The sequence below is a fragment of the Lissotriton helveticus genome, chromosome 1_1 (assembly GCF_964261635.1).
Source record: "Lissotriton helveticus chromosome 1_1, aLisHel1.1, whole genome shotgun sequence".
NCBI lineage: Eukaryota > Metazoa > Chordata > Amphibia > Caudata > Salamandridae > Lissotriton > Lissotriton helveticus.
In genome coordinates this window covers 292,004,430-292,292,787 of record NC_136057.1, presented here as the reverse complement: position 1 = coordinate 292,292,787, position 288,358 = coordinate 292,004,430, and the positions used below count along the sequence as shown (strand labels likewise).

The window sequence follows — 288,358 nt, the reverse complement described above, 5'->3', positions numbered from 1 at the left end:
TTGTGTGGGTGTCCAATGCAGAATTAACTAAAAACGCATTTTAAAAAAATGTAGCGGTTAGAATTGTTGGGCTATACCCAAATCCCTATGTTTTGGGCACTTCCCCGTCACAGGCCCTTGCCCCACCCACACAAGTGAGGTATTCTTCTACTCAGGAGACTGAGCGGAATGTTGTGGGGTAGGACATTTGTTGCTGGCATGGTGATTCCATCCAAATATGTGTGGAAAATGTGTTTTTTTCAGCTAAATTTGAGGTTTGCAGGGCATTCTACATTGGAGAATCCACGCAAGCCATACCTCGATGGACTCCCACGGGTGTCTAGTATTCAGAAATGTGTGGGTTTGGTAATTCCCCAAGATGCCCGCCAAGCCCGGGGCCAAAAACCAAGGTGATCTCCTTGCAAAACCAGGTTGTTTTGTGATAGGTAATTTTGATGTCGCCTCAATTGGATTTGGGCCCCTGCCTAGCACCGGTACTTGACCCACCCACGTGAGGTACTATTTTTATTGGAAGACTTGGGAAAACGCTGGTTGATAGACAATTTGGGGATCCACACAGATTCTAGAACTTTCCCACACAGAAATTTGAGAAAAAAGTGATTTTTTCAGCTAAATTTGCGATTTACAGGGGATTCTGGGTAGGGAAATTTTGGGGAAACCACGCAAGCCATACCTTGCTGGACTCCCCAGGTGTCTTGTTTTCAGAAATGTATTGGTTTGGTAGGTTTCCCTAGATGGCTGCTGACCATGCGGCCAAAAACTCATGGAGGCCCTCCTTCCAAAACCCGTTTTTTTTTTGTTATAAGTAATTTTGATGTCGCCTCAATTGGATTGTCGCGGGTACTTGACCCACCCACACAAGTGAGGCACTATTTTTCTTGGAAGGCTTTGGGAAATGCGGGATAGGTGGAATTTTGTGGATCCACACAGAATCCAGAACTTTCCATCACAGAAATGTGAGGAAATTGTGTTTTTTAACAATTGTTGAGGTTTTGAAGTGATTCTGGGTAACAGAACCTGGTGAAAGCTAGACAAGTCACCCCATCCTGGATTCCCATGGGTGTCTAGTTTTTAAAAATGTATAGGTTTGCTAGGTTTCCCTATGTGCCGGCAGAGCTAGGGTTCAAAATTTGCAAAAAAAGGTTCTGTTTTCACTGTGAAAATGTGGTGTGTCCAGGTTGCATTTTGGGCCGATTCCTGTTGGGGGCACTAGGCCTACCCACACAAGTGAGGTACCATGTTTCTTGTAAGACTTTAGGGAACACGGGGTTGGTGGAATTTTGTGGATCCACGCAGATTCCAGAACTTTCCACCACAGAAATGTGATGAAAATGTGTTTTTAGGACAAATTCTTAGCTTTGCAAGGGATTCTGGGTAACAGAACTTGGAGAGAGCCAGACACGTCACTCCATCCTTGAGTCCCCTGGGTGTCAGGTTTTCAAAAATGTATAGGTTTGCTAGGTTTCTCTAGGTGCCAGCAGAGCTAGGGTTCAAAATCTACAGCTAGGCACTTTGCAAAAAAGGGTCAGTTTTCACTGTGAAAATGTGGTGTGTCAATGTTGCGTTTTGGGCTTTTTTCCTGTCGCAGGCACTATGCCTACCCACACAAGTGAGGTACCATTTTTCTCTGAAGACTTTGGGGAACACAGGTGGGTGGAATTTTGTGGATCTACGCAGATTCCAGAACTTTCCACCACAGAAATGTGCGGAAAATCTGTTTTTTAGGACACATTTTGAGGTTTTCAAGGGATTTTGGGTAACAGAACCTGGTGAAAGCCAGACAAGTCACCCCTCCTTGGATTTTCTTGGGTGTCTAGTTCTAAAAAATTTATAGGTTTGCTAGGTTTCCCTAGGTGCTGGCAGAGCTAGGGTTCAAAATCAACAGTTAGGCACTTTGCAAAAAAAGGTTCAGTTTTCACTATGAAAATGTGGTGCATCCAGGTTGAGTTTTGGGCCGTTTCCTGTCACGGGTACTAGGACTATCCACACAAGCGAGGTACCATTTTTCAGAGAAGACTTTGGGGAATGTGGGATGGGTGAAATTTTATGGATCCACGCAGATTCCATAACATTTCACCACAGAAATGTGCGGAAAATGTGTTTTTTTCGACAAATCTTTAGGTTTGCAAAAGATTCTGGGCAAAAGAACCTGGTGAAAGCTAGTTAAGTCACCCCATAGTGGATTCCCCTGGGTGTCCAGTTTTCAAAAATGTACAGCTAGGCACTTTGCAAAAAAACGGTCAGTTTTCACTGTGAAAATGTGGTGTGTCTATGTTGTGTTTTGGGCCGTTTCCTGTCGCGGGCACTAGACCTACCCACACAAGTGAGGTATGATTTTTCTCTGAAGACTTTGGGGAACGCGTGGTGGGTGGAGTTTTGTGGATCCACACAGATTCCAGAACTTTCCACCACAGAAATATGAGGAAAATTTGTTATTTTCGATCCATTTTTAGGTTTGCAAGGGATTCTGGGTAACAGAACCTGGTGAGAGCCAGTCAAGTCACCCCATCCTGGATTCTCCTGGGTGTCTGGTATTCAAAGCTGTATAGGTTTGCTAGGTTTCCCTAGGTGCCGGCAGAGCTAGCGTTCAAAATCTACACTTTACAAAAAAAGGGTCAGTTTTCACTGTAAAATTGTGGTGTGTCCACGTTGCGTTTTGGGCCGTTTCCTGTCACAGGCACTAGGCCCTCCCAAACAAGTGAAGTACCATTTTTCTCGGAAGACCTTGGGGAACACGGGGTGGGTGGACTTTTGTGGATCCATGCAGAGTCCAAAACTTTCCACCACAGAAATGTGAGGAAAATGTGTTTTTTAACATATTTTAGGTTTGCAAAGGATTCTGGGCAATAGAACCTGGTCACCGCATCTGGGATTCCCCTGGGTGTCTAGTTTTCAAAAATGTATAGGTTTGCTAGGTTTCCCTAGTTGCAGGCAGAGCTAGGGTTCAAAATCTACAGCTAGGCACTTTGCAAAAAAAGGGTCAGTTTTCACTGTAAAAATAAAGTGTGTCCAAGCTGCGTTTTAAGCCGTTTCCTGTCATGGGCACGAGGTCTACCCACACAAGTGAGGTACCATTTTTATTGAGAGACTTAGGGTAACACAGAATTGTAGAGAAACTGTTATTACCTATTGACTTTTGATGCATTTCTGGCTTCCAAATGAAAGACAATGTGTAAAAAAGAATTAATTTTGAAAAATGACCTATAATTCTCAAGCTAGTATTGGTACTCACAATTTCGGAAATGTGCAAATATCTACTGTTTCTAAACTCAATATTTTGTTCCAATTCAGATATACATAGGTGTCTTTCATACCAATTTTTCCATATGTATATTTTCCCAAATTAATTGTTATATATATATATATATATATAAAATAAAAAAAACATTGCAAGACACTGCTCAGTTATTGGCTCTGGGTTTTTCGGGTTCTTGTTGAACCTACACTTCCTATATATCCCCACAACCAGAAAGGGCCAGCGAATGTAACAATATATTGCTTTCAAACAGCTGTCATAATTAGAAGAAGTTACTGGTGAAAACATTGACACAAATGCCTGTTTTTTCAACAAATTTTCAATTTGTCCTATATTCAACTGTTAGTTTCTATTTAGAAACCTTGAAGGATGTACACAAATGACCCATTGCTGAATTCAAAATGTTGTCTACTTCTCAAAAATGTATCCTTTATTGCTTTCATACCCATTTCTACCATTAACTGGAAAGAGGACGAAAGCACAAAAAATTGCAAAAATAGGCTTTGTCCCAGAAAAATGCCAAAACTGTGTAAAAAAGTTTTTTTCCATTTTCCCCCCAAAAAACAAGATTTAGCTATATTTTGGCTAATTTCTGGGTCTCCTCCAGGGGAATTCATAAACCCTGGGTACCTTTAGAATCCCCATGATGTTGGAAGAAAAGGACGCAAATTTGGCGTGGATACCTTATGCGGTCAAATGATTAGTGGTGCATAAGTGCAAACTACCTTAAATAGCCAAAAAAGGCTTAGCACAGGGAGGGAAAGGCCTGGCAAAGAAGGGGTTAAGGCGTGGCTGAATAATTCACATGGAGCTAGATCAAGGCAAGCAGACTTTTGCTCTTTTTTAAAAGACTGGTGTGAGGTATTCCTGTAATTAAGTCATCACTTTTTTTTTTAATTTCTTCAATCACTTGATAAGTGTCACACCACCCTTGCGGCAGAATTAATTAAATCTGTACATGCATTAACCTTATTTTTTAATGTGTAAATAAAAAAGTACATATATGCTTTGCAGTCTGAGGGCCCGATTCACAGAATGAACTTAAGGCTCAATCCTAAACTTACTACTATTTTGGTATTCACAGAATGCACTTACTACTTTTGGCATTCACAGAATGAACTTACTACTTTTGGTATTCACAGAAGTTAGGATTTTTTCTTAAGTTTGTCTTAAAACAAACTTAAGACAGACTTAAGACAGACAGACTTAAGACAAAATCCTAACTTCTGTGAATACCAAAAGTAGTAAGTTCATTCTGTGAATGCCAAAAGTACTAAGTGCATTCTGTGAATACCAAAATAGTAGTAAGTTTAGGATTGAGTTTTAAGTTCATTCTGTGAATCGGTCCCTGAGTAAACGAATCCTGCAACAGAGACACGAATACCTGCAGCCGCTAATTCTGGGCATTCTACGGCTACAGATGTTCATTAATCGCTTTATCACTATGAGCTACTGGTGGGTGACAAATAGTGCATAATCAGATCCCAAAATCGCGAGTACGTGCACCATGCTCCAGGGTAAAAAAGAAGAAGAGGAAGTGGCGACCAAAGCTCTAACCTATGAGATGCAAGTAATTGACACCGACAACGATGTCAACCAAGGGTAAGTGCTGGGTGCCGTCCAAGCCCACTGACACTAAACAACATGCCTCGAAGAAACAGGGCATGCGCAGTCTATGCAAGACCTAAAAAAGGTTTGCACAAGATGCAGTTGGTGTGTGTATTACTTAAAAAAATATATCTCTTGGAAGTAGAATCTGTTTTCACAATTTGTTGCAACCTATCTTATACTGTGTGAAATACAATTTTAAAATAATGAGTTGCATATTTACCATGCTTTCAGTCACAGGTGGGGATCTTGCAGCACTATAATATATGTCACTATTCCATACTACAGCAAGCAGGATTCCATTATGTGATTGTCTGTTTGTTAAACACAAAGTCATCTGCTGTGATTGCTTTAATAAACTGAGCATGCATTTTGTAAGAGTACATTGATAAAAAATTACATTAACTTGCATTTATTTTCCATTTAAGGTGTTTGTATTATTTCTAATGCATTTATCTGAAGGGGAACGGCCAACGAAATAGATGCAGGATTTTATTTTTTAGCTAAACTTCTGGCCCCAAGCCCACAGGCACTAACCCCCACCCCCACTGTACCCAGGATCACAGTTCCCATACTTTTCTTTACGCACTTCAACTGCTGTAGATCATCACAAGCTTCACATATGTTTATCTACACAGCAAACATTAAACAGATAAATATTTATATCCGGTAGGTCTGGAGGACGTTTGCAACTTTCGCCTCTCTGTTTGCAAAACAAAGAGCCATCTGTCTGCATAATCAGTGTCTGGGTCCCATTTTATAGAGTGTGTTAGTTAGTTAGTTGGTATTTATTGAGCGCATTATCACCTACAGGTCTCTAAGCGCTGTCAGAGAGGTCTTGACCTAGCCAGGGGAGTGGATTATATCCATAGTGCGTGTAACTGGTTTAAAGATCTACAGACAAAATAATCAAGTCGTGCCATTTTTTTTCTACCTACCTTTGGAGATATCATATAACGCTACCAAACTTGGTCTGGAGCAGAAGGACGTATATATTCTCAATGCCCCTCTGGCAACCCCAACCACCCGGTGATATACACTAAGGTCAATTGACCTACCAAAGGGGAAAGGGGATGGGGAGTTAAGAAGAGCTATCTGGTTAGCATGGTTTTTCTCAGAGGGTTTTCTGTCTTCGCTCCCTTCTGTAAAAACTGAACTGTGAAAGAGAAAAAATGCAACAAATATGTTTTATCCTGTCCTAACAATAACATGTAATGACAGATGTTTTTCTTAGTTCATACCCACTACTTTTAGGCCCTTGCTTCTCTTCTTGTTCTAGTTTTCTTATTTACATTTTCTTATGTGAATCCAATTATCATACAGTTTTCATGCAAATTGTTGTTTTCAACATTATGTAATTGTTCTCTTTTTCCCAAAGGGAATGGCACTTGCGTGATGAAGAATCGACTGGAAATGCTGGATAGAAGTGCCTGAGGGTAAATTCTTGTACCTCCTTCTGATTGTTCTCTTATCCTTTGTTTTCTCTGAGTACTGGAGAATTTCTCTACAAGTCATTTCTTATTGAGGAGGTCTAGAATTAATCTGAATAATAAGACTTCATTTAGAAACTATAAACACTGAGACCCAAAACTCTTCAAATCATAAGAGAGAAAGAGAGCACCGATAAGCCTATTTAGAAACGCTGCTCTCTCAACCTTGCACAGTGTTAAGCCAAGGCATACACTATTCACTTGGAGTTATCTAATAGACCAGAGCCGAATGACTGACTCCTGACTGAGACACTATTCTTTGGTATCGCTCATTTCAATAGAATTTCACGGTACACATGGAAAGACCTAACTGAGGAGAACAGAAGCTTATATACGATGGACAAGACACTTCCCAAGATCTTTCGTTTGGTCCAAAACCGTTTCACTCAATCAAATAGAAACAGCTCATTCTTAACCTTCTTTGAATCTAAAATTCTTTTTACCTCATATTCTACTCCTCCTTCCTTTAAAAGTGGTTCAGGAGAAACTGTGAGTCTCAAACCGGGTTGAACCTTTTTTAACAGCGAGACATGAAAAATGGGGTAAATCTTAAAGCTTTCAGAGAGGGTCAAAAGACAAGTCACTGAATTTATGATTTCTCTATGGGAGATTGACAAACGAATCGTGGTTGAAACTTGCGGTATCTTTTTAGCTTCAGATTTTTTTACTGAGCCGACCCCTGTCTTCAATCTGAAAGGTGAGTTCTTTGCTTCGTTTCTTATCAGTGAAAAGTTTATAATGATCTTTAGCGTTATTCAAATTCTTTACTGCGACTTGGTGAACCTGAGCCAGATGTTGAACTATATCTTCTACAGCTCAGCTGGTACCTCAACATTTCCACATTCTATCAATGAGTTTGGGTGCAGACTGTAGTTTATATAGAAAGAAGAAAAGCCAGTAGAACTTTTTTTGCATTATTCTGGGCAAACTCAGCCGTCCACAGTAGTTCTGGCCAATCCCCTTACTGATCTAACAAAAATAGTCTACGGTATTGTTCCAGCTCTTGATTAGCTCTTTCAGTTCGTCCATCAGTCTCTGGGTGAAAACTAGTAGATATGTAACCCTTTTGTGTAAGCCCTCCAGAATTTTGATACAAATGGAGTCGAATTATGCGTTGGTTGAAATGTTGTGTTAGTTGTTTAGCAGTGAGAATGTTCTTCAAAGGAATAAAATGTGTCATTTTGATGAAAGCATCTACACATACTAAAATTGTGTTATATCCTTGTTGAGAGGGTAGGTCTACTATGAGATCTAAGGTTACTGTGTGCCAGGGTGTGAAGGAGTTGGTAAGGGGCGGAGAAAACCTTTTGGGGCTTGTATCTCTGATTTGCCCCGAGAACAGATCTCGCAACTAGTCACGTGTTATTGAATATCTTGATTTATGTGTGGCCACCAAAATCTTCTTTTAATCAAGTCTTCAGTCTTTTGATTTTCCTTTTCGACCAGCCAAAGGACTATCATGACATTCATAAATTGCATTAGCTTGTAATTCTTTTAAGGGTAAATACAAGGCCTCATCTTGGTAGGGTAGCTGACCTCGGATTTCTCCTTTGGAATCTTGATCTGCCCATTCCTTCATTTCGTCTGGACTAAGCGATTCCATGACTTGTCTTGCAAAACTTTAATTGGAGATTGCTTCTACAATCTTTTCTTGAGGGCTTATTTCAGTTTTTTCAATTAAGATCTTATGATTTTCAGTATCCATCCTTGATAAAGCATCGGCCTTTCAATTCTTGGCTCCTGGTCTGTATGTCATGATGAAATCAAATTCTGCAAAGTTCAACGACTATCGAAGTTGTCTGGGAGTTAAAGTCCTTGCAGATTTAAAAAATGTCTAATTCCTATGATCTGTGAAAATGGTCACAGTGTGTCTTGTTCTCCTTAAGTAGTGTTTCCATTCCTTAAAGGTATCTTTATTGGCCAGTAATTCCTTCTACGTTATAATATAATTAACTTCTGCTGGATTCAACTTTCTGAAATGATAAGCCAAGGGGTACAATTGCCCCGTCTCCTTGTGCCTCTGTTGTAGAATACCTCCCATGGCAAATTCTGGTGCATCTGTTTCTAGTTAGATCAGCTCTGACGAATCTGCATGAAGTAGTACTGGGGCTGATGTGAAACTTTTGTTCAGGGAGTTGAAGGATTCTTCTGCTACTTCTGACTATTTCAAAGACACACCTTTCTTCAATAATTGAGTCAAAGAAATTAATTTTCTGTGAGAAATCATGGATGTACCTCCTGTAAAAATTTGCAAATCCAATGAAGCTTTGTTGGGGATTTCCAATCTGTGATGGCCTTAACCTTCTGGTTACATTGAAAGAGCACTTTTCCAACTTTTCCAACTTGGCATACAAGGTATTTTCTCTAAGTCTTTTGTAGTACTGCTCTGACTAGCATCCATTGTTCCTCTTCATAGGCCGAGTAAATTAGAATATCATAGATGTATACGATGGCACATTGATCTACAAAGTATTTTTGGATGTTGTTGATGAAATGCTGAAAGGCAGCTGGGGTGTTGCAAAGCCCACACGGTATTACTTGGTACCCGAATAGGCCATATTTCGTCCTAAACGCCGTCTTTCACTTGTCACCTTTGCATAGTCTAATTAAGTGATAGGCACCTCAAAGATCCAGTGTGGTGTACATTTTTGCCCCTTTTATTTGATCTAAAAGCACCGATATAAGGTGCAAGGGATAACGATTCTTGATTGTGATACAATTAATCGCTCAATAGTCTATACAGATTCTCTGTTCCTCCCCCTTTTTAAGGAACAACAAAAGGGGGGACAAGACTGGGGACTGTGAAGGTCTAATGAATCAGTTGTCCAAATACTTTTCAAGGTAATCTTTCAAATGTTGGTTCTTCTTTTCTGTCAACGCGTATATCCAACTGAAGTGTAAATTAGATCCAGGTTCAAATTCAATCTTACAATCGTACAAACAATGTGGGGGACATTTTCCTGCTTCTACTTCATTGACCACATCAATGTAATCCTGGTATTTATCTGGAACCTCATTCTTTTGTATTACACAAACAGATACTCTGTTCTCGCAAAGTTGGATTGCTGCATTTATTTCTTGATGTTGTTAATGATTTCTGAAACAATTTTTCTTGCAATACTCAGAATTCGTTTCTATTGTTCTCGCACTCCAGTTTTTTGCGTGCTTGTGTTCAGTCTACCAAGGTAGTCCCAATACGAGTTGGAACTGTGGAGCTTCTATTAAATTAAATTGTTTCACTTCTTGATGTCCTCCCAAACATAGTAATTCTACTGGTTCCGTGTGACTTACGACGGGTCCTGAGGAGAGATTGGTGCCAGCAACTGCTCGGACTGCTTCGCTCTTGCCTTTCTTGATCGCCTTTAAATCAATATGATCAGCAAATTTTAAGTCACAAAAATGTCCCACAGCACCAGAGTCTATCATCGCTGAGACTTCTTTGAGAACTTGATGTCTACATTTTAACATCACTGAAAGGATCAAATGAGGTGACGATACTTGTAAAGCGTTTGCCACCAGGTGGTTAATGGAGTTATTTCCCTATTTGCATCCAACAGTCCAAGTCCACTTACTGGTGGTGCTACGAGTTTTCCTTAACCTAGAATTTTTGTTTCTTTGAGCACATCTTAACAAAATGGCCTCCTGCACAACAATAGAGACACAATTTGTTCAATCTTCTTTTCTCTTTTTTATCTTTCGACAATGGACCCCTAATTGTGCCTATTTGCATTGGTTCTACACCAGTTGCACTTTCTGTGGTTCTTATTACTTCTGTTTTCATCCTCTCGAATCTTGGAACATTGGATTCAAATTCTTTTCTCTTCTCTCTTCTCTCTTTGTCTTTCATTTTGACGAAAGTCTGTTTCCAAAACCAAATCTACCAACACAGAAATCTCTGTTGGTATATTAGGTATTTGTGCCAGGGCATCTTTTAATTCATCCTTTAGCCCTCAATAAAATACTGCAGCTCTTTTATTCTTAGGTCATTCAGTTTCTACTACTAATTTATTAAATTGAGCCAAATAGGTAACCAGTTCTCGATTCTCTTGTTTCAGTTCCAATAATCCATTATCAGTCGCTTGAAATGCCTTTCTTCTGTCAAATATTTGAAGAAATTCCTTCTTGAACTCCTCAAACTCATATAGTATTGGATCTCCTTGGTCACTAGGGGCATTGACCACGACGCCGCAGCATCTCCACTCAGATAAGACAAGATGAAGGCTACTCGATGCTGTGCATCGGGGAATAGCATTGGACGGCACATAATATGAAGGGAACATTGTGTCAGAAAGACTTGAGTTTTTTGGGGGTCTCCACTGAAATGCTCAGGGGGTGCTAAGGGGATTACAGGGGATAATGAGTGGACAACCTGAGTAAGTGCAAAGGACATTGAACTAGTGGCTGAACTATTGTCTTCTGGGGTTGGAAGCTTTGGACTTGTCCTAGAACCAAATTATCCAATACGCATGGTTTTATTCTCTTCCCTTACTGCCACTGGGTTTAGGATTTCTCCTAAATTCTTTAATTCAATCACCTCAGCCATTCTGCTCAGGTGCAAGTAACCACATGGACACTTCAATCTGTCATATAACGCTACTAAACCTGCGCGGGAACAGAAGGACGTACATTCTCAGTGCCCCTTTGGTAATCTCAACCACCCAGTAATACACACTAAGGTCAATTGATCTACTGAGGGGGAAAGGGGATGGGGAGTTAAGAAGAGACAGCCTGGTTAACGTGGTTCTTCTCAGAGGGTTTTCTATCTACACTCTCTTCTGTAAAAACTGCACTGTGAAAGAGAGAAAAAAGCAACAAATATGTTTTATCCTGTCCTAACAATAACATGCAATTACTAATATTTTCCTAATGTTTAGTTCCTACCCACTACTTTCAGGCCCTTGCTTCTCTTCTTGTTCTAGTTTTCCTATTTACATTTTCTTATTAGGTGAATCCAATTTACATACAGTTTTCATGCAAATTATTGTTTTCAACGTCATGTATTTATTGTTCTTTTTTCCTGAAAGGAAATGGTACTTGTGTGACCGAAGAATCAACTGGAACTGCCGGATGGAAGTTCCTGAGGGTAAATTCTTGTGCGAACTTCCTATAGTTCTCTTATCTTTCATTTTCTCTGAGCACTGGATAATTTCTTTAGAAGTGATTTCTTATTCATCTCGAGTTCTTGAGGATGTCTAGAATCAATCTAAATAATAACGCATCATTTAGAAACTAGAAACACTGAGACCCAAAATTCTTCAGTTCATAAGAGAGAAAGACCATGCCGATAAACCTCTTTAGAGACGCTGCTCTCTCAACCTTGCGCAGTGTTAAGCTGTGGTGAGCACTGTTAGACCTGGCATCATTGGCGTGAGTCTCCCTTCCATTTGTGATGGATTGCCTGCTCTGTTTTGATATGTTTTTGCTGGTTATATGCTTTGGGCACTGTGCCACTGCTAATCAGTACCACAGTGCAAGTGCTCCCTATGTTAATTTGATGTACTAATTGGTGATTCCATGATTGGATTATTTGATTTACCAGTCAAGCCCTAGTACAGTGCACCATGTGTGCCCAGGGCTTGTAAATCAAATGCTGATAAAGGGCTTGCAGCACTGATTGTGCCACCCACAGAAGCAGCTTGTAATGTGTGTCTCAGGCTTGCCATTGCAAGGCCTGTATGCAGTCTAGTACTGCCATGTCGACTTGGCCAGTGCACACACTTGCCCTAAACCTTCCCATTGCTTCATATTAGACACCCCTATGGTAGACCCTAGGGCAGGGTGCATTGTACGTATAAGGTTGGACATACTCTGGTGTGTATAGCATGTCCTAATAGTGAACTACAGCCATTTTCGTTTTTCACTATTGCAAGGCTACCTTTTCTCCATAGGCTAGAAGTTAGATTATTACATTCTTATAATCCTAACTGACTCAGGGAACATGGTAGAAATTCAAATGTAGTATGCCTGAACTCAGAATAATAAAATACATCTTTTAGTAAAGATAGTTTTAATATTCTGTGTTTGAAAATGCCACTTTTAGAAAGTAGGTATTTTCTTGCCCAACTGTCCAGGCCTGCCCCTGCTAGGATGTGTATTCCTTGTCTGGGTTTGTGAGTGACAGGGCTGGGGGATTCCAGGAGACAGGCTGGGGCAGCCCAGTAGTGAATAGAGAGATCTGCATCTAGATGGGAGGGAGGAGTTGCACCTGGGACCTGAATAGGGCTGGGCCTTTCCTCTACAATGCTGGCTCCATCTCCTGTGCCTTGTCTGATGTCTTTGCCCTGCACTGTGAAAGGAGAGAAGGAATCTTGTCAAAAAAGTGATCCAGAGCTGTGCCTTCCCTCCCCTGTGCTGGCTCCACCTCCTTTGGGGCCACTGATGTCTCTGCCTTGCACAGTGAAAGGAAGAAGGGACTCATGTAAACAAAGTGCTCAGGAAATGGTTTGGACTAGGCAGAGGCCTCTCTGCCTTCAGAGAACAAAGGATTTTGGGGTGTAAATGTTGGGACCCTGATCCCAAGAACTTTAGATCACTTCTGGAACAAGAAACCCTTTGTCAAGGAGAAGAACCAAGGAAGCTACAGGAGTTTTGCTGCCCCTCTGCCAGTGTGCTGTTTGCTGGGTTGGCCTGCAGTGGTTACTTCATTGCCAAGGAAAGGAGAAGGAACTTTTTAAGGACTTTCATCATCTACAGAATATTCTCCAAGGGCTTGAACTGTGCTTGCCTCCTGCTGAAGTCGCAGGGACAAAACACTTAATCTCCAGCTCCCCTCTGAATTTCCTTGCTGGGAATTCGCAACTCCAGACATTTGCGTGTCGCTGGGAGCTGGAAGCGCGACGCATCGAGAAGAAGCGTGTCACCGCCGCAGCTGAAATCGTCGCATCGCCAGAGAAGCGAGCCTTCGCCTCATCTACCTGGGAGTGTGTGTTCATCTAAGCTCCCTGCTATCGCATCACCGGAGAAGCGTGACGCCATCGAGATAGTCACCATCGCATCACCGGAGAAGCGTGTCGCAGGGCCTGTCGCGGCTCCAAAGTACAGAGTCATCTCAAGACTGCCAGGGTGTTTACGCATCGCCATCGCATCACTGCGTCAAGGGCGCCATCTACTCGCATCACAACCGGATCATCGCATCGCATCAAGGTGCCATCTTGAGCACCGCAACGGGCCCGCAGGCCCAGAATCTACACATCAATCCTGCACCAGTAAGGAACATGACGCATTCCCTACTCTGTGCAAGCATTGAGGCACGATGCATCATTCCCTCCGGATCACAGAACCAATGCATCTCCCCTTTTGCAAGCCTTTTGTTTACTTTGCGTTACGCATCCAGGGACCTTATTTATGAAGGCCTTGCGCCGCCGGTGCGTCACTTTTTCCCATTTTAAAAGTGGCGCACCGGCGGCGCAAGGCCTTCATAAATAAGACCCCAGGTACTTTGTTGAGAACTTTGTCGCATTTATCATCAACTTGAACTAAGTAACTTTTATAATCTTTAAAGCAATCTTAAGTGTAGTATTGTGGATTTTTGTTGTTTGTGGTCTTGTGTTAACTCTATGTAAAGAAGACTTACTTTTATAAAACCTGTGTTGTGTCCATCTGTAGTGTTTTCACTGTATTACTGTGTATATTCACAAATGCTTTACACACTGCCTCTGAGATAAGCCTGTCTGCTCGTGTCAAGCTACCAAGGGGAGAGCAGGGGTTATTAACGAGTGTAATCCCCTTACACTCATAGAAGTGATGGTCCCTATTTGGAGAAAGGTGAATACCATTGCCAACTAGAGACCCCCAGATCTAACAAACACTATTCATTTGGATGTATCTAATGGACCAGACCCGAATGACTGACTCCTGACTGGGACACTATTCTTTGGTATCGCGCATGTCAATAGAATTTCACGGCACAAATGAAAAGACCTTACTGAGGAGAACTGAAGGTTCAATGCAACGGACAAGATGCTTCTACCTTGCCTAGCCAAACACGACAGAGAACTCCAGTTATTCTGTTGCCTCACATAATTAGTCAGGTGAAGTGCGCATTCATTTGACAGCGCACACTCCGCATTCCATTTGTGTCTGATGGGAAAATACACTAGTGCGCTGCTGGAGAGGTTGAGTTGGCAGCCATCTTGAGTTGCCTGCGCTGCCAGCTCAACCTCCACTTATTACTCACTGCGGTACATTGTAGACTCTTGTTCACCTTGTTTCCATAAATACAGGCTATTGTATAGTTTTTTGCAGGAATCATCCTAAGGATCCTGATAGGACCAGCGTGCACAAACAATTCTGCCCACTTGTTAGTTACAGCAAAGCATATTAACAAGAGAATGTCATCAAACATAGCAACAAAATGACCCTCCCAGCACTGAACCTTAATAAACTTTCGACTCAGATTTGACTTAACACGGGCCAGTAGGCAAAGTTGCTTTATGCACAAAAAACATGCTTAAAGATAGTTTTCTTTTTCTATGCGGGCTGAAAATGTGCAAAAATAGTACAAAAACATCTCTCTTTATGCCAGCCTCAGTGAGGCACAGGATTTTGGAGATAATCCATGTCTACAATTCTTTGTTGCTATGGATTTGGGTCACAATTCATTGGTGAATTTACAGTGTTTGGTGCTTTGCAAGCTGTTGAGCCACCCAATCTGTGCCCTAACATGGTACGCGTCACTGCAAGCTCCGTTGGCACATGCTAGTTACTGTTATGACCCACCCAGCCTTTCATCTTTCCGACTATAATAAATGGGGTAATCTTGAACACAGGCGAAGATTACCTGCTCCTTCCTTTGCCTCAGATCCTTAAATGTATTTAACACTTCAGGGCACGATGTGGAACACGTTTATCGTTTATGCCCTTCTTAGTGTTTGTTGAACGTGCACTCCACTTTCTGACACAGAGGAGAGATGTAGAGCTCTGTAATTTTATAAAGCATAAACCCACCCAATTGGAAGATCATTATTCCCGGAAGACAAGAATGATATTTTATTTCTAACGTTTTTTTCCCAAATGCCATTTTTATAGGTGCATGGGTTAAATGCAATGCTAAATTTTGAAGTGGAGATGAACCATCTATATGCATTCCGTTGTTTCTCAAATGCGTACAAATGTGCACACATCCGTTAAATGGTACCAACCATGGGCATGGGGCATTCATTGTAAAGGAACATACTAGACATGTTTTGAGACAGCCAGTTCATAGCTGAGTGCCTGTTTGCCCAGAGCTCTACCACACCCGAATACTGCTGTCTTTGTAATGCCAACTCCAATAAATTCTCCCCCGCCCCTCTCCTTGCACTGGAATTCCTCGTTCAGGAGGCCTCGAGCCGCAGGGCAGACCTGGGGGTACATTCAGCATCCACTGTCACTTCCCACAGCAATGCCTGAGTGCCTAAATGTCTTATGGACAGAAAAGGCCATGGGGCCAGTTGGCACTTGTCTCTGCCAGAGACTGGTTTCACTTTTAAAACTGTCGCAGCCAGAGTCAGGCCAGATGCGTTTTATCCCCCTTGCTTCACGTGGCAGTGTGGTTTCTGAAGAGTTGAATGTACGTAGCATTAACTTTTAAATATAGTCACTTTATTTCTTGTAGACCAGAACTTTCTGGACTTCAGTCGTCATACACAGAGCAACGTCTTAGTATTATAGGACTCGGTCGGGTTCATTATGTCAGCCTTTGAAGTATGAAATTGCTGCTTGTGCTTTTGAAGCAGTATCTTGCAAACTACGCACATGCCCCGTATCTGGCCCAAAACACTGCACTACCATATGGCTTTGGATTGAGTGTATGGCTGCAATATAGACACAATACCTGCACTTCGAAAAAGAGTTGTTTAATAAATGTACCTACGAAGCAGTTCTTAAAATAGTCAAAGATTAATTTGCACGTTTAGAGGGGGCTTTGCATATATTCACGTGGGTGAAGCCAATGCTAGCGGTATGGAAATAGTGACTAGCATATGGAGCTCGTTACCCAACCTGCAGGAGCCACGATTTTATCCAGCTACCACAGTTTCTTGAGCTACTACCCGGTGAGCGCCCCATAGAGTGTTACCACAGTGTCAGGGGCATAACCTAGCACAGTGTTACCTAAGTCTCCGGAGCTAGGCTCAGTACATTGTTAACACAGTGTTAACGGGCAGGCCAAGTACAGTTTTACCAGAGTGTCAGGCTCAGTACACTGTTATGACATTGTTAGTGGAGAAGCCCAGTACAGTGTTACTACAGTGTCAAGGGGGAAAGCCCAGTACAGTGTTACAAATTTCTCAGGCTCAGTACAGTGTTACCACATTGTTAACGGACAGGGCCAGTACAGTTTTACCACAGTGCCAGGGGGTAGGCCCAGTACAGTGTTATCAAAGTCTCAGACTCAGTACAGGGTTACCACATTGTTAGTGGACAATTCCAGTACAGTATTAGCACAGTGTTAACGAACAGGCCCAGTACAGTTTTACCACAGTGTAAAGGGGGAAGGCCCAGTGCAGTGTTCCCAAAGTCTCAGTACAGTGTTACCACAGTGTTAATGGACAGGCTGAGTACAGTATTACCACAATGGTAATGGACAGGCCCAATATAGTGCTACCCTTGTATAATGTATGCAAGGGGGGCGTATTGACGCAAGAAAGGGTCGTAGAAGTGACCCAGTGAAATCTATGTGATTTCACTGCGCCACTTCTAGGACACAAATGCGTCAATTTCTTATGCCTGCCTCACAGCAGGCGTAAGACTGACGCAGGCCCTTTCACATGGGGCTTGCCCCATGTGAAAGGACACATTGCTGGAGTTGCGTCACTTTTGTGACACACTCCAGCAATGCGCCACTTTTGCGCCATACAGATACGTCAGAAATACTGACGTATCTGTAACTCCTTGCGCAATGATGCGTCATACTGTAAACATGACGCATCATTGGTGGTGCAAGGTGGGCGCAGTCAAAAGTGACGCATCGCTGTTTTCACGCAGCGATGCGTCACTTTTCATAAATGAGTCCCCCAGTGTCTGTCTTGCTGCTTGCCACGATCCAATATCCATCTTTTCTGTTACACCCTCCCCCACCAGACATAACAAAACAAAAAAAGCGAATATACGGATAGTACTGAACGTGTCATAGAGCTTTTGTTAAAAAACTTACACCAATCCCTAACTTCACCACTCCTGTTGTTGCTTGCCTCCCACCCCAATTGCAATCCATTGCATCCAATCTGCCAGCAGTGGGCAGATTTGATTGGAGTGGACTGGACTGGATGGGTGTACAGTGGATTTGAGTGGGGTGGATTGTGGTGGATTGGACGGGAGTGGGGTGGATTGGAGTAGGGAGGGTTGTAGTTGGGTGAATTGGATTGGTGTGGAGTGGGGTGGATGAGATTGGAGTGGGGTGATTACGGTGGTCTCGGGTTGGGGCCTTTAAGGTGGTTTGTAGTGGGGCGGATTGGATTGGATTGGGGTGGATTTAGGCAAACCGTAATGGACTGAGTGGGATAGATTGGATTGGGCTGCGTGGATTGGCTTGGAGCGGGAGGATTGGAAAGGGTGGGCTGGATGGATTGGATTAAGGTAGAGTGGGGTTGATTGAACTGCAGTGGGATGGATGGATTGGGGCACAGTGGAGTGGATTATGGTAGAATAGAGTGTGGTAGATTGAAGCAGACTGCATGGATTAAATAACACTGAATTGGAGTGATGTGGATTGGAGTGGGGTGGACTGGAGTGGGGTGGGGTGGAAAGGATGGCGTGTAGTAGAGTGGGGCGGATTGGGGTGGACTGGTGTAGGGTGGGATGGATTGAATTGGTTTGAAGTGGAGTGAGATGTGGTGGATTGCATAGCGGTGTGGTGGGTTGGATTGGAGTGGGTGGATTGCATTGAGATGGGGTAGATTACACTGAAGTGGGGTGGATTGCATTGGAGTGGTGTGAATTGTATTGAGTGGGGTAAATTGAACTGAGGGGTGAATTGGATTGAGAGGGGTGAGTTGGATTGAGTAGGGTGGATTGGATTGAGTGGGGTGGATTGGAGTGGGGTAGACTGGAGATGGGATGAGATGGATTGGAGTGGAGTTGACTGAAACATGGTGGGGTGGATTGGAGTGGGGTTGACTGGAGTGGAGTGGAGTGGGTGGATTGGGTTGGAGTGGAGTGAGGTGAAATGGATTAGATTGTGGTGGGGTGGGTGAGTTAGATTGGTTTGGGGTGGGATGGATTGGAGTAGGGTGGGTTAGAGTGGAGTGGATTGTATTGAGGTGGGTGGATTGAATTGAGGTGGGGTGCATTGGATTGAGTGGGGTGGATTGGATTGAATAGGGTGGATTAGATGGGGTGAATTGGAGGGGGCTGGAGTTGAATGAGGTGGACTTGATTGAGTGGGGTGGATTTGATCGGGTGGATTTGATTGGGGGAATTGTATTGAGGTGGGTGGATTAAAGTGAGTTAGGTTAAAGTGGGGTGAATTGGAGTTGAGTGGATTGGTGTAGATTGGTTTGGGGTGGAGTCAACTGGATTTGAGTAGATTGGGCTGAAATGAGGATGATTGGACCGGAGTTGGTTGAACTGAAATTTAGGGGAGCGAGTTGAGTAGGACAGAAGGACTAGGATTGGATGGTAGTGGGGTGGGGTGGATTGGATTGGAGTAGGGTGGGGTGAAGTGGATTAAGATGGAGTGGGGTGGATTGGATTGGAGTGGAGTGGGGTAGATTAAAATGGACAGGAGTGAATTCGCTTGAGGTGGATTAAAAGGGATTATATTAGAGTGGGATTTGTTGGAATGGGGTGGGTGGACTAGGTTGCGATGGATTGGAGGGGGTGGAATGAATTTCAGGGGGTGGATAGGTTGGGACTGGATTAGAATGGAGTGAGTCCATTGGAATGGGTTAGACTGAAATGGAGTGAGGTGGTTTGGTTTTATGTGATACAGCACAGCACAGAAAACATAAGAAAGAAACAATCCGCTCGCCCAGCCGGGGCAACCGAAACAATTCGAAGTTGATGTCCCTACACAATATATACATTATATACATTCAATCCCTTCACAAACCCTCCTTCCACCTCTGTATAGATTCCCAGATTATTCTCCAAAGCAATCTCCCCCTTTTTCCTTTTCTAGCGTATATTCCCTTTTCTAGGTTATACACAGCCATTGCTGTAATGTAGGGGGTACTTTATCTAACCAAGCCCTGGCTATACAAAGTCGTAAGACCGCCATGGCTACAAATAAAAACTCCTCGTGGGATCCATCCATGTCTGGGATAACTTCAAGTAGTATCAACATTGGAGAAAGAGTCATTTTAATCCCTAAAGATCTATCAGTAAATAATTCAATATCTCTAGTAAGTGTGTAGAGCTGCAGAAAGTAGAAAATATATGGATTATATCCGCCTCTGAGGAGTCACAGCGTGGGCAGGTAATCCAAGAAGTGCCCCCCCCCCACTGAGCTATTCTTGCGGGGGTAAAGTAAAGGGAATATAGCATCTTATAATGCTGGGCCTGGAGTGCAGCCAAGCATAGGATCGTCCAGGCCCAATTCCAATGAGTCCTGAAACCAGTTCTGCTCAATACCTGGTTTCTCGGACCATTTAATTCCATGCTTCTCTAAACCATCAGGTTTAGCTGCTACCAAGTCTGCATAGAATCTACGGATTGTACAGTCCCCACCCTTTTCAATATTATCCAAGATTCTGTTATTGCTAAACCCTGCGGCCACTCCATGTTTGTTACAAATAAAACTCTGTACCTGCAGATATTTGAAGAAACTCTTCCTATCAATCCAGAACGTAGCCTGTAGTTCCGTGAACTGCAACATCCCGCCAGAGCCAAGAACATCTCCTATTTTCAAAATCCCCTTTTCCACCCATTCCACCATAACTGAATCTGCGAATATCTCCCCTGGGAGGGATATATTTTTAAACATGCGAGTATATCTGTTAAATCTTCCCAGACCAAATTTTTTCAAAGAGGCTGCCCAAATTTTGTAGGCAGCGTGCACTGTCCTAAACCTCGTTCTCTTATCGTAGGTGGAGTCTATGCAATTAAGAAAAAGTTTATCTGCGTCTGCCCCCAGCACCGTTGCATAAATATTAGTGGAAGTGGAGGTAAGTTTGGGATCTCCCTCTCCTCCCCCTATTAACCCTTGCATATACTGCAGGGCCGCCGCCCAGTGATAAATTCTGAAGTCCGGGGCACCCCATCCTCCTCTGTCCCTAGGGAAAGTGATGAATCGTTATGCCCTCCTTGTGTTGCCATGTGCCCATATGAACCTATTCAATATTACTTCTAGTGCAGAAAACCATTTAGCCTAAAAAAATAACGGAATTGCCCTTAAAAAATAAAGAAATTTGGGCAGAATGATCATTCTAATAACGTTAGTGCGGCCCACTAATGACAGCTGGAGATTATGCATTCTCTCGAGATCAGATCTTACCTTGGTCATCAAAGGTGTAATATTCCGTTCCACAGCACCATCCAGATCTGCCGAGACGTTGATCCCTAGGTAAACAGCAGAGTTGACTACCCGGCTATTATCACAATCTGTACTAGTATTTTTAACAATCTGGGTTTTAGCCCTGTTGAGTCTGTACCCTGAAACCTGACCAAATAGCTGGGCTTCAACTTAGACCTCACTAATAGCAAGGATGGGATCTGGAGTGACAATTGCAACGTCGTCTGCATAAGACAGCGCCTTAAACTCCTGGCCGTTTATCTTTACAGAGGGGATCCTCAAGTTAGAGTCTAATCTGCATAATAGAGGGTCCATGTATAGCGCAAACAGAAGCGGCGAGGAGGGACAGCCCTGCCTAGTCCCTCTCATAATCTGCAACGAGGCAGTGTACCCTTTGTTGATTCTAATCCGGGCTGTAGGTTCCCTATACAGAGCCTGAATGGCTTTGATATATCTCTCTCCTACACCGCTCCATCTCATTACCATTGACCAGTAGTCCCAGGAGACCCTATCGAACGCCTTTTCTGTGTCGAGTAGTAGGACGGCCATAGGGTACCCTGGGACTCCTGTGGCATCAAACAGGGTAAAAACTTGCCTTACATGTTGTGTTGTGCCCTTCCCTGGTATAAAGCCATGCTGCGTAGGGCTAACCATACCCTCGATCAATGTAGATAACCTCATAGCAAGAATTTTGGAGAAAATCTTTGCATCAGCATTCATTAAGGTTATAGGCCTATAGGATCCCGGTTCCGTTGGTGGCTTGCCCTTTTTCAAAATTACTACAATATTGCCCCCCCCCCCAGGAGTTTGGCATAGAGTCTCCATGTTGTGCCTGCAATATAGTATTCTGGATATCGTTGATGAGAGCCCTTTGGAAAACCTTATAAATCTCTGCAGGAATCTGGTCCGGGCCAGCCGCCTTTCCCGAGGGAAGATTCTCCAATGCTAAGGCAACCTCCTCGAGTTTAATCGGGGAGTCTAAGGCTATCTTCTACTCCTCAGGGAGGATCGATGGTGGTATATCTTTTAGGTATCTCTGTATATCTGCAGCATCATTTCCATGTTCTATCCCACATAAATCTGCATAAAATCGTCTAAAAATCTCCCTTATACCCCCAGAAGCAGATACAACATTGCCATCATCATCTACTATCTCCTTTATTTCTTCTGCCAAGAGTTTCTGTCTAGTGCGGATTGCTAATTTGTGTCCCACCCTTTCGCTCAGCTCGTAGCACCTTTCTTTCTTAACCAGGTAACTAGCTGCTGCTTTGCTTGCAATGCCCTCTATTGCTTTGGCTTTATCCGAGATGATTTTAAGAAGGAATGGTTCCAAAGGTACTTTCTGCTGGATTGCTACATTTAAGTTTTCCTCTGCCATGGCTAGTTGTTTGACAATTTTCTCAACTCTGACCTCTCTTGCTTTTGCTTATGGAGCATATAACTCAGCATCTCCCCTCGTACTCCTGCCTTACATGCGTTCCAAGCTGTGCCCGAGGAGGTACTACCTCTATTGATGTCCCAAAATACCCTTATCCATACATTCATATGTTTAACATATTCTTCATCCTTAAGTAGTGCCCTCTCAAAGGTCAAATTATTTTCCCTGCTCCCAGCCCTATCAAGTCTTATAGTAAATATCAGGAGGTTATGGTCAGATACTATCCGAGGGTATTTTTCTATTTGGGATCTACTAACTAGAGAGTTGGACATCAAGAAGTAGTCCAATCTCACCGAAATTTTATGTGGCGCTGAATAAAATGTACTACCAGCATCCTCAGGATACAATTTTGCCCAGAGGTCTATTAACGAGTTGTGATGCGCCATAGTAGTTATTGCTCGGTGCGTCTTCTTTTTCCGACCAGTATATACCAGACCCGCCGGAATCCCTGAGCCTGAGAGCCCTTTAACATTAAAGTCCTCGCAGCATATAATGGGTTCAGGCCAGCGGGCTAGTTCTATGTCTAAAAACTCAAAATGTCTGGATCGTCTTCTGTAGACCCATATACTGACACCAATGTAAACTTCTCGCCCCTAGTTGTTACTTCTAACAAAACCCATCTACCCCACTAATGCTCCTTCTTCTTGTTAACAATAATGTCCCTTCCTTTACCCAAAATGGCCACTTATCGAGTCTTGGAGCCTTGCATTGTGTGTGCTAACAGCGAAAAACCCAGATGTTCCAGGAGATATCCCTTTGTCCCCTCTATATGTGTCTCCTGTAGGCAGACAAGATCTAACCGCATTGTCCTAAGAAGTGCAGCCACCCGTAGCCTTTTTGTACGATCGTTAAGCCCACAAACGTTAATTGAGGCAATCCGGAGGCTCATTAAAACACATCAAAGAGCTCTCCTACCTTACCTGCCAACATATTAAGAAAAAACAAAGAATCTTTGCTGTGCTATGTGTACTGTGTGTGTGTACGTTTTTTCTGCGTGCTTTTCTGTGCCATAGAGCTACTTCCAGAGTCAGTATCCTCTTCCGTGCTAATTTCACTCGATATGAGTGATTCTAAGTCTTCATTTATGGAGAAGAAGCAATCCCCATCCGGTGAGCCAGCACCCCCTCTCCCCTGGGCCCCTGTTTGGCTGACATCATTGGAATTGTTCTGGTATGCCAGTAGAGGGTCGCTTGCCCAAGTGCTAACAGCACTGCCTGCATCGTGTGGGTTCCCTCCCAGCGTCTTTGCCCCTGAATCACCCTTATTTCCATTCTCAGGGGTAGTGTATCCTCCAGCCAGCTCTGCCTGTTCTTCCTCAGTGCCTCCGTTTGAACCAGCGATATCGCTTCCAGCCTCTGGAGACCTGCCTGTCTGCTCGTGCTCAGGCGGCGCTTGGGCCGCGTTCTCCTGCTGTTGCCTAGCGACCAGCGCTTCAGCGTCCTCGAGGACGGCGAGGACGGTGAGGACGGCGCTGCTCTCGACCTCCCCTCTCATCGCGCTGGTGTCTGCTGACTCCGGCAATCTCATGCAAAGGCTTCCGACAAGGTGGGTTAGCGCATCGCAGAGTCCTTAGTCTTGCCTTTTTCCTTTATGGTTTTCTGTGCAAAAACATCCCTAGTGATCACAGGAGCTGGGGCCTCGCTAGTATTACCCCGTTGTTCTCCGGGCTTCTTTTGTTGAGTCCTTCTCATTGCGCTGACAGATCGTTGCACCGTGCTTGGGGAAGACACAGCCTTGCCTTCGTCTTTCTCCTTAGCTGCCGCCTCCTTCTGGTCCTTAACCTGCTCGGTAAGGTGCGGTGGCATTCTGAGCGCCCCTCTGAGAATCAGCGCTGCGAAGCTTACAAGCCCCCTTTGCACTCATGAAAAAATTATAGTTATCAAGTTCTCCGCCGGGCGCAAAGCCGAAAGATCGATTGGGCCAGTGGCAGTGCGAAGTCCACGACCGGTAGGGGCCTGTCTCATCGCCGTAGAAACCCACCTCAAACCATCATTCTAAGTGAGGAGGGAGAAGGAATGATGCGACTTCACACTACGGACTGCCCGCGGCCATCTTGCCTTTGCATTTGGAGTGAGGACGTTTAAAATGGAATGGGGTGGGGTGGATTGGAGTGGGGTGGGTTGGATTGAAGTAGGGTGGGGTGGACTGGAATGGGGTGGATTGGACTGGACTGGTGTGGCATGGAATGGGGTGTGTTACAATGGAGTGGAGTAGATTGAAGCTTGGAGGGGTGCTTAGGATTGCCCTAGGTTGATTAAGATGAATTCGATTGGCAGGAGGTGGGTGGATTGAGTTGTGGTGGATTTGATTGGAGTGTGGTGGATGGGAATGGGGTGGAATGTATTTATTTGGACTAGATTGAAGTGGGGTGATTGTATTGGAATGGGTTGGATTGGATTGGAGAGGGGTACAGTGGTTTGGAACGGAATGGGGTAGATTTGAGTGAGGTGGGTTGGATTGGAGTAGGGTGGATTGAACTGTAGTGGGGTGGATTGGAATGTTGTGGGTTGGACAAGTGGTGTGGATTGGACTGGAGAGTGGTCGGTTGGAGTAGAGTGGGATGGATTGTTGTGGATTGGATTGGAGGTGGGTAGATTGGGATGGGGTGGATTGGATTTGGGTGAGGTGTATTGGAGTGGGGTATATTGGGTAGGGATGAATTGGATTGGTGTGGATTGGTGTGGGGTGGATTGGATTGGATTGGAGTGGGGCAGATTGAAGTTGGGTAAATTGGGATGGATTGGGGTAGTATGGGATGTAGTAGGGAGTATTGGATTAGGGTGAGGTGGATTGGATTAGGGTGAGGTGAGAGGCGGTGGATTGGAGTAGGGTGGATTAGATTGGAGTGGGGCAGACTTGATTGGAGTTGGGAGGATCGGATTGGAGCGGGTGGATTGGATTGGAGCGGCGGATTGGATTGAAGCAGAGTGCTATGTACTGGAGTGGGGCGGATTGGAGTTGGGAAGGTTCGATTGGAGTGGGTGGATTGTTTTTGATTGCAGTGGGTCAGATTGTTTTGGATTGAGTGGGACAGTTTGGTTTGGATTGTAATGGCACAGATTGTTTTGTATTGGAGTGGTGCAGATTGTTTTGGATTAGAGAGGGGCAAAATGTTTTGGATTGGTGTGGGGCAGATTGTTTTGGATTGGAGTGTGGCATATTGTTTTGGATTTAGTAGGAAAGACTTTTGGATTAGAGTGGGCCAGATGGTTTTGGATTGGAGTGGAGCAGATTGGAGTGGTGTAGATTGTTTTGGAGTGGAGTGTGGGTAGGTTGTTTTGAATTGGAGTGAGGCAGATTATTTGTAATTGGAGCAGATTGCTCTGGATTGGAGTGGGGCAAATTGGAGTGGATCAGATTGTTTTGGCTTGGGTTTTGACAGATTGGAGTGGCGTAGATTGTTGTGGATTGGAGTGGGCCAGATTGTTTTGTATTGGAGCAGATTGTTTTGGATTGGGGAGATTGTTTTGGATTTGAGTGGGGCAGAGTGGAGTGGGGCAGCTTGTTTTGGATTGGAGTGGGCCAGATTGTTTTGTATTGGAGCAGATTGTTTTGGATTGGGGAGATTGATTTGGATTTGAGTGGGGCAGATATTTTGGATTGACGTGGGTCCCATTGTTTTGGATTGGAGCGGGACAGATTGTTTTGGATTGCAGGATTGGAGTGGGACAGATTGTTTTGAATTGGAGAGGGGAAGATTGTTTTGGATTGGAGTGGGGCAGATTGTTTTGGATTACAGTGGGGCAGGATAGATTGGGTCCAATTGGAGTAAGGGAGATTAGTTTGGGGTGAGATGGATTAGAGTGGGGTAGATTGGATTAGGCGGGATTGGATTGGTTTGGGGTGGATTGGATTGAAGGTGGGTGAATTGGGATGGAGTGAGGTGGATTGGCGTGGGGGAGATTTTTTCGATTGGAGTGGGGCAGATTGTTTTGGATTGGTGTGGGGGATTGGAGTAGGGCAGATTGTTAGATTGTAGCGGGGTAGATTGGAGTAGGGTAGATTTTTTGGGATTGGATTTGGGCAGATTTTTTTGGACTAGATTGGACCAGAATGGAGTGGGGTGGGTTGGGAGGATTGGAGTGGATTGGGTGGGTTGGATTGAGTGGGGTGGATTGAATTGCATGGATTGGTGTGGGATGAGGTGGGGTGGATTTGCTTATGGTGGAGTATGGCAGATTCGATTGGAGTGGGGTGTACTGCACTGCATAATTTCACAAATTACAGGTAAGAAAGAAAGAATAATGCTTTACAATATGTAGAACAAGATAACTGGCATCTTTTGAGAACAGCACCCACAAGCAAAAACATTCAAACACATGAGTGCAAAATGAGAAAAAGAAGAAGTGGCAAAATAAAAGAAAGTTAACTAAAGAAAATAAAACTTAGTAATTTAGTTTGCCCTGCTTGGCACATTTTTCCCAGTCACACTCCTTCTGTTTGAAGGGCATTAGAAGTTAAAATGAACTAAATAGTACCTCAATCACCACAGGAGAGGCAGACAGGCATTGATTACGTTGAATCAATCAGTGCTTGGTCCCTGCTCCACACAAAGAAATGGAAATGTTGTTTGGCCTGCAGTGACCAGTTACGAGGCTGTAAAGAAAAGTACGACAAAAACCAATAACTTCTAAACAACAAGGTGGGCTCCAAGCCCTTTTTGTTTACAATTACAGCGTCTCGCAAGCGATATGCATGCTATGGCAAGCTATACCCTAAAAAAGCACATAGCATAATTTTCCCCTACCGTTTTCAACAGTTTCCAGCTGTAGTCACCCCGTTGTAAAATGCTCCTTCCTTAGGTTGTGTAGGAAGGGAGGTGTGTTGTAGTAATATTTACATTGTACCTTCCATCCACACCTACACTGCCTCCTATTTGGTACACCCCACTGAAGCTCACCTTAGAATGTTGAGAATGATGAGTAGGCTGGCTAGCTGGAGAGTGGATGGTCAATAAAGTTCTTGCTGGAGTTTTCCTGTGTCCTTCATCTTTTCAACAGTAATATTTCTGGAAGTTCCATTTCCATAACACATATTACATGCACAATTACTTTCATGTATGGGAAAGATCGGTTTGCAATTTGCCATTTTCTATAGATGGTGAAAATACTTTTCTCCAAACAGGAACCCCTTGGACAAAAATTTGTGGTGTTCATTCCCCTTCTGACCCTGATAAAATATTTACTCCTGTGCTTTGCTCAGGCAGACCTGCAACAATTTACAAAGTGGGAAAGGGTGATAAAAGGTGCTGGAGGAGTTTGTGGAAGCCCACTAGCTCACAAGTGGCAGGGCATTTACAAAGTCTCAAGGCAAATATTGGTTGATAACAGCAAGGGACAAGGCGTACCTCTGATCCATCTCAAAAGGTCCTGGTACTCCCTTACTAACACCCAGGGACGAGGCATACCTCTGGTTCATGCCAAAAGTTGTAAGTGATCCATTACTACCACCCAGGGGCAAGGCGTACCATGTGTCCCCTACAGTGGTCCCAAACAGTAGTAGTACCTTTGTACCACACCCAAAGGTCCATGCGATCTCCTTCCCACACCCAGGGACCAAGCGTACCTCTGATTCATGCCCAAAGGTCCAAGCGGTCCCATACTAACACCAAGGGACGAAGCGTACCTCTGATCCATGTCCAAAGGTCCTGGTGATTCCTTACTAACACCCAGGGATGAGGCATACCTCTGGTCCACGCCAAAAGTTGCAAGTGATCCCTTACTACCACCCAGTAATGAGTCGTACTGTTTGTCCCCTACAGTGGTCCCAAACAGTAGTAGTCACCTTTGCCTTCTCTAGCTTGCTGACTAGGGCAACAACAAAAATTGATCTCCGCTTGTCCTAGTTTGCCATAAGCCACTCAATTGGACCAGATATAGTCTCTTAACCTCTCACAGCTTCCTCCATACGGACCTCCACCCTGCAGATTCGGCAGAACTTCTAAGCAATTAGGGTTTCTGCTCACCGGTCTTTGTTTTCTCAGGTAAATCAGTTTGGTCAAGGGTCCTTGTCCGTCAGCAGCAGTCGGGCTCAATGAACCAATCTCCCCTATCTGGCTTGCCAACATGTTGTTCAGATGTAATTTTACCTTAAAAAAATTAAAGGACAAGAAGTGTTTGGCAAAACAGGAACAAGTTGGGGTAATTGAATGCTGCCGCCGGGAGAGTCTCGACAGAATGCGTCTGAGGAAAGTATCTCAGTGTACAAAGTTTTGGCTGCTTTTATACATTTCTTTCAAGTACTATAAATCGATTGCTGCATTCTTAAAAGGCATAACAGTCATGAATGATAAGGTTGGGTTTCTTGATAAGGACACAGATGACTCTCGACCTCAGAAAGAGCTAGTGTGGGCCAGTGTGTATGTGTCCAGATGTCCGGCATAAGGAACGCGTGATAAGAACTTGTGGTGTGCGTGTCGCATCTAGCTTAGTGGTATTTTCAGGGAACGCAAGCCTCTGGCCAAATGTGTTTTTTAGGGCCAAATGCCACAAATCTGTTTGTGGTGCAATTCTCTGTCAGTGGGATCGATCAAGGTATTCTGTGGGCGTGCTTTTATCTTTGGATTAAGAGAGACCTTACCTGTGACCTGTTACTAAATAGGCATGGTTTGTGGGTCACATGGCCTATCTGACCTTGTATCTCTAGCGGATGTATGACGTTACAACGCATACTTTTACAATGCCTACCTTTACAACGCGGTTTTTACCACGCATACCATTACAACGCATAGCGCTTTGGGGTGCTGGATAGTGAATAGTTTAATTTACTATTCCAACTCCAGTCCCCGTGGATAGTAGGGAAGGTTATTGGATAGTAAATTAACCTATTCCCTATCCTAGAGCGCCCCCCAGAGCAATGCGTTGTAATAGTTTGCGTTGTAAAAGTTGCGTTGTAATGGTAGGTCGTTGTAAAAGTTTCGTTGTGAAGGTTGTATACCATCTCTAGCTCAGGGTTGATTGGGAGGTCACCTTGGGTAAATCCAACAGCAATTATACCAGTGCACTGCAACTCCTAAAATTAATATGGCTGGTGTCATTTTTATCGACATTCTCAGTAGCTTGTGTACAGTTGTCATAGCGTACATTGCTATTGTCTTTACTGATATTGGCAGGTTTTTTGCATCCCCAGATCATAACCTAGATTGACTTCGCTTTTACTGGTAACAACATTATCGTTTGTACATGGATTATTGCATACATTGACATTGCTACTGCCGATATCAGCGCTGGTGTGCAGTTATAGATGATGATATACATTGAAATTGTATTTGTGAGCACTGATATTGTCATATGGGCTCAGGTTATGGCATACGTTGGTATTGCATTTATCGATATTGTGTTGTCGGGCCGGCACATATCACAGTGCTCATTGATATCATATTTACCCATTCCAATAGTACCACTTACTAGAATATGGTGCAGCTCTGCGTTTTCCCCAGCACAACATTTCGGTTGTCTAGCGTCAAAGCAGTCACCCTTGCACAATAGTATGCAAAGCTATTAATAACACTGGGCCTGAAAAGGTGAGGAATCTGATATCTTGGTATACCCCCACTAGACCCCTTCAGATCCTCTCAAAAACAGCCCCATAATTAAGACAACCAGAACCAAAAGGGCTCGATGGGGTGGCAGATCTTTCGCCCATCTGGTAACCAAGTTGTGGAATGCCCTCCCACTTGAAATCCAAGCTCATCTAATGAAACCTCTTTCAGAAAAAAGCTGAAAACCTAGCTATTTCCCTGCTAATTATGCGGTGGCTCAGCATTTCATTGGCAGAATTTCTTCTTTAGCGCTGGGAAGACCACGGGCAGCTATGTGCTCTATAAATCCCTTAAAATAAAATAACTAAATAAATAATTCGAAGTTGCAAAACTGCATTTTTTTAAATGATTGTTGATGTGCAGGAAGGGGGACCTTCTTGCACATAAACAATCATTGGCGTTTTGCTGTTTCTATGTGTGCTGCCCAAGGCAGCGCACATGGAAAAAGCAAAAACAAGGAGAAATAAAGCATTTCTCCTCGTATTGCCTGTTTAAGGGCAGGTTTTCCCAGGTCTTAATTTTGATGCTGCCTCCTATTTATGCCAGCAGCGTCAAAATCAATCGGTGTTGTGGTGGAACGCCCACAACAACACCCATTGCCCGCCCCTTTCACGCTAAGTGACTAAGCAACTCCACCACCCTGCTCGACAACCTTGCCAACCTGGGACTCTAACAGCTCGTCACGACTCCCACCCACTCCACCGGACACAAACTCAACCCCATCTTCTCAGCCAGCAACCACGTCACCTTCAGCCACACCACCGAACTCCACTGGACCGACCACCGTTGCATCCACTTCACCTTCGAGAAGCCCACCACGCACCACTGCACCCAACGGGCCCCCCACCACAGCTGGAGCAAAGTTACCGAAGACTAGCTAGTCACCACTCTCGCCCGAAACCTACCAACGGACACTACCGACACCGACTCCGCCGTCTTCAACCTCAGGCAATGGATCGACAACTGCGCCAACACTCTTGCCCCGATCAAGAAACCCTCTAACGGACGCTCCGACAGAAAAGCCATCTGGTTCACCGCCGACCTCCAGGCATCCAAGCAGGCCTGCCGTAGGCTTGAGAAGAAGTGGCACCAAAAACAGACACCAGACAGCAACACAGCCTACAAGAGCGTCATCCGCAGACACCACCAACTCATCCGCACCGCCAAAAGAACATCCTTCAAAGAGCGCATTGAAATTAATGCACAGAGCAGCAAAGAGCTCTTCAACATCATAAAGGAACTCTCCAACCCCAGCTCCAACTCCAACGACATCCTGTCATCACAAGACTTCTGCGACTCCCTAGCCACCTTCTTCCACTGCAAGATCGCAGACATCCATGACAACTTCAGCAACCAGGCCTCCCTGACAGGCACAGACACCTCAGACTCACCGCCCCAGCCACATCAACATTGACCCCTGCTTTCCTGGACCCACGTCAATGACGAAGACACCATCAAAATCATGAACATCATCCACTCCGGTTCACCATCCGACCCCTGCCAGCACCACATCTTCAACAAAGCAAGCTCCACCACCGCACCCCATCTCCGGCAAATCAGCAACAGCTACTTCGAGACCCCCACCTTCCCGGAGAGCTGGAAGTTCGCTGAGAACAACGCCCTACTCATGAAACCCAAAGCTGACCCCAAGGAAATCAAGAACTTTCGGCCCATCTCCCTCCTCCCATTCCTGATGAAAGTCATCGAGTAGATCGTCAACAGGCAATTGACCTCATTCCTTGAAAAGAGCAACATCCCGGACCTGTCCCAATCCGGCTTCCGCAGCAACCACAGCACCGAAACAGCCCTCATCGCCGCAACCGACGACATCAGGGCCATGATGGACAATGGAGAAACTGCTGCCCTCATCCACCTTGACCTCTCGGCCGCCTTTGACACCGTCTGCCACCACACCCTCCTCACACGCCTCCACAACACAGGGATCCGTGACAAAGCACTGGACTAGACCACCTCCTTCCCCACCGGCAGAACCCAGAGTGTCCGCCTCCCCATTCTGCCCTAAAGACACCAAGATCATCTGCGGCGTACCCCAAGGATCGTCCCTCAGCCCGACACTCTTTAACATATACATGGCACCGCTCGCCAGCATCGCCAGATCGCATGACCTCAACATCGTCTCATACGCCGACAACACCCAGCTGATCATCTCCCTCACCAAGGCCCCCACCACCGCCAAATCCAACCTCCACCAAGGAATGAAGGCCATTCCCAAATGGATCTCGATCAGCCGCCTGAAACTGAACTCGGACCAGACAGAGGTTCTCACCATCGGATCCACCCGCTTGGCCTGGGACAACTCAAGGTGGCCGGTCACACTGGGAGCTGCACCGACGCCCACTACTCACACACGCAATCTGGGAGTCATCCTGGAATCCACATTGTCAATGACCCAGCAAGTGAACGTTGTCTCCTCCTCCTGCTTCAACACCCTCAGCATGCTCCGCAAGATCTACAGATGGATCCCCACCGGACAGTCACCCATGCCCTTGTCACCAGCAGACTGGACTACGGCACCGCTCTCTATGCAGGAACATCAGCCAAACTCCAGAAATGACTACAATGCATACAGATTTACAACAAGGGGTGGTGAGGGACAGAGTCTCTGAATTAAGCAGAATACTCTCACCCAGTCCAAAGATCAGGGCTAGATCCAACACCGTTTTTTAGCTCATTGCACCATCCCAGTTTCAGAACCTGGCTGTATGCAAATTAGTCTGTTCCTGTCCCAGTGCATGATGGGAACAGGGCAAACCAAACTACAAAAGCCAATTCTTACACTGGGAAGGAAACAAGCTTCCGGGGACCGGTTTCTGGCATTACAGCCGTCTTCGGCCCGGCTTGCTTGAATCCTGATGGTGCAATGAGCAAGGGATTAGCCAATTCTTACACTGGGAAGGAAACAAGCTTCCGGGGACCGGTTTCTGGCATTACAGCCGTCTTTGGCCCGGCTTGCTTGAATCCTGATGGTGCAATGAGCAAGGGAAACCGGTCCCCGGAAGCTTGTTTCCTTCCCAGTGTAAGAATTGGCTTTTGTAGTCTGGTCTGCCCTGTTCCCATGATGCACTGGGCCAGGGACAGACTAATTTGCATACAGCCAGGTTCTGAAACTGGGATGGTGCAATGAGCTAAAAAACGGTGTTGGATCTAGCCCTGATCTCTTGACTGGGTGAGAGTACTCTGCTTAATTCAGAGACTCTGTCCATCACCACCCCTTGTTGTAAATTATTTTGTCCACCCTAAGCGTGGAAGGGTATACTCAGATGTGAGTCCCTTGCTCATTGCACCATCAGGATTCAAGCAAGCCGGGCCGAAGACGGCTGTAATGCCAGAAACCGGTCCCCGGAAGCTTGTTTCCTTCCCAGTGTAAGAATTGGCTTTTGTAGTCTGGTCTGCCCTGTTCCCATGATGCACTGGGCCAGGGACAGACTAATTTGCATACAGCCAGGTTCTGAAACTGGGATGGTGCAATGAGCTAAAAAACGGTGTTGGATCCAGCCCTGATCTCTTGACTGGGTGAGAGTACTCTGCTTAATTCAGAGACTCTGTCCATCACCACCCCTTGTTGTAAATTACAATGCATACAGAACGCCTCTGCATGCCTCATTCTCGACATCCCCCCCACAGCCACATCATAGCCCACCTGAAAGACCTACACTGGCTCCTCGTCAACAAGAGGATCACCTTCAAGCTCCTCACCCATGCTCACAAAGCTCTCCACAACACCGGACTAGCGTACCTCAATGAACGACTCACCTTCTACACCCGAACCGCCAGCTTTGCTCCGATGACTTTGCCCTCACCACTGTCCCCGCATCCGTTGAGTGACCGCCGGTGGCAGATCGTTCTCCCACCTCACCGCAAAAACCTGGAACACCCTCCCCATCCGCCTACGACAGGCCCAGGACCTGCTGGCCTTCAGGAGACTCATCAAGACCTGGCTGTTCGAGCAGTAGCAGGACCCCCCCAGTGCCTTGAGACCCTCATGGGTGAGTTGTGCGCTCTACATATGTATTGGTTGATTGATTAAGTGTAGCATAAAAGTGTGCCTTATTTACAAGGCAGCGTTAAGCAACTTAACGTCGCCTAACGCTGCCTTGTACATAAAGCGAAGCTCCTATCGCTATCACAACATCACTAAAAGTGATATTGTGGTGGCAATAGGGGCTTGTAAATATGCCCCGTAGTGTTTTCTGTTCCTGATGTTTATTGGACAGGATGGATTTTACTACTGTATACAGTTTAAGGTCACTTCCTGGAGCCTACGCGGAGGTGATGTTTAAATTTTCAATGCAGTATTGTTTTAGCTGTAGAGCATAATTCAGCATACTCATTCGATGTAGGCAATTGTCAATATTAATAATTACAGTGTGATGGGTTTTCGATTTACCATTTGCCTGTGATATGTAATTTTGTTTTCACACCAAAATGACTGCAAAGTTTCTTTGTCTCTAAAGGTATAAAGGGTCAACATTTTGAAGATGAGCCAGAGTTAGTTCCTGATTCCCATTGAGGCAGACTTTGCACTAACGCCTTAATGGCATTAATCCATGGAATATTTTGTATATCCTTTCTCTGCTGACAGATTGAGCAGTCCTTATGACATATGCTCCTCAATTCTCATTTCCACTTATACTAGAATGGTTTTAGGACTGGCTATTCATTAGATGAGGGGTTAGTTTCTACTGCCAATGATACTTTACATGGATTTGCATGGTGCATATTATGTTTGATTGACTAATCAATGTCTTTTGCCTTCTGTATTAATTCTACATTTTTTAATAAACCTTCATGGTTTCTTCTTTCAACTTTGTCTTATGTGTACTTTCTTGAGTGGATTCTATTGCCATCTAGGTAAAATATATGATAAATGGAAGGTTCTTGTATATAGTAGACTCGCACTTAGCCCCAATCCTCAAGCAGCCCTTTTAATCTTAGAAAAGTGACACATTACCATTTTCTAGCCCTGGTATCTTTCAGAGGATCACATGCTTGAATCATTGTCTGCTGTTGAACTAGGACTACCCTAAAACATTTCAACAGCAGTAAACAGCATTAACATTCCTAAAAGGATATATAATAATATGCATTTTGCAGCATATCCCCCTTATTGAAAGGCACTTAAATATTTGTCAATGAGGTAGATGCCCATTGAGCTCATCTCCCACAGACACTACAACTGCAGAAGCATGACATGAAAGTTGTAGCGCCCAACCCAGCCCAGGAGCATGCAAATTAATATATCACACACGGAGCTCTGGGTTGTAGGTCTTTCTTCATCAGCATACAATCATAATCTGTTCTCTGATTACGTTGATCCAGCGGAAAGGCCAGAGATAAATACTCCACAAACAAATATTCAATGGGGCCCATACACGTTTACCCAAATGTTCATCCACACTCCCTGGCAAAACCGCGTTGGGTCAAGTTTTATAATTCACCTAAATTCTGATTAGCGAGCATTCTGTAATCTCAAACTATTTTGGAACAATATTTAATACCTAACTAATCTTTCACAGATCAACACTCTTTTCTCTGGTCAATGGACCATTAATTGAGTTATTTGATTGTGATATTAACAGTTATCTAACTAATTCATAGATCTCAGTGAAATAACCACAGACGCTGGGTAAGAATCATAAGTTTTATCTAAGATTTCATTTGTAAAAGTGAAAGCTCATTGATACAAATTCACAGTGCAAACTCCATCATTCTTCACATGGGAGAGAACATTTCATTTCACAAATACAACCAATGACACAAACTCATTCAAGAGAGTGGATAGATGAAAAGAGAAAAGGTTCAAAACAAAATACATTTGCAAAGAAATATGCACATTTTTAGACAAACTAATACTTACCTATTAGAAATACTGGAAAGCCACCCCTCTGGCCAAAGGACTATTAGGGGGTCCCCTGAATTAGAATCAGGAGACAAAGACTATGGGACAGGATCAGGACAGGACAGATACTTAATAGGCTACTCTATAAACTCAACGCACCATGGCGCATCCCTCTGTTACACTCTCTCCCTCTTCAATGTTCTTCTGAAATCTTCTAATCTAATCAGGCTGTCATTCGGATCTCAACCTTCCCAGTCTGCTGTCTTCTCTTTCTTTTCTTGATCTTGCTCGACCCAGCTTCTCTCTTTCTTTCTCTCCAGCAGCTCCATCTGACTTGACTCGACCTCTAGGACTTAACTACTCTAATATTCTATGTCACTCTAGTTATAGTCTTCATTTCAACATGTCCCACCCTCAATAGTTGCAAATGTCAATAAAATACAGAATATGATTTGACAAGGCTTGGGGAGTTTTCATCACACTATGCTGACATATTCATTTTTATTAAGGTACTATTGTCTCCCAAAGCCTTCCCCTTTAGCTCATTCTTATTTTATTTCACACACACATATATATATATATATATATATATATATATATATATATATATATATATATATATATTACCTACTGGCGGTCGCCAGTAGGTAGTTATAGTTAGGACCTAGTTTCCATAGGAAATCCGCAACATTCTATTGGGAATAACTTTGGCGCCGGTGGACGAAGTTTCGCGAATTTCTCAAATTAGATGGCCCGATCCGCTCTGCTCCTTCCCTGGAAGTTTGGGGGGGATTCGTTAAGCGGGGGCCGAGATAAAAGGGGGGTCCCAAAACGTGTTTTCCCCATGTTAATTTCCATAGGGCGGTTGGACTCACTTTTAGCACGAACGGCTGAATAGATTCCCACCAAACTTGGCAAAATTGTAGGGACTGGTAGCCCGATGTGCCTTTGCTATGTCTCAAGATATGTGCACCAGAGGATTTTGAGTAATTTAGGTTCAAAAAAATATATATATCTATAAGCGCGCCCCGGTACGCGCACCGGGGAGCGCACACGGGCGCGTAACGCGAGTTCGCGAGCGGAAAGCTGATTGGCTCTCGGGTGTCTGTCAACATTCCAAACAGTCCGGAGCAGCCGCCATCTTGTGTCTCGGTAGGATCGAGACACAAGAGGTGGCAAAAACAAAGGGGGAAATGACCAAAAGGGGGCAGGGTAGACCCCCCCTGACCCCCTAGGTTTGATGTGTGGGCCATAAAAGGGTCCCGCGGGGCAAACAAAAAAAATTCGGGGAGCGTACCCTGGAGAAAAAAGAATGAGAGAGTTTTTAAAAAATGTAGCATTTTTTATAGATTGGAGGTAGTTCTAAAAAGAACTGTTTTTTTAATTCTTTTTGTTGTTTTATATTTTTTTTATTTTTTTTTGAATTTTTTTTACTTTTTTTGGCTTTTCTGAACAGTTTTATATTTTTTTGTAATTTTTATGGGGACAAACAAAAAATTGGGAATTGTAAACGGCTCAACTGGAGCAAAAAAATCAGGAAAAAATTGAGGTTTCTTTCTGCAGATGTGGTTGTCTCCAGCACGGTTGATGAGTTTGATGCATTGCTCCCCATAGGAAATTGTACTCCAGCAAAGCATACAAACTATTTTGTAATCTGCAAACTAGCGTTGGATGTTTGGGACCATCTCCCTTGTCTCTGGACCCGATAGAGTGGGTTGTTTGCTTTTGGAGGTGCTGGGAGAAGATTGGGGAGGGTTTCTGGTCAGTTCTCTGACCTCTGCCGCAGCATAGTTGTTAGGGTGCCTGCGTTGCATGTGGCGAAGCATTGTATGATTCCCAAATGAATATTTTTTGGCAGGGTTCCCCCTGGAAAGTACAGTGCCACAGATGAGACATGTCACCTTTGGCGCATTGACATTCTTTTGGTCCTTTGGGATTTTAAAAAACTCCCACACAAAGTGCTCCTTAGCTTTATAGGTGGTATTATCTTCAGGCAGGAGGTGCCTTCTCTCCTCCTCCTCCTCCTCCTCTTCTTCTTCACCACCGATGTGGTGTTGTGGTGGTCCTTGTGGTGGTGCTGCTACTGTAGCCATTTCTCAATAAATAGAAACAGGTCTTCCTCACTTAAAGAACAAAGTGAGAATGAGGAAAAAAGGTGTGGGCTTTCATCATTTGGAAAACAAAACTGTTCTGAACCAGTGATGTCATCAGTGATGTCATTTGAGATGTCATCAGTGATGTTACTGACCATGTCATGAATGATCTAATATGTGACATCATCAGCAGTGGAATGCGGGTGCGCGAAATATAGTTAGTACAACTAACTATATAGGAGCAATTTCATTGGTTTTGTATGAGTAAAATGTCCAGCTAACTATAACACCACTAAAACTTATAGTTTTTTGAGTGAATTTCAAAGGTTTTTTAAAAACGAATTCCTAACTATATAACTCCTGAAACCTATGTTTTTTTAAGTGAATTTCAAAGGTTTTTTAAAATGCTAATTCCTAACTATATAAGGCCTGAAACCTATGGTTTTTTCAGTGAATTTCAAAGGTTTTTTATATGCTGATTCCTAACTATATAAGGCCTGAAACCTATGGTTTTTTCAGTGAATTTCAAAGGTTTTTTAAATGCTAATTTCTAACTATATAAGGCCTGAAACCTATGGTTTTTTCAGTGAATTTCAAAGGTTTTTTAAATGCTAATTCCTAACTATATAAGGCCTGAAACCTATGTTTTTTTCAGTGTTTTTAAAAAAAAAATTGATTGGTTAACTGGCTTATTAAGTGTATCTTAGTGAATACATATATTAGCGAGTTATGTTTAAATATTTAAATATATGCATGAGTGATGTAATATGTGACGTCATCAGCAGTGCATTGCAGACGTGCAAGTTATAGTGAGTCCAACTAACTATAACGTGCAAAATTCAATGGTTTTATGCAAGTAAAATTTCCAGCTAACTATAACTGGTGTGAAACCTATGGGTTTTTCAGTGAATTTCAAAGGTTTTTTAAATGCTAATTCCTAACTATAACTGGTGTGTAACCTATGGTTTTTTCAGTGAATATATATATATATAAAATTTCTATGGCAAAATGAAACCCCTCATTTTGTTCCTTTTCAAATTAAATGTATTAAGTGTTACCACTTTATTCCAATCAAGAGGACTTCAGGTGTGCCATACTTTTGTCATAAGTAAGATTGTTAGCGTTCTAGTTGTTCTTTAGAACACTCTGGGACATTCTGTCATTGGGCTATAGTTGGGCTACATCTGGCTGATATTTGGGCTACATTTGGGCTCTTTTGTCTCTGGTGGCCATCTTGGGAGACTGCATATCAGAATTGTTTTAATGAAATATAAGAGGATTTGAGAAGTCAATCAAAATGTGCCCTAATTTTTCTTTCTTCAGCACTAATCATAATTTCTATGGCAAAATGAACCCCCTCATTTTGTTCCTTTGCAAATTAAATGTTTTAAGTGTTAACACTTTATTCCAATCAAGATGACTTCAGGTGTGCCATACTTTTGTCATAAGTAAGACTGTTAGCGCTCTAGTTGTTCTTTAGAACACTCTGGGACATTCTGTCATTGGGCTATAGTTGGGCTACATCTGGCTGATATTTGGGCTACATTTGATTTTTTTTGTCTCTGGTGGCCATCTTTGGGCTACATTGGGCTACATTTGGGCTCTAACATATATATAGCCCAATGTAGCCCAATATATATTTTTTCAAAGTAAATTTTTGTAAAAACCACTGGAGCACATATCTTGAGACATAGCAAAGGCACATCGGGCTACCAGTCCCTACAATTTTGCCAAGTTTGGTGGAAAACCATTCAGCCGTTCGGGCTAAAAGTGAGTCCAACCGCCCTATGGAAATTAACATGGGGAAAACACGTTTTGGGACCCCCCTTTTATCTCGGCCCACGCTTGACGAATCCCCCCCAAACTTTCAGGGAACGAGCGAAGCGCCACGAGGCAAAGTTAAGGAAAATTTCAGGAAGATTCCTCAACCGGCGCCAAAGTTATTCCCAATAGAATGTTGCGATTTCCCTATGGAAAACAATCCTAACTATATATACCTACTGGCGATCGCCAGTAGGTAATATATATATATATATATATCATCATGTGATCAAGGCTCCTCGAGAGCCGAAACGCGTCGTGGCAAACTGGTGTTGGGCAAAATAAATCTCTGAGAAAACACCAACCATTGGGTCTCGTCTCGTCTGTTACAGATATTGGCTGTTGGCGCTACATAACGTATATATATATATATATATCCAACAATCGCAGTCCCAAACATTAGAGAGAGCCAGTGGAGACCAACTTGATTCGCAGCAGATATTTATTCAATGTCAGCCTGTGAGTGACAAACTGCACACGAGCACAAAAATGTTGCCAAATGTTTATCAGCCAGCCAGGACGCGTTTCGAGTGTTACCTCTTCTTCAGCTGCTGGATGAAAAAAGGACAAGAGGTGAAGGGCGTGTTTGCAGGCATTAAACTTCATTTCAAACATCCCCCGCCCAGTTGGGTGTAGCACACGGCATTGTGGGAGATGTAGTTCAATGCACCTCTCTACCTCTGTGGGTTCGCCTTGCCCTCTTGTACAAATGTCTATATTCAATTCTGGCGCTAGATGTAGAGTTCATTACCACCACTTTGATGCTGAAATCGCCGCTGTGAACACGATCTTTACTGCATAGGAGCGTGTTCAGTCTCCTCCGCTCAAAGGCAGTGTCGCACGACGCCGCCGCGGACCTGCTACACGCAGCAGTCAGCGCTCTCCACGACCCAGGGAGGCCGTTATAAATCCAACAATCGCAGTCCCAAACATTAGAGAGAGCCAGTGGAGACCAACTTGATTCGCAGCAGATATTTATTCAATGTCAGCCTGTGAGTGACAAACTGCACACGAGCACAAAAATGTTGCCAAATGTTTATCAGCCAGCCAGGACGCGTTTCGAGTGTTACCTCTTCTTCAGCTGCTGGATGAAAAAAGGACAAGAGGTGAAAGGCGTGTTTGCAGGCATTAAACTTCATTTCAAACATCCCCCGCCCAGTTGGGTGTAGCACACGGCATTGTGGGAGATGTAGTTCAATGCACCTCTCTACCTCTGTGGGTTCGCCTTGCCCTCTTGTACAAATGTCTATATTCAATTCTGGCGCTAGATGTAGAGTTCATTACCACCACTTTGATGCTGAAATCGCCGCTGTGAACACGATCTTTACTGCATAGGAGCGTGTTCAGTCTCCTCCGCTCAAAGGCAGTGTCGCATGACGCCGCCGCGGACCTGCTACACGCAGCAGTCAGCTCTCTCCACGACCCAGGGAGGCCGTTATAAATCCAACAATCGCAGTCCCAAACATTAGAGAGAGCCAGTGGAGACCAACTTGATTCGCAGCAGATATTTATTCAATGTCAGCCTGTGAGTGACAAACTGCACACGAGCACAAAAATGTTGCCAAATGTTTATCAGCCAGCCAGGACGCGTTTCGAGTGTTACCTCTTCTTCAGCTGCTGGATGAAAAAAGGACAAGAGGTGAAGGGCGTGTTTGCAGGCATTAAACTTCATTTCAAACATCCCCCGCCCAGTTGGGTGTAGCACACGGCATTGTGGGAGATGTAGTTCAATGCACCTCTCTACCTCTGTGGGTTCGCCTTGCCCTCTTGTACAAATGTCTATATTCAATTCTGGCGCTAGATGTAGAGTTCATTACCACCACTTTGATGCTGAAATCGCCGCTGTGAACACGATCTTTACTGCATAGGAGCGTGTTCAGTCTCCTCCGCTCAAAGGCAGTGTCGCATGACGCCGCCGCGGACCTGCTACACGCAGCAGTCAGCTCTCTCCACGACCCAGGGAGGCCGTTATAAATCCAACAATCGCAGTCCCAAACATTAGAGAGAGCTGATTGGCTCTCCGGTGTCTGTCAACATTCTAAACATTCCGGAGCGGCCGCCATCTTGTCTCTCAGTAGGATCGACAAGAGGAGGCCAAAAGAAAGGGGGAAATGACCATAAGGCGGCATAGTAGATCCTTCCTGACCCCCTAGGTTTGATGTGGAGGCTTTAAAAGGGCCCCGCGGGGCAAAAAAATAATAATTTTTTTTGCGTGGGTAGCGCCCGGTACGCGCACCGGGAAGCGGTCCGGGGAGCGTACTATAAGGAAAAAAGAATGATAGACTATGATATTTTGAAATATTGTATGTTTATTGATTGTTCTTTTTGTTGTTTTTTTTATTTTTTATTTAAGTAGCAGTATTAATGATTATTAAATATAAATGTATTTTTGAAATTGTGCACAGTATACTATAAGTCTGACTTTACTTTATAATCAATTTGGTACTAGTTTATGAATTACATATAAAAATGATTAAAGACTCAAACAATTTTTAAATATTAAATATAATTTCATTTTTCTGATTCTTTTTCAAAATTTAATAGAACGTCTAACATTTGACTGTCCGATATGTCCTCTTGTTGAGTGAACATAACTTCCCACATTTGACCGTCATCATAATGAAGTAAATGATCCACAGATTCTACACATTGTAGAAGTTCATGGTCTCGTGATTCATCCATGAATTCCAAGTCAATGGGTTCAATTATTTCCTCATTATTCATGTCTAGGACAATTTCAAAGGAAACGTTCTGTTCTCCTTGCATTTTTGTGCTGAAATTTGAATAAAAAATAAATATGTCAGTAGAGATAGGGCACTGTTGGGTTTAAGTTCAGACAGGTAGTTTTGAGGCATGAAGTAGTACTATTAAAAAGTGCCTGTGAGAAAGCCTATGTAAATTCATAATAATACCACAGAAACCTAAATCAATCCATAATTATAATAAACAAGCCTTTCTCAATGTCTAACTCTTACAGAGGGATAGTATATAACTATCTGAAAATGTTTTCAAATTTATAAAATAATATCTTACCTTTTAAAAACAAGTTTAAGTTGTGAGTGAAAATGATCTTGCAATGTAGTTCAGGAAGTAGTAGTCAAAATGGCTGTGTTTCTCTCTCTTTTTTTATATATATTCAGGTACATAACCAATCAAATGTCAGGTAAAAAAAGTAGAAAATGAAAGTAACATTTTAATTGGTTGTCAATTCCAACACTTCAGATGTGTTTTGTGAAGTAATTTACCTCAGGGTATTTAGAGAGGTCTACAGGCTAAATGGCTAAATGGAATTCCAACCAAATGTGTGAAAATGGTAGGGATTGATATGTAGTATGAGCTAATCTATATTTGGTGAAAGTGTCTCCAGGGTTTCTTCTGTAAATTACTTTCCCACCTTTTTTAATGGAGCGCTTCCCGGTGAGCGCCCCGGTACGCGAACCGGCAGCGTTACGGGAGTCCACCATTTTGTGTTTCGGTCGAATAAAGATACAAGATGGAGGGCAAATAATGTTCAGAATGGGTAGAAGGGGGCACGGTAGACGTATTTTGACCCCCTAGGTTTTCTGAGGGTGGCTGAGGAGGCCCATATGTGTGAAAAAAAATCATTTTTTAAAAAAAATTCGCGCGGTTAGCTTCCGGTTCGCGTACCGGGTAGCGCTCCGGGGAGCGTACTTTGTTGAAAATTAGTGAAAAAAGTTAGAGTAAAATAATAATTGTGAGTGATCAGATGTAGGGTAGCTCTGAGAAGAGCTTTTGGGTTTATGGTACATTTAGGTACTTATAAGTAGGTACCAATGCACATTTTTAAATTCAGAATGAAAACTCTGTTCCCTTCATCTGAGAAGTGAACTCCATCTCCTCTGTAGATATCTTGCATGTAGTAACGTAAGTTATTGTTGTAGATGGAGCCCATTCCATGGTCTCTCATGTAAGCTGAAACAGATTTGTTTACATGCTTCCTCGATTTCTCAATTTGTGGACAAAATTGGTTCGACCACCTCCATTTCTGTCTTTGGCATATATTTGAATATACCAAGGCAGTTTGAGGAAAAAGTGCCATCAATTGCTCAAAGGTGTCCTTTAAAAGCATTTCCAGACCTACCCCAGTCAAAGTGCCCAAGTCATTTCCTCCACAGTGCACAATTAACAGGTCAGGTTTAGGCAAATGCATAAAGGTTTTCACCAATGGTATCAATTGGTGACATTTTAATCCTCTGTGGCCAAACCACTTAATTTCCACATCTTGTAAATTGAGGTTAGGTAAATTTCTGTTATCAGCATACCTCTGAGCCCAGTAGATGTAACTATGTCCAACAATCCAGACAGAAAACATGGTGAGAGGAGGTTCTGCTGCAGTCAGATGAAGTGTGGCAATGAAATGGGAGTTGAAAAAATAAGAGTTTAAAATGAAAAAAACTGTGGAGTTTCTGTGTTAATGAAGCAGTAGCAGTGATTGGTGGATTTTGATTGCTGAAAACAGAAAGTTAGGGTGCATGGATGAGTTCTTTGAAAGATGTAATTTGAATGGTCAAAAAAAATCATTTTATGAAAGATTGCACTGGATACGCAGGTGTACTGAGAGTTCAAAGTTCAATTGAAACATTGTTGTGTGAACTTCCAAACATGAGAGGTCTTTCAGGAGGTGGTTGCTATGCAAAAAAGGCAGAAAGGGCAGAGGGGGGAAGGGTGTTGATTTGAAAAAAGTGAGGGAAGAGTTTTGATTGGGTGACATGAGAGATATGTGTGATGAATTACAGGTTTTCTGTGCTTTTTATGGCTGCAGACTCTGGAGTGCATACCTTTTGCTCTGCTAAAGACAATTTGGTGTGTTTCTGAGACTGTTTTGAAGCTCATAAAGTATTTGCTAAGGTGAGAAAAGATTCATTTAATTTAGATAGAGAATAGTATGGTTTAGGGAGAACATTATGAAGAAAATTGTGTATTTAAAATTTTGATTTGTGTCAAGTGTTTTACAAATAGATTTTGTTTCTTTGTGTTACATAGCCATGTTAAAAGTGACGCTAAAATAGTGCAAGGGTCTTACAAAAATGCGTTCATGTGTCTTAGGGTATTTTAACTCACTTCCCCATGAATGTATGAATATAATTGCTTTACAAGTTGTGTTTAAAAACTTTTTTGAAATCAATTAGGTTTCTTGATATGTACTGCTAGAGCTTCATAGGTTGCTTGGGGCATATTTATAAGGCCTTTGTGTCTCTCTGATGTTATTTTTCCCATTTTAATTTAAGACCTTTCCCTGTGGTGCAAGGTCCTTGTAAATACGCCCCCATCTGTGCTTGGCAAATTTAGATCTTGATTATTTGACTTACATAGCCATGTTAAAAGTGATCTAAAAATGGAGCAAGGGCTTAAAAAAAACGCTTTCATGTGTCTTAGGGTATTTTAAGTAACTTCCCCATGAATGTATGAATATAATTGATTTACAAGTTGTGTTTAAAAACGTTTTTTGAAATCAATTAGGTTTCTTGATATGTAATGCTAGAGGTTCAGAGGTCGCTTGGGGCATATTTATAAGGCCTTTGAGTCTCTCTGATGTTATTTTTCCCATTTTAATTTAAGACCTTTCCCTGTGGTGCAAGGTCCTTGTAAATACGCCCCCATCTGTGCTTGGCAAATTTAGATCTTGATTATTTGACTTACATAGCCATGTTAAAAGTGATCTAAAAATGGAGCAAGGGCTTAAAAAAAACCGCTTTCATGTGTCTTAGGGCATTTTAAGTCACTTCCCGATGAATGTAGGTATATCATTTATTTAGATGATGTGTTTAAAAACGATTTTTGAAATCAATTAGGTTTCTTGATATGTAATGCTAGAGCTTCATAGGTTGCTTGGGGCATATTTATAAGGCCTTTGAGTCTCTCTGATGTTATTTTTTCATTTTAATTTAAGACCTTTCCCTGTGGTGCAAGGTCCTTGTAAATACGCCCCCATGTGTGCTTGGCAAATTTAGATTTTGATTATTTGACTTACATAGCCATGTTCCATACAGTTCTAACCTTCTGCGTAGTCTTTGATATGCTAGACTCCATCTGCACTATGAGATACCTAAGCAAAGGAAACACAGGTGATGTGATTGTGAAATGAGGAAAAGAAACTACACATTTTTCAATTACATCACATGTGTTTCCTAAGTTTACGAATGACATTGTGCAGATGAGGTTTAGGTCTGTCCATGGACACAGAAAAGGTCTGGCCTTTGTTCAAGAGTGAAGTGGACATGACTTACTTCATTGGTAGGCCTTCACATGTATTATCTCCTCTGTACTCTTCAAAAAGCGTACATTTCATCTGCAACCCTGAGTAGGCCTCACCTCAAACAAACCTCTGGATAGGCCACACTTTATCGTCATCCTGAATCAATCATTTAAAATGTTAGAGACAGATTTATGATAGGTGTAAGCTTATTTTGCGTCACTGTGCGTGACTTTTGTGACGCAGCGGCGGTGCAAAAGATTTGCTATGTGGCAACATTTTTACAACTTGATGCATCTAGGCAGATGTGTCATGCTGTAAAGTCCCGTGCCACATGAAACCGATGCAGCAGTGATGCAAAACATGCACCATGTTGCAAGACAGGCCTCATTTCATCTCCAACAAGATAAGAAGCTGAATCTTCTGTAAATGTGAAAATTGTTGTATACACTGCTCAACTTATGTGTACTCTTTGATATGCTAGAGTCCATCTGCACTATGAGATACCTAAGCAAAGGAAACACAGGTGATGTGATTGTGAAATGAGGAAAAGAAACTCCACATTTTTCAATTACATCACCTGTGTTTCCTAAGTTTACAAATGACATTGTGCAGATGAGGTTTAGGCCTGTCCACGGACACAGAAGAGGTCTGGCCTTTGTTCAAGAGTGAAGTGGACATGACTTACTTCATTGGTAGGCTTTCACATGTATTATCTCCTCTGTACTCTTCAACAAGCGTAAATTTCATCTGCAACCCTGAGTAGGCCTCACCTTAAACAAACCTCTGGATAGGCCACACCTTATCGTCATCCTGAATCAATCATTTAAAATGTTAGGGACAGATTTATGATAGGTGTATGCCTCTTTTGCGTCACTGTGCGTCACTTTTGTGACGCAGCGGCGGTGCAAAAGATTTGCTATGTGGTGACATATTTACAACTTGATGCATCTAGGCAGATGTGTCATGCTGTAAAGTCCCGTGCCACATGAAACCGATGCAGCAGTGATGCAAAAGATGCACCATGTTGCAAGACAGGCCTCATTTCATCTCCAACAAGATAAGAAGCTGAATCTTCTGTAAATGTCAAAATTGTTGTATACACTGCTCAACTTATGTGTACTCTTTGATATGCTAGAGTCCATCTGCACTATGAGATACCTAAGCAAAGGAAACACAGGTGATGTGATTGTGAAATGAGGAAAAGAAACTCCACATTTTTCAATTACATCACCTGTGTTTCCTAAGTTTACGAATGACATTGTGCAGATGAAGTTTAGGTCTGTCCACGGACACAGAAAAGGTCTGGCCTTTGTTCAAGAGTGAAGTGGACATGACTTACTTCATTGGTAGGCCTTCACATGTATTATCTCCTCTGTACTCTTCAACAAGCGTAAATTTCATCTGCAACCCTGAGTAGGCCTCACCTCAAACAAACCTCTGGATAGGCCACACTTTATCGTCATCCTGAATCAATCATTTAAAATGTTAGGGACAGATTTATGATAGGTGTAAGCTTATTTTGCGTCACTGTGCGTCACTTTTGTGACGCAGCGGCGGTGCAAAAGATTTGCTATGTGGCGACATATTTACAACTTGATGCATCTAGGCAGATGTGTTATGCTGTAAAGTCCCGTGCCACATGAAACCGATGCAGCAGTGATGCAAAACATGCACCATGTTGCAAGACAGGCCTCATTTCATCTCCAACAAGATAAGAAGCTGAATCTTCTGTAAATGTGAAAATTGTTGTATACACTGCTCAACTTATGTGTACTCTTTGATATGCTAGAGTCCATCTGCACTATGAGATACCTAAGCAAAGGAAACACAGGTGATGTGATTGTGAAATGAGGAAAAGAAACTCCACATTTTTCAATTACATCACCTGTGTTTCCTAAGTTTACGAATGACATTGTGCAGATGAGGTTTAGGCCTGTCCACGGACACAGAAGAGGTCTGGCCTTTGTTCAAGAGTGAAGTGGACATGACTTACTTCATTGGTAGGCTTTCACATGTATTATCTCCTCTGTACTCTTCAACAAGCGTAAATTTCATCTGCAACCCTGAGTAGGCCTCACCTTAAACAAACCTCTGGATAGGCCACACCTTATCGTCATCCTGAATCAATCATTTAAAATGTTAGGGACAGATTTATGATAGGTGTATGCCTCTTTTGCGTCACTGTGCGTCACTTTTGTGACGCAGCGGCGGTGCAAAAGATTTGCTATGTGGTGACATATTTACAACTTGATGCATCTAGGCAGATGTGTCATGCTGTAAAGTCCCGTGCCACATGAAACCGATGCAGCAGTGATGCAAAAGATGCACCATGTTGCAAGACAGGCCTCATTTCATCTCCAACAAGATAAGAAGCTGAATCTTCTGTAAATGTCAAAATTGTTGTATACACTGCTCAACTTATGTGTACTCTTTGATATGCTAGAGTCCATCTGCACTATGAGATACCTAAGCAAAGGAAACACAGGTGATGTGATTGTGAAATGAGGAAAAGAAACTCCACATTTTTCAATTACATCACCTGTGTTTCCTAAGTTTACGAATGACATTGTGCAGATGAAGTTTGGGGTCTGTCCACGGACACAGAAAAGGTCTGGCCTTTGTTCAAGAGTGAAGTGGATATGACTTACTTCATTGGTAGGCCTTCACATGTATTATCTCCTCTGTACTCTTCAACAAGCGTAAATTTCATCTGCAACCCTGAGTAGGCCTCACCTCAAACAAACCTCTGGATAGACCACACTTTATCGTCATCCTGAATCAATCATTTAAAATGTTAGGGACAGATTTATGATAGGTGTAAGCTTATTTTGCGTCACTGTGCGTCACTTTTGTGACGCAGCGGCGGTGCAAAAGATTTGCTATGTGGAGACATATTTACAACTTGATGCATCTAGGCGGATTGGTGTCACTACATCGCGGTTTTTTACAACGCATTCCGTTACATCGGAATTTTTACAACGCAGGATCTATTACATCGGATGCCATTACAACGCATGGCATTACATAGCAGATGCTATTACAACGCATGGCATTACATCGTAAGTATAGGTAAGTATAAAAAATGTAATTAAGTTAATTTAATTAATTTAATTTAATTAATTGAATTAAAATACATTTTAAAATAGTAATTAATTTTATTTAATAAATTTAAATCTATTCATTTAAATTAATTTTAATAAAAATTGTAATTAATTTTATTTAATTAATATAATGAAATTAATTTAATTTAAATATTTTTTTAATTGTAATTAAATTAAATTAATTAAAATAATGTATTTAATTTAATTATTTTAATTAAGAAATGTAATTAATATAATATAATTAATTTAATTTAACCTAAAAACACCCCTGTACCCCAAAACCCAAACCCTACCCTGAAACCTAAAAACACCCCTGTACCCCAAAACCCAAACCCTGCCCTGAAACCTAAAAACACCCCTGTACCCCAAAACCCAAACCCTGCCCTGAAACCTAAAAACACCCCTGTACCCCAAAACCCAAACCCTGCCCTGAAACCTAAAAACACCCCTGTACCCCAAAACCCAAACCCTACCCTGAAACCTAAAAACACCCCTGTACCCCAAAACCCAAACCCCACCCTGAAACCTAAAAACACCCCTGTACACCTGTACTTATTTTAAAAATTACTTTAATTAATATAATAAATAATAAATTAATAATATTAAAAAACATAAATAAATATATTTAATTATAATTAATATTAATAAAATTAATAAAAATTAAATACTTACCTATACTTACGATGTAATGTCATGCGTTGTAATAGCATCTGCTATGTAATGCCATGCGTTGTAATGGCATCCGATGTAATGGATCCTGCGTTGTAATAGTTCCGTTGTAAAAGACTCCCGTTGTAAAAGTTGCGATGTAACGGTGCATCACCATCTAGGCAGATGTGTCATGCTGTAAAGTCCCGTGCCACATGAAACCGATGCAGCAGTAATGCAAAACATGCACCATGTTGCAAGACAGGCCTCATTTCATCTCCAACAAGATAAGAAGCTGAATCTTCTGTAAATGTGAAAATTGTTGTATACACTGCTCAACTTATGTGTACTCTTTGATATGCTAGAGTCCATCTGCACTATGAGATACCTAAGCAAAGGAAACACAGGTGATGTGATTGTGAAATGAGGAAAAGAAACTCCACATTTTTCAATTACATCACCTGTGTTTCCTAAGTTTACGAATGACATTGTGCAGATGAGGTTTAGGCCTGTCCACGGACACAGAAGAGGTCTGGCCTTTGTTCAAGAGTGAAGTGGACATGACTTACTTCATTGGTAGGCTTTCACATGTATTATCTCCTCTGTACTCTTCAACAAGCGTAAATTTCATCTGCAACCCTGAGTAGGCCTCACCTTAAACAAACCTCTGGATAGGCCACACCTTATCGTCATCCTGAATCAATCATTTAAAATGTTAGGGACAGATTTATGATAGGTGTATGCCTCTTTTGCGTCACTGTGCGTCACTTTTGTGACGCAGCGGCGGTGCAAAAGATTTGCTATGTGGTGACATATTTACAACTTGATGCATCTAGGCAGATGTGTCATGCTGTAATGTCCCGTGCCACATGAAACCGATGCAGCAGTGATGCAAAAGATGCACCATGTTGCAAGACAGGCCTCATTTCATCTCCAACAAGATAAGAAGCTGAATCTTCTGTAAATGTACAAAATTTTGTATACACTGCTCAACTTATGTGTACTCTTTGATATGCTAGAGTCCATCTGCACTATGAGATACCTAAGCAAAGGAAACACAGGTGATGTGATTGTGAAATGAGGAAAAGAAACTCCACATTTTTCAATTACATCACCTGTGTTTCCTAAGTTTACGAATGACATTGTGCAGATGAAGTTTAGGTCTGTCCACGGACACAGAAAAGGTCTGGCCTTTGTTCAAGAGTGAAGTGGATATGACTTACTTCATTGGTAGGCCTTCACATGTATTATCTCCTCTGTACTCTTCAACAAGCGTAAATTTCATCTGCAACCCTGAGTAGGCCTCACCTCAAACAAACCTCTGGATAGGCCACACTTTATCGTAATCTTGAATCAATCATTTAAAATGTTAGGGCAGATTTATGATAGGTGTATGTCTCTTTTGCGTCACTGTGCGTCACTTTTGTGACGCAGCGGCGGTGCAAAAGATTTGCTATGTGGCGACATATTTACAACTTGATGCATCTAGGCAGATGTGTCATGCTGTAAAGTCCTGTGCAACATGAAACCTGCGTCAGTTTTCATATAGGTGTTTTGTTGCAAGGTATGCATTAATTTGCATGAAAGCCCTGTAAAACTAACACAGTGAAATTTAGAAGATTTCACTGAGTCAGCTTTATAGCATTGCTGAATCAAATCCTTACGCCTGTTTGAAACAGGCATAAGAAGTGATGCACCATGCAATGTGAGGCTTCCTCCTGTGCATTGCAGTAGACATGTCGCGCTTATGACGTGATTCCTGCAATGTGCTGCTTTTGCGGCACAGATGCGTGACGCATCTGTGCTGTTTTTGCTCAATGGTGCTCCACATTGTAAATGCGGCACACTATGGGTGGCAGAGCAGCGGTGCACATTAACTGGTGCATCCGTGGGGATGCGCCACTTAGCATAAATCTGCCCCTGTACATTTAAGTATGAGCAGGGGACACAGAGTCGGTGAGGCTTATCCAAGGTTATGAAGAGATGAGTCCTGTTCACTGAAAACTTGGACATAGGCCTCACCTCCTCAGCATCGCTGGACATGGCTAAATAATAGCTGCAAAATGTTACTCTTGTTAAACAATTTTACTATTATAATCTCTGAGATTTGTCTCTTACTCTGCAACATCTCATTGTTGTTCTCTTTCTTTAAAGATAACGACAACATCAACCATGAGTGACAATCAGCAATCAGTTGATCTCAACCTTATCATTGAACTTGTAATTGAAACGTCAGTGGAAGTAGATCCCTTGGATAATTTAAATCCTGAGGATGATGAAGAACATGATGAGGATGCCGATTTGTCAGAATTGTATGACATAGGGTGGGAAGCTGACCTGCTTGAGCCTATGGAACTATAAACATTTATTTTTAAAATTTACAATAAATGAAAAGTAAAAATGTAAACCGTTTCATTTAAAATTAAACACACCTTCAAAAACAGGTTATGTGTAGTGTCTTCAATAAAATATTAAAATATGCTCATAAAATTAGATCAGATTCACATATAAAACAGGACAGGTAAAATGAAGAAGAATTCCATTTCTTTTCTGCTATTTGTGTATTCTAAATTTGCCAAAGCACTAAAAAATATTCTATGTAAAAATGTCAAGTAGTGTGTTAAGTTTTTGATGACTGTTATTGATTTACTGTTTGGTAATAGTGGTTAATAACATTTTTTATTATATTTTACCACTGCAGATCATTTCAAATTTTGAGAATGCCGTCTAAGGATAGAATCAGAAAGGCTACAAAACGTCAAAGACAGCAGGTTCATCAATTAATGCAGCAGTCCTCTACAATAAAAAATCGTCAAGTCACCAAGGAAGCACCGGGTAAGACCACGAAATCATTCATAAGAAACATTTGTAAAAAAAAAAGTAGTACTACAGAAAATGTTTTAGTCCAGAAAAAGAGAAGCAATTTAAACGGAAAGGAAAGGCCAATCCAAAATGTTACTGCTAGAGCAAGAGATAACTCTGTGCATGATAGTAGAAGGAAACAACAGTTTAGGGACATTCGTAAACGAATGTTCCGCAACAGGATAATTGGCAATTTGTTAAAAAATATTAAGAAAGGTCAACAGAAAGTGGTTTTTTATAAGAGAAAAAAAAAAGTTGAGAAAGTTATTGATCAGGCATTTGAAATTAAACGAAAGTTATTTATTTTGATAATCAATAGAATTAGTAAGCTAAACAAGGCAATTTATGATTTCAAAAGAAATAGTAGATGGAAGAGAATAGTTAATCGTAGTAATTTTTGTGAAGTTTTTTCCGGAGAATGGATGCATAGTTCAAGTTGTGAGGCATTTTTTAATGAGGAGAGTTATTTCCAGGATAATGATTTGGTGCATGCAGTTGACACCAATGGTCGAGCTTATGAGGTGAAAGATGGTTGTCCAGTTGAAAAAGAAAAACTTGTGACAACAGAGACAGAAGAGGTGTTAGGTAATGAGGTTTTAGGAAGACGTCCTAAGGGTCCTGTGTACACCTGGAAGTGTAGTAGTATTTGCAGTGTGCGACAGGATTCCATCAATTTGCTTTGTGATTTTGTACGGACATTTAATAAGAAAAGTTTGAAGCAGAAAATGAAGTTGTTGCAAGAATTAGATCCTTGCAGAGTGAGAGAAGTGACAGGTTTGCATGGTCATTCACTGGCTTGTCTTTCCAGGAGACTATGCCAGAGTGTTTTTCATCATTTCAGGATGCTAGCAGTGCATCATAATAAAGTGAGGAAATTAGTTAGAATGTTGTATTATGCTAAGAGTCCAGCAGTTATGCTTAAACAATTATGCGCTGCTCTTTTGCATGGTTCTGAAAATAGATGTGAAGAATATGTGTGAAGAAATTGAGTTTTGTTACTTTGGAAGTAAAGAGGAGAATGTTGAAATTGACCCACAAGAAGAGGGTAATGTGGAAGATAGTGTACAGGTTTCCAGTACAGATAATTTTCAGAAGGAAATTGCCACGTTTCAGGTGAAATCAAGTGAGAGGCCTAATTTCACTTGTGTGTGTTGTCGACGCACTTATTATAAGAATCAGACTAAGTTAGTGGATTTATATGCAAAAAGTGAAAAGGAAAATAATAGTGAATGGAAGGATTTTGCAACATACTTGATGGTAGAAAATTGTTTTGATTTGGGATTGGATCAACGTGTGTGTACTTATTGTTGTAATAAATTAAATCAAAACCAGATGCCTGCTAGAGCGGTTCATAATAATCTGGAATTGGTTGAGATTCCTTCTGAATTGAAGGATTTAAATACTTATGAATCTATTTTGATTCAAAGTATCCATCCCTTTCAGGCTATTGTAAGAATGGAGCCAAAGACAGGGAAATTGCCTCCATCAGATTTACAGAGAGGATTAAAGGGAAGAGTTGTTTATTTGCCTCTAGATTTGAAGAAAAACATTAACACAATTGGAGTAGACAAAGTGGAAGAGGAACCTCTGGTTATCTTAGTTAATGGGGTTCCGACAAAGAATAGGAAAATATGGCAAGATTTAGTGGATGTTAGGAAAGTCAAAAAGGCAACATTGTATTTGAAAAAAAATAATAAGTACTATAAGAATGTATATGTTGCAGAAGAGGAAGTAAGTGAGGAAGAGGATAGCGATTTGTGTGGTCAAATTGCGAAAGTAGAACCCTCTAAAAGTGAAGAAATATATGAACATTATAGTGTTCCTCCTTTGCATTCCAAGGAAGTCATGGGGAATGCTATTGAGTTGTTTCAAATGAAACAAGCCAAAGGGAGTCCCATTAGTGTTTGGGAGGAAAGTTTGGAAGCTCGGTGTTTCCCACAGCTATTTCCAACAGGTCAAGGAGGAAGATATGATGAGCGACCTCATCAAATTCCTGCTTCTGAATACCGGACTTTACGATTGTATGCAGAAGATGCTAGGTTTCGACAATGCATTCCCTATTTGTTTCATCTCCTGTTTGAAAGCGATCTGTCTGGATTGTCATATGCAGTTAACCACATCTTGAAAAGTGGTATACAGATGCAAAACATCTCTGCAAGTGACTTTATGGATAAAGTCAATGTGCAAGACAGTATTTTGGATTGTCACCTGATTAATCTCATGGCGTGTCAGCGTGGTACTAATGAGTACTGGTACCGTCGTCATGGTGATTTAAAATGTATGCTGAGGAACTTAGGAACTCCCACATGGTTCCTCACTCTGAGCTGTGCCGAGTATGGCTGGGAAGACTTACTTGAATTTCTACGAGAGGCAAATGGAAACATTGAAAATATCGAATTCAAGACACCCGGAGAACTGTGCTCTTTGGATCCAGTGAATGTATGCAGGTACTTCAATCATAGATTTGAAGCTATGATGTCTTTCATCATGAACAAGAGAAATCCACTTCTTGGAGAGTTGTTGGATTTCTTCTGGAGAAAGGAGTACCAAGCAAGAGGTGCTCCTCATATACATATGCTGCTGTGGATCAAGGATGCACCTACATTTGGAACGGATCCAGAAGACTTAGTGATGAGTTTCATAGAACAGTATTCTACATGTGCTGTTCCAAATGCAAAGGAGGACAAAAGCCTAAGAGAACAAGTTCTACGCTTCCAAAGCCATCGTTGCGGAAAGTACTGTCGTCGTAAATTCAGAAACAAGGATAAGTTCTACACAAAATGTCGTTTCGCCTTTCCACGACCGGTGATTTCTAAAGGAAGAGTGAACAGTTTGATGTCTTCGCTGCGACATAATGTGATGAAGAAATCACCTAAAACCACATACAATTTGAAAAGGAACGAAGACTCCAAGTACATCAACGACTACAACCCAGTGATTTTGGCCATGTGGAATGCTAACATGGATATACAGTTTGTGGCTGATAACTGTATGGCTGTGGCTCGGTATGTGACATCTTACATCACCAAAAAAGAAAAGACAGAATTGAAGGATATGTGGGAGGACATTTCCCATGAAAAGAGCCTCAGTAAGAAGTTGTACAGTTTCAGTCTGAAGATGTTGTCGCATCGAGAAATCGGAGCTTACGAATGTTCTGACCGGTTGTCTTCAGCAAGTCTCTATGCCAAATCTAGGAGTATCGTTTGGGCGAGTCTTGGTCTTGCTGCAACGCGTAATCGAGTTCTGAAACCTGTGCGGGAAATTGAGTATTTGGCGGAAAAGGAGCCAAACAGTACCGATATTTTGAAGACCAACATGTTGGATACATATTATCCAAATCGAAGCAGTCACCTCGAGAATGTTTGTCTGTATGAGGTTCTACAAAATTACATATTCAAGAGGAACATCAACGAAGATATTGATAAAGGAGTGTATGCTGTAATTGGAAGTGAGGGATGTCTGGTCAAGCAAAGAAAATGCCACTTGGTAAACCATCGAAAATTGAGTGGTGAATCTCCTGAAAAAAAGGAGTTTTTCTATTTAGCACTTTTGCAACTTTTTAAGCCTTGGCGTGCAGAAGAGGAACTGCTTGGAGATTTCCTCTGTTACGAAGACTCTTTCACTGCCGCCAAGGAGACCATAGAATGTCCTGCTTTTCCCAAATATCTTGAAATGTTGAATGCGGAAATCGAGCAGGAAGCAACGATTGCAGCCGAGATTGCCAGAGACAGTTCTCAGGACAGTCAGAGTTCTGTTTCATTGAGTCAGGATCCACTAGGAGGACCTGTTATCGAAAATGAAGCTGCCACTGCCATGAATGAAGTGGAAAGAGCCATGGCACATGCTCAGGAGGATGTGGTTAACTTAGAAGACTTGGAAAGACAACTCAACGTTGAGCAGAGGAAAATATATGACGAAGTTACCAAGCAAATTGATCATGGATTAAGTCATGAGAAGAAAGAGTGCTCATGTACGTCGTTGAAGCCTGTCCGACTGTACGTGAGTGGAGAAGCGGGAACTGGAAAAAGTTTCCTCATTAAAGCAATTTCATGTTATTTGCAGGAAAGGACTGAGTCATCGCTGTCTTGTGTTGTCACCGCTCCAACTGGACTGGCAGCACATAACATTAAAGGTATTACTTTGCATCGTCTATTGATGCTGCCAGTGGAGCATGATAACAAATTACAATACCACAAGTTATCTGGAGATGCTTGTTGTGAAGTTTCAAGAGTCTTGAGGAAAATGAAACTTCTTATCATTGACGAAGTAAGCATGGTTTCTAATGTCATGCTTGCCTTTGTGCATTTGAGAATGCAAGAAGTTCTTAAAACAGAGTATGATGTGTTATTTGGTGGCAAACACATCATTGTTTTCGGAGATCTTCTGCAGCTGACACCAGTGAAAGGACAACCTGTGTTCAAAATGCTCACGCATGAAGATACCAGGAAGTGCCTAGGGAGCATTGGCAACGTCAATATATGGTTAAACTTCAATTATGCTGAACTGCATGAAAATATGCGTCAGGCGAAGGATGAAGTTTACAAGAATATTCTACAAGATGTTAGAATTGGAAAAGTGACCGAGCATGGGAAAGAAGCTTTACATGCACGATTACTGTCAAATTTATATCCAGAACAAGACGTTGTGCCTGAGAATATTTTTCAGAAAATTACTGAGAAGAAATCTGGAATATGTTTGATGCCAACTCTTGCAGAATGTGCCATCTTCAACAACAAAATGTTGCATTTAGAAAACCAAGAGATTGTGAAACTGGAAGCTATTGACAGAGTAGAGCATATGGGATCAACAATTATTTTGTCTCAGAATTTGAAAACAAAATTGGATTCATTAGAGAAGACTATATCTAAAACAGCGGGTTTTGAAAAGACTCTGAATGTGTGCTTAAATTGCCGTATAATTTTAAGAAGGAATTTACATGTTGAAAGAGGTCTGGTAAATGGATCAATGGGTAATGTTGTTGATTTTGTGAAATACAGAAATAGAGATGGAATTGAATTTTTAAAAATTAAATTTGATGGCATTGAGGAAGTACAGCTAATTGGTCGTTGTTCTGCTAGATTTTTGCTTGTAAAAGACTTATATGTTCGCCGTAAGCAGTTTCCTGTTTGCTTGGCATATGCGGTGACAATCCATAAATCGCAAGGTTTAAGTGTAGACAGTGCATTGGTGAATATTGGCAGTTCTGTGTTCAAGGAGGGTATGGCATATGTGGCATTGTCACGAGTTAGAACTTTATCGGGATTGTACTTGATTGAGTGTGATGTCACAAACATTTGTGCGGATCTAGATTGTGTTAAGGAATACAATAGGTTAAGAAGAGAGTATGCGCCACATTTGCCTCAATATCCTTTGTTTGAGAAACGTGTGGTAGGCCGGAAACGAAGAAATGTGACCAATAGTAGGGAGGTTGTAGCAAAAAGACGAAAAGTCGATGAACCTGAAATTATAAGCAGAAAGAAAAAGGATTCTGTTGAAGATGTTGTTGGTTTTCAATTTGAAAACAGTTCTGGTGTCAACTGCTATGCTAATGTAGTGGTTAATGTTTTGTTTTCTCTAGAAAATGTAAAAGAAGAGATTGTGGTCAATTCTGATCAAAGATTTTGCAGTTTGTTAAATTCTCTGTTAGAGAAATGTAGCACTGATAGAACAAAAATAGAAAGTGTGTCTGAAATTCGAAATCTGTTAGACAGATGTTCAGGTCAAACACAATTCTCTCAAAATATTCAGCAAGATTGTCAGGAGTTTTTAATGTATATGCTTGATGTATTGCATGCTGAAGGTGTAGATGTAGATCACCTGTTTGGGCTTTCTTATCAATGGCAGCATGACTGCGAGAACTGTAGGGTATCAAGTACTACTAGTGTAGACTCAGAAAGATTTATATATTTAACTTTGCCAGAGAGTAAATCAGTGTCCTTTAACAATCTAGTAAAAGAAGCTGATCACAACATGGAGTGTAGCCAATGTAAGTCTGCAATGTTGTCAACATTATTTATACGAACATATGGCCAGTATGTCATTTTAATGTTCCAACGATGTAGGCCTGATGGAACAAAATTGACAACTTTAATTAAAAATTTTGTGGCTTCACAGTTGTCAATATCAGGAAGGACTTTTGTAACTGCAGCAATTATATATCATGACGGTCCTTCAATAACATCAGGACATTACACAGCTTATTTAAAGTCTAGAAATGGCTGGTCATTCTGCAATGATTCTGTTTTAACTTTTTTTTAAAATTGCCTTTTGACCTTAAAAATTCTTACCTGGTGTTTTTAAAACCAAAATTTTAGGGAAGGAATCTCAGGATTTGCTCTGAGGAATTTCAAGAGGTTCTAATGGCTCCTACACGATTTGGCCTTGAGGATAAGTGTAGTACAGAGTCAAAAGTTATTTTTGAGTTTTAAATAGTTCCTGGAAAAAAAGAAGATTTTCTTACAGAAAGTGGTGGGCAGAGATTAGTTGAAGGACAACAGAGTATTTCCCAAAGCAAACGGTGTTCTTACCATAATACTTGACGTCATGGAAAAATAACTGCACGTTGTATGAGTTCAGAAAAACTGTTTCTTTTTATAAGCTAATTCAAGCAGCCAATCAAAACATGGAGTAGAGGGAATGTAAGTCTGCAATGCTGTCTAGATTATTGGTCCAAACTTTTGATTATAATGTCATTTTGAAAATCCAACTATATAAACCTGATGAAAGTACGTCTTCAACTTTAATTACAAATGTTGTGGCTACACAGTCGTTGATTTTAGGAAGATCATTTGTAACTGCAGCTATTATATGGCATGATGGTCATTTGACAGACCGCTTATTACACAGCTTAAAATGTAAAAAAATTTGCTGTTTCGGAAATTATTCCCATTTGACTACGATACAATGTTGCCTTTTTATTTAAAAATATTCTTACTTTCTGTTTTCAGAAAAGAGAATTTTGGGTAGGTAACTGGCGTATAATGATTCTAGGGGTTGATATAATTTTATCTACTGTTTTATATTGCTTTGTGATTAAAAGTGATGTAGACAATTAAATAATTGTAGTAGTCATAGAGGTAGTGTAAGTCTGCTTCATAGTAAGCAGTATCAGTGTCATAGGAAATGTAGAACATGAGTGAGCAAGAAGGGTAAGATATTACTAGTCCAGGATTGTGAAAGTGATCTTGAACGTTTTCTTTCTGAAAGTTGCGGAAATACAAAATGACGGGATTTGCTTACAAGAATTCCAAGAGTTATAAATGGCTCTTACATGATTTGGCCTTGTGGAAACATGTGGTAGAGAGCGAGAAGTCATTTATTGTATGTAACATATTTTTCAAAACGATGGAGGTTTTCTTTCAGAAAGTGGCGGGCTGAAAATAAAAACAGCACAACCGAGTGTAAGCTGTTCATAGGACATCCTTAGACGTCATGGAAAGTAAGTTACTTTTGAGGAGTTCTGATTTCTGATTGGTTATGTTATATGGGTTTTTTAAACACAATCATTTTGATTGTGGTTTTTTTTCCCCGCTGTTATATGATGAATACCTTCAAGTCACTGTTTTTAGTGAAATTTGATAAATTCTGAGAACAGCAAAAATAAACCATTTAACATGTATAATTAATTCTGTACTTTTTGTACTTATGATCTACATTTAGAAATGTGTAGTAGACATGGAGAAGCTGAGGCTTCTGTAAGTGTCAAAGTTGTTGCATACAGTGCTCACATTCTACATAGTCTTTCATATGAATGACTACATTTCCACAATGAGATACCTAAGCTAAGGAAACACAGGTGATGTGATTGTGGAATGAGCAAAAAAATTGCACGTTTTTCAATTATATTACCTGTGTTTCCTAACATTACACATCACATTGTGTAGATGAGGTTTAGGCCTGTTCCAGGAGACAGAGGAGGTCTGACATTTGTTCAAGAGTGCAGTGGGCATGACTCACTTCGTTAGTAGGCCTGCACATGTATTATCTCCTCTATACTCTTCAACAAGCCTAAATTTCATCTGCAACCCTGATTAGGACTTACCTGAAACAAATCTGTGGATAGGTTACACCTTATCAGCATCTAGAAACAATCATTTAAAATGTTAAGGGCAGTTTTATGAAGGCTGTGTGCCTCTTTTACGCCGCTGTTCCGTCACTTTTGTGTAAAAGATGCACCATGTTGCAAGATAGGCCTCAGTTCTTTTCCAGCAAGATACCGTCAGTTTAAAATGTATATAATTAGGACTGTGTAGGGGGTATGGAGAAGCTGAGGCTTCAGTAAGTGTCAAAGTTGTTGCATGCAGTGCGTACTCTTTCATATGCTGGACTACATCTGTACAATGAGATACCTAACCAAAGGAAACACAAGTGATGTGATTGTGAAATGAGCAAAAGAAATTGCACATTTTTCAAATACATTACCTGTGTTTCGTAACATTACGAATCAAATTGTGCAGATGAAGTTTAGGCCTGTCCAGGGAAACAGAGGAAGTCTGAACTTTATTGGTTGGCCTGCACATGTATTATCTCCTCTGTACTCTTCAACAAGGCTAAATTTGATCTGCAATCCTGAGTAGGCCTCACCTGAAACAAACGTCTGCATAGGACACACCTTATTGCCATCCTGAAACAATCATTTAAAATGTTAGGAACAGTTTTATGATGATTGTGCACCTCTTTTGCGCTGCCATTGCGTAACTTTTGTGAGACAACAGCAGTGCAAAAGATGCACCATGATCCAAGATAGGCCTCACTTCATCTGCATCAAGATACTGTTAGTTTAAAATGTATATCTTTAGGACTGTGTAGGGGGCCTGGAGAAGCAGAAGCTTCTGTAAGTGTCAAAGTTGTTGAAAAACTGTTTGTCCTTCAATCTTTTCCCTTGTCTTTTCTAATTTTTAAATACATGTTTTAATATTTTTCAAATGTTTGTTCTCTCTTTCACAGATTGAAAGTATAAAAATAACAAGTGACTAAGTTAACGACAATTATAAGGTAAATGTTTTGTACTCTTTTCATTACATTTCTATCACATTTAACTACTATTAGTTCCACTGCTTCATTTCTTTAACCCTCACTTTCCTGCCTTTGCTACTTCCCTCATTCCTTTCTCTATTACTTACTTACTCTACTCCTTCCACTCCTTTTCTCAGTCCCTCTCTTCTCATAGTTCCTCACTCTTGTTCACTCACTCCGTCTCTATTACTCTTAGTGTCTTTGACTGATCACTCTTTCACTACTTGTTCATTATGCTTTCTCTGTGTAGTTGAAGCACACTAAGGGGCATATTATGAACAGAGCCAATAAAATTATTGCTGTTTTTATCGGCAGAAAACTGCTGCAAAAGCGGTTTTAGCGGCAGTTTTCTGCCGCAAAAGCGGCTTTAGCGACACATTTCTGCCGATAAAAGCTGCAAAACCTTTATTGCCTATGTTGATAATATGGGCCTATGTTATTTACATTTCTTTGCTGTTTCAATTATTCTTTTTCTGTTACTTCTTCTTTTCTGCTTTCTGTTTTTTCTCTCTGTTATTCCACATGTTTTAATCTTATTTTGAACATTCACTCACATTCTCTAAGAAACTGTTCTGTGTTATTCTTCTACTCTCCTTTTTTTCTTTCATTTCCTTATCTATTTTGTTTTTCACAATTATATCCTCTTCCATCTTTTCTTCGGTAAATAAATCTATTAAACAGTATCTCTCGTTTAGTCCCTATAGCTGTCTTTCTTTTAACATTACTCTCTGTTTACTTCCCTTATACTTACTCTTCTTTTTAAAAAAAAAAAAATTTTGGGTTCGCTCCCGGTTCGCGTACCGGCGAGCGAACCGGGAAGCGAACCAAAAGAAATAGAGCTTGCCAGAGTGCTAAACATTCTAGCAATTTTTTTATAAAGGGGAGGCAGTTCTGAAAAGAACTTTTTTTTAATGTTTTTGTTGTTTTATATATTTTTTTTTCTGAACATTTTTTGTTTTTTTTGTATTTTTTGAACAATTTTATGTTTTTTTTGGTTTTTTGGGGGGGGAAACAACAAAAAACAGGCATTGGAAAGGGCTCAACAGGAGCAAAAAAATAATTTATTTTTTGGGGCGTTTAGAGCACTTGTGGTTTTCAAATGCTCTGTTTATTAAGTTAATGCTCATATTGGCACATGAGAGTAAGGTACCGCAATATAAACAGACAATCTTCATGTGGACAAAGTTATCCTGAATGTTTGGCACTGTTTCCCGTGCCTCTGGCCCCGACAGAGATACCTGTGCCGATGTCCTGGCCACAGGAGTTGGTGGGTTGTCCTGGAGGTCACGCATCTCTGCCCGGCTGTAATTTAGTGGATGCCACCTCAGCATGTGACGGTGCATAGTATAGTTGCCGTAACTATACTTCTTATCTGTGCCTCTAGATAAGTCCTCTTTGCATATGAGGCACGTCACATACCGAGCATTAACTTTTTTCTGTCCTTCAGGAAAAGAAAAAACTGCCAAATGAACCTATTTTTATGATGAGATACCCGGGGCTCCTCTTGTAAAAACTGTGTTGTCTGTATTTCCTCTTCCTCTTCTTGATCCTCTTCCTCCTTTGTGTTGGGAAGGAACTGTGGAGGTGGTCCTCTCTTCCTATGAGGAGGTGGTGGTGGTGGTGGGGGTGCACCAGCTGCAGCTACTAGTGAAGCCATTTTCCACTGAGCAAAATAGGTCTTCCGTTCACAAAGTTGAAAGTCAGAGTGAGAAAAAAGGTGGGGGCTTTCATCATTTGGGAAAAAAATAGTTCTAAACCAATGAAAAGTGTTATTTTTAGGTCACCTGACCTAGCCTATATCATTAGGAAACCAAAAGTGAAATGAACCAATGAAAAGTTGTATTAACAAGTCACATGACCTGTTACGCTTATGTTACGCGCTGCGGAACGCGCCCCGGATCGCTTCCGGGGAGCTGCGCTTCGCGCCTCGGTTCGCGCTCCGGAGCACTTCCGGGTGCGCTAACGCGGCGCGTCATAAGACGCATTACGCGGCAACGCGATACGTCGTGCTTTCGCGACGCGCCCCGGATCGCTTCCGGGGAGCTGCGCTTCGCATCTCAGTTCGCGTACCGGAGCACTTCCGGGTGCGCTAACGCGGCGCGTCATAAGACGCATTACGCGACAACGTGATACATCGCGCTTCCGCGACGCGTCACGATGTTGATTTCTAACGCGGCAGTTGCGCAAACGGAACGTTTACCGGTTCGCGGACCGGGTCGCGGCACCAAATTGAGCTAACGGGAAGCTTCCCGGTTCGCGAACCGGGAGCGAACAAAAAAAAATTATAATAAAACAAATTATTAATAAACATATAAAATATATTTTTTGATTTAAAGAAGAATACATTTTACAGCTATAGATATTAGCTTTTAAAAAACCAATGAAATTCACTGAAAAAAACATAGGTTATAGACCATATATAGTTAGGAATTAGCATTTACAAAACCATGAAAATTCACTGAAAAAACCATAGGTTATAGACCATATATAGTTAGGAATTAGCATTTAAAAAACCTTTTTTTACTCACACAAAACCATTGAAATTCCATATATAGTTAGTTGTACTAACTATATATCGCGCACCCGCAATCCACTGCTGATCATGTCACATATTACATCATTCATGACATGGTCAGTGACATCACTGATGACATCACTGATGACATCTCAAATGACATCACTGATGACATCACTGATGACATCTCAAATGACATCACTGATGACATCTCAAATGACATCACTGATGACATCGGTTTATTTCGAGAGGAGGAAACCTCGGCACATCAGGCGCTGTGCCGAGGTTTCCTACTCTCGAAATAAACTGATTGGAAACCCACCCCAAAGAGTGCTGTCGTCTTTTGCAGGTACTCATTACCTGAAAGAAGTTTGGAGCTTCATATATATATATATATATATATATATATATATATATATATATATATATTGTTGCCATTTAATAACATTTTCAATACAGGCTCCATAGACGAGGGATACATGTCTTTACTTTACCATGCCTTCTGTCCTTGGTATCTGGAAGCTATTCAGTTGTCGGGTCTTATTACAAATCCACTGAGCATGTGTGACTCATTGTCAATCAGCGCCATTTTCTTCAGTTGTTATAAGTGTAACAGGCCCAAATGCACACTATTAATAAAAGAATCATAAACGGTTCTTAATTTCTGAAACATATAATTCTCACTGTTCACCACCCATTTCTACTCTATCCCATGTTATTATAATTTTTCTGGGCAAAAGCATTAGAAACAACAGCTTTCTTTTTAGTTCAAGCAAGCAGATGCTGGGCATGCAAATCCTCAAGACCACATGTTAGTCCTTCTTGGGCATGCGTGAGGTTTTTCCCTCTCAACGCGGGTTAGTCACGTTATCTCTACGTAATTCTGGTTTGCAAAGTGTTTTTACAAATTAAAGCAGGTTTTAGTTGCGTTGCACTTTATTCCACATTAATTATGCATGAGTAAAGCCTTCTTCCCATATGTCGGTGTCTGGTGTATATTATTTTCATTTCATCTACTGTTTTAACAGCTAGTAAATGTTAATGAAGGATTGCTCCGTGCAAGTTTCGTTTTCTTGAATCCTTGCTCCATCAGTGTCATAATGTGAATAACTCTACTGGTTGCACCCCTGTTCACTCACAGGAGTGTCATCCTAGGCACAAGCTTTAAACGCTGAGTCCCAGCAATAATAAACAATGTCATTCATGCTGTGATTTGATTGGTGATTTTTAATTCTTTCATCATTATTTGCACCAATGTTTTCACTTTAGATTCAAATCATTTCATATACGGCGTACATATCAATTATTTCAATGCATTTCGGTGCTTTAGGCACCTTCATCAGGAAACACGCCTGTAAATTAAACATATGAAAAAAATGTTTTGTAATCAAACGATTTCATTACCCTCTTAAATTCAAGATAACATATTCATTCATCATATACTTTGTTGCCCTCAAGTTGACACATTATATGGCGCGGTCTGAGCTGTTTTCGTTTCAGTGCGTCTTATCGCGTGAATCACTCGTAACGTGCTCAACAGTGTTCTAAACATAGGCTCATGTATCATTCTACGCTTATTGCCGCCCATCTAGGCTTTCAAACGTTACATTCCCCGTTCTATCTACCGGTAAAGGGCATTCCCTAACCTCGTATCTCACCTTAGTTCAAACGAGGTTCGTTTCCGTGGCAAGCAGCGTCTCTACGTCTTGCTCCGCTGTGAATTCAAACGCGATTCTAGCGCATGCGCACTTGTTAAGAGGTGCCGAGTTTTTTTAATAATCACTCAATTCTAACTTTATCAACTGAAGGGGATATACTCTACTACAGCGGAATTTCTAATGGAGGCCATTATCGCGAGTCCTACGCTTAACACATAGTAAATTTCAAAGCAATTATACGATCTTTTCTGTACATTGATGTATGATGGCAGGTACCAGATAAATAGTTACAAGAGCAGTAGTCTGTTATAGGTAACAAGTAAACTCCATTCGTTCATTGAGCCCATGGGGCTTGAGACTACACAAATGGTAAATCCAGTAATTTTCTCTCTGTAAAAGAATTTTCTTAATTAACGGTCCATCTTTTTTAGGTACTATTTCTAGCACACAGGCCTTTAATTGGCTGATGTTATGCTTCTTGTCCATGAAATGTGCAGCCACTGTGGATTTCAATTGACCTGTTCTTATGTTACTTTTGTGCTCATTCAAACGAGTTTTAAATTTCCGTTCTGTGTGGCCCACATATCCCTGTCCACATGGGCATTTCAACAGATATACTATGTTGGTAGTGTCACATGTTGCATTAAGGTGCAACGGAATTTTATATCCTTTCATCGGGTGGGTGATGCTTGCACCCTTCATTATATTGTGGCAATTGGCACAGTTTAAGCATGGTATTGTACCTTTATATATGTTCTTTTTAGGTTGCTCTTGGGGAGTCTTTAAGAGGTCTCCTATGTTTTTCCCTCTCGTGAACGCGAACTTTATATAGAAAGCAGCTAGATTTGAAGCACGTGGTTACCCACAAAACATCATTAGAGAATCACGAAAAAGAACTGAAAGCAAAACTAGATCAGAGTTTCTAACAACAACATGGAATACTTGCTGACGCATGTGATTCTTTGCTCTTTAGTTTTAATGCAACATGTGACACTACCAACATAGTATATCTGTAGGTAGGACATGCTCTGGTGTGTGTAGCATGTCCTAGTAGTAAATTACAGCCATTTTCGTTTTTTACTATTGGAAGGCTACCTGTTCTCCATAGGCTAGAATGGGCAGTTAGATTATTACATTCTTATAATCCTAACTGACTCAGGGAACATGGTAGAAATTCAAATTTTATATACTTGAACTCATGTCAACAAAGTGCTCCAGAGCTGTATCTTCCCTCCCCTGTGCCTGCTCCACCTCCTGTGGGGCGGCTGATGTCTCTGCCCTGCACAGTGAAAGGAAGAAGAGCGTCATGTAAAAAGTGCTCAGGAAATGGTTTAGACTAGGCAGAGGCCTTTCTGCCTTCAGAGAACAAAGGATTTTGGGGTATAAATATTGGGACCCTGATCCCAAGAAATGAGATCACTTCTGGAACAAGAAACCTTTTGACAAGGAGTTGAACAAAGGAAGCTGCATTAGATTTACTGCCCCTCTGCCAGTATGCTGTTTGCTGGGTTTGCTTGCAGTGGTTGCTTCATTGCCAAGGAAAGGAGAAGGAACGTTTTAAGGACTTTCATCATCTTCAGAATATTCTCCAAGGGCTTGATCTGTGCTTGCCTCCTGCTGAAGTCTCATGGGCAAAAGACTTCATCTCCAGCTCCCCTCTGAATTTCCTTGCTGGATATTCTCAACTCCAGACATTTGCGTGTCGCTGGGAGCTGGAAGCGCGACGCACCGAGAGGAAGAGTGTCACCGCCGCAGCTGAAATCGCTGTATCGCTGCAGAAGCAAGCCTTCGGCGCATCTCCCTGGAAGCGTGTGTTCATTGAAGCTGCCTGCTGTCGCATCACCGGAGAAGCGTGACGCCATCAAGAGAGTCGCCATCTCATCACCGGAGAAGCGTGCCGCAGGGCCTGTCGCGGCTCCAAAGTACAGAGTCGTTGCAAGGCTGCCAGGACGTCCACGCATCGTCATTGCATCTCCGCATCAAGGGCGCCATCTTCTCGTATCGCAACCGGATCATCGCATCGCATCAAGGCGCCATCTTGCCCACCGCAAGGGGCCCGCAGGCTGAGAATCTATGCATCACCTCCTCACCGGTAATGATCACGACGCATCCCCTACTCTGCGCAAGCATTGAGGCCCGACACATCATTTCCCTCGGATCACGGAACCGACGCATCTCCCCTTTTGCGAGCCTTTTGTTTACTTTGCGTTACGGATCCAGGTACTTTGTTGAGAACTTTGCCGCATTCATCATCAACTTGAACTAAGCAACATTTTATCACCTTTAAGCAATGTTAAGTGTAGTATTGTAGATTTTTGTTGTTTGTGGTCTTGTGTTAAGTCTATATAAAGAATACTTATTTTTATAAAACCTGAGTTGTGTCCATCTGTAGTGTTTTCACTGTATTACTGTGTATATTCACAAATGCTTAACACACTGCCTCTGAGATAAGCCTGTCTGCTCGTGCCAAGCTACCAAGGGGGTGAGCAGGGGTTATTAAGGAGTGTAATCCCCTTATCCTGACTTAGAAGTAAGGGTCCCTATTTAGACAAAGGTGAAAACCATTGCTAACTAGAGACCCCCAGATCTAACAACTGCGCATGCTCTGTCTCGAAGAGACATGCTGTATCTACTTTGTGGGCTTCACCCACACATAGGCTTCCTATTTGCTGGCTCTATCTTTGCCCTACTATTCTTTCTCTCCATTTACAATTGGCATGCATTTGTCATACCTCTTCCTGTGTTTACCCCTCCCTAAGAGCAGTGACCAAGTACGCTATCCCTGCACTGCTGTCATTTTATGACCATTGTAGGAACTTCTTTTTTCTTAGTTTACGAGCCCTCAGGAACCTTGGTGTTTTCATTTGTTCCAAGCACCTAGCGCCGTATTTTTCTCATCCCATCCTACTTTTCATTCGCTCTGAGTGCCTTTTTCTTCTTATCCCTGTGGCTGCTTGCCCTGTGCTTCTCCATAATCACTTCCCCTCTATTATATTGGTTTACAAGTCCTCACACTCTTCCTTTTACTCAGTGCATGTGAGGCTGCTCATTGTTTGTTTGGGAGTATGGGCTTTCTGTCTCCTCCATGATTCTGCCTCACATAAGTTGTGTGTGTGTCTGTATGAAGGTAGAGGAGGGGATAACGTTGACAGCAAAGGGGGGTTAGAGAATTATATTGTTGCAGTAGAAACAAAACTTGGTCCATGTGTTGTACTGGGGTCTCTGCTCAACAGGCTGTGGCTGTTTCCAAAAAGTCACCTCGGATTGATTCTCGTGAATGCAGGAAAGTGAGTACCATTGACTTGGGTAACAATAAACATTTGTTTTTCAGCCCTAATATTCCCTTGGGTTAACATACACTTAACAAATACATGAATTATCTTATGTAATATTCACCCTTCTTTTTATGCTGCGATGTAGAAAAATCTTATCATTTTTGGAATTAATTCGATCTTTTGCACCAACTTGTAGGATTGGCAAGCTCCCGTACAGGCTACATCAATCAGTTACTTGTTTTGTTGGTTCAGGCAGCGGTCAAGGGGCTTGATATTTTATGCAGCATAACCAATCACAACTAGTTATTTTTCTTCAAGTAGCTTTGTCCGGCTCTACACACAAAATATCAGACATTCCAAGGTTGAAAAATTGATTTCAGGAAACCTTATTAGAATGAGTACACAAAGTATTTTCCTAACATATTTAAACCACGAAGTTTCGCATTGCAAACCTCGCTTTAGGTTTCAGAAAAACACATTCTGAAGGAAAAGTCATGAAATGTTACTTTTATGAGCTCCTAATTATTACATGGCTAAGCAGCTCGACCATTCAAGTGTTTTCTGTTACATTCTGGCGTTAGTCATGTTCAATTGGTTGAAAATTTAAGGACTACCAGTACCAGAATGCAAGAAGACTGGACCTCAGGAACTACTTATCCACTGAATCGGGAAACTTGAGACTCTTTTAAAGAATTCACAATTAAGTACATGCAACTGGGATAGTCGCCTAATTGCATGCATTTTTATGTAATTATTTGGCAACACATCAGGCAGCTCATACTGCTGACAATACTTTTTATTAGTTGTATTGAAGCACTTGCCTCTCACATTTAGTTTTTATTTCTTTTTCAAAAACCTTTATTGAATATTTGCACATTACACGGTAAATGAATGCATTATCAATCAAGGTAATGATAATTGTCATACTCTGTATGCATTGCTGGATGAGTTTGTAACATTCTGCTATCCCCCCACCCATTTCCCCTCCCCCAAGAAACAAAATGCCCCCAGGAGTGGGGGGGGTTTGTTTCTTGGGGGGCGGGGGGAAATGGGAGCCCAGAGGGCACTCGCTGTGCCCTCTGGTCCCCTCTGGGTCCCCACTGGGATTCTCCACCACAGGGTGCAAATGCACTGGGGCGTGGGGCGCAACTCATCCTTTCCTCAAAAGAAATGGCCTCCAGTCGTTGCAGCGGCCTGCGCTCTCGCAGGACAGCTGGAATTGGCACAAGAAGAATGGGTACACAGTGCCCTGAGACCCCCACTCCGGGACTCCTGAACATCAATGTGCCCTCAACGTTGCAGCCATCTGTATCTTCTGCGCAGCTGTGCAGGAAATGTATGCGGTATAAGCATCACTGTGCCTCAGGAGCGACCACAGGGGGAGGGCACCGAAGAAGTGCCCGACACACACCGCCACCAGGCTCCCAACTTAGCCCCACTCACCGGGCTCTCTCTGGGGACACCTTCGATCTCCTTTGGTGCCGCTTCTGGCACCCCCCAATGCTTTGGGGAGCCCCCATTCACCGGGGCTCCTCTGGGCCACGATGTTGTGGCAGTGGGAGGGCCTCTCTTCGGTTCTCCCGGTCTTCTCTGGGGCCCGCCGCACGCCGGTCACCCTGGCAGACTCCCGGGCAGCAGGGCACCCACCAGCACATGGGGGGCCGCTCTCCTCCTCACATGGACAGTTGCCGTGTTGCTCTGCCTCTTCCCTCCCTGGCCGTCCGTCAACTTTCTGCTCTTGGCCCCGCCCAGAGTCAGAGCCTGTCTTCCTGGTCAGCCGCAAGCAGCGGCTTCCTCTCAGGTTGTGGCGGTGATAGGCGTGGGAGGCTCCTGTTTCAATTTAAGATGATTGCGGAGTTGTCTCCCACCATCGAACACCACATGCGGAGTGGACACCCGTTTTAAATCAAGATCAGTGCGGAGTGGGCACCCGCCATCGGTACCACAATGCGGGATGGGCACCCGCTTCTAAAATATGCACACAAGCGGGGTAGGCAGCTACCAGCACAAAATCCCTATAATTGCACTTCTTTGTGTATTCTTCTTATTACAATATAGGGTTCTACAGGCCCCTCCACCCAGACAGACCATGAGGCGCAATTTGGCCAAAAAATAAGTATGTTGCAAAAAGAAATATGTAATTATGTTTCATGTTGTGTGCGTCCTGTTTTGTCCACGATCACAAGTGTTTTTAGCATATTTTTTAACCTTGCTTTCTCACAATAGTGATGTCAAGTGTTGTATATTAATACACACAGGATCTAAACACTAATTGCTGTTACTTTCAAGGGCCCTTACACCATTTTATGAAGTACCTTCATTTACGTGCAGCGGAATGCCATAACCTGCCCACAGGAGTGGTGGGCAGGCAGTATATATTAACTTGCATTTTACGTTTTCTTCTCCATGACAGATACTACGTGTTCAGAATCAATCGTATGTATTTTTTCAAAATGCTCACAAAATAGGTGTGCATTCATTATCTTTATTTTCACTTAACTATAGGTCCGGCAAGGAGTGGTACAGAAGGGGCTGGTCCCTTTGTTGTCCTGAAGAAGAGGTTTAGGGGATACCTCAAAACATGTCAACACAATACTAGGGATTATAATTACATAAGAGTTATTTTTCCCTTTTATTAACCTCCTTTTTATCCTTGCCAACTGGGAGCAGGAATAAAACTTTGGCTCACTAGTTAGGTACATTTTTAAATATCACTTACACCACTTCCCCTACACTTGACTACACATATCCTCACAAAATAAGTGCTCCTGCGTAACTCCACAAGTCCCAGCACACCCCAAGCAGTAGATGCTTGGGATGGCCCCAATGATGAAGCATGTCACCTAGGGGCAACCCTGGGTGAGTGAGGGGACTCAAGGAAAGAAATTTTTCTTTTCGGCTAACAGAGGTTGGTTTCCACCCAATCGGTGAACCACCCGTATGTCCTTGGCTAGGGTTCTTTTGATCCGTCATCCACTGATCTTTTTTGCTACGCAATTTATTTATGGCCACATAAAAAGATACCTGTCAGAATTAATTGAGTGACACCTTCAGCCATTATTTGCGTTTTAAACAACAGTACAGTTGCAATATGGGATTTGTAGTTTCGATCTTAAAGATTTTAAAAATACAACTGGGATTTAAATGGCATCTATGAGTTAGGTGTCCTGGTATTACAGCTAACATTTTCACCACCATACCAAATTCTCTGCAAGGACGTGGGAAGCTGCATATCACATGCCTGCGACAGAGCGTCTGCATGTACCAGCCAGACACTAAAAATCCTCCTCCACGCACACCTGCCGCCCAGCTCCCCCAGCGGGCTGAGTTACTTACTATTTATACCTCCCTCCTAAATCAGCTTTCTGGTAGGTACACAGAATGTGAGAGCAATGAGGCAGTTTAACCTCTCCTGCCCAGCTCGGTGTTTTTCACTACTGTTTATTGTTGCATACACTCTGTGATAGGCATACTAATGTTACAAGATCCCAACAGTCTGTATTTTTATGTGGACATATTTATCCTTTTAAAATGAGAAATATTAGGCCTTATGCTCTTGTAGACTATTAGAAGAGAGACCCGGTGCATATTTTTTCTCTTCAATGACCATAAAACAAATGACATACCGCAGCAGAACATTAGAACAGTAGGATGAATGTAAACTTTTAGAAAAGATAGTCTTTCAGGAGGTTAGGAGCCACCATTCTTGTTTCATTTGGCGTTTGATGAAAGTGTGAATACATGTTATATAGGAGCTATGTATAGTTTTGAGTGGATGATCAAACAAAGTGGAATCCACTCAAAAAGTGGTGGTGGTCCCTAAAGTGATGGGGAGCACACAGTGTTGTTTAAATGCCCCTCACACACCAACAGGCCCCTTGGTGTCATGCTTCATCATCGGGGCCTTCGCACCCCTCTACGGGATGCGGCGTGCTACGACTCACGAATACGCAGGAGCACTTGATAGTGAACTATGTGAGGGAGAGTGTTTCTAAGGGAAAGTGTGAGCGGCTGGTATTGTTAAAAAGGTGCAAAAGTGGGTTGTTTGAATACGAATTAGGGTATTACAACCAAGGTGTCAACATGTTTCGGAGCGCAGGGGCTCCTTCTTCAGGACAAGGATATGCACAATATCCTCACCTTACTCACATGAAATGTAAAAGTGTATAAAAACCTTTTTTTTAAAAAAAGAAATGTGTAATATACCTAACAATGTTAATTGTAGAGGTGAGTTCAGTTGCGCCCAATTGGCGTTGCAGAGAACTTATTGTTCTCAGTCTGATCACCTCATGAGCCTATGCGTAGTATTGGGGGGATCCTTCCATACTGCTCAGTAAAGGAACGGTTACTGCATAGCAAATCGCCTGCCTTCCCCTCAACATGCTCCGAAGAAGTCAGTTCTCTGCAACGCCAATTGGGCGCAACTGAACTCACCTCTACAATTAACATTGTTAGGTATATTACACATTTCTTTTAAAAAAAAAAAGGTTTTTATACACTTTTACATTTCATGTGAGTAAGGTGAGGATATTGTGCATATCCTTGTCCTGAAGAAGGAGCCCCTGCGCTCCGAAACATGTTGACACCTTGGTTGTAATACCCTAATTCGTATTCAAACAACCCACTTTTGCACCTTTTTAACAATACCAGCCGAGGATATAATAAATAATTTTTCTCCTACGTGCCAGGTATTTTTTAAGCAACTCACTTTTTTCACCTCACTTCACTCACACTTTCCCTTAGAAACACTCTCCCTCACATAGTTCACTATCAAGTGCTCCTGCGTATTCGTGAGTCGTAGCACGCCGCATCCCGTAGAGGGGTGCGAAGGCCCCGATGATGAAGCATGACACCAAGGGGCCTGTTGGTGTGTGAGGGGCATTTAAACAACACTGTGTGCTCCCCATCACTTTAGGGACCACCGCCACTTTTTGAGTGGATTCCACTTTGTTTGATCATATTAACTAGGGAGACTAAATCCACTGACTCTCTCTCTCCCCCTTCTGGTTATATACTAGTTTTGAGTGGATACAGCTACATTTCATGTTGTCATAGTTTATTTAAAAGGGAGTACTGACTTGATGAGGGTGTTGCTCGAAAATGATTTTACCTTAAATAAAGGAATAGAAAAGAGATGTTTGGCAAAACAGGAACAAGCTGGTTTAATTAAACGCAGCGGCGGGAGAGTATCAACAGAGGTGCGTCTGAAGACAGTCTCAAAGTACAGAAGTTTTGGCCACACATATATACAATTTGTGGGTACAATGCAACACTTTGACATTCTTTGAAAAGCATCATAGTCAAAAATGAAAAGCATGACCATCTTATAAGGGGGACACAGATGGCTCTCTACTTCGGGGACAGCTAGTGTGGGCCAGTTTGCGCGTGACCTTATTTCCGGTGTGGTGAGCACGTGATCATCTCAAGAGGTGTGCATGTCGTGTCCTGATTGGTTGAGTGATCCTAACTACATGTGGCATATAACTTTGTGGTATTTTGGGAGTGCACGCCTTTGGCCAAACATGTATTATTGGGGCCAATCTCCTTGGGCCTGTTTGTGGTGTGAGTACCTATCTGTGTTATTGATGAGGGTTTTTCCTGGGTGCGCGTTTGTCTTCAGGCTAAGTGTAACCCCAACTATGACCTGTCAATCGGTAGGCATGGGTTTGGGTTGCAGGGCCTGTCTGACCACGTATCTCTGATTTTGAGTTGACCGGGAGGTCATCTTGGATAAATCCGACAGCAATGATACGAGGTCGGGAGTGTGTGTACGTGTAACATGGCGGTCAATGATATTACTTTTACCAATATTCTTATTATAATATGTACAGTTGCTACATCATACATCAACATTGCATTCACTGATATTGACATCATTATGCGGGCATAAGTTACCATGTACATCAACATTGGCTTTACTAGTATTGACATCACTATGTGTGCATAGGTTACAGCATACAAGGCATTGCATTTACTGGTATTGACATAATTGTGTGTGCATAGATTACAGCGTACATCAATATTGCATTTATTGGTACTGCTGCTGCTATGGGTGCATACATTAGGATTCACATTACTATCGTACTTATCAATCTAAGCAAAGGACTATATATATCACATGGATTGACAGAAAATTGGACATATGTATACACATACTGTGGATGTAAGACCAGCATGGAAGACATCCACAACATATAATATTGATCGGGTAATTAAACTATTGTATTATTATTAATCTTTTTTTACAGAAATCATTTTTGAAACAGTCAATGGATGTATGCATACTATGTAGTAAAGAAAAAAGTTGAAACATATTTTTGGGCGATTGTCTAACATTACTTTAGTATCAACTGAATTTTGAGTTTCTGGTCTTGCTAATACGGGATTTCAATCTAACTTGATATTTTTCATATTGGTTTAAGATGCTATGACCTGTCACACCAGATAGGCCTTTCAAAATGTAAATATAAAAATAATAGATGTTTATATTGACATTGTATTGATAGAAGCAATTGGAACTTCGGTAATGTTGTGATGTACATTGTAAATGTTTTTTAAAACGTGGGTTTCTTGCATATAGCGCATGCCTATGTTTCATGTTTGGCGTCAGATGCTAACTTGATTGTTTCCCAGTAGATGATTCGGGCTGTGTTTTGAATTAAATAAAATACTATTGTCCCTCTATGAATTGTTTTAGTATATTTGGACTACCTTATTGTATACCCGACGCATGTGGAATAACTTTTCTTGATTCTTGAGTTCTAAACCTATCTAAGATTTGGAATAAGAGGATAACTACATTTTATGTTGTACCTCTCTCATCTTTGTGTAAATTGCTTCAAATATGAAGGGTTTTGGACCAGTTAACCCGGGGAGTTGGGCATTTGTAACCTGAATGACTTTGAGTGTGGCAACACATATCACAACCATTCTGATCAGTGTTGTTTGAAGTTATAGTTAGATAAAAACTCAAAAAACACTGACATTCACAATTTATAGTGTACTGAAGTAACTATAACGATCAAAATGCACAGTTATGTGAATTCGAATGTCATCAGTGATGTTATCAATGATGTCACAGAACATCATGAGTAATATATTATGTGAGTTTATAAGCAGTGCCTGGCGAGGAGAAAAGATATGCATGATGTGGGGCTGGCCAAAGTGCCTGCACCCAAACCCTTCTGGGCGGTCAACTGCCATCTTGCACCCTAGTAGGCAGCCAACCCCCTCAGGCAGAGAACACTAGGCATGTTCCTACCCAATATTATACTTTAAAAAAAAATTCTGGCCAGTAAGGACTCCCTCTGGACTTCCTCATTCCACAAGATCATGATGATGCAAACAAATTATTTTTTTTATATTGTCCCCAGGGAGGATTCCTTTAGGACCAGGCCATAAGGGCTAGGGCTGTAGGTATCTTTACCTTGCCACCTTACACCTTATCTCTGCTGTAAACTCAAGATTCAGGGACTCGGCAACAACATTTCTCTTCATGTTGCAGCTAGCCTTTTATAGCACTCAGTCCTGCAGGACCGGTCTCGGTCCCGCAGGTCCAGCCAATCAGAATGCTTAACTTTTCCGTTTTGTCTCACTGCACTCCCTCTGGATTCCATCTTGAGTTCAGCACCACTAGTGATCTCTGTTTTTTCCAAGCTTAGTTTCTCTAAAACGCCTAGTCAGATTTATTCAAAATCAAAAAAGGCGCCCTTTCCGGGTAAAGATCTAGGTTTCTGCTCAATCTGGTGTCATTCTGTTCAGACATTCTTCTGCATCATTGTCTGATTTTTCCCTATAGAAATTGCATGGGAAACAACTGTTTTGGGAGCCCCCTTTTTTCTTGGCCTGTCCTTGACTGTCCACCACAACACTTTCCAGAAAAAAATCGAGGTGGAAGAACTTTGTTTTGGAAGGTTTTGTAAAGATTTGTGAAACAGCGCCAAAGTTATTAGCAATACAAAAAACATTTTCCTGTGGAAAGCTTGACCTAACTGTAACTATACTGAGTAACATATGTCATTCCAACTCCTTTTTTCAAACAGTGCATATAAATGTATTTTCATTGCTACAAATATATATTTTTACTCAGACATGTCTGTGTGTGTATGCGTGTGTGTATGTGTATGTGAAGAACCTAAATTCCCTTTTAAGGACAGTGTTAAGAATCTTAATGACCAACAATTGTTGACGTAGTCCAATCTTTTCATTTCTAATTATTAAACATTGAAGATATAAGGATTTTGTGGATTATATGTGGGTGTAGTAATAGACGTCTACAATCACAAAAAAGCTTGGAAGTGGATTTTATTTGTGTAGGTGACAGCTAGGTCAATATTAAACAATATATGGAACCCCTTTCTTAAAATATATTAGTATAAGTCAAAATGTAATTATTTGCTGTGAACCCTCAGATAGGATAGATCATTTCAGAGCAATACATATTATTATCAACTCATTATATTTCTATTGTGGTAAAACATTTTACTAAGGGTGTCAGAACAATGATACATATATGATTGTTGCAACTTTATTTAGAGAGACAAAGCTGACTATCTAGTGAATTAAGTATCATTACTATATATTCTAGCTTAGATGCTTGTTCTCCTCTTGTGTAACTGTTGTATATTCTCTTCTTATTGGCTGTGGAACTTATAAGCCTTGAAGTTACTTTGAAAGACAGCAAACATATGTGCTAGTGACTTTGTATAAAAAAATGAATGGCATTTGTATATTTAGAGCAATCACAATTAAAATACTTGTTCATATGTGCAGAAAAAGAGAGAGAAAATAGAATATAATCGGACCTTATAACATAGGAGTGGAAAATCTATCAGTTTTTGAGATTTTAGACTGAACAAAATTTTCTTAACAATTTGTACTCATTTGTATTTTTGTATTTTTAGTTGGATAAACTTTTATGGATAATAAAGGTATTATTTGTCAAATGATATGACTCCTCAAGGTATTTTTGAAAATATAATAGGTACACCAGGAGGATTGTCGCTTAATTGGGTTGAGTTGTGCTGGGTCAAAACATTATTTTGGTCAGAGGAGCACTGCTCACTGCCTTCCAATGATTCCCCGAACAAGAATTTATTTTAATAAAATGAGCACCTGTGTTTTTAATGGACACAATAATAATAAAAAATAATAAAAACATTTATTAAGCGCATGGTTACACAGAAGAACAGTGCGTCCCCGCGCTGTGAATGCATTCCACTCCAGAAAGGACCCACCATGGAGGGGAGGAAAGAACAGAAGGAACCTAATACAGCTAAACCTTGGGGAACAAATGGGTCTTCACAAGCTGCTTTAATTTTTATTTCTCCAAATTAGGAACGTGGAGGAAGAAATGAAGGTCTGCTCTGTTGCAGACTTACGTCTCTGCATTTGCAGTCAATTGCACAGTGTTGTAAATTGCGACCTTGCTAATTAATACTTATTTGGCAGATTGTTTGTGACACCCTGCAAATGGACAAATTGCGATTTAACCTATTACTGTAAAGGTTGAATGGCAAATTGCATGCCTATTCACAATCTTATAGGTGTGCAAATTGCACATCCTGGTTTAGGAATAGCACCCGTACATGGGGTCCTCACTGTCCCAGTTGGCAGTTGACGTTTAAGTAGGGGTTCTCAAACACAAAGAAGGGTGCAAAGGCACAGAGGATTCCAAAATGATTTGTGTCACCCTTCGTCTTTCAGAAGTTAATGCAGCCTTGCCTTTCTGCAGACGCTTCCCCGTATGTTGAGAAGGAGTGTGAACAGGGGACCAGATTAAATGTACTTGATTAAGCATGGGTGATCTACTGTCAGGTATTATGTTACAATACATGTCAAAAAGGAAATCAAATTAAGGGGCATATTTACAAGGAATTAACGCCACACGAACGAACACATTTTTGTGACATTCCTGAGGTGTTAAGTCCTTCACCTTATTTACAAAGCAGTGTTAAGCCACTTAACCTAGCTTAACGCCACCTTGGAAATAAGGCCCCCTTTCACATAGCTCTTATCGTGAAAATGGTGGGCAATGTGTGTTGTGGCGGAATTTGCGCCTCAACACCAATTGCTTTTTTACACTACCCCCTATGTACAAAGGTAGCTGATATATGAGGCAGCACCAAAAATAAGTCTGGGAAAACCTAGTCTTAACATGGAGAAACAAGGAGATATTTTTAATTTCCCCTCGTTTTTACTGTTTCTATATGTGCTGCATTGTCCAGCACACTAGAAACAGTAAATTGCCATGAATGATTGTTTATGTGCAGGAAGGGTCATTAAACAAAATGACTATTTGTAACTTCTATGTGTTCTGCACAATGCATCACAGATGCGAGTTACTGTTAGTGAGAGTTTGTGTGCAAGAAGGACACAAATCTGCACATAAACAATCATTCCCTCAATGCAAGTACCCTTGTACAACGGTGCAAGGGTCCCTGCGTTGCTGCTAGGCAGCTGAGTTTAGCGCCAGTGCTAGGGAAAATGCAGGGACGTGCCATACCATTGTAAACGCGGCAGCGCATCCCTGTGTTTTCAGAATGGCGGAGCGCGACGTTAGGTATTTTGGAGTAACACCGCACTCCACCATTCACTTGTAAATATACCCTCAAGTTTTTATTATGTTTCTGATCAAGACAAAACATACACAAGATAATATTCGCAAGTGTCTGCTACACACCAGAATTCACTTTAACCGGAACGTCAAAAACTCCATACATGAAAATGCAGGCATCTTTGACCTAAATAAGGCACATTTGCCAACAAGGAACATGTACAGTCAAGTACTAACAGTTATTTAAAATAAAGAACTCTGCAGCATGGAGCGTGGGCCCCCTAGGATAACAATCATTCAGCGTGATATTATGATTTTCTTAAACACCTGCAGTGTTATTGAAAATACAGTAGCCTCTCAAGATGAACACAAACACCCTTACTACTACATCCATCACTTATGAGCCCCATTTGGAGTACAATCCGAAGTTTCAAAATATACAACCTGGTTTTCAGTGATCAAGAACGATCTCAACGTCAATGAGATTGATGTCATGATTTGTTTCCCTTTATTAGTACACCATCTTTTGTGATATATATATATGTTCTATGAGTGCACAATAAAGGATTTGTGCAAAGATCTTCTGGTGTGCCGTCTCTGTGTCCCTCTACATAGTCGGATTGAGAACTAGTGTAATATATATATATATATATATATATATATATATATATATATATTCCTTGCCTGATGCTGATTCCGCCGTGGGATGAAGAGAGTAACTCAAGATGTGTGAAAAGATTCATTTTTAATGCTTGTTCTCTTTGGAGGATTCAACAATGCAGTCATGCTAGAATGAACAAATCCTCATCAGAAAACATAAATGAGGCACAAACAACTTGCAAAGATCCAGCTGCAGTCACAGACCACAGTGCCCTAAGAGTCCTGGAAACTAGCAGGGCTGCAAGCACAAGGCAGTGATATGCAAAGGATACCGCACACCACTTGAACCATAGCAGCAGTGCCAATTTGCAATCTTAGCACTTGACGTCTGTTGGATTCTGCGTGAATAAGCATAACATTAGAGTTCAATGCAGGTTTGACTCATTCACATGTCCCCTTCATCTCTTTGACTCAAATAGCAATCCTCCTTCAAAGAGTTACAGATCAGTACTATTCATTAACAGCCCAATTGATAGAGCGCCTAGAAACAAATGTTTGGTTTCACCACTCAACTTGCAGCGGAAAACTCTGAATCTTGGTGAGGCAATTATTTTGAACTTTAAAACTCTGCTGCAAAAGGGTAATCCTTCTGTTTTCTGCATCTGAAAGACAAAAAACACAAAAATGACTGTTTAATGACAATTAAGAAACATTGTTGATAAGATTGCGCCAACCTATTTCATGGGCATAAGATCAGAAGCAGCTACTAAAGAGTGTGGTTCACATACATTACTAGCAGATGGATGTTGAATGGGATCTAAACCTTGGGATCTAGCTACTGTCAATTATTTGGGCAGAAGGTCAGAGGAGACACAATTATCTGCCAGGTGTTGTAGCAAAGAAGAAGAACTGAGATGGAGCCTTGCTATGTCAGAGTGAGGTGGTGGAAAAGAATATGTGGGAAAGAGGCTCGGAACTAATGGCGTTAACTGTCAGAGGTTGCAGAGAGGAGGTGCAATACAGCTGTGCAGAGGAAGTGTTGTATCAATGTTACACCACCTCCTAAGATGACCTAACAAATATTTTCAAGATGCAAATCTAGCAACAGGCATATTGGCTTTAACATACACTCTTTTCACAAAATAAGTCAGGTCTGCTGCCTTTGTTACAATGTTTTATAATAAACCGAAGAGACCTATAGCACCACTGTTTTGACATATCATTTCCTAATGAACCAATAAGGCCTATATCATTTAGGATTGGCTTACCATTTCAGCCAACAATGACCTTGTATATTTTGCATAAGCTTTACCACTAGGCAATCACAAGACATATAGTCATAACATTGCAAATATGTACAAATGACAGTTGACAAATTAGTATACAATTCCGCCCAAGGGGCCGTAACAAGGTTTTTCACTGTACACTTGTACTAACCCAGGGTTTGTTAGAGGGAGTAATACAATTCTTACCTTATACTGCCCTTACTTTACCAACTTCCTGTCAGGAGACTTTAGCCCAGCGTATTGATAATCCAGCCAATAAGGGCTATTGACCTTAACATTTACTTTTTACAATAAATGAGTCAAGCCTATAGCTTTTGCCACAATGTTTCATAATGTTTCATAATGTTTCATAATAAAGATAAAAAGTCTATGCCATCTGACAATATGTTTTTCAATAAACCAATGAGGATCATAAACTATTAGTGGCTTGTAAACATCAACAGGTCAGGCCTACAGTATTGAGCAAAAGCTTTGTGCGAAATCAAGACAGTGACTTGAACATTTACGCGCACAGAAATGTGCACACTTACTTTATTCAGAAAGCAGTAAGGACCACAGGGGAGAGCGAAGAACAAGAGCCACTCCATTTCCAACAGTTCCCAGTGGTATTCAAATTGGTGGTATTCAAATCGCCTTTTTAGCTGATGTGCCGAGGAGCCATCTAGTGAACTCTGCGCAGCCAACTCAGGGTTGGTGGTGAGATGTCTCCAAGTGTGGAGCAATGTGTATCTAAGAAATGGTGGTGATAGCCTGTGGAGGATTCCATGGCACACACGTAGCAATGGGTAGATGGCTAGGTCCACTGGAGAATGAAAGACAAACACTGAATCATATTTAACAGGAGTTAAAATACTAAAGTAGACGGGGTGGGGCGAAGAATCAACTTCCAGCATACTAAACCCACATCCATTTGCTAGTGATGCAAACTAAATAGCCCAGTCCTTTGACCTGGGGAAGTAAGCTGGTGCTCACCCTGATCCCATGAACAATCTGCAACTCTGAAGAATAAAGTATAAAACAGTGGTGTTAGTGAAGCCTCTTGCATGTCCACTCATCAAGAAAGAATACCTGACCATTTGGTGGATAAGGGGAAACCACTCAAAGAGCAAAAACCTGCCTCTAAGAAGACCCTTGCGATGAAAACCAGCAAAGACTGCCTTGAGGGGGATTATTTTGATTCTAGGTCATGATCCCAGGAGAATGCAAGGGGAAGTAGCAGTGGTGACCAAGAAGATACTGTTATAAGTGAGAGCTTGAAGAGTAGTGATGGCGTCTGTAGATCACCTTCACATGAAGATTGGTTCAAATCGAGCTGACATCAGTTTAGTCAAATCTAGAGTCAATATTCCCAAGAGGTATAGCAATACAGAGATATGGCTATAGAAAGTAGCAGCTAAAAGAGATAGTTTGCTATTTTCGTGACATAGCAGAGTGCAGTTATTAACACATCCTATTAAATGTCTAATAACACCAAAAGATAAATCTGACTGCAGAGAAGCTACCAATTAAAATGAACAGTGTAACATCTACCTCCCAGAGACCCAAACTAACAGGGCAAAAACCTGTGCAACATAGTTGTTCTTTAAGATGAGAAAGTGTGAGACAGTACACAGAAATACGCATCTAAAACATACGTAAGAATGCATGGTGGTGTTGAGAAGAAGACCTATCTATCTGAAACGTATGTGAAACTCTTCAGAGTCTTTTGGAATTTCCACGCTATATCACTATAAAGTGTAACATGTTTGTTAAAGTATGGCTTATTTCTGATTCTAAAGTTACCATCTATTTCTCCTTTGATAGAGTGCTCTAGTTAAGAGTACTGTATGCACAACCATAAGTCCGGGATTCTCATTTGTCGATAAATGAGTTTGCATGGTCTGGAAGTTGCATTAAATGTGCAAGTTGACCCTGTAGGTGTATTCCTTTTTTGAATTGCAAATAAAACGTTTAGCAAAAAAAAAAAAAACCACAAACAAATGGGCTTGAGTTACATGCTCTGTTCAGGTGGTGTGTAATTGAGATGAAATATTACCTACCTTTAAAGTAAGATTCTGCAGACATTGGTTTATTCACAAGAATTCTCAGAGTTTAAAAAAAAGGGCTACTCATCTGACAAAAGACAATAGTTCAAGCATACAAACTATAAAAGATTTACTACCGGAGAATCCAGGTTGTTTGTGAGAGATTTGAAATTGGACTGTAAATCTGTTGTGGCATGCATGTACATATATATATATTCACTGAAAAAACCATAGGTTTCAGGCACATTATAGTTAGAAATTAGCATTAAAAAAACCTTAGAAATTCACTGAAAAAACCATAGGTTTTAGGGAAAGTTATAGTTAGTTGGACATTTCACTAGTACAAAACCATTGAAAGTCCATGGTTATAGTAAGTTCAGCTAACTATAACTTGCGCCCCCACAATGCACTGCTGATGATGTCACATATTGCATCACTCGTGACATGTTCAGTGACATCACTGCTGACATCTCAAATGACATCACTGATGACATCATCCAGTGACTGTGTGTTTCTGTAAAGTTTATATATGTTTAATATATATAGGGAAAGGCGTATTGAAGAATGAGTGGGTGTATGAATGATTTAGTAGGTGTGTGACTGACTCTATAAGGGAGTGATTAAACGTATCTTACTGAATGTATGGGTTAGTGACTAAACTGTGTGAATGTCTGTATCCGTCTGTCTGTTGGTGTGTAAGCGGTTGCATGGGGTTGCGAATAGCTGCATGAGTGTCTATATGGGTTATTGAATGGTTGACTGAGTATCTTAATGGGTGCTTGAGTGTTTGTGTCGGTGGGTGATTCACTGGGTGCATGGTTTCAAAATTGAATCTATGATGGACTGTGTGGGTGGGTGAGTGTGTGTATATGGGTGTGTTAGTGAGTGAATGTATATCTCAGTGGCGCATGTCTTAGTAACTACATATGTGAAAGGCAGTATATATGTGTGTTGGAGTACATAAATGGCTATAAGTGAGAGTGTCTGATTGTGAGAGTGGCTGTATGGATGAGTGTGTGCTTGTATCAGTGATTTTATAAGAGTTTAGGAATGTGCTAGTATTTGTATGAGTAATTGAGATGGTATGTGTGTAACTGTATAGGTGAGTAAATGGCAGTGTGATTGATTATTTGCATGACTGACTAGGTGTGTGAGTACCTCTATGGATGAGTGGTGGTATGTGAGTGTCTATATAGGTATATGAGTGCATATGATAGTCCTGTACTGAGTACCATAAATATGAGTGACTGTATGGGTGAGTGAGTAGATGTGTGTGTAAACCTATGAATCAGTGAGTGGGTATGTAGTTATTGGTGTTGGAGTGTCTATGGTTTTGAGAATGGCAGTCTGTAATTTAGAGTGGGTGTATCAAAGGTTGTATTAGGATGTGAGAAGATGCATCAAATTATCACATGGATGATGGCATCAGTGATGCCATTTGAGATGTCATCAGTGATGTCACTGACCATGTCATGAGTGATGTAATATGTGACGTCATCAGCAGTGCATTGCGGGGGGGCAAGTTATAGTTAGCTGAACTAACTATAACGGGGGAATTTCAATGGTTTGTCCAACTAACTATAACTTTCCCTAAAACATATGTTTTTTTAGTGAATTTCTAAGGTTTTTTAAATGCTAATTTCTATTTATAAGGTGCCTAAAACCTATGGTTTATTCAGTGAATTTCAAAAGGTTTTTTAAATGCTAATTTCTAACTATAACGTGCCTGAAACCTATGTTTTTTTCAGTGAATTTCAAAGGTTTTTCAAATGCTAGTTTCTAACTATGCCTACAGAGGTAGGACATGTGAAAAAAAAGAAAAAACGCACAGAAAGAAGCAAAAGAAATGCAGAAAGAAGCAACAGAAGTCCACAAAGATTAAGAAAAGTGCAGGAAGAAGCAAGACATGTGCAGAAACAACCAACAGAGGAGCAGAAAGAGGCCTTGTTCCAAATAATCCTGTGCCCACAACTTTTTCAGGCGGGTACTGGTGGTAACTGACTCTGACTGACCAGGCCTAGAGCCAGACACATAGAATACAGTGAAAACACCTACATACACTAGGGAACACTATGCATTGGGGTACCCCTATGATTAGCATGACCTCCCCTGCCCTATATTATAGGGCAGGGGGATTAAAATTACCTCTTAAAATGCCCTACGGGGAGCGTTTGCACAGTGGTGAAGGAAGGGGGGGCCTGAGGTGACATGTGTGCAAACACGCCCTGTGGCCGTTTTACGTTGGGAGGTTAAGTCCCCTTGAATCCTGACTGTCCCTGGGGTCCAACTAGCCAACCAGGTACCTCCAGTAAGCGCCACAGAGCTACATTGCAGAGAGGTGTAAAAAGGGGTGTGGTCTGGCCCACCTCTCTGCAACGCAGGCCTCTGGCACTTACTGGAGGTACCTGGTGGGCTAATTGGCCCCCAGTGGCCCTCAGGATTGAAGGGGAATTAATTCCCCAACTTAAAACGCGCCACAGGGCGTGTTTGCACACATCTCCTCAGGCCTCGCCCCCTCCCTTCACCACTTGCAGAGTGATGGTGGGAGGGGCGGGGCCTCGGCGAAGCTGGTGTTTACAAAAAAATAATTAAGTAGGGGAGCTGTGCCCTCCCCCCCCCACTTCCTTTCCTATTTTATTGTCCCTGGGTACCCCATCCCCCAGGGCCTGTCCCCTAATTTTTTTATTTGTTTAAAAAATGGAAGGGGGGCCCGGGGACCGAATCCCTGGGCCATGGCCAGTGTTTTTTTTAATATCTTTGGAGGGGCTGTGTGGCCCCCCTCCTCAGGCCCTTCATGGCCCCGGGGAACCCATTCCCATGTTGGCATACGCTTATTAGAAGTTTAAACGCCATTTTACCTTTTGCTGCTTTTTGCACATGACACTGCATATAGCTGTTGTTGTAAGTTAGGCTGCGTGAATTACTTCACATGAGAAAGGCTTGTTTTCGGCATCCCTAGACTTACATCGCGACCCTAGTCTGCACAGTGAGTGCTAAAGCCTCCAAGGTTATCATAACAAGGTAGCTGTTGTTCAGGCTGATCGGCTCACGTTTTAGATATAATACATGCAGCAACGAGCCAACGGAGATTCTGGCGTCTTTAATATTGCACTGTAGATATGATTTTAGGCACTAGGAAGAATCACATTTTTCCAGAGAGACAGAGAGCTTTTGCAGAACCCGATGTGATTCACAACAATGCTGATCATATTATTTCTAATCACATGTCTGTTTATGTTAGCAAAGATACTGCATCTTAGAGCACGTCGTTAAAATACATATTTTAACCTTCTCCGTGTCTCTTTTTACTCCTGTTGTGGACTGGTATGAGAGCATAACGAAAGAGTGTTCTTGCTTCCCACCATTCCTAAGTTTAACCTAAGTCGCATGTTCTGGGTTGTCTAATCATTGGTTCCTTTGCTATAGGACAAAGAGCTAATGTGACACTGATGCTAGCTGGTTGGGGTTTCTAGGCACTGAGGTGAGTTTTTTGTTACACCACAATTCACTGAGGTCTTGAGTCTCTGTGCACAGTTCTGTGTAGGAGCAGAATCCCTGCAACATGGCGCACCCAACTTAGTGGTCTTATTTTGAGACTCTCAAGTAGTGCTTATATCAGTCCACAGCCCCCTCACTATTGTTTCCAGTTGACAGTGGTGACGGATAAACCTACCTATAGTTAAATAGGTCTTTTCAAGCTTGATAATTTAAAATGGTTTCTCTTTGAGTTACTACCCTGTTGTGCTACGTTACTTTGTATTGTCTTTTATCTCTGTGATGTCGTTATGGGTGATATTGAAATACCCCAGCATAGCAGGATGGCAGTCCACAATCATTTGCAGACTTATCATGGCAGTTGTTTTTGTGGTGAGTGCAGACGTGGCATACCCATTTGAGCTTTTCTACTCATGGGTTACATTTCCCGAGGTGAATGCAGATAGTAATACGTTTCATGTTTACACTCACACTGTCGTGCCTATGGAGTACACTCCATATAGGACACAAGAGATTCCGATTTCTGCTTGGCAGCACAGCGTTTGGTTTAATGGCGCCCTCTCCCACTCTTTAACGGTAGTTCGATTAGGTCCTTTGTCCATTCCAGGGACTTCTTGGCCTGTTTTGGCTGGATTTATCCCGCACCCCCGTGCCGCAGTGGTTCCCGTTGGTGAATTGAGGCCACTTTACACCTCTGCTGTAGGGGTTATAAGGGCCTTGGTTCAATACAATTCCCGCAACATCCAATGCGGGGCACCTTGTTTTGCGGCCCATCCAGTTGGACCTGGCAGGATGAAACTTAGTCCCGTCATGGTTAAATCGGTTACAGGCAAGCGCCCCCAGGATAAGGATGATATGCCTTTTTGGCCTCTGAGAAATTTGACCAACTGGAGGCAGTATTTCCTAACACGACTCCTGTTGAAAACCACAGGATTCTTACTATTAGTTTACAGAAAGACTTAGGGCCGGAAGTGACTGATTGTGCTACCTGGGCTATGATTTCTGTGTCAGTCTATGCTAAGTGCTTTGGCACTCCATCCATGGCTGTCCTTCCCTCCGTCATTAAGCGTGCTCAGGATGAATATGGACCAGAGGTGGCGGTTAAGTTGGGATTGAGACTCGTTGGAGTGTTTGACGTAGTTTCCGATCTCGTCCTTGGAAATGTCAAGGGGGATGCGGTAAGCTTTCAGGTGTCTAATGCTTTGCGCGATGTCCCCGATGCCGAAAACCCCCACCAGTTACCAAAGATTATTACGGCGGCTTATAAGACCATTGGCTGTAATAGTTTGGGTGTTAAGCCTTTTGCCAAAACAGCGCAGAAGCAAACTCAGGTGGCGAAGTCTGAAAAAGACGATCGCCTCATTGTTCCAAAGCAGACTTTGAATAAAAATAAAAAACAGGGGAAACAGCAACAGAAACAGGGGTCCCTTCCCGCTTCCCCAATACCTGTGTCTACAGAGCGCACATATGAATTGCGCGACCGTGCTACTAGTAAGTCACCTGATCGTTTTCAATTTCCTGATCAATGTTCTCCTCGCTCTTTGCAGGAAACATCGGTCTCACCCACCGGTGGAGGAGACAGCGGCAGAGGACGGGGTGCAAAACAAGAGTAACCCCGCAAGACAGACGGTAAAGGCAAGCAGGACAACTCTCCACCTCAAAGACCCCAGTTTCAGAAAAAGAAAGTTGCTGCTTTAATAGTGAGATATGCCATGGACAGCTTCGGAACCTGACGTGGGCGCAGAACACAGCTTTGAAGCCTGACGTGGGCACTGACGCTGTTAGACAGCGCAGCGGAAATTACTATAGTGCGGGAGGCGCTGCGTCCACTTCTGAAGGTGACAGCAACTGACACATTCATATTGTTGTGACAGCTGACACTAGATTGGCTCCCCCTGAAAGACTGTTTGAAATTGTCCTTTTAATTGAAGGTGACATACAACGTTCTATAAAATGGGTATTTTGGGAGAATCTGACTACTACCTATGACATTTTTTTGGCGGAGGTCAATTGGCCTCCACCTTTTGTTTTAGACGCCCCACAAGGGGAGGAGGTAATCCTCCCTAGTTTCGCGCACACAGTGCTGTAGGAGCAGGCTCTGCATTTTGCAGAAGATTGGGCTAAGGTGCTTGCACCGGCTTTGTACTGTACTCACTGTGGCTGGGACAAATTTTCCCCCCAACATGAGATACCCTTGCGGTCTATGCCACAGCCTCAACCCCAATAACCCATGCGGCGTGAAGCAAAAGATCCCGTGGCTGAAATCCTAGAACAATTGGAATATCAAGGTGTGATTGAAACATGTGTGTCTCCGATGAATAACCATCTTTTTACTATGACTAAGCCTAATGGCTCGTACCGTTTGGTATTGGATTACCGGCACTTGAATTCTCATTGTCGTACGTGCGTGGTACAAAACACTCATAGTTCTGCTCTTGTGGATAGTCTTGTGCGTAAAAGGTTTAAGACCACACTTGACATATCAAATGGCTTTTTCAGCCATAATCTCTCCTCTATTAGTAGTCAATGGACAGCTTTTACCTGCAGTGGCAAACAACGCCAGTTCAGAAGTTTGGCTATGGCTATAAGAACAGACCAGGCGTATTTGCCGCCCGCATAGTCTCTATTTTAGAGAGGCACAACCCAGATGCATGTTCATATGTGGATGAAATTTATCTCACAGACGAATCATGGCCGCATCTGTGTCATGTTGACAGCATAATTTGTCAGTTTGCGGACTTCGGTTACAAATTTAACTTCGCAAAATCACATTGCAGAGTACACAGTGTTGTTCCTGGGCTATGAGCTCATCAATGAAGATCCAGGTTTAGCACCTCACCTCCTGGAGAAATGCGCACAGCAGCGTGCTCCTACAATGCTGAAGAAACTACAATCTTTACTGGGCTTTTAGAATTTCGGACGTACTTACATTCCCGAATATGCCCAGCGTATCAAGCCTCTTTACGCTTTGGTACAACCTACTTTCTCCAAATCTTGCTGGCTGCCTACTCATTCAGCCATCTTGCAATCTTTGCAGGCTGATCTTCTAAAATCTAAATTCTTATTGACTCATGATAACCACACCAACCTGGTGATTAGAATCGCGCCTGGGGTGGTGCGTTTCACATACCCGACTTTTAATGAGGGTAACACAGTCCCTCTCGCTTACAAGTCACACCTGTACACTTTGGCTGAGCTGCGGTTCTCCACTGTGGAAAAAGTTTTGACAGCAGTGCAAATGACGATTCTGAAAGAACTTGCACTGTCATTGGGAAAGCGCATTTTGGTTGTTACTCCGTATCGTGCCCTGGAGGCAGTGACAAATGCCCGTGTACCGAATTAAAAGGCTTTACACCCACGGTGGATACAATGGGCTACGTCCTTGACGTCTCCGGACGTCACGTTAATTTTCGACTCCTCTTTGCAGACTCAGGAGTATTTGCAGTATGAATTTGTTCATCCAGCTCCTCTGACCATGCACCAGCTGGAGGATTTCCATTGTATCATTTACACTGACGGTTCGGCGCAACCTGCCACGGTTTCAAGCACGCTTATTCTTCGGCCTGCGCAATAGTGTTGGGTACTATGGTGAATGGAGAATTCAAGTCTGATGTTGTGCATACACAGACATTAGGGGACTATACCGCCCAATTGGCAGAGCTCCCTGCTCTACTGCTTGCATTGGAGTACGCTGAGTCTAGTGTGACTACTCTTATCGTAAGTGATTCTTACTACTGTGTACAGTCTTACAATGACAATTTGTTCTTTTGAACTCAAAATGACTATCGTGACTCCAAAAGCAGCACAATAAAACACAAGGTGATCTGGGTTCGGGTGGCTGAGCTTAAAGAACAACTGCCAATTGTGTTTGTGATTCATACTCTTGGTCACCAGCGTGTTGGAAGTTCACGCTGTTGGCAATATTCTCGCTGATGAAGCGGCGAAGACTGCAGTAGTGACATATATAGTAGCAGCAGTTACACATTCCAAAAGTAAGATTGATGATGACATCTTGGCAGCTATTGCCGCAACAGAGAAGGGAAGTAATTACCCTAGAGGTTTCCCTTCGAGTACTCTTTTCACTTAAGTCCTGATAAAGTTCCTTATGTGAGAATTAACAACTTTAGTGACAGATTGGTTCCCAACACGGACCACAGGTCCACACTGATCACAGCCGCTCACAATGGTACGGCATCCGCTCATGCCGGCATCTCTGCGACTGTATCACTTTTACAACAGCGATATTGGTGGTGCGGATTGTACAAACAAACGCGTGATTATGTCCTTCATTGTGACATTTGCCAGCAGATTAAACCTTCAACTGCTGCACGCCCACCACAGACACAGTTGTATATATCTAATAAACCACTGGGTTGTGTTTATTTAGATCACTGTGGTCCATTCTCCTCTGATACTGCGTTTTACCTTGCATTTGTAAAATTGCTCTCCTCTGAGGCGGAAGCCGGAGGACTCTTCTTCTATCCTTTACTTTTTAAAAATACGCTGACACGCTAAAACGCTTTTTAATAATTCCGAAATTGTGACAGTCTGCGCACAAGGCTCTCACTTTGTGTGTATTTTTAAATACATAGTGGTTGTAGAAAAAATTGTTTTTAACCTCTGTGACCAGCGCGGTGTTTAGCGCGTTGCTCCAGTCACCGATAGCAGAGCTGCCTAACTCGGTCACAGTCACGTGACCGGACCCACCTCCCCCGCCATCTAGAGGGCTGCGCTCTAGGCAATCTAGCCCTCCCGCCATCTGAAAGTATTTAAGGGGCGATCTGTTTCATTCCAGCAAACCTTGCATTTGTAAAATTGCTCTCCTCTGAGGCGGAAGCCGGAGGACTCTTCTTCTATCCTTTACTTTTTAAAAATACGCTGACACGCTAAAACGCTTTTTAATAATTCCGAAATTGTGACAGTCTGCGCACAAGGCTCTCACTTTGTGTGTATTTTTAAATACATAGTGGTTGTAGAAAAAATTGTTTTTTACCTCTGTGACCAGCGCGGTGTTTAGCGCGTTGCTCCAGTCACCGATAGCAGAGCTGCCTAACTCGGTCACAGTCACGTGACCGGACCCACCTCCCCCGCCATCTAGAGGAGGTAAGGGCTGCGCTCTAGGCAATCTAGCCCTCCCGCCATCTGAAAGTATTTAAGGGGCGATCTGTTTCATTCCAGCAAACCTTGCATTTGTAAAATTGCTCTCCTCTGAGGCGGAAGCCGGAGGACTCTTCTTCTATCCTTTACTTTTTAAAAATACGCTGACACGCTAAAACGCTTTTTAATAATTCCGAAATTGTGACAGTCTGCGCACAAGGCTCTCACTTTGTGTGTATTTTTAAATACATAGTGGTTGTAGAAAAAATTGTTTTTTACCTCTGTGACCAGCGCGGTGTTTAGCGCGTTGCTCCAGTCACCGATAGCAGAGCTGCCTAACTCGGTCACAGTCACGTGACCGGACCCACCTCCCCCGCCATCTAGAGGAGGTAAGGGCTGCGCTCTAGGCAATCTAGCCTTCCCGCCTTTCCCGCCCCCACGATGCATAAAATAGGAGGTACATCCCGTCCGCGCAGCGGGCGGGCGCAGCGGGCGCGCCAGAGGCAAGCCCGTCTGCGCCCGTCCGCGCCGGGACCGGGCCGAGGGCCACGACCCCTGTCTCTCAAAGGGCAGAAAGGGCAGAAGCTGTTATAAAATACTCTAATCAAAGTCTTCATGCTCTTAGGCCACCTGCCAGTACTAGTTGTTCACATTTTAATCTCTCAGAGATCCACAAGAACCCAATTACATGTCATCATTGTAACTTCACTATTCCTCCTCTCTCCAACATCAGTTCCACAAATTACTATCAGGAGGAAGGAGTCAGTATATCCATAGCTCTCATTAATGTACGCTCTCTTGGAAAGCATAGGCAGGAAGTTTTTGACCTCATTACTGATTCCAAAGTAGACGCACTATTCCTTACTGAAACTTGGACTGACGGTACCTCACAACCTGACCTGGCTATCGCAGTCCCAGATGGATATAAAGCCTACTGTCAGGATAGGCCAAAACAAAGAGGAGGTGGACTGGCCATAATAACCAGAGAATCCTACCCTGTCAGAATAACCCCCATCCCATTCAACTCGTGTGAAGCCTTGCAATTTGCTATTAATTTTTCTCCCCAGTTTAATTTTAAGGGGATTTTGATATATCGACCCCCTGGATCCAAAACGGCGTTTTTATCTAGTATTAATTCCATGATGGAATCTGTAGCTACAGAAAGTGCGTTTACAATTCTAGGTGATCTAAACTTTCACCTAGATCTTACTCACTTAACTGACTCTGCCACTCTTATATCTGATTTGCAAACCTTAGGATTGAAACAACTTGTCATGTCTCCCACCCATCAAGCGGGCCACATTTTGGACCCTATTTTCTCAAGCCTTGAAGGCATGCAAATAACAAACATCCTGCCCATGCCCTGGACGGACCATTACGTCGTTTTCGCAAAAATAATCACGCAGAATCAGTGCAGTAACAGATCAGTTCTCGTGCCCAAACAGTCTTTTAAAGATTGGAAAAATTTGAATCATGATCAATTAAAACTAACACTTGAACTTACCCGTCCTACACTGTCCCCGGAGCCTAATTCTGCTCTTCAGCAGTTTTATACCTGGGTAGGCCAGGCTACGAATCAATCAGCCCCCACTAAAGAACGGTCCAGTAATAGATCTAAACCAACTGCCCCTTGGTATAATGACAAATTAAGGGCACAAAAACAAATAAATCGCAATAAGGAACGTCATTGGAGAAAGAATTACGATATCGACAGTAAAAACACCTACAAAGAAGCATTGGCGCTTTATAAAGCCATGATAACAAAAGCAAAGAAGGACTACTATAGCGACCAAATTGAGAACGCTAAAAACTCCAGCAGGCAACTGTTTCAAATTACTAAGGTACTGTCAGGTAACTCCCCTGATCTCACTCCCCCTCCTTCGCAATCATTATGTGATGCTCTTGCCTCGTTTTTCTACACTAAAGTAGATGATATTTACCAGGCTTTTGCTTCTAATCCACCCTCGCGCACAGGCAGTCTCCCTATCCCGCCCCCTGCAAACACATTCACCAGCTTTCAACCAGTTACCCCAGATCACATAAAAGCCATACTGTCCTCCATCAAATCAGGATCACCCCTCGATCCCTGCCCAATATCAGTACTCCGGCCGGTTATGGAAGATATCATTCCAGTGATCACCCAGGTCTGCAACACCATTCTTCTATCAGGCAATTATCCAGACCCCCTCAAAAATACCTTACTAAAACCCTTGTTGAAAAAACCCTCCCTTGATAAAAGTGAATTAAAAAATTATCGTCCCATTGCAAGCCTCCCTTTTATGGCGAAAGTGCTTGAAAAAGCAATGAATTCCCAGATTTCCGAGTTTATAGAAAAACATCAGCTCTTAGATAACACCCAGTTCGGATTTAGGAAATTCCATGGGACAGAGACAGCCCTGATTAAAGCGGCCGACGATATCAAGGTTATCAGGGACCAGGGGGGCACAGCCATTCTGGTCTTGTTAGACCTATCCGCAGCCTTCGACACGGTCGACCACACCATCTTGGTCGACCGGGTCGAGGGTTTTGGAATCTGTCACACTGCCAAAAATCTAATCGCGTCCTTTCTTGCCAAAAGAACGCAGGCAGTCATCCTAGGACCCTTTCAATCGGCCCAACTCTCAGCCCCATGTGGTGTCCCTCAAGGCTCATCCCTGAGTCCGACACTTTTTAATATCTATGTGTCGGACCTTGCTAAAACCATCAAAGCACATGGGATGAGCCTAACCTCTTATGCCGACGATACCCAACTAGTGTTGGCAATCAAAGGGGACGGAGATCAAGTGGCCGAACAATTCAAGAAAGGACTCCTAGATATAGGAGATTGGATTTCAACCAACTGTTTAAAGTTGAACTCTGACAAAACAGAGGTACTTATCTTTGGAACTCTTCTGCCAGCATGGCCTTCGAGTTGGTGGCCGGACACCTTTGGTATGCCTCCTACCCCCGCTACCAAAGTCAGGAACCTTGGCATCATCTTCGATGATGCCCTAAATTTTATGGACCATGCCAATAAAACGGTGTCTTCGGCACATCTAAAGCTTAAGATGATCAGGAAAATACACCCTTTTCTACCTGGATCAGCCATTAAGACACTGGTCACATCTCTTGTTTTGTCCTCCCTGGACTACTGTAATGGTCTCTTCCTAAATGCCCAAGCCAGAGTCATTACCAAATTACAGACCATTCAAAACGCCGCAGCACGCCTGCTTGCTGGCAAAACCAAATTTGAATCCATCTCCAATAGCATTAAAGACCTTCACTGGCTCACTGTGCAGAAAAGAATCCAATTCAAAGCTCTATGCATTGTGTTCAAGGCACTTAACAACCAAGGCCCCCAGTTTTTAAGAGACCAACTTCAATTGCACAAACCTTCCAGAACCTTAAGGTCAGCCACCCTAAACCAATTAGTTACCCCACGTACCAAAACTGTCACCTGGGGCGATCGCCGTTTTTTGGTGGCCGCCCCCAGGCTTTGGAACACTCTGCCTCTCAACATCAAGCGAAGTCCCACCCTCCTTCAATTCCGTAAGCTTTTGAAAACCTGGCTGTTCACTCAATAGTCAATCAGCTCAGAGGCATTTACAAATAATTGGTTTACAGCGCCAAGACGCCCACGGGTATAAGTAGCGCTTTAGAAATGTTAAAAATAAATAAATAAATAAATAAATAAGTACATCTTAGTTGTAGTTGATTCTTGCATGCGCTTTATGTCGGTGTGGCCCCAAAAGAGTGCTGATTCTCGAACTGTCATAAGGGATTTGGTTGTCTTTGTGGGAATTTTTGCATGTGGTACCTTTCACTAGGACCAGGGTCCAGCGTTCGCCTCTAAGGCGCCATGCGTTCATTGGGGGTCCAAGTCAAATTTTCATCTCCATACATGCCTGAGGGCAATAGTGTTGTTAAGCGGATGAACTGTGACTTTAAGCAATCCTTGTCAGCTAGGGTTTTAGGTACAGGCCAGAACTGGTTAGCCCACCTCAATAGCGTTTAGTGTGCACTTAATAATCTCCCAAGAAGGTCTCTGGGTGGGCGGACCCCATACGAAATTCTCTTGGGTATCAAAATGTTTGTTCTGGACCTAGAGGGTCTAGACCAGGTGGCGTCAGCCGCTCCCTTTGACGTAGATGAACATTGTGCTGTTTTCCAGAATCTACAAAAGACTCGAGACAGTCTTGCAAAGGAACATTTGCCCTCCACATCTGATGCTGCGTTGCAGATTCCGGTAATTGGCTGGCTACCCTGAGTTGGTGAACTGGTCCGAGAGTAGGTCGAGAACAAGAAGGAGTTTGGCCCCTCATATGGTGCTCCAGTTCCTGTGCTTGGCGTGCAGAGCACAAGAACAGTAATTTTACCTCCACTTCCTGGTCGAAAGGAAAACAGGTACATCTCCATTGACAATGTCAAACTACACAGAGTGGCTGATTCGTCTTAGTATGACACCTGCGGTCTCTTATCCAGCAATGCTGAGAAAATCTGTTTTGGCACCGGCACCTACCACCAGGCCTGATGTTGCCATTGAGATAAATACAGTTAGGAATCCTTTATTAAAACCACCGGCTGGTGATCCTCTTGATGACACTGAGTATACTTATCCCACAGATTTATCTATGCCTGATTTAGAGACCTGTGTCGCTAAACAATCACGTTTTTCATTTGACACGGACTCTACCACATCAAAGTCTCCCTCAAAAGTTTAAATTTTTGCTGTTTGGTTTAAACAACATTTTTAATTCCCCCTTTTTATTCATGTCCATTGGATTTGTGGTGCATTTTTTCTGTCTTGTGAATGGACACTATGTTAAAGAAAGATCTACAATTAGAATAATGGATGGAACTTTGGCACCCCACTCCTTATCACACATCAAATAAGTATTCAATGCCTCGTCGACCTCGGGCTTGGCACACTTTTTTAAAGTAGTAAGCTCTGGCCTTGTGACTTCATTCCAAGCTATATTTGGTGAGATGCCAGCATTTTTTCATTCTATTTTTCCAGGCTCTTTGGCGGTTTCCTGTTCATTCCTGCCTTGGCTGCCTATGTACTGATGTTAATTTGCTTGCTCCAAAATTGTTGCTCATTCTGTACCCCACGATGACCTGCCCCTGCTGCTCCAACATCGTGACCGGATGCTTGAATTCTATGGATCGCTGCCTCTGGCTACTTTGATTGTGGCGTATGGTTTATCTTTCCGGTTTTCGTACAAGTGCTGCCAGTTTTCCACTGCCTGGATTGTACTTTTGAATGGGCTCTGGATTTGTGTCTCTGCAATACGGTGTCTCCTAGCCCGGATTATTTTCTACTAATAAGCCCCTTTGTTGCTCATGAATTAGACTGTTCCAGTGTCGGGATTATGGCCTGCGCAGTGGCGCATGGAGTCCTAGGCAATTGGAATATATGGAATGCAGCCCATGACTTTCTGGCACGCAGTTATCTCGAAGAACACCCGAGTTGTCCTCTGATGGTGCTAGAGTCTCTGGCTGTTGAATAACATGTGTGTTCTTTTCCATTAATAAATTGTATGGCTGAAATGTTCACTGAGGTTAACAATGATTTCCTATTGGAGGCAGTTGCAACGTACTGTGCGTATACGCTGTTGGATTGAAGTGACAATTTTTTCTGCTTCATAGACACGTACTGGACTCATAAAGTTTTTTCCTTAATTCTTTTATTCTCTACGCATTACTTGTATTTCACACTATACACCCCTGTTGGGTTTTCACTTTTTGTGGTTAGTAATTCGGAATTACTCCCAATTATCCAGTTTGGTGAAATTTTGAACTTGGTTCTGTCTCATTCGAACTTGAACTCTGCGTTCCAAAATTGCACCCACTTCTTGTAAGTTCTCCGATCAAGGGAGGGTGTAGTGAGGGCTGGGCCTTATTGCGCACATTGCTATGTTAGCATAGGCTTATTATAAGTTTAAATGCCATTTTACCTTTTGCTGCTTTCTGCACATGACACTGCACATAGATGTTGTTGTAAGTTAGGCTGCGTGAATTACTTCACATGAGAAAGGCTTGTATTCGGCATTCCTAGACTTACATTGTGACCCTAGTCTGCACAGTGAGTGCTAAAGCCTCCAAAGTTTTCATAACAAGGTAGCTATTGTTCGGGCTGATCGGGTCACATTTTAGACATAACATACATGCAGCTGCGAGCCAACGGACATTCTGGCGCCTTTTAATATTGCACTGTAGGCATGATTTTAGGCACTTGGAAGGATCTTGTTTTTCCAGAGAGACAGAGAGCTTTTGCAGATCCCGATATGATTCACTCCTGCTGATCTTGGAGGTAGTTCCTAACTAGGGAGGGTGTTACACTAGGCACTATATGACCTGTTTTCACCATCATTGTAATATGATTTCTTCTTTTGTGTTTTATGGAATTGTAACAATGCTGATCATATTATTTCTAATCATATGTCTGTTTAAGTTAGGCAGGATACTGCATCTTAGAGCACATCGTTAAAATAAATATTTTAAACTTTCCCGTGTCTCTTTTTACTCCTGTTGTGGACTGGTATGAGAGCATAACGAAAGAGTGTTCTTGCTTCCCACCATTCCTGAGTATAACGTAAGTCGCATGTTCTGGGTTGTCTAATCATTGGTTTCTTTGCTATAGGTCGAAGAGCTAATGTGACACTGATGCTAGCTGATTAGGGTTTCTAGGCACTGAGGTGAGTTTTTTGGTACACCACAATTCACCGAGGTCCTGGGTCTCTGTGCACAGTTCTGTATAGGAGCAGAATCCCTGCAACAGTACAAGTGCTTGCCTATTATCTCAAGTGAAACCATTGATCTGACCTCGACTTCGAAGACAAGTCCAAGAGTTAGGTGCTGCATTTCCCAGCTCCTTAGCAGTAAGGATCAAGAAACTCATTGTATTACATGCCAGTTGCACTGAAGCTCCCCCCAGTAGAGAAATAACAGCTGGATAAGATGACCTTATTTTCAGAACTCTTAGAGATGTACGTAAGAGTCTTTGTCTGTGTGTAAACAAAGCCGGACAAATACACAGTAGATGGAGAAATGATTTATTATTTTTGCCACGGACCCGGCACTCTAAAGTGGTTCCTGTGCTGTTGTCGGGGGGCATAAGATCTTTGGACATGAACACACTCAGATGTATAAGTATGAGATCCTGTTTCTTGGCCTCTGAAAAATGTGCCGAAAAATATGGCCGGGATCCCCAAGATGCATATGATGGCATAACCACCAATGCATGTCCTTTGCTTGCGACAGTAGCCTTATCAAAACCAAATGATGACAATTTGGCAGCTTTATTTGTAATACGTTTAAAAGCAGCATAATCCATGGTGGTGTGCCAGGCATTTTCTAATCAGAGAGCTGCAGTTGAGAACATTTGCAATAACACCACCCAACTGTGCAGGCTACACATCTTTTACCAACCCCCAGGCATGAATGACACCATCACTGATCACCTCTTGGGAATCATCACAGCCAAAGGTTTCCCCCAACTCTAAAGACATTTTCCTTGGCAACTTCAACCTGCACTGGAACAATGCCAAGGACCCTCAGGTCAATACCATTAGAGACTTCCTGGCTGACCAAGCCCCTACCCAAGCCTGTAGACTCCCAACTCACTCAAAAGGTGCCACCCTGGACTGGATCATTGCTAAGGAATCAGCAGTCAAGCTTATCTCTATAGACCCATGTGATTTGTCTGACCACCACGCTATCACCTTCCTTCAGCCTGGCACCCACAAGACTTGGGCACCACAACGTGTGATTCCTAAACATTGGGTTAGAGACACCAAGAACCTTGACCATGGGAAACTGGTTGCTTATTGTGAGACTGACCTCCCCCCACCCCTCATATCACTATGGTCAACAACCTCGTTGAACACTATTCCACTACTATATCTAACATTCTTGATGACCTTGCTCCGGTAAAACTAAAAAGAACCCAAATCAAAGACATGACCCCTGGTTCAACGGATACCTCAACAATGAGAGGAGATCCCTCCACCAGACAGAATGAAACTGGAAACAGCACCCATCAGCAGCACATCTAAAACGTCTCCGTGAAGCTAGAAATGCCTGCAATAGGAAAATCCTCAACTCAAAAAAAGAATTGTTCAGAACAGAACTGGAGAACGCAAAGAACAGACCTTGCAAGCTATTCAAACTGGTCAAACACCAATCTAACAAAACGGCAAAAACCTCCAAAGAGACCCCTAAATCTCCAATATCTTGCAAAGAATTTTCATCCTTCTTCTGCGACAAAATCACTGCCCTAGGAAACAAGCTTAGAGCTGCCACTTATTCCTAGACCCCTCTGGCTCTGCCTCTTCCCTCTGCGCTGCCCTCCCAGATATCTCGCAAAAACCAAGCGCACTCCTCCAACTTTAAAGTTTATGACAAACATTCTGTCTCGAAAATTCTGTCCGCCCAAAACTCAAACAATTACTTCAATGACCCACTCCCATCTGACTGCTTAGCCGCCGCCTCTCTGACCCTACTTGGACAGCAATAATCAGCTAATTCCTCCTACACGGATCAGTACCAGACTCTTATAAAAGCTGGCCAAGTTGTTCCCATCTTAAAAAAACCCACATGTGAACCTGTCCCCATGACAACTATAGACCTATATCTAATATCCCACTCTTAACCAAAGTCCAGGAGAAATGTGTCAACACATCACCAACTTTCACCTACTTCATGACTTCCAATCTGGGTTCAGACCTGGACACAGCACTGAAACCACCCTATTCCACATCGTGGATGATGCCCTCCAAGCCCTTGACCAAGGCAAAACCTGTCTCCTAATTCTACTAGACCTATCTTCAGCTTTCGATACGGTTAACCCCGGAAAACTCCTAGAATGCCTCAAAAGCAGGATGGGACTGGATAACCCCATTCTTGAATGGATTAGGTCCTTCCTCCAGAATACCTCACAGACATTCCTAATCAACTGTAACTTATCCGCTCCCACTTCGTTCACGGTTGGAGTCCCCCAAGGATCAACCCTGTCCCCTACCCTCTTCAATCTTTACCTTGAACCACTCGCAGAAGTGCTACACACTGCCAATATCGCCTACCACATGTATGCTGACGACACACAGATTACATTAAAATCTACGCTCCTCATGACATTCTCTCTGTGAATGAGGCCTTGAAACCATCTGTCAATTGGCTCACCTATAACCAGCTCATACTCAATGCAAAAATACCTGAATTTCTTCTAATCTCCCCACCCAAAACCAACCCGGACATTCAGGAATGGATCAAGGCTATAACAGCGATAAACTGCCCTCCAACCATAGTGGACTCTGCTAAATCCCTTGGAATAACCCTAGACTGCAGCCTGAATATGCGTGGCCATATCAACTCGATGGCCAAAACAGCTAGATTTCACCTGAGCTACCTAAGAAACCTGAATCCTTTCATTGACACTCCTGACCTGAAAATGGCAATCCAGCACTAGTCATCTCCAGACTAGAATATGGATGCTCTACCCTCGCAGGCCTACCCATCTCTACACACATCAAAGCTCTGAATTGGCTTCCTATCGAGGTCAGAATCCAACTTAAGATGGCTTGCATCACTCACAAGGCTCTATACTCTAACTCCCCTGCATTTATTGCCCAGAAACTCGTGGTATCCGGAGAAGCCAGAAACACCCAGTCCTCCAGAGACCTTTTGCTCCAACCAACATACTTGCGAAAAAAAAACATACAATCGGGCATTCTCTGGGGCCGCTTCAAGAATATGGAACTCACTTCCAGCCAAAACCTTCCTAATGGGCAAATTCCTCTCCTAATGCTTACATTACAATCTCCTCAGCCACTCTGTTCTACCTCCTATCAAGGCCTCTCCATCGTTACTCCGGATGATACTTACCCGGCACCTCTGGGCATCCCACCTGGTTCTTGTGACCGCTTGTTTCTTGTATAATGTATCTACCTGTTTTTTTCATTTTTTTTCATCCCAAATGTATCCACCCGTCCCAAGTCTTTTTTATTCCACTTGTCAATCCTTTAAAGCACTCTGATACCCTCAGGGGTCTGGTTCGCGCTCTATAAAACTCAAATATATGAAAAAAATATTATATATAAACTGTAGTGCTGGAAACTTCTGGGGTTCTTTATGTGGACCAGCCTTTCTATTTCCACCCAAGAGTGGTGTCCCAGCAAATTCCCTTCGATTGCCCTTGTCCTCCTGCGGAATTTTACTAGGGCACTCTGCCTGGATGGGTCCTGGTGGAGCAAGCCAAACTCATGTATGATTTGGGATTGTGAGACATACTGCAGAATCACAAAGAGTTTTTTAAAGAGGATTGTTTGCAAAATGTTTAAGGTTGCAGCGTCTTTTCTTTTAAGCAATTACCAAAGACATAAGATATTCAAGGCAAGAATTTGGCTTCGACAACTTAAAGGAGATGAAGCGTTGAGGTGTTTTGTGTCTTGTGTTTCAAAGTTTTAAATGCAAACAGCAGATTATTAGCAATGGCTCATCTAGATTGGAGATGCAGCTTGTATATCAGATGGGAATCTAGGTGGACACAGAGATACTGATAGGTCTTGACCAATTCTAAATTGCTACTGTCGGCCTGCAAGGTGAATTTGGGCTGCCTGTTGCCCCTGCAACATCTCAAACAAAACAACTTTGTTTTGCCATAGTTCAAGCTCGGTCACAGATTGTTGGTATACCTCAATAATTGATCTAATTGCCATTGCGGACCAAATGTGGTTTGGCTCAGGAGGATGACAGGTGCCTGTCAAGGTTGGCCATGAAGATATTAAATATACAGATTGTGTCGCTAAACAATCACGTTTTTCATTTGACACGGACTCTACCACATCAAAGTCTCCCTCAAAAGTTTCGATTTTTGCTGTTTGGTTTAAAAAACATTTTTAATTCCCCCTTGGACTCACATTTGGCTGGTACTTTTTTCAATTTTTTTATTCATGTCCATTGGATTTGTGGTGCATTTTTTCCGTCTTGTGAATGGACACTATGTTAAAGAAAGATCTACAATTAGAATAATTGATGGAACTTTGGCACCCCAATCCTTATCACACATCATGAAGAGGGACCAGACGTTTGTGAATATCACTGCTTGGCCTGTCTTAGATGGGATTGTATGGGATGCTGTAAAATTTCAGATGCATGATCCCACAGAGGTTACTAATGTCCCCAATGTACTACGTGTTTCGATGGGGGATGTGGTTAACATAATATACGCTCTGATGATTGGGATGTCCAAGCCGTAGAGGCTCTGTTTTCTGATTTGAAATATTATGCTGCCTTTGATGCTGAAGATTCATATTTGGATTCTGCCAATCATGCGGACTTGTTTTGTTACCACCACTAAGGCAATCTTTTTCTGCACAGGTGGCTGTCAAGGTTGGCCATGAAGATAATAAATATACAGATTGCAAGGACACACCTCTGTTTTAAGCCCATGTTTGTATAGATTTTTCTGGTGACTCTTTGGCCGTCTTCTATTTTAATTTGAACCCATGTGTTAGAGTATAGGTTGATTATAGCCTCCAGCAGTTTCACCGGTACACCCTAGCTTGCCATTTTCTTCCACAGCTGGGTCCTCGGGAATTTATCGAAGGCTTTAAGGGCATTAATATAGGAGAACAGCTTGCTAGATTTGGTGATTTCTTGTTCAGCCAAAATGATGACCACCAACAAGTTTGTCAAAATGCTCATTCCTGCCCTGAAGCCAGAGTGGGTTTTCAAGATTTTGTTTGAGCAGTAGATCCAGTCTGCAGTCCTCCAATTTTTTTTTATTTTTATAAATCTTTTTATTATTTTAAGACAAGAAAAAAAGGAATAGACATATCCGGTGCCATGTATACATACAGAATAATAGGGTGAACAGGAACCATAACAGGATAGACGTGGAGCAACAGAGGAATCCCTGAGAGGCCTGCGCTAATGAATTCGAAATATGACTTGCAACATTACAATCGATAAACAATTTAAATGCGGACTCTCAAGACCCTCTCACCCATAAAACCATAAATGCAAAGATTCATTACAGTCAGATACTAGAATGTAAAAACACCCACAAAATCAGGATATTTCGACAATATTACGTATAAGGAAAAACTAAAAAAGAGATCGAAAAAAGGGAAAAACCATATGAGCGATAACAGAAAAAAAACAAAAAAAACCATCCCCCCATCCTGCACCCCTGCCACGGCTATCGCCTAACCCCCCAAGCAGTGTGCCTGTCGCCCCAACTAACTAAATTCTAAAAGAAGAAAAGAGAGACTATGGGGGAGGGCATTTCAATATAAGCTCCCGGTCCCCTTCCCCCCGCCAGAAACCAGCGCCCCCTATGATAAAAAGTTCAGAATATCTATAGTCCCAAAGAAATTAAATTAGAGGGAGCCGTGACACACCGCCCACTCTCCCGCGAGACAAACAGCCACGAATTCCACATCCATTAGGGCCATAATACCAACTGTGATAATACCTGTTATGTAGCAGGGCCCGGTTCCACGTACTCCATAGCCAATAAGCCCGTCATCATGTTGTGAAACAAGGCATCCACATGTGTATGAAACGCCCCGATGGCTGCCATTATGGTCTTTAGCGACGGCTCACTCTCCGTCCGATCCATCCCTCCACGCTCAACAACGATCATGTTCACTACCCCCGAGGAGCCGGCTTCCCCGGGGGGAGAACAGACAGGAGCGGAACGGACGGCGTCGGAGGGGGCTGAGCGGATTCTGCGGCAACAATATGCAGCTCGTTCGCGCGAGCGAAAACCCCGACTCACCAAACCCCGACCGAGTCAACCGGGTCCACGGGTCAGGGGCCTCCACCCCCGGTTACTGTTGTGCCACATCATTCCTCCCTCGATGTTGATCAGGCAAAATGAGCACCGTCGAGATCGGGCGAAGAAAAAATCTCCACCATGGTGGACCGGACCCTGACTAGCTCCCAAGGCCGATGTTGTTCAACTACAAGACGGGCAGAGCAAAACTCGAGGCACCGGCTCTCCTGCTGGATTAGGCTGCAAACTTCCACTCGACACAGCTCCGTCACCCAAGCGAATTAAATCTTCGGAATTGCACCGTCGGGGTGAGCAGCGGTTCATCTACACGGGGGTCGGGCGTTAAATCAGGATTATCGATAGGATCTTCTGGCAGGATGCGGAGGTCGGCGGAGCCGGGAGCCTAAGCGGCCATCTTGGTTGCTAGCATAGCTCCTCCCCCAGTCCTCCAAATTAATATGCAAATTTGAGGCACAGATCTTGGCTTCTTAATCTGTTAAGGCGATTAATCCATAACTGGACGGATTTGAGCATTCACCCTATTTATAGAAAGGATGAAAGAAACTGCCAAGCCACGATTCCAGAATAGTGTTTGATGGCATGGCATAATTAAAAAGAAGTGTTAAGTGCAAGGACCAGAAGCAGACATCCTATTTAAATAAGGTGTTAGGAAAACCATTGGGCCCTGGTGCTCCATCTAACTGAAGCCTTTTTAATGTTTGGGCTACCCGTTTAACCGTGTTTGGTATGTAATCTGCCTCCAGCGTGAACAAGCGTTGTTGCTTCTCCCGGCTAGACAAGCCAGACTCTGCATATGGTATCATAGATGGGAATCTTGGTCCACTGGATTATGAACTGCAGCAATGTGTTCCGTAATGTCGGCGTTCTGGTGCCGATTCTGTCCATTTATCAGTTTGTTTATTTTGGCCCAGAATAATTTGGAACTCGTTTGCTTACTTGCCTTTACTAGTTCTATCCTTAGGGCTATACTGAAAATTTGTTTCGCTGCCTAGTTTGCTTTTTCGTAGGTTTGTTTTATTTTGGCTATTTTGGACAGTGAAACCTGACTGGGTTCACCATCCCATAAACGGGTGCTCCTGATCTCTCTATTGAGTTGTTTCTTCATAGTATGGAATTAGGTTGTATGTTGAAACAATGAGTTTGACTATCTTTACAACAAGGTCTTTACAACGACCACATCTTAACCACGATTCTTTTTACCACGCATTCCTTTACTACACATTTTCATGGTAAAGGCATGCATTGTAAACGGCCATCCATAGCTAATGTTACAACCACCCTCCCTCCCCCTCTGAGCCCTGAACACACCCCCAACCTCTTAAAAACGACCCGAACCCCCACCCCTAAAAGCTACCCCAAACCCCCACCCTTAAAACCTACCCCGATCCCCACCCCATAAAAACTACCCCAAACCCCCATCCCTTAAAACTAGCCCAAACCCCTCCCACCACTAAAAATTAACCTAAATCCTTCCCACCCCCTAAAAACTATCATATACCCCGCCCACCTCCTACAAACTACTCAGAACCTTCCCACTAGCTAAAAACTAACATGAATCCCTCACATCCCCTAAAAACTAACTCAAACCAACATCACCCCCTAGAAACTACCCAGTACCCCACCCCCTAAAAACCAACCCAAACCCCTTAAAACGAACCCGAACTCCACCACCCCCCAGAAACTACCCAAACCTCCCCACCTCTAAACACTAACCCGAACCCCTTAAAACGACCTCAAACCCCACCACCTCTAAAAACGATCCCATACCCCTCTTACCCTCTAAAACAACCCTGAACATCTCACCGTCTAAAAAACTACCCTGAACCCATCCCACCCTCTAGAAACTACCCAAACCCCCACCCCTAAAAACTACCCTGAACCCATCCCACCCTTAAAAACGACCCCAAACCCCTCTTACCTGTCCTGTTTCTGTCCTTCGTTCCTCTCTTCCTGCCTATCCTGAACACAAGACCGACTTAGCCTTAACCACACACATGTGTGGTTAAGGCTACGTCGTTGTTTGGGCAAGTCGTTGTTTGGCTTGCTTGACTCTGGAACTTGTTGTTCTGAAGTCATTGTTCCAGATGTTCCCATGGAGTTGTGGTGAGAATCATTCTTCTGCACTTTGTCTAATACCTTGATGTCTTAGAGGTTTTGTAGGAAGGAAAGCTTACAATAAAAATGTAAACAAAATCCTCCCATGCCTGGACAGGAGACAAACCAGAATGAGGGATGAGCATTTCCCGCATGAGGTTGTTGGTGATGAAGTCCATAATAGTCCCTGTTGTTGTGTCCTTCCATGTGAGATTCCTTAAATTGAAGGCCTGGGATGGTGTTTATAGGGCTTTTGCTTCTGGGGCCCAAAGTGGAGTGATCTCAATAGTAAACGTTTGGGCAAAATAATCGTTAGCTGATCTTTTTTATAGCAAAATTGGTAAGTCCCGTAAACAGATTTGGGTCAGCCAGAGAATAGTCTAAGGTGAAGCCTAATCCATCTGTGACTCTAGTGAAGGCTGCTGGATTATCCAATTAACTTCGCCCATTGAGTGTATAGAAACCCAAGGCATCTAAGGGTGTTATGCATGACTTGCCTTGTAGATCCCTTCTAGCTTGATTTCCAGCGATTTCCAGGATATGATTTGGCAGTTGGACATCTGAGCTTTGGAGGAGATTGATTATTAAAATCACCAGATACTAGTGGGAAAGCTTGTGGATGCATGCATTCAAAGCATTAAGTAGTCCAATTAAGGCATGGATATTGTCGGGTTTGTGCTTAAGGGATGGGTGGATACATAAATTTATAATTAATAGGGTGGTATGAGGATCCACTACAATCTTAACACACTGCATCGATGAGAGACCCACGTACACCTCCGCATGTGTCCACAAGATGTAATTCGAGATGTAAATCACCATGCCCCCTTTGGTTTTTCCTGGCTTAGCCTCGTTTGTTGCAGCATTAAAATATTCCTTGAATAAATGATTTTGTTCTTGTTTAAGTCATATAGGATTATTTGCTCTTCGATACCGAAAAAAAAGCAGAATGGATTTATACCAAACGTCGCATCAAGGTAGAACTCAAGGAAGTGCCTGTGTTTGGTCTAAATTCATCCATTAGTTTTTGAGAAATATGTGACTAAAAAAATGTTGGTTGGGCATAAAGCAGTTTAACCAGTGCTTTATTTGAGTCAGTGGTTACCTGAGGGCCCCGCTGGCACTCATTTTTAAAGACCGCACTTATTTTTCTTTATCAAACATTTATAGAGGGTGAAACACACAAAGGGAAAGAAGAAGAAGGAGAAGGATGGAAAAAATACCACAAATGGGAAACATCCATTACAATGCACTACCTTTACAAAGCAATTGTTACAACGCAACTGCCTTTACATCGCATGCCATTACAATGCATGCCATTACAACGCATGTCACTACAAAGCATTACATTACAACACATACCATTACAATGCATGCCATTCAAACGCATTTTAAGGTAAGTAATGGAGATTTTTTTTGTTTTAGGGTGGGTATGGGTTTTGGTGCAGATGGCAATAATAATTTTTACCACTACACTATCCAACACATTCCCTACTGTTGCACTCACTGGAGTGAGAATAGAAACTTTTACCCCTACACTATCCAACACTTACCCTACTGTTGCATTCACTGGAGTGGGAATAGTAATGTGTACCTATACACTATCCAACACTTATCCTACTGTTGCCCTAAAACTATTATGCATTGCAATGGCATGCATTGAAAATCATGCAATGTAATGGTAGTTTCTTGCCATTGCCATTTCTTGCCATTGCCATTTACGGTTCGCGGCCCCCGCTTCGCGGGAGCCGCTCGCAAGCCGTTTCTTGCCATTGGGACTCTTGTTGGGAGCCTGCCCATACCACGGACTCTGCCTAAGGATTGTGGAATCAAAGGACTAAAGCAACGCTGAAGAGGGCGCATTGTGGGGATATCGACAGCAGCAGCAGCGCGGGCCAGGACTGCGAGAACCAGCATCCCAAGCGCTTATCAACTCAGCGCAGCTGGTGTCTCTTCCCGCCCCCGTCCTCTGCTAGACTATTTACGGCTCGCGGCCCCCGCTTCGCGAGAGCTGCTCGCAAGCCGTTTCTTGCCATTGGGACTCTTGTTGGGAGCCTGCCCATACCACGGACTCTGCCTAAGGATTGTGGAATCAAAGGACTAAAGAAACGCCGAGGAGGGCGCATTGTGGGGATATCGACAGCAGCAGCAGCGCGGGCCGGGACTGCGAGAAGCAGCATCCCAAGCGCTTATCAACTCAGCGCAGCTGGTGTCTCTTCCCGCCCCCGCCTTTCAGCCACCCCATCCGCCATATTAACACGCTCAATCCCGCGCATCGCGGGACGCGCGCAGGTCGTAGCCCGGGGCGAAGCCCGGGCAAAGGGCGGGCCGTTTGAGGCCGTTAGAGGACGGTAGAGACCGGACCGGGCCTCCCCTCTAACGCCTTACCTCCTAGGTCACCTTTACCGCCCTGCCCAGCCTGGACGCCCAGAAGTGGGGGATCAAACAAAATGTCTACAAGAGATACCAGAAGCAAGGCAGCCTCCATGGCTTCAGGTACTTTGGATAAATTCCTTGCCAAGGCAAATACAGTGGTTAATAAGGGACTAACTGTGTTGGAAAAGCAAATTGTGGAGGGTATAGAAAATTCGCATCTGGCTCCACCGGGGTCACCATCTAATGTCAGGTCATCACTGCTTCTTGATGCCACGCACTTATCACTCATGGATAATATTGACCAAACCATAGAGTCCGTCCTACAGCAGCTAAGGACACAATCCAACTCACACAGGGACAGTGACTCATTACGTATTATTGATGAGGTGGAACCCTCCCTCACTGTTGAGCCAGTACCAACTAGGGCTCTGGGGGATGGTCCTACATCAACTGAATACATGGGCCACAGAGAGGACACTGCCCTGAAAAGAAAAAGATCTAGGAAGTCCAAAGGTGCCAAAAGGGCTAAAGTTGACTCCATCATGAATACAACTGTAGATAGCCTGAACGCCCCCAGAACATCTGTCCTTGGGAACGATATGGAAACGGCAAGCATTCCACCTCCCACTCCGATTCCCCCGCACACCGGTCCATTTATTTTTGGTAGGGCCATTCCTAAAACCACAGAGCATACTATCTGCTCACTCACTGGTATCCTCAAAAGCCTTTTGGATCCTCTCTCCCTTAAATTAGATTCCATAGAGGCTAGACTTGGGGGATAATGCCGGGACTTCTCATCCCCCTATTATTACAACCACTGTGGCCCCTATTCCACCAATAGCCCCCTCTGGGGATAACACTAGCATAGCCACGGTGCCACAGCCTGCCCCTGTACCACTTCCTAGGCAACTGCCTCCGGTACCAACTGTAAGGAGGTCGAAGCTACCCGCCTCGGCCAGCTTACTTGGCCAGGAGAGACCATTAAATGGAACAGCTAACTGCTCAAATCGGTTAGCTAATTCCAATAACCGGCGAAAAGCAGTTAACTTGCCTCCGGAGGCGGCACCCTACACTGTGATTCTGATGGGGGCACCAGAGCTTTCTAGCGACGTGGTAGAATCCCATGATTCCCTACGTGATAAGGTCATCAGCTGGTTAAATATTCAAAGGCCCTTACCACCTAATCTAAAAGGAGAGGTTCTTATGGTTAGAAGGGTTCCATGGGTTGGGTACACCGCCAAGAAATGTGTAGGGGACTGCATAATTGTAAGCTTTAAGAGTCCCCAGGTTGCTACCTACATCTCTAATTGGCTTGGGGGTGCAGGAAATACTTCCATAGAATTGGTTCCCCTGTCATACTTCTACCCCAATGTACGTGATTTGACTATGAGGAGGGATGATGGCTGGACAAGGGTGGGCTTTGCTGTTGATGGGTCAAGATATAGGCCCACTCACAATGTTACTCCTGCCTGTGGCATCTATGTACACCCCAACATATTCAGCTGTCTCGATCAGGTTGATTGACTCCAAAAGGGTGCATATTCACGACGTACCCAAAGTATCGCTAGTGAATCTGCTGGCGTCATTGATGATATCATTCGAGAAATTGATGTATCCCCCGGGAAAGCTTAATTCCTACTGGCTCCCAGGGCCGAGTAAGTGACTTGCCCTGTAGTCCACCTGGTCATAGTCTATCACCCGTAGCACCGCCTGGTCCTAACTTAATACCCACTGCCTTATCCATCCTGGAAACATCACTGCAAGGGCCCGCAGTTCCATCACTGGACAGTAAACCAGAGAAAACCGGGTATTGGGCTCAAAATCTCCAGCTAAAACCCTGAAGGTCCTCTCTTGGAATGTAGCGGGTATTGTTAATAAACTACACACAAATGATTGGGATTCCCTAGTAGGCAGTAGTGATATCTGTCTTTTCCAAGAGACATGGGCAAGGGAACCTCTGTGTAGAGTAGGATATGCAGTTTTTGAAATTCAAGCCAGGTGGAGTGGTAAAGGGAGGCCCTCAGGCGGTTTGGCGGTTTGGGTAGCCAGTCACATTGGGTGTAATGCGGAGAATGTACCGACGTTCTCGCAAGACATCCAGTGTGTTCTACTCAGGGGGCCTAATGCGGTAAATCTGGCAATTATCAATGTATACTCTCGCCAGTCAGTGTGGCCATGGATTCACCTACACTAGAAGATCTCTCGTCATTCCTGGGCCAACTCCCCACTGATTGTAGTGATGGCCGGAGATTTTAATTGTCACTTTGAACCACTGGAGCCGGATTAGAATTCACCCTCGGCGAGGTGGTCAGTGCAATAGAGAGACTGGCGAAGGGGAAGGCCCCGGGACTAGACAGATTGCCTAGCGACCTCTTTAGACATCACCCAGAGATATGGGGCCCGTACCTCCTCATTCTCTTCAATTCAATCGCGGGAGGTATGGAGATCCCCTGTACTTGGCTGGGGGCGGAGATAGTGCCTATTTTTAAAAAGGGCTCTCCTCTTCTCCCAGCCAACTACAGGCCGATCAGCCTGATAGTTGTCCCCCAAAAACTATTTTCCCGCCTCCTCCTGGACCACCTTCTAGATTGGATGGAGGAAAATGAAATTCTGAGTCCCCTCCAGGCTGGCTTCAGAAAAAACACGTCCACCATGGATCAGATTTTCCGCCTCGTTCTCCTCTATTGGAAAACTGTGAGGATCGAGGGGGGGAGGCTGTACATGGTGTTCGTGGACCTGAGGTCAGCCTTTGACCTTGTCCCCCGAAAAAAACTGTGGGAAGTCCTTAAGGAGCTGGGTGTCCCTACCCACCTACTAAATGCCATAGTTAGGCTCCATGCCAGTAATTTTGCACAGGTTAGGTGTGGGAGGGATGGAGCGTTGTCATCTAGGTTCCCAGTTCTTAGAGGGGTAAGACAGGGTTGTGTTTTGGCGCCAACCCTGTTTTGCCTCTTTGTTAACAGTGTTATATCTCATCTCGACAATGTTAGGGACAATGACGCTCCTTTCTTGGCAGGCAGGAGGGTACCGGCTATCATGTTCGCCGATGATACCCTCCTGCTTTCCAAATCCCCGATGGGGATTCAGCGGATTTTAGATGGATTTGGTCTTTTCTGTAGACAACATGGTCTTGAGATCAATACAGAAAAGACCAAATTCATGATATTTAATCCCTCCCCCAAAACTAGACCTAACCCATCCTTGGGCCCAGCAAGACTGGAAAGGGTAAAAACCTTTCAGTATTTGGGTGTAACCCTACATGAGAACCTATCTTGGGAACCCCAAATAGCAAGATCCCGGCTAAAGCTGTCTCAACTGTCGGGTGCAATTTTGAAGGTCGCGGGCACTTCAACTTTTAAACCCATTAGCCCGGCATTAGAAATGTATAAAACCCAAGCTAAAGCGGCCGCTCCTATGGAAGTGAGTCCTGGGGGTATAAAGCAGGGACAGAACTTCTGAGTGTAGAAAATATTTTTCTTAGACGTCTCCTAGCCCTCCCCCGTGGCACACCCCTGCTCCCCTTGAGATTAGACGTGGGTCTCCCCTCCATAGTAGATGATCTGGAATTAAAGCCTTTAAGATTCTGGCACAGGCTTTGGATCACAAGCGAGCTTGCTCACTATAGGCAAGATCTCATTCATGTAATGAACCTGAACAAGCGTGACAGAATTCCTTGGTTGGTCTTCATTAAGAAAGAACTGTATCGGCTGAGACTCCCGGAGTTATGGGAGGTTCCTGAACAGGGCTGCCAAAGGGTTTCCCGTAAAAGATTGGTGGAAATATACAAGGAAAAAAGTGTATTCTCTTTGGTAACTGCACCGAATAATGGCATTTTAACAGACCGATTTCTGGATTCCAAAAATTCTTATCAATTTGAAGGTTTTATGGACATAATTTTCCCCACTTTAGCACGAAAATTGTTCATCCAATAGAGATTAGGCACTCTGCCCATTAAAACTTTTACCTGCAAATGGACTAAGAGGGATGATAAAATCTGTCCAGGGTGCAACAATCATGATGAGGAGGAAATTCATGTTCTGTTCTTCTGCCCAGCCTACAATAGACCAAGGAAATATTGGCTTGTGCCACTATGTAGGACCTTGGGCATAAGGAGCCATCTGCACTCTTACAGAATATTGAAAACTTGTACTCTGCCCCACATAGTCTTTGCAGTTGCCAAATACATAATGGCTATGTGGCAGATAAGGAATAAACTATTAAAAGACTGACATTGATATGAACTCTAATGCTACCCCCCTCTATGAATTGATTCCCAAGGATATGATTTTTTATGATATGTTTTTAATGTTTTTTAATGTTGAATGTTTTTGTTGTATCTTTTATGGTCTAAAAGACCGAAATAAAGAATTTTTGGATTTGGTAGTTGCGATGTAAAAACCGCCTTGTAAAAGCATGCATAGTAATTGCTTACGTTATAGCGTCATATAATCCCATAAATGGAGAAATCTGCAAGAGTGAGAAAAATGTGTAGGTTGTGTCTGGTAGTGAATTACAGAGGCATGAGGTGGATTTAAGACTACCAGCCTTGGTGCTGGGTGTGCCGTCATGTAATTGCACAGGCACTGGCTTCTGAAAAAAGTTTTGGCATCTGTATTTTTTCTTTTACAAATTAAACACTGGGTTTACTATAGAGCTATCTAGGGCAATTGAATTGTAGGGGCACACTGTTCCTGTATGCGCTCTAGAAAACATTTCCCATCACTTTACAGACAAAGGAAACATTCTGCATGAGCAGGCGATGCCAACCAACATTTTACTTATCACAAAGGAAGGCAAACATCCCCACATAGCCAAACCAAAAATTAGCTACCCATCTCGCCTATAACAGTTCTAAAACACCAAGATGAGGGTATTTGACCACTACTTAGAATTCAAGAAAGCCATAGAGACACATCTATTGGTTTGTTCCACTGTCAACCATAAAACATTGTAGGCATTACAAAAAAAGACTGTACTTTTACTGCAATGTGTATCTTGAATGATGCCACTACTGAGGTCTTTGATGATGCTGTCTTATGTGACCAGTGATGTCTCCTATGATGGCTGATTAGCTAAACATAAATGAGGTCTAGCATTGAATCTGGATCAAAACCATGACAGCTCTTAAATTGAAGGCAAAAGGCCTACCAATGTTTTCCTTCTTTTTTTATTACATATTTGTGGTCTACGTAGCCAGTCATAACAACCATTTATAAAAGTTGTTGTCAGTGAATTTATTTAATTCTGCATCATCTACAGATGTGCCATTTGCCCTCTTCCTGTGAGCCTGTTGTAGCCATATCCAGCAAGCAAAGTGTGTACCCTATGACCACACCCTGGGACCAGTGTCCCCACCATCCCTACATCATCTTTGTCTATGTACAGAAATCACTGGGCTAGACCCTGGCCCTATCCTCTGCCTAGACTCTCTTCTCGCGAGGTAGGTTCACTTCATTATAAGAAAAATACCCTCAGACATCTATTATTATTACAAAGGCATTTAAATGTGCCCAATGAGACCAGGGGCATCTTGTAGTTGGACTCCAGGAGACTTAAATCTACTCCATAAAATCTGTTTTATTATTTTACTTAGGACTACCTTCCTGAAAGACATACTCCAATAAGGTGACTCAGTGCGTAAACCATAAACTGATGACGTGTGCAACTTACAAGCCACGTGCTCGAATCCCATGCTCTTGTCTGCCACAAGCCCAAAAAATTGAATGCGTATAATAATATCTATCAGTTACATTACTTTAAAGATGTTTGTTTGTGACAATATTCAGCTCTTAATTATTAAAAACTTGAGTTCCACCTCTTACCCGCCAGGATACTCACATTTCCATGTCACAGAGTCGCCAGTTTCTGTTAAGGCTCAGAATGGTGTCCATCTCATCTTTAGTCAGTTCAAAATCAAATATCTGGGAATACCAGGAGAAACATAAATTGGGTTAATTGAGCAACACTGAAGAAATGATCAATAAATTGCTAATCAAATCACAGAATGATCGATACAATGTCTTGTAAAAGTTATATCACTGCAGTTTTAAGAGCATTCTATCATGGAATTTGTGTCTCCTTTACATTTTTAATTTAGAACTGGTCATTTAGCGAATACTGCAGTTTGGACAATAAGCAAATCGTGCACTACACATTAAAAAATATGAAAGTGGTAGTAACTTGCAAATACATCACAAGAAGTACGAACAAAGATATGCTTTCTGATTTGTGAATAAAGATGGAGATCCGGTCATGTCACGTTTGTACTTTAAATGAGAAAATGAATAGGAGCTTCAATCTCTCCCTAGTTATGATTGTCAATCTTAATTAAGGGAAGTGGTGGAGTACAGCGGCCATCATGAAAATAACGATAATAAAAATGTTGTCTGAATAAATATTTTTGCCTAAACATGGTTTATAAAAATTGTAATCACAAATGTATTTATTTACCGCTTACTACCCCTGAACAGGCCGTGACGAATTTATGGTAAGTAGCACGCTCCTATGGAATGCAAAAAGGATTACCGGTGGATTCGTTTAGGGAAATATGAGTCTGTTAGTTTGATTGAATAGGATAAAGGAGGGTTAGAGAAAGGAAGAGTCTGGAAATTATTTCTGGAAAATCACAGGAGTAAGATACAGGTTGAGATGAGTTAAAGGAGGGATAGAGGATGGAAGAGTTTAGAAGGGGTTATTCGGGAGATCACAGTAGTAAAATGAGGTTTGGGGTGAGTCAAGGAGGGATAATGAGGAGAAGAGTCTAGAAAAGGTTATTAGGGAGATCATAGTAGAAGAATTAGATTTAGAGTGAGTCAAGGAGGGATAGAAGAGTAAAGCGGCAAGAAAGGGCTAATATTAATATCATAGTAGTAAAATGAGGTTTGGAAAGAGTAAGACAGAGGCGGTAGAGGATATATTGAGAGAGGTATAGGATGAAAAGTGCATTGGTGGGAGTTCAAGTTTTTTTGTGTACAACATGAGTATACTAATAAATAGCCCCTCGACGGTGGGATAGCCATATACATATGGGGATAGTTTTGGGGGAGCAGTCTGACCCTGTGCCTCATGGGAACAGTCCAGCCCGAACTGCCAAGCCATGGCTTCCCTGGACCGGAAACAAGCTTCCGAGGACCGGTTTCTGGCATTACAGCCGTCTTCAGCCCGGCTTGCTTGAATCCAGTAACAAAGTGAGCAAGGGACTCACGTCTGAGCATACCCTGCCACACTTATGGTGGCCAAAAGCGGTACAAAAAGGGGGTGGTGATGGACGGAGCATCTGAACCAATCAAACACTCACACCCAGTCAAAAGATCTGGGTTTAATCCATCACCGTTCTTTAGCCCACTCTGCCACCCCAGTTCAGACATGGCTATATGCAAATCAGTCTGACCCTGTGCCTCATGGGAACAGTCCAGCCCGAACTGCCAAGCCATGCCTTCCCTGGACCGGAAACAAGCTTCCGAGGACCGGTTTCTGGCATTACAGCCGTCTTCAGCCCGGCTTGCTTGAATCCAGTGGCAAAGTGAGCAAGGGACTCACGTCTGAGCATACTCTGCCACACTTATGGTGGCCAAAAGCGGTACAAAAAGGGGGTTTTGTGTACTGTGTCTTGAAGCGCTGAATTTCCTTAATCTCCCCATAGCAGACAATTATAATAATATTAATATGTATATATGTATATATATCACCAAAACGGAATCTGGATAAACTGATAAAATCTTTAGGTTTGGATGTTTATGGGGAAGCCCCAACACACTTTAAACCATCATATACATTTTATTCAATTCTACGGAGAGATAGTATTGACTTCTATGCAGAGCTTGTAACACAGGAAATAAAAACAGGGTATCATGTGATAGGACATACGAAGCAGAAGACCTATGGACAAACACAGTTGAAATTTTACAATCTAATGAAGAAGATGCAAAGCAGACTTGATATAGTGGTTAGAAGAGCAGACAAAAGGGGTAACACAGTACTTTGCCGCTAAAGATGTACAAAGAAACGTACAAACAACCTAACAATAACGATTGTTATAGAAGAACAACAAATACAAAAATACAAGAGCTTAGAACTGAGATTAACAAACAGCTGAATACTTGCGAAGACTAAGATATATTGAGTCAAGAAGAATACATTTTGCGGAAGGAAGATCATACACAGATTTCAGCTTTTTACCTCCTTCCAAAGGTGAATAAAAAGTAAAGTCTACCACCTGATCGCCCAATAATATCAGACATAGATAGACTCTTTGAAAATGCCTTGAGATGTGTAAACCACAGTTTTACATGAGTTCGTAAAAGCATTACCATCATACATGAAGGACACAGACGATTTCCTGAAGAGAATTTACAACATTACATGGGAGAAACACTATGCAATAATGACACCAGACGTAACATCCCTTCATACAAGCATACACCATGAAGATGGACTAATAGCCATAAACACTTTTTGAGGGCGCAACCAGTATGTTTAGTAAAACATACGCAGATGTAATAGAGATGACAAACTTGTATTTTACCAGTAATCCTTTCTTATTTGATAAGGAGATATTCTAACAAATCACAGGTACAGGGATGGGCACCTGCTTTGCCCCCAGTTATGGTAATCTACATATGGACTGGTGGGAGGAGCATTTGTGCGATTAAAAACAATGTCAATATTTACTCAGCTGTGCAGCACTTCAACAGAGTACATAGAGGCAAATATAAGCTATTAAGGTACTATGTGATTTTGGAATGGAGTATAGGAACCATCTAATCCCTAGCCCCTCCCCACACACAAACATGACCAGGCTGGGAAAGCTTGCAGGCAAACATACTGGTAAGTGAGGCCCCGGACCCCACCCACCCCATCCACTGGGCACACTCAGATCATTTGTAAATCATGGGATTATTTTGGCCACCCTCCACTAGTTTGTTGAAGGTTAACTTAGTTAAGTTCAATTCAGTAGGCATCCCCTCAGAAGTTCCTTCCCAAACAAGATTAGATCCTCTTAAAATCATTGATACACAAAGTTTGGATAGCACATTGCCTTTATAGGCACTCCCCAATGGTTAACCTACAGATAAAGGTCTCCACTCTTGGTGCATGCATTGTGTATGCTGCATCTGTTAAAAAAAGAAATATAAGAACATTCATTTGAATAATACAGTCAGATATTATTTATATCAGAAGTGCAAACCTATATCTAGTGCAGAACTGGATATTTAAATCATGATTAATTTATATAAACCCCTGTTTCACAGGATTGATGTGGTGAATGACAAAAATTAAAAAATCCTACGGCCTAATTATGAGTCTGACAGTGGTGTTACAACTTTGGCAACCAGACCGCCATTGGGCTGCTGTAACCACCAGGGAACACTCTGCAGTGGTGAGGCAGCCAGGAGCTCACAATATGTTTCAGGTGCCACTGCGGACTTGCCATGCATATCACGAGTTTCCTGACCGCCAGCGGTCCCATGGAGGTTCTTACTCCAAGAAACTGCTGGCGGTCAGGAAACAAAGGGGCCCTACAGTGCTCCCCTTGCCTCAAGCATGTTGGTGCATGCAGGAGCACATGCTGTACCCCCCTGAGTGCATGCACCACCAGTTCCAGCACTGCTTGGACTTCACTGTCCATGGCATGCTGGAATGCACTGTGGCGGTCACACAGCAATGAAGCATTAAGGTTCACATTTTAGCCTTTTTACTGCACCTCCATGGGACTGCCATGCGGCCTGCCAGACCATGATTTTCCTCATAATTTGGCGGGTGTGTGGCGTTCGTTTTGATGTATGGGAGCAGGTGTTGGCGTAACGCCTCACTCCCACCCTGCTAAACTCATAATCAGGTCCTTAGTCACTTGACTAGAATGAACTAAGCATTTCTTTTGAGTAAAAATAGATATATAGGGGGCGATTACGATGCGGCCCGTAAAGGGGCAGCATTGTAATGGCATGCTCTTTTTACTTTCCATCTGCCTCACTATAATGGAGGTGGTCGGAAAGTAAACCAGCCGTCATTCCAGTTGGCTTTTGATGGGTTCTGAGAGCCTGAAGCCAGCTAGTAACCTCAAGGGCGGGCCTTTCTAGATTATGGCTTAACACAAGCTCCCATTGAGGAGAGGGAGCATGCGCCTAACAGTGATCAGTCATGTTGCATTGACTCAGTTGGGCCGCCAACTGAGTGTACTGGGACCGTGTCAGTGTCAGATGGAAGCAATTCCATCCAACATCAAATAAACCCCTTAATACCAAAAGCATGCTGTGAAATACTGAGCAGTGATAACCTTATTTCCTCAGTGCAGCATTGTATCTTTCCAACCCGTGAATTCAGGAAGGAAGGAAAGAGTAAAAATCCCCACATTTAATTTAAAGTCCGCCCGAAGGTTAATGTCAATGTACAAGAATTCACTCAATGTATTGAGTGTTCACTGTGTAAAAACACACTACACTGCTATACTAGTATTCTGTTCCTTCTGTTGATTAACACTTTATTTTGATTCCTAGCAGAGATGAAAAAAAGATTTTGTATTTCAACTTCTATGTTTATCACTTTCCAAATTTCACATGGGAATATATATTTGCCTTTAAAAATTGCATTTTTTGTGTCTGAACAAGGCCGATTTCCACAGCTGAAACACGTCAAGCACCTATACGCAATATGTCAGAGAATAAATAGCTTTTAATGTTGCAAATACAGTTTTGATGCTTGTAATACGGAGAGGCCGTCTCCGCTTTCAGCCGACATTCCCTGTGATCAGGAGCACAGAGGCACACAGCATCAAGGAGCAACGTTGGATATATTTTAACCATAAATAATATATACATTTGTTAAGTAGACCTATCAAATTTCTATACATTTTTAAACCTTAAGTTTATACATATATATTTATATGTATATGTACAGAGAGATGCACATATTTAAATACATGTATATAATCAATTTATACACGCTTACATACACAGGCATATGCTGTGCAATTGTGTTTGAATATGGTGGTGATGTAGGAAACACCCAACACTTGAGTAGTCTTTTGTACTCTTATGTCTGAAATCCATAGTTTGCTGGCCTGAACAGAGAAAAATGTACCACCTAAGGGCGGGCGGAGAACACACTCCACAGCAGAGCGGGGTTGGCCAGCCTCCGCCTCCAACCCCCAAATTAAAAACTAATTGTACATTAATTAAAAGTAAATTAAAAAACACTTACCTGTACTGCGGCGTCCCCGGGCTGCTCTCCTGCTCCTCCTCGCCGCCTGTGGGTGATCCGTGAGAAAACTGCGCAGGAGCGTGCGCATGTGCAGTGTTCGCAAGGATTATCCAGATGGCGAGGAAGAGGAGGAGGGCAGCCCAGGGCCGCCGCAGTACAGGTAAGTGTTTTTTATTTTACTGTTGATTAACGTAGAATTAATTGTTAATAGGAGGGGTGGAGGTGGGTGGCGGAGCCGTGCGGAGTTCCACAGAGTTTGTTCCCAACTTTTTCCTTGTAGGCAAGGTGTCAATATGCAGCAGAGGTTTATTTTTTTTATATATTTGGGGACTTAATACTGATGAAAAGCAGCTTGAAGGTGCATCTTCTGGAACCGGTAACCAATGTAGGCCCCTCAAGGCAGAAGAGATGTGGGCTTGTGGTTTTGCATGTAGTTTGGCAGCAAACTTCTTGACTTGTTGTAGTCTTTTCATAGTTGCTAAAGACGATCCATGGTAGAGGCCATTGGCATAATCAAGTTTAGACAGTACAAGAGAGTTAGAAGCTTGGACCTTGTGTAGGAATCCTAGGTGGGGGAAGATGTATTGCAGAGTTTTCATAGCAATGAAGCTTCATATTGCCAACTAGTCCAATTGGGCATTAATGTTCAACTTAGAGTCCATGTTAATTCTGAGGTTTCTTACTTACTTAGATACTTTAGGAGGTGGTCCCAGATCTTAAGGCCAGACGCAGGGTTGGTCATGATCGCCACATGTGAGCATTTCAGTTTTCAATTTCAGATGGCTCCATGTCATCCACTGACAAAACGGCTATGAGGCAACTAAAGATTTTGGAGTTTCCAATGTCTTTGAGGCTTTCTAGTTTAAGTAGTATTTGTGTGTCATCTGCATAGTTATAGCATGTGAGCTGAAATGCATTGTTCCTTGTCGGTAGTTACTCGTTGTAGATGTTAAAAAGCTTGGGTGAGATGATAGAGCCTTAAGGGCCCCCTTCTTTTGTGAATTACGGTTTGGATGAAAAATGGGGAGTGTGGTTGACAATTGTTCTGTTTTGATGGTAGGATCTAATCCAGTCAGAGCAGTCCCCTCTATGCTGACTTCGTAGAGTCTTTGGATTAGAGTGTCATGGTCAACGGTGTCGAAGACAGCTGAAAGATTCAAGAGAAGGATTGCAGAGGCCCCATTCCAGTCTACTGTGTTTTTAAGGTCATCCCAGATGGCGAGGAGGGCACAGATTCTGTGCCTCTTCCTCTGTGTAATCCTGTTGGGAAGTCAGAAAGTTTGGGGTTATCTTCAATGAACTGTGACAGCTGGGTGAAAGCTGCTCTTTCTATCAGTTTGGCCAGTAAAGGTCCATTTTAATGGGTCTGTAGTTGTTTGGGTCTTGTGGATCCAGGTTGTTTTTCTTTAATTTGCGGGACTTTTTTAGTCTTCTGGAAAGATTCCTGTAGATAAAGAATTATTGATGATTTATCTGACTTGTTTGGCAGCAGTGGTATTAAAAGAATGTTTTTGAAGATTTGTGGTGGACAAGGGTCAGAAGGACAGCCTGCTGGCCTGCTTGCTTTGACAAGATCCGTAAATTTACTTTGTGATAGTTTTTGGAAGGGGATTGTTGGAATGGGTTGGTGCTGGTGGTTTTCCTTTGTTTTAAATAGGAGTCCAACATGTCTGCTTTGGTTGTGTAATGAATTACCAGTTTGTCAGGAAATTGTTGACTAATTGCTTGCTAGTATATTCAGGTATGTTTGCGTTGGTAGAGAAATTGTCTTGATTGCTATTTATTTTGATCCAGGTACATTGCAGCTTTGCTATTTATTGTTTTATCTTGTTTGTATTTCTGTATCTCTCCAAAGTGCTTATTTTCTTTTGTCCTGTTTTATTGTTCTTAATGGTATTAGGATTTCAAAAACTTTACGAGAGCCACTCAACACTTTCAACTGCATTTATGGTATCCAAATCTGTGTAGTATGTTAGCTGTATTTCTAAGTATTCAATACTGACTTTGTTCCATTGTCGGTAGGTGGATGCATGTAAGGTGGCTTTAGGTATGTTGATTTGTTGAAAAGCTACAAGATGGTGGTCTATTCATGTGACTGGAGTCATCCTTTGAAAGGTAACTAGTTATGATTTTGCAAAAATTACATTGAGGATGTGTATAGTGAAGTTTGTGGATGATCGGATGTATGTTCAGTGTGTCTAGATCAGTGATGCTTGTTCTTGGATGGGGCATATTGGATTTATCATACCATATGATTAGGTCAGCAAGGGTGCACAGGTTGGAGTGTAGTGTCATAAGTTTTGTAACTATGTCTATAAACATGTCTGGGAATGTTGCATTGTTAAGCAGTGGTCTGTAAAGTAGGTGGAAGTTACAGGAGGAAGTTGGTGTTGGGTTGCATCTGGCGAAAAGAGCCTCACAACGTTGTTTGGAAATGTCATCAAGTTTGGTGAGATTTATTGTTTCCTTGAGTATAACAGCTAGTCCACCACCTCTTTTGTCTATGCAATTTTGCATTATCAGTTTGATAGCCTTGTGGAACAGCTTTATGCAACATCAGAGCCATGTCATCTCCCAGCCATGGCTCAGTTGCGAAACGTATGTCAGGATGTGTGTCATTGTTTAAGTCTTAAATTTCATGCTTGAGAATAATTGAGCATTTATTAGTAGGCAGTCTAGAGATTGTGTTTCAGCAGTGTTGTAACTTTTTTAGAAGAGTGAATAGTAATCTTTGAACTTGTAGCAGGTGTATTAATAATGTTGGCATTAACTGTATGAAGATGGCAATAGTGTTTGTCTATATCCTAATCCTTGTCCAGCAGGCTTAGAAGGCATTTTGTTGGGTCTACGTGTGTAGGTGGTGAAGATGGTGGTTGAGAGTAACTTGGTCAGCTATCATTGTTTTTATACTGTATCCTTGTTGTGTAACAGACAAGGAGAAACACGTTTGTGAAGGATGGCATGTACCTGCTAGCCATTACCGACAAATACCCTATTTATCTGTCTCCTGGCAGGCAAGGCATACTGTCCTCCTAGGTGTGGTTTACTGCAGTGACCAGCCTGGGCTGTGTATCTGAACTGCACATGCCAGGTTGGATGGTAATTTGCCTGCAGCCAGCCTGACATGCGTCGTTCAGGCATCCCCAGTTATCACTGTATGTGAGCTGGGAGGCAGAGTCACAGCCCCATCGGTCTTTGATGGAATGCTGTGTTCACCTCCCAGCCAATACTTTCACTGCTCTTATTCTGTTTACTATTATAAACAGCATGAGAGCCGAGCTTTTATTGACTGTGTTGGACTTGCACCTGCTTGCAGGGTCATCCCGCAACCTATTGCCTTTCCCCTAGCCCTTTCGCTGTGATGGAATTGGTGGGTTCAGGATGTTGGACACGTTGGCGCTGGTTGGCAGTGCAAAGTGTGTGTGCTTTCTGCCTTACATAGGTATATTAGGACCCCCCCCTTTAGGGGACATCTCCCCCATGGTAGGAAATGTATATGCCATGTGTGGTGTGAGAATAAAATAATACATGCTGTGTAATGGTGTACGCACCTTTATTTTCACCATTGCAGAAATGTCACTTTTAAAATGGACGCCATTTCTGTCTGCTTGTGCTGCCTGCCTGAGGTGGGTTGGCAGTCTAGTGTTTGAAGTGTCAAGGTGCTCTACACTTCCCCCAGTGACAGTGAGAATGGAACTGCCAGGGACCTTCTAGAAGCTTCCAGCTCTTTCTGGTAGGTGGGAGGAGGGGTGTATATGTAGAGCAGTAGAGATGCCATGTGCTCAAACTGAGGGTGGACTGGATGAGAGGGGACACTCTGTCAGGAGGTATCGCCACATGGGCCTGTTTGCTGGCCCCTGAGCCCATCTGTACCCCTCTGCTGTCCACAGGGCCAGTGAGAGCCTTTGCTGGAGTGAAGACTGCTGTGTCAGGAGGAGTGCCACTTTATAGGAGATGACTGCTTCTAGGAGCTGCTGTCCTGTACTGATGAGTGCCCACTGTCTCCTGATCTTGCCCAGCCTGCCCTGCCTGCTCTGCTGCCCTAGCGCCTCTTGAGTGCTATACTTTGACTGCCTGCACTCCAAGGAGGTGAGGAGCGTGGGCGCTACTCCCATGGGTGGGACCCCGGGAACTGTGAGTCACCGAGCACCTGGTGAGCGCCATATTTGAAGTGACTGTGCTGCTCTGCCTGCACTCTAGTGCCTGGTGGGCACTGTTTTCCTGAAGTGGTACACTATCTTCTGTCCCTGAAGCTTCTAGTGGGACCTAGTGACTCGCAAGCGCTATATTCAAGGTGCCAGGGGAAGAAGAGCTGTCGCCTACTGTGCTGTCAAAGCGCTATATTTCAATTCTCCTGCGTGTGTGCTGCATTGGGGTGCTGCCAGAGTACCATATGTGCATTGACTGTGCTCTGCTTGCTGCCAAGGCGCTACAACTGTGCCCAGGAGAAGAGGAGCGGGCGTCTGCAGCGCCGGTATTCTAAAGCGAGACGAGGGTATCCTGGCGTGTGGGATTCCCCCCTGCCTGCTTGGTTGACAGTGGGCAGCTGCAACGTATTGGGGGGCATTGTACTCCTCAGGAGAAGAGAGAGAGGAGTGAGAGACACTTCTGCCCTACCCCAGTGCTTTGCACACTTTGCTTTTGCTGTTTTTGCAGCCAGCCCTGACTTTGCGGGACATAGGGTATTTGAGCCCCGGAGAGAGGCCAGTTTGCATTGCTGATTTTGGGCCATTGGTAATTTGATAGCCCCTGAGTAGGGCCTCCCAGGCGCTGTTAATGTTGCTTATGCCTGAAGCATGTGGTTATATCGCTAATGGTTTCTTTCCCATCTAATGCTTCCAGGATGTTTGGGGGTTAATATGCTAATGTTCAGTCTTAATGTGGGTAATGATGAAATGCCTCATGTGTATGCCCCATGTACCGCAGGAGGTGCCTTATGCATCTGCTAATGCCTAAGGTGATGTTGCCAAGCGTTTTTACCCTAATAAGAATGCTTCATGCCTACAATGTTTATGCCCACAGGTTGATGCCTAATGTTTTTCCCGCCTAATAGGTTATTTATACTGTTTGCTGGCAATGCTTTTACCCTAATGCTACCTTGTGGGGGTCCTGCGTAAAGTGCCTAATCTAAGGTGATTTAATGCTCCCATGGTTTAGACCCCAGCTGAGTATGGTGTGCCTAATGATATGCAGAATATGTTTTCAGGTCCTCTGTGGCGGTAAGCCTATGGTGTTGATTCAGGCTTTATGCCTGACCACTGTGCGTTTTATGCCTAGTGCTAATGGTTTCCTTTCCCCTAAGGCTGCAATGCTGGCGTTTTACATACTATGCCTAACCTGAGGTTCCCATTCCAGGCTAGTTATGCATAATGTGTTTTCATGATTAATGCCTTTAATGCTACTGTTTTTCCCTAATGCCTACGTGGCTGGTTTCATGTTTAGGCCTACCTTGACAAATGCCTAAAGTGATTTATGCCAAGTGCATGTCTACTCACCAGTAGGTATGGCCGGTGAGAAGTTACTGCTTATGGACTTTCAGTTATCCTTGGACTTATGATGGTTCTGGCAGCGGCCCGATTGCCGCTGCCCTGCATATAGTCCCCTTGTGAATTATTCCCCGGTGCCGGCTGGCACAGTTTATCTGCACCTGTGATTCCCTTCTGATGTGTTTATTTTACAGTACACATACACATACTGTTTTTACTGTTTTTCACCTAACCTGGTGTGGAGTCTCTTTTTGTAGTGTGCCTTGTGTGTCGCCTGTGTGTGCTGCGCGGATGCTTTACACATTTCCTCTGGAGTTTGGACCGCCCACTCTGCACCATGCTACCCGTTTCTAACAGGCTGAGATGCCTAGTTTCACTTCCTGCATACCCAGAATGCATAGCACTTCAGTGCAGCCAGGCCGCATGCATGGGCGGGTGGATTTTGAGGAGCTGTCCAACGAAGAAAAGATGATTGCCGACTCAGAGGCAAGATTAAGAACTTGAAGCACTGTGTGTGACATTTACTGTTAAACACATGATAATTTCATTCCTTCATCCCTTCGAAATCATCAAACAGTGAAAAATTCATAAAACTGCATCAAGCGATTCGAACCCGGCAAAAATCCAAGGCTATTATGGGAAAATTGTAATTGTTTAAAGCAGCACACAACTGCAGGCTCTTAAACTGATAGTCACATTTGGTTTGGGATATTTGTCTGGAAACGTTGGAAGGTATTTTAATAAATACACAAAAAATGATGTATGATTTAGCTCCCTTCGGCGGAAAAGCTACCTGCACATCCCAATAGGGTCGAGTCATCATAAATGCTACCTGCTAGTCCAGTACAATAAAGACTGATTATAATTGGTCGCTGCTGAATGATAGATTTAATTTTTTCTTCTAATGGCTCAATTTATGCTTTCTTCTTCAACAAACATAGCCTAGGACTCTGGGAACCAGGGGCCACATCAGTGAGTTTTACATGCATATCTGTCAGCTTATTATGGGTTGTATGGAAAAAACCCACAAGACATCCTACTAACCTTGTATCATTCTGATTACATAGATACTATGGGCCAGATGTAGGAGCCCAAATACCGGTCGGTAACGGACGATTTCGGCCGTTACTGACCGATATTTAGGAATTGGCATGTAGGTGCCATCATTTTACAGAATTGGTAAATTTACCGATTCGGTAAATTTAGCGATTCTGTAAAATACCGATTCGGTAATTTTACCGATTCGGTAAGTCCAAATGTAGGTGACACTCCTGAGAGTGTCACAGGCCCTTAAGAGTCGGTATTTTACCACACAATCCTATTGTGTGGTAAAATACCGAATCCAGGTGGGCATGCACATCTGTGCATGCACACTGTGCAATGTGACACACAGACATGCCCTAAGGGCATGTATGTGTGCCACATGTCATACATGCCTTTACTTCGGGTGCTAGAGGGTGTCAAAGTGACACCCCCTGCACCCTTGCAACATTCGGTATTTACCGATTCGGTAAATACCGAACCGGTATTTCCCATTGATTCCTATGGGTTTCACAGCCCATAGGAATCAATGGGAAATACCGATTCGGTATTTACCGAATCGGTAAATACCGAATGTTACCGATTCGGTAATTCAATTTAAAAATTTACCTAAATCTCACCCCTTCATATTTACCGATTCATAAATACCGAATTGGTAAAATTCGGTATTTATGAGTCGGTAAATAGAAGTTACCTACATCTGGCCCTATATGCCTTTTAAATAGGCCCATGTATTTATCAAGCGACCCTTGACCCTTCCAGGTAGGTCGCTCCCCCTCCGCACAGCACCGCCTGTGTGTCCTTGCCCCAGCTGCCGCTGCTGAAGAAGTTCGAGGCCCTCCTCCACCCGCAGGCTACCACCTGTGCCTCATCCCTGGTGGCCAGTGGTAAGCCGTAGGTTTGCTCATCCTCCATTGTATTGCCTGCATTTTCTTTCATTGTTCCCGTTGTAGTGACTGCATTTTCATTGTTGTGTCTATGACTGCTGTTGTCTGTCTCCCCCGCTGCCTGTACGTGGTCTATGCCCGTTCTCTCCCTCTGTTCCCCTCGCAGCCCCGTGTCTCTCTGCCTGGTTTCCCTTCTGCTGCTCTCGCTGCCCCTGTGTCTCTCTGCTCGGTTTTTCCTTCTGCTTCCCTCGCGGCCCCCGTGTCTCTCTGCCTGTTTTTCCCTTCTGTTGCTTAGCTGCCCCTGCATTTCTGTGACCTTTCTGCCTTCTGTGCCACTCGTTTCCCCCCATTTCTTGTGACCTTCTGCCCTTTTGTGACCTTTCTGCCCTCTGTGCCACTCTTTTACCCCTCAATTGTTGTGCCCTTTGCCTTCTGTTTCCTTTGTTGCCCCTCACCGCCCCCGCCGCTGAGTCCCCTGCGGCTCTGCCCCCCTGAATGCCCATTCGCTGCCCCCTCACTCCCACCTCCCCATACATGCCGACCCCTGCGTGGTTGCGCCGCTGGCACGCGGCAAGCCCATCTGCGACCGTCCGCGCCTGGAACACGCCCAGCGCTAGCACCCCTGACCCCAGCACCCGCCATGACGACCGCCACCACCACCGCCACCGCCACCACCGCCATGCTCCGTCCATCACCACCCCCTTTTGTACCACTATGACGCCAGCACTCTGCACGCTCTCAACCCCGGACGGACCCACAACTGCTTCAAGGCCGCCCCTAAATGCACACACGGCCCCTTCACCTGCTGGAACTGCAGCTACACCAGCCACAGAGCCGACGAACCACCCGCCAAGAAAGACCTCAACCACCTCCGATGCATACTACTGAACACCCGCTCCGCACACAAACACGCTGTCAAGCTCTGGGACCTGCTCAACACAACCTCCCCGGACGTCGCCCTCCTGAAAGAGACCTGGTTGAACAACTCCTCCGCACCCGACATCGCCATAGCCATCCCAGACGGCTACAAGCTCACCCGCAGAGTCCGCACCAACGGAGTTGGAGGATAAATCACAATTGTCCACAAGAACAGCATCAGGTTCTCGACTAGCACCGACGACACGCTCAACACCGCCGAACACATGCATTTCCAGATCCACACAGACCCAAACTCCACCCTCAGAGGCACCCTCGTCTACCGACTCCTCCGACCCCGCCCCTAGTTTAGCGACTCCATCGCTGACTTCATCACCACCGACTACATCCTCCTTGGAGACCTGAACTTTCACCTTGAGAACAAAAACGACAACAACTCCACAACCCTGATCGATAACCTTGCCAACCTCGGACTGAGACAACTCGTCACAACGCCCACCCACTCTGCTGGCCACACGCTTGACCCCGTCTTATCCTCAAGCCCACACGTCTCAGTCAGCCATACCACCGAACTCCTCTGGACTGACCACCGCTGCATCCACTTCACCTTCCAGAAACCCACCACATACCACCGCACCCAACATGTCCCCCGCCGCCGCTGGAGCAAAACCACCGAAGACCAACTACATGCAAACCTCTCTCTCAGCCCACCCACTGAACCCTCCAACACCGATGTCGCTGCCCACAACCTCAGAGGCTGGATCGAGGACTGCGCCAACACCCTCACCCCACTGAAGAAACCTCCCTACAGAGACACCAGCAAGAGGGCCAGCTGGTTCACCACAGAACTCCTAGATTCCAAGCAAGCCTGCCGGAAACTAGAGAAGAAATGGCACACAGCCACGCAGCACACAAGGACGCCGTCCGCAACCACCACCACCTCATCAGGGCTGCCAAGAAGACCTCCTTCAAAGACCGCCTCGACAATAACGCACACGACAGCAAGGAGCTCTTCAACATTGTGAAGGACTCTCTAACCCCAGCTCCAACACCAACGACATCCCGCCATCGCAAGCACTGTGCGACTCCCTCGCCACCTTCTTCCACCGCAAGATAGCAGACATCCACGACAGCTTCAACACCCAGACAGCCCCAACAGACAGCAACACAACAGACCCTCCGCACACCACGTCCCCTTACTAGCATGGACCAGTGTAAGCGTCGATGACACCATCAAGACCATGAGCACAATCCACTCCGGCTCTCCGTCAGACCCATTCCCACATCTTCAACAAAGTAAGCAGCTCCATCGCACCCCACCCACGCAACGTCATCAATATCTCCATTGAGACCACGACCTTCCCAGAGAGCTGGAAACACGCCGAGATCAACGCCCTACTCAAAAAATCCAAGGCAGACCCAGGAGACCTCAAGAACTTCTGACCCATCTCTCTGCTCCAATTCCCGGCCAAGGCCATAGAGAAAATCGTTAACAGACAGCTAACCCGATACCTCGAAGAGAACAGAATCCTGGTCCCTTCCCAGTCAGGGTTCCACAGCAACCACAGCACCGAGACTGCCCTCCTCGCCCTCATCGTTGCCACCGACAACATCAGGACCCTGCTAGACAACGGGGAGACAGCAGCACTCATCCTCCTAGAGCTCTCCGCCGCCTTCGACACCGTCTGCCACTGCACACTACGCGCACGCCTCCACCCCGCAGGGATCCGAGACAAGGCTCTTGAATGGACCACTTCCTTCCTCTCCGGCAGAACCCAGCGCGTCCGCCTCCCCCCGTTCTGTTCCGAAGCCTCTGAGATCATCTGTGGCGTACCCCAAGGATCCTCCCTCAGCCCGACACTGTTCAACATTTACATGGCCCCGCTTGCACATGTCGCCCTACAGCACAACCTAAACATAATCTCCTATGCCGAGAACACTCAACTGATTCTCTCCCTCACCAAGGACCCCATCACCGCCAAAGCCAACCTCCATGAAGGAATGAAGGCCGTCGCCGACTGGTTGAAGATCAGCCGCCTGAAGCTGAACTCGGACAAGACGGAGGTCCTCATCCTCAGCTCCAACCTGTCAACCCGGAACAACTCCTGGTGGCCAACAGCACTGGGGGCAGCCCCGACTCCCACCGACCATGCACGCAACCTGGGAATCATCCTTGACTCAATGCTCTCAATGACCAAGCAAGTCTACGCCGTCTCCTCCTCCTGCTTCAACACCCTCTGCATGCTCCGCAAGATCTACAGATGGATCCGACAGATACAAGAAAGACAGTCACCCAGGCCCTCGTCAGTAGCAGACTCGACTACGGAAACGCCCTCTACGCGGGAGCCCGACCAAGCTCATCAATCCACTACAACGCATCCAAAACGCCCCGGTACGACTGATCCTCAATGTACCACGACACGGCCACATCACCCCCCATGTGAGAAACCTGTACTGGCTCCACGTCAACAATATCCTTCAAGCTCCTCATCCATGCACACAAGGCATTCCACAAGACTAGCCCAGCCTACCTCAACAGACGGCTCTCCTACTACACCCCCAACCACCAGCTATGCTCCACCGACCTCTCACTCACCACCGTCCCGCGCATCCAAAGAACAACCACCGGCAGGAGATCCTTCTCCCACCTCGCCGCCAAGACATGGAACACCCTCCCACTGAGCCTACGACAGACCCAAGACCTGCTGACCTTCAGGAGGACACTAAAGACCTGGCTGTTTGATCACCTTCCTCCCTAGCGCCTTGAGACCCTCACGGGTATGTAGTGCGCTTAACAAATGACTGATTGATTGATTGATTGAAGTGGTCTGGAAAGCCTATTTTGGGTGAAAACTCCTGCTTTCAGCCAAATGGGATTACATGTGTGCCGGTATTAATGGGTACATACCCACCTGCAAACAAAGATTCAAATGGGCTACCCAAAAAAGACTGAATTCAGGAAAAATATGTTATTGCCCATTTCAAATTAGAGGACTCATAATCCTTTGGACGAGGTCTTGTATTGGTAATACATGGTGCATATTACTGTTGAAATGTTGCACTCATGTCTAAACATACAACCTCCTGTAGCATTATTTTAATTCGGCTATTCTGATGCATTAACCACTAGCTCTCACATCTGCAGAAAGAAGGAGTGTGTGCTTGGCAAATAGGCGTGATTTAAAAAAATGGCTGTGTATGTAAAAATTTCAAGGAGTCCGACATGCTCTGCGCATTGTTATTAGATGCCAGATGGGCTAATGCCTCACCATTTTCTAGAGTCGCCAGCTACCACTGAGCAATGGTAGTGGATCATGTGGGGCATTTTTTAAGGCTCTAAATTGTGCAATAGATGAGAGGTAGGTGAATGAGAGTTGCTGTGTTGGGGTATATGTGGTAGGTGTTGGTGAAGATAGAAAATGTAGGAGCAAAGATGGTTTAGGATGTTTATTATTTGTGTAGTCACGAAGGTGGAGGTAGGGGTTTGTTTCTATTTTGTGACAGAATGTAGTAAGAAATTGTGTGTGTCTTAGATTGGGATGTGATATTGATGTAGTGAATTTCTGTACAGGAACTGGATTACAAGTACTGTAGGTGAGTGGAAGTTGAGTGGTAAAGGAGGTGGTGATTTGCGTTGGAGAAGAGTGTATGTGGTTTGTGCGGGGGATGGACAGGGGTAAAGAATGTTTATGTTAGATTTGGTAGCAGGATGAGGTAATGTGTCCAGTGGAGTCAAGTGTAAGGATCGTTTGGTTGTATACTTTTGGTAAAAAGAGAAGAAGGGTGTTGTAAGTGGATGATATGAGAGAGGGTTGAGAATAGGTTTGTTGGTGATGGAAAAAGGTCAGTCATAAGTAGGTAGAGGTTAAAAATGTGGTATTTTGTATGCACAGTTTGTGTGTGTTTGAAGGGAAGTAGATTTTGTATAATTTGGGTTTGTGTTGTGTTGGTAATGTGTGGATTTGATGGTGGTATAGGACAGGGTGGTCTTTTGTGTTTAAGTGAAGGAGTCATTGTGTGGCAGTTTGTGAAGAATGGTATAGAGATGTGGTTTATGAGCTTTTTGTAGTGGTTGTTGAGACACTGAAATCTGTTTAGAGTTTGTATGTTGTAAATGACTAATGAGCAGTGTGTGTTTGCTGAGATTGTGGTTGTAGGCTGAGGATCTGGATGGCTTAAGGTAGTTGCAGGTAAATGGAAAAAAGGGCAGCATTTCTGGCCCTACGCCCAAAATGGCAACTGCGCTTAGACTCGACGCCTTGAACCTTAGGTTAAAGAACCCTGGTCAGATGACCTTCCTCCATTGGGAACCCGTAACCCTATCCCTAAAGCAAATTGGAGACCTAAGGGCCCATTAGGATGGCGGGCGGATTGCCCCCGCCAGGCTGGTGGTAGCCACCGCCAGCCTGGCGGGGGCAATCCGCCCGCCATCCACACCTGAATTCCCCGCGCCATATTAGGATGGCGGGGGGACCACGGCGGACGGAAAGACCATCCGCCACTTTTCCGCCCCGGTCGCCTTGCGACCGGGGCGGAAAAGGTTTAATATGGTGGCGGTGTCTAATAGACACCGCCAGCCATATTATAATGGGCTTGTTTAGATGCCTTTCCGTGGCGGAAAGGCATGCGGTCTTCACTCTGGAGGACCCCTGTGGGCCCCCAGAGTGAAGGAGAGGAGGGGGGTGCACACGGGGGGTACATGTGGTACACCCCTTCATTTGCATAAACAAAGCGGCAGCCACCGTGCGTAGCCTGTCGCTTTGTCTATGCAAATGCATTAATGCATTTTTGGCATTGTGGCGGGCGGTGCAGAGAGCACCGCCCGCCAAAATGCTAAAAATGCAGGATGTGCCCGACACTGTGGCGGGCACATCCTAATACCCCCCACGGGACCCCCTCCTTTATGGCGGGCGGTCCCAAACCCCGGTAGGATGTCCGCCTGTCATCCTAATAGGCCCCCTAGTCTTATCAAGTAATCACAGCCCTAGCCCTAGCAACCAATCAAAACCCAAACCCTAAGCATTAGGTCGAATACAAACCCAGCATGAGGAGTCAATCAAAACCATAGCCCTATCAGCCAAATAGAACTCAATCCCTAAGTCTCATAAAAACACTAGCCCTGGGAGCCAATCAAAGCTCTAGCCCTATCAGCCAAACGGAACGCAGTGTAACCCTACCAGAATTGATATATCGCTGCTGCTTTGTGATTTAGACCCATCACAAAGACCCAGATCACAGCTCTTTGGAAAACTAACTCCACAACGCATCCTCAGTGTAGACCCCTGCATCCCTCGTCGAAAGCAGACTAGATGATGACACCGGACTCTGCATCACAGCCTTGCAGCTCTGCAGAACCAACACATCCCCCAACTGTGCGCCGCATTGTCGACGGCGGACTTCACATCGCAAGCCCTGCCAACCGGATCCCCGATGACGAAGTAGACTCTCGCATCGCTGCAGTTGACCTAACTGAATCCCTGTAGTCAGCCTGTACTCCATCACGCGCGGCCTGAACTTGTGACTTTGTCCCAGTCCAGCATTACCAGTTGGCGCTTTGTGCTTTTTGCCTCTATTTGCTCTAAAATCTGTAAAATTGAATATCTTTAGGTCTACTGATTGGATTTTAGTCATTTTAGTCTTGTGTTTATTAAAGAAAGGCCTAGTTTTCTAACTTTATGTGGTGTTTTTACTTTATTACTGTTTGAAGTGTTGCACAAATACATCAGTTGGTATTGATCCGTCACTTGTGTTTATTAGTACCCAAATCACCTAAAATAAAGCTTGTTTCAGGGAGTATTTGGCTACTTTTTAACTTGCACTAATTCACTTGCACGAAATCACAACCCGCTCCGCTGCAATTGCAGGCGTCGTAGCACACCGGAACGGCATTCGGCTGATCCGGTGGGGACCCAATGATGAAGCATGTCACCAACCAGGTTGGTGAGTGAGGGTCCTTTTAATAACATATGAGTGCTTCTTTCAGTGTATTTTTACACAGTCACTCTTTCGTTGTAGTTAGATATATTCCCCTGGGGGACTAAGAGTGTCTTTCTCCCTCACTCTCTTTTTGTTTAGAGTGCACAAATACATTGCACATTGCCTGACTGCTCTGTGCCAAGCTAGCAGAGGGTTGAGCACAGGTTAATTTAGGGTTTGCTTGTACCTTACCCTGACAAGTGTTGTGGTTGCTGCCTCACAAGGGCTCACACCCCAATCACCAACAATCCAGTTTCTCACACTTGGGAAAAAGATTGTCTTGCAAATTTGAATTTTCAATTTAAAACTGCACACAGGTTGCAATGGCAGAGCGTTTAAAGGGCTACTTAAGTGGGTGGTGCAATAAGTGCTGCAGGCCTACAAGTAGCCTTTAATTTACAGGCCCTGGGTACATGTAATACCACTTTATTAGGTACTTAAAAGTAAATAACATTTTCCAATTGGGTGTAAGCCGATTTGACCATGATTTAAGGAAAAAGCACAAGCTCTTTAGCACTGATGAGCAGTGGGAAAGTGCACAAGAGTCCAAAACACTAACATAAATAGGATCAGAAAACATGAGGGGTAAAGGCAAAAAGTTTGAGGGTGACCCTGCAGAGAGGTACAAATCCTACAATGATAAAATGCAATATATCAGATTTAGGTTCCCGGACTATGCTTTCACCCTTTCCATAAAACAAAAGCTCTGAAACCCACAGCACATTTTACCCCTAAGTGTCGCACCTCACCTGAAAGTTTTCCTTGATGCGCTCAGGGGTGACTGATTTGGGGATTACAATCACATTTCTCTGGATTTGGAACCGCAGTAACACCTAAAATAAAATGAAAAAAATACCTTAAAATAAACTTTAATCATCTTTCAAATTTACAGGATATGTGTCTTCTATCTCTTTTGTTTGCCCATACAACTGACATGCAGGTTCGCCACTTGAAAAGATGTTATGACACCAATGCTTGTGAGCTGGGGCACACTTGCATAGAACTGAAGAACATCCTGCATAATTGTTCCAAGAGGACCTACATGAGAAAGGTAACTTCAGAAAAGAAGATACATGTGGGAAAACAATTAAAACAAGCATTTTCAATGCAATATGTCCCACATTTACGCGAAGTTATGCTATTGGCATTGTAAATTACAATGCCTTTTATTTATGTTTTAAAAACGGAAACAAAAATAAAGGCATTGTCATTTATTTATTTATTTATTTATTTTATTTTAACGACTTGTAGAGCGCCTGGTGACCCGAAGGCATCCCCGCGCTGTAATGATTTTGATATCCAGATGAGATGGAGGAGAAAAAAGGAAGAAAAAAGGGGGGGACGTTATTTCGGAAATAGAAGTGTTTTCAATTTTTTTCTAAAAATAAGATAGCTGAGTTCCAGTCTGAGGGTACGGGGGAGTGAGTTCCATCTGGTGGAAGCTTTCACAGAGAAGCGTCGGCCACCAGTGCGTGTCTTTTTAAATTTGGGGATGTTGGCTAGATGTTCATTCTCGGACCGCAGGGATCTGGGAGCTATATAAGGCGTTACCAGGTCGCTGAGAATCGGGGGGCCAGCTCCATTAATCAGTTTGTAAGCCGTGCACATGGCTTTGAATTCCACCCTTTGACGCACCGGGAGCCAGTGCAGGGCTTTGAGGGCAGGTTTAGCTGACACTCTGGAGGGAAGGTTCATGAGTAGTCGGGCTGCAGCGTTCTGTGTTCGTTGTATTTTAGCCAAGGTGGCCTCAGGGGCACCCAGGTAAACCATGTTACTGTAGTCCAGCCGTGACAGTATTAGCCCTTGGACTAGGAGTTTTCTGGAGGTGGGCGGGAGTAGGGGAAGAATCTTGCGGGTGGTGCGCATAAGCCCAAAACAGGTTCCTGCAGTTTTGGCCGCTTGTGTTTTCATTGATAGCTCGGGTTCTAGCCAGACTCCTAGGGTCTTAATTTCTTTTTTCGGGGTGGGAATTTCCCCGAACACGTCTGGCCAGGCTGATGGGGGGATGGTCACCCATTGTTTTCCCATGAGCATCACTTCGGTCTTCGACCCGTTTAATTTGAGTGAAGATTCACACATCCAGCTATAGATTTTCGTAAGGCAATTTGCCAAATTGTCTGGGTGATCGTCTAGTTGGGATAGGGAGACGACCAGCTGTGTGTCATCCGCGTAACTCACAATTTTGATGCCGAAGGGTGTCACCACGTCTTCAAGGGGGGCCATATAAGCATTAAAAAGCGTAGGGCTTAGAGATGATCCCTGGGGGACTCCGCTCGTGAGGGGGAGGGTGGACGAGTGGTGATTGCTGTCCCATACCTGGAACGTGCGCCCGGCAAGGAAGGACTCTATCCACCTGAGCGCCATCCCGGTGAGCCCTGCTGCCGCCAGCCGTTGGAGGAGGACACGATGGTTGACTGTGTCGAAGGCTGCACTAAGATCCAGGAGGATCACTGCCACTGACACTCCTGAATCCAAAATGCGCCTTGCCTCCTCGATAACGGTCAGAAGGGCGGTGTCAGTGCTATGACCCGGGCGAAACCCAGTTTGGGATTGCCGTAAGATGTTATTTGCCTCGAGAAACTGAGACAATTGTCCGTTGACCAATTTCTCAGCTACCTTGCTGATGCCAGGGAGGAGTGAGATTGGCCGGTAGTTTGCCATGTCTGCTGGGTCTAGCTGGGGTTTTTTAAGGAGTGCTTTCACGACTGCGCTCTTCCAGCTATCGGGGACAGATCCTTGGGCAAGTGAGCTGTTAATAAGCTCTGTGATCGTGGGAACTATGACAGGGGCTACGGTTTTGAGGAATCTAATTGGTGCTGGATCCAGAGGTGATCCGCTTTTCATTTTGGCCAAGGTTGCATCTACCTCGTTGCAGGTTACTGCCCTAAATGTAGCTAGTTGGGGGCGCATGCTGCTTCCTGGTTGGCTGGAGGGTGATTCATTGTCCGTGTGACTAGAGGGACAGGGGGGGGGAAGGGATGTTAAGATTCGGGCAATTTTGTCATTAAAATAGGTGGCTAATTCGTTGCTTCGGTCAACAGGGGGGGCGTTGGAGGAAGGAGTGGTTGGTACTTTCAGTAGCTCTTTTACGATTAGGAAGGATTCCCTAGCTAAGTTGGTAGATTCTCTTATCCGAGTGTCGTAGTGGGAGGCTTTAGAGTGCTTAATGGAGGCTTTGTAAAATCTAACTGAGTTCTGGTAGGCTTCCTTGCTGGCGTGCTGCCAGTCTTTCCTCCATAGCCGTTCGGCTTTCTTGCATTTTTTACGTAGTAATCGAAGTTCCGGGGTATACCACGGGGCGGAACCTGGTTTCCCGTTTTTGTCCTCCCGGGTTCTAAATGGGAGTACGGAATCCAGGGAGGTAGTAATCCAGTCTCTGAATTTACTATCGGCGATAGCCGGGTCTTCTGCATGGGCGGGGATAGTCGACTCTAGGGTCCTTGCCCAGTCTTTACAATGTCAATAGCTCAAGCTCATGTAAATGCGAGACCTATTGCATTGCAAATGCTTGTTATGAATGTTAATACCGTAGATTGTGGATTGGCACAGTTGAGTCCAAACTCTACAGCGTTCGCGGGGAACTTTGGTCTCCATTTGTCATGATGGAAATTTTCAGCACATGGATCAGGCCCAGCTCATACCACTGGCGGCTCCATGTTAAACATTCAAGAATCTGCACCTGTAAAAATGTCCAGAATTACATGTGGAAATCGCTGTGCTAACTCTAGTTGTTGCAAGTTTTTTTCTTCAAATTAGGACACAATCCATAGGGCTCTATAGGGAGTAACTTGAAATACCCCCCTGAAACTGTAATTCTGGAATTACGGTCAGCCTTGGTCTTGATAACAGCGCAGTTACTGCTGCACCACTTCCAATGGATGTATTGATGGTTTACTTCCAATAGCACAAGGACAGTGAGGACCTGTGTGGACTTGTGGATGATGTTCACCTTATTAGTGATGAGAACAGCAAAGCCAAAAACCAGCAGCTCTCCCGCCCTGTACCACAGGGGCATTCCATGGGGGACCCATGCTATCCAGCGTGCATGGCACATCTATCAAACCCATGACAAGCGGGTCAGCATGCAGTGATTTGACTAATTATACCACAGTGCATATTAATGCATGCTGTTTTCTCCAGAGTCAATGACCTGCTGACTGGGTTCTGCAAGGCCCCTGCTTGGTCTGGAGCCAGCAAGAAACCAGTGCTGTTCATCGCCCATGAGCTGAACGCCCCCTGCTGCCATACCTCACTTCCGGGTGCCTCTTGTTTGCCGGCTTGTAGCAGTCCTGCCCCTCCATGAAGTACAACCCGGCAGACGTTCATGACAGGAGGCAGGCGAGCAGCAGCAGCTCGGGTCGGGTCATGGTCAGTTAGTGATTGTGGCTCATGTGATTTCTCACTCCGATCCATAGCAGACAGACCCTTCTGGGTCCGTCCCGAGGGTGAGTAATGGTATCTGGGACCACCCTTTAAAGGGGCCGTCGGAAATATACAGAGCCTCAAAGGAGCTTACCCGTAAATCCTTTGATTTAAGTAAAAAAAAGAAGAAAGAGCGCAGTGTCCCAGAAGCGGAAGTTGCGCTCGATATAAAAAAATAAAAATAAAAAAAAAACAAGCGCGGTGTCCCTGAAGCGGGCGTCGCACTCAATATTACATTTAAAACAAGCATCTCTGTAGAATTTGATCCCAATAACATTTGCATAGTGTTTTCACTTTAAAGGCGAACGGAAAAAAAATAGTGCTACCGACTAATAAAAGAGACAGTGTAACACCACAAGTAAAAGTTTCAGTCCTGATGGGCGGTCCCAAAAGGAGACAGGGCGGTAACAAGGAGGGACTAAGAAGCCTCATTATCAATCGGAAGTCAGCATTAACCATAGACAATGACGCCAGCTAATGAAAATTATGGGCGGGGCTTCCACACCACTTCAAGAAAATACCCTAATACAGCATGCCTCATAAAGCAAACAGCGCATGAGCTGCAACGCTAGGGGAGACCTAAAAATCACTTTGTGCACGTGTCTCCAAACTCCAGATGTTGGCTAACTGTGAGGCGCTACTCAGTCCTAAGTCATAGAAATCGTCATGGTACACACCTCATACATCATCAACACTATTTATGATTTCCAGACTTCCGAGGCACTCAGTTTGGAGGTGCATGATATAAAATGCAAATTGGGCATATACAAATATGGATAGTGGCCTGCGATTCTCACCTGCTTTCATTTTCTCTATTAGCCTATTCACAAGCATTGAATATTGTTGTCAATTACAATGAAAGAAAAATAAATAAGTAAATCAGTCTTCCTTACCAGCATTGCTCGAATCTGTTAGCAGATCTCTTATCTGTTGGTTTGTGGAAGAACAGTTTCAAACTCAGTACTGCGCAGTTATCACTGTCCTATTTACAAACATTGCACACATACAGCCTGATTCATGTACGGGCCGTTTTGCGTGTCCCTAATAGCGATTAATAGCGACTCGCTATTGAGGAAACGCAAAACGGCATTCATGTACTTTTCGGGGAAAAAATAGCGACTCGCACGCGGGCGCTAAAGCCGTTAGCGACCTACAAAAAATGCAGAAAAATCGCTATTTCCGGCTACCTGCGATCGGGATTGCGACTCGCATTCCCGATCGCACGGGATTGCGAGTCGCAATCCCGTGCGATCGGGAATGCGAGTCGCATTCTCGCGGGATCTGGAAAACGGGAAGACGCATTCCGAGCACCGTGATGACATCACAACCAGGAAGCAGCCAAATCCCACCCCCAAACACCACAGTGACGCTATCCATCGAGTGTTCACGACGGAAAGCTGCCGCTAAACCTCCGTTAGCGACTCCCGTACCGGCCGAAATAGCGACCGCCATGTCCGACGAACCTCTCCCTGGCCCCAGCAACAGCGCTGGCCGCAAGCGCAAACTCAAGTTCTCCGAGCAGGAGCTGGAGAACCTGATTGAAGGGGTGGTGGCCAACCACGACCAGCTCTTTGGTGCCAACTCCAGGAGGGTCCCAGAGCAGGAGAAGCGCAGGATCTGGGTGGGGATTGCCTCCAGTGTCAACTCTGTGGGCGTTGCGGACAGGTCGTTGGAGGAGCTGAAAAAGCGCTGGTACGACCTCCGAGGGCGTGCCAAGGAGAGGGTGGCGGAGCGCCTTGGTGAGGCATCAGGCAATGGAGGTGGTGGACCGACTGTCCCACCCAACACACCCCTGGAGGACCAGGTTGAGGACACCTTGGAGAGGGAGGCGTGTGTTGGCGTGACCCCTCTGGACTCCTCCCGCCCCACCCAAGACACCCAAGGTAAGTGGCATGCGACTGCGACCCTGTCCCCTATGACCGTCCCTGACCAAATAGGCTCACTCATTGGCCCTTAGTCATGCCTATGTTGTGCATCAGGAAAAGCCCTGAAGCATTGTGGGAGACGTAGTATGTCCACAATGTAGTAGTACCACAATGCGGCCAGAAAGGTTCCAAAGTGCGCAAATCCACAGCCATCCAGGGAATGACACCCAGCATGCATGTAACATCTGCACGTCTGACAGTCACATGCACCTAATGAGTATCCACTTACCCTCACAGGTGCCGATGATAGCAGTGACAGCGAGAGGCTGCTGATTGATGAGGAGGCCCAGGAGGAGGAATCCCTACCCGATACCCAGCCACCAGCCCCTGCCGCTGCGCCAACACCAGCAGCCAGGCCCCCCACCGTACCTGCTGCTACATCTGCAGGCCCACCGGCTGCCAAGACCAGAGCCCCCACCTTACCTGCTGCTACATCTGCAGGCCCACCGGCTGCCAAGACCAGAGCCCCCACCTTACCTGCTGCTACATCTGCAGGCCCACCGGCTGCCAGAGCCAGTCACCCCACCAATGTGCCTCCAGTGCCTGCCGCACCTGCAACACCAGCTGCTACACCACCTGCAGCTCGTCCAACCAGATCTGGGCCAGCCACATCCGCAACACAGCGGCCGCACAGCAGGAGGGGCAATTGGCATCTCCATGCCTGCATGAGCGTGGAGCGCCGCATGCTCCGAATACACCAGCGCCAGTCGCAGCAGCAAGGAGCCATCCAGCTCCAGCTGCATAAGATTGGCCGCAATGTGGCGGGAGTCGGCGAGCGGATGGACCGCATGACGGCGGCCATGGACCGCATGACGGCGGCAATGGAGGACAATACTGCAGCGCTCGTGAAACACCGCAGTGTTGCAAGCAGGCGCCACCACCAACTGTTGAGCCGGCTGTCGACCTATAGTCGCTCAAATTATGTGGCAGCGAATGCCACCACCCAGCTGGCGCGGCGCTCTTTGACCCAGCAGCACCAACTGGTCCAGTGCTGCGAGGACATTACCCGGGTGCTGGAGCACTTGACCACCGACGTTACCGCACTGCATACACCTGTGCTACCGGCCATTGTAGGGGGAGACGATGCGAGTGAGGGTGCCTCCAGTGTGAGCAGCCACTCTGCCACGCAGGTCCCCCCACCTAGGCGCAGCACCAGGGCTACGCCTGGTACAGCTGCCCAGGATGAGGAAGAGCCTCACAGGCGCCTGGGAATTACGCGCCGGAGGCGCCAATGACATTGTGTGAGGGACACAGGCGCAGGCTGACGCTAAGCCTGCCATGAACCTTCACATGCAGTATGCAGGAATACTGTATTTTGTAAATAGTTGTTACCATGACCCTTTTTTCTTGTGAATCAAACAAATACATTTATTTTGCTGCACACATTCGCCTTGTGTAATCATTACATTTTGCATGCAATTGTGATATGTGGGGTGGGGGAAGGGGGTGGGCTAGAAATTGTTAGCTGTGATGTGGTTGCGACGTCTGTGGCCTTCAGCTGGGTTCTCCCCGCGTGCATGGTGCGCATGTGCTGGTGGCCGGTCGTCCCCCTCAGATTCACTGCCTGAGATGTCAACTGGTATCTGGCGCTTGGTTGCAATGTTATGAAGCATTGCACAGACAGCCACAATGCGGCAGCACGCTGCAGGACTGTAATACATGGCCCCACCTGTCTTGTGCAGTATACGGAACCTGCTCTTGAGCAGGCCAAATGTCCTTTCAATACAGTTCCTTGTCCGGATGTGCGCAACATTGTAGCGCCGTTGCTGAGGTGTGGCAGGGTTGAGGTAAGGGGTCAGGAGGTATTCCCGTAGGGCGTAGCCACTGTCACCTGAATGAGAGGAGCAGATGTTGATTGCCTGTGCAGCGCAGTTACTTCATAGCAATGTGACATTGTCGACAAAGTGTACTTACCAAGTAGGTGTCCTTCCCCAAACTCTCCCCTGATCAGTCGTGTGTGGAGTCCGCTGTGCCTGAAGATAAAGGAGTCATGGGTACTCCCTGGGTACTGGGCCACAATGTCAGTGATGATGGTCTTGGCATTGCAGACCATCTGTATGTTGAGGGAGTGGTAGGACTTCCTGTTGCGGTACATATACTCCGTGCCAGCTGGTGGGCAGATGGCGACGTGGGTACAGTCTATGCAGCCGAGGACATGGGGAAAATGGGCGACATTATAAAATTGTAGTTTTGTCAGGTCCAATTCCTGTTGGCTCGTGGGAAATGTGATGTGCCGGTGGAGCTGGCTGAGCATGGCGTCAACAAAAGTGTGGAGGCAGCGTGACATGGTGGGCTGGGATATCCCCCCAGCAGCGGCTACTATGCCCTGGAAACTGCCGGAGGCCAGGAGGTGCAGGCTGCACAATACCTGCACATGTGTGGGCACAGAATTGTTTCGCCTTGTTGGGTGCTGCATGATGGGGTCGAGTTCTTGTATCAGCCAGGTGATCATTTCCCCATTCAGCCTGTATTTTGCATAAATCTGTTCTCTGGTTTGGCCCAGCAAGGTGACCCGCTGCCGGTAAATCCTTGCCTGCCTCATGCGTCTCCTCCGTGCTGCTCGCTGTAGCCTTCGCCGCCTCACCACCATGTACATCCCAGGCATTGTGGAACGCCTAATGCTGCTGCTGAATGTCCTTATGTGTGATTGGTCAGGCCTGGACCTGTTGGTGATTGGCCAACAGTTTTTCAAATTTTACTTAATCATGGCTTTTATTGTTACCACCTGCTTTGAGTTGTCCTTAAATTGCGCCGCGCAAACGTGCGATTTAGCGCTTTTTCGCTAATGTATTTCTTTCATGAATGCCGATTGAGACAATATTGCGTTTCGCTATTCATTTCGCAGATTCCGTGGTTGGTCGCTATTTCCGTATCGCTAATGCTCGACTTCCCGGAGTCTGCGACTATTACAGCGTAATCGCTATTCCAATCGCTATTATTTTTTTGCGAATTCGCTATTTCGTACTTGAATGCCGATTCCGTGTTTTGCACCCGCAATTGCGTTTTCGCAGCCATTGCGGGCGCTATTTCGCTTCATGAATCAGGCTGTAAGTCCCCATCTCTACTGTCTTGTAATTCTCTCCTCATTCTCTCATTTCTTCCTCATGCTCTTTCTGTGCTCTCTCATTCACAATCTTTCTTTGAAACAATTGACTATTCAGGTTTGCTTACATTCCAGCTGAGGCTGAGTATGTCTTCCTTTTGCTTGATGCCAGCTTACAGGGGAATTTGCCAGTCGTTTTGCTTTCAGAGGCCAAGAGGTTCAGGGCATCACTGAACAATGCCCTTATACAGCATATGTGTCTAAAACTTTCTACAGGCAGCACTCGGTGAGTTAACCCTGGCCACATTATGCCAAGTGTTCCATATTATAGGCTAGCACATGCAACTCTTTAATATAACAGTATAACAACCTGTGGTTAGGCTGGTATTCCTGCTTTAAATAGCTGGTGGGTTACGGTTTTTGAAAGCCTGATTAAGGTGCACGCTGTCACTGGCGTTGTGTTAATTTCTAAAGGCACTTCTCGGCCTGAAATTCCTATACCTTTGTTTAAAGAAGGTTGAGGCGCTGGACCTTTGTCTTTCCTCAGAGCAGCGGTTACCACAGTAGACTGAAATGGCAAACTGCCCACCACAATAAAAGTCTCCTCCTTGGATGTTTTGTATTTGACATTTGGAGGGCTCAGAATGAGGTCGATAATTGTGAATATGGAAAATCTCTAGGCAACATAATGGTCTATTAAAAATGATTAGACCATACATTAATGATAGTAATGCTAAACCCAATGCACTAACATTGAACATAAAAAACTAAATGAAGGTTCAGATTTCATAGATCATTATACCAAAGAGATATACATAAGGTGACAAAACAATATAATGTAATGTAGGCAAAATTGATAATAAGAGACAGAGTTACAGTGAAATTCATGTAACTGTGGAAACTTCGATATTGCTTTCACACAGTAAAGTATGAAACATCACGAAAATGAATAGAACAGACTATATACCAAAATATACAAAAACAATACATATGATTATACATAAAACAAGCCAATAGAGATTACTAAGCACAAGGTAAACAGTTAATTGATAAAATAATACAATTTTGGTTCTTCAGAAAATCGACACGCGTTTCGGTGAACATGACGCCTTCATCAGGAAACCCACATTGAAGGAAAAACCGGAACCAAACTAAGGGGTCGATTACGATGGCGGATGGAAGGACGACCGCCGGCCTGGAGTAGGCGGAAAATGCCTTTTTTCTGTCCGCCTGCCGCGGGCACTCCGTCCGCCATATTAGGATGGGAAACTCTGTCAAATGTCCGTACGTGGCGGAAAAGCACGCACCGCCGCAGAAGTACATCCGACCCCGCGGCGGACGTAACCAATCCAGAGACACCGCCATACGGAATGACGTCTTTGGCCATTCTCCAAATCACGATGGCGGAAAACACACATCAAATCGCTGCGGAAAAACAACCTGCCTGAACACGGCGGAATCACCACAGCGAAGATACAATACATTGCAGAGATACCCACCACAAGCAGATCGCCGTCATGGACCCAGCGCTACACGCATTTCCGATACTCTTCGTGCTCCACCACCTGCAAGTCATGGCCCATCGCCGACGACGACTACGCAGGTACGCCAATACACCAATTGCTGTCGGAAGGGGAATACCTGCCAGGGCTGTGACGTAGGGAGGGGGAGTGTCATGTTTGAGAAACTGCATTTACGATCGCACCAATATATCAACAATTCAAGTACACAACCAGGAATGACAACGACAAACCACGACACATGATTGACTTGCTTTTTTAAACATAATAGGGGTATAATCGTACACTACCCAAGAGCATGGGCACTGGGTAGAACAGGGCAGGTACATCTGAAGCAGCACATGAGGGCACAAAGCAGTATCATAACAGCAACAGGGCAGTGTTTACAACATAGCAGGTACATCAGAGGCAGCACGCGAGAGGGCACAATGCAGTATCAGGACAGCAACAGGGCAGTGTGTACAACAGAGCAGGTACATCAGAGGCAGCACATGATAGGGCACAATGCAGTATCAGAACAGCAACAGGGCAGTGTTTACAACAGAGCAGGTACATCAGAGGCAGCACATGAGAGGGCACAATGCAGTATCAGAACAGCAACAGGGCAGTGTGTACATCAGAGCAGGTACATCAGAGGCAGCACATAAGAGGGGCTAAGTGCATCAACAGTCCATGGCAAGGCACTGGTACATCAGAGGCAGCACATGAGAGGGGCCAAGTGCATCAACAGTCCATGGCAGAGAACATAGCAGGTACATGAGAAGCAGCACATGAGAGGGGCTAAGTGCATCAACAGTCCATGGCAGAGAACATAGCAGGTACATCAGAGGCAGCACATGAGAGGGGATAAGTGCATCAACAGTCCATGGCAGAGAACATAGCAGGTACATCAGAGGCAGCAATTTGGGAACAACATTACCAGACAAATCATTAACTCCTTGATATCACCGGGAAATAAAAATCCAATGATTAAATCGGAGACAATAATTCCAGGCAGAACAGATTACTGCCGAGTAGCCTATTAGGCTAGCTCCTCCCCCAAACTCTGGAATTATTGACCACGATAAAGGGTGATAGGAGTACTGATCGGTCATAAAACTATACTGCCCAAGGATAATCGATAACAACGGGGCAGTGAAAGCTCAGAATAAAAAACCATCAGACTCCCAAAGCCTCCTTATCTATACATCCGCAAGATGAGGATAAAAAAAAACAACAAAAAAAAAAATGCAGTATCAGAACAGCAACAGGGCAGTGTTTACAACAGAGCAGGTACATCAGAGGCAGCACATGAGAGGGGCTAAGTGCATCAACAGGCCATGGCAAGGCACTGGTACATCAGAGGCCACACAAGTACGTGGGTCAAGCGCCCCGGCCCAAGGACAGTAACAATGCAAGGGTGGTTACAATGGACAATCGAGACACAAAGTCAAATTAGATGTGAGTGATGGGAGCTACACCTCACAGCACAGAATCTGGTGGACTGCTTGAACTAGTCGCCTCAGACACACTGCCGGCACCAGTTACAGGAGTGTGAGACACAGCCACAACTCTAGTGACTGACACATGAGCCATAGACCCAGACACACTGCCAGCACCAGAAACAGGAGTGTGAGACACAGCCACAGCTCTTGTGACTGACACATGAGCCATAGACCCAGACACATTGCCAACACCAGAAACAGGAGTGTGAGACACAGCCACAACTCTAGTGACTGACACATGAGCCATAGACCCAGACACACTGCCAGCACCAGAAACAGGAGTGTGAGACACAGCCACAGCTCTTGTGACTGACACATGAGCCATAGACCCAGACACATTGCCAACACCAGAAACAGGAGTGTGAGACACAGCCACAGCCATAGACCCAGACACACTGCCAGGACATGTCCCTGTACACTGACCAACACATACCATGCCAGCATCTGACACATGAGAGTGGCTGACACACACAGTGCCAGTACCTGAAACAGGAGAGGGCACAACTGACACAGTGCTACTACATGATGAATGACAGTGAACAACAGACACAGTGCCACTATCTGACACATGAGAGTGAATGGCAGCTGACCCACTAGGACCACTGAAATGATGAGCCACAGGGCTGTATGGGCCAGAAGGCAGGGTGGCTCTGGGAGCTGGGGACAGCTGTACTGGAGCGACATTGGTGTCACTGGTGTGTGTCTCCGGTTCTTTGTGAAATGTAGGGGCACCCTGGACATGACTGGACTGGTAAGTGTTGTGGCCTCATCAGACATCAAAGAAGGATCATGTGCTTGTGGTGGTGTGCTCTCTGGGGACGTGCTGGACCCTGCTTGACGTTTGATGTGGCCCTGCCTTTCTGCCCTCTGCATCATGTGTAATGGGGGTGCAACAACAGTGTACTCCTTATTCTGCTTCTGCGGGGTGTGGATGGGAGTTGAGGTATGTGGGGACTCCACCGCTGACACATGTGTTTTACGTTCCTTCAACAACATCATCCTCAGGGCAGCCATGGGTGATGTATGCCTGTCCTTGATGGAGCTCGTGTCCATGGGAGAACCCTTGGCCCTGGGATGTGCCTTGGACGTAGGAGGTGTCCTGTCTCTGGAATGTCCTTGATCCCTGGGCGGTGCCCTGTCCCTGGGAGCAGACTTGTCCATTGTAGTGTACCTGTCCTTTGAAGTGTCCTTGTCCTTGGGAGTGCCCCTGCTCTTGGGAAGTGCCCTTTCCTTTGAAGCGGCCTTGTCCTTGGGAGTGTCCCTGCTCTTGGGAGGTGCCCTTTCCTTTGTAGTGTCCTTGTCCTTGAGTGTGTCCCTGCTCTTGGGAGTTGCCCTTTCCTTTATATAGCGCCTTGACGCCCGTGGGCATAGTTGCACTATATAAATTTCCTTTCATTTCATTCCTTCATTTCAAGCGTCCTTGTCCTTGGGAGTGTCCCTGCTCCTGGGAGGTGCCCTTTCCTTTGAAGCGTCCTTGTCCTTGGGAGTGTCCCTGCTCTTGGGAGGTGCCCTTTCCTTTGTAGTGTCCTTGTATTTGGGAGTGTCCCTGCTCCTGGGATGTGCCCTTTCCTGTGTAGTGTCCTTGTCCTTGGGAGTGTCCCTGCTCTTGGGAGGTGCCCTTTCCTGTGTAGAGTCCTTGTCCTTGGGAGTGTCCCTGCTCTTGGGATGTGCCCTTTCCTGTGTAGAGTCCTTGTCCTTGGGAGTGTCCCTGGCCTTGGGAGGTGCCCTTTCCTTTGTAGTGTCCTTGTCCTTGGGAGTGTCCCTGGACTTGGGAGGTGCCCTTGCCTTGGGAGTACCTTTTGAGGGGGATGCGTCTGTTACATGTGAATCACTTTCCCCAACACCCCTTGAGGATCCTGTGTGTCAACTCCAGTGTAGCTCATGACGTGATGGATGAAAGATTTCCCTGTCCTAGGGGATGGTGTTTGTGCCCTCCGTGCCCTGCCTTGCTGCCTGTGGCTGCTTCTAGTGCAATACCCCGAAAATGACTCCTGGTCTGAAATTTCACTCTCCCCTGAGACATCTAGTGGTGTGGATGGGGGAACAGAAGCAGCACCCTGTCCATGCGACTGAAGAATGGCTGAATACACAGTGTTTGCTAATGACTGAACTGTTCTGTGGAGACCAGCAACATCGCAATGCATCCCCTCCATGAATGCTACCACCTGCCCCAACTTCCTATCGTGGTCTTGGAATGCATTGATCATGTTGGTCTGCCCTACACACAGCTGTCGCAGCAGATCAACAGCCTCAGCACAAAGTGCACTTTGTGGCACAGGGGCAGGGGCAGCGGTGCCTGCGCCGAAGGCAACTCTGCTCCCCTTACTCTGGCGAGCACGAGCAGTACTTGTTGCAGTTGGTGGCAGTGTGGGCCCTGTGTGCTGTGTACCGACTGAAGGTGTTGATTGCCCACTCCCTGTCTGTGACAACAGTGCTGACTCACCACCACTGTCTGAGGATGAGGACAATGGTGTCTCCACATGTGAGTCCTCAGGGACGGTTCTGTCCCCCTCTCCGGGGCTTCCTCCTTCAGTGTCAGTCTGCGTGTGTGTCATCTCGGATCCGGATGCATTGCCACCACTCATCTCCGTCGTCTGTGTGTCAGTGCCCTCGGCCAAAGCTGGAAGAGAGGGAAGAGATGTTAACCTAAGTGCCAGACTCACGTACTGTAGGTTACAAATTCACACCTTTCCTTACAGTCGACATGTAGCACCCATATCCTGCACACGAACCACCCCTACCAGACATCCTCATATCAAAGAACCGGGGGTGCCTGTGAAACATGTACATCATACAAACAGGGCAAGTGCATGCAGACCACCACACATGTCATGCCATGGGACCACGGACCTCAACGGCATGTCCTGGAACCCTTCACTACAAATCAACTGGTATGTCCACCTGGCAGACATGGGTGCTAACGCTCACTCCGCTAATGGCTACAACATGCAATTGCTGCAAAACATACGCACCACGGATGTCACTACTGTGTCTGAGCACCAATACATGCATGCACTCACAAGTTACAGACACATACAGTCTGCTTACCGCTAGTTTGCTGTTGATCCCCTCTCAGCCGGGCGGACAGGTCAGGATGCGTCACAGCAATTATACGGTGTATTAGAGGGGTCATGGTGCGTCGGGCAAGGCGGCTTGATCTTGGAATGATACCCAGTGTCATCTCAGCAACATTCTTGCTGAGCCTGGATATGTCGTCCCAGCGCTTGTGGCAGTGTGTGTGTCGTCTATTGCACACCCCCACTGCCCTACATCACGTGCTATGGTCCTCCACACGGCCTTGCGAAGGTGCAGCTTGACCTATCATGATGGGAGACAAGAGGGGAACGTCAGTGGACAGTTTGACATTCACAAACATCGTAGAAACACGTATCTTCATGCAGCCATGCTCAGTACAACACATGTTAAGGTCCCACAGCACACCGCCAAGCTTGCAGAATCCAGGAGTCAGTGACCACCTCATGCCCACCAACATGTTACCCACTGCACTTACCACCTGTCCGGGGGCACCGTAGAGCCGTTCATAGTGGCTGAGCACACCGTCCACAAGGACATCCAGCTCCGCTGCGGTGAAGGGACGAGACCGGATCTCTCGCACTCTCTGCATGGCAAGGTCCAGGACTGTGGCACAACAGCAGCAGTTGTTGGATAGCTCAGGAGCAGCAGATCGAGGTGACGGTCGCAGGCAACAGTTGTTGGATAGCTCAGGAGCAGCAGGTGGAGGTGACGGTCGCATGCAGCAGTTGTTGGATAGCTCAGGAGCAGCAGGTCGAGGTGACGCTCGCAGGCAGCAGTTGTTGGATAGCTCAGGAGCAGCAGGTCGAGGTGACGGTCGCAGGCAGCAGTGGCTGGAAGCAGTGAATGTGTGCAGAAGAATTTCACACATATATAGGGCCCTGAGTTCATATCTGTGGCACACGTCTGCAGCAATTGGTTTTCCCTGGATGCATCATTCAAAATGAGCCTATGACTCGCCCTGGTGTGGTGGTGCACGGCTTCCGCTATTTTTGAAAGCGCTTACGTGCCCCGCGTAACCTGTTTCCATTGGCTACATGTGCACAGACCGTCACGGTCACAGACCGGCAACCGCATGAGCGCGCTACCGCGACGGTGCATCATTTGAAAATAATCAGTCACTGGCGTCGCTATGGCGGTGCACGCATTCCACAGGGGCGGTGCAGGGGTGCTGGCGGTGGGTGAGTGGCCTGTGCATTGAGGACACCATGGCATGGGTGGCCCTGGCCGGTTACCCACTGCCAGTCCTGGCCGGTCACCCACCGCCAGGCCCGGCCGGTCACCCACTGCCAGTCCTGGCCAGTCACCCACCGCCGGGTGCTGGCGGTGGGTGAGCGGCCTGTGCATTGAGGACACCATGGCATGGGTGGCACTGGCTGGTCACCCACCGCCAGTCCTGGCCGGTCACCCACCGCCAGTCCTGGCCAGTCACCCACCGCCGGGTGCTGGCGGTGGGTGAGCAGCATGTGCATTGAGGACACCATGGCATGTGTGGCCCTGGCCGGTCACCCACCGCCAGTCCTGGCCGGTCACTCACTGCCAGTCCTGGCCGGTCACCCACCGCCAGTCCTGGCCGGTCACCCAGCGGTGGGTGACCGGCCAGGACTGGCGGTGGGTGACCGGCCAGGACTGGCGGTGGGTGACCGGCCAGGACTGGCAGTGAGTGACCGGCCAGGACTGGCGGTGGGTGACCGGCCAGGACTGGCGGTGGGTGACTGGCCAAGACCGGCGGGCTGCGGTGGGTGCTGCAATGTGACTGTAAGAGGGGGTATCAAATGTAATTTCGAATTGCATTTTCAAATGTATGTGTTCGCCTGCACCGCCCCCGCGGAATGCGTGCACCGCCATAGCGACGCCAGTGAGTGATTAGTTTCAAATGATGCACCATCGCGGTAGTGCGCACATGCGTTTTGCAGGGTGTGACCGGGATGGTCCTTGACCATACAGCATATGTCAAGCTTAATTGCTGTGTCAACGATCATCTTCTGTGTTGGTGGTAGGCGTCCCCAGATGGCGTATGTACACACACTGCATGTCTCCGCACACATGTTTTGTTCATAGTTGTACATGTGTGTCAGGACATGTCCGGAATGCTGCAAGAATAATGATGTCAAGTCAATGGCCCGTGTCCACGTGTGACATTCATGTCCATTTGTTGCATGTGTGCTCATACTGTTGACCTTGCCAGTGGTTAACAAAGGCTAGTGATGTGGACCCAAGTTGCGTCAGATGTGCATGGCGAAGTGTTGACGTCTTGGTTTTGCGGACACACGTTTCCATTTGTACACATCTACACAGTACATCAAAGGTGTGTACCCACATTTAGAAGCTGTTGTGAGTGTGTGGTTTGTGTGTGCAAGTAACAATGATGGGGGTGTACAAGCATTCTGTGTATGCGTGTCTGTTGTTGTGTGCCCATGCATGTCATGTGAGGATGCCCAGTATTGTAGGTGGGGTCATGGGTGCATGAAGACAAGGAGGGTGTGTTCCATGTTCGTGTTATGTGTGCACGTACATGTGTGTCTGTGTGGACGCTTGTCCACATTTGGTCCCTCAGTCATGTGTTGTTGCCAGATATTTCAACATGTGTGCACGTTACATTGGACAGGTTTGTACACAGGATGTTGTTTGTGGTTGAACATTGTGTGTGTAGTTAGCTGTATTGCCTTATATGTTGGTCACGTCACACATATAATCACTGTCTGCAACATGTATTATTTGCATTGTGTTGGTCAAGATGTGATAGTGTGGCACAGCTATGCGTTGTTGGTCAATTGACATCTGCTACCATCTACTCCCACACAGGAGGGCTCCAAATGTGCATCGACCATACACTGTGCTGGAGGACATGGTTAACGAGGAGGTGATCCGCAAATTCCGGCTTGATCGACGTAGATTGCATGAGCTTGTAGCACAATTGTCATCCCATCTGCAGCCACGCAGGACATATCCAGGAGCTATTACACCCACAGCAAAGGTGATGGCCGCACTTCACTTCTTTGCAACTGGCACTTTCCAGTACACAATTGGTCATGCCGGGGGGATGTCCCAATCCATGTTCAGCATGGTACTGCGGGATGTTCTGAATGCCATGATGCATTACAAAGGTGATTACATCCATTTCCCACGTCCAGCAGAGTTGGCAGCAGTCAAAGGGGACTTCTACGCCCTGGCACAGATACCACACGTAGTGGGTTCCATTGATGGCACACATATTGGTCTCATTCCACCCCAGGCACGTGAACCTGTATATAGGAATCGAATGCACTACCATTCGATCAACGTGCAAGTGGTGTGCCTGGCTGACAACATCATCTCACATGTGTGTGCCAGATTTCCCGGCTCCGCCCATGACTCACACATCCTGCAGGGCAGCATTGTTCCCCAACTGATGGCTAATCTGCGTCCAAAACGTGCGTAGCTTGTAGGTGAGTGTGCTGTGAGGACAATTGTGTTGTGAGTGTGCTGTGAGTACAATTGTGTTGTCAGTGTGCTGTGAGGACAATTGTGTTGTATGTGTGGCATGGTGTTCCCACCAATCCTGGTAATGATATTTGTGTCTGTCATCCCCTCACCTAGGCGACTGCGTACCCAAACCGGCCGTGGCTGCTGAGCCCCATACGGAATCCTACTACCCCTGGTGAAATGCGTTATAATGATGCCCATGGGAGGACACGTCGAGTGATAGAACGTACTTTTGGACTGCTGAAGTCTAGGTTTCGCTGCCTTGATAAAACCAGAGGGGCCCTGCCATACTCCCCAGGCAAAGTCTGCAAAATCGTGATTGCCTGCTACATGCTCCACAACCTTGCCTTGCGCAATAACATTGAACTGATCATGGACCCTGAAGACCAACAGGTTGCTCCGCCTCCCATTCCACCCATGTCCACTGATGAGGATAGTGGGGAGGAAGAAGGTGTGGACCAGTGGCGTCAGCTCATTGATCGATATTTTTCTTGAATGTGAGTAGCTACCTCTTGTGCAGCTAGACAATGCGTGATGGATGTTTGCTGGTGATGTGTGGGTGTGGTGTGTATATGCTGCCTGTTCTGGTGTGTTCTGTTTGCTGATGTGTGTGTGAGATGTTGTACATGCAATGCTCCCTGATGTGTGTCCTGTGATCAACTTAATTGGTGATGAGTGTGGTTTGTGGGATGTTGCAGTACAGTGTGTTGTGATGGGTGTGAATCACTTTCCTGACCTGTGCTTGTTGTTCTCTCATTATCCCTAGGTCACTCCCACAGAGGCATGATTCTCAAGAACATTGATCCCTGCACCTGGTAATGACAATTTATTAGACAAACATGTGATTAAAACATGGAGGTCACACAGCATAGAGTGTTAACGTGGTGTTTATTTACAGGTTGTGGATTGATGTTGGTGCATATTTACAAGTAGGTGTTGGGGGGAAGTGAGAGTTGAAGGTCATGGCAGATGAAAACACCGTGGGGACACCACATTGTGTCATGTCCACCTAGTCCAACAGACGGGTGCCAATGCTTGGCATTGTGGGGCAGGATAGTTGACAGGGTGAATGGCAGGCTCAAGGAAGGGTGAAGTCAGTGGCGGCCCCTCTTTGAGCGGGTAGATGGTGCACTTCCACTGCTCTCAGCTGCATCCAGCCTCGGACCGGCCCTCCGTCTTGGAACCGGAGCAAAGACAGCTGTGGGGGCAGGTTGGTCTGGGTCCACCTCCCTGTCCGTGGCCTCAGGTGATGGTGGCGGTGGTGTTGGTGACCTGTCCCGCTGAGCACTTGGGTGAGGGGGTGTTGGTGTGGCGCGGGACAACCACTCCCTCCACAGAGCAGTTTGCTGGCCCATGAGGTCCACAATTTGGCCAATGCGAGTGTCGATGGACCTTAACAGCTGGCTGCTCTCTTGCGAGTCTTGGTGGGCCCGATCGAACTGTGCCAGCGACCGCTCATAGGAGGCATTGACTCTGGCGATGGCTTCCAGGGTCTCGGCCCCAGAATGGGGTGGGTCTCCTTCCCGACCTCACCGAGCAACTACACTCCTGGTTATGAGCTGTGGCCTCACCTGTGTCCTGTCCTGCCCACTCTCCCTGCTAGCCTGGAATGTCGATGGCCCATCATCGGGCGATGGGTCAGGCAGGGTGGCACAGGCAGGAGTGGTGGTGGTGGTGGTGGTGGTGGTGGTAGCTGCACAGCTCACAATGGCAGGTGTTGGTGTAGTGACACAGGCCAAGGTGGTGGAGGCCGGGATGTCCAGGGAGCCTGATGGCCCTGGGAGTCTGCTTGGACCAGCATCATCCTCTGCACCCGAGCTGTCAATGGGATCGTCCCCGGAGAGTCCTGGCTGTGAGGGGGGCGACTGGTGCTGGCAGTTGCTGCTTTCGCCGGTTAAGTTGCGATCACCTGAGGGACAAGTTTTAAAAAATTAATGCTGTGGACATGACATGTTTTTGGTAGCAATATTACAAATCACTATGGAATCAGGACATGGTTGTTGTTGTCATCATGTTGTTGTGGTTGACAGTACAGGGCAATATGGTGGCGTGGAGTTGGGACGGCAATACTTGGATAAGTGTGGTCCTGTCCTACTATTGGATGTTCCCCCTGAGAAGATGTCTATCTACCTGTCAGTTTGCAGGAGGAGATGCACTGGTCACCAAATGGTGGGCGGACTCAATCTTGCTCAGGGGTGAAACATGGGTGCTGGTCTCTCACACCCCCCACCCACCACCACCCTCCCTGTAGACATGGGGGCCTGTTGGGAGTTGTAGTGCTGTTCTCTCACACACCCCACCTACCACCACCCTCTCTGTAGACATGGGGGCCTGTTGGGAGTTGTAGTGCTGGTCTCTAACACACCCCACCTACCACCACCCTCCCTGTAGACATGAGGGCATGTTGGGAGTTGTAGTGCTGGTCTCTAACACACCCCCCCACCTCTCTCACCCCCCCACCCACCACCACCCTCCCTGTAGACATGGGGGCCTGTTGGGAGTTGTAGTGCTGGTCTCTAACACCCCCTACCCACCACCACCCTCCCTGTAGACATGGGGGCCTGTTGGGAGTTGTAGTGCTGGTCTCTAACACCCCCCACCCACCACCACCCTCCCTGTAGACATGGGGGCCTGTTGGGAGTTGTAGTGCTGGTCTCTAACACCCCCCACCCACCACCACCCTCCCTGTAGACATGAGGGCCTGTTGGGAGTTGTAGTGCTGGTCTCTAACACACCCCACCCACCTCTCTCACACACACCACCCACCTCTCTAACACACCCCACCCACCACCACCCTCCCTTTAGACATGGGGGCTTCTTGGGAGTTGTGGTGCTGGCTGCTTTGACAACATGCAAGGCTGGGAACGTAGGAGGCAACATTTGTGTTTGGTCATGGTGGGTGCATTTGAGCACAGGACTTCACATTTGGGTGACTATGTGGCACACATGCACGGATTGGAGCCAGGGAGATGTGTGTTGGCAGTTGTGCAAGGCAGACCATGGCAGTGTGATAGTGGTCATTGGTTTGTACTTACCAGCCTCTAGTCCCTCCTCCATTCCTTCCAGGCTCTCAGGGTGCAGTGTGCCCAGCACCTTCTCCTCCCATTCTGCAAATGGTATGGGCTCCGGGGGAGTGCCGCCGCCAGTGTGGTGTGCCCGCAGGTGGTTCTTCGCCCTGATGCCTTTCACCCTTGCCTTGAGGTCGTGCCACCGCCTCTGGATCTCGTGTTTGGTGCGAGGCACGGTCCCTGACGCATTGACTCTGGTCACTATCCTGTCCCACATGTTGTTTTTGGTTGCCAAGGTGGTCTTCTGGACTAGGGTGCCGAAAAGATGTGGTTCGACACGGATGATTTCATCCACCATGACCTTCAAATCACTGTCTGTGAACTTGGGATTTTTCTTTGGTGCCATGGTGTGTGATGTGCAAGGTGTTGGTGGGGTGGGGTGGGGTGTGCAGGTGTGTGGTGTGTAGGGATGGTGTTGTGGGTGTTTGTGTGGTGGGTGTGTTTGTGTGCAGGTTGTATGTGTGTTTGTGTGTGTCTGCTGTTAGTGGTTTTGTGGCTCTTGCTTGCAGCTATGCTGTGATGCAAAGGACTGTGGTAGTGGGAGGGATTCATTTTATACTCTGTGTGGTGGTGGTGTCCCAATGGTTGTTGGCAATCAGGTGTTCTGTGGGTGTGGTGATTTTGGTGCATTTTTCGGTGCTTGGGGGGGTGTCATTGGGGCGTGTAGTTGCTGGGGGTGGGTGTTTCAGGTGGTTGGCTGTCCTGTTTAGTGTGTTTTCTATTTACTTCCGTCTGCCATTTTGTAATCGGTTTGACGGCAGGGATGGTGTTTGTGTGGTCCTTCCGCAGTCATGGCCCGTTTGGCGATGCATTGTTTCCGCGGCGGTCGAGGACGGTGGTGAGTTCCGTTGGAATGGCGGCGTTATCCTAATCGCGCTGCCGGACCCTCCGCAGGAATGGCGGTGGTTGGGCCTGTTCCCCCGGTCATGTTCGTCCGCGGCGGAGGGTGTTTCTTTGGAACCGTCCGCTTACGGCGGTCTTTGGTGTGCTCCGTCCGCCGCGGACGGTGTTTGTTATGATCCGTCCGCCGCGGTCGGAGTTTCTTGACATAAATATCCTAATCGCAACCGCGGATTCTCCACGGTGCGGTCGGGAGTGATTTTGACGCGACCATGGCGGACGGAACACATTTCCGTCCGCCATCCTAATAGGCCCCTTAATCAGGTATCTTTACGTTTATATGTGCTGCGGTAGAATGCCACTTGGGGGCATCAAGGAGTTCAAGAGGAATGGATTCTTGTGAAAGGTTGATAAATCATTAAATTTGATAAAAGTGATGAATCTGATATGAAATGGAGTGTGATGACACTGAATAAAGCAATATCTTTAAATGGTAATGGAGGTTGCTCAAATAATGTAATGCTCGAAAGGATATTCTTCTAGGATAAGGGCACAACCTTGATTCTTAATCTTAAGAAACACAAAGTTTGCAAAAAGGCATCTCCGTTGGGAAATATCTCCGGGCTCATGGCCTCTCACGCTATAGTCTGAGAAGGATATTTTGCTAGACATTCACTTCCTCAGGGACTATTTGACTAGTTAGTAGTCCAGGTTTAATATAGGTCCTTGCTTACTGTGGAGCTGTAAACCTAAAAAAAACTGAAATGGGAGATTTATGAAGAAGGTGTCCTAGAGCTTCTATAACATTGGTCAACAACCATTTACTTTATTTATTTATTTATTTATTTATTTAGTTTAAGACTTTTGTATAGCGCTAGCTGGACCCGAGGGTATCAGAGCGGTTCACAGCATGTACAATTATGAGCATTATCGGCTAAACGTAATCCAAAACGTGCACAATTATGAGCATTATAGACATATATACAGTACAGATATTGTGGTCGAACATGAGGGTTGAGGCTGCGAGGTTTCATATAAAGGAGTTAACGAGCTAAGAACAAGTAGGGGGGCCTATCGATCAAGACGAGGCATGACAGTTGATCCCGACGTTTTATAGTTCTGAGACGACTGTTTCAGAACAAAAGCGGTAAGGTGTCAAACCATTTCCGGTGTATCTTGTGTTCTTATCGTTTTGTTTCGTCTCGTATATTTGTGGCAATATGTGGTATTTCTATATGGGATGGTACCCAAAAGGCAGTGGCGAGCTCGCCAGGGCAGTGGATGGACACTTATACAGGACTGTAAATGTTCATAATCACTGTCAGGTTCTGGCAAATCCTTGAAAAGTGTCACCCAAAACATTTATTGGCATTTATTGGGTGTTGGACGAGATGATTCATCCTCATTTGCCTTAGGAACAATTATATTGCAGGATCAAACTCTCCTAGATCATCCATGAAATACTCACATTGTCGATGCCATTACTGCATCTGTGGTATTTCTTGCTCTTGGAAAGATAAACAGCTCATTTCTTCACGCAGAAGAAACTAGAGAATTGAAGTAAACTTCTAGGATTTGGAGATTCTGGAGAACAAGAGGGAAGGCAGGGTGGTTTTCAGTACACTACTGCATTACTTTAAACACCACGAGCATAGGTAATGATTTGTTGTTCAAGAAGACTTGAATGGCATGTCCGGAGTAATAAAAGGATTATGAATCTGGACTTTGTCATTAATTTAGATTTGAACCCATACTATCAGAAGTAAAATAAGGTCCAATTGTCATAACACCCCCATTGGAGTGTGAAACTGCTTTTCTATAAAGAAATACCAAAACAAATCTGATACAGTTGCCTTTTCACCTCAATTCAAAGAAGCAACATTTGGGAAAAACATGTGGTACCAGAAGAACCACAGAGGGAGTTGTGGGCTGTGCAGTACTGAAATGTATAGTGCCTGGGATTCACATTGAAAACAGTTACTCTTTCTGCTTCTCCTGTTTTATATACTTTCTTTCCTTCCTTACTCCTTCTGTGTTTCTTAGCATAGAAACAAGAATCTCTCAAAGCAGGCCTTGGAATCCACTGAGAGGATGAATTGTTCTTTAACTGTGAAGGCACATTAAATAGATCAGTAGTAGAAGCAGGGATGTGGAATTCAATTAAATATCTACTTGTCCATGGGGCAAGTTGCTTCTTAAATCTACTTGTCCTGTAGCAAAATCTGCTTGTCCCTTTGGTGACATACAGTGTGGGGACAAATTATGGTGGCAATCTCACTATATAAGAGTTCTAATAATAGCCTCTCCAATTATGCCAGGGCTTAAGGTTTAAATACTAACAATTCCCTTATTTACCACCTTTCTGCAGATCTGCATGCTGGGACTGTAGGTAGCGGTGTGCAGCAGTTTCAGGGTTGCCCTTTTGAGTTTGTGCAAACCTACTTACTTGCATGATTTAGTGGTTTTCAATGGCACTTCTCTAATCTTTTCCCATACTGAAAAAGGTTGGAAATGTACTCCTTGGCAAGGGCAGTAGTAAAACTTCTTCCAGGGTTGGAAACAAGTGGTTGGAGGACAAGTGAACTTGTAAAGCCTCAACAGATTTTCGCATGAGCAAATTTATACTTGCCTATTTGCTCATGCTAAAATGGAGTTCAAAAATATTTTCTAGGAGTATGATGTCCTAGCTTACTTCTGTAAATTCTTGTGAACTAATGAAAGCTGTAAATCTGATCTAATACAAAGGCATATAACATGGATTCACCTTTGTGACTTTCTTTAAGAATTGGGCATCTTATTAGGTCTGATGTTAATCAAGATCTTTGGTTTTAATCAAAAGTGTATCTCTTTCTCTATCTATCTGGCTTCACTGTGACTTTCTATATCTATCGGCGGGATTCACTGTGACAGTATTCTGCTCTTTCACAGGGAGAACACAAAGATTTGTTTAGTGCCAGAAACTACTGTCGCAAAGGTGTGCTTTTTGAGACCCAAAAATATTTCTGCTTTGTTCTAATTGTTGTTATGATAGTGAGGACATGGCAGCTTCCACAACAATAAAGTTTTACAAAAACGATGTCGAAACAAGACGTGCGTTGACAAAACCAAAAGGCTGACCACCAATGCCAGACTTATTGGCTTTGCCAATGCTTGTTTATTTTCATGTTTCCCATACTATGCTTGAAACTGGTCACATTGTTTTCCATTATGAATATTCATTTGGAATACTAGCATGTATGAACACATTTTGCTAAATAATCCTTCAAAGAAATGGTAACTAAAGTTTTACCAAAACGTTTTTTTTCCTAGTTGTATTTGTAAATATTTTATTTTGAAAGCAAAGACTTGTCAATCTTGCTTTCAAGCTTCTGCAAATATTTGCATCTAATCAGAGAGCTTTCTGGGAGCATTACATGTAGCCTCACTTTGCAAAAGTGTGCACATTTTTATACTGAATCCACTGTCCGTAGTACAGTCTGAGCTTACAGCATATGGCAGAGTTCAAGCTCACCCTAGTAATAATGGATTTGCATTAATGATCATAAATACAGTTTTGAACAGCATTAATACATGGAAAAAATATTACTTTAATAACAGACAATACAGTTCTCTGATCCATAATGTGTTACTATGAACTGGCAGCTAAGGGGTTTGTGGTGCAGGGAGCCAGGCATACTTGCCCCAACAACAAAATAAACTTACAAACCGGTTGTCCTTGACCCCAAACAATATGTCCTGGGTGTCAGGCTTTGAGAATATTTGCACAAAAGTCGCAGATCCCATTATAACAGTAGTGAAGAACCGCTATATTCATTCAAAATTCTTTATTTCGGCTTGGTTGCCATAAAAGAGACAATGCATAAACATTACATTTAAAAATATCAAGAAAAATAGAAACAAAATTGCGTGGAACTTTACAGCATAAAACTTTAGATCCATTAGCTAGAACAATTCAATACTATTGGAGACAATCAGTACACAGACAACGATAAAATTCTGTGATGGATCCCCCACTGATTGCTAGAAGGTAGACCAATTCTATCTCTAGAATGGATCCCAATTACAATTGGTGTCCCAGTTTTTTCCTTTGGAAAAAGATAGAGTGTAAAAATCTACTAACACTAAATATTATTGATTGAGATGTGTTAGATGAAAGAATTCTCAGAGCCTGTGTGCATGATCTCACGCCTAGCAATAGGCATATTGGTTTGATCCATCTTTTCCTGGCCTGTGCGTACACAGGGCAAAAAAAGAGGATATGTTGCTCATTTTCTATCTGATGGCAATCGCACAAAGAACAAAATTCATCTATCACTATGGATGGAGTATTTGAGCCCCTAGCCCAACGTGCCAAAGTTGTCTTTATTAAGAGATTTTCGTATCTAAATTTTAAAAATAAAGTCTTGGCAAGAGGGGGCTCTATTTCATCCATGAAAGTCTCAAATAATGGTACATCCTTAATGGTGAGGAATTTTGTTACTAAGGTCCCACCAGTTGAAGCACTTATGGTCATATTGACAATAAAAGTCCAGAAGGCCCTTTTTAAAATTAGTTTCGGGTTGGATGGTAGTTGGTCCGGGTTCTCCCAAAAATGTCTCAGACCTATTTTATTAAACCAAGTTTTAACATGTTTAAACCACGGAATGACTTTTAAATTGTCAAGCTCCATAATTTCTTTTAGCCCGTCCCTGTAGTCTTGTAATTCAGGTACCCGCCATAATCTAACCCACAACAACAGTGGGCGTATTATGATTTGGTGATCAGTTCTTTTAATGTTTAGATCAAGTTGGAGGGGTACTAAGGGAGTACCTCTCGGTACCCTTACCAAACTTCTCATAAAATTATTGTCCAGGACACTAAAATTGTCCTTAGACCCAGGGCCCCAAATTTCTGCACCGTATAGTACGGCTGGTTGTACTTTGAATTTAAAAAGTTCAATCGCCGGAGACACGGCTTTGCTAGTGCTCAGGCTTTGTTCCCTAAGGATAGGTTTTACATTCTGAAGAAATGTCAGCTTACTTTTTTCCATCTGGGCTTTCCAAGAGAAATTTCAGTCTAATGTCACCCCTAAATAGGAAAAATGGGGGACCGATTCTAGTTTTACTCCTTTTAAGGTTAAACAGCCTTTATCAGATTTGGTTGAATTTAGGGCCATACATTTGGTCTTTTTCCCATTTATCTCCAGTCCCTTCTTACTACAGTATTCACTGAAGGAGTTCAATAGTGCCTGGAGACCTCTTTTAGTTTGGGAAATCAAGATAGTGTCGTCAGCAAATAATAGGGATGTTACCTTTTCACCGTTCAGTTTTGGGGAATCGTTTTTACATCCCTCTAAATGTGAAGGAATGTCGTTCACGAAAATGGAAAACAACGTAGGGGCCAGTACGCACCCTTGGCGGACACCACGCTCAATTGGAATTTTGGGGGTTAGTTCGCCATTTGGGCCCCATCGAATTCTCGCGAAGTTTCCTTCATGTAGCTCTTTAATCTGAACTAATAAGTTGTTAGGCAACCCTACTACACTCAGCGTTTTCCATAGGAAATTGCGAGGCACTAAATCAAATGCTGCCCTTAAATCAACAAAGGCAACATATAAATGACCCCTTTTGATTTTTACATATTTTCAGTAAAGGCAGGAGAGTCTAAGGATCTGGTCTATTGTGCTAACTTTGGATCTAAATCCAGCTTGGTATCTGGTTAGAATTGCCTTTTCCTCCAGCCAATCACTGACACCGAATAAAATGTGTTGTGCATAAATTTTCTGGAGTATATCCATTAAACTGATTGGCCGATAGTTGGAGGGATCCATCCTGTCTCCTTTTTTAAAAATTAAAACAATTTCGGCTCCCTTCCAACTTTCTGGAAAGTCTAGGGTACGCGATAACTTATTGCACAGATAGTTAATGTATGGTACCCATACTTTTAAATCGTGCTTATATAAGTCGCCCGGAATCTTGTCTAGACCTGGGGCTTTGCCAGATTTTATTTGGCTTATTGCCAGCTCAGTTTCCCCTAAAGTAAAGTCCAGATACTCTGTTGGAAGTTCATAGCTTGGGACATTCGTGTCTATGTGGGAATCGTCATATTTTTTATAAAGTTTAGAAAAATGGTTAATCCAAGTTTGTTCATCCAAATAGACGTCCTTAACCACTCTCCCTACATGATTTCCAATAGCTAACAGCCTCCAGAATGCTGCGTTATCACGTGTTTTGGCGGCCAGCAGCATGTCAGCCCATTTTCCTTCTTCCCAAGCTATTTTTGAAGCCTTTTGTACAGTCTTATAATTGTTCCTAGCTGTTTTGATATCTAAGGGTAACTTAGATTTAATCGCTAATAAAAGTGCCCTTTTGGACTCTCTGCAAGCTCTACCATACCAGGGTTTGCTATGAGACAAATTCTGTGTATTTTGCTGGTTTTTCTTAGGCATTTTGGTAACTAAAAGTTTTACAGAATCAAGAAAATTTTGATGTAATATACCAAAATGAATTTTGCTTTCCTCATCCAATGTTGGATCTAAATACGGTCCAAAGGAGCCTACGAAAAGTGTGTATATTTCTGCAAGGATATCGCCATGGTCCAATATGAATGGCCATTTAAGTGATCGTCTATTATTACTAATATGGATCTCAGTATTGTCATCGTTGCTTTCTTCTTCTGAGGGAGAAGAACCTGTGTCTTCTAACAATGAGGCTTCCATTTTGAGCTCTAAAGGAAAGTGGTCGCTTTCTAGCCTCTCCTTTACCTCAAAGTCAAGAAGATACGACCAAGTTGGTATGGAAGCAATCACGAAATCTATATTACTTTTACAGTTCCTCCTACAAAAGGTAGGTTTCTTCAAGCTATCAGACGATAACCGTCCATTACAGGCCCTAAAACAATGCTCTGTACAAATTTTATTCATTTGGAGAGCCAAGGTTGAACATTTGACTGATTTGATATTGTCCATGGCGGGGATTTTGTTAGCCTGGTCTTCCTCTTCGAAAACATCACTAAGACCCATAACTGGCTCATAGTTACAATTTAAATCTCCAGCCAGGATAATGAAATCCTCCCTGCCATCCAATTTGCTTAGAAAGCAATCTAATTTAGATAAAGTTAAAGATTCCCTTGATGAGGATGATGGCCTATTGTAGATGTTTATTAAAAATAGGTTTTTCCCTTCGCATACAGTAATTTTTAATGCTAGTATATCTAGGGAGTTTGTATCCACCACCTCGATACGCGTCCTTAGATGTACTTTCACCCAAGTTAGTAATCCACCCGAGGGCCTTCCATTTCTAGATGGAATCGCACCAATTCCATAAGTCTTGTACCCTAATCTGTGTGGTGTGTCAACTACCCAGGTTTCCTGTAACATGCAGAAGTCAAAGGATTCAATGTAGCTAGCCCATTCTGGATCCCTCAAATTTTTCGCGACTCCGGCTATGTTCCAGGAAATCAATTTTACTGGCTCCCTTGTTACTGCTGTCATTTCGGGGACTACCTTTTGTACCTCCCTGCAGCTAGGGAGAGCTTCAGGTTGTACTACCAAGGATACCTCTTCAGGTGTTATCATATTAATCAAACTTTCCTGAGGTAAAACCGTAACATTTGGTTGTATACAACTCTCACCCAAGATAGATCTATCCCCAGTAACTGGTTCAGCCAAAGATAAGAACCCAGGATTCACCAACACATCAGTTACGTTAACAATGTCCACCCCACTGGAAATTCTTATTCCAATACCCTCACCCCCCCATGTCATAAAACATCAATCACAGTCATCTAGGCCACTAAATATATCAAATCTATTTGTGGTCTCTAGTGGTGTGAATGGTTTTAGATGATCCATTCTTCTATTATAAGCGTTGTAGGATCTAGCTGGCACATAGTTCCATCCATGGGGATCGGGGACTGGGACTGGATAGGGCAAATATTGTGGGTTCCTAACATTCTGTATGGTTGGCGGGTACGAAGCATAGTGAGTGTTCCCAACACTCTGCGTAATCGGAGGATAGCTGGTTGGGTGGATTTGTGTTGCTATATGCTGAGGTGGTTGGTGCTGTGATGGAAACACCACTGACCTTGGATAGAAATACGTCAGTGGTCTCGGGATTATACAGTTGTTAGTGATACCTGGCGGCCAACTTAATATAAATTGGACAGCATTGGGATCCCTAAAATTCACTACCACCACGTCACCCTCGATGTCTTTGGGTCTACCCCCCAGCCATTGAAGACGGCGAACGTGAACAATCTCGCCACTAATATGATTTGCAATTGGCCTGAATAGACTTAGCCAATGCAATAATCTTATTCTTCAATTGGGCATAGCCCTCCTGCTTATTCGATTCCAGCACAGGGACCCCTGTTAGGACTACCACAAATGGCACTGCCTCTGGCGGGAGTTCAGGTAGTGGAGTCCGTTTGGGTCCCCCCCACGTGTACTTAGAGGTGTTGGTCTCTCTAGGAATGTGTTTGCCATGTTAGTAGAAGATTTTTCGGCTGAGATAGCCGATGACTGCTCTAGTTTTTTTTGTAGCTGTTTAGGTGGTGGGTTAGGTTGTATGGTCGTTTTGTTCCCCATATCCTTTGAAGTGGAAGGGTTCATAGTTAGAGCAGGAATTGGGACAGGGAGTGGGACAGTTAAGATGGATTGAGGTGGCGTTGAAATGTTTTGCGTAACATTGCTTGGAGCTGCGATGTTAACAGCTTCCTTACTTCCCAATGCCTGCTCAATTTTACCCAATCTAAGTTCCACTTCAATCAGCCTCTCAAAAATTGATGCCTAGTAAGTTTTAATTAGGCTCTCTAGAGTGTCTAATGTAACAGGACCTTGGTTGACTTGAGGCACATTAACAGACATGCTAGTATCCAAACTAACATTTTTATCTGTAGACATGTTAGATGAAAATGGTGATGTACTGTTAGTTCTTTCAGAAGCTGCTACTGGGCTGGTGGTGTTTCTAACAATAGTCTTCGTTTTTTTCCCAAAGTCGGAGTGGCTCAATTTGGGTTGTTGTGAATCCCCCCTTTTCCGCCCTTTTTTGTTTGGGGGTGGGCCATATATTCTAGGTGCTGGCGTGGATTTTTTTGCCCTATTTCGTGTTGTTTTAGCTAGCATAGGGGTAACTACCTTCAATAAACTAGAAGTACTCATATGGGTTATTGATGGAAGGTCAATCGTATCCAACTTGGGGGAAGTAATTGATATGGGCGTAGTGTCACTCGCTTCCAAGGTCTGACTGGCCGATATATGTACAATGTCATTAGCATTCTGGGTAATCTCATTAATAGGAGTAACAGGTAGCAGTAATGGTAAAAGTAGTGGTGACACTACCCTGTGCTTCATGCTTTCCACGGAACGACGGCGTTCAGCTCGTCGCTCCGCCAGTACAACTTCCTTGGGAGTGTCAGTGATGGATTTTATAAAATAATTGTCGAGGGTTTTGTTTAACAAACCCCCCTGTTTATCGGACATAATCAGCTCAGAACTGGCAATATCACAGAATACAAAACAACGAACCGAAAATTATCCAATCAAGCCTATCTAATATCTTCTTCGATGACAAGTAAAACAAATTAAAAAACCAAAGGTCGGGGCCCAGTCCGGTCTCCTCGAGTCTCTGAGGGTCTCAGAGGGTCCGCCCTTAGTCCGGGCTTTGTCCCGGGATATTGTCCCGCACACGCATCCCGCTCACGCGTTACTGCACCAGCTCATATACCGGAAGTCAGTGAAAAGGGAGGAGTCACGGGAAGAGGCGGCAGGTGTGCAAGGTGTTCCTGCGCACAGCCTGGTGGGCCTCGCAGTCCCGTCCCGATACCAGCAAGGTTTTCCCCAAACGCTGCTCTCCTCCTTCACGGCAAAATCCCAGAAAGATTAGCAGAGGAAACAAACAGTCCAAATCCCTCTGCGAGCGGCCCCCGCAAAGCGGGGGCCGCGAGGCGTTTTGAAGGACGCTGTCAAATGGGAGGAGTCACGGGAAGAGGCGGCAGGTGTGCAAGGTGTTCATGCGCACAGCCTGGTGGGCCTCGCAGTCCCGTCCCGATACCAGCAAGGTTTTCCCCAAGCGCTGCTCTCCTCCTTCACGGCAAAATCCCAGAAAGATTAGCAGAGGAAACAAACAGTCCAAATCCCTCTGCGAGCGGCTCCCGCGAAGCGGGGGCCGCGAGGCGTTTTGAAGGACGCTGTCAAATGGGAGGAGTCACGGGAAGAGGCGGCAGGTGTGCAAGGTGTTCCTGCGCACAGCCTGGTGGGCCTCGCAGTCCCGTCCCGATACCAGCAAGGTTTTCCCCAAGCGCTGCTCTCCTCCTTCACGGCAAAATCCCAGAAAGATTAGCAGAGCAAACAAACAGTCCAAATCCCTCTGCGAGCGGCTCCCGCGAAGCGGGGGCCGCGAGGCGTTTTGAAGGACGCTGTCAAATGGGAGGAGTCACGGGAAGAGGCGGCAGGTGTGCAAGGTGTTCCTGCGCACAGCCTGGTGGGTCTCGCAGTCCCGTCCCGATACCAGCAAGGTTTTCCCCAAGCACTGCTCTCCTCCTTCACGGCAAAATCCCAGAAAGATTAGCAGAGGAAACAAACAGTCCAAATCCCTCTGCGAGCGGCAGAACCGCTATAGGGAATATGCAAGAAATTCTGCTCATCTGCTAAAATTCTGGAAAGGTCAGTCAGAGACTGAGGTATTTGGCAGCAGGGATCCAATGACTAATTTAAGTCTCACAGACTTGTGGGATCCATACATGAAGATCAAAGGCCCACAGCGTCCCGGTGCATTTGGAGGTGAAAAGAGAGATTTACTTAGGCTCATGGCTAATTAAATAAAAAGTCAAATTAGCAAAAGCTATGTTAAGTTATATAGTTAGGCTTTACTGTTTTCAGTTTCTATTTTTGGTAAATTCTGGAGTTTTTTTTCCAGTGTTTTCAAGTGATTTCAATACCTTAAAAACAACTGTTATCAGTGGTTACACATTTCCGCACCACTAAAAACAACAGAAAAAGTGTTTTTCCGGTGTTTATGGAATGTTTTACTTTAATATTGCTTGCTTTCTGCACTGAAAGCGCATGGTATATAGACAGTGTACGTATAGTGTATATGAGGTCCAAATAGATTTTTGCAAATTAAACTTATTGTAGTACACCATAAAATACTTCTTCACTGAGTCTTTGGTCATGTGCGCTCGCTCTTTCCTTCCCATGTAAACTTCTGTTAAAAAGCCCTCTCAACATTGGTACTTGAGATGAGCAACGCCAAAACAGCCAGTACAGAATTTGTTAACTCTGGCCATTGTCATAGCTTGCCATGGCAATACTGGTGCAGTTGAAGATTGCGATTCTCAGGGCAGGTTCTACAACATTTGCTTCGAGCTGGGCCTTCAGAGTTATCGAAACAGTAAAAAATGAAGCAGCACTTTTGAAACTAGGGAGAAAATTCCCCTTTACAGAGGGATATAGAACTTGTACAGAATCCCACAGTGAGGTTTTAGTGACTTCAAATGCCATTGGTGGTGAAGGGACATTTCTATGCATCATTGCAAGCCATTTCTCATACATTGTAAAATAAACGTTCCTGAATTGCTCTTCAACATTGCTTTGCATTACTAAGGGGCAAGCACTCTAACATGGAACATGTTGCAGTACCAGAGTAACTTAAGGTGTCACCCAGCATACTCTCAAGTTGATGTTTCACATCTACACCAATTATGCTAAACACTTGGCAGGCAAGGGTTTTTTCAGACTCTGTGACTTTTATTATGTCCACTAAAGCAGTAATGTTTCCCTGTAAAAATCTAAGAATGCAATATGGTGTCCTTTTTCACCCCTACTATCAATATGTAACCAAACATCCTCACATTTCTTGCCTTTTGCATCATCAATCAGCAAAGATTCTGTAAACGGTTGCCACATGTATAATATAGCATTCATAGCCCCTTGAACTGAGAACCACCAGTTAAGGGACACAGTTGGGATGGCTCTTTCTTTGATGCCACACAAAGCACAAAATGATAAATATTTGTGTTTTAGTTCCTCTGCATAATATAACAGTGCACCAGAATGGACTAAAAAGTCAATCGCATTCCTCATTAACTCTGAAGATTGTCAAGATGCTTTCAGCATACCATCTAACAAGTGGCAAGGATCTCTTACAGGAAATCACTTCAGATCAGGTATCAATTTAGACAGGTCAACACACAACTTTTTCATATACATAGCTGAATCAATGCAAACACAAACAATATCACAGCAATCTTTGTTGAACTTGGAAAGAACATTTTTTGCAGAGCATTCCAAGTGACACTGCGTTCCATTTTTTCCAAATGTCTGGTGTCATGTTTTCACAACTATCCTAGATGCTTGGTGATAGCACTCTTTTTACATATACTTGTCACTATACCTTGCATTGAATGTTTAAAGGCTGAGGTGATGGGAAATTCACCTACTATCAATACTAACCCACTAGAAACTGGGGGCTGATTATTAAGGGTTTTTATCCATTCTTTGTGGGTAAATGTGATGACACATATTAGGAGAAATTCTTATGAAACTAGTCATTTTACCTATCAGTGAAAGAATGAAATGCAGCCAAAATATCAAATATGATTTTGATATATCCTGATTCTCTACAGTTTATAAAATAGTTAAACAAGACCTAAAACATGCTTCTAAACCCTGTATCTTTAGACCAAAGACCACTAAGCTGAAAAAAGCAAAAGGAAAAATAAACAATATTTTAGTGGTATCCCTACAAAACTCAATCAGAATAATGTTAACCCAGTCTTTCTTACTGCTATCTTGAATAACAAAGTTACATTGTATTGACCCCTTCAGGAAGAAAAAAATAACTCTTTCACTCTCTTTTTAATTTCTTTTAATGGTATTTAGTTTGTTGTTGTGCAGGTGTTTTTTTCAGTGTTGATATGTTTGCAATGGTAAGGGCTATTTCTCTTTCAGTGGGGTTTTATCAGTTATTATAGGTTTAAACCCAAAACCGGACAGCCTATATAGAGTCTTGTATAGCGCATAGCTGCCCCAGCAAAGAGGTGTCCCGACCCTGACAGCATATTTGAAGGACCACAGATGGAGCCAGGGCCTACAACAGAGGAAAGAGATGTGTTTTCATTGCCTTCCAGAAGGCCAGGTAGTTATTCAGGCTGCAGATCTGTAAAGGAAGGGAGTTCCAGAGTTTTGTTGCTAGGGTGCGAAAATAACGCCCCCCAGCACACATCCTCCTCACCACGGGAAGAACCACCAGGCTCTGCCCCATAGAGGGAGGTTGGCGCGTAGGTACATAAGGCACGAGTATGTTGGCCAAAATCACTAGGGAGGAAAAATTCCGAATTTTGAAGGCCATGCAGAGAGCTTTAAACTCTATCCGCTTAGCCACCAGCAACCAATGCAGCCGTGGATGGCCTTGGCTGTAGAGCAGCTTCTGAGGAGACCAAGTAAGGTTCTGGCAGCTGCATTTTGGACCCTCTGCAGTCGCATAACCTCTGTCTTGTTCATCCCTAAATAGAGCAAGCTGGCATAGTCCAGTCTTGACAAAATCGAAGCCTGGACGTTGACTTGCCGGGTGGACGTATCAAAGACTACCAGCAGAGGTTTCATCCCCTGTAGAAGACCAAAACAGGTCCCTGACACTTTTTTTGTTTGAGCTTGGAAACTGAGGGCCGAGTCCATCCAGACTCACAGATTTGTTCCTACCTGCTTGAGTGTAGGTGCGCCACCAAGGGTTGACACCCACCAGTGCTCACTCCATAGCTCAGTGTCTCTCCCAACCAGCAACACCTCAGACTTGTTGGCGTTAAGCTGGAGACAGTTGGCACTCATTCACTCCGCGACTGCCTCAAGATCGCGCCAGTACTTAGGAGCATCTTGTATTGAGTTATCAAAGTATGCCACCACCAACTGTGTGTCGTCGACATAAGAGACAATAGTGAGCCCTCTACCACTGGCCACTGCTGCCAATGGTTGAACCTATAGATTGAATAATATTGGACTCAGAGCTGAGCCCTGTGGCACACCTTGTCTAATAGACTGTACACGGGAGAGTAAAGAGGGGGGGGGCTATCACCTGCAACGTACTCTCAGAGAGAAAGGATTTAAACCAATCCAAAGCAGGGCCAAATATGCCGGCCTCCTCCAGATGGTGTAATAGGATCTGTTTGGAGGCCGTGTCAAACGCTACACTGAGATCCAAGAATATTAGTGCTGCTGTGTGCCAGGCATTTAATGTTGTCCGCAGATGTTCGGTCACAGCTAGAAGAGCTGTATCCGTACAGTGACGTGGGCGGAAGCCATTCTGTGAGGGATCTAGTACGCCATTGTTGTTCAAAAACTCTGTTAGCATAGTATTGATGTAAGCCTCAGTAATCTTGGATGCCCAAGGCAGAAGAGATATTGGGCAGACGTTTTCTGGTTTTGCTGGGTCCAATTTTGTTTTTTTTAAGCAGAGGGATCACCCTTGCCTGCTTCTACATCTTAGGGACGACTGCCGTGGAAAGAGATGTATTAATCACCTGGCACAAAGGTGCCAGGAGTACAGGCAGAGATTTTATCAATTGGTCAGGCTTGAGAGGGTCAGCAGGAGAGCCAGATTTAACTTTGCTACATAGCAAACGCAGGTCGTCCTTTGAAATTGACAGAAAGGCCGCAGGAGTACCGGTGGCAAGGGCTCTATGTACATAACTTAGACACGTTGGAACTGGAGGGAAGGGCATATAGATGTTTTCTACTTTTCTAACAAAGAAAGTTGCAGGTCCTCGCATTGCTGATCTGACATGATCACAGGTGCAGTAGAAGTCTTTCTCGATTTAAGATCTTTCAGTATCGAGAAGATGCTTTTGGCCGGATTGCTAATCGCCTTGATTTCATTTGCAAAGTAGGCTGCCCATTCTGATTGAATTGCCCTGTGGCGGATGGTGGACTGCTAGCATCCCTTTGAAACCGGCTCATAATCCCGTCTCCAAACCGGTTCAAGTTATGTATATGCTTTGCGCATTGTAGCCAACCGGTCATTGAACCAAGGGTTGGGATAAGAATTACGGCTCTTTGACCACTTTGCAGGAATAAGTGAGTCCAGCAACTGAGAGATCCATTCACATAGCGTTTTATAGCTGCACCCGGGTCAGCAGGCAGACTGGGAGCATTCAGAGAGAAGCGCATGGAACTGCTCCAGATTCAGTTTATTTTAAAGAACAGGGGACCCTAGAAAATTTTAGAGTCAAGCATAGAGTAGACATACACTCAGTAGTACATATGTCCTTTGTCCAGCCGGACAGGAATTTATTTTTTGAATAACATATATTAAATCATATGGTAAACGTTTATACACAAATGGGTACAACCTGTAACCCACAGAAAACAAGACAAAACAGGAGAAAGCAAATTATGCAAGGACGTTCAAGGCGGTCTGTACTAGTATTCAGTTTTTTACAGACTTAGATTCATTTTTAGCAAACCATTGTAAAGCATAATGTGACTTTGCAACATATGGTGCTTTTTAGGGTCGACGACGTTTCGATGCAATCTCGGGTACATGCATCATCATCAGGACAAAAAGTTAATTGAACATTTCATGTTTGTCTTGAGAGCATTTACAGAGCCTCTATGACATATTTACATAATGGCTGCGTGACGGAACACGCGGGATTCAGGTCAGAAGGAACAAGATTAGGGGTATGTAATTCCCTGAATTAGAAATATATAGGCAGGTCGGTTATCACAGTAATATTTAGGGGATCCAATTGTTACTTTCACGGTAGCGGAGTGCTCCGGCGTTTAGAAGGTTTTGATAGCGTCTTGCTCGATGGCACGACGGATGGGGTTCTGGCATTCAGTTTATGCCAGTGGCACTTAAAAGAGGTCTTCTGAGCGACATTTTGCAAGGGTTCTATGCCCAGGAGAGTCATGGAGATCAGATAGTGATCTGACCAGGACACTGGGACAGGAGTATTAACTGTAAGGGATGAGAGGTTTGAAAAAAACGGGTCCAGAAGATGGCCAGCGGAGTGGGTGGGATCTGAGACCAGTTGAATTAACTGACAAGGTGCGCACCTTCCTAGTCTGCCACGTTTTCTTTGGCAAAGGTACACGTATAACAAGATTAAAAAATTACCGCAATACCGCATCCTCTAGTCTTTCTATTTAGAGTCAAAATGCTATAGCCCTGGGGAAGCGCTAAGCCTGGCTCAGCAACCATATCATCAGAGAGTCAGGTCTCGGTTAGAAAAAGAACACCGGGGGATTCATCCTGCACTACGTTGTGTATGTCCAGGAAGTGTTTAACTAAAGAGCGACAGTTAAGGCTCAGGATTTTAATGATAGGCCTAGATGAATGCAGGGGAGGATGTGGTGGTGTTGTGGCCCAAGAATCAAAATCACAACTTTTGCAACAAAACAGGCCATAAGGGAGACCCGATAGACTCACCAAGTTTCTGGTAGCCATCAAATCACCACAGGAGTAAGTCAGCACATCTCTCATGCCACCAGCAGCATTTCTGGAATTTGACAATGTACTGGTGCGGATGGGCACAGATGGGCTTGCTTTGGCACGCCGCCGGCGCGTCCTCTGTGCTTCCACACCATAGCCTCCTTTTAAGTTGTGAGGCCGGTCCGGATCATGGAACACTAGACCGATTCTCTCTCCCAAGATGGCAGAAGAGAAACGTCCCCCTGGAAGAAAATCTCTCTGGACTGCAAGGAACGGGCTCCTTCCACTCAAACAGCACGCTAATGACTGTGGTGGACCGGGGAGAGTATCAGAGAGCAGCGCCACCTAACCGGACGGCAATATCTAAATAGGCGGGTCAATGCAGGCAAAACTATACAATGTGCAGTACAGCAAACAATTAGTCATACATGCATCTCATAGTAAAAGTATTATGTCAATCAATTATTTTTTTTTTAAATGTAAAGGCGCAGTTAAAACAAAAGGGCCAGAGCCTACGTCTGCTCCTAGATTCATGGGTTCTTACTGCTAATTCATCAATTGCGCTTCTGCGCCATAGCCTCTTTTTTAAGTTAAGGTATAAGGTGCACCTCAAAAAATGTGCAGTCGTCACAGATTTTTATGGCATGACACGGAGGCTATATTATGCTATATTATGCACATCTCCTTTATTGCCACAGCTCCGCAGCAACAATTGAAAAACATAGAATGTCAATGAACATTCTAAAGAAGTATAAGTCCCTTCGTGACCAGCCATCTTCCTTCTTTGTTGCTGCTGCTCAGAAAGATAAGTACCATTCTCCTGCTACCGCTTGATAATCATTATCATTTGTTATACTTATACATACTTATTATATTTATAATAATAATGCCTATGTCTATCTATTTAATGCCTTTTTCTTGGGCTAATACTCAGTAACATTGAAATGTGTGTCATTTTTTATTACCAATGCTTTGCCTTTCCTGACCTAACCCCTTTTATTAAGGCTTAACTTTACCCCTTAAGATATCCAGACTCTTCCCGCCCTTTTCCCCCCTCTGGTTTTACTGTGAACCGGAATAGGCTTCTCAACTTCACTGTGTACTCTTAAATCCGAGCCGGTCAATCGCTTACACGCGCACGCACTGTTTTTTTCCCCCTGACGCTGCGCGTCCTTCCGTCCTGACTCCCCACCCACCTGGTCTCATTTAAATTTAAATGGTGGGGATGCTTCCATCACAGCGCACCGCGTTATGAAGAGTTTCCACGGCCCACTCGGCGCGTTATTCGCGCTCGAGTTGGGCCGGATTGGGAATTAAAGAAAAGTATCTTAAGGACCAGACACGCACGCTATTACATTTTGAGATCTTAGGTTTAGCTCTCTGTAGTTAATAAGCCCACCATTTTAGGTAATTGGGACCGAACACCCGTCCCGAGTGTATATTTTTGACAGTTTCAATCAACTGCCTTCCGATCAGCTGTTCACACTCTCCCCCGGTATCGAGCAGTTTGTTTCAATTGATTTTGAAAGGGTTTCAAGTACTTTAACACCTTACCTTGTATCACAAATTTGAGTGAGGTAATATCATCTGATTCAAATTATTATCTTTTAAATCAATTAATTTATTTAAAATGTCTGCACCCCAAATTAACATTGAAGGGCAACTGGAAGAGCTAGTAAACAAGGCTGTGGAGAAAGTGCTTGTGTCTATTGACGATACAATAAATAAAAAATTAGAATCTTTGTCTCACAAGCCCTCCCCATGCTCTTCCACTAGTAACCAACAAACAAGAGCAGTTAAGGCTCCACAAAAGAGGGCCCTTGGAGGCAAAGAGCAAAAAAACTCAAAGAAAGCTAAGACCTCGCCCCTCCCTGTTTTTGAAAACGCAAGACACGCAAAATAGTTAATAACAGCAGTGCATGTCTGCGAGTGTACTTGAAAGCGCAAGACACACAAAGTAATTAATAACAGCGGTGTGTGTCCGCGAATGTTACGCTTTCCCAAGTAAAAGAGATGAAGATAATACAGGTAATGCACCTGATCCAGGATGGCGTCGAAGACGTGAGAGAGCGTCGAGAGCGTCGTAAAACGCGCAACGTTGAATGAACAAGACAGGAAAACAGGAAGATCACCACACGTCACAGACAGCTTTGCTGAGAATTTACTCCTGGTGGGACTGACAAGTTGTGAGGACGTTACAGGCAGTTCTGCACAAGATGGTTTTTTAACACAAGGTAAGGAGACGTCACAGGAAAATCTGCACCAGACGATTCGTGCTTAGGCGGCTTGTCACGAGCCAAGTAGGATTGCAACGACCCATCTTTCTTGAGCAGTCGATACCCAATGTTGGCTATGGTACCGGTAAAGTCCACAAATCAATAAGATAGACTGTGGGAGGGCTTAAATGTCAATAAAAGTCAAACTCATACGTCTACTCTGCCATTACACGAACAAAGAATAAATAAGTGATTGAGATGACATGACGAGCAACAAATGTCACAATTAAAGTTCGTCGGCAAGTAAAAAAAAACAGAACTTTCTCCAAATAGGTGTGCAGCCAAAACGAAATAGATAGTCCAACACAGAAAATGAGGAGTAGAGACTCCTTAGGTCGAAGTGTGTATAGGTCCACAGAAAGTACACTGTTGTAACAGTGTAATAGTCACACAGTAAATAGGATATATCACACGCGTGAGGACTCTGAAACATGCACCTCACCAGTTTTTTGGATGAATGCTCCGAATTTGAAGTAATAAAAGCAGCTTCAGGATTTTTTCTTGATGATGTTCCCTTAAAAAATGTGTTGAGGTATTCTTAGCCATCCAATCCAGATGGGGTCCCTTCAAGATAGACCTATTTGCAGACCGACTGAATACTCATTGAAGAATTTCTTCAGTTGGAGACCCGACTCTCAAGCTCAAAAGGTAGATGCTTTCCTTCAAGATTGAAAGGGCGTAGCACCTTATGCTTGCCCACCATTTGCAATGCTTCCTCGCTTGCTCCTTCATGCTCGACGTTACTGACAGAGCATGGTCATAATAACTCCTCTTTGGAGATCTCAGGCCTAATTCCCAATCATCCTAGAAATGAGCGTAGACTTCCCTGTTTTGATTCCTTCATTCAAGGAAATACTCCTAGGTCCAGAGGGAGACATCTATCCCCTTGTAGAACAGGGTCTTCTGGTACTGAAGGCATGAAAGATTTCAGGAGACAATGGCGAATCCCTGGGCTTTCATCAAATGCTTTCAGACTCATTTCTGAGTCATGGGCATCTGGTACAAGAAAGGCTTATCGATTGGCATGGAACAAATGGGTTCGCTGGTGCCTTCAACAACATTATGATCCCATTTCAACTGATCTAGTCCACGTTGTTAACTATCTTTCAGAATTGTTGACATCAGGTTTATCTTATAGAACTATTAATGTTTATAGATCTGCTATTTCAGCTGGCCATTCCTTAAATAACAGAGTCTCTGTTGGTCAGATTCTATTAACTAAAAAGATAATGAGAAGCATGAGTTCTGAACCCTCCTTCTGCTAAATATACCGCCCTCTGAGATGTTACCCTCGTCCTTCAAACTCTATCTTCTTGGGGAGAAAATGCTTCTCTTTCTCCTAAACGCATCTCATATAAACTTACCATTTTATTATGTCTAGTTTCTTTTAGAAGAACTTCAGATGTCAAGGCTTTAGATGTCTCTAGCAGGGCTTTCCAACCCGAAGATGCTTGCTTTTATCTCAAGAAACGAACCAAGGCTATGTCTTCTTCTATCTTTTACCCCTTTTTACCTCAGAATGAAAGACTCTGCGTGGTTAAATATTTGAAAGAGTACGAGAAAATAACACAAAATCTAAGACTGAATGAATGCCAATTATTGATTTCCTACAGATCTCCTCATAAAGGAGACTCTTCTCCAACCTTAGCTAGATGGGGAAATGAGGTCATGCATGAAAGCGGTGTATACATATCTATTTTGGAGCTCTCGGAGGTGCTTCAGCTTCTAAGGCCTTTTTTCGAGGAGGTGGTCTGCAAGATATCCTTAGGGCAGCAGACTGGTCGAATGATAGTATGTTTAAGGCTTTTTATTTCAGACCAATCTCTAATGTGATTGATAATGTTCTTAATGCACTTTAAACTTGCATATTATAGCCTCTGTGTCATTCCATAATATTTAGATTTTTCAGAGTCTGCTGGGCAGAAAATCTGGATTTTATTAAAGACACTGAGGTATATATATATATATATATATATATATATATATATATATCTATAATAAATCCACAGTGTGCTCAAAAGCAACACGCGCACTCAGTAGTAAAGATGCTCAAGTTTCTTTATTCTCAGTCACCGTAACTGAGAATAAAGAAACTTGAGCATCTTTACTACTGAGTGCGCGTGTTGCTTTTGAGCACACTGTGGATTTATAATTAATTCTTCGGCTTATGGGTTCGCCGAAATAACGCGCCACCTGACTATGGGAGCAGGACCCTGGAAGGACCCTTTTTGTTGCAGGTTTGATATATATATATATATATATATATATATATATATTACCTACTGGCGGTCGCCAGTAGGTATATATAGTTAGGATTTTTTCTCTATGGGTTTTTTGAAAATTCTATGTCTAATAACTTTGGCGTTTGTGGACGGAATTGGCTGAAATTTTCAGGAAAATGGCACATTTTGTTTCTGAGCAGCCCTTGAAAATTTGGGGGGGGTTCGTCCAGTGGGGGCCGAGAAAAAAGGGGGGTCCCAAAACGTGTTTTTAACATTGAGTTTTCCATAGGGCGGTTGGCCTCACTTTTAGCCCGAACGGCTGAATGGATTTGCACGAAACTTGGCAAAATTGTAGGGACTGGTAGCCCGATGTGCCTTTTGTAGGTCTCAATATATGTGCTCCAGTGGATTTTGAGAAATTAACGTTTAAAAAAAGATATATATCTGTAACAGCGGACCGGGCAGCGCACTGGTTCGCGGACTTTTCGCGCAACGGAGCTTTGTGAAGCGAAGCTGATTGGTTCTCCGGCGTCTGTCAACATTCCAAACAGTCCGTAGCGGCCGCCATCTTGTCTCTCGGTAGGATCGAGAGACAAGAGGAGGTCAAAACAAAGGGGGAAATAACTATAAGGGGGCATAGTAGATCCTCGCTGACCCCCTAGGTTTGATGTGGAGGTTTTAAAAGGGCCCCGCGGGGCAAAAAAAAAAAATAATAATAATAATTGAACGGCTGAATGGATTTGCACGAAACTTGGCAAAATATTAGGGACTGGTAGCCCGATGTGCCTTTGCTAGGTCTCAATATATGTGCTCCAGTGGATTTTGAGAAATTAACGTTCAAAAAAAGATATATATCTGTAACAGCGCTCCGCTTCGCGTAACGGAGGTTTGCGAAGCTGATTGGTCATTCTGTCACTGGGCTATAGTTGGGCTACATCTGGCTGATATTTGGGCTACATTTGTTTTTTTGTGTGTCTGGCGGCCATCTTTGGGCTACATTGGGCTACATTGGGCTTCATTGGGCTACATTCGGCTAATTAGCAAATAGCTCATCGCAAACTAGGAATGGTAAAGAATCGCTATTTATTCCTTAAAGTTCGCTATTTAGGAAATGCAAATAACTTTGATGATACATATGGCGGTTCATCTCTAACAAGATAAGAAGCATAGGGATACATTTATGATGACTGGCGCATCACCAGGGATGTGTTAGTCATTCTGTGCCGCTGTTCCGTCACCTATGGTGTGCTGCATTTACAATGCGGCGCATCATGGGGCAAAAACAGCACAGATGCGTGATGTATCTGTGCCGTAAAGGTGGCGCATTGCTGGAGTTGTATCGCAAGTGTGATGAAGCTCCAGCAAGGGTCGGGGGTGCCCCTGTCGCAGGGTTTCTGTTCTCACACAGAACTGTGGACAGAGGATTGGAACCTCGGCGAATTAGGGTGTCCCAAAACTCACGTTAGTAATCAAAAACTATTTAGCAAGCTAGGTACAGTGTCACATTGGATATAACAAACTCTCAATGTTTAGACAATCCAGAATATGAACTTATAGTACCTCAGGATACGTGGAACTCATGAACAGTCGGTCGTTATAGATTTCTTAGAAACCAGAACATGGAGTTAAGAAGAACAGATGTGTATTTGAAATGTTTATTTACTAATGCCGTCTTCTCAGGCGTAGTACCTTAGATAATAAAAGTACACATATTATCAGTAGCAAAATTACCAGCATAGTTACTAGTACATAAAAAGTGAATGGTGATAGTATGTTAACATGCTGTAAATGAATAAGAGTTAGCAACACTTATAAGCAGCCGCGGGCCGTGGAGGGAGTTACGGTGAGGCAGGGAGGCGGGGAGGGGGAGAAGCAGGGTGGAGAATACAAGTACACATATTATCAGTAGCAAAATTACCAGCATAGTTACTAGTACATAAAAAGCGAATGGTGACAGTATGTTAACATGCTGTAAATGAATAAGAGTTAGCAACACTTATAAGCAGCCGCGGGCCGTGGAGGGAGTTACGGTGGGGCAGGGAGGCGGGGAGGGGGAGGGGCAAGGTAGAGAGGGCTCCACCCTGCTTCTCCCCCTCCCCGCCTCCCTGCCCCATCGTAACTCCCTCCACGGCCCGCGGCTGCTTATATCTCACCCTCCCTAATACACATATTATATTATTTGCTAAGAAGGTCTCTTTGTGTTGGTTTAGGGCGTGCCCATACTTTAGTGTCTTAGATTTGAAGGAATCACATCAGCATACACCAGCTCTCTCTTCATGTGAACCGCATCAACTGTTGTGTATGTGTGTTCGGCAAAGCAATATAAAACCCGCCTCATGCCCAGAATTGGCAGAAGTTGCACTTATGTTATGAGTATGAAGTCGTGGAGATCAGACCTCATAACAATTCTGTATCGTGTTGTTCTTGAAACTTTAGCACTCGCTGTACAGATATAGTTTAACAAGTAAAGCAGATAGTAGACCAATAACATATTATTCTCATGTAAACCACGATGAACTACTAGGTGGAAAGCTAAAGCAACAACTAAGTGTCGTGTGCAGAAGTTGCAAAAAAGGAAAAATGGCGTTTAAACCGGTAATGAGCCCATGCTAACTTAACACGGTGTAAAGATATCCAGGACCTAGATGACACCTCCTCATGATCCGGAAACGAACTGAATAAGATAATAGAAGTGCCATCTCATGAGAGCAGATTGCAAGTTTATATGTGGACGGTCCGCAAGGTAAAGCATTAAAAACTAGGAAAATTTAATGCTAAAGAAAAATAAAACAGCCAAGTACTTTATCGAGTCTTAAGCCAATAGGCAAGGTAAATAATAAAAACTTGACAAATAAGTCAATGAATTGTCAATGAAATGCTAGTACTCAGCATATCAAACATGAAAAAGGTCTATGACATAACTGTGTATGCAAAATAAGCTGCAACAGCCTCCAATAGGAAGTCACCGTCTTCATCCGAAAACAGTTCAGCCATCCAATTTAAAAACGGAAAAGAACATACGTGCTCTCCCAGCACCGGATCCTCTATCACCATCAGAGGACAGCTCGGTGGGTTTTCAAGAAAGCTCTGTTCCAAGAAAGACTGTGCTGCCGCCAGTAAATTCCAGGGACCAAGTAGTCCATGCATCAATGCCACAGCCATAATCCTTTCGCCAGGACAAACCAACTCGTGAGTAATGATAGGAGTCATCAGCTGATTAAAGTCGACGTCAGGAGAAACCGGTCCGCAGAGACACAAATCAATGGCCCAATCGAAATCACAGGTCAGGCAGTGAAATACAGGCTGGACACAGGTGAAGTAGGAGAACCGAAAAGATAATCCATATGCCGTGCTTAATATCGCCAACGGCATTGTGCCATAATATTCTAGCATGCGATTGCGGAACAGTGTCAGCAGCTGCAGGGTCGGAGGTTGCATAGGAGGGACATCCATATTTAAAAATGTAAAAAAGCACAAGAGCGTCCGCTGGTAATGCAAGTAAAAATGCCAATCCACGAACCAGAGTGCAGAAAATACAATGAAAGGAAGCAGGGATGACTCCAAAGATTTTCTCAAATGAAGTCACGAGACCACTGGTAACAACTTTAAAAAAGTGTGCCAGGGATTTTGTGGAGGATGCGTTAAAGATAGTCGGAAACATGTTGCTGAAATTGAAAGGCAAACCTGTGTACGGGTGTTCGCTATGTGAAGTACGAAAGTTTCACGGGCCGAACTCAAGGCCACCTCTCTCTGAGACAAAAGAGCTCTTATTCTTGCCATGCCGTTGAAACGTGTCCCAAGGTTGGTATTTGTGGCCAGATTGAAAACTCCCTATGTTCATGTGTGGGAGGAAATAGAACATTTCTGCAGCAAATAACCCGTTCACTTACTGTTACGATAAAAGGAATACTTTTAATTAACTCAGAACAATCTTCATTATTGAGCATCAAATAACTACCATTTTCCAACAACTTGAACGTGGGGATGATAGCAGGAACTGGCGTGCCTTGCAACACGCAAGCCATATTTGGTCGGTGTTTGTTGCATGAATCGTGTAACTGTATGTGCCTACACATTAGTGAATGATCTGGCGTCTCAGTGCATTCCTCTCCATTCAGATAAACTTCTTGATCATCTTTGAAACATCTGTATGTGTATGGAAGCGACCAGACCTCATGAAGAAAAGCACTACCTAAAGGTTCATAACGACCTATTGGTATATATTTCATACAATTTGAAAACTTATATAAAGCAAAAGGCAGCGTTATTAAACCGTCGATAAGGCATGTTGCCAAAAAACCCGCAATCCTCTGCTGATGATGTCACTGAGCATGTCATGAATGATGTAATATGTGACATCATCAGCAGTGGATTACGGGTAATGGTATCTCTAGTTTACTCCCCTATAGCTGTCTTTCTTTTAACATAAGTGTGTGTTTCCTTCCCTTATACTTACTGTTTTTGGTTCGCTTCCAGTTCGCGTACCAGCGAGCGAACTAGGAAGCGAACTAAGAGAAATAGAGGTTGGCACAGTTCCAAATATTGTACCAATTTTTTAATAACGGGGAGGTAGTTCTGAAAAGAACTTTTTTTTTTTTTTTTCTGAACATTTTTTTACTGTTTTTGAATTTTTCGGAACAGTTTTATATTTTTTTGGGTTTTTCTTGGAGGGGGCAATGAAAACGATTCATTGTAAAGGGCTCAACAGGAGCAACAAAACAAAAAAAAGAAGTATTTATTATTTTGGGCGTTTCGGACAAACTTGCATATGATAGTCAATAGCTCTGTTGATCAGAGTGATGCTTTTTTCTCCGTAGGAAATGAATCCATCGCAAAATGCGCAGGTGTGTTTTACATCACCAAATCTCATTTGTATATTTGGCACCATCTCCCTGCCCTCTGGTCCCGTTACTTCCGGTACAACAGATCTTCTGGCCATAATAGGGAGATTATCTAGGTCGTTCCGAAACTGTGCAGCACTGTAGTTGTTAGGATGCCACCTAGTCATATGGCGATGCATTGTGTAGTTTCCGAAACTGTATTTTTTGTCGGTCCCTCTGGACAGTCTATCTTGACATATAAGGCAAGTTACGTATCTTGCATTTACTTTTTTCTGACCTTTGGGAATTTTAAAAAATTGCCAAATGAAGTTTTCTTTCCGGTGAGACGTCCTGGGCTGCTCAGGCAAAAACTGCCTCTCTTCGTGCTCGTCCTCCTGTTCCTCTTCTTCTTCTTCTTGTTGAATTACAACTCGAGCAGGTGGTCCACTCTTCCTTGGATGTGGTGGAGGTGGTGGGGAAGCACCAGCTGAAGCTACTAAAGAAGCCATTGCTCAGTGATCACAAAGGGTCTTTCTCTCACAATGATGAAAGTCAGAGTGAGGAAAGAAGGAGGGATTTTCATCATTTGGGAAAAACAAGAGTTCTCAACCAATCAAAAGTGTTCATTTTAGATTATATGACCTAGTCTTACATCATTAGGAAACCAAAAGTGAAATGAACCAATGAAAAGTGTTATTACCAAGTCACATGACTTGCTGTGTTTACGTTAAGCGCTTTGCAGGGCCTCCCGGTTTGCTTCCAGAAACCTGCGCTTTGCGACTCGCTTCGCGTACCAGTTCGCTAACGTAGCACGTCATATGACGTATCACGCGACAACGTGAAACGTCATGCGGACGGGAGGCGTCACGATGTTGTTTTCTAACGCGGCACTTGCGGTAAAGAAACGTTTACCGGCTCGCGGTCTATTTCGCGGCATCAAGGTCAGCTAACGGGAAGCTTCCCGATTCGCGAAGCGGGAACGAAGAAAAAAAAATATTTAAAAAAAAAATTATTCATAAACATATAAAATATATTTTTGGATTTAAAGAAGAATACATTTTACAGCTACAGATATTAGCTGTTAAAAAACCAATGAAATTCACAGAAAAAACCATAGGTTATAGACCATATATAGTTAGGAATTAGCATTTACAAAACCTTGAAAATTCACTGAAAAAACCATAGGTTATAGACCATATATAGTTAGGAATTAGCATTTAGAAAACCTTATTTTACTCACACAAAACCATTGAAATTCCATATATAGTTAGTTGCACTAACTATATATCGCGCACCCGCAATCCACTGCTGATGATGTCACATATTACATCATTCATGACATGGTCAGTGACATCACTGATGACATCACTGATGACATCTCAAATGACATCACTGATGACAACATCCAGTGACTGTATGTTTCTGTAAAGTTAAAATATGTCTTAGATATTGAAGAATGAGTGGATGTATAAGTGTCTGGATGAAGGATTTAGTAGGTGCGTGACTGACTGTATGAGTGAGTGATTAAATGTGTCTCACTGAATGCATGGGTTAGTGACTAAACTGTCTTAATTTGTGCATCATTATGTCTGTTGTGATGTAAACTGCTGCATGTGTTGCTCATTAGCTATACGAGAGGCTATATGTGTTATTAATTGGTTGCCCAAGTATTTCTATGGGAGATTGAGTTTGTGTGGGGGTGGCTGGGAGGTGTGTGACTCTGTGCATAGATGTGTGAGCAGTTGATTCACTAGGTGTATGAGTTCAAGAGTGCATGTGGAAAAAGCTACATGGGCGGTTGACTGTGTGCATGAGTGTATTGATGAGTGAATGGATATCTCAATGCTACATGTCATAGTAAGTACATATGTAAAACACAGTACATGTGAGAGTTGGCATATATAAATAACTGTGCATGAGAGCCACTGAATGTGTGAGTGGCTGTATGGATCATTGTGAACTTGTATCAGGGATTGTATAAGAGAGTAAATATGTGTTAGTATATGTTTGAATAAGTAAGGTGTGTATAACTGTATAGTTGAGGAAATGGAGGTGAGATTGTTTCTTTGCATGACTGACTAGGTGTGTGAGTAACTCCATGGATGAGTGACAGTGTGTGAGTGTCTGTATACACTGAGTGTATCTAAGGTTATATTAGAGTCTGAAGAGGTTTATCGTATTAGCACAAGAATGATGTCAAATGAGATGTCATCAGTGATGTCATCAGTGATGTCATTTGAGATGTCATCAGTGATGTCATCAGTGATGTCACTGACCATGTCATGAATGATGTAATATGTGACATCATCAGCAGTGGATTGCGGGTGCGCGATATATAGTTAGTGCAACTAACTATATATGGAATTTCAATGGTTTTGTGTGAGTAAAATAAGGTTTTCTAAATGCTAATTCCTAACTATATATGGTCTATAACCTATGGTTTTTTCAGTGAATATATATATATATATATATATATATATATATATATATATATATATATATATATTTATATTCTATTTATTTTATGTCAAGATATTATAAAATGTTATTCTTTTCTTCCAGAATAAGAACCTTTTTTTCCTTCGGACCACATTTGGAAAGCTATCTTCAATTTTACTCCTGTTTTTCTTCTGCACATTGATCTTTCCTCGCAGTCTAACAGAGAAGGAAGATGGCTGGTAACGAAGGGACTTTATACTTCTTTAGAATGTTCATTGAAGTTCCATGTTCTTCAATTATTGCTGCTAAGCTGTGGCAATAAAGGAGATTTTCATAGTATATCATAACATTAGTGATGTAATTGGAAGACACTCTTGAAATAGTAGAAGTTTATTCTTAGGAGGAAACAGCTTATACAACCACAAGGATAGGAACAACAGGAGATCTGCTTGGAGATCTGTTTAACTATCACACTAAGAATGTAGAACACACATAGGAAACATAACAATTCTAATGATGTAATATGATGTCATTTAAAGGGGATACTACACACCTTCCCCCTTTTAAAAAAAAAAAAAACGATAATAATAATAAAATACAAACTAATGAATAAAATCACGTAACTTAACTGGGGTAAATTTGACACGAGAACTTTTCCTTAAAGGAGCATCAGTAAATTGTGCATTCGACTTATCTACAATATGGTTGGGAACAAAAGTATTAGCAATACATTGTTGAGTCGGATTGTCATACAAAACATTAGATCCAAAAGACACTTGTCTTGGAGAAACTAAAACATTTGAAACAAATTCATCATTATTCCTAGTAGAACTTTGCAAATCAAACGTGTCCAAGAGAGCAGGATTAAAATTAGTATCAGATTTAGATGAAGAGGGTAGAGAACTCATTTTCAAATTAGATGCTCTGCACAAGGAAACTCTACGGAAGTTTCACACCTTACCACTTTCTACCCTTACAGCTTTGCTGAAAACTTCTGTAATCTTACACGGATCAGACCATTTGTTCCACTTAGAGCCCGAAAACCTACCAAACTTGACTCGTACCAGATCACCAACTTTAATTCTTGGACTAAAATCAGCTGAACAACTAGAAGAATATCTCATCTTTTCTTGATATTTTAAAACCTTGTTTCGAACCTTGGATGGATCAACCCCAGACTCACAAGGAATCTTCAACTTCATCCACCAGGGTAACAATTTTGAACCGGGTTTTCTACCTTTTAACAGTTCAAATGGTGAAAAACCCGTGACTGAGTTAGGGGAAGTACGGTATGATAGAAGGGACGCACAAAGAGTTTTTTTTCCAATCTAATTTGTTTTTAACTGCTAGTTGAATGGATTCTTTGATAACTCTATTAAAACGCTCCGTTTGACCATTTGCCTGAGGATTGTAATTGGAAACCCTTTTGTGTACCACACCACACCTATCAAGAAAAGAAGCAAACTCACTACTGATAAATTGTGTACCATTATCCGATACTAGCTCAGCTGGGATCCCTTCCCTACAAAATATTTCATCACGAAATTCAACAACCTGGGAAGAACCAACTCTTTCCACCACCTTTACTTCTTGCCATTTAGGGAAGTAATCAATCAATACCAGAATAAAAACAGACTTATTGTCCGACAAATCAAGAGGACCAATAATATCTATCCCAAGTTTCTTCCAAGGAAGCACAGTATATTCAATGGGAGAAATATCCGTTTTGGCAACCAAAGGTTTAACTGATTTGTCACTATTGGCACAAGGAGAGCATGAGCTAACCCATTTGTTGAAAATAGCAATGTGTATGTACATAAGCGGCGTTCATTTGTGTTCACAGTACCCCTTGTCGTAAGCAGAACGAAGATCGCTAAAACGCTGACTTTGTTATCCCGCTAGCATAGACCCATGCACACACGTACACGACAGCCATTTTAGGTACCATGGTCTCTCTGTTTGCGATCGATCACCAGCGCCCCTTCCCTGACCCTGCAAGCTTCCCCCATGCACCCTGACTGCCCCCGCTCTCACATGCACAAGTCATGAGCCCTCCCCTCCCGCATGACTCTGTCTCTGAAAAACGCACCCCGCGCCTGACCAACACCTCCTTTCCCTCCATGAATACCCCTCCTTTGATGACCTCTTCCTCCGAACCTAATTGCCTACATGGACCGCTGGTCATCCCTTAGCCTGAGGATACAGTTTATTGCCCACTACTGTATGCACTCGCCTCTCTTGAAAAGAGCCACTATTGATCATGACCTCCCCACCCCCTGAGATTCGATCAGGAGCACACATTCCAAAGGAATCAGCAGAACACTCAGCTGCATGACAGCCCCCTCCTATTGTATGGAGGATAAGGGCCCCTACTGTAGCCACGTGTTGGAATATCTGCGTACTGCACAATGTCTGGATTGTAATAAAGGATGCCTGTGTGCCATAAACCTGTGTATAAAAGACGAAGCCTCAGAGAAACTTGTTAGAGCACCTTCCGAAGACACTATGCGAGTGTCCGAAATGACATGCTCTCCTCATGAGTAATAAACTCTGTTCTTGTTTTCCTGCTTCCAGTGCCCGTCTCTTTGTTTGGTAATTATTCAAGATGGGAACTAAGAGTCGCCCTGCACCAGCAGCCTGGGCATCGGGTGCGATATGGGCTGACTTTTCTACAATTGGCGTCCCAACGCGGGGTCCATCAGCGACATAGGGTCCGGTAAGAGAGGTCCAGACGATGGGGTGAACATCTAAATGATTGGAGTATACCTGCCTTGAGAGGGCCCTCGTCCGGCTGCCGATTGAATGAACTTCACCGATTCCGAACGGACCTCTCTCAAGTGACCTATTGTCCTGACTGGAATCCCACAGGACTGCTGCGGTAAAAACATGGAGAAAGAGAATGATCGGGCGCTGGAAAAAGGAAGGCGAAGAACTGTCCACATGGTCCGGTCCGGGTAAGGTTAAGTAGGACGTCTTTACGTCTACTTGGTAGGATGGCTTTATCCATCTGATTGATTGATTGATTGTTGATATTGGAAACGGTATTTAGATACTGGTATTGTTCATTGATTGGTTCATTTAGCCTTGGGTGCTACTTGAAGTATTGGTTCTCTTGGAGACATTCTCTGTCTGCAAACAGCGACAGATAGGAACGTCTGTCTCCCTTTGCAGATAGTGAAGGATAGGTAATGCAGACTTTTGTCCCCATTGTAATCCGTCATGCCTATCTTTTCTCCCCATTGATTGTTTGTTAATGCGGTTTTTATCGATTATTGCTTTTTGAGATATTCCCTGTCTACAAACGGGGACGAATAGGAATATTCTGTCTCCCTTTGCAGATAGTGAAAGATAGGTAATGCAGACTTTTGTCCCCATTGTAATCCGTCATACCTATTTTTTTCTCCCCATTGATTGATTGTTTGATCGAGCATTGAATTGCTCGAAGTTGGTTCTCTTAAGGATCTTCTCTGCCTGCAAACGGGAAGGATAGGAATATTCTCTCTCCCTTTGCAGATAGTGAAGAGTAGGTAACGCAAGCTTTTAACCCGTCGTACCTATTCCGTTCCTCATTGATTGATTGATTGTCCGAACATTGACTGTTTGGAATTGTTCTTTTTGGAGGTATTCTCTGTTTGCAAATAACGTGGAATAGAAATGTTCTGTCTAGTCTTTGCAAGTAAGGAAGGGTAGGTAATGCGGACCTTTGTCCCCCGTTGTAACCTGTCATGCCTATCTACTCCCCACTGATTGGTAAACCAGTTCCACCCGGACCATTTATTGGAGGTAGGTCATCTGGCTCGGCCAGGAGGGTACCCCTAATACAAAAGGATTAGCCGCCGTATCGTGCTAGCAAATAAAAGAAAAAAAAAAATAAAGAAATAAAAATCGTTAGGAAAAAGAAAAGGAATAGAGTGAAATCAGTAGGCCGCTGATGAAATCTTCTTTTTAACCTCGCTGAAATGAAAACATAGGGAACAACCCCTCAGGAAATACGAAACTGGTGAGGAAAGCCGAACTAAACGCTATGACTTCGAGACAGCTTGGCTCCACCACCCACCCCGCCAATTAACGACAAACCTTAGGCGAATAATAGAAAATATACAACCCTATAGCAAAGTAACAGGTGAACACGTTTTATTTTTAAACAAACAGAAAAAAAACATTTAAGCAACTATTTACATGACAAACGGCTGCAACGGCAAACGAAACCCACAATGCATTTCGCCGTCTGCCTGACGCCGTTCCTGTCATTTCTTCCCCAAAGTAGCAATGTTGGGCTACTTTGGGCTACTTTCTAGTAGTTTTTGGGCGCTTTTATGTCTACAAAACCCGTCAGGGGCGGTGGGGTGGAAGGACCACTACGCGAATAGCCCGAAGGCGGCGCCACACGCCAAGGCCTGCCCCACCGGATGAACCAAGGAACCCGTTCCTGGGGCCAGGGCGAAGAGCGTCTGGCCGCCATCCACCGGAGGCCCGGCCCGAAAACATGCCAGGCGCCACTTCTTTCTTTTATAATGGCTGCGCCAACCCTGGGGGGGGATGTCTTGCACATGCCTCCGACCCCCCCCCCGTCCTCATCGCCTGGTCCGGCCATAACAAATGTCAAGCGAGACGCCGTGGGGTGCACTGGGAGGGAGAGGCGGCGCGAACGAGCCTCTCCCACCTCCTCAGGTGGAGGCTCCCCAGCTGCGCCCTCAACGCTCCTCGCACCCGGCAAAGGGTTCGTCCACTCTTGCGGTGCAGCGACGCTCCACGCACCCGGTAAAGGGTTCGTCCACTCTTGCGGTACAGCGACGCTCCACGCACCCGGAAAGGGGTTCATCCACTGTGGCGATGCTGCGACACCTCGCCCGGCAGGTTGGAGCCCGTCTGCTTATTTGACCCCGCGATCGCCGGTGGCTGCCGAAATCTCAAAATGGCGGTCGACCTTGCAAGAGCGGGCCCAGCATGAAGGAATGGCCTGGTTGCTTGTGGATGCCACCATCATAAAAGTTCTCCTCGTCCCTGAAGATTCTAGAGGAGCCGCGGGAGTCCCCGACTCCCGCAGATACCCCCGATGGGGAATGACTGCCATGATTGCCCACGGAACGATGGAAATGTAGCCGCAGGACGTCGGCGCTCCCATGCTGGCGCCAGCCTCAGTTCGAATGACTAAAATCCTGCAGACTACAGTTCGGATCAGTTCCGGTGAAAACACAGTATGACCCGGTAGAAAAGATTGTTGCCTCCCTCCCCTTTTGACTGATGGTTCAGACCACCGATCCTTTCTTGTGCCCTTTGACGGAACTTTTTGGACTGCCAAAAGGAAGCTCTAGGCCAACCACGAGTTAGTGGAGATTTAGACTATGCCTGGATCTGCCTGACGAATTCGCTGCAGAACGGCAAACGCTCCCCTAGTGGACCACTACATCAATTCTGGAATCAAATGGACCATTCTCAAGGTAATAAAACTCCCCCCAAGAGGTGGTAACATTGGTCAACTGTTGAACAGGGATGAACTGAGAACTATGATAAAATTCGACACCATCCAAAATGGCCTCAATCGCCTGGAAGATTGGAGTAGCCTTCTATGAGCGCACCAAATGGAATAACATTGACAATTGCCCTCTGCATGCCATGGTTGGCCACATGGACAAATAAGCTGTTCAAAATGTATTTCATGTGATTCAACTCGGTGCTGTGAAATTTGAAAAATGACATGCTTGCTGCCTTAATATAATCTAATGTAAATATGTTTTTATTAAGTCACCCACGTAAGCGCCGCCCGCACGAATTTCACTAAATAATTGTCACGTTATTTCACCACCAAAATGTAAATATTGCACATTGTTACTACACTCGTGAATTCCCTTCCCAAAATGGCGCAACCGAATGCCCGCGTATTCCCTCACCAAGATGGCGGCCAATGCCGACCCATCTTCTCTTTCCACAACCCATTCGCACTAGCGCTTAAATTACGAGTCATCCGACGGAGACGGTAGCTGACAGAAGGACATTGCTCCTCCAGCTCCGGTATTGCAGATTGATGCAACACGAGGGTGCCCTGCCGCAAGGTAAGACTCGCATAAACCCGGACCGTTCCAGACTCGTCATCCGGTCTGTGTAACTTGACGCGTTATTGATCCGGCTTTCTTTCCCATAGGAAGTATCTGGTTAAATATAACCTGTCCCCCGCTATCCCAATAGAAGTCCATACCACAGAAGGACTGCGCACAGGTAATCTTGAGACCGCGCCGCGCATGGCATCCCTATCTCTCTCCCCCGCCTGGGGTTCTCATTGATCAGGTCCCCCCCTTTTTCCATTCCAGGTGGGCACCTAAAACACACGCCATCTGTCCGAATAGGGTCTAATTAACCCCTATCTGGGTAAGTCCTTCACCCGCAAGGTACTTCGCACAAGTCCCCGCCTGAAACCCAATGCGCGCTAGCCGCCTCACAATGCATGCAAATATAACGGGTGTATGTGCATGATAAAAAATACAGCATAACTTGATTAGGCATGTTTTATAAACAAGATACAAGCTCACAGCTTAAACGTGAATAGGCCTGTTTTATAAACAAGGGTACAAATAACGGTTGAACCGCCAAGGTTGAATGTGAAATGAAATAGGTATTTTCCAAAATGTATATATAGCCAGGAGAATGTCTCTCTACCATTTCACACAAGTCACAGGCACTCCGACCGGCCCCTCACGAGTGGAACACAATATATTATGCACAATTAAGTCGAATCCGAATAAGTGTAATGGTCCTCTGAAACACTCGGACTATCAGGAGCATTTTTCTTCTTTTGCTTTCTAGGTTGAGTAACTAACTTTCTAAAGCTACCTACCTCTTTCTTTTTTTCTCCCCTTCATACAGGCGGTAAATCTTTTGTATGTCAAATTGTCAGGCAAATGCTGTAAAATATGTCAGTCCTGATGATGATCCCAGACAATTGAGCATAGGGGATCGAAACGTCGACTTTGTAAAGCGCCTTCACAACCAAACTATTATGTTAAATTTTGTTGTGTCTGGTGCCTTCTTTGGCACTACTTTAATTGAACACTGATTTAAAAGTGGCCAATTTTGCTCATTTCTTTTGCCTGCTTCAAACTTTCGAACACCTTGTATGTTCTCTGAATTGCTTTGGTACAGGATTGTGCCTGTTGAACTATCCCTGAACTACAAGTCTTATTCTTTTGAAAATAAATATCCTGTCCGGCTGAACAGTGACACATATAGTTGCCTATCATGGTCTATATTTTATTCTATTCCTTGTTAATTCTGAAAGCTAAGGACCTTTGTCTTTAATAACTGGATCTGCCTGACTGCACCCAAAATGGCGCCGATGCAAATGAAACTCTCAACTCCTTATTGTACCCCGATTGCTCAGCCTTGGTGTCATAGGATATGTATGAAGTTTAAAAAAAAAAAAAAAACATATAGATTGATATAGGATGTGTACTGATTATGAGTTCGGACAATGGATTGATATAGGATGTATACTGTCAGCTCGGACAAAGAATTGATATGAGATGGGTACTGATTGTGTGTTCGGACAATGAAGGACAATGAATTGACATGAGATGGGTACCGATTGAGCATTCGGACAATGAATTGTTGTTAAGTTTTGGCGCATCATGATTATTGAAAGTTCGAAATTTCAATGCTTATGATACTCGCTCACACTAAAGATTCGATATGATTTTTATTGCACTTGGCGCACTTTTTAGGAAATTAACGACCACCGACTCCATTAAGTTTTCCAATAATAAAGTATCCCCACATCTACAGTTCCAGCCTGCTCCGTGGCCGGCCCATGGGGTTGTAGGCCCGTATTTGTACACCGATATTCTTATTAAAGATTTTTGGAAAAAAGCAAACGTAGTTGTCACGCATAAGTTGATAAGTTTCAAATGAATAATCACTATTTTCGATATAACTAAAATATAGGTGAAATGACTCAACTCGATTAGATAAGGGTTAAAGGGTATAATGCAGAAATACTGCAAATATGAATGGTCCAGGTTTTTTTGTTGTATGTATTTTGCACATCTTTGTACAGCCCAAAGCAACCGCTAAAAAAAAAAAAAAAACCTGGAATTCAGCCTATACTTTATGTGCTACCTGTATCAGGAAAATTGTGCTGAAATGTCCCTAAGTCGCCCCGAAGGAGTGCCACCTGGCCTCCCTACATACGGTCCATAATACCACACACTGGCTTCCGATAATCATCTCTCACACACTAAAAGGTTCATCTGGGCTTAAATGCCGAGTTGGCAAGAACTGCGCTCCGTGGGGATAGACCGAGTATGTAGTAAGTAAAAGCCTTTTTCGGGTTTATGCGCGCTGATGTGTTTTAAATGTTGCCCCGCCCCCCTTCTTTTTCCCTCTTTCTGCAGGTCACTTTGGAACATCGATTAAAGATACGAAAAGGAAAGTGATGATCTAACGAACGAAGAGACGGGAAAAAGGCGTTTGATTATGGTACCTAACCTCGACAAACCCCGAATAATGCAACACATTCCTACTTTTAACTAAGTAGGGAAAAGTTTAGGGTATTTCGAGGTAAGGTTTACACAAGTATCCTCCGCCGAGAGGACTAGGGATATTGCCAATATTTAAAAACCTACTACCTCCTTTTTCGCATCCTCATAGACATGTAACTCAAAGCTGCCCCATTGTTCTCCAACTGACACCGACTATTGTCTCAGCCTGGAAACACATTTGCTAAAATGACTCGAAAATACCACCGTGAGCATTAGCCCGACCAGGTTAGTTCATGACTAAGTGGCAGAGGCGTAAGTGTGCGCAACCACAACCTCCAGTAAAGGCAGCCGACAATAAAAAGAGAAGAAAAATTAAAGAGAGCTTAGGATACTGAGAATGCGCAGCGTACAGGAGGAGATCATTTTGGCCAATAACTGTTCTATGTTTTTTCTTGGATTTTTGTATATAATACATGTACTGTCTCCCCCGTCTGAGTTTGTGTGTACGTGATGCATCAATCTACATCATCCCTCTGCCTGTGTGTCCGTGTTACTTAACCCCTGTTGTTCTGTGTTGTGCGCGCGCTGAATGGCCCATTATTGTACACGTCTCTCTCTCTCTCTCTTTCTCTCTCCATGTCATACGTGTACCGAATGGACCATTTAGGGTGCGGTCTCTCTCTCTCTCTCTCTCTCTCTCTCTCTCTCTCTCTCTCTCTCTCTCTCTCTCTCTCTCTCTCTCTCTCTCTCCAAAAGCCCCCTGCTTCATCTTTTCTTATATGATGACACAAAACATAATTGGGTTTCCTCGAACGCAAAGGTGTTCAGCAAAATTGACCAAAACCAAAACGATTGTGACTTGCCATATTACTACCTCTCCTTTCTGCAAAACGATAGAACCCGAGTTGGTAATGAAGGAAAGGACAGGTAAGACGACGGACGTCCCCTAATCTGGCCTTTTATAAGGGAACTATAACGTCAATGGTCTTCTGTTTCTCAGTTCCTTAGAAATGCGATCCCCAATGCCCCAATGCCCCGATTGCCCCACCCCCCTGCACCTAAGTGCGGATGTCCAGAGTACCCCACTTCTCCCGATCGACTCCAGCTCCCTGTCCAAAGCACCCACGCGCCCCGATTAACCCTAGCCTCATGTCAGCTACCCACGAAACGTAATTGATGACCTTGATTAACGGTCATTCCCCAGGAAAGCCATGTTTAACATCTGCCCCCTCCCCCTTCTTCATGACGATAACGCCCCTGCTTGCAAGAGTTAGCAGACCCCAGAGGGAAGTGTAAGACTGTCAGTACTTGGGTTACAATGAAAAAGGGCGAGTCTCTACATAGGGGCTCGAGTTTTGAGTGATGGGATAATACACCATGTATAAAAGTCCAATTCCTCTCACCATACATTGCGCATGAACGCCACACAGGTCCATGAAATCAATAACAATGCACTCCTACAGACTCCATAAGTGACGACTTCTGACTGTGATCGATGAACATATCCCCCACCTACGCAGGATTGGGGACGGAATTGAGATGTATAAATGTCTTCTCCTGCCAGTTTTTCTAAAACTTGTTTTCTACCCATTCAAAGATACAATCACCGGAGGAGAGGAGCTGGACGTAACGCACAGCCTGGCCACAGATCATGGAGCACGTGTGACCGCAACCAAAGGTGGAACTGCAGAGCAACGAGACGCGGGACGAGGCATAACTTTCAAACTCAGCAGATGGAGGAATGAAGGGCTGCCTTGAAGCCCTCGACTCGCTGACCCACTCGTGCCTGAAGTCCCCCGTCCCCTTTTGAGTCCGACTGTTGGGCTTGCCTGCTCGTTGTCCTTTGCTCCCTTGGTCCCTTGGTGTGTTCAAAGATCTGGCCCCACTCCGCCCTCTCTTCCCTCGATTATCCAACAAACTCACCCTTATCGCATAAACTTTTGACTATAGAATGAGGTTTTGCCACGGAAAAAGAAAAGATACGCAGGTGCCCAGCTTGAGGCACCTCTAAGAAAATAAGTTAGGAAACAGGACTGTGATCTAACAGCAGAGGACTGATCGCACCCTGCAACGTGTAAGGATGAATCCGAGCTGGACCTATAGCTCCACCGCCGGTGCTCAGCAGCGCCAACAAAAGAAGACGGACTCTGTTAAAAGACATTGCGACAAAGACCCTCCCCCTTTCCAGAACTTTCTACTCACCCCTTGACTAATTGCTTGTATCGAATTGAATCCCTCCCTCAACCATTTTGTATTGCCTTTTAAAATGTTTCATCGGTCACTCATGTAGTTAGTTTTTCAAAAGTCTCTTATAGTACTGACAAGACTTGAAGGTATCAGAGCATTTTTCCTGTATGTTGATGTCACTGGAGAGAAAATGTGAACCTGATTTTTTTAATGTGTCGGAACATTCTTCCTTGATTCTACACCGACTAAACATTATGCCGATCTCTAGGCTTGTATGAAGAACCCAACAGATGTAAATTAACATGTATTGCATTCTGCCTCTAGCATCGACTAGGTAGAAATTGAACTTGCTTATGTAAAAAAGCGGCGACTGTTGAAAATAGCAATGTGTATGTACATAAGCGGCGTTCATTTGTGTTCACAGTACCCCTTGTCGTAAGCAGAACGAAGATCGCTAAAACGCTGACTGTGTTATCCCGCTAGCATAGACCCATGCACACACGTACACGACAGCCATTTTAGGTACCATGGTCTCTCTGTTTGCGATCGATCACCAGCGCCCCTTCCCTGACCCTGCAAGCTTCCCCCATGCACCCTGACTGCCCCCGCTCTCACATGCACAAGTCATGAGCCCTCCCCTCCCGCATGACTCTGTCTCTGAAAAACGCACCCCGCGCCTGACCAACACCTCCTTTCCCTCCATGAATACCCCTCCTTTGATGACCTCTTCCTCCGAACCTAATTGCCTACATGGACCGCTGGTCATCCCTTAGCCTGAGGATACAGTTTATTGCCCACTACTGTATGCACTCGCCTCTCTTGAAAAGAGCCACTATTGATCATGACCTCCCCACCCCCTGAGATTCGATCAGGAGCACACATTCCAAAGGAATCAGCAGAACACTCAGCTGCATGACAGCCCCCTCCTATTGTATGGAGGATAAGGGCCCCTACTGTAGCCACGTGTTGGAATATCTGCGTACTGCACAATGTCTGGATTGTAATAAAGGATGCCTGTGTGCCACAAACCTGTGTATAAAAGACGAAGCCTCAGAGAAACTTGTTAGAGCACCTCCCGAAGACACTATGCGAGTGTCCGAAATGACATGCTCTCCTCATGAGTAATAAACTCTGTTCTTGTTTTCCTGCTTCCAGTGCCCGTCTCTTTGTTTGGTAATTATTCAAGATGGGAACTAAGAGTCACCCTGCACCAGCAGCCTGGGCATCGGGTGCGATATGGGCTGACTTTTCTACACATTTGTCTACCATTCTATCAATACCGGGCCACCAATAAAATTCACGAATTCTTCTTTTAGTGTTGGACATACCCATGTGGCCCTCATGAGCCATGAAAATTATTTTTTCTCGCAAATCACAAGGAGGAACTATCTTGTCTCCTCTGGTTATAAAACCTTGATCAAACATGAGTTCTTCTTTTATTTTACTAAAAGACAAAATATCACCAGAGAGTTTCCTTTTTCAGGCCAACCATGCTTCAAAAAATCCACTACATTAGATAAAGAAATATCCTTACACATGGCATCTCTCCAATCCGTTTCAGAGATAACACTGGATGTGGTATTGCATTTCACATCATTTACATCATCAATGGTCAAAGCCACATCAACATCACGAGGAGTGATGTCAATTTCTTCTGAAGAGGTACAAGGCAATCTAGACATGCAATCAAACGACCAGGCACATATTCTACTATGCATTGAAATTCCTGTAGCTTAGCCGCTAAACGTGCCAAACGTGCTGTCAAAGTGCGACCACCCCCAGCAGCTAACATGTTTATCAGAGGTTTATGGTCAGTCCGTAAACGGAATCTAGTTCCCCACAGAAACTGCCTAAAATGTTCAACCGCCCAAGTACAAGCTAAAAGTTCCTTCTCAATAGTGGAATAATTAAACTCTGCACCACGGAGAGTTCGAGAAGCATAGGAAACTACATATTCCTCACCCTTACTCTTTTGCATTAGTACAGAACCAAGGCCAACGTTACTTGCATCTACACACACAATGCATTCTCTACCCAAATCAAAAGGTCTCAGAAAGGGGGCATTGATAATTTCTTTTTTAAGTAATTCAAAAGCAACCTGTTGTCCATTGTTCCAAGTAAATTTCGCATCTTTTTTTAACAACAACTTTAAAGGATGGATCTTAGAAGAGTAATCTGGTACAAATTTACTATAAAACTCTGTAAGACCCAAAAATGACACCAATTGTTCTTTATTGTTAGGGGCCGGAGCCTTAGTTATGCGTAGAACGTGATTATGTTTGGGTTTAATGCCTTGAGCAGAAATTTCATGTCCCAAGTATTCTACAGTGCTTTGTCTAAATTTACACTTTGAAAATTTCAAAGTCAAACCTTTTGCTTGAACAGAGCTTAACACTTTATCTAGGTTCGTGTCATGGTCTTCAAAATTCTTTCCGTATATCAAAATGTCATCTTGGAACGCTATGGCGTTATCACACCCCTCCAAAACATCTTTCATAAGCCTTTGGAATACCGACGCCGCACTGGCTAAACCAAATGGCATGCGACGGAATTGAAACATGCCTTCTGGCGTTATGAAAGTGGTGAGAAACTTAGAATCTTCATGGAATAATACCTGGTGATAGGCACTGGCCAAATCTAAGGTTGAAAAAATACAAGCACCAGAAAGAGTAGTAATCAGTTCATGAATGTTGGGTAACGGGTGTCTGTCGACCCAAATTTCACTGTTCAAACTGCGGAGGTCAACGTATAGGCGAAGATTGCCGTTGCTTTTAACTGACAAAACTACTGGAGAAACCCATGGAGAGGATTCAGTGGGTTCAATAATTCCTCGAGTTACTAAGTCCAACAAAATACTTTTCAATTTTTCTCGGTAAGCTAAAGGTACGTTTCTAACTCTATGTCGAACTGGTGTCGCATTTTCCTTTAAGATAATTTTATGTTTAAAATTTACAAATTCACCTAAGGTGTCAGAAAATATGTCAGGGAATTTGCTTTTAATCTGGGCAGTGAATTCATGATCAACAGGATGTACTAGATAAACTGGTGGAGAGGCGTTGGGATCTAATTTAATCCCCAACTCGTGTTGATGTGGCCAGCTCAGGATAGAAGCACCTTTGGATGCAACATAAATTTTGCCTTTAATGCTCCTATGCTTAAATTTAATATCAGCCCACATAAAACCTAACAGATCAATTTTCTGACCAGTATATCCACCTGGTCGAACATCTGATGGAAGTAAACTTGATGAATTCCAGTACTTGTTAAATATATCATTACCAATTATACTGTACCAGGCACACCAATCTATGAGCATAGAAATTTCTATACCATTTATCAATATTATGTCTTTGGGAAAACCTTTGCATTTAGTGTCTCCAACACATAACAACGTGTTGATTTCCTGGATTTCTTCAGGATTATCATATTCTGAGTCAGTTAATAAATTCACTTTTTGCGGAGATCTACACTTTTTACTAAAATGCCCTGGTTTTTTACATTTTATGCAAATTTTATTCCATGCTGGACACCCTCTGTAATTACCAACATGATCATTTCCACCACACCTATAACAAATCACTTGGTTTTTCTTGTTAGTGAATCTGTTATCTCTTGTAAAATACTCTTTTTTAGTTTGAGTAACAGGAAATTTCCTTTGATTGTGGACCTCCTTTATCAAGGCAACCTCTGGAATTATTACCTTATTCTTAACATCTTGACCTCTAATCTCATTAACAAAGAGTTCGGATTGTTCAATAACTTTGGCTATGTTCAATACAGTATTAAGAGAAGATTCAGTTCCCATCCATAGACGTTCTTGTATCTTTTTGCTTTTTGTTTTCATCATTATTTGATCTCTTAATACCTGTTCAAAATTGATCGTTTCGAAAGCGCAAGAGCCAGCTAATGTTCGTAATGCGGCTACATAGTTTTCAATAGACTCATCGTCTTTCTGAGCTCTAGAGTAAAATTTAAATCTCTCCATTACTGTGTTTATTTTCCTTCCAAACCTAGTCGCTAATTGTTTTATGACAACCTCAAAAATATTAAAATCGCCTGCACCGTCAATGGGAGGTACATTTTCTAACTCCTTAAGACCTGCACCTCCTAAACAGTTTTTTAAAAGTGCTAATTTTCTTTTGGGTGAACATCCATCTTCCTCTACTACATCCACATATGCTAGAAATGTGGGATACCATAAATCCCACTCTACTTTAGGATCACCCGCAACAGGTAAGAAATGTGAGGGAGAATTAATGTTATTGGACATTTTCAAATAAATAATATGAAACTAGATGACAAGAAATAGCACAGCAAAGAAAATAAAGAATTAACAAAATAAACGTAGTCACCGTGGTCTATTTTCGTTTCTTTAAAAGGAGGTTTCTGAAAGTTTGATGGTCGTGTAGCTGTCCCACAAATACAGGTGTCCGTTGTGTGCAAGAACGCTGGTGAAAATTAAATTACAAATAGTGATATCTCACACAATGCGGCATAGCGTTTGTCATAGTGAAGAAAAATAAACAAAGAGAAAAAATTATAATGGCCGATACGTAGCGTTAGAGCGTGTAGTACTTTGACCTCTGGGACGTCTTTGACGCTCTGTCGAACGTCGTGCAGAGAGCTGACGCGGCGGAAATGCTCAGGTAACAGGAAAAACTTCGAAGCTGAGCTGTTGGCTTCAACGCTGAGGTACGCTCGTCATCGGAGAACTTTGAGGCAGTTTCAAAAGATGCGGAGCTACCAAAGGTATGGAATAAAAGTAAAAGCTTTACGTTTTTTTATTTGCTATTACCTTAAGGTGAGCTTTAAACAAAATGGTAGTTCGGCAGATATTGAAAATTGAAAGTGCTAATTTCAAAGAAATACACTGCCTTAATGTCGGGAATGACGTCCAATCTTTACAAGTTAAGGTCGTCAAATACTGCCGCAGGTGCAATCAAAAGCACGAAAATACTTACTGCCGCTGGTGCGATCATTACACATAGAAAAAAAATCAACAAGATACCTTCAATACGTGTGAACGCTGTTCCTCGAGTTTCTTCTTCTTTAAAAAATTCTTCAAGGAGTGGGTCCTTGTTCAAGATCCCGATCGTCGCCAATTTATGATGTAATTGGAAGACACTCTTGAAATAGTAGAAGTTTATTCTTAGGAGGAAACAGCTTATACAACCACAAGGATAGGAACAACAGGAGATCTGCTTGGAGATCTGTTTAACTATCACACTAAGAATGTAGAACACACATAGGAAACATAACAATTCTAATGATGTAATATGATGTCATTTAAAGGGGATACTACAATTAGCCTCCTTGTTTTTAATAAAATCGAGATTTCTGCCTAGCAAGCTGTGAAAAATCTAAATTTTCTACTGTACAGAAAGCCTCCTGGGAAGCTGTATATGCAGAATTAAAAGGTGTTTGGGGTTTTAGTAGATAGTTGTAAAAACTAGATGAGTCAACCCTTGGAATCTGCTAAATGTCGGTATATTATTCCAAACCCTTCTCCAGGATCATTGATAGAACTATATATGCAGGTAGAACAAAAACAAACGGGAAGGGGTAAAGTAAGAAAGTATTAAAAGAAAGGTTACAAAGAGAAATATGGTGCAGTTTAGTGAAATGTAGAAGGCTACAAGAGCCAATAGTTTTGACATTTTAAAACCATTAGTCTAAATGAATGTCACTTTCACCAGGTACCTGAGCAGATGTTTTCTTGTACTTTTCTGCAATTTTCTTGATCCTAGGGTCAACCAGGAGGACTGGATCTCCAGGTTTGGCTCTAGTAAAGGTAGTAGAAAAGGGAGCAGTGAAATGGTGCTCTTTAAAGTAATAAGTTATTCTGATTTCCAATTTTTTAAATGGCATTTAAAATATGAAGCTAAAAAAGATAAAAATACAAAACTGCAGCATGGCACGTCATAAAAGGATGCTTCAGTCCCTGGCATCTATTTTACTTCTGAGTTTTTTAAGGAATCATATGCGCAAAGAAACCTTCAATGAGGGGAGGATGTGGTTCAATATTAATCTCTTGAGGTTTTCTAGCTGCAGAATTATCATTACAGTGTACAGAAAGAGGGACTACCTGTTAAGAAATCACAGTTCCAAGGGCAGGGAAAATACAGCAGTGCAGAAAAAGTTCTCTTGGTAAACAATGTAAAATAATACATACAATAGATGGATATAGGCCAAAAGAACATGTAATTAGAAAAAATGCTTTATTTGTATTCACACTTTATATGATAAATAGGATTACATTTCTGATATCACAAATAGAATGAGTTAACAAACAGAAGAATGTTTTTTTTAATCTATGAAATACTGCTTGATCTATGGCAACCCGCCTTATTGAACATTGAGTGGCAATTAGGCCATCTAAATTGTCAGCCCCACAGATCAAACACTATGTTGACTCTCAACATAGGCAAGAGGATATCAAATGGGTAATTTTAGAGAAAACTGAAATCACCCAAGAGACCATGAGTAATGAAGTACGAAAGAGAAGAGAAGTTTATTGTATTTTTACCCTTAACACCTACAAACGAAGTCTCAACAATGAGTTACATTAGGAAAATGATATCATATATTACAACATTTAATTAACAGTAAAGGAACATCCACTCAGTAATACCTTTATATTATACAAATCATTCATCTTATATTTGTCTTTGGTATACTCCACAAGATGCTTATTTCTAGGCTAGTAAGATTTCCTTACCTACTAGTCTCTTTCACGTAGGATTAAATTCTACGTTTCCAATTTGTATTTTTTCTATTTGTTAAGTTTACTCATTCCTAGCCTGCACATTAGTCAATGAGTGCGGACACTCTTATGCAAGTCATATTTTTCTCATCAATTCTCCTTCTTCTTTCATTCTAATTTTCAAATCTTCAAGTCAAATTCATGTAACAACGCTTCCCCTTGCAAGTTGATAACATTTACTTCGCTGCAGGAACAGGTGACTTGGCTTTACCTAAGTCCATTTGGGAAGCACAGATTTGTGGTAAGATGCTTTAGTTTCTAATGTTGAAAACAAACATTAGATCTAGTTTATCTTGTTTAAGGAACATGTAACTAGGAATAGCCTAAGTCTATTTGCTATCTCAGTAATGTTAGGCAGACCAGGAGCATAGTAGTTTATCCCGCCCCATTTCTCTATATAAAGTAAATGCTAGACTGGATACCGTGTTTTGAAAATATCACTTTATAATGGTTAAAGAACGGTAACGTACTATACAGAGGATACTCATGTTTAATTACTCTTATAACAAGGTGAGTGAGTAGATTTGCTTTGATCTCTAAGTGGCCATTTCTAATTGAAGATGGCAACATGCGTGGTATATAGATGTTTTTAACATGCTTTTCGTCTATGGCTAGACAATATGTTCAAACTTGTATTGCATTGAGAGTTTATTAACACGCTTAGCAATTCATGTAAGCAAACAGTCACATGCATTTGCCTCTGCGGTGAGCACTATTCAATTATCCCCGTTGCTAATTTTCAGTTTAGTCCAGCTGGTCCTATATATGCCAAACGCCACTACCTTAGTCGTTGGCGAGGACACTTCTGAAGTGAAATATTGTGACCTGGTTCAAGCGCATAGCCATCATCACAGGTGCATGTAGGTAACATTAACTTTTTTGACATTCACACAACGTCTCTTGAGTAACTGTCACAACTGTATTTAATATTTTGAGAATTTTTTGTATAATAACCACAGAATCTCGCGTAGACCTTTATCTCTTAGATATTCACTTTTCTTGGTTAACGTCTCAGACACCCAAATTATTTTAATTTCTATAATTGCAATAATGTAGAGATTGGAGACAGGTACACCTAACATGTTGTGAACCTCTTAAAGGTGGCAAGTCTGCATTTGTGGACGAGAGTGTGTGTGAAAGAAGGTATTTTTTAAGTGGTGTTTATATGATTGGTGGAGAGCGGAGCAGAACGCCAGAACGCCAGTCGCCAGTCGCCATTCTCGGCTGTGCGGTGTGTGTGCAGGCGAGGAAGCAAGAGGCGAGGAGGCGAGGAGCAACAGCAGTAGCAAGCAGTACGGGAGTACGAGTGCGAGCTTCATTCCCGCCGCATTTCCGCCCGAGCCTCCCCCAAGACCCCCTGTTACTCGAGATATCCAGGGGCGCGGGGGATTCCCGGCAGGGATTCCCGGCACTCGGCTCGGTGCAGGTTGACAGGATGACGGAGGGGCAAAATTGACTTCCGCAAGACTCGCATCACGCATATTCAGCTCCCGTGAGCGAGACGGAGAGAAGGTGTAATCCAGGACCGCTCAGGACTGCTCTATCAGGATTCGAGGCACGGGTCTGCAAGCCCACAGCGGAGTGATGCGGAGCGGAGCAACAGAGCCACAAAAGAGGCGGAGAAGCAGTCAGCATATACCATATACCGGCAGCAGCAGTAGTAGCAGTGACAGCCGTGACAGCCGTGGGACCGGAGTCCAACCAGCTCAGCCAGCCCAGCCATCCAGGTGAGAGATCGACAAGTAGATACTCCGTGCGCCTCAACTCTGCGACCTGGGATAGTGCTTGTAGCCAGTGAGCTGTGGCCAGTGAGCTGCCTCTCTAGTAGATAACTCTACTCCACGGTAGTAAAGGCACAGAGGCGGAAACACTAAAAACACTAGCAACAGCGGTGCTGGGCACAAAACCAGGGGCAAGGGGGTCTGCACTCCCTCCAGACTCCTACTCAATACAAACAAAAGGTAAAGGTACCGGGAATTCACCCCCGTAGCTGGGGGGGTGCTGTGGCAGGGAGGAGCGAGAGAAAACACACCCCTCCCAGGGGGGAAAGCTGTAACACCTAAGCAATAACAACTAGTGCTAGCAACTACTACCCCTTGAGAGAAACAGGCAATAAATGCTAAGAAAATACGCCTCCAAGTGAAAGTTAAGGAAGGATACTCCCGTCTGTTAGCCCCTGGGTGAACGCCAAAAAGCATTGCATTAGGATTCCGCACAGATGCGATCAGGAACCATCCGCCAGGGGGCTACAGAAAGACCGCGAAGGAAACAAGGAAATAAAAATAAAAAATGTAATCGGAAATCACAAGAAGAGGACCTTTCACAAATTAGCACCGGCGAAAACTGAGCTGGCCACAGGGATAGGTTGGTCTCAGTCCCCACCCCACCAACAAAGTTAAATTCCAAACCGGTCCAGCAAACAGTGATTCAAAAATTCTTTTTCTTAAAAGGCCCCATGGCGGCAATGTACGCCCCTCTAAAGGAATTAGCTCTGCTGCCAACCCCAATTCAGCCGGCCAAAACACAACCTTCTTTTGGAGGTACTTCAGGTATGTTGGCCACCGCATCACCAAAAGAAATATTACCATTGAATCATTTGGCTCATATAGACGGCAGGAAACTGGTATCAGGAAGAGCTCAGGTGCACCAGGTCGCGCCAGAAACGCCAGGACTAACCTCTAAACCAAATCTCGAAGAGTCAACCAAAGCTCATAAAGAAACCACTACAAAAGCAGAAACAAATATCAGAGATTCCGTGGAATCATTGGATCTAGAGGCCCCCACTGGGTCAAGCAGAGAGCGTGGAAATCCTCATCCCACTCTAGAAGGATCAATTCAGGGACAAATCGATCCTTCACTTATCATGAATCCTAACGCCAGCAAACCTCCCACAGAAAACAAGGAACAGTGCCAAGTTAATACAAGATGGTCAAAGGAGGAAAAAATCGATCTAATAAAATTAGCAGTAAGCGCAGCTTCAAAGGAAATGCTGATCGGTAAACCGTTCACCAACATAAGTGAGGCGAACCTGATCGAAATTTTGGAGTCACTAGAAGGGATGGGACAGGAAAAGGATCAACGTACCCCGACCCCAAAGAAAAGAACACCACAAAGAAGAGCCATTTTGGAGTCACTAGAAGGGATGGGACAGGAAAAGGATCAACGTACCCCGACCCCAAAGAAAAGAACACCATAAAGAAGAGCCATTTTGGAGTCACTAGAAGGGATGGGACAGGAAAAGGATCAACGTACCCCGACCCCAAAGAAAAGAACACCACAAAGAAGAGCCATTTTGGTTTTGTCAACCCCCTGAATCCTCAAAGAAAACAAGACGTCAACTCGAAACAGCTGCAGGAGGATGGCCACAGTCCCATAACAATCAAACAATTGATCCTTTCATCCCCAACACCATCTCTTCCGGAAATGGGTCAAGCCCTGGTTCACCAGCCCTGGCTCAAAATAACGATGACAACCAAAGCATGCAATGGGCCCAAACTTTGATCCACACCCTGGAACAATCCATAAAAGTACTAAATTTTCAATCAGACAAAATGGATGTTCAAATTGACCTCATCAATCTTATGGCCAGTCACATTTCTGGAGTAAATAAAAAACTAGGGGGCATATTACCAACAACTAGCGATAATTATCGCTATGTAGGCTTAGTGGCAATAATTTTATCACCGTGTTGGGGCGATTTTTATCGCTTAGGAGCCTTGCTATTATCAAGGTTTATCTCCTAAGCGATAAAAATCGTCCGAAATGCATGAATATCGCTGTAAAGTCAGCGATATTCATGCATTACCGAGCTACTGCTCTTAGCCATGTTATCCACCTCCCATTGGATAACATGGCTAAGAACTGCTCAGGGCAGGTGTTAGCTTGTGGAGATATTCGCGCTTAGCGCGAACATCTCCGAAAGTTAGTAATAGGAGTTAGCGATGTTAGCGACTGTTTCCAGTCGCTAACATCTTGGCACGCCCACTTTGCATGTCATTAGTGATAAATATCTCTGACATGCAAAGCGGGGCCCAAGATGGTCGCTATCTCCTACTAGCTGTCGCTAACTGGTGTTAGCGACAGCTAGGTAATAGGGAGATCATTTTATCTCCGCTTTCTTGGCTTTTAAAGCCAAAAAAGTGTAGATAAATCCCTTGATAATATGCCCCTAGATGTAATAACAGCGCTATTAACAAAAAAAGGAACTCTGGACCAGCTAAGAGACTTAAATAATCAACCAGCCTCATGCCGTTGCAGCCCTATAATAGAGAAACTGGCAACACTACCTGAACTCCTAAAAGATGTTCTAGGGGCAGCAAAACAGTCCTTAAATACCCACATCCAAGGAATCCCCCAAAAATCGATTGCGCAAGAGCAAAAAGTTCATCTCCCCAAAGCCAAAAACGAGGAACCAAATCATACCAATGAGGCACAATTAAAATCAGATCCAGAGATAAATCAAAGTCAATGCGAAGATAAAACAGAGGCATTACAGACAACAACAAGGGCGGGAGGTAAAACCACAAAACGGGAAAGAAAGCGCGCAAGGAAGGCCAGGCTAAAATATAAAAAACAACCAAGCCTTGCCCCGGTCAAACTATTTCCTCTCTTTGCAGCAAAACCAACCACGAAAATGAAAGGAACGCCACTTTCCTCACCCGTGGCAGGAAATGCTGAAAGAAACCAAGCACACTGTTCGCAGACCTCCTATACAAATAGTCAAGGACTAAATCACATGGCAAAACCTCAGACTGCTCCCCAAAACAAGCATGGAGCCAGAAGCCCAACCATTGAAGATAAAGTGACTGGGAAAATACCCTTGACCGTGCAACAACCAAAGATGCTAATACTACATGACAATGTACAGGCTGAACTATTAGATATAAAAAACCAGCAATCATTGGGAAGCAGCAATCCAAGGGGCGGCAAAGTACAATGTAGACACAATTTGCACTCCAACAAGCAGAGACACATCAAGGGCCTAACTTAGCAGAGCAAAAGCAACACTCAGATAACAGGTCGGAGGTCACAATGACAACTATCTCTCAAATTCCCCCCAAATCAATTGCTGTAACAATAAGGGGAAAGGACCGCCAATGTAAGCTTTCAGTCCAGGAGCAAGCGGATCAACAAGTAAGGATGTCGGCCCCAAAAAAATCAGGCCCACCGAGCGCCAATCAAGAAATACGAATCCAATATCCGCCAGAGTATGAATAAGGGAGCGGGCAAGAACTGCCGCTAAACTTCACAGGAATAGGGGGAAGGAATGAATGTGCACCATTGTCATGGGAAAAGCAATTTGAATTTGACGAGTGTGAATTGAAGCTGTCTTTTATCCCGGAATACTCATCAAAAGGGACCCAGGATATGCTCAACAGGGGGAACCTTTTGAGACTCTTCCATGAAATCCCCGAACTAAAAGGAATCCGTTCGAGTGACCTAATTTCGGTGGAAGTCAAGGAAACCCCGGGTAGGGGGGTAGAGGAGTCGCTGACAACTTGGTCGTCCAAGGACCTGGTGGACAACATTGCAGCAATGAGCGGAAGATTCGAGGCATGGGGCATCAGGCTTAAGGTATTGCAACATCCAAGGTATCCATATCCCTTTCTCAACAAACTAAACGAAGGGAAAAGCCCAGGTAAACTCCAGGCCACATGCTTACGTGGAGCACATTCCAACTCACCAACACTGCCCCTGCAAAAGAATAGGCACCGCAAAAGCGAAGGTCTAGGCACTACCGGGGGAAGCCTACAGGAAATCAAGGATTGGGCCTGGATCTCAAAAACGCTGAATGATAAGCACTCCTAACCAAGGACGAAAAATACCGGAAATAGCAAGGGAAGACAACGAATCAATTAACATCTCACTCTGTTCATGGAATGTGCATGGCTTCAGGGATTTGGGCCAAGATCAAGATACCGCAACCTTTTTAATGCAACAACAAATAATTTTGCTCCAGGAAACATGGAATATGGGGGCAACCTCAATACCTGGTTTCATTGAACATCATTGCCTGGCAGAAAGACACTCAAACTATGGTCATCCGAGAGGGGGCTTATCAATTTTTATAACTCAAAAGATAAATTGGGAAACAGAAGAAATAGACACAGCGTCAAACTGGATCCAAGTGATCAAGGTAACCGTAAGGAACAAAATACACAACTCCTCCTAATAAATGTTTATATCCATCCGGAGAGAAAGAAGCAGAATAGAAAATACGTAACTATAATAAAATTATTAAATGCATTGCAGAAAAGCCATACAAATTCCCATATGGTGATTGCCGGCGACTTTAATACCAATCTTTTAGCGTCCAAATGGGGAAGAAACAGTAAAGCTCCACAGGGTGCGTCCGACTTTGTATGCAAATTAGCATCACTTGACCTGATAATCATGAATGGCAAACCCCAGTGGGATTCACCCCCAGCGGCAACATACTTGAGCGGGAAGGCTGCCTCGACAATAGACTTTATAATAACTAGCAATAATCTGTTTTCAGAGATAAACAGTTTCAGAATAATTTCACGACCAGAAAGCGACCACCTGCCGCTGACTTTGAACCTGAAGAACAGTACAAAAATTGCTCAAAAGCGCAATGCCATCATGCAGCAGCCAGAAACGTTCAATTTGCACAAAGTAAAATGGCAAGGAGTGGCCCAACAATTCATGGAGGAGAAAGTAAAGGCCTATAATGAGACCCAAGGCCCAGTACAAGAACAGGCGCACGTAAACCATTGGGAGCAATTGGCCGAGTTCTTGCTTCAAACCTTTCCCGCTTCCAATCCACACAGGTCAATAAAAACATTCAGAAGGGAGCCTTGGTTCAATCGTGATCTCAAAATGCGCAAAAGAGAGATCGCAAGAGAAGTGTGACGCCTATCCCATGAGGGAGAAAAGGGCCTAAAGCAAGAAAAAACTAAATTGCAAATACTAAGGACTGCTTACAGAAAGAACTTGGGAAAAGCAAAATTAGCGCATAAAGAATCAATCTGGCAACAACTATTAATAGCCAGCAAAAAACCCAACAGCAGCAATTTCTGGGGGATCATTAACACATTAACAGCTGGTCCAACACTTCAGCAAGAGGCAGGAATCGGCGCAGAAATTTGGATAGATCACGTTAACACCCTGTTCAACAATCCCACGAGGAGTCCTGAACAATTACATCAGGGGCCACACCATGACCAAATGGATGCTCAAGACGGATCCAGTTACGCTACATCAAAAGATAAATCACTCCATCTGAACTCGTTTTGCAATGAACAAAGCCCCCTGACTAACGTGAAAGACCTAAGCAGACTTATAAATAAAATAAAGTCTGAGGGAGCGGCTGGGCCAAATGGAATACCAAATGCAATTTTCAGGAACAATCCAGAGATGTGGTCAGAAATCCTTACCCCAGTCTTCAATGAGAATTATACGTTTTCTAACATCCCGGTTTCCACCCCATATACAAAAAGGGAGATCACAGCAAGCCGGGGAACTACAGACTAATCTCTTTGATTGACGTGGAGGCAAAATTATATGCTTCGTGTCTACTGATCCATTTACAAGCCTGGATGGAGGAAAAAAACATCCTCCCCAAATTCCAAACAGGATTCAGGCAAGGCATGGGCACTCAAGCGAACCTCGCAACTTTAGGCCTCTTGACGGAACAGGCGCAAAGAAGGAAAGCCCGTCTCTTTGCCTGTTTCGTGGACATCAAATCTGCATTTGATAGAGTGAGCCGGAGTCATTTATGGAACAAACTCAAAAGATGGGGCCTTCCAAACGCGCTCCTCTCTGCTATCATAACCTTGTATTCTGATACTTGGACAAGAGTCAAGCTGGGAAACGGGCTGAGCACCACCGCAATTGAAAGAAGGCTGTGTGTTGGCCCCCAGCCTTTTTAACCTGTATTTATCAGATATTGCCACACATTTTGAAAACCCAGATTGCCACCCCACGAAATTGGCCAATGAGCCACTCGCAATCCTCCAATACGCAGACGACATAGTCTTGCTGAGCCAAACCCCAGTGGGGTTACGGAGATCAATAAATACCCTGGCATCCTACTTGGACACGGAACAGCTGGAGATAAATAAAGATAAAACAAAAGTCGTCCGCCTAGTTGACAGTAGAAAACGAAACTTTAAATGGATAGTTAAGGGGGCTCATGTAGAAGAAAAAAGTTCATACAAATACTTGGGGGTAACAATTGGGCAGGGTACAAGCCACAAAGAACACAAACTGGTTCTTAGAGCAAAGACTCAGTCTCTGATCTATGCTTGCAGATTAATGCGGAGAAAACTGGATTGCCCAAATCATTCTCATCTGTTAAAAGTAATGGCTGCCCAAATCCAGCCCAGTTTGTCCAATGGCCTGGTTCCATGGCGTGGCAAAGATTTGCATTTACAGAACGAGTTGCAGTCAAAAATCTACAAACTGGTTTTTGATTTACCAAAATACGCCTCACCAGACCAGGTAAGACTGGAATTTGGGCTCCAGGATCAAAAATACAGGGGAATGAGCAACTTCATTAAATTCTGCCACACTCTCCGATCATCCGAAGTGGGCACATTGAACAGACTCTGCTGGGACGAAGGAGCAAGAAATGCCAAACTCTTGGGGGAGCTTCCTGAGTACCTCCCTGGCCAGTTTGGAACTTCAACCAGCATGGGACAATACGATGGATAGAGTTTCCTTTAACAAAACAGTGAACGTCGCCACCAAAAAGAAATCTTTACTGGAAGATAAAAGGGCGCTTACAAAGAGGCGGCACGGATGGACAGTTATAAACTCATATAGGACATCAAAGCCACAAGCCTATTTGTCTGCCCATTTCAGTACTCATTTAAAGATGTGCTTTTTAAAGTTCAGGATGGGTGTGCATGACTCCAAGGACTTATGTCCCTCATGGATGCCAGCTTTTAAAACAGAAGCTTGTCGATTATGTGGAGTCAAAAAAGAAACCTTGATCCATTTGTTATGTGCTTGTCCAGCCATGCTAAGCCAAAGGAGACAGTACCGAAAGGCGATTTTCATCAAATTGAACATTTGATCTAGCAGACAAGCAGTGATAAGCTGGCTGGAGGGTTCATCATGCACCCTGGCCTGTAGAGGAGTTAAATATATGAAACTTGTCAATAGTTACCTATTGCCAAGCAGTTACTGACTAAATAAAATCCCGTGAAATACCTCCCCACACCTTAAACTGGGGGTACATACTCGTATTTCTCTTATATAACTGGATTTTAAAACTGTTTATTGTACAATTTTTTCTTTTTCGCACGTATAATAACAATCTTAGCTGCATGTGCAGATGTATTTTATTTATTCTTTTGCTAGGGGGGGGTTTGTAATGATTTTAAATAATCAAGCAATAAACTTAAAACGGAAACTAAAACTGAAACTGATTCATTCATTGCCTTGATATAATGAAGTCACCTAGTATCATCCTGTGCAGTTTATGCTAAGACTACTTTATGCCATTTCTATGGTGCACCCATCTGTGTTTTCAGCTTTTCTCTTAAAGAATCCCTTGGTTCATAGTAACTATCAGAAACCTTTCCTATGAAGACATTCACCAAACTTCACAGTACCTACAGAAGATCCTTCTTATTCTTGTGGTCCCTGTTTAATTGAAACTAGATCTGTTTCTTCTTTAATAAGGTATTGTTAATTTGAGAAAGTAGATTATCACTCTGTACACATTCGACCCTCCAAGATATATAATCATTTCCTTGTAGAGGACTTTACATATTTTCTTAATTTGCCCTTTTGACAGTTGCAATTATCTCATTTATATTATTCTCCAGTATCTATCTTATATAGGTAATTGTCAGATAAGTAATGGACCTCTATCTTTGATTTTCTATCTTCTCCTGTCAGAGGAGTGTCTTTCACTTCGATATGTTGCATCAAAAATGGGTGATGGATTTTCTGAATACCATGCATGATCATTTTCTTTTATTTGAGTAAATAGAAACACACTCATCCTGATCTGTACGCATGCTCTACCTCTTGATTCAATAGCACTCTCCTTTCACATTGGGCAAATCCTGGTCTTTCTTCTGATCACAATTCTGTCACTAACCTACTTTTTTATTGAGTCTTAATCTAGTAGATATCTCAAATCATATTTAATTTTTACTATCGCTATGAACGAGCATGAAATACATTCCAGGTTCTTGTGGTTCTTCCTGAAGAGGGCCTGTTTGTTCACCCAAAAACACATGGAGGAGATTATTATCAATGAATGATTAACTAAGCCATGATCCTTGTTTTAATTTGTATACATTTCATCGTTTTTGTGATTTGATAACTGTTATGTAATAATAATTGTTCCTGTAGTCCCTTGGTTTTTTTTCTGTAGTTTTAACAAGCGAAATTTGTTTGATCTATTGTCATGTTTGGATAGGACTAGTTTTTGCTACTTAGAAATATGAAAGAGATGTTGTGAGATAATTTCAAATATAAAAAAAGTTTATTCCGCTTGTTAATTCATTTTATATGTGATATCAGGAATATTATCAGATTCCTCATAATAATTGTAAATACAAATAAAGGATGTTTTCTATTTCCATATTCATTTGACCTATAGCCATCTATCGTATGTATTATTTTCAATATGTTACCTAGGGGATTTTTGCTGCATTGTCGAACTATCATTAGAGGCCAGTCATTTTTCATTCTTCAGCAAAGAATATTCCCCTTATTCATTAAAATAGAATAGATTTCACAGAAATAATCATCTTTGGAGGAAGCATTGGAAGGAATCAAGAGGGACATGTGACCTATTTGAACATCCACTCTTATGTCCGAATCTGAGCAACACTGGTAACAAAACGCATGCAAGGACCTCCAAGTGACAAACTTGCAAATCCCAGTAAGAAGAACATTCTGATAAGGATCTGCAGCAGCGACCTCACCACTCAAGGAATGGGCTATAGAATGCACCAGAAGCACTGTGGTCACTTTTACACCGGTGGATGCATTCCTCAATCCACTTAGAGATCTATTGCTTGTTTTCCCTATGTTGCCTTGAGCACTGGAGGCCAACAGTTTCTTGATCGTCTGTCATAATTAGTGATCTCGCCGAAATACTTCAGTGCAAATCTCACATCTAAAATATGGAGAACTTGCTGTGCCAGAATCTCTGAAATTAAGGGGCATATTATCAAGGGATTTATCTCCGCTTTTTTGGCTTTAAAAGCAAAGAAAGCGGAGATAAAATGATCTCCCTATTACCTATCTGTCGCTAACACCAGTTACTGACAGCTAGTAGGAGATAGCGACCATCTTGGGCCCCGCTTTGCATGTCAGAGATATTTATCACTAATGACATGCAAAGGGGGCGTGCCAAGATGTTTGCGACTGGAAACAGTCGCTAACATCGCTATCTCCTATTACCAACTTTTGGAGATATTCGCGCTAAGCGTGAATATCTCCAAAAGCTAACACCTGCCCTGAGCAGTTCTTAGCCATGTTATCCAATGGGAGGTGGATAACATGGCTAAGAGCATTAGCTCGGTAATACATGAATATCGCTGACTTTACAGCGATATTCATGCATTTCGGCCGATTTTTATCGCTTAGGAGATAAACCTTGATAATAGCAAGGCTCCTAAGCGATAAAAATTGCTGCAACACGGCGATAAAATTATTGCTGCTAAGCCAACATAGTTGGTAATTATCGCTAGTTGTTGGTAATATGCCCCTAAGTGTATAGCCTGATTAACATGACATTCCAGACAGCACCTTGAGTATGGAGAATTGACGTGTCCTGAGCACCATGTAATCTCAATTAAAGACTATAAGTCATTCATCCAATGACAATACCTGAAACTCATAGCCCTTCTTGCAGATCAAATGAATCAAGGAAAAGATTGGGTTCAACTCACTTTTATTACATTTGTGCACCATTTCATTCACAGGTGATTTTTAGCCCATTGTGGTCTAAAACCTCTTCTTGGGTCACATTACCAATTATATGCCTGTTCCTTTCCTTCTCGGACTAGCCAACCCTATTTTTTCTTTTTTCTGTTGAATATTCCTTTGTAGTGTAGAGGAGCATAAGAAGACAACCCTGACTTACTCTTGCATAATTTTGCCCCTCCTGTCTCCCCATCAACAGTATTCTGGGATTCACATTAGAATCCTGTTAAGGATGCAGTGAGGGCTGGGCCTTGTTACTTGCACTGCTATGTTAGCATAGGCTTATTAGAAGTGTAAATGCCTATTTTGCCTTTTTGCTGCTTTTTGCATAAGACACTGCATATAACTGTTGTTGTAAGTTAGGCTGCGTGAAATGCTTCACATGAGAATGGCTTGTTTTCAGCATCCCTAGCCTTACATCGTGACTTTAGTCTGCACACTGAGTGCTAAAGCCTCCAAGGTTATCATAACAAGGTAGCTGTTGTTCGGTCTGATCGGCTCACGTTTTAGCCATAACATATATGCAGCTGCAAGCCAACGTGATTCTGGCTCCTTTAATAATGCACTGTAAGCATGATTGGAAGAAGCCTGTTTTTCCAGAGAGACCGAGAGATTTTGCAGATCCTTATGTGATACATTCCTGCTGATTCTAGAGGGATGGGGTCCCCAAACAAGCCTAAGAGACCTTCTATATTTTATAAAACATAGTTCCTATCTAGGGAAGGTGTAATATTAGGCGCTATAAGACCTATTTTCACCATCATTGTAATTTGATTTCTACTTTTGTATTTTATGGAATTGTAACAATGCTGCCCTTATTATTTCTGATTGTATGTCTGCTTATGTTAGCAAAAATACTGCATCTTAGAGCACATCATTAGAATAAATATTTTAACTTTACCCGTGTCTCTATTTACTCCTGTTGCGGATTGGTATGAGAGTACAACGAAAGAGTGTTCTTATTTCCCACCATTCCTGAGTATAACCTAAGTCGCATGTTCTGGGTTGTCTAATCATTGGTTCGAAGAGCTAATGTGACACTGATGCTAGTTGGTTAGGGTTTCTAGGCACTAAGGTGAGTTTTTTGATACACCACAATTCACTGAGGTCCTGGGTCTCTGTGTAGGAGCAGAATCCCTGGGACATGGCGCACCTAACGTTGAGGTTTTAATTTGAGACTCTCGAGTAGTGCTTATATCAGTCCAGGACCCCCTCACTATTGTTTCCGGTTGACAGTGGTGATGGATAAACCTATCTATAGTTACATAGGTCTTTCCAAGCTTGATATCTAAACAGTTTTCTATTGGATTACTAGTTGTGCTACTTTACTTTGCATTGTTTTTTGTCCTTTCTGTGTCGTTATGGCTGCCGTTGATATCCTGCAGCACAGTCAGTTAGCTGTTTGCAATCATTTTTAAGCTTTCAACGTCCCCTTGGAAGGCATGGCAGTCATTTTGTTGTGAGTGCTGACGTGGCTTACCCGTTTTAGCTTTTCTACCCATGGGTTACGTTTCTGGCAGTTAATGCCGATACCAATGTGTTTCATACATACACTCCTACTGCCGTGCCTATTGAGTATACTCCTTATAGGACACATGAGATTCCAATTTCTGCTTGGCAGCACCAAATTTGGTTTGATGGCGCCCTCCCCCGCTCCCTAACAACAGTTAGATTAGGTTCGTTGTCCATTCCAGGAGCTTCTTGGCCTGTTTTGGCTGGATTTACCCCACACCCGAATGCGGGCGATGTCCCATTGCTGAATTGAGGCCCCTTTACACCTCTGCAGTAGCGGTTATTAGGGCCTTGGTTCATTGCATTTCATGCAACATGCAGGGTGGGTCCCTGGTGTTGCGGTGCATCCAGTTGGGCCGAACAGATTAAAGCTTAGTCCCGATATGGTTAAGGAGGTTATGCGCAAGCGTCCCCAAGATAAGGATGAAATGCCTTTTTGGCTTGCCGAGAAATTCAACCAACTGGAGGCAGTATTTCCTAATACAACTCCTGTGGAGAAACACAGGATTCTTACCATTGGTTTGCAGAAAGACTTGGTGCCTGAAGTGACTGAGTGTACCACTTGCGGTATGGTTTTTGTGGCAGTCTATATGATTTGCTTCGGCACACACTGTCAATGGCTGGCCTGCCCTCCATCATTAAACATATCCAATGGCTTTTTTGCCCACAACCTGTCCTCTATTAGTGGTCAATGGACAGCTTTTACCAGTGGTGGCAAAGAGCGCCAATTCCATCGTTTGGCTATGGGCTACAAAAATAGTCCAGGCGTTTTGCCGCCCACATATTCTCTCTTTTGGAGGGGCTCGACGCAGATGCATGCTCGCATGTGGATGATATTTATCTCACAGATGACGAATTATGGCCACATCTGTGTTGGGTTGACCGCATAATTTGAAATGTTGCGGATTTTGGCTATACATTACACTTTGCTAAATCACACATTGTAGAGTACACAGTGTTGTTCCTGGACTACGAGCTCAACAATGAAGGTCGAGGTTTGGCTCCTCACTTCTTGGAGAAATGCGCACAGCTGCGCGCTCCTACTACACTAAAAAAACTACAGTCTTTACTAAGCTTTTTGAATTTCGTGCGTACTTATATTCCAGATTATGCCCAGCATATCAAGCCTCTTTACAGTGTCGTACAACCTACCTACTCCAAATCTTGCTGGCTGCCTGCTCATTCAGCCATTTTGCAATCTTTGCAGGCTGATCTACTAGAATCTGAGCATATTATCAAGCACAGCGTTAAAATTATCACCGCTAAAGCAGCAATAGTGGGCTTGAGAATTCCAATAGAAGCCCATGTTGACACCAGAACATGGGCTTCTATTGGAACTCGCAAGGGCATATTATCAAGCCCATTATTGCCGCTTTAGAAGCAGTTTTCTGCCACTAAAGCGCCAATAATTTGAACGCCGTTTCTTGATAATATGCCCCTAAGTTCTTACTGACTCGTGACAACCACACCAAGCTGGTGATAAGAATCGTACCTGGGGCAGTGGGTTTCACATACCTGACCTTTAATGAGGGTGACGCAGTACCTATCGTTTACAAGTCACACTTGTACACTTCGGCTGAGTTGCGGTTTTCCACTGTGGAAAAAGTTTTGACAGCAATGCAAATGGCGATTCTCAAGGAACGTGCACTGTTGCAGGGAAAACACATTTTGGTTGTTACTCTGTATCCTGCCTTGGAGGCAGTGACGAAAGCCAATGTACCAAATTTGAAGGCTTTTCACCCACGGTGGATACAATGGGCCATGTCCTTGACATCTCCAGATGTCACGTTCATTTTTGACTCCTCTCTGCAGACTCAGGAGTTCCTGAAGTATGAATTCATTCATCCTGCTCCTCTGACCATGAGGCCCTTGGAGGATTTCCATTGTATCATTTACACTGACGGTTCCGCGCAACCGGCTACAGTTCGAGACACGTCTATTCTTCAGCCTGCGCAATAGTGGTTGGTACTATGGTGGATGGTAAATTCAAGTCCGATATCATGCGTACACAGACATTAGGGGACTGTATCGCTCAATTGGCAGAGCTTTGTGCTCTGATGCTTGCATTAGAGTACACAGATCCTAGTGTGAGTACTCTTATTGTAAGTGACTCTTACTACTGTGTCCAATTATACAATGACCATTTATACTTTTGGACTCAAAATAACTTTCGTGACTCTAAAGGTCGTACAATAAAACATAAAATGATCTGGGTTTGAGTGGCTGAACTAAAAGAACGGCTTCCACTCGTGTTTGTGATTCATACTGTTGGTCACCAGCGTGTTGGAGTTCACACTGTTGGCAATAGTCTTGCCGATGAGGCTGTGAAGACAGCAGTTGCTACATATTCAGTAGCAGCAGTTACAAGTTCCAAAAGTATGATTGATGATGACATCATTATTGCCGCAACAGAGAAGGGAGGTAATTACCCAAAAGTTTTCCCTTCTAAATACTCTTATCATTCAAGTCCTGATAAAGTTCCTTATGTGAAAAATAACGACGTTGGTGACAGGTTGATTCCCAACGTGGACTGCAGGCAAACTTTGATTACAGGAGCTCACGAGGGCATGGCCTCAGCGCATGCCGGCGTGTCAGCTACTGTATCTCTCCTACAGCAGCGTTACTGGTGGCGCGGATTGTACAAATAGACGTGTGACTATGCCCTTCATTGTGACATTTGCCAGCAGATTAAATCTTCTACTGCTGCAAGCCCACCCCAGACGCAGTTCAGCATATCTAATAAACCACTTGCGTGTGTTTATTTAGATCACTGCGGTCCTTTTGCCTCTGATACTGCATATAAGTACATCTTAGTTGCAGTTGATTCTTGCACGTGCTTTGTGTGGGTGTGGCCCTAAAGGAGTGCTGATTCCAGAACTGTTGTAAGGGATTTGCAGGTCTTTGTGGGAATTTTTGCATGTGGTACCTTCTACTCGGACCTGGGTCCAGCGTTTGCCTCTAAGGCATACAAGGATGCCATGTGTTCATTGGGGGTCTAGGTCAAACTTTCGTCTCCATATCAGCCTGAGGGCAATAGTGTTGTGGAGCGGATGCACTGTGACTTAAAGCAAACTTTGACAGCTAGGGTATTAGGTACAGGCCGGAACTGGCTAGCCCACCTCAATAGCGTTCAGCGTGCACTTAATAATCTCCCTAGAAGGTCGCTGGGTGGGCGGACCCCATATGAAATGCTCTTTGGTATCAAAATGTTTGTTCTGGACCTTGGAGGTCTAGACCAAGCGGCATAGGCCGCTCCCTTTGATGTAGATGAACATTGTACTCTTTTCCAGAATCTACAAATATCCCGAGACAGTCTTGCAAAGGAACATTTACCCTCCACATCTGATGCTGCGTTGCAGATTCCGGTAGTTGGCTGGCTACCCAGAGTTGGTGAACTGGTCCAAGAAAAGTTTGCAAACAAGAAGGAGTTTGGTCCCTCATATCATGCTCCAGTCCCTGTGCTTGGTGTGCAGGGTACAAGAACAGTCATTTTACCTCCACTTCCTGACCAAAAGGAAAACAGGTACATCTCCATTGACAATGTCAAACTACACAGAGTGGCTCATTCTTCTTAGTATGACACCTGCGGTCTCTTGTCCAGCTATGCTGCGAAACTCTATTTTGGCTCCGACACCGACTGCCGGACCTGATGATGCCATTGAGATGAATACAGTTACTAATCCACCGGCTGCTGATCCTCTTGATGATACTGAGTACACATATCCCACAGATTTATCCATGCCTGATTTAGAGACTTGTGTGGCTAATCAATCAAGTTTTTAATTTGACACCAACTCTACCACATCAAAGTCTCCTTCAAAAGTTTCGATTTTTGCTGTTTAGTTTAGAAAACATTTTTTAATTCCACCATGGACTTATGTTTGGCTGGTGCTTTTTTCAATTTGTTTGATCATGTCCATTGGATTTGTGGTGTATTTTTTCCGTCTTGTGAATGACCACTATGTTAAAGAAAGAACTACAATTAGACTAATTGATGGAACTTTGGCACCCCACACCTCATCACACAGAATGAAGAGGGACCTAACATTCATGAATATCACTGCTTGGCCTGTCTTGGACGGGATTGTATGGGATGCTGTCAAATTCCAGATACACGGACTACGGACATTACTAATGTCCATAATGTACTGCCTGTTTCAATGAGGGATGTGGTTAAACAAAATATTCGCTCTGATGATTGGGACGTCCAAGCAGTAGAAGCTCTATTTTCTGATTTGAAATATTATGCTGCCTTTGATGCTGAAGATTTGTATTTAGATTCTGCTAATTATGCTGATTTATTCTGTTACCAACACTACGGTAATCACTTCCTGCACAAAGCAAACACATTTAGAAATGTGGTTATTTTCACACAGTGGGAACATTGCCCCGCTCCTATTTAAGGCAGCTCCAAAACTCTTTTGAAAAAGTTTTCATATTTTATTGATTTTAATCAATCCAACCCTGATGCATTTTATTTTAAGATGGCTGAGAAGTCCTCTTCCAAGGTTAGACTTACCCACACAAAATTATTATATTCAAAGTCTTTTATAGGCCAATTGGCAATAGGAGGCTATGAGCTGTGGAAAGATACCATTAATCTTAAATCTGTTTGGGGTTCTAAGCATTGGCAAGTGCAAGGCACTGAAGCTTTGCATCGTGTATGTCTCATCCCGAACCATATGTTGTTTCTGAATTCGAATATTTCACAAACCACCTGCTTTGGATTGGCTACGTCTTAAAAGTTAAATGCTCCCTCAATTCCTGATTTGGGAGAATACCCCAATTGGAATAATCATACCAGTAGGTCCCTTCGTGATTTACAGACTGTTACAGAATTCGTCCTTTAACATTTCCAGTTTGGATCCCAAAGGCTGGCTGTTATGGCAAAAAAGTGCAGATTCATGCCAGCATCGTTTTCTGGGTTAAGCCCCTGGTTATACACAAGTTAGGGTGGACCCCCGTTTTGAGACTGACCATTCTGTCACTACCTATTCTGTTGGCAATCTATGTCAGCCCTGGCTCAAACACTCCACCTTGGCGTCAGTTAAACTCCACTTGTCTAAATTAACTGATTCCATTGACTTGAATGACTTTGTAAAAGGTCCTGCAACAGGCAGGTCTACGAGATGGATTTATGCAGTTTACAATGAAGTTTGGAAGCTGTCCCAGATTAAAGCTGCTTCAAGGTTACGTGCTATTGATTAAGTTAATTTAGAAAAAGTGCTTGCAGTTGTAGATAATAGCATTAACACGCTTTCTTCCCGAATTTACACATTAGATAATATTGTTTCTTCTGTTGTTGATATTGTGCAAGATGAGGTCTCAGTCCTGTACCACGGTCAAAATCAATTGCGTTCTATTATGCAGTTTGCATGGACTTTACAAACGTTGAAGGCTGGGAAGGTGCCTTGGGACTATAGGAACACTTCTTCACTATTTTTACAATTTAATCTGACTGTTAAACAACAATTTATGTCAATGAAAGATGCCACGTTTTCACTTTTGCATATTGAAAAGTTAGAACCCTTAACATTTTCAGTGGGCGAGACAAATTCTGCTGTTTGGCTTTTTCACAGGTTAATAACGCTCCCTTTCCCGCTGTTTACATTTGAAGCGTGCATGAAATACTATGCCATAGGCAGATATGAACCATTAGGTAGCGCATATCTGCATGAAGTTTGGTCACTTCCGTTCGCCATATAGTTGTCTAAGGGAGGGAAAGGAAGTTTATTTGAAAGTTGAGTTTTGCACTTCCACCCCTGATCGCTCATTGGTTTGTAGTAATTTACAATTGCACGGTTCTTGTAATACTGACGCGCCAAATTTGGCCTGTATTTTAAAAGGTACACCCGCTCCGGATATTACACCTACTTTCACGTTATTAGCAAACGGTAGTTATTTACTTTTAAGAAATTAAGATTGCTGTGGTATGCTGGCAGGAATTCTGTACACAGTGACTGTTTTCCAACGTGTTATCTGCTGTAAGAATGTTCTGTTTCCTTCTCTGCATGGGAAGCTCGATGTATCCATCTGGCCTTCCATTCCGACCATGAAAGCAGAGTTCAACAAGATGAGTTGAATAAGGGCTCTTTTGTCTCAAAAAGAAGTCGCCCTTACACCTGCACATGAAACTTCGTCCTTCACGTGGCTAATAGTCGTACTGAGGTCCGTGCCTTACTAAACACAGATCTCCCCCTGCATTTTGGGGCGTTGATTCACACTATCTTTAATGCCTCCTCGACCACGGGCTTGACATACTTTTTAAAAGTAGTAAGTTCTGGCCTTGTAACCTCATTTCAAACTATATTCGGAGTAATACCGGCATTTTTTCATTCTATTTTTTCCAGACTCTTTGGTGGTTTCCCGTTAATTCTCGCCGTGGGTGCCGGTGTACTGCTGTTAATTTGCTTACTCCAAAATGGTTGCACTTTCTGTGCCCCACGACGGTCTGCCCCGGATTTTCCAACTTCATAACCGGAAGCTTGAATACTATGGATCGCTACCTCTGGCGACTATGAGTGTGGCGTATGGTTTATCTTTAAGGTTTTTGTATTTTACCTGCATGCAGCCAGTTTTTCACTGCCTGGATTGCAGATTTCAGTGGGCCCTGGATTTGTGTCTCTGCAACACGGTGTCTCCTAAACTGGATTATGATCTACTAATGAGTCCCTTAGTTGCTCATGAACTAGACTGTTCTGGAGTCGGGATTACGGCCTGAGCAGCGGCTCATGAGGTCCTAGGCAATTGGAATATATTGACTGCAGCCCATGAATTTCTGGCACGCAGTTATCTTGAAGAACACCCGAGTTGTCCTCTGATGGTGCAAGAGGCTCCGTCTGTTGAAGAACACGTGTATTCTTTCCCATTACTGAATTGGATGGCTGAAATGTTCACTGACTTCCTATTGGAGGCGGTTGCAACGTACTGTGCCTATACGCTGTTGTATTGAAGTTATGATTTGTTTTACTCCTTCATAGACACGTAATGGACTGATGGATTTTTTTTCCCTTAACATTTTTTTGTTCTCTATCACTTTTCAGGTTACATGTGTTTTGACACTATACATCCCTGTTGGGTTCTATATTTTTTTTGGTTACTAATTCGGATTGTACTCCCAATTATCCACTTTGGCGAAATTTTGAAATTGGTTCTGTCTCATTCGAACTTGAACTCTGCGTTCTACAACTTTGCCCTGGCTATTGTGTGTTCTCCGATCAAGGGAGGGTGTAGTAAGGGCTAGGCCTTGTTACTCACACTGCTATGTTAGCATAGGCTTATTAGAAGTTTAAACACCATTTTGCCTTTTTGCTGCTATTTTCATACAACACTGCTTATAACTGTTGTAAGTTAGGCTGCATGAAATGCTTCACATGAGAATGGCTTGTTTTCAGCATCCCTATCCTTACATCGTGACTTTAGTCTGCACACTGAGTGCTAAAGCCTCCAAGGTTATCATAACAAGGTAGCTGTTGTTTGGGCTGATCGGCTCACGTTTTAGCCATAACATATATGCAGTTGCAAGCCAACGTGATTCTGGCTCCTTTAATAATGCACTGTAAGCATAATTGGAAGAAGCCTGTTTTTCCAGAGAGACCGAGAGCTTTTGAAGATCCTTATGTGATACATTTCTGCTGATTCTAGAGGTATGGGGTCCCCCAAACCAGCCTAAGACCTTCTATATTTTATAAAACATAGTTCCTATCTAGGTTGGGGGTAATATTAGGCGCTATAAAACGTATTTTCACCATCATTGTAATATGATTTCTCCTTTTGTATTTTATGGAATTGTAACAATGCTGACATTATTATTTCTGATTGCATGTCTGCTTATGTAAGTAAAAATACTGCATCTTAGGGCACGTCGTTAAAATAAATATTTTAACTTTGCCCGTGTCTTTATTTACTTCTGTTGTGGATTGGTATGAGGGTATAACGAAAGAGTGTTCTTATTTCCCACCATTCCTTAGTATAACCTAAGTCGCATGTTCTGGGTTGTCTAATCATTGGTTCCTTTGCTATGGGACGAAGAGCTAATGTGACACTGATGCTAGCTGGTTAGGGTTTCTAGGCACTAAGGTGAGTTTTTTGGTACACCACAATTCATTGAGGTCCTGTGCACAGTTCTGTGTAGGAGCAGAATCCCTGCGACAAGGAACTCTAAGGTTTTCATTTAAAGATCTAGCATTAGTCAAGAGCTTTAGGGGAATATTTACATGCCCCATGCCCCGCTGGTGCATTATTTTAATATTGGAAAAAGTGACATAACCAGTGGCGCAAGGGGCTTGTAATTAAGCATACACGTTTGCTTCAGTCCTCTATTAGTTACAATGCTCTTTGATACACAAACTATTACCAATTTTAACTCTTACCCAGGTTTCTGAGTACAGTAAAACAATTGCCTGTTATAGGGGAGTCATGATTACCCCAAGGTGACAGTTTGTTCCACAGAATCAGTAGATCAACTCAGACGCAGGGAATAGTCAATGAAGAACACAAATGAAGGGGCTTGTTTCTGAGTTATTACATGATGGGCAATATATGATTGTGTCACGATATTATCCATAGTGCTGCAATTGGGTGTGTGAAACCCATTTGGAAGAAGAGAATGGTGTTCTTTTCTTCTGCCCATTGTTAAAGTTCCTGTAGCAGAATTCTGGTATATGCTTTGCCGTCAATGTTCAACAGCGCTATTATATGGTAGGTAGAAGGATCTGAACTATTGCTGTTGTTTTTAAAAAGAGGGCATAAAATGGAACTATGACAAGAATCTACAGCAGTAAAAACTGAAAATGAAGCCCTGAATAGACGTGTCAACCAGGACTCTCAATATTATATATCAGCTTTTAAAAGGCTGCTCGGAATTAAATTCAGCCCAGGAGATCTGCTTTGCCCAGATATGCTTCAGCACAACTTTAATGCTCCCTTTTTCAATGAGGTAACTGCTATTGATTCCTCGATCTTTAGTATATATATATATGGAATTATTTCAAAGACAGTGTGAGGGTAGATTGAGGGTCCAAAGCCAACCTGTCATCATTGTAAATATTTAAGATGCAATGCTACAAATTTTTGTAGTGATTTCATAATTTCTGGCCTCAACTGGTGGCCATTATAAAGGCACTGTAATCCCTAGAAATATGTGTTTTAGTGCCCGTGTACTAACTGATGTTTACCATACTGTTAGCTTTTCTTGTGATCCATGTTTACTCTATTAAGGCCATTGTAACCAACCTTGCAGTTTATGAGCTCGCATTGAATACAAATCTAGAGTCGTTAGAGTTGGCTTGTGGCTGCCAACCCTTTCTACGAATTGAGTAATCTGCCTATTGTGTAAAACTAGAGCAACATACGTAGGGTCTAAAATAGACCATATACTGTAAATGTATCACACAATGCCAAGGATATTAGGAGAAACAGGTGAAACATTCATCTTTGTTTCCATAATAAGTCTTATTTTAACAAACGGATTACTGATGTGTCAAAATGACTCTCTGTTGGACACAACATTTTTTTAAATGTACTCTGGCAGTAGTTGAGCAATATTAAATAAAAATTCACAGTTATGATAACTTTCAGCCCAGAAAATTGATGCACAAGTTTCTCAATATCTTCTAAGATCTGCTGCTGTGTGAACTGTGTTCTGTATGCTTAAATGAACATTATTAAATAAGATGCTGTACAATTTTTTTGTTCCTTTCAATATTTTAAATTATAAGGGCTTGAAAGAATTTAGAAGGGTTCATTGGCTTTACATTCACTTGTATGGCTGTTGAAATATATACTGACAATCTTCCTGATGATCTACTATACCTGAACCCATCCACCAAACCCACCGACCCAGACGCCACCGCCCGCAACCTCTGACAGTGGATCAACGACTGCGCCAACACCCTCGCCCTCAAGAAACCCTCCAACAGCCGCACCAGCAAGAAAGCCACCTGGTTCACTGAAGGACTCCAGACCTCCAAATACACCTGCAGGAAACTGCAGAAGAAGTGGATCCATGAACAAACAGCGGACAGCCACGCAGCCCACAAGGACGCCACCACCTGATTAGACTCGCCAAGAGATCTGCCTTCAAAACCCGCCTAGACAACAACGCACATGACAGCAAAGAACTCTGCAGCATCATGAAAGAACTCTCCAACCCCAGCGCCAACACCAACGACATCCCACGCTAACAAGAACTCTGCGACTCGCTGGCTACCTTCTTCCGCCACAAGATCACCAACATCCACAACAGCTTCAACATACCGACCACCCTGACAACTCCAGACCCCAACGCACCCGCGTACCCCACCCGCATCCATACCCTGACCTCTTGGACCAATGTCAACGACGACAAAACCCGCAATACCATGAACTCCATCCACTCAGGATCACCGTCACACCCCTGTCCTCACCACATATTCAACAAAGCCAACGCAGCCATTGCACCCCAACTTCGGAAAGTGATCAACACCTCCTTCGAGACAGCCACATTCCCGGAAAGCTGGAAGCATGCCGAGATCAACGCCCTCCTCAAGAAACCCAAGGCGGAACCCCAAGGACCTCAAAAACTTCCGGCCCATCTCCCTGCTCGCATTCCCGGCAAAGGTGATCGGGAAAATCGTCAACATGCAACTGACCCGATACCTCGAAAACAACAACATCCTGGACCTGTCCCAGTCTGGATTCCGGAGAAACCACAGCATTGAGACAGCCCTCATAGCCGCCACAGACGACATAAGGGCCCAACTGGACAACGGCCCTCATCCTCCTGGACCTGTCAGCCGCCTTCGACACAGTCTGCCACCACATACTAAAATCACGCCTCCAAGAAGCCGGAATCCAAGAAAAGGACCTGGAATGAACCACATCTTTCCTTTCCGTCAGAACGCAGAGTGTCCGCCTCCCCCCCTTCCGCTCCTAAGCCACCGTCATCATCTGCGGCGTACCCCAAGGATCCTCCCTCAGCCCGACGCTGTTCAACATCTACATGGCCCCCCTCGCCCATGTCGCCCGCCAGTACGACCTCAACATCATCTGCTACGCAGACTACACCCAGCTGATCCTCTCCCTCACCAAGGACCCACACACTGCCAAAACCAACCTCCACGAGGGAATGAAGACCATCGCAGAATGGATGAGGAACAGTCGACTGAAGGATCCTCATCCTTGGTTCCACCCCCTCAGCTTGGCTGACCACGCTAGGAACAGCACCGACACCCACGCGCCACGCACGCAACCTGGGTATCATCCTCGACTGCTCCCTCTCCATGTCGAAGCAGGTCAACGCCATCTCCTCCTCCTGCTACAACACCCTCCGCATGCTCCGCAGGATCTACAAGTGGATCCCCACCGAAACAAGAAGAACGGTGACCCAGGCCCTTGTCAGTAGCAGGTTGGACTACGGCAACGCACTCTATGAAATGAAATGAAATTCGTTTTTATAAAGCGTGGTAGCTACCCTGAGGCGTCCTAGCGCTACGGACTCGAGCGAGAATAGAGGGTGTTGGAAACCAAACAATTTAGTTAAAAAGGAAGGTTTTTAAGTATTTTCGGAAAGCAAATAGATTGGGTTCCTCCCGCAGTGGGAGGGGAAGAGTATTCCATAGCTTGGACGCGTTGAAAGAAAAGGAGCGGCTGCCACTTCTTGATCTCAGAACTTTAGGAACAAGGGTGAGATGGGCTGTAGCTGATCGAAGCTGCCTAGGGGGCTGAAAGGGAGAGATAAGGGAGTGTCAGATGGCCGGGCCAGTTTTCCAAAGGGCCCAGTGGGCGATACACAGGGCCTTGAATTGGATTCGCTCCTTGACTGGGAGCCAATGTAGTTCCCTCAGTCCCAGCCTAGAAGACTGCCGACGAGTAATTTGAAGCAGAGTTCGGGCAGCACAGTTTTAAATGATCTGAACCCTTTGAATAGTGGATTGAGGTGCCCCCAGGTACAGAGCATTCCCATAATCTAAGCGAGACAGGATCAGAACCTGTACCATAATCTGTCTTGCCTGAAAGGGGAGTAGAGGGATGATTTTGCATAATAGTCTGAGAAGACTGTAGCAGAAGGCGGATAGCACCACCGCCTGTTGATAAAAATTGAGTGAGCTGTCCAACCAGATGCCTAGACTTTTTATTGTGCTTTTTGTGGAAGTGGGGTGTCCCAGACAGGGAGGCCACAATAGATGTGCATTGAATGAAGGGGCATGGCCCAAGAGCATCAGCTCTGTTTTTTCTCCATTAAGTTTCAGGCAGGAGAGAGTCATCCAGTTAGCCACTTCCACAAGGCAACCGCTCAGATGGGATGCAGGGGCGTTCGGCTGACTCAGAGCCACCACCAGCTGAGTGTCGTCGGCATAAGTGATGATATTGATGCCGAAAGGACGGACAATCTCAGCTAGGGGGCTCATATATACATTAAATAATGTAGGGCTCAGGGAGGAGCCCTGAGGGACACCATAGCCGAGCGAGAAACTGGGTGAGACATGGTCAGCTTCAAAGACCTGGAAGGTACCTTCTGTCATGAAAGACCGGAACCATGTGATGGCATTTCCTGTGACACCTAAGGTGTTAAGTCGGTGGAACAGAATTTCATGGTTTACCGTGTCAAACGTGGCACTTAGATCTAAAAGAATAATTGCTGCGGTGCCTCCCTGATCCAGGATACGCCTAGCTTCTTCTGTTACTGCGAGAAGAGCAGTCTCTGTACCGTGTTTTGGAAGAAACCCGGTTTGAGAGGGGTTGAGTAGATTGTTATTCTCCAAAAAGTCAACCAGTGTTATATTTATGTTTCTCCAATATCTTGCTCAACCAAGGCAGCAAGGAGATTGGTCTATAGTTACCTGGGTTATCTTGGTCCAGAGTGGGCTTCTTTAATAAAGCCCTGACCATGGCCCGCTTCCAAGGGGGAGGGACCCTGCTAGCTAAAATAGAGGCATTGAACAGGTTTAAGACAGTTGGGAGGATATTATCTACAACAGGCAACAGAGCTCGTGGAGGGGCTGGGTCAAGAGGAGAGCCAGATTTAACCTTATACATAAAGGATGTCAGTGTGCTAGGATCAAGAGGAGGAAAGGAATCCAAGGTGACTGCATTAGCTGCTCTAAAGGTGGTATTGTGTGGCAAGGCCGGATCGAGCTGGAGAGGGGGGAAAGAAATGTAGATGCTTTGTATTTTGTCTACATAAAATTCTGCTAGATTATTGCATCGGGTTTGGATAGCTGTGGTGTTGGGAGGGATCTGAGGGAGAATAAGCAGAGTTTAAGCAATGCAGTATATTTCCTTAGGTGCTGAGGCGGCTGCTATATTTTTTTGTTCAAAGAACGCTGCCTGAGATTCTTTAATTTCCTTCTTGTATGTTTTCATCGCTTCCCTGTACAAAATTTTACTAGGGGCGGAGTAATCTATTCGCCAGTTCCTCTCTAACTTCCTGCAATTACGTTTCAGTTATTGTAACTTCGGAGAATACCATGGCGCCGAGGGATTGCTGCGTAAAACCTGAGAGGATTTCAGGGGGAGAATGGTGTCAAGAAAGCTAGATATCCAGTTATTATATTCCTCATTTGCTATTATGGAGTTAGTGTTAGAGGAAGGTGTGGAGGCATCGAGGATTGGTGCCCAGAGTTCAGCCAAGAGTTTGGGCCAATTACGTTGCTTAAGGGTAATTGGGGCTGATGAGGGCAAATGGGAGAACTCCCACAAAGGGGGATCAGAAAATGATCTTTCCAAGGAAGTGGACGGAGCGTCCCTACTGTGAGGTGTGAACAGTTACTAAATACCGGATCAAGAGTGTGGCCTTTTCCGTAAGTAGATTCGAGTATTAATTGTTTAAACTGTAGGGCCTCCAGGCTCGCCGTTAATTGCCTGGTGTTATGGTCAGAGGGATTATCCAAATGTATGTTGAGATCTCCAAGAATTGAAAAATTGTCTGGTTTAGAGGCTAAGTTGGCCGTGATGGGTTGAAGGGCACATAGAAACTGTCCAACTCTACGCAGGTATCCTGACCAAACACCTGCGACGACTGCAACGTATCCAAAACGCCTCAGCCCGACTGATCCTCAACGTCCCTCGCAGCAGCCACATCACCCCCCACCTGAGAGACCTACACTGGCTCCCCATTGAAAAGTGGATCACCTTCAAGCTACTCACCCACGCCCACAAGGCCCTCCACAACACAGGACAGCATACCTCAACGACCGACTCAGCTTCTACACCCCCACCCACCAGCTCCGCTCAGACAGACTCGCTCTCGCCGCTGTCCCCCGCCTCCAATGAACGACCGCCGGCGGAAGATTCTTCTCCTTCCTCACCTCCAAGACCTGGAACACCCTCCCTACCCACCTGCGGCAGACCAAGGACCTTCAGAAGACTTCTCAAGACCTGACTCTTCGAGCAGTAGCAGCACCCCCCTCCCCTCAGCGCCTTGAGACCCTCATGGGTATGTAGTGCGCTTTACAAATACTATGATTGATTGATTGATTGATAATTACGGTATAATACTGCTGGGAGTGAGAACTCTTACTAAAACTTTACATGACCAGTATCTTTACACAAGGTTTCCTGGATACACACTGTGCTCTTTTTTCCTATACAAGAGGTTGTATCTGTGTTTTGCAGATGTTTTATTAAGTCAGCCACATTCCACGATGGAATGGTTGTGAAACTTGGGCAAGAACTTCTTGTTTACTTTCCAAACAGGTGCATCAGGAGTTCTGGCTTACACTGGATCCTAGTATTAATGGGAGCCAGCTCCAGGCTTCATCTCTTAGCATTAGAGGTCACATAGCAGTGTCGTTAGTTGTTGTCTCCTATTGTGTTGTGAACTGCACTGTTTGTATTGTGTACTGTATTAATAGCTGCTGTGCTCCTTGTAGGATACAATGGAGCCCCTTTTTATGAGAACCTTTTTTTTGAAGGAATATTGAAGGGATATTGGAATATTTTTAGATCTCCCTTTTGTAGGTCCTCATTCCGCAATTGGCGTATTATTCCTTAAAACTAAGCACCAATTCAGCTAGCTTTAAAGTGATGTGATGAAATGTTGTCCTTAGTGGAGTGACTGAATTTGCTACTTCTGAGTTGGGAGTAGTTAGAATCTCTGAGGTTGCCATCTCAGGAATTTGGCTTGTGTGCAACTATGAGGTTACCTTTGTTGTCTTTGGGGTTATCCTGTTTATGTAGATGTTATTTTTGTTTGCTTTATTAGTTTTTTTCTTATCCTTCCTACTTAATGGTTAAAGGGATGTGTCTAGATTTTTTTATAGGTTTCTTATGTAAATGAGTAGTAGTTTGGTTTTCCTGAGCAGCAATGTTGTTCATTGATAAGAGCTTGTTTTGTTTGCTTGGTGCTATCTTTCAACAAATCCGCCAGTGGTGAGTGGTTAGCCTTAGTTGCTTTCGATGATGTGTTTACACATAACACGGCAGATTTACAAGCCCCTTGCGCCACTTTTGTGTCACTTTTAACATGGGAAAAGTGACGCATAAGTGGCGCAAGGGGCTTGTAAATCTGCCCCAACATGTTTAGCGTCATGATGTTTCCATCATTCCTGGTAAAGTACAGTGCTTATCAATTATCGGAGTGAATGTACAATTACATTGTTGATGCAAAATACTCTAATTGGAGATACAAGTCACTAGAAACGGTAAAAGATCTACTTGTGGTTCAAAATTTTATATTAATGTGTATGAATTCTCTCACCTCTGACATACTTGCCCTTGTTTTGATGTCTGCACTATGAAGCGCTGATGCTGAATTCAGCTGGCTCAGCATCTGAGTTGTCAGTTGTTTCCCTTTTCAAGGTCCTATTTTGTTCTTCTCTTGATAAACCCTGGCACTTATTTGTATTGCTCAATACACTTTTGGTTTATGTCACAGGTATGCTGCTTCAACTGGAGATGTGAAGAAAATGTATAAAAGTAAAAGAAATTAGAGACGGGGTTAGCATTAGATGCGCAGTTACTGATTCCTTGGTCAGGCAAAGCTCTGTCTCAATGAACTGCAAAATTGCTTTACGTTTGCTTATTGTTGCTTAATGAGGATGTTGTAGACTTGGAGATTGGAGAGATATTTTTCTTCATCGTGGTTCATTCATTTGTTTCTAAAAAGTTAATTACTGAAAACATTTTTTCATTTAATCGAAACACCTAGGGCCTCATTTATGAGGCTGTGCGTTACTTTTACACCACTGGTGCGTCACTTTTTGTGACGCACCAGTGGCGTAAAAAATGCGCCTTGTTGCGCCATATTTACAAAGTGACGCATCTAGGTAGATGCGTCACTTTGTAAACCCCTGCGCCACATTATACCTGCGCCAGGTATAATGTATGCAAGAGGGGCGTTTTGACGCACGAAAGGGTCGTAGAAGTGACGCAGTGAAATCTATGAGATTTCACTCCGCCACTTCTAGGGCACAAATGCGTCAATTTCTTACGCCTGCCTCACAGCAGGCGTAAGACTGACGCAGGCCCTTTCACATGGGGCTTGCCCCAAGTGAAAGGATACATTGCTCGAGTTGCGTCACTTTTGGGACACACTCCAGCAATGCGTCACTTTTGCGCCATACAGATACATCAGAAATACTGACGTATCTGTAATTCCTTGCACAATGATGCGTCATCCTGTAAATATGACGCATCATTGGTGTAGCAAGGAGGGCGCAGTGAAAAGTGACGCATCGCTGTTTTCACGCAGCGATGCGTCACTTTTCATAAATGAGTCCCCTAGATTTTAGTATCAATTAAAAACTATACAATGTAATAAACATAATAGATAAAAATTATGAGCACTCACGATGGTCTGTCAGGGGAGCCTAAGGGACTGTAGACAGTCACAGCAATCCCTTTAGACTGGCAGTACTCCACAAGCTTGACCTGGGTTAGGTATGGGTGGCACTCAACCTGAAAGTAAAGATAAATTAAGTCAACCATTATGCTATCAGAAGATGATCTTGGAAAGCACTGGGCACATACAGAAATGGTTTGATTGTTTTTGTTCTTGTGATATTTCTATCTGTATTTATCCATATTTAACTATATTTCACTACTCCATATTTATTTTTGATGGGGGAATAAATGAATATGCAACTATTATATTTCCACAGTATGCAACTACTCAGTGTATTTCACAACTCGATATCTGTAGGCTTGTATGTGCTAAGTAGCCATATACAGTAAATAACATACACCTGTTAAACAGAAGCACTGTTGTATGTGTATTATGCTGTAAATGACCCGGTGGTTATGGCTGACAACATGGAGAAACTTCAAAAGATAATCTAAGTTCTGCATTTTGGCGGTTTCATAGTAATTACAGGGAAACAATAATTTTAGTATCTGTATGAAAACAAAAAACTGGATTTAAAGGTAATTTGGTATTAAAGCAGACTCACTCTTTCACCCCTGTAAAATGATCTGTTTAAATTAAATATTGTGTAACTTATGTATTTATCTTTTTATCAGGTTCATATCAATACATTAATTATTATCCGCTCTACCTAAATATTCTCAGAGTCATCACCTGTCAACAATCAAATCATATATGTATATCAAGCTTGCCTTATCACTCCTCTGGTCATGTCCATCTAACTAGGGTTCTGCCAGATACCCATCTGCCTGGAGTTCTGACATATTCCCACAGCTACCCCAATTGTTTGCACCACATTACTTTGGTATCTACCATGTAAGACCTTCCTGTATTGCAGCTCCTTCCATTCCCCGTTGATTGGTGTTCCTTTTTTCATTCTAGGATGTCATTGATGTATGATACCCTTTTATAAGTTTCTTACCTCCCTCTTTTTGTCATTTCCATTCCTTCCCATTACTAGCTATGTTCGAAGTGGTTTTACCATGGATTCATTATGATTTACTTTTAGTATTTTACCACAATCTAAAGGCTATGTTAGATATGATATCTTAACTACTCCCATCCACTTCTCTAAATCTTCTTCAGATTTTTTTGTCAAGTCTACTGTCCCTGATATGGGTTTCTTCTTCAGGACCCCATTGCATAGGATCCTTTTTCCAAGACCTCCCCTTTTGGCCCAGTGTGATGAAGCTAGTGTATGGCTACGTGGCTGATAGGCAGGAGGGTTCCCATGGGTGCAAACCTATGTCTCATTTTACTGCTTTTGGGTGTGGAAACTATTACTATGTTGCCTATATTACTCTATATGTGTATATATATATATATATATATATATATATATATATATATATATGGATCTCGCTCTCTCTCTCTCTCTATATATATATATATATATATAGATAGATATAGATATAGATATATATATATATATATATATATATAAATATATATTTATTTTTTCAAAAGCCCTTTTCTGACAAGAAAGGCGTGGTGCAAACTTCTCCATGATTATTTAAAAAAATAGCTTTATTCCACTCCCTCGGCAGACAAACGCGTTTCGGAAAAAACTTTTTAAAAAAAAGTATATATATATATATATATATATATATATATATATATATATTACCATGTGTGACTGTTAGTTGAGGGTGTTTTCATGATGGGATGCAGCTTGACCATAATCCTCTTTCAGTGGTCAGTTATTATCCTACAGGACCACATCATGTGGATACAATGTGTGTGTCCGTTTCTCATCTTCTCGGATAGTGACTTGTTCTGGTGCAAGAAATCTTTTTTTAAATTTAGAGGGGTCAGGTAAGTTTTATGTTAGATTTTGTATTGCACTAATTTGAATCTAGCATTGTTTCCATGTAAGCAAGCCTTTTCCAATGTAATGTCAGGTAACAGTTCTTGATTATCCTTGTCGCTTTGCTGCCTAACTTTCCAGCGTTCAGCCTCCACAGTGCTTTCTAGAGGAAAGGTGCCGATTTTGACCTGTGTGCAAACTCCACAATTCCTATGAATGGAAAACCTGTCTAAACATACGTTGCTACCAGTGAATATTACAAAACTTTGGATGATCCAACTCTAGCTTTCCTGTGCCTTACTGAATGTTCTGAAGTGGTCACCCGGGTAGAAGTCTCCCGGTATAATGCATCTTCCATGCTTCCACTGCCTCACTGACATGTGTCTGTTAATATCGTCAAATATTGGTAAAGATCATATCTCCATATCTGGGGCATATGGAGACCAGCCCCATTATGTTTTGCAATGTTCTCTCCCATGTGGTGCCCAATTGCCTGACCAAATAGGGGTGGTTAATTAGGACTCTGTTCCCCATCCTTCATAACTTTCTGAGCCCATCCCTATCATGTTTCCCTTCCAATAATTGTTTCCCAAGCTCGCTCCTTCGTTGAGTCATCTCACAGCCTGTTTTAGTGGGCTGCTATTTAATATAGTTCCAGATGCATAAGTTCAAGACCGAGTGTCTCAGAGGCTTGATTAGGTGTGCCCAGGTTTACACTACTATTTTTACCTTTACAAAACAGTAATAATGACTTGTTTAGATTCTCAAATACAGACTGTGGTATTGACCACATTGAGTTTTGCATGACATAAGGACACCTGGAAAGAATTGGACAATGGGATCCGAGTCTGTAACTTACATGTACATATAGCTGATATTATCTTACTTTCATAGGAGGATCCCCTCCAGTATATTTCTCCATTCAGCTTAGCATACCCTGCAATAAGAAATATCTGTGATTTTGTACAGTTTGTATGAAGGCCCGACACCCCCTTGAATCTGCACAACTCCTCCAAAGGCATCAGGACTGAATCCTCTGGCTGCTACATACACACTAATAGATCATTTGTGTACATTGACAATATGTGTGTTTTGCACTTTTTGTTGTGCCCAATTCTCTAATTGCAGTTACAGTCTGCACCCCACACTACCCCCTAGTGGCTCAACTCTTAGCACCAACAGCAATCGGTACAATGGGTAGACTTGCCTCATGCCCCTCTCCATTTTCCAAAATAACACTCAAACACCAGTTCCTGCACTGGAATGTGGCTTTGGGCTTTGTGTACTGAAACCTGACCCAGTTAAAAAAAAACACCATGCCTTCCAACACTCGGGTATTGTACTGCCAACTCAGGTGTCAAATACCTTTTTTTATGTCTAAGGCTGTTATGGGATAGTGTAGTCCGTGTGTTGGCCAACTGAGGATCGGTTCAGGTTATGTAAGGACTGTGTGGGACTATGTCTGGAGCACAGTCAGGGATATGAGCAAGGAGTTGTGGCTGGGTAGAAAAAGTAGGCAGAAAGAGGAGTACAGCAGTGCTCAGGATCACAGTCATATACATGCAATGTATATGACTGTATATGGTAGGGTCTGTGGAGCTGATACATATGGTGATGTTATGAAAGTAACTCAAAGACAAAACTCACAGTGGACATGAAATACCACCTGGGTTGTCAGTTGAGCCCTCAGATCGTGGAGATCAATCAGTAAACATTCAAGGTGGTTACATTAAGGGTGTAGAAATAAATACACATCCATGATAGACGAGGGGCTGGCAAGAATGAGTGCTTAACAGCAAAGAAGGAAAACTAAGGGCACACTTGGCAGAAAACAATCAACAAACATACCAGGAAACAAGACTGCAAGATTAGGAGGACAGCAAACTAGGAATTGGAACAAAGGTAATGGGAAGAAAGGCAATGTCTAGGATAGGGTAAATACAGAAGGAGAGAGGCTCATGGGAGCACAAGAGTAGTATTGGATCAATAATCAAGGAAAGAAGGTAGCTTTGCAGGCAGTCCTAGTTCAGAAACAATGAATCAGCTAAGCTCCAGAATCAAGATAGCTCTGAAAGCAATGCTAGTTCAAGAAGAAGGAATAACTATAGCTCAGGAAACAATGTAGCACTGCGGGCAGTGATAATTCAGGCACAAGGAATAGCTATAGCTGAGGAATCAAGGAACAGGTATTAACTATAGCTCAGGAATCAAGGAATATCAAAAGCTCAGGAAACAAGTATATCTAAAGCTCAGGAAATATGGATTAGTCTCCCGGAACACAGCTACATTGAGCAAAACTGAACTGAAAGGAATTGGGGATTAAAAGAGCTCACAGTTACCACCTGCATCATGTGAACTGAATCCCTCCACTCATCCTTCGCCTGCAGCTGTGGAGACGAAGAAGCAAGCAAGGAATTCTAGGTATTAGAGTTTCAAGCATGAGGGGGCTGGCCTACAGCATGAGAAGGCTGGTTTCCACAAACCCTGGCATGGATTGGTAATCAATGGCAAACTCCAGGTAGTGTCCAAATGACTGGAAGTTAGTATATGCTTGTAGGGGAGGGTCTGGAAGCTTACTAGAACACTGGAGAATCCCTCAGCTAGGTCACCTTGGTGGGGGGCTTGAGAACACAGTGAACAAATCATGACAGGCGAGGTGTAATGGTGTATCAGCATTTGCACTGGCCAACTAAATCTATCTGCCAGTTTGGTTTCCATCTTTATCTTGGAGAGCGTTCAGAATGACCTATAGTCTTCTAGGTTCTTGTCAGGTTTTGGTACTCTTGGGCGGAGATCTTCTCTAATTATAGCCAGCAACTCTCAGCCCCATGGTCCATCTCAAACAGTTCCAGGAGTAGCTCAGCTAGGTGTGCTGGAAGACACAAATATAGTTCTGACAGGATGCCATCACTACTCATCCATTGATGTTATTTAAAGGTTTCCATGGGTTTGCACCTGTGATCCCGTTCTTGCCTCCTGCTACCCCTGGTGCTCTGCTCACGAGCCTTGGCCTCAGAGAAAAGTAACAAACTTGGAAAACAATTTTTCATTGTTACAGGTAGAATGGATACCAGTAACAAGTTGTCCCTGTGTTTCCTGCTGCCCCTGTGCATTGAAGAGAGCAAGAAAGACAGGAGTGAGTAGGAGACAGAGAGAGGGGGTCAACAGAACTTGGGAGAAATTCGGAAAAATTAAAAGCAACAAGAGGAAGAGGACACTACAAAGAGACATGTATAGTGGTTGACAGACCAAAGCACGGGGATGTGTATTCAAGGGAGACAGAAAGAAGGATTAAAGAGACATCATACAGAGGTGACAAATATGCAGACAGGTGTGAAAGAGTGAGTCAGGTGAGAATGATTGGTGATAGAAACATATGTGACAAAGAGACAGCTGAGAGTCAGAGAGAATGCTACACTGGTGACAGGGAATGATAGTATGAGAGACATGATATAGACAGATACAGATTAGAAAGAGATAGCTAAGAGAGACAGAAAGAGGGAAGATACCAGTGAGATAAATGAAATAAAAGAACAGCTTTTGACAGAAACCTGAGAGGCAGGTTGAGGTAGGTGAGACTTGTGGGGAGATAGGTGAAAGGTAGGAAACTACTCACAAAGTGTCTGTCGAGAGAGTAAGAGAGGCATAGAGTAGGCAGACAGCTGAGAGAGGTAATAGATACAATGATGAGAGAGACAGCTCAGAGAGAAGAGAAGACAGGTGTGAAAGAGAGACAAAATAAAGACACAGGTTAGAAAAACTGAAGAAAAGTGAGGAGATTAACAGGTGAAAATTGACAGCTGAAAGAAGGGAGACAGTTGAAAGAGTGATGAGAAAGTGACAGAGAAATATAGGATACTGATTGGTTATCCTATTTAGAGAGAAGAATACAGAGAGAGGTTATAAAATCAGCTGAGAGAGAGGTGGGGAGAAGGAAAGATGAGAGCTATGGAGGTGATATTGAGACAGAGACAGGTGAGAAAGAGACAGACAATGGAGTAAGAGAGGTGGGAGATAGGTACAGGAGAGGCAAAAAAGGGAACAGGTGAGATATGGAGGTGTGATAGGAGAACACATAAGATGTAAGGTGATCAGTTAGAAAAACAAAGTAGTGGAGGAGTCATAGGAACGAATCAGGTGAGAAAGACCGATGTGCAGGAGGTAATATAAAAGACAGAAAGCTGAGAGGAGGGTGCAGCAGGTCAAAGATCATATGACATCACTTCCTGTAATGTCATTGGTGTTAAAGGATCTGTGATGTCACGTCTGCTGCATTAAAGTTAAACTTTAATGAGACTGTGGCCCATCTCACCCCATTTCATATTTTGTTAGGTCTGGGCTAGTGGAAGCTTTAGCAGCAACAAAAAAATCATAATAAAAATATATACAGGGGCTTTCAGTCAATCTTCTACATTTATTTAATCTATTCAATTTTCATTCACGCTTTACTTCTGCCCACCACAAGAATCAGTACAAGGCACTTCATCACCTGTTTTGCACTGTAAGTGAATATGTTATGTTATGTTGTGTTATGGGATTTTGTAAAGCGCACAGCTGCCCCAGCACTCAGATCCAGTAAAATTAAAGCTGAGTTGCGACCGACATCTAACGTGCCCCTCAGATGTTCCGTCACAGCCAGAAGGGCGTACTCAGTGCTTTGATGAGGGTGGAAGCGGTCGAGCAGATTGTTATCTTCTAAAAACTTCGTGAGAGTGGCATTGATGTGGGCTTTGGTGGTCTTTGACACAAGCAGGAGGAGGGAGTTAGCGTGGAAACTCTTTGGTTTGGATGCATCCAGCGTGGGATTCTTTAACAGAGGAACCACCTTGGCATGTTTCCATGCAGTGGGAACGGTAGAGTGACAAAATATCGAAATTAAAATATCGATATACATTAATATCGATGTTTTCATTTCGATGGTATAGAATATCGATGTGCAATAATATCGATAGACAGAATATCGATATTAAGGTATGTATGTTACTAATATCGACATTTTGTTTAGTGTTATGTATTTTATTGTCTTGTTTATATGTTTGTTAAAATGTTTTTTAATGTATGTTTAGAAATTAGTAATTTCGTTTACATTTTGCGTTTTAGTATCAGAGCGGGTTGTGGGTTTATAGGGGAATAGGGTGGGAAGTAATTTAATTACAATTAATTAATTAATATGTTTTTTTAATATTTTTGATTAATAGTTATTAAATAATAATTAATTGGTAATTAATTATTATTGATTAGTTAATTAAATTAATTAGAGTTAATGTAGTAATATTTATTATTTTTGGTTATTGGTAATTAATAATTAATTGGTAATTAATTATTATTAAGTGATTAAATGACAATTACATGTTTTATGTGATTTATTTATGTGTAGTGGGTTGTGTGTTTATAGGGGAATAGGGTCTGACAAATTAAATTAAAGAGATTGTATTTATTGATTGGTATTTATTGTTAATAAATTGTTAATTAATTAATTGGTAATTAGTTTTTTAAAATTATATCATAATATTATTATAATTTATTAATAAATATTGTTTATTCTTGTAAATATCTTGTTAATTAATTATTAATTGGTAATTAATTATTAATTGGTAATTAATATGTGTTAATTAGTTAATTTATAATTACATCAATGTAATAATATTCATTGTTATTAATTGATTAATTGATATTTATATTAATTGTGTTTATTTGTATGTGTAGTGTGTTGTGTGTTAAAGGGGGAGTAGTGTGGGAAGTAATTTTTACCCCCATGCTATCCAGCGCTTTCCCTACTGTTGCACCCTCTGGAGTGGGAATAGTCATTTTTACCCCTACGCTATCCAACGCTTTCCCTACTGTTGCACCCTCTGTAGTGGGAATAGTAATTTTCACCCATACGCTATCCAACGCTTTCCCTACTGTTGCACCCTTTGGAATGGGATTAGTAATTTTTACCCCTACGCTATCCAACGCTTTCCCTACTGTTGCACCCTCTGGAGTGGGAATAGTAATTTTTACCCCTACACTATCCAACACTTTCCCTACTGTTGCACCCTTTGTAGTGGGAATAGTAATTTTTACCCCTACGCTATCCAACGCTTTCCCTACTGTTGCACTCTCTGGAGTGGGAATAGTAATTTTTACCCCTACGCTATCCAACGCTTTCCCTACTGTTGCACCTTCTGGAGTGGGAATAGTAATTTTTACCCCTATGCTATCCAATGCTTTTCCTACTGTTGCAATATGTGGAGTAAGTATATATATTAATTTATATGTAGAGTTTTTAATTTATTTTAAATGTATATGTATTAGTTATTATTTTTTAAATTCGTCTCAATGTTTATATTTATAATTTGTTAAATTATATGTATTTTTAAATTATGTTTACATTATTATTAATACATTTAAAAAACAATATTTTTATTTGATATTTTTGTACTACGATATTTTTTTCTCGCTATTTTTGTACTTACCTTTATGTAGATAGAACTCCGATATTTTTGATGTCGATATTTTTGTGTCGATATTTTTGTATGTCTATATTCTGTCTGTCGATATTATGTCATAGATTCAGTGGGAACCACGGCAGAGGACAGAGATTGATGGATGAGTTTGGAAAAGGGGAATGAAGTTGAGGTAAAATGTTCTGAAATTGGTCCAGTTTGCGGGGATCTGCAGGGACCCTGATTTGAATTTATTACAGATCGCCTGCATCGCTTCTTGAGCAAGCACTGGGAAAACAGAGTACCGGAGCAATGCAGGACTGCAGGGAGGGGCTGGCCCTAGTCTCATTGTGGGGGAAAGTTTTATAGATGTCCGGAGCCCAGATAGCGTGAAATTAGCATTCAAGAGAATTCTGAACCTTGCACACTCACATCCCCCCAGGGCCTCTTTGATTAGGGTGCACGTATATCCAGTTTTAAAGATGATTGCGATACTACCGCCCCTCTGTTGAGTGTCACAATGTTGTAACCTTGAGGCATGGCTTAGCCAGGTTCCACCTCCGTGTTGTCAGTGAGCCATGTCTCAGTAAGTCAGTAAGAAAGAGAATATTTGGTGCCTCATTGTGCAGTAAATCAAATATTTCAGTGAAGTGCTTTACTAGGGAGTGGCGATTCAAACTGAAAAGTTTGATAGAGTGCAGGGAAGGGGAAGAAGAGACAGTGTTAGCTAGAGAGCAATAACTGCCCTGAATGCAGCAAATGGGCCTTCCAGTGAGGCACAGAGTTGGGGAGCACATGGGCTTACCTCCTTTCTAATGACCAATAGGTCATCTCAGGAGTATATATTTTTTGCGGGGGCCAGAACGGCAGCCCATCTGGTGTCGTCCATGCACGGACGGGCGCAGATAGGCTTGCCTTCAAACGCAGCACGCCCACTGCACATGTCGGCACCACTGCAGGCATTAAATGGCCGGGGTACAACTAGCTCCTCTTGGTTGAGCTTATGATTGGTTGAAAAGAGCCAATCAGAGCTCAGCCTGTCTGTGAAGTGCGGAAGAGAGACAATGCACCAAAACACAAGAAAAACACATCACAAAGACTAAATTCAGCGAAGTGAGTTAAAAATATATAGGGGGAAGCTGCATCCGAGCGCGTTAGATAGCGTGTTCAGAGCAGTTAGACAAAATTACCTGTCAGCGCCATGGCAGGGATTAAATGGCCGGGGGGCACAACTGGCTCCTCCTGGTCGAGTATCTGATTGGTTGAAAAAAGCCAATCAGAGCTCAGCCTGTCCGTGAAGTATGGACGAGAGAAAATGCGCCAAAAGAACAACACGAAGACTAAAATCAGCGAGGTGAGTTTAAAACATACAGGGTACAGCAGCATCAGTGCGCATTAGATAGCGTGCTCAGAGCAGTTAGACAAAATGTTCAAAATTTTCAAAATGTTCGTGATGTTAAAAATATTGACATTGGTTCCTTCTGTGAATCATCCTTGTTATCACTTCCAAAGCTAGACCCGAACCTAGATGTTGACGTACTCACCTCCCAATGCCTCACAGTCCTTGCAGTCGAAATCAATAAGGTCGCTCCTCTCCAAAGCAAAAGGTTAGGCCCACTCCTTCAGCACCTTGGTACAACAAATCCCTCTATGAAGAAAGGAAGCAGCTAAGACACCTGGAGAAACAATGGAGGCAAGAGCCCTCCACCGATAACTTAGTCACGCTTCGTTCTGCAAGATCCAAATACCATAAGAACATCTTCCTTGGGAAAGCGTCGCACTTCAGAACCCTCCTTGACTCTGCCAAAAATAGACCCAAAAAACTATTCGATCTCATCAAGATTCCTAACCACTCTCCCCCAACCTCCAAGCTGGAGGACTCTACCAAGAAAGCAACGGACTTTGCTCTATTCTTTGACGAAAAAGTGAAATCCCTCGTGGCTCAGGTAGCTCACCCTACCCCTCCTGAGGAGCGCAAATCCTTAGCCATTTGGCAGAATTTTGACCCCATCTCCGAAGATGCCCTCCTCAAATGCATCCTCGAAACAAAGCCCTCCAACCACTCTCTTGACCCCATCCCTAGTGCCATTGCTATCGACTTCTATTCCCATTCACTGTCCTACTGGACGACTCTGGTCAACCTCTCCCTCTGCCAAGGCTCCCTTCCTGTCTCCTTCAAAACCGGGCAGGTCACCCCTCTGCTTAAAAAACCCTCTGCTGATGCGAATGACCTCAATAACTACCGCCCCATCACTAACCTTCCCTTTCTTGCTAAGATCACCGAAAGATGTGTAGCGAAACAACTCTCTCGTTATATCAGGGACAATGATCTTCTTGACAAATGTCAGTCCGGCTTCATCCAAAACTGGAGCACTGAAACAGCCCTACTGCAAGTGATTGACGACGCGCTGAGGATACTCGACTCGGAGGGGTCCTGTCTCCTTATTCTCCTTGACCTCTCTGCAGCCTTTGACACTGTCAACCACGACACTCTCCTCAACACTCTGCAACAGAGAATGGGCATGGAGGGTAATGTGCTTAAATGGTTTGCTATAAACAGCAAAATATAATATCCAGGCAAAGGTAATGTAGATATCTGGCAAGAACTACGTATAACAGATGGCAAACACTAGTAAAAGAAAATAATAAAACCAATTATTATGATCACATATTAAATTTAATCACATTCATAAAAATTGATAAACATGTTCAGTTAAGTGCAAAATTTATATAAAAAAGACATTAAAAAACTATACAATAATCAATAATTATAATCTCTAATATATGCACAAAAGTTTAGAATGAGTTATGATGATTCCCAAAAACTTAATGCTGGAGTTGATATCTGCCTGTCGACGCGTTTCGGCACAGACAATGTGCCTTCATCAGGACTTTATCAGCATGTTTCTATAGTCAGAAAGATAATAACAGAAAATATACTTTTACTTGTGTTTGAATAAATAAAGCTATTTACAATTTAATTAGTTTATACAGTTTGCCAGACATTTCTTACAACACTAACAGATAATACCATGACCTAAGGACACATACATAAACACTTAAGACAATGATGGAAAACTCTTATAGGGTATTACAAAAATGAAAAAGAAACATTGATATGGAACAATCAGCATAGTAGATGATACTCGTTCAAATACAAAAGTGCTTTCTTTTCGTGCATCATTATTACAGTTGATTCTTCAAAATACAGATTTTAATCATCATATAATTTCGTAAACCCCAAGAAGGTAGAAGAAAGAAAAAGAAGAAAAAGATTTAAATGTTACCTCTCTATTTGATTTAGAGATATTACTAAAATGGATCAACTGGCATATTTTTTTTTTTTTTTTTTTTCCTCTTATTATACCCTGGTCTAAGGTGCATGTCTTGGAAGAATTACCACTCTATTGTAATATCAGAAGAATTTTAAGCCTATATTGTAGTTCTAGAACTATATGGTTATGTAAACTATGAATTATTATCCATATTCTCCTAGCGTACATTCCCCATAAGTGGGAATTAGTTTTTGAAAATAGGTGAAGAAACAGAGAGTGACTATTCTGATCTTTACATACCGTAATTACTTGTCATTAAACTTTCCAATGCTCGACGATAGGGAAAATTCGATATATTATGCAATATTTTATATTTTCAATGCCTTAATATCTTTGAATAAAATGATCACAATTGGTAATGTAGTACAGCTTATTCTTAGTTCAAAAATGGCTTTTTCTGTAGCTGTTTACCTAGCGTGTTATCACTATAAAAGAGATTACCTGGATTTTCTTTTGATCATAGATGATTATTTAAGATTGCGCGCAATTGCCATTCTTCACAAACCCATTTTGATAGTTATCACGTTAAAATAAACTCTGTGGAGATAGAATGTTACACAAAGGATATCAGAATAGAGCTCTACCAGTGACGCCCTTGTAGAAACCTAGAAACTATAAGGGGTCGTGAACTTACTTTAAAAATTGGAGGCGTGTTCATAAACGCTGGTATCCGAACTTCTAAGCCACAGACGTCGCAACACGGCTCAATGTTTTGAATTCTTCTCTATAGATAATAAAGGGGGGCAATTATTTTCTATAATATTCCCTTATTCTGCTTATTTGCTAGACCCTTCTACATGATATCTCGAAAATGATTATTGAAAAAAGGAGTGCATACCTATAAATAAATCTTGTAGCTTGTTCGTGTTGCAATATCTTAAATTTCCATTTGTTTAACATACAATGTTAGAGGCGACGGCAGTGTGTCAAGAAGGAGCTGACAGACTCCGGTTAAAAACCTAAGGATAAAGGATAGAGTAAGGCGCAAGCAGCTCACATGTGGCAGTCTACAAAATTAAGTTCACATGTGGCGGTCTACATGTGGCAGTCTACATGTAGCGGTCTACAAAATTAAGTTCACGGAGGAACGAACGCTTTAAGCTGAAAAATATAATCAAAAACAGCATCCGCTGTTTGAGAGTAATCATACATTGGTTATCTAGGAATACTAGAAGTCCCCTAAGGCAGGACAAGCCTACCGGGACTTAGATAGAAGTAAAGCGCTATTGTTAACATTAGTAATCCCTAATCAAAGCACAAACCTGTGGCAGAGTCGAGATACAGCGTGGGCAATGGCGGTGAGTCCGTCACATCAGCCAAGAATTGTACGGTGCTAGCCGATTGGTGCATATATAGCGAATTTCAATAGGCTAAAAAACAAAAGTCCCTCCCTTTCTTAAAGGGCTATACTCTCCTAATCAAATGGTACAGATCGTGTGTATTGAAAAGTACTAGAGGCAATTTACAAATAAGGTAATGGCCCAAATAATATTTAAAGAGATATAATTTACCGTTCTTTTGAGTAAATATAAAGAGAAACCCTGATATAATCCGTATATAGGCAGATGTAGAATTGCCATAATTTCAGTAAATATATACAGAGCCGCCTTATATAATTGCGTTTTCCCATGGCAGATCAAGGTTTAACCCTTGAGTAAAGGTTCCAAGGGTAAAGATCCAATAAACTTCTTTTTTCTTACGTATTCTGTCTCCTCCTTTGTTATCCGGTGTGTGTCTTTTCTCTAACACACACCATTTTGTCTCAGTTGGGAGATGCTTATGTTCCACATAATGGCTAACCAAAGGTGCCATATGTTTTTTTGTTTTTATTGCTGATCTATGTTCTGTGAGGCGTGTTTTTATGGCTCGCGAGGTCTCGCCCACATAACCCAGATTGCAGGGGCAGATAATTAAATAAACTACGTTTCTGGTGTTACACGTGCACAAGTCTTTGGTATTGATAGTTACATTATTGAATGTTATGGTTTCTCCAGTGATAATAGAATCACAGGATTGTCAGGAGCCGCAACGGGATGTACCTCTAACACCCTCTCTTCCATCAATGGTTTTCTGTATAAAGGGTGTATTTGTGGAATTTGTGAAGCGAGATCGAACAATCAGATCTTTCAAATTTCTGTTTCGCCGATGGGCGAACATAGGTTTAGCCAATTTGTTTGTCGCTTTTTCTTGATTTACATTCAGCAAATGCCAATTTGAATTGATTACTTGTCTTATGGTTGCATCTAAAGTCGAATGTCTAGTGATGCAGACTAGTTTCTGTTCTTGTTTCTGTTTCTGATTATTTAGTAAAGAGTCACGGTCAAAAAACGTGCCCTTTTGTAGGCTTCCCTCACCAGCCGGTGTGGGTAGCCTCGATCCAAGAACTTCTTCTTCATTACAACGGACTGGGTGTCATAATCACTCAAATTTGTGCAATTGCGCCTCACTCTAAGAAATTGGGAAAAAGGGATACTATCCTTTTGGCACCTGGGATGATAACTTTTAAAATGTAACAGGGTGTTTCTAGCAGTTGGTTTAACATTGTATGTTAAACAAATGGAAATTTAAGATATTGCAACACGAACAAGCTACAAGATTTATTTATAGGTATGCGCTCGTTTTTTCAATAATCATTTTCGAGATATCATGTAGAAGGGTCTAGCAAATAAGCAGAATAAGGGAATAATATAGAAAATAATTGCCCCCCTTTATTATCTATAGAGAAGAATTCAAAACATTGAGCCGTGTTGCGACGTCTGTGGCTTAGAAGTTCGGATACCAGCGTTTATGAACACGCCTCCAATTTTTAAAGTAAGTTGACGACCCCTTATAGTTTCTAGGTTTCTACAAGGGCGTCACTGGTAGAGCTCTATTCTGATATCCTTTGTGTAACATTCTATCTCCACAGAGTTTATTTTAACATGATAACTATCAAAATGGGTTTGTGAAGAATGGCAATTGCGCGCAATCTTAAATAATCATCTATGATCAAAAGAAAATCCAGGTAATCTCTTTTATAGTGATAACACGCTAGGTAAACAGCTACAGAAAAAGCCATTTTTGAACTAAGAATAAGCTGTACTACATTACCAATTGTGATCATTTTATTCACAGATATTAAGGCATTGAAAATATAAAATATTGCATAATATATCGAATTTTCCCTATCGTCGAGCATTGGAAAGTTTAATGACAAGTGATTACGGTATGTAAAGATCAGAATAGTCACTCTCTGTTTCTTCACCTATTTTCAAAAACGAATTCCCACTTATGGGCAACGTACGCTAGGAGAATATGGATAATAATTCATAGTTTACATAACCATATAGTTCTAGAACTACAATATAGGCTTGAAATTCTTCTGATATTACAATAGAGTGGTAATTCTTCCAAGACATGCACCTTAGACCAGGGTATAATAAGAGGGGAAAAAAAAAATATACATGCCAGTTGATCCATTTTAGTAATATCTCTAAATCAAATAGAGAGGTAACATTTAAGTCTTTTTCTTCTTTTTCTTTCTTCTACCTTCTTGGGGTTTACGAAATTATATGATGATTAAAATCTGTATTTTGAAGAATCAACTGTAATAATGATGCACGAAAAGAAAGCGCTTTTGTATTTGAACGAGTATCATCTACTATGCTGATTGTTCCATATCAATGTTTCTTTTTCATTTTTGTAATACCCTATAAGAGTTTTCCATCATTGTCTTAAGTGTTTATGTATGTGTCCTTAGGTCATGGTATTATCTGTTAGTGTTGTAAGAAATGTCTGGCAAACTGTATAAACTAATTAAATTGTAAATAGCTTTATTTATTCAAACACAAGTAAAAGTATATTTTCTGTTATTATCTTTCTGACTATAGAAACATGCTGATAAAGTCCTGATGAAGGCACATTGTCTGTGCCGAAACGCGTCGACAGGCAGATATCAACTCCAGCATTACGTTTTTGGGAATCATCATAACTCCTTCTAAACGTTTGTGCATATATTAGAGATTATAATTATTGATTATTGTATAGTTTTTTTATGTCTTTTTTATATAAATTTTTCACTTAACTGAACATGTTTATCAATTTTTATCAATGTGATTAAATTTTATATGTGATCATAATAATTGGTTTTATTATTTTCTTTTACTTGTGTTTGCCATCTGTTATACGTAGTTCTCGCCAGATATCTACATTACCTTTGCCTGGATATTATATTTTGCTGTTTATTGCTTTGCCCTGATCCAGGAATCATATTCTAGTCAGGGGGTCCCTGTTTATCGCCTCTACTTGTTTGCTTCCTTCCTCTCAGATAGATCCCAAATGATCAAAATAGTGAACAGCCTTTCATCTCCTGTGGCGGTAGGTCAAGGTGTTCCTCAAGGCTCTATACTTGCACCGACTTTGTTCAACCTCTACCTAGAACCCCTGGGAAATCTCCTAAGTAAATCTGGGATCAACTATCACCTCTACGCAGATGACACTCAAATCTACCTCAAAGTTGCCTCCACCCACGATCTCACTATCCTTAGCTGAACTCTCGATTCCATTCAAAACTGGATGTCAACTCATCAACTGATTCTGAATCCCTCCAAAACTGAATTCCTCCTCCTCTCCTCCTCACTTTCCCCTCCCCCGGTTCAATCTTGGATGGATCAGACGAATCTACTCAACAATAAGCATATCATTATTGAAAGCGCAAAATCCCTTGGTGTCTTACTCGACAAGAATCTCAATCTTATCCCTCACATCAATTCCATTGCAAAGTTTGCACGATACCAACTGCGACTTCTTTGGGAAATTCGTCGCTTTTTTCCTGAGCATGACCTTAAAACACTGGTGCAATCGCTGGTCCTCTCCAGACTGGACTACTGCAATTCTCTTCTTACTGGCCTCCCCAAATCCCACTTGTCCCCCTTGAAATCGGTCCTACACTCAGCAGCCCGTTTCATCCATGGGGCTAAAAGAAGCGACCACATCACACCTCTGCTATCGGCCCTGCGCTGGCTTCCCATCGAGGCTAGAGCTATCTACAAGACTGCCTGTATCACCCACAAAGCCTTGCACTCCTCCTCTCCTCACTACCTGTCGAATAAACTGAAACTCTCTGGAGGCTCTAGACCATCTCGGAATGCGGAAAATCTTCTGCTTGAACCCCACACTTTCAAGAAGGAAAGATCGATGGCCCAATCCTTTTCAGGCAACGCAGTGAGAATCTGGAACTCAGTCCCGCCTCAGCTCCGGACTACCTCCTCCTCTCAGGCCTTCAAACGGGACCTTAAAGTTCTCCTCCTACAAAGACACCTCCAAGTCTAACTCACACCCTTGCCTTCGTTTGAAGGAAGACCTCCCATTACTGGAAGTCCTTTGGACAGGATTATGGTCTTCCTCCCCAGTGTGTTTTGGTAGTTTAAATGTTTAGTAATATCCCAATACCTGTGTATGGTACCCTTTTGGAACTTGCACACGTCACTTTTGTTTTGTAACACACTGTTTGCTACCTCACACATTTGTTTGTTTTAGATACTTGCACAAGTGCCTCCATTGCCTACGTAACGTTTGTTCTTGTGATGGAGTGTCTGCCTTTTATTGCAGTATTATACTTCTACTTGTATTTTGTACATTTTTGTGACCTGCACCCTTTTCACTTTTTTCTCCTGTAATGCACCGATTGCTACCTCATGTATTATGGTTGCTCACTAGTGTCACTTTTGATCCATGTAACTTATTGTTTGCATTTGTATTTTGTTCCTGTATATCATTATTGATCCTTCTGTGAAGCACTCTGACACCTTCGGGTAAAGTCCGCGCTATATAAAATTGCATAAATAAATAAATAAATAAATAAAATTGTTTTGCATGATCACATGTGCATGGCTTCCTTAAAGGGTGTGCACTAGCACATGAGTTGTTTTACAAAATTATACTTCTACCTTTCTTTTAAAATGAATTAAACTCAGTTAGTGCATTACTATAGTTTATGTCCATTACGGACTAAAGGAGTAGCCGTTAGGTAGTTTTGTTGATTAGATAGTCCCACAATTAGTAACTTTTTTGCTCTGGGTGTGAATTACTTTTGTAACGCAAACCTAACGCAAAGTGTTATGCTGGGACAATAGTCAATGCAAATCAGGATTTGTGTTGGAAACTTTCCCAAAGTAATGCACAGTTGCAGTGTGCTCTGCTTTGCATTACTTTGTGTCAAGGGCGACTTCCATGGGTGGTGCATGGGTGTAACCACCCATGAGTTTTGTGGCAAACCTGAATCTACAAACATTTCTAAACAGCAATTTGTGCAAAATATTGTGCCTCCACGCTACAGGTGTAACAAAAAGAAATGCTTTCATTTCTCCTCCCTGTTCCTCCTTTGCATGTGTGCTGCATGGTATAGCACACATACAAAACAGGAAAAGTGTTAAAGGATAGGTATTGTACCGGAAGGGTCACCTTCAAGTGAAAAAACAATTCTTTACGGTGCACACAACCTTGCATTGTGGCGCAATGGTGTGTGCGTTGGCGCATGGCAGCCTAAAGTGCCCCAGCACAGGTAAAGATGAAAACAGAGTCATATTTTAGTAGATATGGTGCTGTTCTGTTCTCTCCCTTTCATGCAACTCAGCTGCTTTGGATACATTTTTCCTAACAGAGTTTTGGGGGGGCAGGCGACCATCAGGAGGCCTGCCACCCTTGGGGGTCTTTGGTGCCCGGAGGGAGGGGGGGGAATGGAGTACCACTGAGCACAGGGGAATTTGGGCTGCTTGGGCTGGCGGCGGGTTAGTTGGGCTGGTTAGGCTGGGGGGCTATTTTAGCAGCTATCTTGTGTCACTGACCACCATTTCGGTGGCGGTGACACAGCAGCCGGAGGGGGCCCTGGTCACGTGTTTTTTGTCTTGGTTGAGGCCTAGTGACGCGATTTGCGGGGTCTCAGTGAGTGGTTAGGCGAGATCTGGGTGTCTGGTACTTGTTGGCTGTTGTGCTCCGCGGCGATTTCGGCGTTTTCAGGAGACATGGCGAGGCTGACGGATCCACGCGTTGTCGAGGCGTTGAGGCTCCTGGGTGATGCGGGACGGCTGGATATATTGAGGCCGAAGGTTCAGGTGAGGCCGCCGTGGTGCGCTGCAGATGGCGCCGCGGCAGCTGTGGTTGCCTGCGGGCCCCCGCGGTCTCGACCGCGGAGGGCTCGCGGTACAGGTGGGAGGGCCGGGAGCGGTGCGGAGGGCGGGCGGCGTGGTTGGGTGGCGCGGGTGAATGGCGCACAGCGGAGGAGGGTGGGGGGAAGGAGGGGCGCGAGGGGAGGGAGGGTGCTGGAGTTCGCGGAAGGTGCTGGGGGGTGGGCGGGGAGGGAGGAGGGGGTTGTGGAGGGTAATGAAGCGACAGTGCCACAGGAGGGGGGCCCAGGGGGAGAGGTGCGGCCCTGGGATTATGGGCACGGGTGATGGGCCAGGGAACAGTGAGCAGGGTGCAGGGGGAGCCACAGGGGGAGAGCTAGGGGAGGAGGGGGGGTGGGCTCGCCCTTGCTAATTGAAAAGTCGGACTTGGAGGGGGAGGGGATGGGGGGGCAGGAGGGGTGATGAGACTGACTTGGACTGGGGATCTTCGTCTGGGGAGTGAAATATGGTGGACCCCAGCAGGTCAGCGACCCCGACGGGGGTGCGGGGAGAGGGGAGGTGCGGGAGTGGGGGGAAGGGGCGATGGGGGGAGGCACTGAGGGGGGGTGGGGTTCCTGGGGGGAGGGGCCAGGTGGGGGTGTGGGGAAGGGGGGCCGGAGTGAATCGGAGTTGGGTTGGGGGGCGCGGGGCAGGGGACCGAGTTGGGGTGAGCACGGGTTTGGGGGTGGGGAGCCGCAGCAGGCGATGTGGGGGGGTGGGGTGGGGTGGATTTGGTGGGATTTGAGGGGGTGGCAGGAGCGGCCGGCTAGGAGGGGGGCACTCTGCAGGTTGGGTTGGGGGCCGCTGGGGAGAAGGGGGAGAGTTTGGGGGAATGGGGGGGCGGTTTTTCCCCGGCATGCTGGACTCCACGTTTTTTCCTTGGCAGGAGCGGTGGGAGAGGCGCTCGGGAGAGCAGCTTGCGGCTCCGGTCCACCGAGGGGATGCGCCGGCTCTGCCTTGTACAGGCGGTTGTGCTTCACAGAGGGACCCGGCAGGAGAGCAAGGGAGACGGCGGGGCGATTGGTCTCCGCCCGCCCCACCCCGAAGGGTCGAGACGGCTGCCAGGGTTCGGGGAGTACGAAGCGACGTGGTAAACACAGCTTGCGGGTCATGTGTGGCGGATGGACGGAGAGTGAGTGTTGATTTGGGTGCGTTGATGAGGGTGTGAAGGGAGAGGCGGGGTTGAGTCGAGTGGAAGCCACAGGGGGCGACCAGGAGATACTGGGATTGCAAGTGGATGGGGATGGAGAGTGAGAGGAGGAGGGGGAGATTAGGGAGGGGGGGCAGTAACGCTGTTGGAAGTGTATTGCTGGTACGACCTCGGCTGGACGTGCCCAGAGTGACGGCCCCCTCAACTCCACTGGTTAGGCGGCAGGATCCAGTGCGGACGCCGGCCTTGACACCAGGTAAGGTGGGGGACGAAGTGGGGAGTGGTTTGGGCAGGAAGCGCAGCTGCTCCACCAAACAGCACCCTAGGTGAACAATTAGAAAAATGTAAAAAGAAACTGGTGAGATTAGAACTTATGATAAAACTGTTGACTGAATACTTACGGGCAAAAATTATACCACAAGGACTATTGGTACGTAATATACCCGGGGTTTTCACGGATAATCCCAAGTATACTACTGGGTTTAGTTACATCAGCACTACCTGCTCCAGGCACTGGTTGGCGCTTGGAATAGATATTGCCACCGAGGAACTCAATAAAGTTGTTGCAGAGATTCAAGACTTAGAAAAACAAATAAAAGAACAAGTCCCCCCTACTGACATAAAAAAACTTCTAGAGGAGGTCCAGAAGACTGTTGATGAATTCAACAGAATTGAACAAAATAAGAAAACCATCAAAGTGAAAAAAGACATACAACAATTTTCACTTGAACGCGCCTATCCTTATCTTGCCAAAGATTTTTACTCAAATAGATCGTATACAGGCCCTCAGAATCAACCTCCTTGGGGACGTTTCAATGAAAAAAAGAAACATTGTGGGTTTTTCTGATAGTTCAGCGGAATCTTCTGACAACGCGGACAACAGTGAAGGGCAAAATACCCCGCATAGAACTCCTTTTTTATAGCGTGGCCAGATGGAACAGCCCAAAAGGGGAAGAGGCAAACAACCCCAGCGTTGGCCAAACCCGCCCGGGGAACGGTCCACCCACAGGCAGCATTACCAATGGTAAATGAGATCCCCCCTTCCAATATGACAAATATTGAGAGTGATATTTCTGCTACTAGCCTGTTACCGATTTTTAATTTGACTCAACATTGTCTCACCCCTTCTGAATTGTCTATCCTTAACAAAGGACTTTCATTTGTTCCCACGATTCGCCCTAACTTTCTAGAGGTACAGACTGAACTTTTACGGTTCTTTAGAAAGATTAGACTTCACAGTTTCTTCCTATTGAATCCTTCTTCTTCCCCTATTTCCAATACCCCGTTCAGGCCACCCTCAATTTTTTCGCCTACAGGAAGTATGATACCAGGCGAACTTATTACTTTTGAGAAACTAGTTCTAAAGGATCTGGCCAAAATTGAGAACAGTAAAATATTTGTGCCTTACAACATCTCATTGGCAGAAAAACAGGCTTTGGCGGACCTTAAAAATAACAATCTTTTGATTGTCAAGCCAGCCGACAAGGGAGGCGGTATTGTTTTGCAGGATAAAGATAAATACCGCGAAGAGATTCTGCGGCAATTAGATAATCAGGCACATTACTGCAGGCTTCCTAATAACCCTACAAGAGAGATCCAAGAAATGATAACCAAGGTGACAACTGAGGCTCTTGACTGTGGATATCTTACCAACAAAGAATTCCAGTTCTTGAATACCAAGTCACCAAGGACTCCGGTAATATATACATTGCCAAAAGTCCATAAAAATGCCGAAAACCCCCCCGGAAGACCTATAGTCTCCGGCTGTGGCTCGGTCCTTGAGCCCTTAGGTCACTATGTGGATTACTTTATAAAGGAATTCGTTCCAAATACTCAGTGCTACATACGGGACAGTATGGGGATGATCAATTTGATCGAAGATCATCCCTATGATCCCGCATCTGAGGTACTTTGTACCTTAGATGTGGAATCTTTATATACTAATATTCCCCAAAGAGACTCGCTTTTGGTTATAGAGAAAGTGTTGGACTCTAGACCACGCCCACATGCAGTACCCACGTTGTTTGTCCTGCAATTACTGGAGATCTGCCTCACAAAAAACTTTTTTATGTTTGAGGACCAATTTTATGGCCAAGTGAGAGGGACATCGATGGGGGCAATTTTTGCCCCTAACCTAGCGATCCTTTACATGGACCATCTGGAATGTCATCGGATCCTGTCCTCTGTGAATCCCTTCCACAGTGCTATTGCACTGTGGAAGAGATACATAGATTACATTTTCTTGATTTGGGACGAATCTATGGATCTTCTAGCCCAGTTCCACCATTGGCTATATAATAACTGTAATGGCCTGCAGTTTACCCTATCCACTAACACACAAGAAATATCTTTCTTGGATTTAAATATTTTTCATCATGAGGGTAGACTGATTACAAGTCTTTACAGAAAGCCCACTGAGCGTAACACGCTGCTCAGTTATCAAAGTAACCATCCTAGGGCTTTACGTGACTCTCTACCTTTCTCCCAATTTCTTCGGCTGAGAAGAAATTGTTTCCAGAAAGAAGATTACTTTAGAGAAGCTAAGACTCTGTCTACTAAACTGCTAGCGAGAGGGTATCCCAGAAGACTTATTCGACAATCTCTTAAGAGGGCTTGGTATTGCCCACGAGAAACATTGCTCGAGCCAAAGGAGAAGGTTACACAGAACCGCATTGTATGCGTTACAACCTTTTCACCAATTTCAAATGCTTTGAAAAAAAGTGTGAGTAAACACTACCATACACTTAATGTAGGGTCTCTCAATTTGGAACGCCCATTATTTGCTTTCAAGAAGTCAAAAAATATCAAGGAGCATTTAGTGAGGGCGGCTTTGCCAACAGAAAAAATTGGGAGCACACTGGAAGATATATGGGGCCTCCCACGACTAACAGGTCATGCTCAGTGTGGTTCATGTATTGTTTGTGAAAGTACAATAGAAGGAAAAGATTTTGTGTTTCAACAGTTAATTTTCCGTAGACAACATTTTACAAACTGTAACAGCTCTAATGTTATCTATGCGGTTTTTTGTCCATGTAATCTAATATATATAGGACAAACTACACAAAAAGTCCGCCTGCGTATTGGACAACACAAGAGTCGGATTCGGTGCAAAACACCTAACGCACCGCTAGTGGATCATTTCTCCGAGAAAAACCACAGTGAATCCAAACTGAAATGGACAATCATTGATGCAGTAAAACGCTCTCCAAGGGGAGGTGATATTGGCTGTCTACTCAATAAGGAGGAATTAAAATGGATCCTGAGGACCAAAAGTATCCATACTGGTCTGAATCGTTTGGAGGACTGGACCTCATTGCTCTAGTATATATTGAACTCTGAATCCCAATATCTGATACAAGTCTCTGGCTCAGTCTGCTCCATAATCTGGCCTGAGTATTTCTGTTGTTTTAAATATATGGAGATGACAAATTGTGACTATGAATTCTTGTAAATGTATAAATATTCCCTAGACTTGCGGGGGTGGGAAGCTTACTGAGAAATTGTGACTTCGGATTTTTGCAAAATGTTTAATTAAGGGTAATTTCTCCTTTATTTTGAATTCACGAGGTAACTTTACACTGATACTTTATTTGGTTCCATAAGGTATTTTAAATGTAATCCGCTTCACTTCAAAAGGTTTTTTTATTGTGATTGCTTTAAATAACATGAGAATTGCACTTTGAACGGGCCACTTATGATTGCTGTGGTTGCTCTACTCACCACTACAAAATGGCCGCTGTAATTGAATGCTTTGTCCCCATTGTGTGCTTGTTACTCTTCACCAAAAAACGGCTGCTCAAACATTCCTTCTGTTTGACAGATAGTCCGAGGTGAGCCTCGGTAACTTGATACTGAGGTGGCTGTCAGCCCTCATGTGGTATTATAATTCGGCGTGTAATCGTTTTTTAGTTTATATCACGACTTAATATCACATTGCAGATTGATGGCATGAAGCCCGAAAATTTGGCGCAGTATAATGCCCGAAGGTTTTTTCCCTTCTATGGGAAATGTTTGCATACTATAATCTCATTCGTTACTACTCCTTTCAAGATGGCACCTACTGGGACCACCGTTTGTCCTTCTTTTTCTCTTGCGCATCACATGACTTTGATCATGTGACATTAGGCTTCCTTTAAACAACGTAATCCGCCGCCATGCACGGATTGAGTATTTTCTCATTGGATGCATCAGACCCCCTATTACGGGAGCTCCACTCTATGCTACCGGTAAGACGCCCTCCAGCCTAGCTCATAATTAGTTGTCAGTGTCGAATGAGTTGGTATTTTTCCGACACTGAGCGCCCCTCAGGCTTGTTTTGCTTTGTTTTGTAGGCTTATGACCGGAAATTAATCGAGCAACTCCATGGGTTGAAGCTTTACTTATTTATTTCTTTTTTCGTCGTCAAAACTCACAAGACTCCCCACTTTTGGAGCCGTCACTTTAATCTACTGGTAAGAGGGACTTCGAGTAATGAATTGTTAGTCACTAAACTTGTGAAGTAGTATAAACTGAGCACGCCCTGCATTATTTTCTCTGCAGGAGTGCAACACAAAAGCATCTGCTTTTTTATCGACGTTAGAGCTTCACTACCCTTTTACTAAATCTGAGGAGCCCACGTTTGGTAAGCAACTCGTGGTTATCTATATTTTCAAATAACTAATGGCCACGCATTTATATTTCCCCGGTCTTACAGCCTTGCTCTTATGCCTTTTTAGATGTAAACTGGTCAACCTTGCCTAAAATAACATTAGGAGAGCTAAATACAACTCGAGGTATGTGGCGCTTAATTACTTTATGTTCTAAAGGTGTGGCCTAGAACCACTCTGTGTTCTACTCTAGCGTTTAACTCCAAAATACATTAATTTAATTTCCTTATATATTTGATTATTCAAACACATTGCAGGAGCCCTGATATTTAAACTTTTCGCGTATGGATGCCTATATAGCCGTAAATTCTTAGATGCATAGATTCTGGCTTACAGTGTTAGCGTAATTGTGTTTCTGAGTCCCTGCAATGTTACACTTTGAGTTGCATAGACTTCAGCGTACAGTGGTTACTTTTTCTTCTTTTAAATGAATTGATACTAATGGTAATTCTGAAATGTACTAATCTGTGGATTTTTTCCCTTTCTTTTTTCCGATTTTTGTTTGCACTGTGTTGTTTTCATTCAATGTATGTTTTGGTGTTATTTATGTATGGCAACTTTTTAAATATTTAGTAAAGGCATGTATTGATATGTCCTGATGATGGTCCCGAATTAAATAAGGATCGAAACGTCGTCGACACCTTACAATTGATGATTTGTATATTTCTCTATTGTGAAATCACAGAAAGTGTATTTAATTAATAATTGTCTGTTCTAATTTTTTTATCAATTTACAGACTTTTTCCTGCCTTGTATTTGTTTGTTTTTCTATGGTTGTGTATATGTGGTAGCTGGACACAGGCGTGTGTCCCACTTGGAAATTGTCAGATATTTTGCCACATCTGAGTGTATTTATTATTAAAATTTGTCCGGCTGGACATTGAACAAGGATTCCAATTTTGGTCTATTTGTATCTTTGTTTTTAAATTGATATTGAAGTTTGGGACCACTGTTTCGTGAAATATTGCATACTCCCAAGGTCCCAGACCTATTGCTACTTTGGGTTCCCCTTGTTATATATAGTATCATGGGAACAGTCCAGCCTGAGCTGCCAAGCCATGTCTTCCCTGGACCGGAAACAAGCTTCCGAGGACCGGTTTCTGGCATTCCAGCCGTCTTCAGCCCGGCTTGCTTGAATCCAGTGGCAAAGTGAGCAAGGGACTCACGTCTGAGCATACCCTGCTACACTTATGGCGGCCAAAAGCGCTACAAAAGGGGGTGGTGATGGACGGAGCATCTGAATCAATCAAACACTCACACCCAGTCACCCAGCCATGGACTGTTCCCATGAGGCACAGGGTCAGACTGATTTGCATATAGCCATGTCTGAACTAGGGTGGCTGAGTGAACTAAAGAATGGTGATGGATTAAACCCAGATCAGTTGACTGGGGGTGAGTGTTTGATTTGTTCAAACGCTCCGTCCATCATCCCCTTTTGTATCGCTTTGTTCGCCCTAAGTGTGGCAGGGTATGCTCAGACGTGAGTCCCTTGTTCACTTGGCCACTGGATTCAAGATAGCCTGGCTGATGAGGATTATGAATCCGAAACCGGTCCCAGGATGCTTGTTTTCGGTCCAGGGAAGACATGGCTTGGCAGTTCGGGCTGGACTGTTCCCATGAGGCACAGGGTCAGACTGATTTGCATATAGCCATGTCTGAACTGGGGTGGCAGTTCAGGTTGATGCAGCACTTGTCGTGGCCGGAGGGGTCTTCGGTGAATTACTTCATAACGGCGGAACTCGCGTCGGTGTCGTACTTGTCTGTGGACGTGGTGTGGAAAATCGTGGCGGCGGCAGGGACGGGGGCGATGATGGCGAAGTGCGACATTAAGTGGGCTTTCAGGTTGCTCCCGGTGCACCCGGAGGATCACCAGTTGTTGGGTATCTAATTCGATGGGGGCATCTTTGTGGACAAGGCGCTGCCTATGGGGTGCTTGATCACCTGCGCGTTGTTTGAGCGTTTCATGCCGAGTGGTGCGGACGTGGCGTACGTTCTGTCGTCGTCTAGGTTTGGCGCTGTCGGGTTTGACGTTGCCGCATCATCACTTACGACTGTCGGCGGGGACGAAGGAGGATTTGCAAATGTGGCTGGCATTTCTGGATTGCTTCAATGGGGTGCCCATGGCGCCACTGGAAGACTGGGAGTGGGACGTCACATTGCATTCCGATGCGGCGGGTATTGGTAGCTTCAGTTTGTACTGGGTGGGTCGGTGGTGCGTGGAGCAGTGGCCGCCGCAGTGGCAAGCGGGGGGCCGCAGTATTGCGTTTTTGGAATTGTTTCCTTTGGTGGTGGCGGTGGCGGTGGGTGTGGGCGCGGGAGCTGGCCCACAAGCGGGTCCTGTTCCGGGTGGACAATATGTCCGTGGTACAGGTGGTGAACAGGCAGTCGGCCCGGGACCCGCAGGTGGTGAAATTGATGAGAGTGTTCGTGCTTCGCTGTCTAGAGCATGACATCCTATTTCAGGCCCGACATGTGCCTGGGGTGGACAATGACATTGCGGATGCTTTGTCTCGTTCACAGTGGCAGAGTTTCCATAGGCTAGCCACGGAGGCGGAGGAGACCAAGACGCCGGTGCCGAGGGAGCTGTGGTCGGTGGGAGACGCCGAGTCGTTCAACTGGTGAGGGCATCGGTGGCGGCGTCCACTTGGAAGGCGTACGTGCTGGCTTGGGAGGAATTTCGGCAGTCTGGTGCGGTAAGGCAGGGGGACCGGTGGCGGCGGGAGGAGCAGGTGGTACGGTTCATGTTGGCCTTGATGGATAAGGGTTTGTCGAGGGTGACGATTGCGGGGAAATTGTCGGCAGTGGCTTTCATGGGAAAGTTGTGGTGGGGGTATGCGCCGTCTGCGGGGGAGTTGGGGACGAGGTTGTTGGAAGGCTGGGCACAGGAGAGAGGTGCGAGGGTGAGTCAGCGGAGGCCCATTACAGAAGATATGCTGGGATGCCTGTTATCGACGTTTGCTTTTGTTTGTCCCGACAGGAGGGAGACAGTGTTGTTCTCCACGCTCATGTCCTGGTTGTTCTTTGGGGCGTTTAGGATTTCTGAATTAGTAGGTCTGAAAGGGGGGCGGGGGTTCTGTGGGAGGAAGTTGAGGTTCAGGCGTGGGAGGTGGCGGTACGCTTGCGACGCTCCAAGATGGACCAGCGAGGGGTGGGCACCTGGGTGGTGATGAGGCCGGGGAAGCTGGACGGGGTGTGTCCCGCGGCGTGGGGCCGGCGTTTGGCAGCTGGGCTGAGGACATCAGGGGGAGGTGTTTGATCGGGGGGTGAAGGCAGGGTGACGGCGGGTCAGGTGTTTTGGGTCCTGCGGTACGCCCTGCGGTTGATGGGTGAGGATCCGAAGGCTTTCGGGACGCATTCCTTTAGAATTGGGGCGGCGATGGACGCAGTGCGGAAGGGCTGGGGGAAGGAGGACATCAAGCGATTGGGGCGGTGGAAGTCGGATTGTTACAAGACGTATGTCCGGTTGCGGGGGGTAGGAAGGGCGCAATGACATGGATGTTTTTCCGCCCTCTGATATGTGTATCTCTGCAGGTGCTGTGGCAGTGCCAGCTGCGGCGGTGTTTCAAATTTTCATTGTGGGACATTCCTTTGTCAAAAGAGCAGAGAGGGCTGAGTGGGACAAGCATCGGAAACTTAATCTGGAACTGGATGACAGATTGTTTAGATGTCATTGGCGGGGTAAAGGGGGGATGCGTTGGCAGAGTTGATGCCGTTGTTGAATGATGTGGTGCGGGGGGGCGTTTGTCCTGATGTGGTGGTCATTCATTTGGGGGAAAACGACCTGGTTCTGTGCAAGGGACTGGCCCTGGTGAAGCAAATGAAACGAGACTTGTTGGAGATTAGGAAGAAGTGGGCAGGATGTCATGTGATGATATGGTCCGAATTTATTCCCAGGAGGGTCTGGCGGGGGGCGGATCACCCAGGGGCTATAGAAAGGGCACGGAGGCAAATCAATAGGGAAATGAAGGAGTTTTGTGCGAAGGAAGGGGTAGGGCGCATGGAGCATCCTGAATTGAGATACAGGACTGTGTACTTTTTCACAGAAGACGGGGTTCACTTGTCTCATTATTGGATGGAACTGTACATTGTTCAGTTGAAGGAGGCCCTGGATGTAGCTTTGGGGTGCGCATATATCCAAGGGGGAGGGATTCCTATGGGGGGGTCGAAAGTCACTAGGTCGCTTTTGAGTGGCGCTTTTCCTAGAGAAAAAGGGGCTAAGGGTAGGAGGCCTGGGTTTGTTTGACAAGGGGTGGGGATTGCAGAGGTCAAGGGATGTTTATTTCGGTAAGGAGGCATGTTGCAGGTGGGATGTTGTTGTTATGTTGGGATTATGTTGACAATGGGGGAATCATTTAGGGGAGGGGGTGGGGGGTCGGTCAGGTACTTCATATTTAGTGAGGTTTAGTTTTGTTCGGCACAGGCCAAGGTTCTGTTATTTAGGGTGCACCTGCTTCCAATAAAGCGTCCTTTGTCACACCTTAATACTGTGTCTGTGGTCGGTTTCTCCCCCCGCTCTCCTGGGTGGGCCCCAACGGAGTTTTGGGGGGGCGGCCGACCATCGGGAGGCCTGTCATTGTTGAAAAAAAGGGTGGCACTACCAACCAGAATATACGATCCTTAAGTATTGCCCGGCGGTGTCGCCTCTTGAACCCATAAAGAAGTTAAACTATTGAAGAGGCAGGCGCTGGAGACTGGAAGGCAGGAAACAAGATTTTTATTCTCTCCGGAGGAGAACACAACGAAACGGACAGAAGGTATCGTTCTGAGGTGCTCTCACTGCATCCCTGAGGCCTGGCCTCTTATACACAAGTTTATCTCTTTATTGCACGTAACACATTCTCGTCGGTACTTTGATGTACGGAAAGACATCCTCAGAATCCCCCCTTCCCAACCCGTTCCCACGCAAGGTTACAGTGGAAGTCCCTGCCCCGTTCACAACAGGTGGTGATCATCGCGCAGCTGGATATTCCGCCGATTCACGGAGTGTGTGGGGTTCGATCGGATCTCGTAGGGCGGGGGGCTTTGATCAACCCGGGGATCCCTTGCTGGGGGGAAACTTTCTATTGTACGGGGAGGGGCAAGGAACAGTATCGGCAGAGCTGGGTGTCGGCTTGGGAACGAGGAGGACGAACGGGCACACGGGAAAAAGGGGGTTTGCATCAAAGGGCCGGGGATCATAAATGGGAAGAGGGGAGGTGTTGCGCTGAGAACAGGACGAGGGCCCGGGGCAGAGCAGCGCTGAACAGGGGTTTTATGATTCGCGGCAGGTGCAGGCAGGGGGGTTGTCAGTATGCGGGGGATGCCGGCGAAGCTAGGAGGGGGAGAGAGGCGCGCTGGCTCTCGGCGAGAGCAGGGAAACCATGGTGTTCAAAATGGCGGCTGTTTTACGCGCACAAAAAGGTTAAGGAGAGCAAGAGGGCGCCGATAATGTTGACGGTCTCAGCCCAACTTTCAACAGTCCCCCCTTTTCAACATATCTAGCCAACTTGCTTTACTCAATGTCAATTTTCATCAAATTCCTAACTTCGGTATCATACAATGCTCTCATGTGTTCACTTCCAAAGTCCACAGTTTTGGGAAAAATACAACTCGCACATAAAGAACACATAGGTGGCAGACATTGAATTCCCAAGCACAGGCCACATATTACAACTACGGGAATCATGATAATGGTGAGCAGTCTCCAGCCCCAGCTTTTGACGGTGTCCCAGAACCAACCACCAAGCGACCATTCTTCTTGCTCTTGGTGAACTTCCGAAGAGAGTCTGTGAAGATGTTCGATGGCTTTGTACACTGAGGGTGAGTTGTCCGGTATGTATGTGCAACAGCTGGACCCAATAATGCGGCATGCTCCTCCACGGTCCGCCAGAACCACATCTAGAACGAGGCGGTTCTGAAGAGCCACCAAACGGACCGCTTGGAGCTCGGCAGTGTTGTTGGCAAAGATGCCCGCTGTGATGTTCATGGTCGTCTCGACTGCCTGAGTCAAATGTCGGATGGCACGGCTGTTTGCCATCGGGCCCCAGAGGGGGACGAGTCCTTTCATAGCATCGAGGAACTGCGCCCCTGTTGAGTCGGCTTGTTCAATGTCTTTGGCTCGTTTTTGCCTGTGGTGATTCGCTGGGGCTACATAAGTCGGAGGAAGGACGAAGGAGATGTAGCAAGTGCCCCCCCAGCCTTTGGGGAGCCAGGTGTAGGCCTTCGTGCCGCAGATGAAATACATGTTTGGGGATGACACAAAGGAAGGTGGATCCGTGGAATCCAAAGTTCTGGTAAAGCGGCAAGCGCTGCGACCCACCAGCTGTGTCCCAAGTCCTTCTACACACATGTGGCCTGTGACGTTGATGACCGACAGGGCCACAGTCAGAGTGGCAGCCGTTCGTTTCCGCAGATAGGAGAAGGTGGGTCTGGTTGGATTGTTGAACACCTGCATTTCGATTCGTTCTTTAGCCGGGATGTCCATTTGGATCGAGTCGCTGGGGGTCAGCGGGCAGAAGTGTGTCTTTGTCTTGTTTCGCCCGGCCCCGTGAGAAGAATGTGCTGCAGTTCTGCTGGAGGTGGCATTGCCCGTATAGCTTTCTTGCAGGAGGATCAGCCAAGCAAGGCAGGAGCCGTGGACAGAGAAGGGTGAAGGGATGAATGGTATTGAATGTCCAGTGGCATGGCGTAGCAACCCACAGATCCAGCAGTTGGTGGTATTGGTGGCAAGATTGTGCTGGTGAAGTAGCTGCACGAAAGAGTTGTTCCAAAACTCCTTTCGCCTCTCTCTTAGTTGAGGAGAGAGCGAAATTAGATAATGGTCCTTCATGGTGGTAGGCTGAGCAGTGGTTAGGAATGTTTCGTGAGCAGGTGCATGTTCTTCCAAAATCCAGAGCGTGGTCATGAGGAGAAAACAGAAGAGGATTGTGATGAAGAGTGCAATTGTCTTTGAGCTATGGAGTCTGTCTGTTCTCGGATTTCTGTAGTGGGTATTTCCTGCTGTCCCCGTCGGCTTCTTGTTTGGCGCTTCCATCATCTTCTTATCTGGCGCTTCCATCATCTTCGTTTTCAAGGTGCTCGGTAGTGGGCAGGACCACAGACTTAGTTTTAGCTTCTCTCCAGGTAACCCTTGGTAGTTTGGGTCACCGTTCTGAGATCCTTTAACCTAGTCCGTGGCCTACTTAGCCGAAGCTCCCTCCTTTCGACGCAGGAAATACCCTTCTCGAGATGGCACAGTGGGGTCAGGATGTTTTGAAAGTTCAAGTGTCTCAGTATCAGGATAGCAGTTCAACGATGGTCGGTCCTGGTTCAGGAGCTCTTCTTGGGTGTTGACGGTGTCTGTCGTGGCCAGGGCTGGAGAGACGTTTTTGCAGTGATGAGCGTGCAGCCAGTGTTTCTTCCCCTCCACTCGAAGTGCGGTCCGAGTGGTGATCAGCACTTGCCAGGGGCCCGTCCACCGGGGTTCCAAACTCTTTGATCGCTGAAAATTTCGGATCAGCACGAAGTCCCCCGGCTGGATGGCGTGACCCGGACCCCTGGAAGCATCGGGGATGGCCTGCTGCACCTGCTGATGAAGGACAGACAAAGTTTCAGTCAATTTGTACAGATAATCAGACATTAGGACGTCCGGAACGTCATGAATGGAAGTTGGTTTCGGGGCAGACCAGACGCTCATGGGTCGACCGAAGACAACTTCATAAGGGGTTAAGTGATGTCGGGTGGGGGTAGAGCGCATCGATAGCAATGCCAATGGGAGGGCGTCTGGCCATTTCAGGCCCGTGGTAGCCACTATTTTGGCCAGTTTAAGCTTTAGTGTGGCATTGTGTCGTTCGACAAGCCCAGCAGATTGAGGGTGGAAGACTGCGTGGAATTTCTGTTTAATACCCAGCCCATTTAGGATGAGCTGGATAACTTTGGCTACGAAGTGGGGGCCATTATCACTCCATAAAACACGACAGAGGCCATAACGGGGGAAAAACTCCTTTAACAGAACCTTTGCAGTGGCCATAGCGGTGTTGTCACGGGTTGGATATGCTTCCACCCACTTGCTAAATGCGCACACCACGACGAGCACATATTTCAAGCCTTGGCATCTGTCTAGCTGGATGTAGTCCATCTGCAGGACTTCAAATGGGTGGTTTGGGACCCCAAATCCCCCCCGGGGTACTACAGTTCCTTTCCCGGGGTTGTGTTGCAGGCATATTAAGCATTGTTGGACCAGGCGTTTGGCGGAATCTGGGATCTTGTCATTGTGCCAAACCCTGGAGACAAGTTCGATCATGGGGGCTGATCCTATGTGGGCAGGGGAGTGTGCCATGGTTAATATGGGAATCAAGTATGAATCAGGTAGCAACCATCTGTTCGTGTCTTTTGTCCGCCAGCAGCCTTCATTGTCTTTCAATCCCACCCGTGTCCATTCAGTCAATTCGTGTTGTGTGCTAGCCGTTTGTATGTCTCTAATTGTGTCCTTGGCGTCAGTCCAGTTTTCTGCTTGTGACCTGGTCACGTACATACGTGTTGTCATTCTATTTTCAGCTGTCGTTCGGGCGGTGATGTCGGCTAGTGCATTTCCCTGTCCAATAATGTCTGTCACTTTCTTGTGTGCCTGGCATTTGATAACGGCAAGTTTGTTGGGGAGGAGGACAGCTTCGATTAAGGCGGAGACTAAATCCCCGTGCAAAATGGGTGTGCCGTGTGAGGTCAAGAATCCTCTCTCCCTCCAGAGGAGCCCAAAATGGTGAACCACCCCGAAGGCATACTGGCTGTCGGTGTAAATGTTCGCTGTGGTTCCTGTTGCCAGGATGCAGGCTCGCGTCAAAGCAATCAGTTCCGCTGCCTGGGCAGATCGCTGGGTGATGCGGGCTGTTTCTACTACAGTTCGAGCCGTGGTGACTGCATAGGCAGCGGAAGTGGTACCATCGGAGAGTTTGATGCAAGAACCGTCCACCCACAGCTCCCCGTCGGGGTCAGGGAAAGCCGTGTCTCTGAGATCGACCCTACTCCTGGTCTGTTCGTCCGTAAGAGTCACGCAGTCATGTACGGGGTGCACATTGGGATCGTTCTCTGGCAAGGGTAACAGAGTTGCTGGGTTCAGTGTGGTGCATCTTTTCAGGGTGATATGGGGGGCAAGCAAGGTCAGTTCGTATCCAGTCAGTCGTGCACTCGTCAGATGTTGCGTCTTGGTTTGGTTCAGGAGGGTGTCGACTGCATGGGGTACCAGTACCGTGAGGGAATTCGAGAGTACAATCCCCTCACTCTGTCGGATAGAGATTGCAGCAGCAGCTACAGCTCGAAGGCAGGCAGGCAAGGCTCTGGCGACAGGGTCAAGAGTGGCAGAGAAGTAAGCGCACGGTCGTTGCTTAGGGCCGATGGCCTGGGTCAGGACAGATAAAGCGCACCCCTCCCTTTCGTGAGTGTAAAGGGAGAAGGGCTTTTTGTAATCAGGGGTACCTAGGACAGGGGCTGAGCAAAGGGCATCTCGCAGTTCTGTGAAGGAAGTTTGACACTCAGGGGTCCAAGGGAGTGGGAAAGGGACGTCTTTGTTTAGCAGAGAAAGCAGTGGTTTTACAACGAGGCTGAAGTTTGGTAACCATTGTCGGCAGAAGGAGGTGAGGCCTAATAGGGAGCGAACCTGCTTCTGGGTCTTAGGGACAGGGGTATCTAGAATGGTTTGGATTCGATCAGGGGTGAGTTTTCTTCCATCTTTGGACAAAAGGTGGCCTAGGTAAGTGACCTGGGGTAGGCAGAATTGCAACTTCTTCTTGGAGACCTTGTGGCCATTTTCCGCAAGGAAGTGCAAGAGTTGAATGGTGGCGGTAACCGCTAGAGGGGTGGTGTCGGCTGCCAAAAGGATGTCATCGACATATTGTACCAACACCACTCCGTCGGGTAACTGGACTTGGTCTAGTTGTCTTTTGAGGGCCTGGCTGTAAATGCTAGGGCTTTCCGTGTAGCCTTGAGGCGCTCGGCAAAACCTATATGAGCGGGCTTTTAGGGTAAAGCCGAAGAGATATCGGCTGTCTGGGTGGATGGGGATGGAGAAGAATGCGTTCTTGAGGTCGATGACGGAAAAGGTGGTGGCAGTGGATGGAATCAAAGTCAGGATGGTGGTGATGTCTGAGACCACAGGGTACTGGGGTACCACCACTTTGTTGATCTCTCGGAGGTCGATGATAAAACGGTATGCTTTCTCATCTCCCTCTCCCTGCTTCTTGATAATGGGCAAGATAGGGCTGTTGCAAACGTTGCTAACTACTTCCTCTACCACTCCTGCGTCTATCAGTGACTGGATAATCATTACCAATGCCTTCTCGCCCTCTGGCGATATCCGATATTGTGGGAGTTTTGGGAGTGTTGCGTCTGGTCGGACAGTAATGTGCACTGGGTCAATTAACATACGCCCTACGTCCGAATCCGCTTTGGCCCACAGATACGGAGGTAGAGTGTCAAGCAGGGACGCGTCAACGTCGGTGATGGAAAACATGTGTCGGGGAGAGCAATGTCTAAGCAGAACGGGGTTGTCGTAAAGAAACACTCGAACTCCATCTTGAGAACACCTGATCGTCGCTCGGAAGTGTTTCAGTAAGTCAAGTCCCATAATGGCGTCAGGGCTATTGGAGGAAAGCAAGAACGTGGTGTCGGTGGTGTTGTTTTCTACGTCAAAGAGAATCGGGGCAGACAAAGGGTTGGTGGAGGGCGTTCCATCGAAACCTGTCGATGTTATGAGTGAGCCAGACAAGGGTGCCCTTGGAATCAGTCGTTTAGATAACGCACTACGTGTTGCGCCAGTGTCTACCAGAAATGGAGACTTGGTACCCAGGACCTTAGCAGTGACATAAGGGCCCTGCTGGTCAACATAGAGCTCGACTGGATCCCTCCCTCGCCCTTGGCTGTCCTATGCGAAGGTGTGAGTGTCGTCATAGTCAGATTGTTGATATTGGTTCTGCCTGGGTCGATCGAACGTATTTGGTCTGCTTGATCTGTCGTTAGTCGCGTCATTTGGGGGCCCTCGTTGTTGTCCCTTAGGTCTCGGTCCGTTTGCTACATCCCTGGGGTCTTTGTTTCTGATCATTTCCAGAAGAACTGGGCACTGGGATTTCCAATGGCCAGTCCCTTTGCAGAAAGCGCACTGGTTTTCTCTAAGGTCTGTGCGTCCACTGTAGGAAGTCAGAGTGCGGTCCTGGGGAAATGTAGTCTTAGGGACGTTTGTCTGGTAGTTTCCCCGGTATTGGTCTCGTCCTATAGTCACCCCTTGCAGTTTGGCAATCATCACCCTCTCTTTTAAGTCCTTCTTCTTTTTCTCTGTCGCCCTATCGTTTTCATTTTTCTGATGCTCATAATATTGGGCCATTTGGAGAATCGCTGTAGGTTTGGAGGCTGCCCAACTACTCTCGCTGGCCTGTAGTTTCTGGGAGATTTCCGATGATAGGCCCTTAACATAATTCTGGACAAACAGATGGTGTCCGGTTGCAGTGGTCATGTCCTGGCCGCTGTAATCGGAGAACACCGTTTCAAACCGGGAGAAGTATTCCGATACATCCTCCTGGGGTTTTTGGCGACAGGCTGTTACTATCGACCAGTCCACTTTCTTTTCTGGGATTAGGGTTTTTAATTTCTCTACGATTTTATCTGGAAGGTCTAGAATGGATTTCAAAGGCTTTTGTCCTGGTCCCCGTTGTTTATCCAGGTCATTGAGTTGTGACCAGGTATGTCCAAACAGCTCAAGGTGGTCGACTTTCCGGATTTGCTTCCACACATCAGCTGGTAGACATAACCCGAAGAACAAGTCGATGTCAGCCAGGGTCATAATCGTTGAGCCCAGGGCTGTACCCAATTCAGTATAGAAGGCAGTGGGGTTTTTACGTAGGTCGGGTAGAGATTTCCGGAATGTCAGTATCTCTTGCCGGTCCCATGGCTGGTAGACCCAGTTGTACACTACCCTTCCCTTCGCATCTTGGTTGTTTGCATCATCGTGAGTCCCTGTACCCCGAGGAGGAACCCAGTAAGGGGAAGCCTCTCGTATCGGCATCATGGTGTTAGATTGCTCGGTTGGTGGTTCGGTCACTACGGAGGTTGCGGATTTAGCTCCCGGCTTTCGTTCAGTGAGGTGGCGGAAAACCTCAAGCGTACGCGTAAGGAGGTCCGACACATCACACTCGCCCTCATCCCCGATATCGACCTTCCGGTACAGAGTCCTTAGGCTCTCGGGACCTTTGTCTCGATATCGGTCCTCGTATGCATTCAAGACATGATAACACAGTCGTACGGTAAAATGTCGTCTGTGACTCCCTGTATACGAGCTGAACATATCTGTGATGTACTCTTCATCATCCTTCCTTTCTACCAGTGTGCTTGCTATTTTGTCGATCCCCGCTCGCTCATCTTTGTCTAGTCTGTTTGTTCTTGCAGGGCCAGCCCCTCGAGTCTCATGGTCGTCTAACGTTGTTGTTGATGCGGGTTTTAATACAAGGGGTTCGGCTGGCACAGAGGCCATTGGGGCCGACGCTGTGGCGGTACCTTCGTTTGTACCTGGGGGTGGCGCGTGCTGCGCCAAGGGTTGAGAAGGGGCATATGGAGGGGGCATGTAGATGATAGGAGGACCTAACAGCAGGTCCTCATTGGCTCGTTGTTTCGAGGGTAAATCAGGGTAGAGCATGGAGGGAGTTCTAACCGGACACTGGCTTGGCGTTTCCATTTCTAGTTTCTGTTTAGCTTTCTCTCTTTCCTTTATCTCTTTTTCTAAGTTCTGGGCAGCTAGGTGGGCTGCTTTTCGCAGCTCTTTTTCCAGCCTACTCTCAGTTTTCTTTTTACGTTGTTCAGTTTCTTTTCGCCACATGCCGAAACTGTCAAGCATAGTGGGTGTTGTCTTGTTTTTACCCAGGGCAGTTTCTAGCGTTTTTATTTTATCATCATCGAAGGATCCTATCAGGGGCCACTGACTTTCTTGACCCTTTTTCGTATATTTATGCCATAGTTTACTATAGGCTATGGCGGTCAATCCATGCTTCATGAACATGTCCTTATTAGGGGTGCCTTCCAGTGGGGCTGGATGGTCCATCTCTAATAAGCGGTCCGGGCTAAACAGGCTACTAATCAGTGGGGAGAAGACAGACATGACGGCTCGTAACGAGGGACTAAAAAGTCAGCACTGCCTATCTTATCACTAGGTGCAAAGACTGGACAGAATATTTCTATTCTACGTTGTTTGCAGGCAGTGAATACCTCATGGATCAAAATAACAAAAGACCAATAAATAACAATGGGGAGAATGAGTAGGTCCGCAAAGATCTGCGTTACCTACCCTTTTCACTGTCTGCAAAAAGGGTGGTCTCTTCCCTGTTTGCAGACAGGGAATCTCCAGGAAACAATAGTTTTGCGAACAACAGTTCAGTTTCAAGTAATTATTGAGTGGGGGAGAAAAAAAACAAGCACGGCTGCTGCCCTACCTATCCTCCACTGCTTGCAAAGAGAGAGCCCGTTGTTTCTCCGTTTGCAGACAGTGAATCTCCAAATAAATAAAAAGAGCAATACTAGTATTTTTAAACAATCAAGCAATCAAGCAATCATTTCGCAACTTGTCGTGATTACACGACCTTACCCGGACCGCATGGACAGTTTCTTGTCTTCCGAATCCAGCGCCCGATCGTCCTCTCTTCTCCGTTATCCTCGCGGCACTCCTTATGGTTCCCAGTCAGGACCGTAGATCACCCGAGAGAGGTCTGTTCGGAACCAGTGAAGTTCGGATGATCGGCTGTCAGACGAGGGTCTATCGGACAGACGCGTTCCCGATCGTTGCAGTCGTTCACTTTGTCGTCAGGACCTCTCCCACTGGATCCATGGGTCGCTGATGGGCCCCACGCTTGGGACGCCAATTGTTGAAAAAAAGGGTGGCACTACCAACCAGAATATACGATCCTTAAGTATTGCCCGGCGGTGTCGCCTCTTGAACCCATAAAGAAGTTAAACTATTGAAGAGGCAGGCGCTGGAGACTGGAAGGCAGGAAACAAGATTTTTATTCTCTCCGGAGGAGAACACAACGAAACGGACAGAAGGTATCGTTCTGAGGTGCTCTCACTGCATCCCTGAGGCCTGGCCTCTTATACACAAGTTTATCTCTTTATTGCACGTAACACATTCTCGTCGGTACTTTGATGTACGGAAAGACATCCTCAGAATCCCCCCTTCCCAACCCGTTCCCACGCAAGGTTACAGTGGAAGTCCCTGCCCCGTTCACAACAGGTGGTGATCATCGCGCAGCTGGATATTCCGCCGATTCACGGAGTGTGTGGGGTTCGATCGGATCTCGTAGGGCGGGGGGCTTTGATCAACCCGGGGATCCCTTGCTGGGGGGAAACTTTCTATTGTACGGGGAGGGGCAAGGAACAGTATCGGCAGAGCTGGGTGTCGGCTTGGGAACGAGGAGGACGAACGGGCACACGGGAAAAAGGGGGTTTGCATCAAAGGGCCGGGGATCATAAATGGGAAGAGGGGAGGTGTTGCGCTGAGAACAGGACGAGGGCCCGGGGCAGAGCAGCGCTGAAGAGGGGTTTTATGATTCGCGGCAGGTGCAGGCAGGGGGGTTGTCAGTATGCGGGGGATGCCGGCGAAGCTAGGAGGGGGAGAGAGGCGCGCTGGCTCTCGGCGAGAGCAGGGAAACCATGGTGTTCAAAATGGCGGCTGTTTTACGCGCACAAAAAGGTTAAGGAGAGCAAGAGGGCGCCGATAATGTTGACGGTCTCAGCCCAACTTTCAACATCACCCCCGGGGGTCTTTGGGGCCTGGAGGGAGGGGGGGGAATGGAGTACCACTGGGCACAGGGGAATTTGGGCTGCTTGGGCTGGCGGCGGGTTAGTTGGGCTGCTTTGGGCTGGGGCTTGGGCTGGTTGGGCTGAGGGGCTATTTTAGCGGCCATCTTGTGTCACTGACCACCATTTCGGTGGCGATGACACAGCAGCCGGAGGGGGCCCTGGTCGCATGTTTTTTGCCCTCCCACCCTCCCTGGTGTTTTTATAGTTTGGGGTGTTTTTTTCCCTGGGGACAGATACTAGTATTCTATGTCTGGGGGAGGTTCTGGGCTTTTTCTGGTTCAAGGGTAAGGGGGGTTGGCTCAGAGTGGTTTTCTTGGGAGCCGGTGCATTAGGGATCAGATTTTGAGGGGTTCTCGTGTCGCTGGAACAGGTGCAGGTGTGCAATACAAGAGGTTGGCACTTTTCCTAGAGAAAAAGGGCTAAGGGTAGGAGGCCTGGGTTTGTTTGACAAGGGGTGGGGATTGCAGAGGTCAAGGGATGTTTATTTCGGTAAGGAGGCATGTTGCAGGTGGGATGTTGTGGTTATATTGTGATTATGTTGACAATGGGGGGAAATCATTTAGGGGAGGGGGGGGTCGGTCAGGTACCTTATATTTAGTGAGGTTTAGTTTTGTTCGGCACAGGCCAAGGTTCTGTTATTTGGGGTGCACCTGCTTCAAATAAAGCGGCCTTTGTCACACCTTAATACTGTGTCTGTGGGGGGGGCGTGGCCAGCAGCATGGCTGACTAGACGTGCCTTGCCGGTGCTCCTGGCCGAGCCGCGCATAATCCGACTTTCCATATCCCCAGTGCTCCACTAACGGCACCGACCTAAAGGAACAGCAGCCTGGGCATCTGCCAGAAGTGTCACAAAGGCGGCGAGGTGCAACTTCCACCGGGAGAATCGTGCGGACCGCCCGCTCCAGAGAACCCTCCAGCGGCCAAGATGGCGACCGCGATGCTCAGCGCTTCGCCGAGACCCTAGGGAGCCGCCTGGGACCCTACGGAGCCCGGCCCAGCTGACGACGGCTCTGCAACCCGCCTGGCCGCGAATCAGATCCGGACGGCAGCTGCCGTGGGGACAGAGGTAGACTGCGGCGATCCCGAACGACCGGCCGCCTTTACCAAGATGGCGGCCGGCGGTGTCCGGGGCAGACGGTAACAGCGGTGTCCTCCTGCCGCCTTCCCCATGCCAGGGTGAGACCGGGGGCCGTCGGCGAGTTGGTCCGGATCTGGGGAGGTGAGGCCGAGTCAGAGGAGGTGAGGGCTGAACCCGCAACACACGGGACGAGCTAGGGGGCGGAGCCTGCCTTTTCCAGCGTGGCGGCTGCGCTGGGGAGCAACAGGGAGAAATAGACATCGGCGAGGGAGACATAGCCTACGGCCATAATTCGCTGGGAGCGAGGTGACCCGCAGGGGGTGAAAGCCACAGCTACCATCTGACCTGTTAGACTGTTGAGGGGCATAACGGTGCTCTGGAAACATACCACCTGGAGGTGCTAAGGGGCGAGACGGAAAGAGGTGCCTGAGAGGTCGCAAACGAGGCATAGCGGGCGGAGGTGCCCAACACTGCTACACCGGTGAAAGCACACGACTGGACCCCTCAACGCAGCGGAGGGGGGTGACCGGCGGAGGGGACCTCTGGCCCGCGAACCGAGTGACCATGGGGAAAGGGAACCCGGCGACCAGGACCACGAAGCAGGGCCCCATGGACGGCTTTGCGACACCGCGACAGATGGCGGAACAGCACTCCACGCCGCCTGGCACACGAAACGACACGGCCATGCTACTGGAGGCCATCCAGGCGTCCAGGACGGACATACAGGCATCACGAACAGCCCTGGAGATGAAGATTGGAGAGGTAGGGTCCGAGGTGACGCTACTGCGGCAAGATTTTCGTAACCTGACGGAAAGGGTGACTGCAACAGAATCCAGATTGACCGACAACGATGAATCGATCACCACACTCAAGAAGGACATGGCGGAACTGCAGGCCTCACACCGTCAACTGCTGTGGAAGGTGGACGACGCCGAAAATAGGTCAAGGCGCAACAACCTTCGCTTTGTAGGCTTTAGAGAAGGAATCGAGGGGAAGAACATGTCCGCCTTCCTGCACTCCTGGCTGACGACCACTTTTCCGACAGTGCAGTTCTCCCCGTGCTTCATAATTGAACGGGCGCACAGGGCCCTGCTGGCCAAACCACCGGAGGGGGCAAGACCGAGACCAGTTATAGCGCGCTTCTTGAACTTTGCCGACAGAGACTTGATCTTACGAGAAGCCAGGAAAATGGGGGAAATCCGCATGGAGAATGCTACCATTATGATCTTTCCGGACTACAGCCAGGAAGTCTCAAAACAGCGCCGCTCGTTTGACTCGGTAAAGGCAAAGCTAAGGTCCTTGAACATTACGTACATGCTCCTCTTCCCCGCCAAACTCAAGGTGATCTACAAAGATAAATCCGTCTTCTTTACGCACCCGGACGACGCATGGCAGTGGCTCGAGGAGCGCCCTATCCTGAACAGCAGAGAGGCAGCAGGTCAGGTGGCGCGGGACAGGTCGATACGAACGGGGCCGCTCCGGGAGATGTCGAAACCACAGCAGCAAAGAGCGCGGAAGTCGCAGCAGAAGACACCGGCAACACCATACAGAACGAGAGGCGTAGAGGGCAGAAGAGGAGGCAGATCGGCATCACCGGGCGGTGATTCCGTACCAGGCTCGAGGTTCAGCTGCCTGAGGAACGGTACCCGCTCGGAAGGAGAGGACATGGAGGAATCGGAGGGCCGCGCGTCCGGAGGAGAAGGGGACGAGATGTTGGGTGATTCGATACACCCACTGGCCAAAGAAATCCAGCAACTGGAGCAGGACTCCTCAGAACAGGGGCAATCCATGGACACGCAAGACTCACATTCGTGAACAGTGCAGCGAGGGGATCAGGGAGGAGAGCGGCTCGCCGAGCAGGAGCAAGCAAGTTGACACACACCCCCCTACTGTTTTGAGTTTTTAACACTGGTTACTGTTTAATGAGGGTAGGGATATGTGGGAGGGCGACAGGCCTTCTCCCATGGATAGTTTGGTCCCAGGTTGGGATGCAACTGGAAGGGGGGGGAGGTGGGGAGGGGGGTGCGGGGGGGAGTTGGTTTCAATTTCACCACATGTTGGGGTTTCAGGGGGTTACGAGGGGGAGGGGGGAGTCAGTTGAGAAGCAGCAGAGGCATGCCAGCCCACACTTGATGCCATCCTTACTCAGAGGCCCCACATGGGGAGGGCGCTGTAACACACAATGGCAGGTACATTAGATACTTCACACGTTGGTGGCAAAGGGGTCACGGTGCTGACTTGGAATGTAAACGGCCTGGGATCCAAAATTAAGAGGGGTTTAGTGACTGCTTACCTCAAACGACTGGCGCCTGACATTATCCTTCTCCAGGAAACGCACCTTAGAGGGAATCAATGCGCCTTTATTGCGCGAGGACGGTACACTGTCCTAGCACATGCAGGATACACATCGGACTCTCGAGGAGTCGCGATTCTCATAAACAAAACAACGCCATTCACGGTCACACACACTTGGCTGGACCCACAGGGCACATATGCGGGAGTCCAGGGGATGTGGAGGAGACGTCGATACACGATAATATCAGTATATGCCCCACCCAAGTTACAGGCGCGCACTCTGAAGGCAGTGGCGAACATACTACTGGACACGGCCGACACGATACAGGTAGTGGGGGGGACTTTAACGATGTTATGTGCACGTCACGGGACAGATCAGGGTCAACCCACACAGTAGGATCCACTACAGCCCTAGCGCGGCAAATGACCACCATAGGCCTCACTGATGTATGGAGGTGGCTTCACCCTACGCACGAGGCATATTCATTCTACTCGGGAGCACACAAAGTCTTCTCTAGGTTAGATTATGTCTTCGTATCCAGGCAGGAGGTCTCAGTGAGAGATTTGGCGGAGTATAAGGCGAGAGGGATATCAGATCACTCCCCGCTCTATGTCCGGCTGGGGAGAGAGAGAGGGGAGAGGCAGGCGGCATGGCGACTAGCGGCATGGGACATCCAAACACCGGAAATACTCCGGGGCGTGCGAGCAGATTTACGGGTCTACATGGCCGAAAATGAGGGATCAGTTAATTCCGGTGTTACCCTTTGGGAAGCAATGAAACCAGTCCTGAGAGACCGTATCCAGAGTAGGCTAGGAGATGCTAGGCGGGCGCGGCAGGGCGAGATAGCGACGGCAGAAGCGACCGTCTTGCATTTAGAAACAGGATACCACCGACAGAAGGAAGAGACGCTCCTCAGGAAACTGCTAGACACACAGAGACACTACAGGGAACTAGTCACGGACGAGGCGCGCACTCAGGCACTAGCAACACTACACAGATTATATGATGTGGGCGACAAGTCCGGCAAGCTTTTAGCCTGGTTGAGTAGGAAAGAACGAGCAACAAGATGGGTGGATCAGATCACGTTACCAGGGAATATACGGGTGAACACAGATGAGGCCATAGCAGATGCCTTTGCGACTTATTATGAAGACTTTTATAGGCCCAGGGACCTGGGAAACAGAGAGGACGCCCAACGCTATATGTGTGCTATGGAGATGCCGACTCTGTCCACAGAGGCCAGTGTAGCCCTGGAGGCGGACTTGACTCTAGAGGAAATATCGGAAGCCGTAACAACGTTGAAACCGGGGAAAACGCCGGGGCCCAATGGTTTCCCGGGGGAATTTTTTTAACGGACGGCGGATTTGCTGCAGCGACACATGAAGGCCTTATTCACGGATGCGTACCGGGCAGGGAGTCTCCCGCCGGATCTGGCCACAGCCACTATCGTCCCAATTTACAAAGCGGGAAAGCCCAGGGACGACTGTGCCTCCTACCGCCCAATCTCCCTCCTCAATATCGAGACGAAAATTCTGGCCACGATCCTAGCTAGGCGTCTGAGAAATGCGATAACAGAGCTGGTACACATGGATCAGTCCGGTTTTCTTCCGGACAGGGCGACCAAATTGAATCTCCGCCGCACTCATAATTGGCTACAGGAAGTCCGTGAGAAAAGTGAACCCCACTGGTTCCTCTCACTGGATGCGGAGAAGGCCTTTGACGCAGTCCACTGGCCTTTCCTGATGGAGACCCTCCAGCGGTTTGGGTTCGGACCCAAATACTTGAAATGGGTCCAGCTCCTATATTCAAACCCGAGAGCGCGAGTGCGGGTCAATGGATGGTTGTCCCGTGAATTTCCAATTGGAAGAGGGACACGCCAGGGGTGCCCGCTGTCCCCCCTTCTTTTTACCCTTACGATTGAAATCTTGGCGATACGGATTAGACAGAATAGGGAAATTAGGGGTTTCAGGTGGGGAGAATCGGACGCAACGCAGGAGAAAATATCTCTGTATGCCGACGACATACTATTATATGTGACAGACCCAGACAAGACAATTCCAGCACTGTTCAGAGAGCTAGATGACTTCGGGGCGCGGGCGGGCCACAAGATCAACTGGCACAAATCGGTCCTATATGATCCACAAGGTAAAGGGCGACGGGAGTGCCTGCCAGAGCAACTTATCCACACGACTGACGGCTTTCAATACCTGGGAATATTCATCACGTTAGATAGGGGACGATCTTTCACTAACAACATAGCCCGAATAATGGTTGACGCAGTGACGGAGATGGACAGATGGAGACAGCTCCCACTCACCCTATTAGGCCGCGCCGCACTGTACAAAATGGTCCTCTTACCCAAATTTCTCTATGCGCTTCAGAACGAATATTATCCTCTACCGGCTAAGACCCTGAATAAAATCCACGCAGACCTGCGTGCCTTCCTGTGGCTGGGGAAACAGCCGAGGGTGGCGCTCTCAACACTACAGCGACACCAATATAGCGGGGGGATTTCGCTTCCCAACCTAGAGGCGTATTACTGGGCGGAACACCTCGCCCCGATTAACGAGTGGCTACATGCGGCAGCCGATCACCCTACATATGCACTAGAGAGATCTAAATGGTCAAATAAGACCGTGCTGCATTACCTCTATGGGGAGACGGTGGGGCAGCAGTTCCTACCTGCCACCAGGATTACGATAACGGCATGGCATAGAGCGACAAAGACTATGGGCTGGGACAAGAGACCCACTCGACAGACGCCACTGTGGTGCTGTAAATGGCTAGGCGAACTTAATAAGCTGAAAGGCTTTAGAAGGTGGGACGACATCGGCATTTCCGCACTGGGAGACCTGATAGCAAGGGGGGAATTGAAAACCTTCCAGGCGCTCAAGGATGAATTTAGCCTGCTCAACACCCAGTACTACAAATATGTTCAATTGAAGCACGCCTGGAGGGCACAAAATATCACACTTGCTGACATCCCAGAATACACACCATTAGAGGGCAGGTTGCTACAGGAACACATACAAGGAGGAGCAGTATCCCTAACGTATAAAACTCTGACCAACAATATCCTAGGGGACCTGCAGGGTCTACGAAACAAGTGGGAGGCGGACGTGGGAGACATGGAGGATTTGGATTGGGAGCTCGCCCTTATGCACCCTCGCGAGGTGGCGATTAAGTCCAGACTCCGTCTCATACAATTTAAGGTCCTCCACAGAGCCTACTTTGACAGGGGGAGACTTTTTAAAATGGGTAGGGTACCTGACACAACATGCCTTAGGTGTCGTCGGCAAAAGGGCGACTTTTTCCATACACTCTGGGGCTGCGAAGTCATTCAAGGATACTGGGAAGGTGTGTTCCTGGAACTGGAGGAGGTACTGGGGGTGGCCATACCGCGCGACCCTAGATTGGCGCTGCTAGGCGTGACAACGGAAGTAGACCTAACCCGCCCCTTGGTTATCTTTCTGGTACTGGCTTTCGTGGTGGCGAAAAGGGACATCGCAAGACATTGGGGGGCACCCGAATCCCCAGATTTAGAGGAATGGAGGAGAGGGCTAGACCTGTACATGGCGGCGGAGAGGGTGACCTACAAAGCCAGGGGCTGCCCCAAAAAATTTCGGAGGATATGGGCTAAGTGGAGACAGTACCACGGCCTAGACTGAGGTATTGCAGACAGGCAATAAGAGGTCAGGGAGACCCTGGGCGGGACAATGTGCATGCCGGGGGTTCATGCTCAATCTCTGTCTCCTCTAATGCTTAGATCAGGTCTATGAGAATGACGAGAGCTCTATAGCACAGTAGGGAGGGGCTCAGGTGAGGGAGGAGGGGTGGGGGGCTGGTGGGCTGCTGTTTTGTTTTTGGGGACTACTGGGGTTACTTCTGTTTTGCTTATGTTACTAGTTCAAAAGCAAAGTGTTCTAATGATGGATATGACATCCAACACCAAAGAAAAGTTGCATGACTGACGGCCTGAGCGGAATGTTGACGCTCTACCGTGTGCTAATTTTTTTCGCATGTGATACTTCGGATGCAACAATAAAAAGAAATTTAAAAAAAAAAAAAAAATACTGTGTCTGTGGTCGGTTTCTCCCACCCCCGCCCTCCTGGGTGGGCCCCAAATCTGAGCCCTAGAGTTTAGGAACATCAGGGCAGATTCACAGAACTAATCTGAGATAAAATGCTAAATGTACTAATGTTGGTATTCACAGAAGGCATTTAATAGTAGTAAAGTTAGGGCTCCTAACTTTACTACTACTAAACTCAGATAAAATCCTAAACTTACTACTTTTGGTATTCACAGAAGGCATTTAGTAGCAGTAAAGTTAGGAGTCCTAACTTTACTACTACTAAATGACTTCTGTGAAAACAAAAAGTAGTAAGTGTAGGATTTTATCTCAGATTAGTTCTGTGAATCGGCCTCATCAATGATAATCCACTGGTGGAGAAACAGGATTTGTAATTACTAAATCTGCTAAACAAATTCTCATCTAAATGGTGTACTAACTGGCAATTTTCTGTGAGATGGCTGCTTCAGTGATTTCGGACTATATAAACATGGAAACATGCAGAACTTGATATAAATATATTTAGATAGATTCAGGTACCAATATGGCTGGCAGTGGAACTGGAAGAAAAGTGCCTACCACACAGTTTACATTAATGTGTGGCCCCATTGAAATATATTCACGGAAAACGATGGGTAAAGAAAGCAGCAAAGTCAATCTGGCTTGATATCCATTTACAATTTGAGTCTCACACGGATAGGCAGAGCAGCAATATCAGGACATTGGCAAACGTTAGCCTGAATTCTTGCACGTCTGGTCCGTCATCCGCTCCAGGCTTCCTGCCTCTTGGACAAGAGTGGGTAAGCCCTGCACTGCCGTTAGTGGTTTCATAGTCACTACCTGTGACCTCAGTCATGGCTTTCCCTCTGTTCCTGGCTATAGCACACTGAATCTGAATCACCATGACTGACTGGATCACAACATTAGGAGCCCTATCAGTGTTAAGAAAGGGAGCTAGTATTATTACCATTCACCAAGTGCACCTTCCATCTGTTGTGATTTGGACTGGAAGTATTGTTATCAAAAATAGTTGGCTATAGTGTTGTAAAAGTTATTTTTGTAACCTGATTTTATCTGTGTTTAGGTGATTGAGATGCTAATAATCATTGACTCATCTCCACCATATGCAGCTTTGAAGAAAGTTTTACCTGATTCATTGCTGGCTTAAATTTTAGTCCTGGCTTGTTTAAGATGTTTTCAATCTGAGTGTGGTTGAAGTTGGAAATTCCAATGGCCTTCACCATACCTGCATCCATCAACTCTTCCATGCCCTTCAAGAGGTCAGATGAGATGTAAGTATCCACAAACCACAGCATACTGCAGAAATGCAGCAAGACCACAGATGACAGTCTGCCCACAGCCCTATACAGAGCAAAATATTCAGAACCCCTTAGATTAAGAAATGCAACCCACAGTCCAACCACAATGCAACCCACAATCCAACTGTAATGCAATAACACAACCAGTACAAAAGACTTCTATCTACAATACATATATGTATCCATGTAGTTTGGAAAAATACCCCAGTAACAAATACCAAGAGTCCCCAGGCAAGACATAATCCCATGCTCCCATGTAGCACAAACGATACACAACTATACATAGCACAGAGTATTTACAAATAATTCCAGAATATACACCTACAGTTCCCCCACCCCAAAATATCTGCTGTAGCCCAGAAACCACACTACCTCAGATCTGTAAGCCCCAAACCTCACCACACAAGAAAAACAACATGATTGCATATTGCACAAGAGTAGAATCTACTTGGAGCACAGTTTTAAACATGCAAATTCTGAATAAAAACTGAAACCCTCTTTTTTCAAAGGGTGCATTTGTGAGGTGCCCATCATGACTGAGGAAGAACCAAACTGCTTGCGATAAGCAAAAGCTAAGAGCTCACTATTGAGTGCTATAGATTGATTACAAAAAATGGCAAAATTTATTGTTCATTGGGAATATTTCCAACCATAACTTTTTGGGATTCCAAACATTCTTAAATGTCTTAAAGTGACATCATCACCAAAGTGTGCATTCTATTGTTACATCAAACATAGGTAGAGGTCATAATCAAAAAATATTCATAAGGTCACAAACAGCATCAAAAGGAGCAGTCTCACTTTGGATCACTATAGACATCCAAAATTCATCCTTCACTGATAGTGGGACTCCTGGAGCAGCACAGCCTACCCAATCCTACCTCCCAAGTCTCCAGAATGTTAGTGTTGCTCCTGATTGCATGCCCATTTTCATCAAGTGGGAACATCGTGTCACCAGCCTGCCAAAGGAAAATAAAAACATCTCACTCAAGAACCTTTTTGGGCACTAGGTCCACACCGTTGCACTCTTTCTAAAGGAAAAGCATGATCGGTGACCACATGCAAAGTACAACAGCAATGTGATGTATTTAGGATAACTTTGTTATGTTTATGCTTTGCACAATAAGTGACATAGAGTATCTATGACATAAAAATGCACCTTGAACCCCACCGGCCAGTGGATCAGGTACATATCAAGATAATCAAACTTCAGCGCATCCAGAGTTTTCTGACATCCAACCTTCACCATCGACTTCTCATGGAACGTGCACCATAGCTAAAAGAGAACATAGTTGGGTTACTGGAAGAATGAGGTTCACATGTCCACTCCAGGCCTCTGCCAGGTTAGAAAACGACACATTCCTACAGATCAATGCTAGCCCATGAGAACAGTAATTGTAATGTGCCTGAAAACCCTCACGGGTGAATAGTGCCCAATGCAACATAACATAACAATGTATGCAGTGGTGGACGACACCCTAAATATCAGGTGAGGCAACCATTGAGCAGCTATGCCTGGTCAATGCCAAAGCACTCAGTCATGGCTTGGTATAAACAGAGGTTAGAACGAATAACGACTGAGAGCTCTGGAGTTGAGGCTGAAGGCAGTGCCAGTCTCACAGTGCAGTGCATCAGTGGGTTAAGTATAAAAAAATAAAAATGTACTCACCCAATGCATGTACTGGCTCACCTCCAGTCCTCCGGCTTCAGTCTCTCAATGCTGGCCAGGTGCGTAGGCTGCAGTAGTTCTCCACTCTAATTCGTCAGCTGCTCTCCACCTAACGATCTTGGACAGTTGGGTGGAGAGATTTACATTGAGCATGTCAGGCTGGCCCTCACAATGCCAAAGGGACATGTGCAGTGTAAACTGGTGGAGTGAGCACCACTCCCCTGCTGCCAGTGAGCAGCAGTGGCCCCGCCCCCAAACAGAGCTCAGGCTAGGGAAAGGGAAAAATAAAATGGTATTAAATTCAAAATTATTACTATTTTATTTTTCACCTTTTGTGGCGCAAGCAGCGGGCAGGAGCAACGCTCCTCTGCCCTAATGGAAGGGTGGCCACTGAATGTGTTACCATCTGGTATGTGTTCAATAGGCTGTCTGGGGTCCAAGTGCAGCAGCGGACTTCACAAATCACTGAAGTGCAGAACAATTTCATTGAAAGAGGCCAAGGACTAAAGAAGCACGAATTAACGATGCTGTTCTTTCCCTCTTTAACAGGTGATCAAGGCTTTAAGAAGCAGAAACGTGTTGGGTTCTTTTTAATCTGTGTGTGCCTTGCACTGAATAAAAGCGCTTGAATACTACTTGCAGCAGGTGTCGGTGAGCCTTACCTGAACGTGGGAGGTTGTTGATGAATGTAATGACGGGGCGCTCCATGTCCGGGACACTGACCCACCCTCCTGGGCTTGGATACTCGTAATATGGAGTTTTTTTGGTGGATTGAAATAGAGCTACGAGCCAGGCCCACCTGATTTCCAGAGATGAAAGACAGGATTTCTTCCCTGAATGAAAATCGTGTGGGGTGTAGGAAAGGGAAAGCGAGACGGAGGCTTTTCAAATTGCTGTATGCAATTGTTGAAAACGCTGCACAGGAAGTCCATGATAAATTGCAGGTTAATTAGTGAAAACTGCACATCAAACAGACAAACTAAAAGACTACTATGTTATTGGAATTGAAAGTGAGAGAAAATGTCATTGTCATCTCTTAAAAAACGTGTTGAAACCACAATGATTCCTGGTAATTGAAGTGAGAGGCAATAGAACGGCTTTCCCCTTTAAATGAAAGTGAACACTGCTGTTTGAATTTGTTCACTCTAAAAGAGGTTGGAGCTACGGTTTACAAATTGACATGTGGCCAATCAATGAAAAGAGACTTTCACCCAAGATCAAGGCTTTAAGAAGCAGAAACGTGTTGGGTTCTTTTTAATCTGTGTGTGCCTTGCACTGAATAAAAGCGCTTGAATACTACTTGTAATGACGGGGCGCTCCATGTCCGTGACACTGCCCTGCCCTCCTGGGCTTGGATACTCATAATATGGAGCTTTTTTGGTGGATATATATATATAAACACAGAGAGTTGTCCCCTCGAGAAAGGCCACACAAAGGAGGATGAATTTTGGCGCTTTATTGAAGACAGCAACAGTTAAGATGGCAAGGCAATTCATCAACTTGTTCAAAAGCCTGACGCGTTTCGTGCTAAGATGCACTTCTTTATGGGCTGGAAATCGCTCACATGCTTGGCACAAATTCCTGGAGCACCTGATGTTGTCTAAAACCCGCCCCAGTGGGCGTGTTACCAGCCGCAAAGTCTGCTGTTTCTTGTAGTGCTTTACCTTCCTACTCAGTGAGTTAGGGCCGCGCTGTTCAATTATGCGATATAAATCCCAAGTGGGGTATGATGACAGTGTCCTGAACAATCCACTGCACTTAACTGCTGAATTTGGCCTTCCACCTGTCCATTTTGTGCCACATGCCTCCTGGCATCAGCACTGGTCCGTTCACGGCAGGGCCTTTCTCACGGCAGGACGGGACGTTAAAATCCAAAAAAAACACTCATTGATGCCAAGCTAGAAAGGGACAAAGGCTTTTGCTATTTATACAGCAAACTCTTTAAGCATAGGATTAGCAAAGTGCTATCCATTCTAAGCTGTAAAATGACTAAAACCTTTTACTACTCCAGGCAGAGTATTACAGCTTTCAATTGGTACAATACAATCCAAGCCAGCCTGGAACGCATAAAAACAACCCCAGGCACCTACTTTGCTCTCATTAGTGCTCCTCAGAAAGGTATAGCTTTGTTCAGACACAAGGAAGCACCCAGTGTAAGTCAAAACAATACCCCTTCAAGCTTTGCAAAAGAAGAAGCGAAGAACTCTGGGTAGTTCCAAAATTTAAGAGGAGAGCAACTCCTATATACTCCTATTTTAATAGTTATCTATGCAATCTGTAAGGTTTCCAAGCGGTCATGCGAGCAAAACAAAGGATGTTGATCACATTGCCTAGTCACAATTGGTGAATTAATATTGATTTGAAGCTATTTCTAGGCTTCTTCATTACAGAAAAGAGGTTTTCTTAAATGTATCTCGCAATATCGATGTAACTGTTAGGCTTGTGATAAAGTGCCACACGCATGACCTAGAAATGTCACACATAATTCTACAATCATGAAATATCAGGCATAAGCCAACGAAAAGCTTGGCAGCTATACCTGTGGTCTGAAGAGAGGAAGGAAGGTCTGTAGTCAAAGTGGTGGTGTCCTCTGTGCCCTACAACTTTCACTGTGAAGTTGGAATTTTTGGATCTGTCAGCACAGTCAACAAGATAATTACCTCTTTTAACCCCAGCACGACCGTATTTAAAACCTGTATTAAAAAAGGCGTCAGAATGAGCTCCCTCATTACTGATAAAGCGCATCTCTCCAAACGCAGTCATGCATGGTCAGTTATGAACTCATATGGGCGGATATCCCCTGCTGTCTACCTTTCTTGTATTTATGCACTGCATTTAAAACGCAGTTTTCTGGCCATCAGAATTCTTAAAGAATCTGCCCCCTTGGCGGCGCACCACGGAAGATTTAACGTGCAGAGGGTGTGGTAAGACAGCCGAAACACTGGAGCACTTGGTCTGCTTATGTCCCGCCCTCTTGACCCAACGCAGACGCAAACTCAAAGCAGAATGGAATAGGCTGGGTGTTCGGACCTGCAGACAGGCAATTATTACATCTTTGAGCCCTGAACATACAGCTCTAAACATTGCCTTTACAATCTACATACAGCACGCATACCGCAGTTTTATGATAAAACCGGAAGGTCCAGCAAACTCTGCTCTACTCTGTTTAGCTGTCTAATACAAACAGTATCCTACTTCTAAGTTTTAAAAATTGTATATAATCGGTTGCATTTTATCATAATTGTTGTCACTGACTAGCGCCCTACTTTATTTGGACTGCATTTTTGCACAACTAGTAGCAATTTCCTGAATTTGGGCGGTTTTTACAAGTTGTATGTCGTTAATTGTCATCTCATCAAATTCCTTTTGTCCTAATGTTATGTGTTCTTGTTGTCGTCACACAACGTTTTAATCTCTAATAGGCAACAGAAACTGAGCAAAACGATTCGAAGGATTCTCATTGATGAATTGCTGTTAAAATGTGGTCTTAAAAATGTTTGTGTTTTCTTTTAATAACTTACTGACTGGTGGGAATTACTGTAAAATGCTTTTAAGGATATCTTCTTTTATATCCAAATAATGATTATTATTATTATTATTATTATTACCTCTTTTAATCCTTTCACTATTAGTGCTTTCTGATAAAGTATGTTAACTGCCCTGGATCATTGTCTTGATGTTTTCACGGAGGGACCGCATTTGCCAAGGCCTGATCTAGCATGGCAAATGAGTAGGCTTAAGTGCTGCACGATAAGCAGAAGCCTACTGCCTACATCGGTAGGGTTGGCAAGTATAACATGCTAAGAAAACAGAACTCCATCCCTGCCCACAAACCAGATGAATACAGATGTGTGTGCACTTAGGACAATAATATAAATACAGAAAGGTTCATTTATGGATATCAATACAATGTACTGGGTATATCGGGTAGATATGACACACACAAACACATACACAGAATCCCAATTTGTGTAAATTTTTACATAAATACCTCCTGCCAGAAGTCACTCTGGATTGGGTTTATTCTATTTGATGGACTTGAGGTTTGAAATATCTGGGGTTAATAGGAATAATCCAACTAATTTATTCCATAATTGCAATCCAGATTTATATGTTGAGGGAACTTTAATATAAGCAGTTTTCAACAAAAGTTTAAGTAAGACAGATTCCTTCTCTGAGGGAAACTACACTGAACACCATTCTGGAACATATTTAGATGACAGTATTTTGGGGCCTATTTGTATAGTTTATCTGAGTATGTAAAGTAGTACTCCTGTAATACTCTTTTATGTAACATAACATACCTTTGCGAGTTAGCTCCAAAGCAACGAAAACCAAAATAGAAATAACATTGGAATATTTGTGTAATATTCGTATACATTTAGAACAAGTAAAAGGCACTATGGCAACTTCACACTTTTAGTAATACGGAGTTGGACATTTTACTACTTCTAATACTAACAAATGCTTTCGTAAATCCTCCCTGGGTTCTTTGGGAGATTCATTATAGTGTGCAATGCCAAAAAGCAGGATATACATTTGTCAAGAATAATTTTAAATATGGATTACCACCCCTCATGTAATCCCAAACTACAAAAATGTTTTAATTAACTTTATGCACAGATGTGTAACTTGCCCTCAGTAGTACCAGCATCTCCATCAGAACAGTACCTTGCTGACAACAAACAAATCTTCTCGTTTAACAACACCCTGCTGTATTTTCTGACGTATTCCTTCCCCAACTTCATGTTCATTCTTATAGGAGTAGGCACTATCAAAGTGGCGATATCCTGCATCAATGGCCGCCATCACAGCATATCTCACTTTTTCAGGAGGAGACTAGATTAACAAACAAAATGAAAAGACAATTATCAATTGAATCGCGTCTACCACAGTAGAAGCGGTAATGACACGTACATGTACTAGTTTGGCAATATGTCTGGCCTGCTTTTTCAATAGGTGGAAAATTATCTCTACATCTGCTAATGCAAATTTGATTAATTAAAATAACAATTTGCAGACTTTACGTTAAATATGAAGTATGTTTGATGTAAAATTGTTGTAGGCAAGCATGCTTAAAACCTATAGGCCTGTAACCTAGTAATAAAGTACAAATTCAAATATAGGCATATGTGAAGACTCTATGAGGCATATGTACTAGAAACTGGTGGAGCACGGTGTTCAGCCAAAATTAGTAATGCCGCACTCCATCAGTTTCAGAACGCAGAGATGTGCCGTATTTACAAAAATGCAGCACACCCCTGTGTTGCTTCTAGGGCTGGCTCTAAAGAAGTAGCCTGCCACCAGCACATGCAGCCTTGTGCCGTGTTGCAAAGGTGACTGCATTGCAGGGGGGATTGTTTATGTGCAGGAGG

At 44.2% G+C, this 288,358-nt stretch overlaps 1 protein-coding gene across 1 annotated transcript; it reads right to left on the bottom strand.

The window, feature by feature from the left end:
- Positions 1-80,156: 80,156 nt before the first annotated feature.
- Positions 80,157-287,799, bottom strand: LOC144797766 (aldo-keto reductase family 1 member B1-like). Its single transcript, XM_078668557.1, has 8 exons — positions 287,655-287,799; positions 282,474-282,590; positions 282,196-282,273; positions 233,185-233,291; positions 201,923-202,004; positions 135,351-135,434; positions 114,975-115,057; positions 80,157-80,645 (listed from the first exon to the last, which is right to left on the bottom strand). The coding sequence occupies exons 1-8, from the start codon at positions 287,790-287,792 to the stop codon at positions 80,603-80,605; spliced, it is 732 nt and encodes a 243-aa protein (XP_078524683.1). The 5' UTR covers positions 287,793-287,799; the 3' UTR covers positions 80,157-80,602.
- Between the last annotated feature and the right edge of the window lie 559 nt (positions 287,800-288,358).

Excerpts from the sequence above, each read along its gene's own strand:
- LOC144797766 (XM_078668557.1), bottom strand. The coding sequence starts at position 287,792 with ATGGCGGCCATTGATGCAGGATATCGCCACTTTGATAGTGCCTACTCC. Across the intron at positions 282,591-287,654 it reads ATTTGTTTGTTGTCAGCAAG|CTATGGTGCACGTTCCATGA; the intron begins GTACTGTTCTGA and ends GTTCTCTTTTAG. Across the intron at positions 80,646-114,974 it reads CGACTCTGTGACATGGAAAT|ATGCAGAAAACAGAAGGATT; the intron begins GTGAGTATCCTG and ends TTTGTCTTTCAG.